The 288358-nt window shown below is 31.6% G+C and overlaps 10 protein-coding genes, 1 long non-coding RNA gene and 1 pseudogene across 17 annotated transcripts; 8 read left to right on the top strand and 4 right to left on the bottom strand.

The window, feature by feature from the left end:
- Positions 1-14969: 14969 nt before the first annotated feature.
- Positions 14970-38501, top strand: LOC143073283 (uncharacterized). 2 transcript variants are annotated; one of them, XM_076248697.1, is made up of 2 exons: positions 14970-15890; positions 38348-38501. In XM_076248697.1, exon 1 carries the CDS (start codon positions 15108-15110, stop codon positions 15783-15785), a length of 678 nt encoding a protein of 225 aa, XP_076104812.1. In that variant the 5' UTR covers positions 14970-15107; the 3' UTR covers positions 15786-15890; positions 38348-38501. The 2 variants fall into 2 exon arrangements, with proteins under 2 accessions (XP_076104812.1, XP_076104813.1); XM_076248698.1 differs by lacking the exon at positions 14970-15890 and adding an exon at positions 33151-34045.
- Positions 38502-47868: 9367 nt separating this feature from the next.
- Positions 47869-56002, top strand: LOC143073282 (ventral anterior homeobox 2-like). Its single transcript, XM_076248696.1, has 3 exons — positions 47869-48295; positions 52422-52609; positions 55454-56002. Exons 1-3 carry the CDS (start codon positions 48202-48204, stop codon positions 55655-55657), a joined length of 486 nt encoding a protein of 161 aa, XP_076104811.1. The 5' UTR covers positions 47869-48201; the 3' UTR covers positions 55658-56002.
- A 31661-nt stretch (positions 56003-87663) lies between these two features.
- On the bottom strand, positions 87664-96828 carry LOC143073281 (uncharacterized). Its single transcript, XM_076248695.1, has 5 exons — positions 96724-96828; positions 94073-94295; positions 92562-92694; positions 90145-90299; positions 87664-88149 (listed from the first exon to the last, which is right to left on the bottom strand). The coding sequence occupies exons 1-5, from the start codon at positions 96780-96782 to the stop codon at positions 87775-87777; spliced, it is 945 nt and encodes a 314-aa protein (XP_076104810.1). The 5' UTR covers positions 96783-96828; the 3' UTR covers positions 87664-87774.
- On the top strand, positions 96462-107898 carry LOC143073280 (3'-5' exoribonuclease 1-like). 3 transcript variants are annotated; one of them, XM_076248692.1, is made up of 7 exons: positions 96462-96492; positions 96943-96996; positions 99281-99518; positions 101334-101544; positions 105764-105847; positions 106546-106655; positions 106904-107898. In XM_076248692.1, the coding sequence occupies exons 1-7, from the start codon at positions 96477-96479 to the stop codon at positions 107355-107357; spliced, it is 1167 nt and encodes a 388-aa protein (XP_076104807.1). In that variant the 5' UTR covers positions 96462-96476; the 3' UTR covers positions 107358-107898. The 3 variants fall into 3 exon arrangements, with proteins under 3 accessions (XP_076104807.1, XP_076104809.1, XP_076104808.1); XM_076248694.1 differs by lacking the exon at positions 96462-96492 and having other exon boundaries at positions 96973-97069; XM_076248693.1 differs by lacking the exons at positions 96462-96492; positions 96943-96996 and adding an exon at positions 97008-97159.
- A 6340-nt stretch (positions 107899-114238) lies between these two features.
- LOC143073279 (uncharacterized) lies at positions 114239-117791 on the top strand. Its single transcript, XM_076248691.1, has 2 exons — positions 114239-114449; positions 114680-117791. Exon 2 carries the CDS (start codon positions 114794-114796, stop codon positions 117500-117502), a length of 2709 nt encoding a protein of 902 aa, XP_076104806.1. The 5' UTR covers positions 114239-114449; positions 114680-114793; the 3' UTR covers positions 117503-117791.
- Positions 117792-123746: 5955 nt separating this feature from the next.
- LOC143073277 (small ribosomal subunit protein mS39-like) lies at positions 123747-167319 on the top strand. 3 transcript variants are annotated; one of them, XM_076248687.1, is made up of 25 exons: positions 123747-123848; positions 126105-126154; positions 127046-127100; positions 131396-131441; positions 132147-132215; positions 132630-132749; positions 133765-133888; positions 134236-134374; positions 135297-135384; positions 136352-136418; positions 136923-137005; positions 152866-153013; positions 153764-153823; positions 154536-154613; positions 155327-155355; positions 155925-156034; positions 157576-157654; positions 158476-158566; positions 159221-159315; positions 160627-160706; positions 161166-161237; positions 162242-162295; positions 163506-163569; positions 164379-164469; positions 164692-167319. In XM_076248687.1, the coding sequence occupies exons 1-25, from the start codon at positions 123778-123780 to the stop codon at positions 164706-164708; spliced, it is 1980 nt and encodes a 659-aa protein (XP_076104802.1). In that variant the 5' UTR covers positions 123747-123777; the 3' UTR covers positions 164709-167319. The 3 variants fall into 3 exon arrangements, with proteins under 3 accessions (XP_076104802.1, XP_076104801.1, XP_076104803.1); XM_076248686.1 differs by having other exon boundaries at positions 123753-123881; XM_076248688.1 differs by lacking the exon at positions 123747-123848 and adding an exon at positions 124913-124947.
- On the bottom strand, positions 166609-206223 carry LOC143073278 (uncharacterized). The gene is made up of 12 exons (XM_076248689.1): positions 206160-206223; positions 201892-202023; positions 195760-195890; positions 195041-195150; positions 192312-192372; positions 188686-188814; positions 186337-186521; positions 185072-185208; positions 178777-179081; positions 178137-178311; positions 169989-170091; positions 166609-168700 (listed from the first exon to the last, which is right to left on the bottom strand). The coding sequence occupies exons 1-12, from the start codon at positions 206194-206196 to the stop codon at positions 168466-168468; spliced, it is 1740 nt and encodes a 579-aa protein (XP_076104804.1). The 5' UTR covers positions 206197-206223; the 3' UTR covers positions 166609-168465.
- A 4967-nt stretch (positions 206224-211190) lies between these two features.
- Positions 211191-213522, top strand: LOC143070817 (uncharacterized). Its single transcript, XR_012976718.1, has 3 exons — positions 211191-211291; positions 212141-212191; positions 213436-213522. It is a non-coding gene; the product is annotated as an uncharacterized LOC143070817 (long non-coding RNA).
- Positions 213523-219579: 6057 nt separating this feature from the next.
- LOC143073276 (galactose-binding lectin-like) lies at positions 219580-222505 on the bottom strand. Its single transcript, XM_076248685.1, has 2 exons — positions 221756-222505; positions 219580-219937 (listed from the first exon to the last, which is right to left on the bottom strand). The coding sequence occupies exons 1-2, from the start codon at positions 222489-222491 to the stop codon at positions 219792-219794; spliced, it is 882 nt and encodes a 293-aa protein (XP_076104800.1). The 5' UTR covers positions 222492-222505; the 3' UTR covers positions 219580-219791.
- Positions 222506-229446: 6941 nt separating this feature from the next.
- On the top strand, positions 229447-230078 carry LOC143073275 (uncharacterized; annotated as a pseudogene).
- A 3489-nt stretch (positions 230079-233567) lies between these two features.
- On the bottom strand, positions 233568-267550 carry LOC143073274 (helicase POLQ-like). Of its 2 annotated transcripts, none has more exons than XM_076248683.1 (20): positions 267455-267550; positions 260226-260784; positions 247842-247947; positions 245708-246022; positions 245290-245468; positions 244376-244576; positions 243763-243838; positions 243084-243181; positions 242577-242678; positions 242072-242226; positions 241320-241559; positions 240474-240615; positions 239772-239876; positions 239130-239346; positions 238273-238430; positions 236342-236440; positions 235716-235889; positions 235016-235129; positions 234567-234701; positions 233568-233927 (listed from the first exon to the last, which is right to left on the bottom strand). In XM_076248683.1, the coding sequence occupies exons 2-20, from the start codon at positions 260721-260723 to the stop codon at positions 233766-233768; spliced, it is 3276 nt and encodes a 1091-aa protein (XP_076104798.1). In that variant the 5' UTR covers positions 260724-260784; positions 267455-267550; the 3' UTR covers positions 233568-233765. The 2 variants fall into 2 exon arrangements, with proteins under 2 accessions (XP_076104798.1, XP_076104799.1); XM_076248684.1 differs by having other exon boundaries at positions 260238-260784.
- Positions 267551-267722: 172 nt separating this feature from the next.
- On the top strand, positions 267723-285075 carry LOC143073273 (uncharacterized). Its single transcript, XM_076248681.1, has 14 exons — positions 267723-267777; positions 273032-273157; positions 273486-273563; positions 273929-274100; positions 274633-274709; positions 278454-278604; positions 279681-279739; positions 280313-280435; positions 280961-281032; positions 281804-281833; positions 282451-282650; positions 283049-283288; positions 283785-283848; positions 284185-285075. Exons 1-14 carry the CDS (start codon positions 267730-267732, stop codon positions 285031-285033), a joined length of 2289 nt encoding a protein of 762 aa, XP_076104796.1. The 5' UTR covers positions 267723-267729; the 3' UTR covers positions 285034-285075.
- The last annotated feature ends 3283 nt before the right edge of the window (positions 285076-288358 follow it).

The following is a 288358-nucleotide window of genomic DNA, read 5'->3' as shown; positions in this document are numbered from 1 at the left end:
GTCTAATTCGGTAGGTCACATTCATAAAAGGAAGGGGATTGTAGTTACGACGTAAGGAACATATCCGATATCATTTGTGAAACGGTTATTCCATAACGGTCAACCAACTCGTGATGGCGTCCGTAAAATTTACGAAGGGATGATTTCAACTTTCAAAGAGACATGATAATAAGATTACTAAGTCTTACTGAATTTACTGTCACGAACATGCTAATGGATGCAGAGGTGTCTCATTGGCACTCATATCACATTTTCTTATATCTATCTATTTTTCGCAAAATATAAAGCAGGCTATAGAAGATAATGCTTGTGTTTCAGGCATAAAATATTTTATGTTTATAACATTTATATCATTAGCCTAAGCTGTATTTGACAAACTCCTTCGGACTTTCGAGTTTTCAATGTTCTTCAAATTCGTACACTACCAAGAATTTACTCACGTTTTTTTGGTACATTTCTACCCTCGTATATATCAGTACTGTTCGGCAAGACAGAAAACTTGTAATGTTATACTTTTTGTTTATTCAGTTCTGTTTTTGACAGTACTGTTTCAGTACTGATTTTGACAGTACTGTTTCAGTACTGATTTTGACAGTACTGTTTCAGTACTAATTTTGACAGTACTGTTTCAGTACTGATTTTAACAGTACTGTTTCAGGACTGATTTCGTCAGTACTGTTGTAGTACTGATTTTGACAGTACTGTTTCAGTTCTGTTTTTGTCAGTACTGATTTTGACATATATTTGACCTTTTTAACTTTTTTATTCTAACGTCACTGATCAGTAGAAATTTTGAAGTCGAAACACTTGTTTGGCATACAAAATTATAAGTATGATATCTGTTATGAGTTTTTTAATATTAACTGAAAATTAGCAGTCAAATGTATTTTTTTTTACCAAACAAGTATTGAACACTGGCTTTTGATGCGAGTACTCGGCTTTGCAATACGGATTTGCAACCAACGTTTATTCTAGACTTTTATTTACAAATGAACTTATTAATAAGATTTGACCATGATATCAGTATTGCATTATTTGCATTATTCAATCTATTATTTATAGGAAAACTATTTGAACTATACATTTCAGTTGCCACTTTGACGCCATTAAAGGTACAGATCTGTATGTATACTACCTGACCATGCTCACTTTTGTCGTCGTTGCAGTTAACAGCGCCCTGTATGTCGCTACGTGGATCAAGATTTACAAAGATAGCAAGGCATTAGCTGATGTCCTTGGCGAATCAGCTCAATCCATTAAAAGTATACACAACGCAGCGAAAAACATGTCACTTTTTGTTGCCGTCTTCTTTGTTCAGTGGTTTTCCTTGGCTGCATACTCAATCACCGCTTTGCTTGGAAACGTCCCAGAAGTTATCTTATACTTAGCAATTTTCTTCAATAACTTTGGCGGAGTACTAAATGGAATAGTTTTCATAATTATTAAAAGACGGAAGAGAAATAAGGCATTGAGGAAATCAGATTTAAGCGAATCTGTGGCAACAATTTCATCAAAGATTTAACTTAAATTGGAGCCTTTACAACATATCTGTTGTTTATTGTAACATCATAGAAGGCATAGAGTTCTATTCCTTTTTTATATCTTTTTTCATAGAAAATGTATAGTAAACATGTTCATAGATTTAAACAAAACAGCTTTACAAAAAAGTACTATGTTTTTTTTTAAAGTTACTATGACTAAGACCAGTTAATCAATTATAGACATGTATTGATATATATATACGTATATATATGCCTTATATATCATGTACTGTAGTACGATGCTAGATTAAAACTGACGTGGAAAGGTAACACCCGGCCATCTAAAGCTTCATTTTTATGAGGCCCAGGTGGTCTTGTGGTCTAGCGCACCGGTTACAGTGCAGGCAATTTGGTGTCACGATATCTCAGTAGCATGGGTTCGAATCCCGGCGAAGGAAGAACCAACAATTTGCGAAAGCAAAGTTACAGATCTAAATTGTTGGGTGATGTTTAGACGAGTTGTATATACATACTGTCCACAGCCATGTATCACCATCACTGCTGGTGATCCGATGGATAAATCTGTTGTAGTTGTCACTGGCTCAGACGTACTTATGTAATATATCTATCTATCTATCTATATATATTTTATTACATGCATATGATAACTGTATGATTTATATGTATTTTAATTTTTTGTTAATGTATGTTTGTATTCCTTTACATAAAACGAACGTTAACTGCGCAGTTTTGTTAAATTAAAGTTATTTCAGAGTTAGGATGATACACACTAATCATTTTTGAAGAGCCGTGTGAAATTATAATTGATTTATAATTAAAGGAATCTCTGTTTTTGTTTTCAAAGTAGCATATTCAAACCATTTTAACTTTTTAACACTTTATAATTAATCCTCCAGATACACTAACTACCACATAAATAACTGTATTACATGATCATTGTTTCTACAGTTAGAACCTAGAAAAAAATTATGTTTATCAGGTTTTAGGAAGATAAAAGAGTAACCTCATCAGAAATCACACTGATTGAAATAAGACGTATTTAGAAGATATTCATGAATGAATGTATGAATCTTTGTAGCAATTTAACAAGGTAATATTGTAACAAATGCTAGACTTTGTAATCGATAACCTCTTTGTTGAGTTCTGAAGAAATATCTTTAAAAAATGATATCTTTTATTTTATTCGGTTGTTATATCAATCTTAATTAGCTATATAAAACAATGATATCGTTTTATTTTTTTAAGGGAAACGGACCTACGCTCTGCAATATCTCCACCGTAAACCGTGAATATCCATTTCCCGATCTTTACAAATTTTGTTTACTAGTAAATGTTAAAAGAATCAATCAATTGCTATAGGAATTTTGGAGTTAACAGGTTGTTTGAAATATCAAACAGAGTATGTTCGCAATTGCAAAGGTATCATGTTCGAATTCGGTTCGCTATATTGCCTTGTTAAATCTTCTCTGTTCGTTGTTTTATGTGATGCCGATAATCGCGTACTCCAAAGAGAGACGATACCAACACGAAAGTCAAAATCATTACTAGTACTGTAGAACGAATTGACAATCCCATGGCAAAACAAGAATTAGTCCCTTGTACACGGATGACCCATCCGCACTATCATTTTCAATGTTTAGTGGAAGGTGAAAATGGGATAAAAACTCTAATCTGGCATTAAAATTAGAAAGATCATAGCATAGGGAACATGTGTACTAAGTTTCAATTTGATTGGACTTGAACTTCAACCTGAAGCGGGACAGACGAACGAACGAACAAACGAATAGATGAATGCAAAGACCCACGAACGAATGGACGAACAGACGAACGGATGTACAGACCAGAAAATATAATGCCCATAAACGGGCCATAAAAAACGACCAAAAGGCAACCTACAGGTTTGTAGAGACACTAGCTCACGACGTAATTACATATTGCAAAATTGATGGCCATGTTCCTGCTATATACATTCACAACATTAACCTTTTTTTAAGCACTGTTGTATATTGTTTACATACCGTTTTAATATGACAGGTGTCGGCAAAATCGAGGAGCACCTCATCATTGGTTGGTGATATGCGTTTAATTAATGTGTGTTGAATATTTTTGCGTTGATGGCATGTCTTAAGTAGCCTGATGAATTCAGCCACAACTAGCATATACTCGAGTTATTTCAAGCTTAGCGAATGTTTATGACTTAAAGATATCACTCAAGGCATAATTATATAAGATAATACTTAATCAAATTATATCACAGAATATAATACATTATTTTTAAAAGCGAAGTGAGTAATAGAATTGCATATAAAATATTATTTACATTTTTTATAGCGATTAAGATGATAACTAAATGTTGACTGCTGTACCCCTATTTTTGACAATTTTACCTATTGTGTCTGTTTGTTTGGTTCACGTATCGTTGTCAGAATAATGGAATTTGATGCGACTGTCATACAAATAAACTTATCATAAATACCAGGATTCAATTTGTATTTACGCCAGACGCGCGTTTCGTCTACAAAAGATTCATCAATGACGCTCAAATCCAAAAAAGGTATTTGAAAGGTTTAGCTAGCTATAAAACCAGGTTCAATCCACATAAGAAAATGCCTGTACCAAGTGAGGAATATGACTATCAGAGTTGTTATCCATTCGTTTGGTGTGTTTGAGCTTTTCATTTTGCCATTTAATTAAGGATTTTCTCTTTTGAATTTTTTTCAGAGTTCAGTATTTTTGTGATTTTACTTTTTACTTATGATTTCTCAAGAATCTGTATCTTGCATCTCCGCGTAGCAAGGTATTTACAGCATGTATTTAAACTTTTATAGTTAAACTGAATATTTGCAATTTTTGTTAAAATCAATTTTGTAAAAGTAACTCAAAACATTGTTTCAACTTTTCGAATACTATTATGGTTGTAATTACACTTTGAGTCAGTTTTTATTTATCAATTCTAACACACATTCCAGTGCCCTTTTAATACAAAACTTAACGTGACCATAGTAAACGGAAACACGTGACCATAGTAAACGGAAACATCGTTAGTGTTATCTTCAGCATTTCACATTTTTTTACCAGACGTGGAATGTTGAACAACGGAAGTCTTTCTTTAAAGAAATTCAAAATACCAGGTTATTTTTACATGACGTAATGTCAATTAATCAATTATTCTAACATAGTTGCATTTAACATCTAGGTTATTTACAGTTCAATTATTCAATTCTTCATATTTTTTCTTATAAACATTAAGCAGAGTAGAATTACTTGATTTTTTTCTGCTTTTTTGTGTGATGGATTACTGACTAATATCAACCTTAACTGATCAATTTTGATTTCTTATTATATTATTTAGAATTCTTCAATTCTATGAATCTATTGGATATATACATTACAATCGGTAGATTTTTTCTCTGTTTTTTTTTGTATTTTATTTGTGTGTGATGGATTATACCCTGTTTATATGTCATTTCTTTATGAAAATTCGTTGTGTCATTATTTTTTTCATTCTCCCCAAGATGTTTTGTATTGGAAACTAAGCTCTTCCCCATTTCCATTCTAAATCTCATCTTTTGAATATTTACAACACATGTACTTTATCATTGTTTATCGAATTCTAGTTGTTATCAAATACCAGCGCTGTTGTTTCAGCTTCTTGTTTTGTTAAATCCCCACAGGAAAGTTCGTAGTAAATAGGTTAAAAATTAACATCAAATATAACAATAAGGATGACGAAGTTGAAAAGAGGTTTAGTTTTTTTGTTTTTTCTTATTTTATTGATGAAAACATAAGTAGTTCAGTATTTATAATTCAAAATTATGAGTTCACTATCAATATGATCGTCTAAAACAGCTCCTTATACGGAAACTACAGCACCATTTCAACTTAAAACACCATTTTCCTGTGACTTTTGTACTTTTTTCAGTGTTCTGTGTTTTTAACCCATTTTCTAACTTTTTTCCGTCTTTCGTCTGCTTTTTTATTTGTTTGGGTTTCATTTGGCACGTAATATCCTTTCACTCTTTCTCTTTCCTTTGCTAGGTAATTCCCCCTTTCACACAGTTTTTTCCTCTCTCTGTAAGCTCTTTTGATTTCTGCTTTTGTTTTGACCATTTCAGGATGTATATCTGAAATATAAAAGACTTACATATTGAAATCTGACTATTCATACACATTTTAAACTATATAGGTAAAATAATTACAGAAATAAAAAAAAATTAAAAAAAAAGTTTACAGACCACGGACGACGGACGACGACAAATGCAAGCAACGGATTGACTGCTCATCGTCGGCCGAGATGAGAAAACAGACTGCTCACCGGGATAACAGCTATTGCAAGTCAGTTTATTATGATACATACGTCTTCTGATTTGACACGGGAAATTAAAAGAAGGTATTTATTTGTACATTTATTAAAACTTTTGTATATCACAAAATTTAAACTCTGTTAATACATGTGTACAAACTGACAGGATGTTTAATGTCATCTGGTTGCTTTTGGTTTGCACGTCTACCTGACAATATATTGTTACGTAACATTATAACCCAAGAGTCTTAGATTTGATGCATTCTAAAAGATCTTTGGAATTTTTTAGAATCCACATCTGATTCATGCCACTTTAGGTACAGTGATGGAAGATTCAATTCTTTATCTTTCGTTAATATTCCAAAGGAACATTGAACAGACCTCATATTATTATCCAGGATGTTCTCTCTCGTAAGTGTCATTTATCAAGCAGCTTATATAATGGAATTACACACAAAATCAATGTTGTTTTGGGCTTTATCTGAATAGAAAACGCCATCTTTTTCATGGAGGTACGACATGTGTCATGTAAGATTTATATCATTACAAATTGATAGCATGTGTATTCAACTATTCATAGACCTATTCAGGATCTCAATTCTGATCTGTATTAACGACCTCAGAGCCTTAATCCATTTGGGAAGAGTATCTGTGTCTGTTGTCTCTTATTTAACCTTTACCTGGCATAATCCTCGCCTGTATTTCGAAGTGGAGTTTCCAATTGATAGATTTAGGCTCACGATATTTCTGGCCTTTGGATAACACATTTTGCAGACAGTGTTATTGACAATTTTTATGTCACCAGTAACTACTTGCTTAGCCGGATTATAGGTGGATTGGGAATAAGCTCAGATGCAATCAGGATATATATACTTCAAATCGTCATATTGAGCAACGTTTACTAGAATTTGTAATTGCACGTTTTAGTTGCAATTGGCTTGGTATTGGTGTAAGGAATACTTGGGGAAAAAACACAAAATTAATGAACTCCGATGAATATTAAAAACGGAAAATCCCTAATCAAATGGCAAAATCAAAAGCTCAAACGAATAGATAACAACTGTCATATTCCTGACTTGGAACATGCATTTTCCTTTATAGAAAATGGTTGATTGAACCTAATTTTATAGCTAGCTAAAACTCTCACTTGTATAGCAGTCACATATAATTCCATTATATTGACACAATGTGTGAACAAAACAAAAAGACATAATACTACAAGGTAAAACTGTCAAAAATAGGGGTACAACGGTGAACATTGTGTTAGAATCTTAATCACCATAAAAACAAACAAATTTGTAAAAAAGAAGCACAAAAAGGCATAAAGACAAAGTACATAAGCAAAAAATGTAAGACAAGTATACAAGATACAGACTTATCTTTAAAATAGGTAAGTATTTTCGAGTGAAGTGATTGATGATGAAGGATATTGCCTTTTCATCTTTTCCAATGTGAACTGGTTTGTGACTTGTTATATCTGCAAGTATAGCTGTAAGTTTGTATTGGGTTAAATGAAGGTTTGTATGAGCGCTTTTCAAGCATAAGTTGTAAAGAGAATGAGGGTTTGAAATTGATAAAAAGAACTTCCGAGTAAATGTGATGAATAATTGAATACCCAACGACTTGTATAAATGGTAACAGGTCATTAATAGAGACATCATGGAGAGTAGGTGGTGTATAATAACGATGACAACTACTGCGTCAAAGTGTAGATTTAACAAATGTCATCACATCCATCGAGCTACAGGAAGGGCTAGATAGAATACATTTACCATCAATTTTGCTTTTGCAACCATATGGTGTTGCAGTTCCTAATTGTCAAATGCAGTAGTTTTCTTTTGTATACTAAGCGGAGTTGCAAGACGATAATTGGAAGTCATGTGGTATATTTTTTGCGATGATGCAAGCTTGCATAGAAATGATTGAATGCTCAGGCTGGTTACAATGCTGGTAAACAATGCCGATGGAATTGTTGATGATGTCTGATCTATGGCCACACATACGTTTATTTAGCCTTCCTTTCCTTTCACCGACATATACCAATCCACAAGGTTTACAATCTAATCCGTTGACGACAACTGTGGATTTACAATTCAGATTATTGTAGCTTCTGGTAAAATACTACTTTTTCGTTCAATTGCTATTGAGTTGAGCAACTGTATATACATTTTACAGGCTTGCAAATTTTGGTTTTACATTTTGAAAAGAGACAATGTCGTTTAGAGTCCTTAAAATCCAAAATGTCTTGTAGAAGAACTAATATTTACCAAAGGTTCCAGGCTTATAATTTAATACGCCAGACGCGTGTTTCGTCTACACAAGACTCATCAGTGACGCTCAGATCAAAATAGTAATAAAGCCAATCAAGTACAAAGCTAAAGAGCATCGATGACCCAAAATTCCATAAAGATGTGCCAAATACGGCCTGGAACGTAGATTATTGATGTTGTCATTAGTATGCAGATAACGTGATCAGTAAACTAAATTGATATTGCTTTACCTTTTATGTGGACTATTTTATACCGCGCTGAAATGTTTAAGAGGGTGTCCATAGAAAAACCAGGCAGTGGATGGCACATGACATATTTTGTTTTCAACATTTTTTCATCTATTTCATATCACAAATTCATTCTTTCTCAAAGTTAAGTTGTTTTTTTTTTTTGTTAACTGCAACAAATAAAGAGAAAAAAATACATAGAAAGCACTGAAAATTCATTGAAAAGGGGAGATAACTCTTTATTTTGTACAAAAGTTTGTTGCTTTGTTGGTAAACTTTAAAATCATTTTCTGAACCATCCACTGTTGATTCAAAAATATCTTTGACATATATATCCTTTGTATGATATAAACATTGCATTGGAACCAAAAATTCAGTGGAAAAAAAATTATGTTGTGCCACCCATATCATGGGATTTGCCTGATATTTACTTGGACAGCCTCTTAACAATGATTAACAATGAAATATTCTGACTAAACCATGTCACTTAAAATGCATTTGTTCTTCTGAATGTCCATTCTATAATTTATGAAAATAATGGCAGTGTATCATTTCGCACTACGACTATACCTGAAACATAACCAGAGAAACTATCCTATATTTCAAACAAACTAAACATAAGTAAATAACTATTATATGTTATCAAACGTTTTCAGATTAGACACTAATTACTACTTCGACCCTCAGCAAACGTTATGAAGTATTTCAGTTCTTATCTAATTTCATGCTTATCGCGCTTTGACGCGAAAATGATTGAAATCTGAAAATGTAAAGATTGTTATGCATAATAGAATCGATAAAAAGTATCATTTAAACAGATATTCTAGTTAATTAGACTTGTTTCATGAGTAACCAATCAAACGTTTATAGATTTCAAAATGTTTATTAACAAATTTGAATTTTACTTTAAGATTTAGAATTTGTCATTATATACCCTTTATTATAGTAATACGATAAACGCGACACGTGGAGGTAACAAGATAGTTATATAAAAAAAATCTCTTATTCTTTCCGTGGATAATCGGATTTATCAAATCTCGATACTAACTATCTATTCTCGATTGGATAAATCTGATAATCCACTGGCATCAATGTTTATCTATATATATTAAGTCGAAGATGGACAAACGGTTTCACTGCAAAAAGAAAATTATCCGTTCCTTTTTAGCAATATATTCACAAATTATACAGAGAATGTCACAGTGTTAAAATCATTAAACACAATACTATTGGTATCACAGACATAAAACGCTTCTACAAGTAATACAGACTTTATATAGCTTAAATTATTTGATCTGTCGATATAAATATGATATCTGCTTCTAAACGATCTTAATACATTAACCATTATTAAAACCTACAAAAATCAGGTCAACACGATTTTGCGCAAAATTCAACTGTGACTTGCTTTGTGTTAAGAAGTAAACATGATAACATTGAGGTACAAACTTAGTTACCATGGTTGATGTAATGTTCTGTTATTTGATTTTAAGCCTTACAAAAAATAATCTATAAAATTAAAATCACAAAAATACTGAACTTCGAGAAATATTCAAAACGGAAAGTCCCTAATTAAATGACAAAATCAAAAGATCAATCACATCAACCGACTGGATAACAACTGTCATATACCTGACTTGGTACAGACATTTATTTCTTATGTAGAAAATGGTGGATTAATCTGGTTTTAAAGCGCTAAACCTCTCACTTGCATAACAGTCGCAGCAAATTCCACTATATTGACAACGATGTGTGAACAAAAACAACATACAGTAGGTAAAAATGTCACAAATAGGGGTAACGTTTAGATAAATAACACTGTACACCACATTCATGCAACCAGAATAAAAGAAAATAAATACATGTACCTTCAAAATGAGGATATCAATTGACTAAATTGGACAACTTATTTTTTTTAGTTATCATGTTGGACCAAGGGTTCAAGAGATCACAAAGCATTTCTATCTTAATCTGGTTTAGGTTTTATAAATACACATAAATAAATACTAATGGATTCAAATACTGGGCCTTGTTTGTCTTCAAACTTTATAGTTCGTACTGATTAAGATGGTCACAGGGCTCGGTGTGTAATTAACATTTTAGTGTCAATGATCTTCAAATATAACTTGCGTTTTGCCCCTCCCTCCCCAAATATTTATACCGTATACTTTTATATAAGATATGTATTTCATACTGGGCTTGTGTAACTTGTTTTGTCCTCAGCGTACATAGCTGAAACCTGTTTCAAAGACACATCTCGAGTGTTCCGAAATCAGTACTAAGATAACTAATAACTAATGCCAGGTATTTTTGTAAAAAGATTAAAATAAATGACAAGTTTTGGTAGTTTATCTTTAAACAGTCATATCATATGCAGTTCAAAATATTTACCGAATAAACTACCGTGTTCTCACATTTATTGAGTCCTTTTTTGAAGAGACAAAAAATACCTTAGATGTTCCGAACTTAAGAGTTTACAAAATAAATAATTGATAAAAAAAACCATCTGTCAACATCGTGTCACTTTATTATGAAAATCTATTATTCAGTACTTCAAAATAGTCCCACTATTGGTGATTATTCTAATATGACGAATGTGTAAATAATATAAAGCAATGCCTTCTATCTTGGCGGCAAATGCTATAGAAATACGTCATGCATAATTCAAATGCACTTTAAACACTAGTATAATTTTGTTTTCGATGGTAATGATGTTAACTGAAAAAACAAACTTAGAAACGACCAAATTCTTCAATTAAATGGGATATTTGAAAGATCAATAAGGTTATCCATAATAGATCAACACCAAAATTATATAATGTATCTATGAGAATTCTGAAATTCAATTTCAAGAGTTATGTAAACATAGAAAGTTCTTTGTGAATAGAGAATCGAGAACTAAAATTTATAAATTAAAGAAGAACATCCAATACAATTGCCAGAGCAAAAGAGGAGAACACAAACGATACGTTACACAGAATTCTATTGATAGAGAAACACAAACGATACGTTACACTGAATTCTATTGATAGAGAAACACAAACGATACGTTACACTGAATTCTATTGATAGAGAAACACAAACGATACGTTACACTGAATTCTATTGATAGAGAAACACAAACGATACGTTACACAGAATTCTATTGATAGAGAAACACAAACGATACATTAAGGGAACAGTCATTATTTATCAGCTGAGGGGGTCGGTGCATTTTAGGGGGGGTCATTACCAAAGATTTCACACAGCTGGGGGGGGGGGGTTGCCATGAAAATTTTTATGTTACTGGGGGGGTCACACAATGAAAGTTTTTATGTCTGTCAAGTATATAAATTGTTGATGATATTGAAGTAAGCGTGCAATCTCTTAAATAATTTCTGTCATTTTAAAATCTTTGTCAATGTACAGAACCAGCAGGATGACAAATCTCTAAAGAGTAGTATATCTAACCACTCATTTGTTATGGTTCATTATCCATAGGATGTGAAAATTTACAACCCAACTGATCTTAAATTCTTAAGATTAACAACTGTATAAAACATGAAAAGTTTCTGAACATGCAGTGCAACATCAGTGTATTTCAACTTTCTAAAGTGTTAAAATCATTTTAATGATGATTCTTAGGATATATGTAAACAGGCAAAAGGTGTGTACATTCTAAAATCATTTGTAAATAGGCATTATTATTTTTTTTGAATTATTACAAAGTTATAGATTAAGAAAAAGAATATTTAATGTTTCAATTAAGGGCCTTTAATTTCTTTGGGCAGTATGCCATTAACACACACAAACGAATAAACTCAGGAATTTTGTAAAAACATTTCCACATTGAAATGAAACTAAATGTTCTTATAATTATAAACCTGTATATATATATAAATATAATCTCCGAAATAAAGCATGTTCATATTTGAAGCAGGAAGGACCAGAACCATAAGTTGCACTTCCTAGAACTGTATGATTAGAAAATTAAAATCCAAGAAACATTTATTAAACTTTAAGATTTTAATAAAGGCATTAAATGAATTGAGACATTTTCCTTCATTCTGTACACGAAGGTTCAAGTTAAATTATTTATTTAAGGTAGATACATGGTATAACGCCATCTTGGATTGTACAATCACAGTACAAAATCGGTCTAGTTATTTGCCCTAATCAGCAAATTTGGAAACGGATTTGCAATTTAATGGTTAGAGTGTTTATTTATATAAAGAAAACTTGCTAATTTATTGTTTAATTTAAAATATTTTAACAAATATCAACCTTTTTGGTTTTTAAAATCAAATTTTTCAAATGAGCCATTTAAGGGGAGATAACTCTTTTAGCACAAAATTTATACTGGGCTAATAGGGAAATTTTTTATTTTTACTTGTGGCAAGAAAACAAGTTCGGTGACAACATGTTTTCTTTTTATTTTCTTAAAACATATTATAAAACCTATCTTCTCACAATTTATTTCAAAATTCTATCTCATAGAAATTTTTTTATGCACTGTTATGTGTTTTTTCATGAATAAACTAACCAAATTTAGGCAATTTTCAACGACTCATAGCTTGAAAAATAGCACGGTGACCCATACTTTTTATTATATTTTTGAAAAAAACATAGGAAAATCTTCATTTTTTCAAATTATAAGAAAATTCTGTCTCAAAAAACATTTACTTATGATCTACCTTAAATGCTTTTTTTGTCCATTTTTTTCTTGCATGTGTCAGATATTCATGTTTCAGAAAAAAGGGGAAAAAAAGAAAAAATCGATGTGATATTTTATGTCTTCAGGGCTTTCTCAAAGCAGAATAAAACTGAAGAATATTAACTAAAATCAGTTCTATCAGCTTCAAAACAAAGACCATGGAAGGTCATGATGAACATCAAGGCAATGTAATATTTACCTTATAGTTTATGCATGTGTTATGTGCTTTTTCCAATAAAATATTTGAAAATATCAGTTATTAATGACTGCTTACATGCAGACAAACTAAATTATCTTTATCAAGTCTATATAATACTTCCATGGTCAAAGCTACTTGTATGAAATAATAGAACTATAATGTAGAATTTACTATAAAAAATCATTACAAAATCAAAGATAATAACTACAATCAAGGAAAATCTACTTCTGCCCTACTCTGTAACACAATAGTGTCAATGTCCACATACTACTCATAGCTATCTGCACACTGTTCTATGAGTTTCACTATCTCTCTGGTATCTTTCGTCCCTCTTTTTTATAGGGATTTTTTTTGGGGGGGTCATACTTTTGAAACGTCGTTCTAAGGGGGGGTCATTATGTGGTTAATAAAAATTATGGGGGGGTTGCCAATAAAAAAAATTGATGTAAAAATTTAAACCGACCCCCTCAGCTGATAAATAATGACCATTCCCTAAACAGAATTCTATTGATAGAGAAACACAAACGATACGTTACACTGAATTCTATTGATAGAGAAACACAAACGATACGTTACACAGAGTTCTATTGATAGAGAAACACAAACGATACGTTACAGTGAATTATATTGATAGAGAAACACAAACGATACATTAAACAGAATTCTATTGATAGAAAAACACAAACGATACGTTACACGGAATTCTATTGATAGAGAAACACAAACGATACGTTACACAGAGTTCTATTGATAGAGAAACACAAACGATACGTTACAGTGAATTCTATTGATAGAGAAACACAAACGATACATTAAACAGAATTCTATTGATAGAGAAACACAAACGATACGTTACACGGAATTCTATTGATAGAGAAACACAAACGATACGTTACACAGAATTCTATTGATAGAGAAACACAAACGATACGTTACACAGAATTCTATTGATAGAGAAACACAAAGATACGTTACACAGAATTCTATTGATAGAGAAACACAAACGATACGTTACACAGAATTCTATTGATAGAGAAACACAAAGATACGTTACACGGAATTCTATTGATAGAGAAACAAAAACGATACGTTACACAGAATTGTATTGATAGAGAAACACAAACGATACGTTACACAGAATTCTATTGATAGAGAAACACAAAGATACGTTACACAGAATTCTATTGAAAAAGAAACACAAACGATACGTTACACAGAATTATATTGACAGAGAAACACAAACGAACCCACTTATAATCTGCGCTTAACTACTGTGTTCCCGACTGGTAATAGTTAAAAAGATGCGAAACTATTCAGATCGTTGTGTACTTCAATACTTTTGCTGTAATTGAATTATTGTATTTGATGGGGAAATAATTGCTTTAGATGATGATGTAAACATACACAAACAACTACATCCACTCGCTTAATGTAAGAAAGATAAAAACAGAGTATTATAGGAAACATCTATTAACAAATTATACAAGTGATTTCAGTGTATTTTCGTTTTACGTTTATTTATCAACAAAGAAAATTGAATGTTCTATTCTATGAATTTCACAGAATATTCAAAAAGAATGCCTACAATAAGATATTAATTAATGACGATTAGAAGACAACAATAGATATAGCATCATGTAAAAGAACATACATCTTCCACCAACAAGAAACCAATAAATACGTATGTGGTATAATTTTAGATTGTTTCTGACAAGCTTCTATCTATCATCTTAGTTTAGCTTTTTCCATCCTAGAACGTAACTTACAGAAAATAACGATAGAATCGTTGCTAACATAACAGGCTATTGGTTACCACTGACAGTGTAGTCGCATACATATTTCTGGATTGCTATTTTACTTGCTTTTACTTAGAAGACATCCTAAAGATAGACTAAGTACGTTCGAGTAACAAAATGGCCGGAAGAAAGCCAGAAATCCCCGAAGGCTACCTTGGACCCCAGGAAAAATGGAATGAACTTGGACTTAAAACCATGACCCATCCGAATCCAGAGATTATTGCACGGGATAATCATTTGAAAATTGAAATAGCGTCGGAGACGACACATATCAAAATTACATACCAACTTATCCACTGCATCTCTGAAAAGGAATATTCAGAATATGTCTTTGCTCAGATGAAAGAAGGCATTATCCATGTAATGGTTCATATGCCAGAAACCGGCTATTATAAACTTCAGTTGTATGCACTGCCATCATCTGATGAAAGTAAATCTCTTCCGAACGTATACAACTATCTGATTCGTTGTACAACCGCAGCCCAGACGGTTCATCCATTTCCAAAGCACTATGCTCAATGGAAGGACGGATGCTTTCTACATGAACCACTAGTCTTGCACGCCAACAGCAATCTGACGAATATCAACTGGCGCGTCCATGTACCCCATGCCAATGGAGTAGCCGTTGTTGTTGATGAGGAGTGGTTCCATTTCGAAAACCGGGGAGGACCTGTTTGGATTGCAAAATTTAGCTTGGATAAATACCGAGGGTCAAATTCTAAAGTAAAACTTTCAGCCAATTTTCAAGGAGATGAGGAGAGTAAATATGCTACTATGCTCGAGTTCACCATTTAAATGTGATTTGCTGTAAATTTGACATTGACTTGACAATACGTGAATGCTTTAACAATATAGGGGGCTTCTGGATTTCCAATTGCAACTTTTAATTGATATTAAAAAGTAAGTATGTGTACAAATTTACAAATAATATTTGCTGTCGGTGCTTGTTCTAGTACATACCAAGGAAAATGTGAATATATAGCATATAAAACTGCATATACTAAAAAATTGTTTTTGTTTGAGCCTAGCATGCATTTGTAGATGCTTATGTTGCTATTTTTATTTTGTTGTCATTTATCATAAAGATTGTATATATATACTACTAAAAAAATATTGACACCGTATGTTTGTGGCATAACATCGTGGCCACAAGTTAAATTTTTTTTCTGTTTAGTATTACATTTATATTAAGATCCATTTTGTTACATCTTGTGATCAATTTTATTTGGCAATCGCCAATGGCAGTCAGCAGGGTTAAAGAATATCAATTGTTTGACCTGTTAGTCAAATGCGTTTTGTTTAAATATACTTTTTCACTTTTTTTGGTCTTTTGGAAAATGTTGTTTGTGCTGTTTTAAGGCCCTTCTACAACGAAATTTGTTTTACATGCACACGTATAAAAATTGCGGTTTTTATCCAACGCAATCATAGGTTTGAACGTAGTTTTCAATTTAGACTCGTATATATATATATATATATATATATATATATATATAACTCGTCTAAACATCAACCCAACAATGTTAGATCTGTAAATTTGCTTTCGCAAATTTTTGGTTCTTCCCTCGCCGGGATTCGAACCCATGCTACTGTGATATCGTGACACCAAATCGCCTGCACTGCAGCTAGACCACACGACCACCTGGGCTCTCAAAAAAAGAGCTTTCGCTGGCCGTGTGTTACCTTTCCTCGTCAGTTTTAATCTAGCGGCGTACTACAGTACATGATATATAAGGCATGAAGATGTTATTGTTACAGATCAGCTAAATTATCTATAGTAAAGGATCCTACAAATTAATGTAATATACAGTCATAGAATCATTGATGGCGATCCGATGGATACATCTGTTGTAGAGTTGTCACTGACTCAGACGTACTTATAAATATAATTATTTTCTGTGACTGTATATTACATTAATTTGTAGGATCCTTTACTATAGATAATTTAGCTGATCTGTAACAATAACATCTTCATGCCTTATATATCATGTACTGTAGTACGCCGCTAGATTAAAACTGACGAGGAAAGGTAACACACGGCCAGCGAAAGCTCTTTTTTTGAGAGCCCAGGTGGTCGTGTGGTCTAGCGGGACGGCTGCAGTGCAGGCGATTCGGTGTCACGATATCACAGTAGCATGGGTTCGAATCCCGGCGAGGGAAGAACCAAAAATTTGCGAAAGCAAATTTACAGATCTAACATTGTTGGGTTGATGTTTAGACGAGTTGTATATACATTATGTACACAGCCATGTATCACCATCATTGATGGCGATCCAATGGATACATCTGTTGTAGAGTTGTCACTGACTCAGACGTACTTATATATATATATATATATATATATATCTGATCATTTGAAATTGATGTTTGTATATTTAAGACGTTGGAAATAGAAAAATTACTTTGAAACCACTTGTATCCTTCATGATTTTGGCATATAAATTAGCTTATTTCATTTGAATTTCTTTATCTAATTTGAAAATTGAAAATGTAACAAGCAGACGATAACAAGCTAACTGTTACATAAGATGAGTATGGTACGCTAAATTAACATAAACCAGGATATCTAAAATAGGACACCTCAGCTATTGGTTCTGGGATTTATCCGGCAGCTGTCCAAGAGGGAAAAGGAGGTTCTTGGCATATATCTTAATATTTTTTTTATTTACTATACGTAAATATGGTAATTATAAATTCATGTGTCTCTATAATAACTTTTAGCTAAAGTAATATAATACAAAACTGTACAAATTAGGGTTTATGAAAGAGACATCAAATTGAGAGTGAAAATATGACCCTCCCCTCAACATATTTACAGTTTAATCCTGCGGCACTATGAAAATTGCAGTCGTCGTCCTTTCTCATAACCCTTCTTGATTAGTATATTAGTATTTTATAATGCTTTCAGGTTTAAATATCTATCAGCATCAATCGTAAGAAAATGGTATAGATATGGATCAAACCTTCTTGGATCCTTTATTTCAAGTTGATATGGATATGTGAGACATGTGTAATCAGTAAAGAAAGGATATTTTTAGTGAAAGGACATCAACAGTTTACCTGAAAGTGAAATAAAGGGTAGAGGTGTCATTCTGCTCTCTTTGAAAGGCTTTGATCAAATTTGAGCAAATACATGAAAGTGGCTAGATAAACAAGATATTAGTACTTCTATTTATTTTCAATTCAATCTAACATATTTCGTTAAGGGGTTCACATTTCTTACAGTTGAAGCAAAACTGTCAGAAACCGCCCAATTGTAGATCTTTGCATTTATGTATGTTATGGGTCGTTAATTAAAGCAACAGTATATGTTTCCAACGTTTAAATCAACCATATCGTAGAAACCAATCAAAGTAAAAACAAAACAAAAAACTAAGGGACCTCCAAAAGGATAGAGATCAATTGCATCGACAGTGTAATTTTTGCTATGCATGAATCACATGACCAGCAAATTCATGACATAAACGGAGTACTTAAAAAGCAGGCGACTAAGCTGGGCTCTAAAGATATGTTACCGCGAAAACATATTCCTTGCGAGTTGAGACACCGACATATCGTATCGGTCAATTAATTCATTATGGTGTCAAGATTATATCATCGTATTTATTAATATATTCATAATTGATTAACATAGATTCCATTATCTTGATTGGCAGATGACAACAATCAAGCGGTGTTTTTTCAAATAAAATTGCATGTACCAATAAAATGCAACATACATGACTGCATGTGCTCGACAGGGTTTTATACTCAAAATCGTTAATTGAAGTAAAGATAACATGATACAGTATTTAGAATTAGGGTGGGGGTCTGATCCTGATGACAGTTAGCGGTTATAAAAGTTTCGAGCTAGAATTATCGTACTCAGAATAAAAAAATCAACCAATTAAAATCAAGGATTAGGATTAGGTGTTTCGAGCACAAATATTGTACTCCGAGTACTATGTAGAGTATTATGACCGATTATTTATTGACACTTCATCTTCAATATACCGAAGGCGAAAAAAATATTAATTTGTCTTTGCCCTCATGAAACTAACTAAATGTGTGACACTGTGTACACAAAGCAACAGGAATCCTTAGCTTTTGGCTTTAAATGAATATGGCCTAATAGTTTGTTCTTTGTTTCTAACAGAGTCGTGCAAAAACAAACTTTTCAAAGTTTGTACTTTTGTCGACTATGGAATAAATCAATTGTATTTTGCAATCTCCACGACAGTGTTACAACAGTGAATATCTAATACAACCAAAAAAAGCTTGATTTACTAATACTTTTCTGGTTATAGGTTGTACTTTGCACTGGTCCACAATACTCTTCAACTTTGTACTTGTTTGGCTTTATAACTATTTTGATCTGAGCACCACTGGTGAGTCTTATGTAGACGAAACGCGCGTCGGGCGTATTCAATTATAAGCCTGGTACCTTTGATAACTATTTACACTACTGGGTCGATGCCTCTTCTAGTAGACGTTCCGTGCCCGAGGGTATCACCAGCCCAGTAGTCAGCACTTCCGTGTTGACATGAATATCAATAATATGGTCATTTTATAAATTTACTGTTTGCAAAATGATGAATTATTCGAAATGCTAAGGATTTTCTTATCCCAGGCATAGATAACCTTAGCCGTGTTTAGCACAACATTTTGTAATTTTGGATCACCAATGCTATTCAACACAGTACTTGTCTTTTATAGACGAACAAGTGTCTGGCGTAATAAATTATAAGCCTGGTACATACGTCATAATAACCTTCCATCATTACCGAACTGTACAAAGAAATAACACGATGGGTGCCGTATACGGTGCAGGAAATTCTTACCCTTCTGAAGATCCTGATTTCACTCCCGGTTTTTAGTGGAGTTCGTGTTTCTTATTATTATTTATAACTGTTGATGTAAATGTCCTTTGGTTTTGTGAGTCTTTGTTTTCTCTTTGGTTTTGATTGTTATTGTCTTTGATAACTATTGCCTTAGTCATCTTTGGCACAATTCTTCAGATTTTTTGGTTTTTAATGTTCTTTAACTTCGTATTTTGTTTGGCCTTCTAACTGTTTTGATTTGACCGCTACTGATAGGAGTTATAAAGTCGAAACGCGCAACAGGCGTACCAAACGATATGCCGGGAATCTGATATGACTTTTTACAATCACTTGGTCGATGTCAATACTGGTAGACGTTTCGTTCCCGAATGTATCACCAGCCGAGTAGTCATAGCGCCACCGATAAAGCTTATAGAGAGGAAACTCGCGTATGTCATACAATATTATAAGCCTGATATCTTTGATGTTTTTTAAACATGTAAAAGTACTTTTAAAAAATGTTGTGTTACAGGACTGTTAACGCGTTTACAAAATTAAAACAATTATGAAATTTCATGTGTCCACAACACTTTTTGGGGACAACATATCATATCTTTTTTGGGTTTCTCAACCAACTATATCAGCATAACGGAAGTTTAAACAACTGCCAAACAAGTAGGAGATTTCGCTAGCTACAAAATCAGGTTTAGTCTATCATTTTTGTCGGGAAATGCCTGTTCCAAGTCAGGAATATGGCAGTAGTTTTTACTCGTTCTAATAGTTGATAACGTTAGATTTTGTCATCCGTTATGGACTATCCCTTTTGAATTTACCTTGGAGGTTGTTATTCCTGTTATAACCTTAAACATCATTTTTCATAGATCGAGATACTATATGATTGTGGTATTCTAATTTTCTGTTGCTATATAAGGGTCAAATTATGCATAGCTGGGTTTGTTTTCAATGTTCTTAAACTTATACTCTAAAGATAGTATGATTATGATTTGTATATCAATTTCAAAAAATCATTTCATTGTACCCTCTCGTTTAAAACAAATTATGATCATACAAGTAAAAACAGACTGGTAGAAAAAGGAATACTAATTATTGCAAAATCATTCAACACTGCTAGGTGTTTAGTTTAAATTTTTTGTCATTATTTGAGTGATTTTACTATCGTATGAGACTTTTTTTTAAACATCCGTGTTCTTTTTATCACGAATGGTCTACTCTCATCCCGACTCCTATATCAGATTTAAAATTTGTTATCGAGCTTCATACGGAAAAGGTCCATATTCTATGTTGAGTTTATTCATTTGTTGACAAAAAGAACGATGTTTGCATGTTGTTTCTTGTTTTGCTATGACGTCGTCAATTTATTTTCGAACATATAAGTTTGAATGTCCTTTTGGTATAATTCAACTCTCTATTGCAGGAATGTAATGCGGATTAATCTATCTTTACAGTTAATTTTGTCGGTGGTTAGAATATTTCTCATGATAGTGACATCATTTGAAAACAATTCTGCTATACAAACAAGAAGATTGTTGCTTTTGGTATGTGGAACTCCCACTTTCAATGCACTTTCTTCAGACGTGCAATCCTTTTCGATGCCGCGTTCAACGTGAATTCATCAAGACTTAACAATGTTTAACATTTCCTCTACAGAACATGCGTATAGACTGTAGCACAAGTACTAATAATTAATATAGCTGTCGGTCATAATTATATCCTTCGATGCAATAATAATTATGAATCTTATGCTACATTATGATAGTGATTTTGGCAAGAAAATGATTGTACTTCTTTTTGTTAACATGTTAATATTCTACAATGGTTTTTTTCTTTCAAAACAAATTAAGAACCAAATTAAAATTAATGAAACGATATTTATTGCCTATTCTTTTTTTATTTTCAAGATACCTTCATTTTCATTAAAGTTGTATAGATAAAGGCAACAGTAGTATACCGCTGTTCGAACGTCAACCGATTGAGAAAAAATAAATCCTGATTACAAACTAAAATCGAGGGAAACATGAACTATAAGAGGAAAACAACGAATATACATTTGACGTGAAACTGTACTTATGTATCCCGTCATACTTTGAACCACACCATTATTTTATTTATTATTATTACTTTTACTGTTAAATCTGGTTTTTGTTATATTTACTTTACGTGAGTCTGCATTTATGTATGCCGTCATACGACAAAATCATTTTTATGTCTACCTGCGCGAATTTCAAACGCGCAATTTTACACCAGTAATGAAAACCTTCTATCATTTATGGGTAGACTTTACATAGATAAATTCAGCCGTATTTGACGTGAAACTGTACTTATGTGTCCCGTCATACTTTGAACCACACCATTATTTTATTTATTATTTTTACTGTAAGTCTGTTTTTTGTTATATCTACTTTACGTGAGTCTGCATTTATGTATGCCGTCATACGACAAAATTATTTTTATGTCTACCTGTGCGAATTTCAAACGCGCAATTTTACACCAGTAATGAAAACCTTCTTTCATTTATGGGTAGACTTTACATAGATAAATTCAGCCGTATAAGAAAAGCAAAATGAGAATGTTAAATTTGATGTATGCCTTTTTGTGCTACTTTGTTACATTTGTTGTTTATGTAGTGATATTAAGATGATAACACAATATTGACTGTTGTACCCCTATTTTTGACATTTTTACTCTTTGAGTATGTTTGTTTTGTTCATGCATCGTTGACAATGTAATGGAATTTGATGCGACTGTCATACAAGTGAGAGGTTTAGCTAGCTATAAAACCAGGTTCAATCCACCATTTTCTACATTAGAAAATGCCTGTACCAAGTCAGGAATATGACAGTTGTTATCCATTCGTTTGATGTGTTTGGACTTTTGATTTTGCCTTTTGATTTTTGATTTTCCTTTTTGAATTTTCCTCGGAGTTCAGTATTTTTGTGTTTTTACTTTTTGTTACGTAACACCAAAGTAAAAAGAGAAAATGTTTAATTCTAACGTATATACAATTGGATTACAGCTGATAAAAAATTGACAAATGTTCGTTGTAAAAAATATAACCTTCGAAATGAGTGATAAGACTGTTTAAATTTAAAAAAAAAAAAAACAACAAAAAAAACATATCTATAGTCTATTAGCGGAATATTTTCCTAAAAAAAAGTGTAAAAAGGATTAGTTTTTCTTTCTTGTTAAGATATTGTTAAATTGACTTCGACTTTTTAGTTTGATTTTCCATTGACATCGTCTGTCTTATTTGTTTGTAAAAATTAATTGACAATACTGCTTACTAATTTATGGGGGGGGGGGGAATGTGATGAACTACGGTTTCGACTGTTTTTTTTTCACCATCAGTTATTGTTCTTGAGCTAGCATAAACTATCATTGACATAGCAATAGATAATCCTATGTTTCCAAATCTGTCTTATACTAAAAAGCTAGTAGTCCTGCTAAATCCTTCAAATATAGACCAAGTGAAAAAAAAATAGGTTACTTTATAACAGTCTTTAGAGCTCAGGACAGGGGACTCTTGGTTATTTTTGCTTGTAAATATATTATATGTGTGTGTTCAACTCAGTTATGTTTTGTTGTTGTTACTTTTGTTTATGTCACAAGTATAATAATTTTACTTTTATGACAATAATAGAATTTGAATAAGATTTTCAAAGTCATTGATATGGTTATTTCTGTAAACGTACTGTTCGCAAATTATTAAACCATTTAAACAACGAGCTACTGGTTGTTTTTTTTTTTTTTTTTTTTTTGCAATACCAGGCTTAGATTCAAGTTGCATGAACCCCAATTGGCGCAATTTTTCAGATTAATTTTTCAATGCTCTTCAGTTTCGTTATGGATTTGAAATTTAAATTGTATTGATACATGAGCACCACTGATGTGTCGTTTGAAGACGCACGTTTCGCATACTAAATTATATGTCTGGTATCTTCACTTGGTAACTTATATTTGAGTTGACATCAGCGTACACAATTCATGATTACGAGAATTTGTCATTCTTTTTTTTATAACATTTACTTTTATTTAGAATTTGCTTTTATAAGTCCAATTGAAAAATAAAACAAGAGCTTGGCAACTATATTGTAAGGTGTAAACTCCCTCAGGCAAAGTTGACTTTAGATGAATTTGGCTATCAATTTTAGGTATTTTTGTCATATAGATCTTAAACAGTTTCGGTACTTATACATCCTCGGATTTCAAATGTTTTGCTTTAATTGAGCGTTCCTGATGAAGGCAAATCCAGAAAAGTGCTTCGGACGCATTGAAATTATTAAACGTGTTATATTCAATTTTTGTGTATACAGCTTTTATATTATCTTATTAAGATTCGACTTGTTGTTCATCTCATCTAAGTAATGCACGTTATTTATTATTAAGCAGTGAATGACAGCATGAAAGCAACACCAATAAAGTTAACAAAATGTAAAGTTCTTAAGTTATTAAGGAGTCGTGTTACATTTGTCACCTGATAGAAATAAAAAGCGAAATTAGTATGATATGCAATTAAGATATATAAGCGAGACATACTCATGTAAGAAAATGGTATCATAACGTAATTGTGTAGTGGCTTTTGATTCATCGACTTTATGAGATAATTAAACTGATGACTATTTGGATCAAGACAGTAAACCATCCACATAACATTCGGAATTTCTGTCTCGCAACAACATAACTATATTAATTTCAAACTTCTTGACAAGGCACTGACCGTACATGGAAAAGTAAAGTTGAGTATTTGTATATGCCATATCTTATTCAGTTTCTTATGGCGTAAATGCAATTCCATGTGCGTTACTTTGCTGTGTTTTTTTGGTTGATGTATGAGATTTCAACATTGGTAAACTATAATTGCCTTTTAACCATACGATTTCCTAGAGTTTAACCACGGATTTTTATAGTATATACAAATCTATTTTGTTTACACTTCGGAAGCACATGCTTCAACATTAGTATCTAAATTCTGTGGCTGAATCAAACGAGTTCTGTTAAGTTCAGGTTGGATGTATTGTTCTAATGTTTCCTTTTGTCAACGAATGATGTTTTATGTCCTCTACTTGAAATTTAATTCTACCGTTGTGTCTATTATTTTTTCATGGTGTTACAAATAATTTCATAGCTGTACCTGCTTTGTTTTCCATCTGTAGAATCGATATGTATTTCCGGTTGTCGTGCTGCTCTCTCTTATGACAAAGTCATATTATTCTTTGTGTTTTTTTATTTTGAATTTTAAAATGATTTTATCAGTTTGGCAAAAAAAAAAAAAGAAAACCACAAAAATAATACCAAAAATTCGTTTTTTATTATTTATGTTCCTTAACTAAACGTTTAAAAAGTTTAACAAAAAAAAAAAGTCAGCGTGTAAAGATAATAAACAGTATTAAAATCAGTCACAAAAATTATTAATAAAAATTATAACAAAAGCTTAATAGCAACTGTCTTTTAAAACATTTTTAAAAGAACTCATGATTAGTTCAGCGGTACTTCGATAAGTTCGAACAACTATACTGCAATAGAGAACTTGAAATTTAAATTCCCAAATAAAATCTAAACTTGCTATTCTATAAAGAGAATACTTGTTCACCGTACGTTGTATTTTTGTTATGTCTTTTGTGTTTCTCTGTAATAAGCGACTTAGTTTTACTTTATTTACGTATCCGAATATTTTTAAAGTACAACGAGCTAGTTACAGATGATTGAAATATTTGTTGTTCATTAGAGTTGTCTTCCTTTTACCATATCGTGTAGAAAATAGATGCAATATTTGCCACTGGACGTTCATCGACTACCTTCTTTTACCATGAAAAAAAGTATCGATCTTAAAAACATGTATATACAATATGTTTGTTAAGTCGCCTTACATTGTTTTTATCCGTTAATTTGGCTTATATTGCATTCGTCTTACTTAGCACATGTGTTGCGACATTAAATATCATTGATCTGTTCATCTGCTGTACTGTTTATCATGTTTATAATAAGTTATTTAAATTCGATACACTAAGGTGTTTATGCCTCCAGATACTTGTATCAATTGCCTTAGTTATATTTTGCACAATATTTTCGGAAATATTCTGTTCTTAATGCTTTTCTGCTTCGAATTTGGTGAAAACTTACAACTGTTTTGATCCGAGCGCCACTGCATGCAAATCTTACATAGGCGAAAAGCATTTATGGTGTACCAAATAAACTCATTATAGATCTTTTTATTTGGTATTTAAAAAATTCAAAGTTTCGTAAACAGTTGATTTGTAATTACGACCATATCAATGATAATTTTTTGTCAACACTGAGCTTACACGTCTGGTATTTTTGATGAGTTTTTTTCATGCATTGCTTATCACTCTCATTCAGTGGTTGTAAATTGTAAACTGATTGATAACTGTCAACAGAAACAATAAACATTGCAGAAACTCAATATGTTTCCCGCATTATATCGGTTCAACTAACATTAAACATTCCTTATTGAACTATAAAATATCTAATCTCATCTGAAAAAACAACGGGATGCAATATGTATTTTTAAAAATGATGTTTTGATTCCCAACAGAAAGCAACAGCCGTGAATTTACGTGCTATCTATGACAATTCTTCAAATTTGTCAAAGCCATGTGAAGGATATATCGAAAACACAATCATAAGAATAGATTGATTTCACTTTTTAAAAATCTTAAAGACATGAAAACATATGTCAAACCGCCTTAGTACTTTATAAATCTTTGGCAGAAGCTTATTTCATGATTTATAGATAATGTCTGCTGCAAAACTGTGAAATATGTTTGTTTTTTTCATTTTGTAGTAAATGACTGATAGATGAACTTACGGTTTTGCAGTAAACGTTTGCATACACTTAGGAATTAAGTTTTTTATGTATCAATCACTTTGTCTAACTATTTCGGAATGTTATCAAAACATTTGACTAAAGCTTCTTCAAGAGAAAGAAATAAAATCATTTTATAAAATGGATCAACATTTCTTTTGTACTCAACAATACTATTTTAAACTGACAGAAGGAATTACAGGGTCGACAGAGGTTTTCGCAGAATTTTCACATTTTTGTAATGTCGAAGTAGCTGATAATTAAAAAAAAATAGGAATTCTAAGGTATAAGAACGGGTGTGTTACATAATTGTTTTTTCTTTAAACGTGAAACCATTTCCTGTCTTCAAGGATTGCCTGGTATAGAATTATGACCATCCGTTTGACTTTTCGCCTTCTGTCAGTAAAACCCTTGCTTTTGTCTGTTTTGGCGTTTGTAGAAATACAGTCACGAATTTTCCAATGACAAGGTATGATAAGGGACGTGTTTGGCCCCCTTCCGGAATAAGTTAATGTATAGATCATTGATAGCCTTGTATAAAAACTAGTGAAAATAATGATTTTTTTTTTTGGTTCCGGTAAGGAAGGTTGCCTAGCAACGGTTTTGTTAAACAGCAAAATCATCACTTATGCATTGCTTTCTCATTACAAACAAGCAATACTCAAAATAGAATTGTTTGTTTAACAATAACTTGGAGTTGCAAATGAATAGTCAAGTCAACGCTTAGCAACAACCTTGCAACAAAAATATTGCCTAGCAACACGGTCCAAAATTTTGTAATTTCTGCCATATGAGGTCTTAAATTTAGCAACTTTTTTTTTTAAATTAAGACAAAAGCACCAATGTAGACCACCATGATATTCTATCAAATGAAAGATACCTAAACGTAGAGTTAATGGTCGATAATTTCAGGATGGTCTGCGTTGATGCTGATGTCAAATTTCGACTCCAAACATGATTAAATTGTAAATTTTTTACGCTTTTCGTCGTTCATTGCCTTTTCAAGGTCGTAGTTTGCACAGATTTGTGCACATAGCACAATAAAATAAGGTGCTATGTGGACGAGTATATACCGCAGTTCATTCTAACGGCGGGATGAGTTCCAATTTCATAGTTTCAAAATTCTGGAAAAATTGGGACCAAAACAGCCCGTCATATCTGTTAAGTACGTTAAAAAGCACTTTTGGGGTCCATAGGTGATCTGTTGCAGGGTAAAACGTCTGCCCTATCAAAATATCCCCATTGTTCAGTGGCAGTCGAAGTTTTGCCCCTTCATCCCGTTTTACTTACTTTACTGTACCTTTGCTGAACCTACCAACTGCATTTATTGTTAATTTGAATTTGTATGCAAGATTTGACACTGTATGTTAAGCCTTAATCAATCACTAAATTTCTTTTGGAACACACAGAGCTTGTGTAAATAGTAAGCACTAACATAGATTTTATGAATACACTCATCACAGACACCAAGATGATTTGCTTTTATTTGCGCCAGTCGTGTGTTTCGTCTACAAAAGTCTCATGACATCAGTGACGCTCGAATAAAAAGGACCAACTAATGTACGAAGTTGAAGAGCATTTAGTACATAGGATCAAAAATTCTTAAAATTTTTGCCTAAAACAGCTTAATTTAGTTAACTATTTTTCTTTTATCAGTACATGCAAACCTGTATGACATATTCAAAGTACACACATACTTTTTGCGTCCTACCATATAATATTTGATTGATGACGTCATAGTAAGTTATGATGGTAGAATGTAGACATGCTCATAAAACACCTGCAATTACATTCTACATTGTGACGCGGTAATCTAGATCTCCTTCTCTGTAAATAGGAGGATTTAGATCTGTAACTTTTGTTTGTTTGTTATTTCATGTGAAATGCTGATCACAATCTAAGATTTTTTTAAGCATCGTTACCTCCTAAGTTATTTGAGTTAACTTTGCTATTTTAAAACTATATTTAATAGACTTGCAATTTATTCATAAAATGCAAATTGAACATTCTTTAATAATGGATTTTCTTTCGATGATCATAATGTTTTTGTTGTTATATATCGTGATGGAAGCTTAATTTTAAATGCATGTTGAAATTATATCTAACTATCAAAGCATATCTGAATTAAAAACATATATATCTTTCATATATGTTCACATTTATTTATCATTTTTAAAAAATGAAAATTAGGCAGATGTAGATCTGATTTTTTTAAAAATAAGATTCAGGCAAATGTTGAATAAATACATGCGAAGTTTGCAGGGGAAAATCAAACTTTTTTTTATTTTTACACATTTCCAGTGAGGTTAGACTGTTATTTATTATATTGATATATGCATGTATGGTTTCATAAACAATTCATTTACTGGAAGAACAACTGCCTATAATGGCGAAATGATACTGTACCGATCAAATACTTCACATTTGTACACATCAGAAATACATTTAAAGGGATAGTAGCTACGATTTTGACAAAATTATGAACAAGTTTTAAAGCTGCTAAAATCAAAGATATGTACTAAATATAAGCAATAAGGTCGCTAAAATGTTTTCATAAACTACAGAAGTGTTAATAATTGATAATTCATATCGTGTTGTGTGCCTTTTCATCTCATTAATTATGCATCGGGTTTACTTCCCGAACTTTGCCGACATAGCGAGTGAGCTAACCAAGATATATATAGATCAGGGTTGTCAATAAGATTTAAAGTAGGAGGTTAAATAATAAAAGTAGCAGGCAACTCTGGCGGACGGCGTAGCCGTTCGACGCGACGAGCTTGCTCGTTGCCCTTCACGGCGAGGGGTCTGGGGGCCGCTTAAGGCCCCAGAATTTTTTTTAAAAATGGTGCAAAATCCTGCACCCTGGGGGGCTCCTGAACTCTAATTTTGTTCTTCGCAAACACCATTTTTTTAATGATGATAAGGTAAATGAGCAGCAAGATGGTCATATTTTCTATAAAGTTGATCACATATCATCAAGGCTTTCAGCTAACAAGATATTGAAGTTGTTTGCGGATTTTTGAGGAAAATAATGAAGGCATGACTCTGTAAGACATGGTGATCATTCAGGAAAAGATTTAAATTTGATTTTATTAGTTGAAAATATTTTTAATTTAACTGTAGACATGCAATTATTCAAATAGTTCTAACCCATAGAAAACATTTTTCAGTATTAATAATTTCAAATACTTATCACAATAAATCAAATGATGAATTCAATGGACTAATTCAGAAGAGCATTAGTGAGGGGGGATAGGACCTTTATCGGGACTCCGGGATCAGGTGTTTTTAAGTTCGAGATTTCGGGATTGATCCTTTTGGGATTCGGGAATTCTTTTTTTTGGATTTCGGGACGTCGGGATTTACTTTATTTAAATTTGGGACCACGGGATTTCGTGTTTTTAAGCCCGGGATTTCGGGATCAGGACCCCTCCTATCTCCCCTCATTATTTAAGAAGCAAACAAAAGGAAAGAAAGAAATCTAAGATCTGCTTAAATTTTGGTATTAAAATGACTTTTTGTGAGTTATTAATTGAAGTCTTATATTTAAGAAAGGAAAAATGGGGCTCATCATGGTCATGGGTCAAAATATTTTACCCTGTATCATAGGATAAAAAACAGAGATTAAACATCTGACATAAATTCCAGAACCTGGCCAAAGTACATCCTTGAATGCATAATGCAAGAATCACACTTCTTTATTATCATAGGGAGACATCATCCTCATCCTCATTTTTTATTATTAGAATGATTATTATTTGGATCAGGTGAGTCAGTGCATGATTGTGTGTGATTTCTTTTTTAATAGCATTGTGTCATGTTTGTTTGGGGAATGTTAAGCAAGACCTTTCATGTGTGATAATAGTATATCCTCCTTTACACAATATATCTCTTGGTGTCAGGTGGTGGCAATCTCCTAGTATTTATGACTCTATTTGAAGCTACACAATGACATGCAGACGAGCTATCTCTACAATTTTTTTCTTTCATTTCAAAAGAAAGGCCATGGGACAGGTATACATATGATTTATGATCTATGGTAAAAATAAAGAGTCTGCTGTTAAGAGGCTCTATCACTTGAAAACAAGAAAGTGAAAATCACTTAATGAAAATAAATTTATTATGTGATGTCTGCTTTTACGAGACAAGACATTGCTCTTTTTTTCATTTCATGGTAGGACGACGATCATGCACTTTCATGAACATTACCAAGGAGGGTGTCTTAATTATTTGAATGCAAATGTCATAGAACAAACTATTTTTCACTTTGTTATTGATTGAAAAAAATCTGAATTGTTTTTCATTTCTCTGACTATGCTATTGACTGGTTACATAATCTCTTTATTACTATGAATGCATACTTTTCCTGGTTTCAGTACAAAATCTTATAGTACTTTGCAGCGAAATCAACAACCAGCATCTATTTTACCGGAAATTCAATTTTATTAACCAATCAGAAATGCCGTTATATATCTCTCTATATTGTCCTAGATAGTGACCGACGATCTAAAACTAAAAGTACGATTTATATTTTTTTGACATCAGAAAAACAACCGATGGGAATTTGATTATAAACGACCATTTCAATCGGCAATCGGTTCTTAATGAATACGCTGTAGATACGAACACGTGCTTTTTGTTTTCTTGCATATTTGATAATTACGCTTTATTAAACGTACATATTTGACGCCATTTATCAAATTATGTAAATAAAAAGTATAACAAATACCGGCATATTATTCCAACCCAAGATTCTCCAACAATGGCGATATTATACACTTGTTATTTCATTTGTATGACCAAACGATGCCGATAATGTATACACGTGTTTCTATGTTTGTGTGTTAAATCGGGGCCTCCATGAAGGATACACTTGAAGAATAATACTAAAGTTTAGGAAGTTGATTTCTAATATCTTATAAGGTGAGAGATTACTGCCCGTAAATTTGTAAACATATTTTTGACAATTGTGAACACGTTGAGATTTTTTTTCATGTGATCTGGAAAATTTAAGAAATGTAAACATTACGCAAACCGTCGGCTACTTCTGTTTGACTTTGCCAGCGTCGCAGGTGTTTTGAGTGATTTTAATGACCGATCTCATCGACGTTTTTTATTTTTAATTTACAATAACTTGTCTGCACCTCTTTTTTGTTTCTTTTCTCACTGAAACTGTAAATTCGCGTTCCATTTCCGCGATAACATTCCCCTGTTCGACCATTTTCCCTTCGAGGCACAATGTGCGATTGCGCATTGGGAACTGAAGAGTAAAGGTCATATGAATAAGGGTTGGGCTTAACATCGAATTATTATCTATAGATAATAAATAAATGTAGGTGTTAAACGTTAAAAAGCTTCTAAATGCTTAATGAAACGTAACCAGTAATTGTTTTAATCATAATTATTTTACTTTTTGTACAAAATCCGGCATATAGATTAAAAAAGTAATTTTAATGAAAATCGTAGCTACTATCCGTTTAAAATAGTACGAACCGTTTTCAATAATACATTTCCGCTATTTTACCAAATTCGCAGTATACTAAAGATTATAAGGGAATTAATTATATGTAATGTGTCCGCTCTTTTGCCTGTCTATCTATCAATTGTCATAACTGCTATCTCGTTAACCACTGGAGAAACTAATTTTATATGGTTTTGCCTAAAACACTGAAATTATCTTATCAGTCGTAAAATGGGAAAACCGTTACTTAAATATCAACAAAATTGGTGACAAAATTAGTGGTGAAAATAAATATATTGGGTACCACTTTCTACTCTATAATGACATATTAACCATGTGTTTAACAAACCGCTCCAGTAACATTTTGGGGGGTTACGATAATACGATAATACGATAATACAACATAGTCAGTATAACCTATACATGACGTCCATTATCACTGTACTATTATGCATATTTTAGGGGCCAGCTGAAGGACACCTACGGGTGTGGGAATTCTCGCTACATTGAAGACCCATTGGTTGCCTTCGGCTGTTGTTTGCTCTATGGTCGGGTGGTTGTCGCTTTGACATATTTACCATTTCCTTTCTCAATTTTATGTGAAGATCTTCTTATATTCTGTTACTGAAACAAAATGATTCATCCGGTGAAATCTTATTTTACATATTTCCGCTAAAAAATTCAGTACTTAGAATGTAAATAATTAAACAACGGTATTTCTTTTGCAGTTTTATGCAACTAAACTAATTAAAATATTTTCTCTTCGTATTAACTTAATCAAGATGTTCATATCCTCCTACACTAAAATGCAATTAAAACGAAGTAAGAAAACAAACCATCGACAATTATAACTTTTCTTTGAAGAGGGTTGTTCTATCAGCAGAATCCATCTTCTACAATCGTGTTAACATCCTACTATTATTTTGATTTGATGATGGTGATTGTTACTGACATCGTTCTATCTATCATCTAAATTTAGCTTCTCCATTGCTAGGAAAATTCCAGCCGAAATTTACGATAAAATCATAACGAACACAAATAACTATTGGTTACCACTCTCTGACTGTGGCGACATCTATATCGGTCTGCATTGCTGATTTCTCACTCGGCAGAGAAACATAAGGGTGGATAAGGCTTGCAGCTCAATTGCTTGATACAAACATGGATAAAAAGCCGGAACTACCTGAAGGATACCTTGGTCCACAGGAGAAATTTGCCGAGCTTGGACTTGAAACACTGTCACACCCGGAACCAGAAATTACTGCTCGGGATAATCACTTGGAAATTAAAATAAAAGCCAAAACTCACGTCAAATTTACCACCCAACTTATCAATTGTCGTAATGACAAGGACTTGTCTAAGTATGTGTTTGCGCAAACGAGAGAAAGTGTGGTGCATTTTCTTGTCCACATGCCGGAGTCCGATTATTACAAGCTTCAGCTGTACTGTTTACCAGCAGCCGATCCCAGCAAATCCCTTCCGAACGTCTACAACTACTTGATTCATTGTACCAGAGCCCTCCAGCCTGTCTACCCGTTTCCAAAGCAGTACGCCCAATGGAAAGATGGATGCTTTATTGAAGAGCCAAGAGTCCTACACACCAACAGTAAGCTGACAAATATCAACTGGCAGGTCAAAGTTCCGAATGCAAAAGCAGTAGCCGTTATAGCTGAAGGAGAGTGGCACCATTTTGAAGATCGGGGACATGATATGTGGACAGCAAAATTTGACTTAGATAAATACCGTGGAAAAAACTCTAAAGTTACACTTTCAGCAAATTTCCAAGGAGCAGAGGAGAGTAAATATTCCACATTGTTGGAATATCTTCTTTAATGATGACTTGCATGACTCTTTATACATATAGTTAGAAACTGTGACATTATTTTAAAGCTTTTGCAATGTTTGGATGATCTCTGTTCTATTAACCACAACTTCTGTTCTTGGCAACATCAAAGTAAGTACATGTATAATGTTTAAAAAGATTTCGTATTTGTTATAGGTAAAAAAGGGTTCTAGTATTTTTATCTCGATTTTTTTTTTTATAACGAATATATTTATCATACGTGACATTACATATACTTCGAGCTTTCGAATCCGAATTCAATTTCAATCGAAAGAACAGGTACAATACAAATTAATTTACGTGTTTTTAAATTACAGATTTGATTCTTCTCGCTTTGCATATAGATGCATATCCGGGTAACGTGTATTGGATATTAACATCTCAATCCCCCACCGTACTTAGAAAGCAATATCAAATGGTTGTTTTATTAAAGATGACAAGATTGGTCCTGCAAGTGCTTGCAAATCATAAATTTCAATAAGTAATTGAATGCCATTGTTGTAATTCGTTTGATATCATTTGACAAAAGCACATACAGTAAGAAGCGCGGATGGAATTGAAAAAAAGGGACGAGTGGATATCTATGAACAAAATAAGTGAAGCACCATATTTCTATGTGCTTGTCTCAAGTTATGAACTTTTTTTTCTCTCTCAATATTCCAACTCGTTGTTGGAATTCTGCCATAAAGAGCGTCTATAGCCATTGTTATTGCGTTTCAATTGGACTGCTTCCCTAATAGCGGTACAATATGGTTGTCCGACCATCTAAAAGATAAAATTGTAATAAAACATTGCATCTGCGTGATGTGATTATTTAAAATTGACGATTTAAATGAGATGTGAGTATGAGGGAGTTATTAAGCCAAAAATATCATATTTACCAAGGTCAAAGTTCGAGGTCAATATATTTTTAGGGCGTCTATCGCATCCACCATATAAAAGTCAATATACTTTTTGATATTATATTGTCAGCCATCCTCTACTTAAATTGCATGATACATTGTCTCTACTGTTTTAAATGTGAGAAAAGCCTTCATACCGAGGTTTATTATTTATTTGATTTAGCATTGTGCCAGACATTAGAACGTTGCACAAACCGAGCGTTAAACTTCGTCGTGCGAGGTTAGATTGTTAACGTTTTATCATAAAATCTCACCCAAGGATACACAGCAATCAGAAAAGTCAGTAACCCAGGTCATAAGCATACGTAGCCAACAAAATATTTGTATCTTTTGTTTTATGTTTATTGTTTTGTTATTTGCCATTTGCCGTTTCGTATTTCTCGCCTTCTTCGTTCACTTTTTTTTTTATTTAATTGTACTTTTCATTTGTTCTGTAATGTTTACTTTAAAGAATATATACATATACTTGTTTCATATGTTTTTTTAGTTTACCATAATTATGATGCATATTTTTCTGGATTATTTTGGCTTCAATATTCTAAATAATATTTTTTGTTCGCCTGTAACCAATTAATTTTGAACTAATTGGCATCAATGGCATTTATTGATTTATCATTAAATTTTGCTTTTCAGTAGGGGTAAAATATGAAGCCAATTCAATTCAATTTTCGATTATGATTAGAAGCAAAGGGTGGCAGCCTGCAGTGATTTATGCATATCAGATCTATACTGATGTTTCAAAGATGAGAGCAAGGTTTTTCTTCAATCAATGTGTTGATAATAAATTTTTACAGAAATTTCTTCATTACGATTTCAGAAGATTTATTAAAAGTAAATTAACCACTTAATTGCAGAATAGCATCTTTGCAGCTGTTTGAATTAAAATCTGATATAAACACATTCAGGACATTAAGTGCTCATCTTAAAATTACAAAAAAGATTGTTTTTATTTGAGTTCAATTTTTCCTGACGCCTTACAGTTTAATAATGATTAAACTTGAGATTATGCAAAAAGAAATGGCATGAAACTATTGGATTTTTTTTATGTACATGTCTATCTGATAAAAGTAGTGCTTGTGAGGATATTTTAGGCTTCAACTTTTAGATTTTTATGTTTAAATAGGGTTAACCAACGACAATTATATCGTATGATGTTATCTATAATTAACTTTAATTTATTTAGCCCAAACCAATTACCCCTTGGTTTTCCGTCGTAAACACTATCAACATAAACTTTTTAGAAGTCGTTGAAGCAATTGAAGCAAACTGTTTGAATGTTGTTTTTTTTAAACACTAGTAATTTGTTGGGCCCTTTATAGCTGGTGTTCGGTGTGAGCCAAGGCGTCGTGTTGAAGACCGTATCTTTACCTATACTGGTTTACTTTTATAATTGTGACTTAGATGAAGAGTTGTCTCATTGGCACTCATACCACATCTTCCTATATCTATGTACCTAATTCTTTAAATACCAGAGCCAAGTAGTCAGTGGCTGTCGTTGGTTCATGTCTGTTATATATCATGTTTTTCGTAAACTTTGTTTGTTTTTTTTTCTGAATTGAATTGTTTCACATTGTTCATTTCGGGTCCTTTTGTAGCCGACTATACGTTCTATATGTATATGCCTGTCCCAAGTTAAAAAGTCTGTAATTCAGTGGTTGTGATTTGTTTATGTGTTACATATTTTTTTTTTGTTCACTTGTTTTGTACACTAATAAGGTTGTGACTTTCCTCTTTGGAATTCTTTTAAATTTGTGACTGTTAAGCCTTTAATAACTGACTATGCGGTATGGACTGCTCATTGTTGAAGGCCGTACGGTGACCTTTAGCTGTTAATTTTATGTCATTTGGTATCTTGTGGAGAGTTGTCTCATTGGCAATCAAACCACATCTTCTTTTTTATATAATATACACTACATAGTTTTTCCTCATTTTAAAGGCTTCAATTGCTAAAATCCACATTGAACTTTGATTATGGTTGTCCGATTGGCAATCATACAACATCTCCTTATGTTTATGATTATTTTGACTAAGTTCTCCTGTGATTTTTAAAAAAGAGGAGAATTAAAGGTTTAGACAAAGATGGCGGGACATGTATGGTCTATATATATTTATTCACATATATAATTTATTAAATCAAATTCAATGAATAATACTTCAAAAGTTGTCATAAGTAATAGCAGGTTCCTAGTGTCTGTATCTCTCTTGTCAAGCTCTATATAAAATTATTTATCACAACTTTTGGAGTTCGAATATATTTGACCCGGCTTATAAGTATCGTTGACCCGGACTTATCACCGACTCATAGTAACGTTAAAAGTTTAAACACGTTTTTATCAAGTCTTCTTCCGGTTTGCTGGTTAAACAAACAACGAGTATAATACCACGAAAAAAACCCACAATCATCTGATTTCTATCATATTGATAACATATAATATATCAGCTGCTCGACAAAATTTAAGACTTTTTGAGCTCGTTCGCTCTGCTGACACGACAAGACTACATATTGATTGGTGATCACATGATTTTCAAGCTTGTTAAAATAATTTATCTAGTACGTTCAGAGAACGGACGACATGGTGAAACCGATATCATATCGAAATAAAATACTACACATGCATGGATGTTACTGGTATTCTGGAAAACAAAGAATATATTTGATGCTTACAATTAGTAATTTTCTAAGATTTCCGGTATCATAACCTTCATTAACATAATTTAATGCATTTACCATGAACTGCAGACTTTTCGTCTTTGCAATATGAGCAATTCATGGGAAAATCATATTTGAAGTTTTAATTGTTCTATAAGTAATGCAATAGATGTTTGTTACATTTATCCTATAGTTATTGTTGTTTAGAAGCACTTATTATCTCGTTCTTCTTTCATCAAACAATCACTGCACTCCAGCTAATCTTTCTTTAATTAAGTTTAAAGCAAATTCCCGAAATTTCTTTTCTTTGTCACGCTTCCAATTTCTGATTTTCTTCCCTGTTGCATGTTTTGTTTCGCTGCAGAAGATACTATCATAGAAATGTATGCAATCTGACATTTGTTGACTGATGATCATTCTGTTACAAACCCACACAGAGTATAATAACTCTTGGTAAAGTACAGGAACGGAATGTTGGAAAAAATAGCCTTGATGAAAATAAACAACAGTTGACAATAAATCATCACTGTAATTAAATTCAGTACCATCCGTTACATTTTGATTGGCCAGTTAATATTATAGAATTAAAACTAATTAAACTATAAATGGAATAGTATACATCATAACGTGGACCATCCAGCAAAAAAAAAAAATGCATTGAGGGATCAACACAGGGTCTTTAGTGATAAACGAAAGTCTAAACACAAATTGTAGGCATGACAAAACTGTAAACGGGTGTACTGCTTACTGAATTTGAACAGGTTCTTCTTAGAATTGAGTTCACGGTTAAAACTGAATATATTATTCACAAAGTCCTATATTGTTATTCAACATCTAGTTAATGTTTCTTTTCTTTTTCAGATGCTCTTCACGCTGCAGCTTGCATAGGATTTTAACTGTTGGTAACGAAGATTGTGCTCTACTTTACTTTGGACCAATTTCATATGGCATCTGATATGTTATCTCTAGATATCTAGATATAAATAAAGCATACTTCGCAGATAATAATAGCTCGTTTGAGTGTTAGTTATCCTTGGACTGTAGTAAATTAAGGGACAGCTTGACCTTCCTGTGTCTTGGTATATATTGGTACTTTAAACGATATCAACATACGAATCATGTGTATTCCACAGAAGAATAGAGTTACACAAACGAATGGCAAACATAAAACAACAAGCAAAAAAAAATCAAGAATAAAAAATATAGATTGAAAAATTATATAAAATAAGGAGATGTAGTGTGATTGCCAATGAGACATCTTTACGCCAGAAACCAAGTGACGTGAATCTTAGAAACTATATGTTTCCATATGGCCTTCAATAATGAACAAACCCCGTCTGCATAGCCACGTGATAACAACTGTCAAACATATAAACGGGAAAAAACAACGGTATGATGCATACACAAAACAATAAACGAAATGCAAATATGATATACAGCAACAAACAACAACCACTTTTTTTAGATAAGTCGCAGAGGAATTATACTAAGAATATTTACCAAAGAAGATTATGCTGGCCAATGGTCAGTCATGAAAAGAAAAGGCGATATTTAAAAAAAACCGCCATAGACTTTAGAAAAGGGGCTCCGAGAGGAAATGCGCATAAACAAATTAACCAACTCCGAATTCTTGAAGCCTGTTGGAAGAAGTCCATTATGGTTATGCACTATAATTTCTTGTGATTAGATCTAAAGTGAGTGGTCTCTGCTACTTTTTATATCCGCACTTTATATCCTTACTTTTTCCCAAACATACGCATTTCATATTTTCTACATAATTATATGAAAGCCCTTATTATTGTCCTTACGTAAAGCCAGTGTTGAAGTTACCAAGGTTCCTCACGCAATGGGTTAACATTGGTTAATATTCTACTCTTCTACGAGCTCAGTGGGTTACATTTCTGAATGTTATCATCTTGCATTAACCAATACAAATTAATAGAACAAAAAAAGGTGATTTAAAGACCAAGAAAGAAAACAGAGACCGTGATAGTTTAAGATCGTTACACCACGATTAAAACCATTGTCAACCTCGTCTTTGCCTTCGTTAGCCTACAGTTTTAGCTCGGTAACAAACAGCTCTACCGACTCAGCTATGTGTTCAAAATACATTGTTAGGGTGACACTTTGTTGGAGAGAAAGAAAAAAAAACGGAATCATTTAGAAAAAAAAGGAAAAAGTCCCAGATTTAGCAATCACAATTCTTTATGATGCATCAGCAGTGTTCTTGCAAAGTCAGCATATTCAGTGACAGAATTCCAAAAAAACTCACACAAACACTTTGATGTATTATTCACTAGCATTGTCTTGATGGCTATCTATTTGTGTTGCCAAGGAGTATTATATAATTACCTTGGTTTGTCTATAAATGTCTTTGGCTTTTGACAGATTCGAGTGTTAGGATCTGTTTAGTGTTCTATACAAACAATATAACTATGAGGTAATATTAGTTAGAGCTTAGGGTTGGCTTGGGTAAATCAAATAAGAGTTAAAAAGGAAAAGTTTTTATCTTTGGACTTTTCCAGTCCGGCAGTAAAACTTTGCTAAAGTGGGCATTCATTTGGCTGTGCGGGATGTATAGGTAGCAATACACAGTTAGAAGTTTAGTTTCGCATTATGGCCCCTGTGAATTTTTTACATATGAAAGTTTTTGTACAATAAAATTGATTTTTAGATAATTGAAGAATAATATAGCCTTCTTAGTGGGTTTATATGAACATTAAGATTGTTTTTAACATGTTTTATAGGCCATTTATATGATTGACAGTCCGTATTTTCCTATCCGTACCGTTCATAGGTCCATACATTATTGTAGTGTTTATCAACAAAGATTTTGCGCTCGATCTTTTCAATAAAACGAGCAGATAAGCATATGATTTTTTTTGGACCACTTGATAGATATAAACCTATGGATTCAGGAAAGGTATTACTGTAATTGATTGAAATTTTCCTTTAGACCAAATTTTGGAGACTTTTGTGACATGTTCACCCCCCTTTTTTGCTATATTTTGTATCTAAGAAATGCAGATTGTTGCCATGGTTACACCCAAGAGGGATTATATTTCACCCTTATGACCATTAGAAATCAAATCTATGGAAGATTCTCTTTCTATAAGTATATACATGCATAACACACATATAAAGCCTTCTTTGTTAGACAGGAGGGGAAGGAGGGTGTTTAAAAATTATGAGTGTCAATTTTAAGTTTTTTTCCTAACTGTGTATTGCTACCATAAGTAGGTAGCTACGTCCTTAATTCAACGCCTTGTGTATGAAAGTGTCATGATTTCTGTATACGGTAATAAAGCATTGCAACAACACTATGCGGCTTCGTAGATGGTCTAAATCAAGGTGAAAATCTGTCCGTTTCCTGCAGCATACACTATTTTTCCAGTGTCAAATGTCTCTTCTTCATCCCCGTCGACTTATCTTGCAGAAACTACTTTCTATATTAATCATGTTAATTGTTAATTGTTTGTCGACATGAATATTCTTTAATTTATTGCCAGTGAAAGTTTAACAAGAGCAAACATAAATCTATCAAGTTATAAAAAAAGAAGATGTGGTACGATTGCCAATGAGACAACTCTCCACAAGAGACCAAAATGACAGAGAAATTAACAACTATAGGTCACCGTACGGCCTTCAACAATGAACAAAGCCAATACCGCATAGTCAGCTATAGTGTGTCCCCAATGGTCCCAACAGGTATTATTCATTCTTAAAGTATGGCGAGCGAAAGAGAAAATAATCCCTTAAAGTATTCGATCAAAGAATGTACATTAGTTCTAGTTTTTTCTTCTAAAGCATGTAAAACAGTTTCTATATATTGCATCTCAGATATTTGCCCTTCGGTTTATTTTATCTGGCATAGATCAGATAAGCGCACCTGTAAATACAAGTTTTAATGAGTTAAGATTACAAACTTATTTAAATGTATAGGAAGAAAATTTTTAAATGTGCAAGTTATTTTCTAAAAGAAGATTTCTAAGGCAAAATATATTTGTAATTTAAAATGAGATTAACTTTAGAAACATAAACACAAAAATAAGTTGAAGAATTAATCAATTTTAAACACCTAGATCCCTTAACTCTCAAGATACTTGTAATCAGACTCGCTGATTCCTAGATAACGAAAGATAGTATATTAGAGTCATAGAGAGAAATTGGCACTGGTGCAAGCATCACTTTGTATTATTCTCTACAAATAACTTTTCATGCAGAACTGCATTATCAACTCAAGTTTAACAAACATCATTATTTACACATTGAAAAAGTATTCCATTCATTAAATGAATTAACAACAACATACCTATAACATACTGGTGATTCTTATGATCAAAACAGATGAAATTAAAAAAGGAGCATGCAATTTGAAACATATCCAGTGAGAGGTATATGACATTCGGAAATCCTCTTTGAATCTACATACTACTGATTGTGTTCAATACAGATGAAATTCAAAGGAGGACGGGGCATACAACATGAAACATATCCAGCCAAAGGTATATGACATTCGGAAATACTCTATGAATCTGCATACTTCTTATTGTGTTTAAAACAGTATATCCAGTGAAAGATATTTGCTATCATCATTTTTTGTCAAGTTTCAAGTGATCGACTACTGCTTGATGCTTCTTTAGCAGCTGCATATATCAGTCGAAAAAAACAAACATTTAAACTCTCCCACAAAAATTAAAAAAAACAAATGCACATCAACATAAAATGTATTGATGATGATAATATATGTTTGACAGGTGAAGAAAATTAACCTTGAACAGGCAATTATACGATTTCAATTACCGACCGGTTCATTCACATGCAGAATACTTGATGCTTTCCCCACACTAGACATCCGATTTAGCCTTTATTCATTTCGCACATCTATCCACGTAAAGTAAAAAGTAAAAAAAAACTATGATATTCGTATTCTAATGTCATTGAATGGTTGTAGAGATCGATATTATGCATGTAAAATTCGGAAAGAGGTAGAAATGTAAATTGTGACACAAAAATAAAGAAAAGTAACTTTGATAACAGGATGATATAAAACCATAGTGTAAGAAATAGACTTTACACCAAAACTTTAGACAAATTCTAAACGACAAGATAACTGTTTTAATATTAAGATTCAAATGCCACATTATACAGTAAGTTGTTATACTTGTAACCACATTTAAATTAATTTAGCGTAAATAATGGGACGAATTAGACAACAATGATGCTATAACTCGTAACGACAATCGTTTGTTGTTTTTTCGATGTATTTAATTGATAATTATCACGGTAGTCAATAATCCTTGAAAAAGTAATTGTGGGGAAGAAAACAATTTAATTAACTCTCTTTTGGGAAAGAAATAGCGCGACATATGCGTCTTCATCCTCTGTCGTGGTTTTCTTCTGTCGCTCTTTAATATGACAATTAATTGCCATTGAATAACAGTTGACAAGAGGACGAAATTCTTCTCCGCGGGAGTGCAATGTAATGGGAGGAGCAGATAGAATCACAGATGTCAGCTGTCATAATACATTGTCTTCGTTTTAACGACGAATAAATATGTTGTTCTAATATAATTATTTCGAATGTGACAGAAAACAATCAAATCATTTTAAAACTGTTATTAGACAATAAAATAATTAACATACAACATGCATTATCAAACAGCCGTCATGATTAGAATTTAAGAAAACCTTGGCGTTGATGTTGGGCATGCTTATCGTTTCTCAATGTAAATCTATCTATCCTTGATTCCAATCATTGCCAACAGCCTGTATATATGTACTTGTGTCCGTAATAACTTATTTCAAAATATCAGAGATAATGTATTGCTCATTTAAATTATATGCTCTTCTTAAATCATACATTTTATCAACGTCCAAATGAAAACCAACATTGAACTTTTGAACTCTATCAACTGTGTGTCTTTTCTAAGAAGTAGCTCATTAATTCTAGACAGGATCCAGGATTTAAAATAAGTAGGGACCGGGCGCAATAACATTTTCGCCCAGCTTAGCGTTCGCTCTGTACAGAATGCCTAAAATAAAACTATATCAATTCCATGGAAATATGATTTAAATTCTAATTTCTTTAATCTAATTCATCTTTCTGTTGAAACATTCAAACTTGCACAAAAAAAATGCATAATTTTATTTCAGCTGTTAGAATTGATTAAATTCTTCAGAAATAGTTTATTTCCTTTCTTTATAACATATGAAACACATTGTTTATTAAATCTCAAATAGTAATGATTTTGTCGTCAACTCTTCATGTAATTGAATTAAGAAGTTCGTTGAGTAAATGAGTTACATTTAATGAAAGGAGAAAAAACTTTACAATTCAAACAATTTTTTAAGTACATAAAATAGAGTATGACTTTCTTGTTAATAGCATGCAGAATGCATGAATCTTTTAAAAAAAATCATCTGACTCAATTCAAACAAATCCTTTTTATTGCCACATTCCAAAATGGTGATGATATACTAAGTATGAGATTTGAATGAGAATTGCAACATTGAATCAAAATGGGAACTCTTTTCAAATGCGACTCAGTAAATTTTTTTTCAAACAAATATTCAAATTTTAACACCTTCATTTAACACATTTCTTCAATTTGAGAAGACGTGTCGTTTATTCCTTCTCACCTTTCACCTTTTTCTGATTAGCATGGTTATTCAGTTAAATTTGTATCTTAACAGCTCCACCCTCTTACACCCAAACGTTAATCTACTGTAATGAAATTCGTCAACAAGCAATAGTTTGTTAAAATCTGACAATTATACCCCATTTCTTCACTTTTATACGAAAGGGAGTTTTGCTATCATGTAAAGCACATTTTCGTCGACTCTTTTGATTGCCATTACAATACAATGACTTTTGAAATTTTAAAGAACAAAACCAAAATGCGATGGAATGGTGCGTAAACGTCAAGCTGCGAGTATTTCAAATTTTCAGAACGAAAACAGGTATTATGAAAATAAAATTACTATGTACTTGACCGAAACGCTTAGCCAGATTTTCAATATGCAAATTCACAAGATAACAGTTCGGAGTTATACATGTTGTCCTTCTTGGACACTTTTAATGATAATAACATTTGCTACAAAATGTAAAACTGTTTATTAATATAAAACATGTGTCTCAACCCCTTATACAAAGAAGAGGATACAATGAAATAACGTTGTTTCTTTAATCAGATACCACGAGTACAGAGGGATAAAAAATGAAACCATAAGCTTATTAGTATACCAAACTAAGAACAATGTGATTGCCGGTAGTGAAACAAAGATAGAATGATTTTAAAAACAGAGTACAAACAGTTCTTGGTTAAAGTACAAGAACATATAGTACAATAGGTGAAAGTACTAGTACAAGTAGTGCAGATGAGAGTACAAAGAAACAAATAAAGGTGAGATGGTTCACTATACTTGTCTGGTTGAATTATTCTCATCATCTGAGATATATGATAACATTATACGAACAACAGAAGCGTTCTGAATAAAGTTATTTGAATAGGTGTCAGCCACATTGATGTAAGGATTGACAAAGTGTTGTTAAACGTCAAAGGTCTAACAAGGTCATGCTCTGACTGTTTATGACGTCTTTACACTAAATCCATTGGATGTTGGATGTGAACGGATTGATAGTTTAGTCTTAGATGCATGATTTTTTTATTAGTTGTTAGTGGCTTTGAACTAGCTGTCAGATAACTGCGAGTACTCTCAGATCTGTTCATTGTGTCTTTTTGTTGTCGGGATGTACAAGTACCCGGCCACGTCCACTTGTATTTTTGTCAATCTGATGAGTTAAGCCTTTTTCGACTGATTTGTATAGTTCGTTCTTATGGTGTACTGTTATACCACTGTCCCAGGTTAGGGGGAGGGTTGGAATCCCGCTAACATGTTTAAACCCGCCACATTATTTATGTATGTGCCTGTCCCAAGTCAGGAGCCTGTAATTTAGTGGTTGTCATTTGTTTATGTGTTGCATATTTGTTTTTCGTTCATTTTTTTAAATATGAATAAGGCCGTTAGTTTTCTCGTTTGAATTATTTACATTGTCATATCGGGGCCTTTTATAGCTGACTATGCTGTATGGGCTTTGCTCATTGTTGAAGGCCGTACGGTGACCTATATTTGTTAATGTCTGTGTCATTTTGGTCTCTTGTGGACAGTCGTCTCATTGGCAATCATACCACATCTTCTGTTTTATAATATTGTATTGAATATTCAGGAAGAGAACAATTCCAGTTCACTGATTATTTAACATCCTCTATATGTCGGACTATATGACAACCACCTTGTCGTCGGTCCGTCGTCCGTTTGTCCAACAAAAGTTGAACGAGAACATAGCACGCTATCCACATTATGCATCGGATTTAACATCCTTACTTTGACTGGATGAACACGTGGCTGCGTATAAATGAATACCGTATAGCCACTGTTTCGTTTATTTTTTATTAGTTCTAAATAAAAGACATTTTTTTTTCACGACATATCGTAGTCTAATTTTATTGGAGCAGTGAGTTGCCAAAAACTCTCTACCTTTTATAAAATTGATATTTAAAAGCTTAGCAGACATGTTCTTCTGCATGTAATACATACAACTATTTTGATTCGTCTTAGTTGATGTTGATATATTTGATAGTTTTTGTCATGAACAGGTACCACGTTATATTTGCCTTCAGACGTAACATGTACGCACAATTAATAAAAAAACAACACTTCACTGAGAGCATGTAAATTATATACTTCTGATACGGCTATATGTCTCGCATGCCATGAATATCTAAATGACTTGAATTTTACTGTAAGTGTTGACACAGACTTGTGTTCAGTTGTCTGACAGAAAAGGGGGAGACCTGATTTTTGCAAGGGTTCTGGTTACAACAATAAACAAAACATAATTATGGTAGTAGCGACTAATGACAATCACAAAACAAGGTACACGTTTATTTTAAGCAGATAGATAATTTAAATTTGGTGAGTTTCTTTCATTGGCATTCGTGACTCTAAGAAACATTGTCATGTGAGCAATACATGTTCCAAACATCCTTCAGCTTGATATTTATTTATGGCTCGAATGCCAGGTATGATGTATTTATTTCCTTTGCTTGTCTCCACGATTATTTGTTATTTTTTCCCCAAGTAAGGTTCACCATGCCAGACAAGGCAAATAAAGCCTATTGCCTGCAGTTTACATAAATGAAATTAAGAGAAGACGACAAGGGTATATCACAAACAACTATAGTCCAAGAAAAAATATCATCACCAAATGATTAAAAACGTACAAAAAGAAAAGACACTAAGCAGAAAATTAATATCAAAACAAAACGAACCACACAAAAAAAAAATGATTGAATTACATGTTAGGTGCACATAAAGGCAAGAATTTACAGTACCCCTAATAACACCTATCATCTTACTCGTAGTAAAATCAGCTGATAAAACATATCCAATAAAAAAAAGTGTCGAACAAAAGTGTATCGTGTCTAACCCGTACACATGGTATTTCTATGAGCATTCGTTACATCTTAATTCTATTATTAAAAAAACCAAAAAAAAAAAAAACAGTTTCAGGAAATGAGAAAATACAGTTACCGATACAAGCAACAGGAATTGATACAACACATAACACTACAGGTATCAAAATGAAGTAACTAACAAGTCGGACTTCCTATTATTTCTGAAATTACCTTTGTTATTACCAGTTCTCATGATTTTTTCTATATTAACCATACGTTCCAATTTATAACGCAAGTCCTTTCTATATTACAGTCAAATTATAACTACCTGGTCGGCTCCAACATGAGAATAGTACTCGGTTTTGTTCGGTCAGATTTGAGTGAAGCGGTTCGCAAGAGTTTGTTCTGCATACAATTCCAATTGGCTTCAATTCATTTCCTCGTTGGTCGGCATACTGATTGGCAGACTAGGAAAAGCAATACACGCTTTAAGTACCAAAGTGGCAGACATTATTGATTGTCCATATAGTACCAATCATACGGGTAAAATTACATACAAATGTGTTTTTTTTATTACGAAACAAATTTCAGGTCACCATACACACACATATGTACATAGGAAGGCGCTTGCATTTGATCACAATGATACGTTAAAGTGGTAATGGAATTACCTTTTAGGGATTTTTGAATGTATGTGTGTATTTTCGGATAAATTTGACTTTTAGTAGAATTTATATGCGTCGAATTTCGTGATAACATTATTTTTCAACTAAGAATAAACATATTAATACCATTGCAAAAAGTGGGCGTTTTCACTCATTACGCCAGGAAGAAAATTGAAAGTATCTAGTTCGAATGGGTGGGATTAGAGGACTGGCACATTTAACATTACTATAAAGACCTCCTACCAACCTTGTCGAACTGATTCTAATCTTAATTGTCAATTAATTGTAGAGAAAATTGTAAATCTTTATTATCCAATTGATTTTCTGTAAAGTCCTTAGATTTATCCGAAAAGGGAAATTGAAATTGTTAGTGTCGTATAAAATGTTTAATTAGGTATCAGATCACTCCGTCACAAATTATATCCTGCACTACTTGTCATACAATTTCAAGTCATCAGTTTTATATTTTTCAACATTTTTAAGTTTTGTCAATTGGTTTTATTCATAATGAAAATAAACTTGTGTGTAAATATGTACATTTAAGTGCGTATATGTTGAATACACATTTGTTTCAAAACGAACTTTGGCAATGAATGAAGAGGACCATTATTTCCATGGTGATCCGCTTGGAAACAGAAATATGAAAAGCTATCCAGATTACTGTCGAACTATCACAATTAGAGGTACGTAATGGTATAATATATAATCTTAAATTAGCTATATTTAAAAGCTAAGTTCCATGCAATTAATCAGTTACCTTATATCAAGGACGAATATTAGAGATTGTTAGTTATACGTCCTTGCTTATATACATAGTTATTTTGTTTAGTTTTAAACATATTTATTTGTAGTGGATTGGGAAACAAGTTTTGCAACTTATACTGATCCCTTTCCACTTTGCGTGTGCGCGTGCTGCCTTGTAGCGGCATTAACCTGCTCTTTTGTTATTTTGTTATTATTAAAACAAAAGGCAAAAGGCAAAAGGTAATGTATTATTGTGAAACTAATTGTATTTTAGAATTGATTTTAAAGCAAATTAGAAAATTTGAAACAAAAGAAGAGACTAAAGACAACATAGTCACAGATTATCTAATCTGATTCTCTAAAGCATATAAATACAAATACAACACAAAAAAAAATTGTTGAGTATATGCCAAAAGTTAAGTTACAAATATCAAATACATATTAAGGAAAAACTTTTGAAAGGGGGAACACTGAGGGCGGTTTGAAATAATGCGTACCGTTCAAGTGGATTCTACAGATATTGTTTTGGGTAAAGCCATATTGGATATTTTTCCTACAGATATCATCCGAACCTCGAGCATTGTTAGTTCTTAAAGGAAAAGCAAATGGGAATTGAACATGCCTATCCATAAACGAACTCGTACAGGAAGTTGATGTTATTATTATTATATTGATATTTTGGGAGGCGACTTTCCTGAAGTTGATGTCATCATGTCCAATAATTGTTTAACGAAGATTCATAGTATACCGCCATCTTAGATTGTACTATCGCAGTACACAATCAGTCCAGTTATTTGGCTAAATCGGCAAATGTTTAGCCAGATGTGCAATTTTATTTGTTAGACTATTTATATCTATGAAGAAAACTTGCTGATTTATTGCATTATCCAAAATATTTCAACAAATACCAAACATTTGTGTTTTAGAATCTATTTGTTGAACGAAGACATTTAAGGGGAGATAACTCTTTTAGTAAAAAAAATATACTGGACTCATAGGGGATTTTTTTATTTTTACTTGTAGCAAGAAAACAAGTACGGTGATACCATTTTTTCTTTCCATTTTCTTAAAACATATTATAAAATCATCTTCTTATAATTTATTTCAAAATTCTTTGTCATAGATTTCTTTTTATGCACAAAAATGTGTTTTTTCATGAATATTCCAAGCAAATGTTGGCAATTTTTAACGATTCATAGCTTGAAAAAAAGCACAGTGACCCATCCTTTTTTTTTTTTTTTTTTTTTTTGAAAAGAGCATAGTAAAATCTTCATTTTGACAAAGTATTAGAAAATTCTGTCTCGGGGAAACTTATACCGATGATCTACCTTGGGTCAAAATTATTTTAAAATTTAGTTTGAACTTTAAAATTTGTTTAAGAAATGTTCACGCCTAATGGCCTAATGAACAATAATTTGTGTAACTGAGTTTTCAAAATAAAACAAACTCCTAATAAATTATCAAATCCATTTCTTTAATTTGATAAAAAAAAATCATATACTTTTTTTTTAATATCCGTTTCAATTGTTATATTCATACTAATTCATTTTCAATTGCTCATCTGAAAAATAGCTTTTATATTCTGAAGTCTTAGAAAAGTAATGTGTATATGTTAATCTTTTGCCGGTTGTTGGGTTGCTATCGGTAACGTTGATCTATCATTTCCTTTTATTTCTTAGAAGGAATTAATAAAATAAAAAAACAAATTTAGAAAGCTTAACACGTCTTTTTAGTGGTCTGTAATTATTTTCCAATTGTGTTAAATTCGTTACTATTAAAAATTCTCCCCACATGGACGTGGTATTCGAAGAAAGAGTTTACAGAATATCAACAAAATCAAATTCACCGGTTTGAAATATCATTATTTTAAAGAAGGTATGTTACTGTAGTAGGGACATAGGCATAAACAGATCAAAGACCTTTTTCTTTTAAAATAAAAATTCTTTATGAGGATTTATCAAATGTCTTTCTTAATTTTGCATTGTTGTCAAATTATGTTTTATTTATACAATTTCAGCACAAAATAATAATTAATCTTATAATTTAGATTTTAACATTTGGCAAAGTGTTCAGTCAAAGTTCAAAAGGTAACAAAATTTCTACCGGCTGTTAAACATTTGTATTTATTTTTATTTGCTCTCTGACCAAATATTTACAAAAAATACAGAAATCTATTTTCTCGCATACAAAATAAACATTTGGTCAAATTTCATCTGTAAACTCAACGCAATCTTCAAATAAACATTTAAAATTTGACAAGTGTTTCTCAACTAGGTCTCGCTCTATTATGTGGTAAATTGAATTGGATACTTGTGTCCGTATCAAGTGCTTTGTACCCAATAATCCAAGGCTAACCGCAGTTTTGTGCAGTTTCTCTTAATCATTAGTTGAAATGTGCAAACTAATAGTCACTTAAATGGGTAGTTTATTAATTTATGAGCAATTTATTTCAATGCTTTGAGGAATGGGTATTATTTTCTTTAAGAGTTTTGTTGTAAAAAATTGTCTTAGTAATTATAGTTTAAACGATTTGATTCTTTTTTAAGAACCACAAAGATTAGTCAAAAAATGTGTATTGTCTTTGTAAGAATCTTCAATACTTTGCTTAATTTTAGGAAAGTAGAAAGTAATATAAAATTGTTAAAAATAAGGGACATTTTTTTAATTCTTAAAGTATGAGTGAAAGAAAATCATATCCAGGGAAAATTTTCCCTAGCACTTTCCGTATAGCATATACTATTGGAAATCACATTATGATCAATGTCCAGCGGTAAATATTTCATGCATATTCAGAATGAAGACAAGTTTACAATTTCTACAATAAGTAGGTTTTCCCTGGAAAGTCCACCACGATGATTGTCAGGAAACATGGATTGAAACAGGAAAGTGATAGCATGTTTGATAGAGACCGAAGTTTGCCTTGCAATATGACGATATATCTGTACACAGGGTTCCCTATAATGGTTGAAATTTGAATATGATGTATTTTGCATACCCAAAATATACCACCAAAACTCGGACCAAAACTGAAATTAAAAGGAGAAAAATTCAAAATTACAAAAAAATACTTACTTAATTACATACACAAATAATGGAACTATCATGAATTGACACCCACATTGGTGAATTGAAAAGGTTTAAATTTTAATATAATTATTTTTTTAACCTCTACAAATCAATTATCCAAAAATAAACCTCCGAAATTTAAAATCATTTATAGACAATTGCATACAATTTTTCCACTTTAATAAAGATTTGTTTATTTTTTATTCGGGTGTATTAGTAAAATTATCACTTTCCCGATCCAATTTTAATCTCATTGTTAACAGAACTATGCCGTGGCGTACCTGTCGCACTTCAATTCGATTTATTGAAATTAAATTAATTTACCACACAGTAGTTAATTGAATAGTTATAAAATGATATTGTTGGGAATATGAATGTTATCAATATGGCAATCTGATATTCTATAATGAGGGGTTCGGATGTCTTTTTCTACTGTTTCCTATTCATATATCATATCAGTAGTTCATAGTAGAGACAGAAATCTTCCTAATTAAGGAAATAAAACACTTAATAAAAGTAGGGGTTCTGAATTTGATTAGTCATTATTCGTGACACAGTTGGTTTTTGATTTTTTTTAATTGAAGTTTTGTGAAGACAAAAAAAAAGTTCGCTTTAACAAAATTGAAATGTTTGGAAACGAACTTTGGGTACTCGTAAACTTTGGGTACACATTAAATATGTGGATTTACGTTGTTTACATCAGTGTAAATAAATTAACAATTTTAAAAGTTACACGTTTTGTATCTTTACTATAGATAAACTACATAAAATCACATTCCTTTTAAATATCGGAAAAGTAGTCTACAATACCAATCTAGCTGCGAAAAATCATGGGGATGGGGTTTTTGGGGAGGGTGTGGAGGTTGCAAGGAGCAACTAGAGTAAAGGAAGACTATATTTCAAAAACCCTTTTGGAATACATTTAAAACCACTTTTTCATGTTCCCTTTTCATTTGAAACAAAGCTGAATACTCATTTGATTTAATTGTTTCATTGTAGATTCCAATGGTTCTATAAAAGAATTAGTATTCCCGAAGGCTTTAGACTTGGACCGCCCAAAGAGAGCTAGAACAACATTTTCCCCCGAACAACTGTATCATCTTGAAAGAGAGTTCCAGCGAAATCAATATATGGTTGGTAAAGAACGAAGTCAACTAGCAAGAGAACTTGGACTTTCAGAAACACAGGTATACGGAATATATATTTTCATTTAGCCTTTTTTTTAATGGTAATTGTATTTAGGGTTTTCAATCAGTTTTTCGGAAATTGAATATTTACTCTTCTGAATGGAACCACTTTCAATAGAAGAGATTTCGTTACTTCCGTTTTATATGCCCTTCCGTTCATCTGTTACTTATGCCCGCGTCACACTGTCCCGATTTTTATATACGATGGACACCCGAATGCGAAAATTGTAAGTTCGTACGAAGTTGGTCCCGATCTCGTTAAAATACCAAAAAGTGACCGAAGCAAGTACGATGAATAACGAAGTCTATACGATGGTGCCGAAAATATATACGATAGCAAAAGATGGACACACGAAGGTTAACCGAAGACCGGTATTTAAGCTTCATATCTCAGCCGAAGCCTACACGATGGATCACGAAGGCTACACGATGGATTTAGAAGGCTACACGATGGATTACGATGATGGCGGGATGACCATACGATGTCTAAAAGACGTCGTGTACAGCTTACGATGCAAGATCACAGTGGCAGTTGTAATACAAGGCAATATCACCCGTGTGGACACTCTAAAACCAATATGCTTCAAAAGATTTTAACCACGTTTGGTATATTGTTCCTCCTTGTAATGATCTGAAATTTTTTACGTTCAAGGCCAAAGGTAAAGGTCATGCAGATGGACTTGTTTTTTCTCCTTGAAATAGCATAATACACAGGCAATTGGTTGCTCTTTTTAACCTGCTGGTTATATTAGACAATATTAAAGGTATTTCCAGTTACTGAATGTTTTGGTTGATTTCTAAAAAAAAGTTTATGTATCAAATATGCATATTCAATTTACCATTTTCTGCATGTGTCATATACAAATATAGTGGCCATATTTGTCCCCAATATTTTACATACGAGGGGATGCCACACTCGGCATTGCCTTGTTCGAACTGTAAAATGTGTGCACTAGTCTGAATAATCACCCATAATTATGCCCATGTTTACTGATCTATCTTAAAGGTAAGGTAATGGGTTCGTTGATCCCTTTTATTCAAAAAGAGCTCTTTCCAGGAGAATATCATAATAATATAGACAAAAGGAAGGATGTGGGGAAAGCAACAAATGCGGCAAAATATGACATATAGAAAACGAAATGTTTATGGAGTAAACATTCGTGTGACAACAACCCAGACGATACATAAAAAATCAGAATAATGAAGAAAAAGTTGGTTTCCCTATATACGTGTACCTGCAGTGTTGGTGTACAATGCGCGTTTATGATTTCATTATGTTACTTGATATGAAAAATTGACAAAAAATAATATTTTACTTGTAAAAGTAAATCATGAGCCTGTAATAGCTACTCATTTGTTCCATTTGAATTAATAGAAACAACGCTCTGTCGCTTTTCTTGTTCTCATAGAATCATATGATATGAGCTTCATGTTTTGTGAACGTCTTTCTTAATTGTCGTATTAGACTGACCAGTGCATATCGCGCATGGCACTTTAAATGTATTTTAGCGCAAAAATTAACTTTACATTTAGCTGGATTTATTGCCGTCGTAGTTCCATCTTGTCGCCTTCGTACTTTTATTCGATGGCAACACGACGGGATTACGAAGTCTTCACGAAGTCGTGTTGCCATCGTAAGACCTTCGGGTAGCTTCGTGATTCATTCGTGTATACATCGTAATGTCAAAACTGCCCGATGGAAACGATGGAAACACGAATGCAATACGATGTTCAAAGATGCATTCCCGGTGACATTACGATGGTGAGGATGGTGATACGAACTCAATACGAACCCTCAACATCGGACGCACCTTCGGGGATTTTTTAACATGTTAAAAAATTTAGAACCCTTCCCGAAGTTGTCCCCGAAGGCTAGAAAAAGTGGCCGATGGTTAAAGATGGTTAAAGATGGCACTACGAATAGCCCGATCTGAATACGATCAGTCCCGATTTTGAAAATTTCCATAATCGTGTTGCCATCGGCGTAAAATCGGGACAGTGTGACGCGGGCATTATAAAGTTGACGTTTTTGTTTAGGGTAGTTTATTATGCAGTTGTGGCCACGCCAATTTGAAACTGTACAAATCTTCACTATGATTTGAACGTTTTATTATTTTTGCATTGGATTTGGCCAAATGTTTAGTGTTCACTGAATACAGCAATGGGATAGTGCGAGTGGGATATCATCGGGTATTCCATAGAGATTATAATATCTTTTAAAGGTGTTCTATGAATACATATTCTTGCTTAATTTTTTAATATGAGTTTTACTAGTACTTTTTATACGCGAAGGTAGTTTTATTACGTAGTTGTATCAATATTTTCTCGGCTTTGTGATTTCGAATACCTCATAAACAAGGCTCAATTTTAAGATACATGTGCATACATACATGTATGACATATCAACCAAAAATTATAGATACAAATGCTCGGAATATCTGATCGTAATTCTATTAGTCACTACATATCGCATCATTCAGGCAATAAAGTTATGTGTTGTAATGTTATTTGTCATAAATACTTTGCTATCAAGTTATCTTCTTGTCACTTATGTATAAATGTAACATTGCAGTATTTGTTCGGATAATCATTTATTTGTTGGTTATCTTGTTTTTGTACTTTGTTATTTAGCTCAAGGTTGGCAAATGTTGGTGTTTTTTTTTGTAAAATGAATACCATTTGAAATTGTCAACAAATAATATTTATAAAAAAAGATTAAATATTTAAATAATTTTTGTGTTAAAACTTAAAATTATGAAAATAGATAAAATTCAGAACAAAAAAATAGAAGATATTAAGGTTACCAATAAAACTGTTTTTAAATTTATGTTTAATACATTTCAGGTAAAAGTATGGTTCCAAAACAGACGAACGAAATATAAACGGGATGTGTCCCGTGAAGCGGAAGTTAAAGATGCGCGGTCAGAGAGTATGGCAGCATGTAATATAATGAAACTTTTACAACCTCCTTCAAACCAAGTTCAGTTGACACTACCGCCTTATATGTTGCCTTATCCGACATTTGCTCATGGCCATGCAGGCACGTAAAACAACTTAGTTATTGGAGTAGTAATTACTAGTAAAAACGAGTTTGTAAGACGTCGCATATACATTATTGTTACAAACTAGGTATTAGGAAATTGGAATATCAATCCACATTAGTTGCTTATTATACTAAGCTCGTCATATTATAGATTCCATGTACAATAGAAATGAAGGACTTTGGTAGATCTTTATCTATAGGGCAGTAGGATACTATAGGCACTTGTGTTCTTGAGTTACTATGAGTTGATTGTCTGTGAACTGCAGAGGAAATTTATTTAATTTATTGGTTTCTTTTAGTCTGATATAAATGTATATATATATTGTAAATACTAAATTTTTTGCACTGTATGTATAATGTTTCTGTCACTTCATAGAGAGACACTATCGTTCATATCAAGATAGTATTCAAAGCAAACGTTAATATTTTAAGGCATGAAAAGATTAGGTGTATGTTCTAGTCTCAATTCAACATAAAGGGAACAACTGCTTATCAAAATCATAATAAATGCTGTATTAATCAAATAAACACGATTTTTTTTAAAGAAAATTTTCAAAAAAAAAAGGATTTTAATTTTTGTGATTAAAGAGCATAGTTTTTTTACTTCAACTCTTAACTTTGAAAATCCGAGATAGATGGAAATATATTTGATTTTAGGGTTAATTTGTCCCAAACCCTATGTTTATTATGATTATTTATCAAAAATAACATTCTTCCCTAAAACCAATAAAATTATATTAGAAGTAATTTTATGTATTGTTAAAAAGATGCAAACTAAGGCACACTCGTATGGTAAGAACGTCCTGTTATCAAAATTTTGATAAAAAAAACATGTGAAATTTTCTATATCTCAGCAAAATTGTCATTCAGCACTAAAAATCTTCTACTTATTTGCTCTTTCTTAGAGATAAAAGGAGAACGCAAATAATTATTTTGATTTTGTGAATGGATGGAAAATTGCTGTAAATCTTTGTAATATATTGTTCAATCTTTTTCGATATTTTTTAATATCGCTCCGTAAGTTAAAAAAAAGTATGAAACAACATGTTAAAAATCACATGCGTTCTAAGTGCTATTCTGTATTTACTTTCATCAGTAACGCTCAAAGCCTAATTTAAAAGCTAAGGACATAAGAAGCGAAACAGTTTCAGAGCTATATAAGTTTGACCAAAAAGACCTAGCCAAATCTTTCTAAAGTAAACTTTGCATGAGGGAGTTTTACCCTTAGTAAATGAGTTTCTTTATAATTTCTAAATTCATAAACGGACAAATTTATGATTGGTTTGTTATAAATCATGTCATTCCCAAAGTACTGAAAACTGAGCCGATGATACCCTTGGGGACTGATAGTTCACTATGTATAGCGGAGGGGTTGACCCCGTGCTGTTAGAAATATGAATACACAACGTAAGAAATTTCAGGCGTTCGAAGCGCTTTTCTGAAATGACCTTCACCTTGAACACTTAAAGTTGAAGAGCTATATGATCAAAAGGAACGAAACGTTTTTTTCCAGAACTTGACTCCTTTTTTGAAACAAATTTGAGTAAAGTTGGACCTACTCCTTTATTGATATCTTTTGAGAACAATGAAGGAGCCTGCTTCATTATTTGTATTGAGTAGTGTTATACCTGTATAATTTATATCAAAACATTTCTGACTGGAAGACAGTGCAATCCTATGAATCTAAGACGTTATATATTTTGTACATTTGTTATGAAATAATTAGAAGAAGTACAATATGATTATCAAATGACAATTTTGTACATATTATTTTGATAAAATAAAAAAAGTGCAACTTAATATATGGTTACAAATAGATGAACAACTTAAGAAAATTGTGACAAAGTGGGTTCATTGAAATCAATAAATCTGGTTTATCTAATGAAATTTGTTATACAACATAGAAACCAGAATTTATCTGTTTCATTCTCAGTTCTATAGTTATAAAAATAAACTACCAACACAGTATGAAGCAACATATTGGTATGACTTTATTTCCAGGCTATCATCCATATCAAGATAGTATAGAATGCCAACTGGGAAAATCTAATACTTGAGACCAGTTTTTCACTATTCATTTATAAAGATAGATATGTCAGTTGTATCGAAAACAAACTGATTGGGTTTTTTTGACAATTTTATCTTCATTTTTGAAGGAATTTATCAGACTTTTCTCATATAGATCTTAACAGCTACTTTTCTCTTTGTATGACACGTAGGTTTTTGCCATGGGACTGTAAATAAGTTTTCGATTTACGAATTTGCTTATCCCTTTTGGTATCTTTCGCCTCTCTTGAAACGCACGGTCTTTTGTTTTAGAAAGTTCGCGGTGTTCACAAAAGTGACGATAAACCCAAAGATTCGCATAGGAAGAATTCCCTTGCAAGAACACGAGTCTGGCCAAGGGTCTGAAAGTGCCCTTTCTCGTGACAAAATGGCGACAACCATCCGGGTACTCAATTTTCTCGTGGCAATCAACATTTTCAGCCTATAATTCTGGACGACCTATCAAGTTTACTTAATAGGTACAAAAAACAGATCTCAGAAAAATTTAGAACTTTCAGTATTTGGTATCTAGACGTTAATGAAGAAGTATACATACTTACATGTAGATATGACAAACACTTTGTGCATGGACCTTTGTTTTTATTTATCTGCAATGTGTCAAATGACAAATTCATGTCTTAGCCAAATGCGTAGGGTTAAGGAATGAAATGTATTATACTTTAGTTCATATGTACCTTTAATTGCACGAATATTATGGTAGTTATGTTGTTACGGCCAGAAATCGCCTTTAAATTGTAGCCAACAAAAGACACAAATCAATAATAAAATTTAACAATATTTAATATACAAAAGTTTACAAAAGGTATTACACAAATATTACTGTTAACTTAACTGTCAAAATATGAGTCCAATCTGTTATCTTTATCTGTATCCGGAAATCTTTCGGAATCCAATTTGAATATTACGTTCACTACTAATGTCACAATCCAGTATGATGTTGTTTGTAGAATAAAAGTGTCAATCCAAATGCTGTGAATACTAATGTCTATCAATGTCTATGTCCAAGTTTAATTATGAGAGTTTAACTTTAGTGTCTGTATATATAGTGTTGTCATGGAAAATTCTAGAACACTCTATAATGGAACATTGTGGAAAATCCTGGAAAGTTACAACGGAAGTTTCTGGAATAACGTAGAAGTTTAAATTACGCATCTTTTATAAGGATCATTCTAGAAAATTCCAATCATTCTGTGATTGTTCCGGTGATTCCTAAACTGCACAGTTATAAGATTATTTGGTAAACAACTATCAGGCCATACAACACAAATTAGGCCAACATAAATAAACATAATAATTACAATATCATAACACCTCCCCCCTTAAAAGAAGTTTTAGTGTAACAAAAACTTATCATGAATAATATGAACAAAAATACATAATATATACAAAGTGATTTAATAAGCTCTAGATAAAGCATCAGCTATTACATTATCTTTACCCTTAATATGTTTTACAATTACATCATATTCCTGTAACAATAAACTCCACCTAGTCAACCTCTGATTCTTGTTTCTCATTTTATGCATGAAGGTGAGAGGATTATGATCAGTATAAACAAGAATAGGATATACAGTGGGATTTAAATATACATCAAAATGTTGAAGTGCTGACAACATTGCAAAACACTCTTTTTCAATAGTTGAATAATTTTTCTGATGTTTATCTAATTTCTTAGAAAAATATGATATAGGTTTTTCAACATTATCATCTGTCTCTTGATATAAAACAGCTCCTATTCCTACATCGCTTGCATCAACGGCAAGTTTAAATTGTTTTTCAAAGTCTGGAGTAATCAGAACTGGACTATTAATTAAAAGTGATTTGCTATTTTCAAAAGCTTTTTGACAATTTTCACTCCAGATAAATTTAGAATCTTTTCGTAAAAGATGAGTCAATGGTTGAACAACAGTAGCAAAATTTGAACAGAATTTCCTGTAAAATCCTATCATGCCTAAATATCTCATAAGTTGTTTTCTATTTGTAGGAGGTGGAAATTTGGAAATAGCTTCCACTTTAGCCATAATAGGTTTTACTTGACCTTGGCCAACTGTATGCCCTAAATAATCAACAGTGGCCTGACAAAATTCACTTTTACCAAGATTAACAGTCAAATTTGAATGTGACAATCTATCAAAAGTATCATACAAATGTGTTAAATGCTGTTCCCAGCTATCACTACATACAATAAGATCATCAATATAAGCATAACAACAGTCTAAATCTTTTATAACATTATTGATCATTCTTTGAAATGTAGCTGGTGCACTTTTCATGCCAAATGGCATTACAGTATATTGAAATAAGCCATTTATCAAATAGATCTTCTTTTTCCCGAGCAAATTCCACATAGGTTTGCGAATCAAACTTTTTATAAGATCTAAATTTCTGTCTATATGCTTCTGGTACTAGCTCATAAGCTTTCAAAACTTCCTGTTTCACCGTGTCATAATCGGAACTTTTTTCTGATGGAAGTGCGGAGTATATTTCAGCGGCCTTACCCTCAAAAACACTTTGTAGCATTGTAGTCCAATACGGCTTTGGCCAATTCAAATTACGAGCAATTTTCTCAAACTGTGGAAAATATTTATCGACTGTCTTTTCACAAAATCTGGGAACTAAACGTATATTTTTTGCTGCATCAAAATAATCTGATTTCGACTGGACTTTAGAGTTGCTTTCTTCTTTGACCATTTCAATTTTCAGTTTTTCCATCTCTAGCCTTTCTCTCATTTCAAGTTCTTTTAATTTTAATTCATCTTCTTTTATTTTCTCCCTCTCCTTCATTTCCAGTTCTTTTAATTTAAATTCATCTTCTTTTTCTTTTCTCTCTATTTCTAACCTTTCCTTCATTTCCAGTTCTGCTTGTTTTAATTTAAATTCATGTTGTTTTAATTTAAGTTCATCTTCTTTTCTTATCTCCAGTTCTTTTAATTTGAGTTCATGTTCTAATTCAAGCTGTTTTAATTTAAAGGCATCAATATTGTCTACCTTAAGTTCAAGAGCCTCTTCACCTAAGATTTCTGTGTCAACTAATTTGTCTATAACCAAATTTTTTATAATTTGTTTTCTCAAAGATACTTTAAAATCTAATTTCAGATGTTTAGCAAGCAACACTAATTCCTCTTTCTTTAAATTATCAAACCCCTCCAGGTCTGGCGTTTTCAAAAATTTACCGGCATCAAATGCCATTTTGTAGAATTTTGTTGGCTAGTTATAATAAAAATTACTAAACAAATTTTGAATAAGATATTTTCGTTATCCCGACGAGCCCCCAATTTCTGTTACGGCCAGAAATCGCCTTTAAATTGTAGCCAACAAAAGACACAAATCAATAATAAAATTTAACAATATTTAATATACAAAAGTTTACAAAAGGTATTACACAAATATTACTGTTAACTTAACTGTCAAAATATGAGTCCAATCTGTTATCTTTATCTGTATCCGGAAATCTTTCGGAATCCAATTTGAATATTACGTTCACTACTAATGTCACAATCCAGTATGATGTTGTTTGTAGAATAAAAGTGTCAATCCAAATGCTGTGAAGACTAATGTCTATCAATGTCTATGTCCAAGTTTAATTATGAGAGTTTAACTTTAGTGTCTGTATATATAGTGTTGTCATGGAAAATTCTAGAACACTCTATAATGGAACATTGTGGAAAATCCTGGAAAGTTACAACGGAAGTTTCTGGAATAACGTAGAAGTTTAAATTACGCATCTTTTATAAGGATCATTCTAGAAAATTCCAATCATTCTGTGATTGTTCCGGTGATTCCTAAACTGCACAGTTATAAGATTATTTGGTAAACAACTATCAGGCCATACAACACAAATTAGGCCAACATAAATAAACATAATAATTACAATATCATAACAATGTATACACTTGGCATTTCATTAAACAGTAATGCATTGCATGAAATGAAAATCCTTTGAATATAAACAATATTTTAATCTTTCTCTAAAAATATATGAAATATAAAATATGGCAATAACATTACGTCGCTTGGAATATAGTAAGAATAATATTGTAGTGTGAGAGAAAAAATGATACTTTTGATATTGTGAATAGATGCAAAATTGTTTGAAATCCTTTTAATATATATTGTTCAGACTCTTTTAAAAATACAGTTTAATCCACTTTCAGAACTTCACCACATTATTGAAAAAAATTATGGAAATTGACACTACTCCTACAAAGATAACTTGTAAACATAGTGCGTTAAGGAGCGTGTTCTTTTTATTTGTGTCCGTAATGAGTAGTTTATAACATCAAAATATTTCTGTGACTATAAGACATTACATACTCATTTGTAAACGCTCTTTTTTTATGGTTAAAAAACAATTAGAAGAAGCAAAATATGACTATAAAATGACATTTTTTTTTTACATATTATTTAAATAAATATGGATATTAATATTTTTACAAATAGCTTTCCTTTTGATACCATTTTGTACCTCAGTTTTGATATGTAAAGATAGATATGTCAATTGTATAGCAAACACAATGGTTGGGATTTTGATAATCTTATCTTAATTTTCGAGGCATGTATAAGACTTTTCATGTATAGATCATGACAATTTTAATACAAATGGTTACTTTTCCAATGAATGATTTTGATTTTCCCTTTGGTATTTGTCGCCCCTCTTGTATTGTCTCAAATTTAAGCCCTTTTGCATGGCAAAATGTTGGCACCTGCTTTTCTACGACAGTCAACATTTTTAGCCCTTTATTCCGGACGACCTACTGAGTCTACCTATAAGTTATACTGATTGACCTCTGGAGCTGTCATTACAGTCAATATGAAGACAACCTCTTACTTATAGCAGTTACATTGTTAAAGGGTAAAGATTAAAAAAAAAAACAAGGAAGGGAAATGGAGAAATTGTAGACAAAGAACACACAATATTCGTTTAGCTATATTTCACTGTCTGGGCAATAGTTAGGAAATACAAGAAAAATAACATTAGTTATCTGTGACATTCAATTACATGGCAGTTTTTAGTAAACATGTATATTAGTTAGAAAGAAATAAAAGAAAGGGAATTTCAGCAAGTCTATTCAGCAAGTCATAAAATGTATTCATCAAACCGATTTCCTAAATGTGTGGTTGGAGACCTCTCTATCTTCTGTAGATGTGGTGATTTAGTTTTCGATTATTTTAGTGTAAGTTCTAATATATCTCTTATCTCTTTTCGTTTTGCTATGATCTGGACAACGAAAAAAATTAGGCGGGTTAGAAACTGCTTATGACTTCAATACTAGTACAAGAAATTTCACACCTTTAACTGAAGTATGAAATACCAAAAACTTTCAAGAATATTCTAAATGAGCTATGCATGGTTCGACCGTAAAAATATAACGTAGTAATCTATTTCTGTACGCGTGTTCAAGAACACTACATAGTGAAAGAATATCAGAAATGATATTTTGGACAATCGCTTTCTGTTCGTTGTTAGCAAAACATCTGTGTTGAAGGCTGATTTTGGGCCTGTAATGGCTTTCTTTTTACACATTGACTTGGATGGAGAGTTGTCTCATCGATACTCATACCATATTTTATTTCTGTTTACAACCTACAGCCCAAAAAGATATCGTCATCACACTGCCAACGAAATTTATCACATCTTTGGTTACTTCAAAACCATTGCACCAAAGTTATTAAACTATAAACAAGCACTGCAGAACTTTTCTTTAGATTAATACACAAATAAAAAGACTCTGACATGTTACTGTTCCTACTCGCCTTATATTTACAGCGCCTCTGGCCATGTTATTACAGGGGATCGAAACATAATTCAACATGAACATCTCCGCAAGATAAAATCTCATAGTCCTAAGTTAGAGAACTCCAACACATCAATTGGAACTACAAGTCCAAAATAATTATGGATCTCATTGAGGACTACGCCAGAGCATGGACTAAACCAAGTGACATATTGGGTCAAAACAACAAAATAACTGATAGAACGTCGAATTTATAAGTTGAAAATTGTGTGAATCATCGACCAAAGTCCGTTTTCAGAGAAATGTCAATCATCTCAGACCCTTCACGATAAATATAGTGTTGGTCCAAAGCTTTAAATAATATTGTTTTAGTGTGTAAATAGCACTGATATGAGTGTCTTGTAATGCATTAGGAATAAATGATCACTCAGGTAATCCTACATACAAATACTCATCATTTGACAATTATTAGATTTCGGAAAATAAGTCCTTTATGGCTTCAATGAACATTACATTGAACAGCAAATCGGAGGACTTACCTTGTTAGTGTTGGATACCTTAGCTTCAAAAATATCCGTACAAACAACGGTAAGTTGCCAGCTCATCTGAATTTTCTACAAAGGAAATGTCCATTTGATTGTCAATAATTCTGGCCGCAGTGAAAAAGGGTCCTCAGAAATACAATGAAACTATTTAGCCACGTAGCGGTATTATCCACATGTGAATTCTTAAAGACTCTAACGAACTTCTTGGTAATTTTTTAATCTCGATCTTTCTCTGGTATTAAGTCAATCATATCTTTAGATTTTTTTTAACCCTGTTTACCATGTTAAATTGAAAACTCGTCTAAAAGAAATAATCCACAATGCTTTTCTATAATGACAGAATGACAGAATACGTTATAAAAATTGAAAACAACACCTTTAATAATTTAATGCTTCCGAAGCGCTTTTCTGGATGTACCTTCATCAGGAACGCTCAAAGCCAAATATTTGAAAGCCGAGGATGTATAAGTACCGAAACAGTTGAAGAGCTATATGACAAAAATACTTTAAAAAATGCCAAATCCATCTAAGGTTAACTTTTCCTGCGGGAGTTGAAAACCTTAGTTCCCTAAAAAAAAAATTATAAACGGACAAAGTTAGAGAGGTTTGTTATAAATCATATCAGTACCGAATTTCTTACTACTGAGCTGATGGTACCCCCGGGGACTAACACATTGCTTTGGAATATCATATGGCGTATTTTGCTTATTATGAACAAAAAGGTAAAACATGCTAAACAGAGGAACAAGTGATCAGAATCCTGGAGTGCCTTATTAGCAACATATTTGTTGAATTCTGAAGTAGAGTTTTTCAACATATTGTCGACATTCCTATGTGAAGGTGCTGTGCGTCTGTCCTTGCCGACTTCTTCTTATTTTCAAATGAGTTGACACTGTCAAAAGCATTAAAATCAAAGAAGCCCTATCATTTATTATACATTCAGATATATTACTGATGTTCTTTCTATTAACAATCCGAACTTTTCTGATTTGTATCCATTAATTTATCCTCCAGAACTAGAAAATATAGAAACAATAGACACGGCTTCCTCCGCCTCAATTTTAGACTTAATATACCTGTAATTTCACATATGCAATAATTTTAGTATCAGATTACGACAAACGAGACGATTTTAATTTTAGAACTATTTAGTTTCATTACCTTAGTTAGCAACTTGACCTGCATATGGATATGATTTCCTAACTCATTCGGTATTCATGATCTTGTAGCTGCTGCCTAGACTTTATAAAACGTTGCCAGAATCGGAGCAGAAAGTTGATGAACCAGGGTCATGTAAAAGAACGTATCATCCCTTTTCTAAAACAAAATATGAGGATACAAAGTCAAGACCTTGTTGATAAATATTCCTTATCAACTTCACCAAAAATACATAATGGTATTGAAGTATAGACTTTAAGTACTAATGTTATTTATCATCTTAATTAGGAGTTATAGTATTCTTTCATTTGTCCTTGTAAATTTTAAACCTTTTCAGTTTAATTCATTTTGGTAATATCCTTTTAACGTTCCTTGGTACTTATGCAACCCGCAAATGTGTTGTTCTGTGATTGTGATGTGGTGAATTTTTGTATTCCTGTCTTTTTTTGTTTGCTTATGTGCTTTGCCTGTATAACATTTTGTTTTTCTTTGTTGACATATTTGTATGTTTTTATAGGGTTAAAGTTTATAACACAATAATGACAAGGTGAACTGTTGTACCCTTATTTTTAAAAATTGTTACCTATTATGTCAAGTTTATTTCTATTCACACATTGTTTTCAATATAATGCAATTTTATGCGATCGTGATACATGTGGAAGGTTCAGCTATCTTAACAGGTTTATTCCACCATTTTCTATATACGGAAATGGCTGTACCAAGTCAGGAATATGACAGTTGTTTTTGTTTGATGTGTTTGAGCTTTTGATAGTGCCTTTTGATAAGGGACTTGAATTTTTCTAGGAGGTACTTTTGTTATTTGACCTCTTTCTTCTACAAATGCAAGTCTGTTGGTTTTTTTTTGCAGTTGGCTGGTTAAAATAATCCAGCACTGTCATGCTCTGTCAATTAGAAATATACTTAGAATAATAACACAGTTTTGTATCATGGAGAAAACAATTCTTTTGAATATATGGATGAATAGACAATTGTTGGAAATCCCTCTAGCATATTGTTCTGATTGTATTGTTTCATTCAGTTTAATCAGTTTTCTGAACGTGCAGCCTATACTAAGACACCTCTGTGGAAAGTTGGCCCTTCTCATTTGACAATAAAGGCGACAGTAGTATACCGCTGTTCAAATGCCATAAATCGATTGAGAGAAAACAAATCCGAGTGGAACACATCTACTGTCTATTGTCTATTGTCTACTGGTTATAGTCATATAATAGTTATCAAAGGTACCAGGATTATAAATGAGAACATAGTACGTGAAGGAGTGCGTCAGTAAAATATATCTGTGAATGTTAGACAATGCAATCATATGAATATAAGACGTTATATATTTTATAAATAATTAGAAAAAGTAAAATAAGATTAAAAAATGACAATTTATTTAATTTTTTTTTTATAAAAGCGCTATTTATATGTTAAAATTAGATACCAACTTAAGAAAAATGTGACGAAGTGAAATAAAAAAAACCTAGTCAATCTCATGATAAGGTTAAATACCACTAAAAAAAGAATTTATCTATTGCATCCTCTATTCTATAGTTTAAACTAGTTAAGTAATAAAACTAAACTATTTACACCGCATGCAGTCAAATATTGTTTTATGACTTCTGTTCAAGGCTTTCATCCATAACAAGATAGTATAGAACTCCTACTAGCAAATCTAACACTTGGTACCAGTTTTCCACTTATTCATAGATATAAAGATGGATAGTCAGTCAAATGTGTGCATATAATTAACATTGCCATTAAAGCGGGAGGTTTGGCATGCCACAAAACCAGGTTCAACCAACCATTTTTTTTCCATAAAATGTCCTGTACCAAGTCAGGAAAATGGCTATTGTTACATTATAGTTCGTTTCTGTGTGTGTTACATTTTGGTGTTGTGTTTCTGTTGTGTCGTATTTCTCTTATATTTGATACGTTTCCCTCATTTTTAGTTTGTTACCCGGATTTTTTTTCTCTATCGATTTAATAACATAATGTGTCATCCAATATTAGTTCACATATATACTACCTTTACATATACTTTTATGCAAATCCTTTTGCATAGTTTTTATACTTATATATGAATTTGTCTTTTTGTAATCTTACCATTTAGGGTACATGTTTGTAACGTTATTATTTGTTCACAGTGGCAGTCATCAAAGTGGAAAGTACATCAATTAAAATCGAAACTTTTATTTTAAATTTTATATTAAATATGATGTAAACAAAATATGCTAATATCAAAATGTAACAATTTAAAGACGGGTGCCTCAACAGCTATCTTTTCGTTTCATTTTCATTTCTTCGGTTCTAACTCATATAATTGTATGCCATTCCCTTACAAATATATGTTTATGGAGCTTAATATATGAAACAGTGCTATATGCTCTTTTCTATTCGAATAGTGTTTCGGTCACCCCATTTGCAAACTGACTTACTGATGAGTCACATTGTATAATTTAATTATATGATCACATTTTAACTAGTGTAAACGAGACGAAACAATCAGTGCCAAACAGAGGCAAAATATATTTGTTGCTTTAATACTCTTGGTATCATAACAAAAATATTTCTCTGATATCCACAAGTATTTAAGTATTACCATGTAATTTCATTGAATTCAAATTTCTGCGTGAATTAAAAGAATCGATCAGTTTTTATTTTTACTTAAAATCCTGTCTAATTATTATAAACTGAAATAATTAATGCAAATCGTACTAACCATTCCCCATTGCAAAAGATCACATTTAAAACGCTAAATACTTTCATTGTACGGTATTCCAGGAAGTATTTTCAAACTTTTTCACATATTTTCAGAAAAATAATTTATATTGCATTAAATTGATACTAAAAATATTCAAGCAATTTCATTTTTTTTATTGAAATCCTTAACTTTTAGTTCAATCTTGCATGCAAAAATTCAAATATGTAACATATCTGCAGAACTATATCAATGATGGAAATTTTCTCCTGAGAGTAGCATGTTCTTTATTGTTAATCTTTTTGAGACTTCCTGAAATACCTGTAGTACTACTTCAATATAAAATAGTGACTACGTATGCCCACAAGACAACACAAGATATTGTTAGATTTTTGAGTGAAATATTCGCACAGGTCAGTATCAAAATACACACATCAGACAACACAAGTCTGTGTCCACACTCTTTTGTACAAAAAACACCCATGTGTTGACAAACGTTGCAGGTGTATTGAATTTAAAATTAAATTAGATAGTCTACCAAACAAAATTGAATAATGTACATTAATAATAAATGAGAGACATGGTTATATATAAATATTCAGTTCTTTAAAACAGATTTGTTAGTACCTTTGATTATAGGTTATCGTTCTTACTGTGATTGACAACGACTCATATATATATAGGATCTACAATAATAATATATGGAGCGTCTGCATGATCAAGACTACCTGTAATTGGACTTTGTACGTTTCACTTCCCTGTTTCAACCATTCACAGTATTGTGAGAGTCAAACAGAAATCTGAAGAATTTAAAAAAGACTTGCTGATTGAGGTAAGAACGATTAACTAGGGGGGCAAGGGGTTTAACTGTTATGCTGTTATGGGGCAATTTAATTCTTTGTTATCTGTTATTTTGAAAATATATTTGCTGTTAGCTGTTATTGTCTTATTCGTTGTTAGCTGTTATTGGGCTTTTATTTCTTTTGTTATCTGTTATTGTGATAATGTATTTGCTGTTAACTGTTATTGAAAATTGGAATGTTAGCATTTGTTTTTGACAGTCAATGTTCGGTATAAATTGAAGATCATTGGACATTGGGGTCTACCACTACTAACATGTTTGTCCCGTATTCAGAGAAGGATTCCATTAACATATACCCATCTCAGAAGTGAGGTCCAGGACAATTCAAGTATATCTTATGATTATCCTTTGTAATAAATTCCATTTTTTTATGAATGTGTATTTAAAATTATCTTAATTTTTTGAACGAGAATAATGTGCCTTGTTTCACGTACGAACATATTATATTAAAACAATTCTTAATATGACAAAAAGGCAAACAGATGGCCAGGAATATCTGACAAGGATCTCAATTAAGGACTAGGTCCTAACAACCACTTAACCTTTTATATAACATGGTACATAGACTCAGCTCTGTGATTCTTTTCAAAGCAGAACCAAATGCATTGTACAATGAAAGTTCCAACCATGTACTTGGGTCCGAAGCTGCACATAACTTATTACAAACAAAGATTTATTTCGTTTCAAGCCTACTAAACTATGTATTCTACTTACAGTCAAAAACCTCAGCTGATAAAAAAATTGTTCAAATAAGCCCTTTGAAAATAGTGGAATAAATTGCTTTTGGAGTGTCAAAATTCGTTCGAAGTACTTGATAAATTGCATGCTTATAATTGGTGCTTTTGATTTTTCTACCCTATATACCACTTTGCCTCATAGTCTTATTAAGAAAAATTCACACACCTCATTAAATGGTCATTTAGAAAAAGTCAGAATATTCAAACTCTTTTAGGGACCGTTCAATATTTACCAGATGGATGGGCCGGTGCATTCTTAATATTGTTTCATTAAATAAGTTAACGCCCATCCTTTTAAATTCTGAAAAAAAGTCCTTGCCCATCTAAAAATTTCTATAAAAAAAGTCCTTGCCCCTCTAAAACTATAAGACAATCAAAAATGATTGAGGTTCTTTTTCTATTTTAAAGTTTTTTAAATTTTATGTCTTGAAATCAAAGAATAGACTTTGGTGTTAATACAAAATTTAAAATGTGCTAGTTAATTCCATATATATGTATACATTTAGTTCAAATATGAATTATCTGTTCTACTTTTGGAAAAAGAAATTATGGTCCTTTTAAGCAAATATAGGCAGGCATGTTTTTGAATTTGATGCAGCCTTTTTCGCCTATGAATTAATTCCCTAAATTTGACAACTAAACACCAAACTATCAAACAACCTGGCATTCTGTAAGATTAATATATAAATGAGAAAGCTGTACAGTTATATGAAAATCTAAGTTGATTTGAAAAAGTTAAAAAAAAAATTAAAGGTGACCATCCAAATTTGGTCTAAACTTAAAATTGCAGCTTTTTTTTAAGCTATTAACTAAATCCATAAAAATGACAGCAAACAAACAAAGTACTAAACAGCCTGGCATTCAGTAAAGATCAATATAAAAATGATATAGCAGTAGAGTTTTATGAAAATGCAAGTTGATTTGAAAAAGTTATGAACAAATTTAAAGATGACTATCTTGAAATATTAAACCTAAAATGAAAATTTTAGCTTTTTCTTAAACCTTTTTTATTAAATCCATAAGAATGACAGCAACACACCAAACTACCAAACAACTTGGCATTTTATTAGATCAATATATAAATGAAATAGCTGTAAAGTTTTATGGAAATCAATGTTGATTTGAAAAAGTTATAAAATTTTTTAAAGATGACTACCTGGATTTAGCCTAAACTGAAAATTTGAGCTTTTTCTTAAACCTTTTTATTAAATCCATAAGAATGACAACAACACAACAAACTACCAAATAACTTGGCATTCTTTTAGATCAATATATAAATGAAATAGCTGTGTAGTTTTATGAAAATCCATGTTGATTTAAAAAAGTTATAAAAAAAATTAAAGATGACTATCTAGATTCAGCCTTAACTTAAAACTCTAGATTTTTTTTACCTATATATAAAATCAATTAAAATAACAGCAATACATCAAAATACCAAACAAACTGGCTTTCTGTAAGGTCAATGTATAATTGAAATAGCTCTTCAGTTTTATGAAAATCCAAGTTGATTTGAAAGAGTTATAAAAAAAATTAAAGTTGACTATCTGAATTTAGCCTAAAATGAAAATTTGAGCTTTTTTTCTTACCTATTAGTTAAATCCATAAATTTAACAGCAAAACACCTAACTACCAAACAACCTGGTTTCCTATAAGATCCATATATTAATGAGTTAGCTGTAGTGTTTTATGAAAATGCAAGTTGATTTGAAAAAGTTATGAACAAATTTAAAGATGACTATCTTGAAATATTAAACCTAAAATGAAAATTTTAGCTTTTTCTTAAACCTTTTTTATTAAATCCATAAGAATGACAGCAACACACCAAACTACCAAACAACTTGGCATTTTATTAGATCAATATATAAATGAAATAGCTGTAAAGTTTTATGGAAATCAATGTTGATTTGAAAAAGTTATAAAATTTTTTAAAGATGACTACCTGGATTTAGCCTAAACTGAAAATTTGAGCTTTTTCTTAAACCTTTTTATTAAATCCATAAGAATGACAACAACACACCAAACTACCAAATAACTTGGCATTCTTTTAGATCAATATATAAATGAAATAGCTGTGTAGTTTTATGAAAATCCATGTTGATTTAAAAAAGTTATAAAAAAAATTAAAGATGACTATCTAGATTCAGCCTTAACTTAAAACTCTAGATTTTTTTTACCTATATATAAAATCAATAAAAATAACAGCAATACATCAAAATACCAAACAAACTGGCTTTCTGTAAGGTCAATGTATAATTGAAATAGCTCTTCAGTTTTATGAAAATCCAAGTTGATTTGAAAAAGTTACAAAAAAAATTAAAGTTGACTATCTGAATTTATCCCTAACTAAAAATTTGAGCTTTTTTTCTTACCTATTAATTAAATCCACAAATTTAACAACAAAACACCAAACTATCAAACAACTTGGTATTCTATAAGGTCAAAATAATTTATAAGATAGTCCGAACAGAAAATTCTGGCTTTTTTATTCCTTAATTAAATCCTTAAAGTTGACAGAAATGAACCAAGCTACTAGTTTTTGAGACATGTTTTGAGAGCCCGCAAAAGAAATTTCCTACACACCGATAAAATTGATAGAAAATTTTCCTATAAAATATGTTCTGGCCCATCCACTAAATATTTTAAAAAAAAGTTCTCGCCCATCCAAATATTTCCACAAAAAAAGTGCTTGCCCCGCCCCATTTTGCACCGGCCCATCCATCTGATAAATATTGAACGGTCCATTAGGTCATTTTTTTATTAGCAACAAAGGGAGCTTCAGTCAATATATACATGTATAAACAATACACCAACGTTTCATGAAAACTGCTGAAAGCATTTTTGAGTTATTTTTGAAAACTAGAAAATACCACCTTTTTCTAATGAATAAAATCACTTAACTCGATAACATAAAATCTAAAATTAATAAAAATCGAAAGGGAGTTTACAACAATAGATATAAACATTTCAGCAAAGTTTCATGAGAACTGCTGAAAACATTTTTTGTGTTAATGTCTGAAAACTGGAAAATCCCCCCTTTTTAATTAATAAAACCCGTTAACTCGGAAACATAAGATCTAAAATTTATAAAAATTGAAAGTGACCTCATGTTAATAGATATAAACAATTCACCAAAATTCCTTGCTTTGTGAAAGCATTTTTGAGATATTATCAGAAAACTGAAAAAACCCACCAATTTTATTGAATAAAAACCAGGCCATTACCCAGAAACTTAAAATCTGAAATTTAATAAAAAAACAAAAAGGGAGCTCACGTCAATAGATATAAACAATTTCCCAAAGTTAAATGCAAATTGGTTAAAGAGTTTTTGAGTTAATGTCCGACACGTTGACAACAGACGGACATCAGTATACCATAATACGTTCCGTAAACGAGCGTATAAAAAATATTATAATATGTTGAGTAGTAATTCAAACACATTCTAGATACATAAATTAATATTAAAAACAAAGTCATAGAAAATGGAATGCATTACAAAGGATTATATCCGTAATAAGAAATACTGATTTGTCAAAGACCGAATTAATATTTCATTTACTGTTATCTGTTTTTGTCCATTTTAATTCCTTGTTATCTGTTATGAGCCAAATCAATTTGCTGTTTTGCTGTTATTGGGACCCCCCTTGCCCCCCTCATTAACCTGGTATAACGAGACACAGAATATAAACGACTATTCTATATTATTCCATAATTCATGAAACATTATAAATCACAAACCCATTTGTTTTTTTAAATGTTTATGATATTATGTTGTGTAGATAGGCAAATAATTATAACGAATGTCGAACTGTTTCGTGATGTGAATTCAGTAAACCACATAAATATTTAGACCGTACGCGTATGGTCATGACCATATGGGTATAAACTCGATTGTTTGTTAACAGGCCGAACACTGCGAGTATTCGTACCATGTATAGGCATTTTTTGAATAAATGCAAACTTCCAAGAGACAGCTTGTTGCTTGAACCAAAATAGACACATTTGTAAACTTGGATCCTTTGTATTTGCAAAATATTGATTGTCTTAATCTTGGTATATGTGTTGTCTTGCCTTCACTATCTAGAGTAATTTTTAAGCACATATATCATATTGATAGTTTTGTCTGTACGTTTTCCCTGGCGTTGCGATTCGATTTTTTCATGTCTTCTAAATTTCAATTATTTTAACATAACTTGTGTGTTCAATTTAACATATAAGCGCGATGTTTGGCTAGCCACAAAACCAAGTTCAACCCACCATTTTGTAATAAATTTCTCATGTACCAATTAAGTCATGAAAATGACAATTGTTATCTTATAGTTCATTTCTATGTGTGTTGCATTGTCTTTTGTTTTTGTTGCACTTCAATGTTTCTGTTGTTTCGTTGTCTCTTATACCGGATGTGTAGCCCTCGGTTTCATTTCGTTGCCTGGATTTGTTTTCTTTCAATCATGAGTTTCGAACAGCGTTAATCTACTGTTGCCTTTATTCAAACTCATATGCATACAATCTTACAATAACAGTGATTTCTAATTAGGAATTGGGATAGCACGTATAAACTATTATAATCGTATATCGTATAGAGTGGAGTATAAAATGATACCAAATTAAAAAAACATTTCACCTCTTACTTTACAATGCATTTAGTTATTTTTGGAGTCGACAAATCTGTTTCGTAGAAACACATTTTTTTAAATGATCATGCAGCAATGCTTCTACTACAATTTAAACTTGAGTAAAATTTGTAATTTCATTAATCAACTGACAATGAAAACATAATTAATATCTAAGTCAAAATTAAATTTCCTTTTTCGGAAACTTTAATGTTTTTACACCTTTAAGGGTTATGCTTTTCGCGATTACTGTTCAACGTGTATAGTAAAACACAAGGTTCAGTTGTAAATAAATGTAAATCAAATAACTTTGTAGTCAAAGAAGGTGTTAGACAAGGAGGGGTATTGTCTGGTTTTTTATACTTAGTGTTTATTAATGAACTAATTAATCATGAATTGGAAAGATGTAATAGAGTCACTGGTGTTAATAGTATAAAATGTTGCGCACCCTCACTTGCTGACGATATAACATGTTTTGCTACAACACAGCAGCGTTTACAACACATGCTGGATATATGTACGAAATATTCAAATAAATGGAGGTTTCAGATCAACGGAAAAAATCATGTGTTATTCAGTTCTCAAAATCCTCAATTAAAACAGACTATGACTGGAAAATTAACCAAGAATCTGTACCTGTTGAATACAGTCATAATAAGTCATTTTGATAAGAGCGTCAGTAATGAGTCTTATGTAGACAAAACGCGCGGTCTGGCTTACTAAATTATAATCCTTATACTTTTTACTATTTACACCACTGGGTCGATGCCACTGCTGGTGGAAGTTTCGTCCCCGAGGGTATCACCAGCCCAGTAGTCAGCACTTCGGTGTTGACATGAATATCAATTATGTGGACATTTTTATAAATTTCCTGTTTACAAAACTTTGACCTTTTCGAAAAACTAAGGATTTTCTTGTCCCAGGAATAGATTACCTTAGCCGTAGTTGGCACAACTTTTTGGAATTTTGGATCCTCAATGCTCTTCAACTTTGTACTTGTTTGGCTTTATAACTATTTTGATAAGAGCGTCACTGATGAGTCTTATGTAGACAAAACGCACGTCTGGCGTACTAAATTATAATCCTGGTACTTTTGATAACTATATTCATCTACGCATTGAACTAAACGAAAAATTAAGCGCACCTGCACGAATGAAAAGCTTGTAGGAAGGTTAGAAACACTTATTTTGCAATTGCCAACATAAGAGACGATAATACGAATCCTTTAGTTCTCGTCAAACTGTACAAGTCAGTTGTAATTCCTACCTTTTTATATGACTGGGAAGTTTGGTGTGACCTGAAGAACCAAGATATCACATTACTGAATAGACTTTTGTTGTAAAACACGTAGAAAAGTTTAAGACGTCAACAAGATCAGATATGTGTGAAAGCATGGTTGGACAAAGACTTTTTTCGTGCCTGTTAGATGGACGAAACCATATTGGATTTATTCCGGACATATTAAACATGCTATTTAAATACAATTTGTATGAATTTCTTATAACCTATATTAGTGATGGCAACTTTCCTGATAAGCTGCAGTGGAAACGTATATATATTGTTGTAAATGCAGTTGAATCAAAACATGATAATGACTGGCTGATTCGCATTAATTCGGACAACGACTCTAAGAGGTTGAAATGTATTCATAAATCCGTATCTGCAGCTCATGTTTGGAAATTCCCCTCGAACAGCTCTGAAATTCACACTGCATTGTTAATCGCAAAACTTACACTGTATATCTACCGCTCCAAACCATGTTTTCAAATTTTCACTAACGTTTGCGTACATGCATGCTTTGGCTGTACGAGTACGTCAAATATGCACAGCACTTGGCTAATAATAGAACACTTTTATCTCGACCTCTATGTTGAACTAAGTGAATGTGATGATGAATCTTTATTTACAATCTGTCTAGGTAAAAACCCTTCAACTATGCTCAGTGATTCCGACTTAAGGTCATTCAAGCGACTTTGCTACATCCATGTAACAAAATCTGCATCCGAATACAATCGTCAATTGAACAATATAGTATACAGTCAGGATTCTACTTCGTCAAAATTATCTTCCCATTACGCCAGTTAATTTTCACAATGGTAGAAATGGACGCCATTGTAAGGATGACGCGCTGCCAATTTTGCTCTCGAAAACCGATAAATTTATACGCATAGCACCATTACGATCCTTATATGTCAGTTGTATTTTAAAAGACAAATATATCTACTGGCTAATGAGCATCAGTTAATGATCTTGTCTACATTGATTCAATTCAAAACTATTGTCTAATCGGTTGTCAGGTGGAAGTTTTTTAAATTTATAAACATTTAAAAAACATTCTAATTAAATAATTCGTTGAAGGGCAGACTATATTTTTGTAGTGGTTAAGGACTATAAACCTTAGTTATCACACACACATTTTTTTTCTTTTTTCGAAGATATGCATTTTCATCATCTAACTTGAAACGTCGGCCTCATATCTTGACTTACATCTAGAAATTGACAATGAGGGTCGGTTGAAAACAAAACTTTACGACAAAAGAGATGATTTCAGCTTTCCAATTGTGAACTTTCCATTTCTAAGTAGCAACATTCCAGCAGCACCTGCATACGGGGTATATATCTCCCAGTTGATACGATATTCCCGTGCTTGCATTTCCTATCATGATTTTCTTGATAGAGGGTTGCTGCTCACAAGGAAGCTATTAAACCAAGAGTTCCAAATGGTGAAGTTGAAATCATCCCTTCGTAAATTTTACGGACGCCAGCACGAGTTGGTTGACCGTTATGGAATAACCGTTTCACAAATGATATCGGATATGTTCCTTACATCGTAACTACAATCCCCTTCCCTTTCATGAATGTGACCTACCGAATTAGACCATTTACCGGATTTGTTATCACATACGCAACACGACGGGTGCCGCAAGTGGAGCAGGATCTGCTTACCCTTCCGGAGCACCTGAGATCACCCCTAGTTTTTTGGTGGGGTTCGTGTTGTTTATTCTTTAGTTTTCTATGTTGTGTCGTGTGTGTTGTTGTTTGTTTGTCTTTTTCATTTTTAGCCATGGCGTTGTCAGTTTGTTTAAGATTTATGAGTTTGACTGTCCCTTTGGTATCTTTCGTCCCTCTTTTGAAAGACTGTCGTCAAGTACTTTTAATAAAAATATAGCTATTCGAACACACCTACTCTGTTTTTATGATTCATTTGATAGGTATTTCACTTGACCCATATATTTCATCTTTTAGTACTGTGATTGTTTTATGTTATAAAGTCAACCTGTAGCTTTAATATATAAAAACGATAGAATCTGAAGCGAGATGATGTATCAAATATTCTTGCTTTGTACGTTTTCAAGACAAAATATTCAACTCAAACACACCCTAACATAAATAGGTGCACTCGATTTTCTCTTTTCGATACAATTGTTACCCATTTTTTAGAATTTTTTCTTGAGTCATATAATGGAAGGGCAGACACGAAAATTACTGAATTAATAGATTAATATGTTCTCCGTCCGTGGTAATTTTTTCAAAAAAATCGAAGGTTATGCATTTTTTACATCCAATTTGATAGATACCCATGTCGTCGACTTGATATCCAATTGTTCTGCTTAGCTATGTAATAGATAAATATAAAACTTGCAAATGGTGTTTTTAGAATAGAACACTTCGTATTTGAGAGGAAAATTGTCATTTTATTTCTATCTATTAACTTTTAAATTTTTTGTTACTATAGTAAACATTACAGTAAGCATTTATCGCCTTCTCTAACAAAGAGCTTCGATTCTTTTGTTCTATTTTAACTGGGTTTCCGACTGGTATAATGCTAGCACATGTAATATCGACAGCAGGCGCTAAAACTCTTTTGCTCTTTAACTGTTTATGATTATTTTCATTTATATGTAAATATTACGTATTGTTTATTGTTCATAATTATATAATTCATGTAATCTCTGTAAAGAGGAAATAAAGATATGAATGAATGATGGTCGAAATACTCATATAGTCCGGAACAGATACACAACGTTTCTAACTAATGTTCGTTTTGTACAATACTGGTAGATATATAAATATTGTTTTAAACATTTAATATTTGTATGATACAATTTTAATTATATCAAAATATTTTTATGATATTATTCTAATTTTTGAATATTTTAGACAACTATGGCAACTAATAGTGATGTGCTTTGCGGAATTTGTGACTCTCAACATATCACAAAATCTGCCAACCAGTGGTGTCCCGAATGTGATGAGGGTTTGTGTTCTGGATGTCAAACATATCATAGTTTCTCAAAAGCAACTCGCAACCACGAGTTTATCTCTATTGAAAATTATTTAAAATTGCCGTCAGCTATCTTGAAAATAGCCACATATTGCAATGAACATAATTTGAAATATCAAAACTTTTGCCCCCAACACGACAAAATTTGTTGCTCAGTTTGTATTTCCGAGTACCATAATAATTGTTGTGGATTAAAGTCTTTGCAAGAGATCGTAAGAACATCCAAAGAATCAGCTTGGCTTGAAAACATCGAAGAAAATCTGAAGGATATGAGATATAACTACGATAACATAAAGAAAGATAGAGAAAATAATCTGGCTACCGTTGAAAATCGAAGAAAACAATTTCACGAAGAAATAAAACAAATACGTGAAAAAATTAATTCTCATTTAGATTTGCTTGAGCAACAGATTATCGAAGAACTGAATTCAGTCGAGCAAAAAGTACAATCCTCATTTGTAACTTTAATATCGCAAATTACAGAAAAAACAAAGACAATAGAAACTTTGCAAAGTAATATTTCAGCCGTCAAAGAATATGCATCTGACCTCCAAATCTTTCTTGGAAGTAAATCCCTTGAGGCAGAAGTAGAGAGAGAAAAAAATTACTTAGAATCGTTATTCAAAGACGGCAGTCTTGGTAAAAACAAAATTAAATGTGACATAAGTGAAAAGATATCAGGCATACTGACGACCATTACAGCTTTCGGATCGGTGTCCATAGAGATATCTCAACCATCAATAATTTTAAAAACAGACAAAGAGAATCAAGCTCAGATTCTATCTGCCGTACCTCATCATTCTCCTAAGTCGTTAGATGATATTCGAATTTCTCTCAAATCAGAGTTACCTTTTCTCTCGAATAAATCATTTAATGTCTGGAATGGCCTCCGTGGATTTACCGTTTCAAAGAGCGAAACAATACAAGTGTTGGCCGACACTAAAGGTCAACTCGGAATCATAAACACCAACGGCACATTTGATCTGATTAAGACATGTTCGAGTTCGTGTAATGGTGTCGCCTTTATAGATGACAGTACAATTGCTGCATCTACAAACCTTACGATAGAAATTATTAACATCGACTCTAAAATTACCGAGAGAGTAATTCCAATTCAAGGAGAATGTGTAGGAATATGTTATTACAACGGCAAATTGCTTTGTAATGTTATATTGAAGGGGATTCAGGAAATATCAATTTCTAATGGAGATGTAACTGACCTAGTTATACAGAAGAAACTTTCATGGTATCCCTATATAACAGTGCACGAAGATAAAATCTATCAAACATCGTCTGGTGGTGTTGTCAAGTGTTATACAACGAAAGGAGAAATGTTATGGGAATTCAAATTAACTGATCAAACACGTGGCATAGCTGTTGATAAAAGAGGCAACGTTTATGTTGCTTTGTATGACAGAAACTACATTGCATTGATTTCTGCAGATGGACAGAATAGCAGGCAGTTAGAAATTAACAATATAAAGCATGCATGGGGACTTTATTTCAATTCGCTCACGAATTCACTGGTCGTTGCCTGTTTCGACGGAACAATTCTGTTTTATGATATTTTGTGTAATGATTAGTTGACATGAATGTTGAAGTATCATGCATTATGTACAGAAAAAGTGCAAAAGTAACAATTAAAAGTTTATTGAGGATTCAAATCAATAGCAGTATTATTTTTTTATCAATTGCCGTAAGAAAATATACTGGTTACGCTGGCTTAATCCACCAACAAAAATACTGACCACCATGGTATAGCCAAGTGTACTAAAAAACGCATTAAACACCAACATACAATGAAACAATCATTCTAAACTGGGTAACGTAGTGGTCTCATTGATTAATGGATTGTTAGTAAATTATAACTATCACTGTTTAGTCTATTTTTGGTAAAAATCCATTAGACGTGGTTCGAAAATTATACATCCCGTCATTTTGATATGGTAACTTTTTGTATTCTTGTCTTTCATTTTTCCTAATGTGCTTCGTCTATTTGCCTTTTTGATTTTCTTTGTTGACAATTTTGCTTGTTTTTATATAGTGATTAAGATTGTAACACAATTTGACTGCTATACTTCAATTTTGATATTTTTACCTACTATATCTGTTTGTTTTGTTCACATACTGTTAAAGTAAAATAACAAAAATACTGAGTTCCTAGGAAAATTTAAAAAGGAAAGTCCCTAATCAAATGGCTCAAACACATCAAAAGAATTAATAACAACTGTCACTTTCCTGACTTGGTACAGGCATTTTGCGACTGTCAAACATGTCAGTGGTTTAGATAGCTATAAAACCAGGTTTAACACACCATTTACTACATAAGAAAAGACATGTACCAAGTCAGGAATATGGCAGATGTTATCCATTCTTTAGCTGTGTTTGAGCTTTCGATTTTGCCATTCGATTAGGGACTTTCCGTTTTGAAACTTTCTCCGAGTTCAGTGTTTTTTTTTTAATTTTCATTCATCGGTTATAATACATCCCGTCATTGTGTTATTATGCTATTCGTCTTTATTCCTTTTTGTTTTTCTGTGTTAACATAATTGTTTGTTATAATAATGATTTAGATTATGACACAACGCTGACTGCTGTACCCCTATATTTGACATTTTTACCTATCAAGTTAGTATTGTTCACATTTTTTTGCCTATTTAATTGTTGTTGTTTTTTGTGTTTTTTGCGACTGTCATACAAGTGAGATGTTTAGCTAGTAATAAAACCAGGTCTACTGGAAATCTACCATTTTCTACAAGAAAATGCCGGTACCATGTCAGGAATATGACAGCTGTTAACCATTTGTTTGATGTGTTTTGAGCTTTTGATTTTGCTATTGGATTATGGACTTTCAGTTTTGATTGTTCCTCAGAGTTCAGTATTTTTGTTATATTACTTTTAATAAGTCTAAGAAAGAGATGCGAAAGATACTAAAGAGCAATTAAAACTAATAAATCGTAAATAAACTGACAACGCATTGGCTATAAAAGGAAAAAACAATAGTCGAACAATAGTTCACAAACACAATATAGAAACCTAAAGACACGAACCCCACGAAAACTGGGGGTGATCTCATGTATTCCGGAAAGATGAGCAACTCCTGTTCTACGTTAGGCACCCGTCATGTTGATCATACTAGTACAAATCTTAAGGCAAGTTTTATTCGGTAGTTCACATTAGGGGAAAAGCAGTTAAGTATTTAGGTTTTATAATAATAAAAAAAAAACTGAAATGAGAACAACGTATACACCAGATAACAGACAAAGCAAATACATGTATTACACTTGGATGCCTTCGGGTAAGCATCATACTCTCATCAACAAAGGCCGAGAGCCAAAATTAATTTTGATTACTATGAAAACGGCTAGAAAACGCTACTGTAACAACTATTTGGTACCTATCGATAAACGACAAGTATCAGCTGGTTTACATTTTAGTTTCATATGAAATAACCTTAAGGAAGGTGAAAATGATACTTTGTAAAATAAACTTAGGACATAGAGATGTATCGCATGTATGCATTAATTAATGGTATGATGTTGAAATTGAAACGACAATACTTTATCTCTAAAATATAAATTTCAAGTCAAAATCTGATTCCAATCAAGTTTTTTGAAAATGATATCTTCAAGATGGTTGAGGTCTTTACGAACATATTTACTGTTTTGTTGACTTGTATTTCAACAGATAGTCGACACACCAAAGGGAACCAAATATGTGCCGCTTTCTTTATTTGTATGATGCAGACTTTACACAGGAGCAGACCAAGAAAAAACGAAGAGAAGCAATGGTCCATTTCTCCTTCAAATTCAAGCTCTACTGTAAAAGATGATGTTGTTTCACTGAAGAATCAAACGTTTGGTTTGGAGAGTATATTAAGCATATCTATCAACTTAAATAAGCAACACGACGGGTGCCATATGTGGAGTAGGATCTGCTTACCCTTCCGGAGCACCTGAGATCACCCCTGGTTTTTGGTGGGGTTCGTGTTGTTTATTCTTTAGTTTTCTATGTTGTGTCATGTGTACTATTGTTTGTCTCTTTGTCTTTTTCATTTTTAGCCATGGAGTTGTCTGTTTGTTTTCGCTTTATGAGTTTGACTGTCCCTCTGGTATCTTTCGTCCCTCTTTTTTAACAAAGATACAACAAATTCAGTGATGCTTCATATTTTGACATAAATCTAGACATTGACTATGAGATTGGTTAACAACTTTTAGACAATTGGGATGAATTCAACTTTCCTATTGTGACTTATCAATTAGATGCAACTAATTAAATAAAGTGACTGCATAGTTGGTATATTATCCCAGTTTTCATGAAATTCCTTGATTTTAGTTTCGGAGATTTGAAAATTGGAAAAGAACTGTTGTCTTATTTTATTCAGATTTCCTCGATAGAGGGGTGTTGTCTAAAAGGAAACTATTGAACCGAGGGTTGTCAACGGTTATTTTGAAGTCATTCCTTAGAAACTTTTACAGATAACTTCATGATTTGGTTGACCATTGTGGAATATGGAATAACGGTATATGTCAGAGATGACTGTGGATAGGTTGCACTTGTCGTAGTCATTAGCAAATCCTCGTTTCCTTGATGATGAAATGATAAAAACAAAACGAATAATAGGAATCACCAAAAAATACTGGACAGTACAACTGGCCACGTTAACCAACATCACCAGATTTTAGTTTTAATAAGTTGCAAATGGAAAGCAAAGAGTTTACCAAGGGGGGTATTTTTTTACATATCAGGGCTCATTTTTCATATGATCGCTTTATTTCAAAATAAATTTAGAGGATTGTAGTTTCCAATGAAGTACATGCTTGCCACAAATGATAGTTTATAGGGCGTTAGGTACAATCATCTTGCTTTGTCCTGTTTGCACAAAAAAAAAACAATTGAGGCTATATCCTTATATCATATTTGGGTTTTTTTCCCTTTGTCTTCGACCAAACAAACCAGGGTTGAATTTTATATTATATGCATACTTAAAACGTGGGTAAGGACATGGGAGACTGCAAATGATAGAAAAGAATTAAGAATATGATGTACACACGTGGATACACATAAAGCCCAGGAAAAGTGTTTTATTGCTGTCATTTATCTTTCATAACGATCAGATGACAGCATTCCAAATATGTGAGTACAATGTAACGTAAACTGTTGCATTTCGAATGTGGAAATACATGATAGGGCCATTTCACTAGTATGACCCTACATTTCCATGATGGACCAAACAAACAAAAAACCGCCTTGATTTAGTTTTTACTCTGTATGCATTAACCAGAGTTGTAATGATTTTATTTAGATCAATGATGAACAGTACAATAAAACTATGATAAACATAAATCAACAGTTATATAATTGTCTAGAAAATTATGTTGTGTGAAACTTATCACAATAGTGAACACTTTTCTAATTTTTCTTGATGGAATTTATTCTCAATTATAAATTATGTGATAAATATAATATGTGATCTTGTCTCAATGGAAATTTTATATTTTCAGTTTCTAAAAGACAATACAGTCTTTCTTTTTCCTACTTAAAAAAAGAAAAAACTGAAATAAATAAGAAGTTCATCCAGAAAAGAGCTCACTTTGAATAGATGAAACCGTATATTATTCAAAAATATTTTCTATAATTCTTTGTTTTTAAATGCTGATTGAACAGCTTTTGGAATACAGTTGCACAAAACAAATGGAATTAATATCAACTGAATATCCAGGAGACTGTATTTCATGATATGTACATGCATGTAAAATTAGTAATAAGCTATTTAAAACATGATTAATGTCCATGACAATTACAATTGTTTTTTCACACAACACAAAAAGGGTCACCTTCTATAGTGCTTCTGACCACACAGATAGTCAAAAACAAACAATCTTTTATCAATCATAGACATCAATATATGTCTCAAAAATAAGTAATTATAATGTATTCAACATTTAAATTAAATCAAAATCAAAATAAACTTGGTATCCCACAAATAATAATGAATCTACAGTAGGTGGCAACTAGAATAAAAACATCGACAAGGCATCTACCAATGAACAATGAAAACAGTGATGACATATTTATATATATGTACTCATCATAGATACCAGGCTTAAAATAGTGTACCAGATGAACATTTCAACTGCAAGACTCATCAGTGATGCATCTTATTATTAAACCAAACATAAATACAACAAAAAATAATTCAGCTTTAAAGTCTATAAAACAAACTTTCGCTTACACCTAAACATACATAATCTTTGGAGCTTTCATCTTAAAGTATGAAATATACATGTAATAACTTAATCCATTGAACACAAAGAGAAGTAACTACTATATACAAATAAAACATGGCACAATGAGTGTAAATGATAAATAACAAATCATAAAACAAAAAATAAACCAATATCAAATCAAGAAAATCTCTACATAGCAATAAAAAATATAACACAAAATGAAGTGGAATGAAAAAAAAACATAAATTAATAAAATGTATACATCTTTCTTCTAATGTCAACCATATAAAACAATCAACTAATTCAAAACATCAGTCTTAAAATTATACTAGAATATGTAAACATGGTAAATGTTGTGTCAAAAATAGAAGTTCCTTCATAATGTAAGTTCCAAGTGGAAGAAATATTCTGTAATATTATTTTCACTGGAACAAATTTTACAGTTTTTTTCATTACGGAATAAAGGGTATAGAATATGTGTTCCAACAGGAACAGATATTATTACATTGTTTTAACATCACATAGGTTCTCACCTGTAAAAGGTGCCCTTTATTTATTTTGACACTATGGTAATATAGGAATGAAGCTATCAAATATCATCAATGTTCCTCAAAAATAAGAATAATATAAATTTGGACACAAGTCTAAACATTTATCTTTAGCACCTTCTTGTAATGTTCAGTACTTTGCAACTCTCAACTAAATATTTAGCGGAATATTGCAGAGCATTAAATATGTGAGGGGGTAGCCAGCATAAAATCTAAGATCTGTTATAATGAATGTTTGTGGCAGTGGCCTTGGATGTATATTCAAAACATATTCATTACACAACCTCTTATTATAATGAATCACAGTATTTTATTGCAACTAATGTGATAAGAGTAATTTTTTTTTATGACAGACTGATGTACTAATTGCTGGATATCTTCTGAAATTAAGCACTCTGAAACTCTAACTTGCTAAAGCACTTTGAAACTCTAACTTGCTAAAGCACTCTGAAACTCTAACTTGCTAAAGCAATTAACAATCCATAATACAGGAAAATTTTAAATTCTGTGGATATATTAAAGTTTTGATTACCAATTTTTATGAATTGAAAAAAAATCTTATTTTCAGAGATATATAATTTTGAGTTTTGTCAAAGTTTGAAAACATGCTTATAGAAAATGTGTACTGTTCTGTTCTTTGGTAGGGTTGTTTTCTCTTTGGCATATATTTCCTGTTTCCATTTTCAATTTAACTTCTTTAAAATTAAATTTAGTTGTTCGCTTTACCTATGAATTCCACAAAAAGTGGTTTCCAACCAATAATAATGAAATAACAGTTATTCCCATAATCAACATTTTCAAAATTTGTTTTAAAGATTACAAATTGAGTTTTCCAGATATATGAATTAGATATTTGGGACTGTAAATTCATTACTCGAAAGTATCTGAATACATTACAACTATCCCATTCTCCTGGAAACAAATTTGTCTCTTAAATAATTCATGACTCGAAAGTATCTGAATACATTACAACTATCCCAGTCTCCTGGAAACAAATTTGTCTCTTAAATAAATAAATATCCTGCAAAACAAAATGTTGTCAAGTTTTGGTTAGGTTCATAGCTTAATCTAGCTGCTACATGTAATAGATCATTATTTGATTTTATAAGATACAAGCCAATGAAACAAACAATTGTACAATAGAATGGTTTAAAACTTCACAACATTAAAGTTTTACATGTATTCTTAATTTCCATTCATATCCTTAATCCATTTTGAGTATATGAGATTCCCATCTTTTATATTGTAATGTACCTAGTCAAATTAAATTAAAAAAAAATTAACTGTTTCTGCATGACTGATTTTAAATTATTCAATATATAGTTTGCTAATGAAGCATGGATTTCATAAATTTAATCTTTGAGTATCATACCAGAGGGTAGTAATGCCCTTTACTGTCAGGCGTCAAACAGTCATTTTTGGCTACCATTAGTGTCAAATTGATTAAAATTTTACCGTGATTCATCAAAATATCCTTACCGTGATTCGTCAGAGGTTTCAAATAAAAAACGTAACTGGTTTTTTTTTGGGAAAAAAATTAACAAGATTAGTCAAAATCATTCATTTGATTGTTTTATCATCTAAAAGAAAGTGCATGCACCAAAAATTACTGTTACAGTGACTTGACTGTTAGTGTTGCTATTCACCAATTGCAACTCATTCAAAATTTTGACCCAATTGCAATTTGTTTTATTAAATCAAATTGTTCAACTGGTCAAAAATTTGAACAAACTGTTCAGCCAAAATGTGAAAGTGCAAAGTGATAAAATAAATCATACTTACAATCCTATAAGTCTGTAACTCCACTGTATTGATGTAATTCCTAAATCAGTCTATCAATCTGTATAGTTATATTACAGCCATTACCATACTAAAGGTGAACTGTTTTATTTTGAATTGCTATAAAAATGTCAAAACTAAGCTTTTATAGAGTTTTTCTTTCGAAAAGTATTCTATATTTATAAGTATCACACATTATGTGAATAAAAACATTTCATATTCAGTAAAATATGTATGAAATAACAATTTGCTTCCTTGGGGAGATAACCTAAAATACTATTCTTTTGAATAAAGACTTTTTGAAACCAAAAAGCGATTATCTCCCCTTCCTACAAACATATTGCAATTTCAAATATTTTACTGAATATGAAATGTTTTTATTCACATAGTGTGTGATTCTTATAAATATAGAATACTTTTCGAAAGAAAAACTCTATAAAAGCTTAGTTTTGACATTTTTATAGCAATTCAAAATAAAACAGTTCACCTTTAGTATGGTAATGGCTGTAATATAACTATACAGATTGATAGACTGATTTAGGAATTACATCAATACAGTGGAGTTACAGACCTATAGGATTGTAAGTATGATTTATTTTATCACTTTGCACTTTCACATTTTGGCTGAACAGTTTGTTCAAATTTTTGACCAGTTAAACAATTTGATTTAATAAAACAAATTGCAATTGGGTCAAAATTTTGAATGAGTTGCAATTGGTGAATAGCAACACTAACAGTCAAGTCACTGTAATGTCATTTGGCAAGAAATTTTACCGTGATTCAACATGAAGGTCCCCCCATTACCACCCTCATACCATCTATAGCATTGTCAAAGCACCTTCTCACATCTGTTTTAATCACAACCTCATCCAAGAAGCATTCTAACATCTGCATCATCGTCAGGTGTTTCATCTGCAGCAATTCGAGTATAAGCAAGCATTAGTCTATTAGTTTCTTTTTTCTTCCGACACTTTACTCCAACAATAATGGCAGCAACTATTATAAGTACAATTAACAATGCAGCTGCAATCAGTCCGCCATAAAACAACCAATCAGTGTACTTCTTGTTCTTTGGTGTTGGATGTTCAATTTTGTTGTCTGCAATCCATATTGTACCATTAGAGGTCAAGTTTAGGGCTATATTACTGTTAGTATAATTGAATGGTGGAGTCATACACAAATCACCATAACAACAACACAATTCTGCCTTCGTTTCAACACCTCCTACTGGTACACTTACCTTGAAAGAAAGAAAATAAAGATTTAGCAACATTTTTCCTATTTATGAGCATAAGATTTATTTGTGTCCTAAATTTTACTATATTAACAGAACCATCATGACTTATAAAATTTCCCTCCGTGTTTTCAAAGAGGTAATGAAAATTATAAAAATTAAAGGATAAAGATGGATGAAAGAAGTAGATTATAATAGCTTACATATGTAGTTTTAGTTAAGAAAAACTATAAAAAAAAGTCAGTAAAATGAGACACTTACATTAAAACAATGACTCTTCAATGACTACAATATATATACTTAGATTAGTACAATAACTCTTTTGAATACAATACTTACATTTTTACAATGATTCTTTTGACTACTGTACTTACATTATTACAATGGCTCTTTTGACTACAATACTTACATTATTACAATGACTCTTTAAGACTACAAATTGTAGATTACAATACTTACATATGACAAGAACTCTTTAGACTACAATGCATACATTATTACCATGACTATTTAGAAAATAATACTTACATTATTACAATAACAATGACTCTTTTGTCTTCAATACTTACATTATTACAATGACAATGACTCCCTTGACTACAGTACTTAAATTATTACAATGACTCTTTGGACTACAGTACTTACATTTTTACAATGACTTTGACTACAATACTTACATTATTACAATGACTCTTTGGACTACAATACTTACATTTTTACAGTGACTTTCTTGACTACAGTACTCACATTATTACAATGATTCTTTTGACTACAATACTTACATTTTTACAATGACTCTTGACTACAGTACTTACATTATTACAATGACTCTTTAGACTACAATACTTACATTTTTACAATGACTCTTGACTACAGTACTTACATTTTTACAATGACTCTTTAAACTACAATACTTACATTTTTACAATGACTCTTTAAACTACAATACTTACATTTTTACAATGACTCTTTATACTACAATACTTACATTATTACAATGATTCTTTAAACTACAATACTTACATTATTACAATGACTCTTGACTACAGTGCTTACATTATTACAATGACTCTTGACTACAGTACTTACATTATTACAATGACTCTTGACTACAGTACTTACATTATTACAATGACTCTTTAGACTACAATACTTACATTTTTACAATGACTCTTTAGACTACAGTACTTACATTATTACAATGACTCTTTAGACTACAATACTTACATTTTTACAATGACTCTTTAGACTACAGTACTTACATTATTACAATGACTCTTTAGACTACAATACTTACATTTTTACAATGACTCTTGACTACAGTACTTACATTATTACAATGACTCTTTAGACTACAATACTTTCATTTTTACAATGACTCTTTAGACTACAGTACTTACATTATTACAATGACTCTTTAGACAACAATACTTACATTATTACAATGACTCTTTAGACTACAGTACTTACATTATTACAATGACTCTTTAGACTACAATACTTACATTTTTACAATGACTCTTGACTACAGTACTTACATTATTACAATGACTCTTTAGACTACAATACTTACATTTTTACAATGACTCTTTAGACTACAGTACTTACATTATTACAATGACTCTTTAGACTACAATACTTACATTTTTACAATGACTCTTGACTACAGTACTTACATTATTACAATGACTCTTTAGACTACAATACTTTCATTTTTACAATGACTCTTTAGACTACAGTACTTACATTATTACAATGACTCTTTAGACTACAATACTTACATTTTTACAATGACTCTTGACTACAGTACTTACATTATTACAATGACTCTTTAGACTACAATACTTACATTTTTACAATGAAAATGCTCTTGGACGTGTTTGGCTTTATAAATATTTTGATATGAGCATCACTGATGAGTCTTATGTAGACAAACACACGTCTGGCGTACTAAATCATAATCCTGGTACCTTTGATAACTATTTAGACCACAATACTTACATTTTTACAATGACTTTCTTGACTACTTCCACATGATATATTAAATAATCCAAGGTTGTGTCCACAGGAATAGTATTGAATTTTCTCTCCACTTTCCATGTGTCTTGTAAAGCTTGAGCATTGAGAATCAGAATACAAACACTCTTTAATTGAACCTGTAATAAGTGACAAGTACAATTGATCATGATCAGCCTGTTTACAAAGAATGCCCTAGTATCTGCTCTATATATCAAATTTAAAAGTTCAGTGAACAATGAAATCTGGGTTGAAACCACAGTTCGGAAAATATTTTTATAAGTTCACATCGTAATGAAAAAGTGTTCTACTAAAGTTGTAACCACAATATATCGGTAAACTACATTTGACCAAAACTCAAAGCTGAGGGGAAACCCACACATTTTGGGTGAAAATCCTTATTTTGCATATAATTTAAAACCTTCACATCATAATGAACATAATATTTACTATCTGGTTAAACACTTGTTTCAATGGTTATCATACCGCATCTCCTTATTTTATAGGTGTGTACTAAGTTTCAAGTTTATATGACCACAACTTCATCAGTTCATGGTAAATTACGTCATTAAAATCAATGTACCGATTATCAGGTTATCTACATGTTGATATCGTAAAATATCAGCTGCGAGACATAATATGAAGCTTTTTGTCGAGTGAGCGTAGCGAACGAGATCAAAAAGCCTTCATATAATGTTAATAACTTTGACCCGGACATATCAGCGACGTCATAATGTTTGAACCGACGTTAATAACTTTGACCCGAACTTATCAAGTCATCTTTTGTGTGCTGGTGAAACAAAGAAAACACTGCTGAAACACGCAAATATAACCCTATAAATCGATTATCAGATTATCTGCATATTGATATCGTAAAATATCAGCTGCGAGACATAATATGAAGCTTTTTGTCGAGTGAGCGCAGCGAACGAGATCAAAAAGCCTTCATATAATGTCTCGCAGCTGATATTTTACATTATCATATACTTAGACTAAATAACATATGATTTTTACTGTATGATAATAGCATTAAATTTACGTAAATTCCATATTTTTCGAATTGGTGCTTAGCGGGCTGATATGAAAAGTTTATCACATGCTTCGATTGTTATCACATGCCTTTCCGTAACGTTATCGCATGGCATTCCAGAGATACTCGGCAAATTCCGGAAAATACACATCAATGCTACGTTTTCAGTAAAAAAAAAACATTACAAAATAGTGTACAAAACAATTATTTCGATACTGAAAAGTATATTGTGTAAAATAATAATAAAAAATAAAAAACAAAAACAAACAAATTATTAAATAAATGCATTTTTTATAAGTTTCAAACATTATTATTTATTATTTAAAAGCTATTTTGAAAAGGTTGACTTTTCCTAACAGTCTTCATAATGTATATTGTTGAATTTTTTTTGGTCGATTCGTCCATATTAAAAAGAAAATTCTCTGTTGGTAGAAAGATTTCATATCGAATGTACTAAATTTGGGGTCCGACGTCCGTGAACTTTTCACTCTTTGAACTTCTATTTGGGAACCACGTAAAAGGATCAATATATGAATCTGTTATTTGTCTCCATGGTTGAAGCATATGATAAAAAGATCATAACATGTAATTTTTCATATCGTATGTATTATCAGCCCTCGGTCAATATCAGCCCTCGAGCCATGCAGCTCTTGGGCTGATATTGAACCTAGGGCTGATAATACATGCGATATGAAAAATGCCATGTAATAATCTGATAATATCAATATGCAGATAATCTGATAATCGATTTATCGGGTTATATTTGCGTGTTTCGGAAGTGTTTTCTTTGTTTCACCAGCACACAAAAGATGACTTGATAAGTTCGGGTCAAAGTTATTAACGTCGGTTCAAACATTATGACGTCGCTGATATGTCCCGGTCAAAGTTATTAAGGCCGGGTCAACGTATTTGACGTCACAAAGACATGATACGGAATAATATTAAGAGCTGAACAGAGTGATATAGACAGTGGGACGACCGATAATATGCAATATCTCTTAGTCTTCTGATTCAACATGTTCAATATTTTTAAGATAACTTAATTATTTAGAAAGATTTTTTATTTGTGGTAAAATCATAATACAGCAGTCACATTTTTACCATCAATAAAACCATATCATACTTATATTTGAATTTAATTTCACCACAGATTAATACCCAACATATAATATCATTTTGTAAGGTTTTGGATTTAATTTATCCCTAATTGATTCCCTTCACCAATTTTCACTGGCACCAGTAAATGTTAAACTCATATGGAACAGAAAATCATTTTTTGCTAACTGATATGGGGAGGCCTTGTTTTTCTTTTTTCTACATACATTTTTGTATTAACATATGACACAAGACTGAGAGTTAATCTAACTAGTACCTTCTGATATATTATCATGTTTATAAACATTATAACACTTCTTTTTTATATTATCAGTGTTGACTGGTTTGTTGCAGTTGTTTGTGTTACAGCAATACTGATGTGTCGTACCATTTCTAGTGAAGTTTGAGATCTGAAGAAAAAAAAAAATCAAATTTTATATATTTGGAGTTTGATAAATATCAATTTTGTTACTACATATTTGGAGTTTGATATATATCAAATTTGTTACAACAAGAAGAAATGTGAAATAAAACTAAATAGAAATGAATAGTGAAGCCCCCATTTTAAGTATTAGTTAAATTAGTCTGAAAACAAGTTAAACTGTAATGCATGTTCACAGAAAGTCAGATAACAAATTTCAGGAAGATCTTATTTGAAGTTCACTAAAAATGAGACATGGCCTTTATGAAATTATGTTTAAAACATATTTTCTAATTAGTATCCTATCACAAGAAACTGCTTAATTAATGAATTTGTTATAGTGTCACACAGTTATACATGTAGCTTGATCGCTTAACAAATTTCAGAAAGCTATTGATTGTAATTCCCTAGCAAAATTCATCAAAGCTACAAGCATATTATCGATTCATTTTGGCTTCTAATAGGTGCTCTAGCACTTGTCTTTCAGTGCTTAAAACAAGTTCCTTAACTTCTATCAAAGATTAACTTTTGTGATAAAATATATGAAAATAGTGGATTAACCATTTTTCAAGTGTGGATGTTTTATAAAGAGTCATCTCTCAAACAGAGATGAAAAGACATAGAATTTAACCTTCATAGCTCAATGTTCAACCCCCAACAATGAGCAAAACCAATTATCCCCATTGTAAGCTATAAAATGCATAAAAATGACAACTGAATAACAATTCCAACAACATGAACAAGAAAAAATAGCAGTCTGATTTATTTACAAAATAATAAATGAAAACATAAATGATATACATCAACAGACTCTTAACTTGGACAGGCACATATAGACTGTGGTGGGATTAAACATGTTAAACATTTTATAAAAATATAACCTACTGTTTAAAGAAAGCATTGATAATAAGAAGAGAAATTAAGGTCTTTTATAATTAAACTATTACTATAGTCCTTCTGTCAATCATTCAGGAAATATTCAAAATAGTTAAGGCATGACTGAGTGTAGTAAGATACAATCTTTGATCAAGTTTATTTTTTAAATTAACTTTGTAAACAGTAATGGGATGGACATTAAGATTAATTCCTTTAATGTACAATATAAAAGTGCTATCATGGGTCACTTTAACGGTAGTTTGGAACTGTAAAAAATTAATGCAAATTTGTGGCAATATGGGGATACATTGATGGACAAGGTGACCTTTATAAATGATCATATAATATGCAATAATCAATAACCTGATTTGAAAAGAAAAGAGAATGTATGAAATCATTTTATATTCCTAAAATCTGACTTCTATCATTTGAAGTATGTGTATATTATACATTGTAAATTAACTTACAAGTTTTCATTTTAATAAATTTACCTCAACATACTGATTTTCAAGTGACTTGTTACAAACACTTAAAAAGTCACATGACATATTGTAGACTAAATCATGTTTACTGTGTTCCTTGTTGTATGTTAGACTCTTTTCTGGTATGGTCATTGTATAGTAACAATTAGTTATATTTTCACCACAGGACTCATTCTTCAAGTTAGTCAAATCATTTCCAGTAAAACATGACGTCACGAATTCTGTTGACTTTCTGAAAAATTAATTAATCTTTATGAGTAAAAACAAACACATACTCTCTTTAGTGCTACACACCCTCACCACATTGCTAAAGAGAAACAAGTCTCCCCAAAACCCCAAATCGCATATTTTTTCCAATTTCATATTTTTCTGCAAGTCAAATTCATTCAAGGTTTTGATGATAGTAAATCATTTCAATTTGAAAGGTATGTGACAACTATGTAGTGTGTAATTATTGGATTTTAAAAAAAAAATCTTTACTAAACTGATTACTTCCCTTTTCTTTTTTTTTTCATAAACTCATTATTTTTAAATGGTTCCAGCTTTTGATAACAATGTTAACCATTCATTCAAATTTAAAAGGCAGACTTAAAATTAAGAATGCATTATACAAACAACATGAACAATTATGTACTGATGTCAGTGTATGTGATACATACATGTACATATATAAAGGTTACTGTATTAATAAAAGTTTCTAAAATAAGAAAGAATCCTTATTTGATTTACTGATTCTAAAAGGAAAAGAATGTTAACATTGAAAGTGAAACAAGGGTAAATCATTTGATTGACTGATTCAATAAACAAAAACTCATTGCTTTAACTTCACATTCGGAAGGTCACCTCAAAAGTTAATTAGATGGTGTCTATAATACAAAACTACACACGAAATGCTGATACATAATTTTGAGTTCATGCATTTTTTAAGACTTTTTTCATTTGGATATATACATTTTATCAATTTTAGTATGTTCTAAGTTTAGTATGAGAATTTAAATGAAATCAGTGAACATGAATTTGACAGCTAGTGCCCTATAAGAACTAACATCTATAATACTAAAATTACGAGGTCCAATTTGTCAGACGTCATCGGGTAAAAACGACAAATCAAAGAATTCAACTCTATATATAACTAATATAGGACAATGGTGTAGATTAAAAATTACACCACTCCAGACCCTTTTGTTTTCCACATAATTAATATTGCCAATAATTAACAAGTTCCGGGTCTAATCCGATACCAATACCAATAGTATATTCACCTGTTAGCTATTACCTTATCTGTACGTTCCGCATTTGACAGGCGCACCAACAAACGGTGTATTTAGGATTTTGCTATATACACGGGTCATAATCAAAGGGCTGACACTACTAAATTCAATCATTGTCAAATTGTTCCCTATTGTAGCTTTATTCAGCAATCAGCAAGACTTTCTAAGATAACTGATATAGGACAAAGCTGTTGATTAAAAAATACCCCATTCCTGGATAGCCTGGACCTTTTGTTTTCCAAATAATTAATATTTCCAATAATTGATAAGTTCCAGGTCGACGGGTTCAAACAGAAAGATTTGAAAGCAAAGAAAACTGTGTATCTTATAATCGACATGACTTTATCAGATGACAATACCAATTACTAAAATAAGGCTTAGGCATAGTTATATACTTTAATTCAGTCACAGACCCGCGATATCACGGGTGTGTACTTGTAACTTATAAATAATAACAATTGTTTTATGTTGTGACATTTTATATGATATATACATGTATATTCTATGATATTATATTCTCTACATCATGTTCATGTGAATTATGTGAATTGAAATTTTAATTTTATCTTCATTATATGTTTATTGTTTATGTGTTAAGAATCAGAATGTATTGTGTATTGTTGTCATTAAGTCCCATCAGGGGCCCTTAATTGGAAAATAAAGAACTTTGAACTTTGAACTTATAATTGTGTCTGTCAAAGTTTGACCAATCCGCAATTACATGTATCTATCAAATCCAAAAGAACATGCAATTGTCTTTTTGTTACTTTTGGTAGAGATTCCTAGAGAAATTTCCTTGATAGTGAGGCTAAAGAACCTTTTTTTTTAGGATGTTAGGATAATCCAATTGGGTCTTTGTTTTAGTTTTTCTTCTTTAGTTACGGAATACCATCAACTTTTTGAGGATTACTTAAGGATTAGTTATTTTAAAGTATGTCAGTGTATGTTGGAATAAAAGATTGAGCCTTTATTTTCATTGAAATTCGGAATGCCACCTATTAGGACACAGTAGTTAATTATTAAGGATCTATGAAAGGATGCTATATTTTCATGAATTCCAGTTGACATGTCCTCACTGACGCCCTTGGTGAACCTGAATACGAATACACAGCATTGTCACGTCATCATCAAAACATTTGCAAATGGAAATCTTGAAAGGTAAGGAGATTTTTAGCATTAATAGCTACATGACAGTGTGTGGTGTACTAATGTCAATTTGAATTATAACCATACCATGTCAAGATAAAGCAAAACAAACCAAAAAGCTAAATTATAGTAAATAAAGCTAAAGCAAAAATGTATGAAGCCAATTATTAGGCCAGTAAAATTGTAATTCTTATTCGAACTTTTGATATATATATGTAAAAAAACATGTAGTGCATAGCATACCCTACAGCAAGTGTTTCTACAACCAACAGAAACGCTGTCAATGTGAAATACATAAGCATGTTGATTCAATTTCTACCAAGTGTTTTTATCACATCCTGTTGAAAGTGAAAGTAGAAAATGGTATAAGCGATATAAAAGAGGGATTTTTTATGTAAAGTTATCAGCATATTTCTTTGTTATTTATATTTCATGGTATTTTTATTCTTTTATTTTATATAGCTATACCATTGATCTTTTTTATTTCGAAGACATGGCTTCAGTTGGTCCCTAAAGGTGAGCATGAAGTGTTTTTCAACGAGCTAAGCGGTTAGACAAGCAGCAGACAGAAGAACACACAGAAAAAGAAGTAGAAAATACATTATAACTCTGTCTTGTGCATATTGAAGACCGACAAAAAATTATGTGCTCACGTTGTATCAAACAGCTTTTAACAATGGTAATCAACTCGTTGAAAACAAATTCAACGAATGGATGGTGCATGGTTATCAATATCATGCATTCATGAATACAATTAAAATAAATTGCCATAATTTGAAACGACTCAATATCAACTCTTACAAAAAGTGATAAACATTTTCCTTTTACCCAATTAACAAGATGCAAATTGTAATACCAATTGCCATTTTCCAAAACAATTATACCCCCCCCCCCCTTTTTCCTCAAGCATGCATTATTGTAACTCAGGACAGGATACCTTATTTTTAGAGAAAATAAGTCATTGGAAATAACAGGAATTCCTGAAATCAGAATTAGTAAAGCAAGCAAATTTAAAATTCTGTGTTTTTGTTGTTATCCCAAAATTTAAACAAACAGCCAGGTTTTCATTTCATTATATCTAGTTAGTCCTCCACTCAGGCCCTCTTGTGTGTCCGTTAGATGGTCCGCAAATAGTCAAAAAATAGCATAAGGACCTAAGAGCTACGGTTCCGCAGCTAATCTTTGAACATCCTTGGATTTTACATTCAAAACTATTTAAACTTTGTATCAAACAGGAAACCAAGCAACAGTTTTAGATATCTTCATCAGTCAGGGGTACTATTTGTACAAGTGTATTTTATTTACTTGAAGAAGTAAAAAAAAATATACACATATAAGTAAATAAATAATGTTTGAATAATCTCCCCTTAATTTTCTAAAAAATTTACTTGTATAAGTAAATTTTTCTTACAATCCCACAAAAATCCTCAAGTTTTGAGATGTAAAATCATGCCTTTAATGATTTTTCCCAGGTTTGCTCAAATTTTTTCATTAAAGTTCAATGTTTCATCTCATTCATTCGTCAAAGAAACTGATTGAGCAAAGATCTTGTATATTTGTGCAAGGCAATCAAAAATTGCTCCTTTGGGGCTTGTAAATGAGCAGTGTTATGAAGATAACAGACAAATGCGATTTTCATTGTCCATGAAATTACACTTAAATGATTAGTAAAGACATCTGTAAAGGGTACACAATTTAAAATTCTATTAGAGCAAAGAAATCTTAAGAATTCAAGAAAAGAAGAAAGGATGATTTTTTTACTTATACAAGTAAAAAAATCTGAATGCCTAAGGGACATAACTAAGCCAATTTTTTTTTTTACCTATACAAGTAAATAAAATTCACTTGTATAAGTATCCTACAAATTTACTTGTATGTGTATATTTTTTTTTACTTCTTCAAGTAAATAAAATACACTTGTACAAGTAGTACCCCTGACTGTTCATCATGTTCATAAGATGACTTACACCATGAGGATGTTGCATATTATACACTTCTGATTTGTATAATTTATATTTATTACCAGCTGACTAGTGTCTGGTATGTCAGAAGCATGTTTTGTTTCCAAAACCAACACAGTTGTTAGAAAGAGAGATATCTTTTACAAAAATAATAAAAATAATCTCTTAATTGTTTTATTATTTATATCTTCATTTATACATGTAGGCCTACAATCATTTACCTGAATGTCAAATTACAACTTACATGATGTCCTGGACAGCCATTATGTTTTTTACAAAATTATTACAATGTTAATTTTAAATTAAATAGCCCAATCATTCTTGAGCAGTTTAAAACAACCTAAGTCCTAAGCTATTAGTATTAGAATCAAATTGAGAATAGTTTTTAACTGATTTGGGGTAGAATACATTTTTGTAGAATGAGACTAATGCATGATATACTACAAACACATTTAAACTTGAATTCAAATTGTCAATACAAATGATGTGTCTCAATCAATTTTCTCAATGTATATATTTCATAGATAAGCATTAAAACACCACGCAAACCAACACATTACCAGAATTTCACTCTTTCCAAGATGTTGACCTCTTCTCCCTCTAAAAAATCCTAGGTTAGACCCTTAAATCTATAATTATTCTTAATTTTGTGTTAACTTATCAAACAAATTTTAAATGAATTCGAAATGATAGGCTTCATCATTCAAGGCTGAAGAGAAGAAAAAAGTGAACAGAATCTGATATGTCTTTATCATGTTTACGAGGTACATGTTTTTTTACTGACATATATTAGATGCTGTTAATGATTCCTCAATGTATGAATATACCTTTTATTTTAGAAAAAATAATTTATGTAAGAATGTCATCAGGATCTAAAGTGTCAGTAGATGAGGGTGTTGATCCAGAGGGATCAAGCTCCTCGTTGACATCAGTCAAAGTTCATCGGTTAAAAGGGATCAAAGACGGCCAGTACAGTAACCCTGTATTCAAAAAATTATCTGTCATCAATGGAGAAATCAACAGAATGCCTAGAGAAGAACTTATTGCAAAATTAGGAGAATTAAAGCTGGATTCAAGGTAAAATATTTGGAAATTTGGAAAATCTATATTATTGGTAGAGTTTATGAAACTCTTTGCATTGAGATAATAATGTTAATTGATATATGGTCTTCATACATTTGGATAATTGAAAAGAAGAGACATTGAGTATTTTTCATGCTTTCTGATCTTTTGATTTGGTTGTCTCATTGACACATAACATCCCCCATTTTCATTCTCAATTTTAATCAGTTACATAATATTTAAGAATAGTAGTCAAAGATAAGTTGTATACTACTTGACTACAATATGCATTGCTCTTATAGACATGATAGAGAGTTTGATTGTATTGATTTAAAACAAAAATACTTGCTATACATTGAATTACTATTTCATTGACAATGAAAATCTCATTGGTTTGTTATTTTGAAAAAAAATCTGTCTATTTAAACATCAGAGGGACTAGAGAAATTAAGCCCTGTTCTAAAGAGTTTTAAATTTTAGCTTATAAATGTACAATCTACTAAATAGTAATGTCATTTTTAAATTGATTTTAAAATTCAAGATTGATAGATTTTTGCTGATTTATAGTTTTGTTTATAACTTTTAAAAAGTTTGTGAATGAAATCATCTATAATACTAAAATTACGAGGTCCAATTTGTCAGCCGTCATCACGTAACAACGACGAATCAAAGAATTCAACTTTATATACAACTAATATAGTACAAAGGTGTAGATTAAAAATTACACCACTCCAGGCCCTTTTGTTTTCCACGTAATTAATATCGCCAATAATTAGGAAGTTCCGGGTCGAGTCCGATACCGATACCAATAGTATAATCACCTGTTACCTATTACCTTATCTGTATGTTCAGCATCTGACAGGCGCCCCACCAAACGGTGTATTCAGGATTAATATGCTATATAAACGGGTCATAATCACAGGGTTGACACTACTAAATTGTCAAATTGTTACCTATTGTAGTATTTTAATCTGTAAGACTTTCTAAGATAACAATACGAATACTAAAAATCTGGACTAAAAATAAGTTTCAATTTGTTAGCGGGCATGACGTAAAACAGCGAATCAAAGAATTCAACTTTATTTATAACTAATATAGGACAATGCTGTTGATTAAAAAATACTCCATTTCAGGACCTTTTGTTTTCCAAATATTTAATATTACCAATAATTGATAAGTTCCAGTTCGACGGGTTCAAACAGAAAGATTTGAAAGCAGAGAAAATTGTGTATCTTATAATCGGCATGACTTTATCAGATGACAGTACTAATACTAAGATAAGGCTTGCGCATAGTTACATAGGCGGATCCAGGGGGGCCTGGCCCCCCCCCCCCTTTTGTGGAAAAAATTTGGTTGATTATATAGGGAATCATTTAAGCATGACTGGAGCGGGCCCCCCCTTAGGAAAAGTTCTGGATCCGCCACTGAGTTATATACTTTAATTCAGTCACGGACCCGCGATATCACGGGTGTGTTCTAGTCATAATTAACAATTATGGTAAAACTACGAAATACATTCCTAGTGTTTCAAATTAAGTGTTTTAAATGTCAACCCCCACTTGCTCTACAACAATACTTTTACATGCCACAACTCTATGGGTGACAAACAGATATATCATTTAGGAAGCAAACATGGGTGATACTTTAATTTGTGATGAACAACACAATAATATACTTACCCTTCTGCCCAAAGAACAGCATTGTTATGAAACTTATTTTTCTCTGAAATGTAAGCTTCCTGGAAATGGTTTTGAAATATAATGCAAACTTTAATTTCCAGTTATTGAGGTTGAAGCAACTAACTTTGTAATTTATTTTTATTGTTTTCAGAGGTGTAACTGATGTTTTAAAGAAAAGATTGAAGACTTATTATCGAGAGAAGAAGCTGACAAAAGCCCATGTTCCAACACCTAAAAAGAGTTTACCAGAGTTTTTAATGGTCATAGATTTTGAAGCAACCTGTGAAGAGAATAATGATAACTATGACCATGAAATTATAGAATTTCCTGTTATTCTAGTCTGTTTAGAAAGCAAACAAGTGGTGAGTCTTAAAGGGAAACTTCGCAAAAAAATCAAAAATTGATATTATGTTCATTCTGTATAAAAATGCTCAAATTCATAGATATTAAAGTTTTATTCCCCTAGATAAGCGATCACCATCGATTTTAAATTTAGAGTATCAATTCTCTGCGTTCGGCCATTTTGTCTTCTTTCCCGATTAAAAACAACGATATGTCTATAAACCACAAAGGAACAAAACGACAGTAACCGATGTAGTCGTAATTGCGTGTCGATATCTTGTCACTCGTACGGTTGTTTTATCCGACTAACTAACTTGATGCGGAAAATATTCTTATTTATTTTTAATTACCATGGTCTGTTGTTTTTAAACTGTTAATATTGGAATTAGGTAAAAAGTCAAAGTTGAAATCATAAATAAGTGTTCCGTGAAAATTGTTTTCGAAAATCTAATTTGTTCATAATTCTTTAAAGTAATAAACTTTTTTCAAATAAATTCTGATCTTCCCTCATCTGATCACCAGCATGGCTAAAGGTGTTACTTCCAAAGGTATTGTGAGGGGTGTGAGGTGACACGTCCAGGTATTCAAGCGATTTCCTGTCGGGCTTGCAAGTTCATGCATCGTTTCACTTCTGCAGGTATTGATCAGTGTACACGGCCGATAACTTATAACTTTCCATTTTGAACTATCAGATGTATAATATACAAGTATGTCTTACTTGTCATTACTAAACTCATACGCTTGTTTATAAATAACATTTCTGGTGTAAAGAATATTATTCATAAAAATATAAATAATACCCCAAAAAATAAGATTTGATGAAATTAAAATCTATTTAAATATTTTTTCCAAGGGTGAATTTGGGAAAATGTAATATATACTCGTTGTCAATAGTGAAGGACAGAGTGGAACATACCAGAAATATTGATTTAAAAATGAACGCACTTGTCGACATTTCGTTTATACGACTGGGTAGAAAGTTACGGAACTATAGCGCAATTTAAAATATATACATGTATACATTGAACATAAGAAAAAAATATACTGGGGTAAAAGTTTTGTAAATAGACTAGTCCACGTATGCCAACAGTATGTAATCATCGAATGTCGATAGACTATTGTATACCAAAAGAAGAAGAAGAAGAAGAGAACCAATTTGATTTAAATACAGGTCGATGTATAACTTACTTTGGTTCATCGAAGTTGTGGACATAGTAAAATCACAGATTTATATTTCAATAAGATTGTTCTCGAACAAAGGAAGGAATTCATCATCACAATTGTTATATATATGCCACTGGACGGACACTAATTATAAAAATAAATTGCTTGTCCGCTAAATAGGGGTATTCTTGTCAGATAAAAGACTTTTAGTTAATATATTAAAAAAATAGGGAAATATGACATTAAATTGGTTCTGTCTTTTTTTTTAAACATCGTTAAAAAGATGTGTGTCTAAGATGAACGCCACAAGAACCCTGTAATACTAGTATGAGAGTATAGCATGTAAACATTCCTTCTCAATAACATGGTTGTATTGGAAATCTTTTCATACAGATTGACAACTCATGGTCCGATATGCATGTAATATTTGCCACATGACGCCCATAGTTCTTTCTACCATCATCATCTTATTCTTTAATATTGCTGTTAACATCGATGGTTCACACCCAAACAAAATGGGAGTGATGTACCTTCAGAGCTTCTCCGTGTTATAACTTGTGAATCTTAATATATAGACGAAATTTCGGTATTGAAATGAATCTACATCTCACAAACAGGATTTTGAGTAATCCCCTAACGAACCAATATAAACGTATGGCAAGATATAACCATGATTGAAGGAATTTAGTTTTTGTCAGACGCAAGAACTCATCGCTATCATAAACGTATACGTATATATATATGCATGCAGTTTCAAATACCAAGAACAAGCGGTCGATGTCGATAGTCTGTTTTCTAACTGTTCAGAGTTGAACATGTCACTTGTTCATTCTTGGAAGCCTTCATATTCCCCGTCCAACGATTGGAACTCTTTCTGGTTGTGTTGACTATATATGCTTGTATGGTTATTCTGTCGTTCATCTGTACAAGTGGTTGCATTTCCCCTCCTTTCCCAACAAACAAACTAACGAAACGCTACTAGTCTGCTTTCTCTGGAGCTCATCCTCAATGGCGCTTATACGTCAGGAAACTTACATGTATACTAATAATGATTGTTTCAAGAACAACGATGTAGGGACGAACTATTATAATTTCATCAATATCAGTTATGCATGACTAAAATATAAGTTTTATTACAACAACTGTATTTGGTCTCGAATGTATGTTAACTAATTAATGTGTTTTTATAGACTAGCTCAAACCCTCATCCAAATAATACAATCTATATGTAATAATTGTTTCCTACCACACCGAGATTTAATGCCAAGCGATAGACATATTTTAGGTACTAATTAAGTAATTAAATGAACAATATTATTGATAACAATAATTAATCATTAATGTGCAAAGATTAAAAAACAACAGTAGTTTTTCTTTATTTGTACGTATTATATTCCGCTTCGGTAGAGTTATCTTCAAATAGTTTCAGATATTAATTAATACATGGGTTTCAAAAGTCTAAATGTAAGTATTCTCGTACATTTTTTTGCCTAATGAAGACAATCAAAATGCTTTGGTAAAGCTATTTCTAATTTCTAAGTTCCCCTTTTTTATGAGACATAAATCAAGGACAAGAGGTGTATATCATTTCATTCTGACACATGAATGAAGTTTCCCGTCTTTAACCGAAAATTGTTTATTTCTTAGTAAATTAATTTATTTGAATTCAAATAAATAATAGCACCAAATGTAATTAAATAATTCCACGGCGATCTATTTTCATTTGTCACCAACTTGAATATGTATTTTAAATGTGTGTTTTAAATGCTCCCTTGTTTTATAATCCACTGATCCGAATAGACAGTCACACCTAGCAAGGTGTGCCCTAGAGGCGTGGTTAACATGATACCGAAGTGCAAATAACAATTTACCTTTCAACAAGCCATCTACGAGTTTTGCCACAGAACCGTGAATACACACATCGTATAAACCTAGTCATAGCAGAGACAGTAAAAGGTCAATAAGAGTACACCAACATATTGTCTTTACAGATTATTGTACTTTAATTTGTTCACCTTATCAGTCCGAAAATGCATTAATTAAAAATAAATTTATAACTTTTTGTGTTGTCTAAAAAAATTTGAATATATACGTTTAACATAGAAAATTTATCTCATGAATATGTACAATTGCACGTCTGTGCGTTTTATCTTCTTATTATCGGCTGGTTATTAGATAAAGCAGAAGTTATCGACGCGCTTACGATTACGTTAAAATATGATTAAAAACCAAGACTTTTAATGATTGTATTTTAAATCCCGGCATGCAAAAACCAGGAGAAAACGTCACGACCTACAGGAAGTTGTTAATATTTTTTCATTGATTATTGAATTTCTCCTTTATTACTGCAATTATAGCGATAAAACTTTGTGAATATATATATTATGTCATAATGAACATATTTAAACCATAAGTAAAAAATCGCGAATTTTCCCAAAAGATTAAAAAGATAGTCATAAGAAAAGCTTTTGATTTCAATAGATTTCATTTCCACCTTTATTCCTCCAACTTCAATGCTTGTGAAATAAAACTTCATGCCCACCTGTTATGTCCCACTCATATACATGTAGCTCTTCAACGGTTTCGGTACTTATACACCTTCGGATTTCAAATGTTTGGCTTTGAGCGTTCCTGATATAGTTAGAAATTAATGCCTTAACATGTACTTCAATTTATGCAACAAAAAAAATGTTTCTGAAAAGCAAAATAAAAAATTACATAAGAACTCAAAATTAAATCCACATAATTGGAAGGTTATTGTGGATTCATTTCTCTTCGTGGATATCAATTTTAGTGGATTCAGGAAAAATTGCATTTTCGTGGATATTTGATTTAGAGGTTTTGCCAACCTCTGCATACAACATGTACAAGACTTCTACAAAATTAGTCATTCATTGAATATTTGAATTCGTGGTTCACCTGTTCCAACAAAACCCTCAAAAATTGATACCCAACGAATAATAATGAATCTACAGTACTAGCAAAATGTAAATATTTTGCTTTGTCCTTGTGTTAAATTTATTGTATGAAAAAGAGTATTACATAATGATACAATTTTTTCCCAATATATATTAGGTTGATGAGTTCCATTCATACTGCAAACCAAGGATAAATCCACAGTTATCAGAATTCTGTGTTCAGCTCACTGGTATAACACAGGTAACTACTATTTTCTCACTATTTTAGAAATACATTTTTGTTTGTTTGGATGTGAAGTAATTTAGATTAATAGATTTATATCTATATGTTTTGCAGTTTGGAGGGTGTAAATGCTTTTTAATGCATTACCACAAGTTAAAAGACAAATAAGTTGGATTTTTGCTGATTGGACATTGACTAATCAGGATTTATTCTCCTTAAATATACATACAATTTAGATATATATGTGCAAATTTTTGTATACCATATCTTTCGCATAAAACCCGTTGGCAATAAACAGTAAGTCACTGTCAATATAAAATATGGACATTTTGGTATAATTTTCACAAGATTTCAAAGCTGTTTCTATTTGAATCAATGTTATTTTCATGAATTTGTATTGAAAGAGAGGGATGGGATTATCATTAGTTATATTCAATATAAAAAAGAAGATGTGGTATGATTGCCAATAAGACAACTTTTCACAAGCGACCAAATGACACAGAAATTAACAACTATAGGTCTCTGAATGGCCTTCAACATGAGCAAATCCCATACCACATAGTCAGCTTTTAAAGGTTCTGAAACGACAAATATAAAACAATTCAAACGAGAAAACTAACAGTCTAATTTATGTACAAAAAAATGAATGAAAAACAAATATTTAACACATAAACAAACAATGTTCAACCACTGAAGTCTATACTTTTTTTCTTCAGGATAAAGTTGACAGCGCTGAGGAATTTCCAAAAGTTTTGAGACGGATGGAGGATTGGATGAAATCACATGAACTGGGAGCTAAAAATAAATTTGCAGTTCTCACTGATGGGTAAATAACTGTGGATAAAGATATCATAAATTACATTTAGTTATCACATTTATTTATTAGTCTGTAAGATTAAATTGGAGAAATTTAGTTTTTTTACTTCAGATTTTTTGTGGTCACTTTAAATGGTATCCACTATCTTTTTTATTAGATTTACAATGGACAGCCTTTAAAAGCTTTTTAAGACTCTTTGAAACACTCTTTTTAAACTTGTTGTATTTATTTCTATAATGAATTACTACTTGTTTCAGGCCATGGGACATGAGTAGATTTATGTACCATCAGTGTCGCCAAAACAAGATAACGTATCCACGATGGGGAGGAAAATGGATAAATCTACGTAAAGCCTATTCTAACTTTTACCAGTGTAGGAGGACAAAACTAAATGATATGCTTGAAAATTTAGGAATGACATTTGAAGGTCATTTACATTCAGGACTTGATGACTCTAGAAATATTGCAAGAATTGCCATTAGACTTGCTGAAGATGGCTGTGAACTGAAAGTCAATGAATACCTTCACTATGATAGAAATGAAAATGCATTCAAGTCTAAGCATATTACTCCTGATTCTCCAAAGGGAAGTACAAGTGAGGAAGAATTGAACCAATCAATGGACGGTTTACATCTGACCAATGATGGAGCAGCTAATGAAACAGAAGAAGTTGATGATTTATTGGAATATTATAGGATTCAAAGATCTTAACTTAATTATAAAAACATTTTATAGATGTAAATTTATGATGTTCCCAGGACATAGTTAAATTTTTATGATATTTACCAGTTATGGCTTCTCAAAAACACATGAAAGTCGGATCCTACCATATATTACAATTCACTAAATTTTGCCAATATGTTTCTCGAGCCATATCTAAATTTATATATTATCAAAACTAAATGTTTATGTTTGTCCCAAAACAGAGAAAAATACAAGAAGAATCACCTGTTGGCTGTGATATTTGATATATGATTTCTGTGATTACATTATATTGAAAAATTGCAGTAAATATATAAAAAATGGACTTCAGTGATAGCACATCTACATAATGATACTGTTTAGCTATTGTATAAGTATTGACGAAGGCAGGTTCCTTGAAAAAGCATTATGATAATGGGATACAGTTGTACTCAAGAAGAAGGTTTGAAATGTGTTTGAATATCTACTCTTCAAAAGTTTAGAAATGATAAAAAAAAATACATGAATAATGTACATTATATTTGATTATTTCATAAAACTATAAATTTTGTTCAGACTAATCAAACTTTTGGCTCTGAATTATCTGGACATATTTATTTTACAATAAGTTGATATGACATACATGTGGTTAGAAACTTTAGTTCTTTATAAAAAAAAATCTACTTTCGTTCTACAACTTAAGTTTACCTCAACCAAATGTTATGAAACTAATACACATTGTTTATTATCATAAAATGCAGATCAAGTTTGAATTTTTGAATTGCCCCTTTTACTTTTCTAGAGTTATGCCCCTTTACAAAGGGAAAATTGGTGCATTTTTCGTTTCTGCTCTCTAACTTAAGTTTGCTTCTGTCAACCAAATGTTATGAATCTTATACACAATCCTTAATACCACAGATCAATTTTTTGTTTAAGTGTTGTCACTTTTACCGTTCCAGGGGTATGTTTGTTTACAAATGGAAAAATTGCTGAATTTTACGTTTCAGTTCTACAACTTAAGTTTACCTCAACCAAATGTTATGAAACTAATTCATAATGCTTATTATCATAGAATACAGATCAAGTTTGAATTTTGGAATTGTCACTTTTACTTTTCTAGAGTTTTATGCCTCTTTACAAATGGAAAAATTACTGCATTTTTCTTTTCTGTTCTCTAACTTAAGTTTGCCTCTGATAACCAAATGTTATGAAACTTATACACAATACTTATTACTACAAAATCCAGATCCAGTAAAAATTTTAGTAGCATCACTTTTACAGTTCTTCAGTTATGTTCCTTTATAACTATATATGCAAGCAGGGGCATCATCTGTGACTTTTGGACACATTCCCCATTTATTAATTTCTGGTTAGTCTTACAAGATTTATGTGACTTATTTTACATTCATGTAAATTTTTCACCCGTCGTACCATAATTTGAGTTTGCTAGGATTGATTTACCAGAAACTTTACATATTTGTTGGATTGATGAAAATATCACACAAACCCTTCAATTAAAACAAATGTGATATTTCATTTCTGAGTTATGACAATTTGACAATCAGATGGCTAAAAAAGTAAAATAACAAAAATACAGATCTCCAGGGAAAATTCAAATTGGAAAGTCCCTCATCAAACGAAAAAATCAAAAGCTCAAACACATCAAATAAATGGATAACAACTGTCATATTCCTGACTTGGTACAGCCATTTCCTTATGTAGAAAATGGTGGATATAACCTGGTTGTATAAACCTCTGTTTTGTATAACCTGGTTGTATAGATCTCGGACTTGTATAACTCCCATAAAATTCCAATAAGTTGACAACAATGTGTAAACAAAACAAACAGTCATTATAGGTAAAAATGTCAAAATAGGGGTACAGCCGTCATTGTGTTAAAATCTTAATCACTATAAAAACAAAACAACAATGAAAAACATAATCAATGGCATATATATACAACACACAGAAGCAAAAATGAAAGACAAGAATACAAAAATTGTGTCAGCACAACAGCGCATTGGAGGAATGCACACAAGTACAGAGCCAAGCTCAAGTATATGATCATTAAACCTTTTGACCACAGTATTCCTTATACACTGAAGAGACATTTTAGTCGAAATGCGCATCTGGTGCAGGAAAAATTGGTACCGTTAATGTTATAAAACACTGGTTGACTTTCTAATGATTTTTTAACAATTCTTTCCATTACACCTACTATATGGAAAATTATCAACAGAAATAGCCATTATTATCAGCTAGACAAGATCTACAAATAAGTTGACAAGGCCAAAATCGTCAATCCACTTTTTGTAGGAGCATTGCCCAATTGCCATAAAATGATGCTTCAGTTTTGTTTGCCATTTGTCCTGTAGTTTTGTCTGTTACCTTTCAAAAGCAAAGATGTTCAAACAAGACGATCTACAAATAGATCATCATAGCAAAACCTATCAGTTGACTCCTTGTATAAGTTTTTGTCCTAAAATGACAGAGTGTTTTGTGTTTTAAGCAAAAAATATAGAATGACAAAAAGAGTTATTTGCGTTCTTGGCAAAAACTAGAGAAGACAAAAAGGTAAATTGTAGGAAGTAAAAATTTTCAAGACATGATCAACTCCTATGTCAACAAATGGAATAATTGAAGAAGAAAAAAATAACATCTGTGTCAAATTCGTCTTAGCCTCCCTATCTTTGAGATTTAAATGATTTTATAAACAATGTATTCAGAGAAAACAAATGTGTAAATGCTTTTTTTATATCACCATTTCAACATGAAAGTGCTGACCACTGGACTGTGGATACGATCGTGAACGGAACGACCACCAGCAGATGATTCGACCAAGTAAAAAACTTTTCAAAGATACAGACCCTGTTGAGAAATTATAGATAAATTTTTAAAACAAGTAGTAAATCTTTTATTAATTTACTTATAAAACAGAACATATTATCAAAAGTAACAGTGTGGATTAGATAAACAGTGAAGGCAACTAAACGCTGTGGTAATTAATGAAATCAATTTAAAAAAAAATCATTGAAAGACAAAGAAACGATCACAGGCCATGGGCAACAACCCCTTTTTTAAGTTAGTGTTTTTGATTATTCTGGTGTCATGACATTTTAGTTTGAAGAAAGTATAGTTATTTTGGAATTTTTATGATATTACCAAGCAGGTTGGCTTTATAAAGTCATTTAAGTACGATATCTGTAAGAGGGACCCAAAAATACTAGTCCCCAGTAATTCAAAACAAATGCTTACACTCAGGCCCGTAGCCAGGAATTTCCAAAGGGGGGTTCGTTGGACTAACAAACTCTACTTTAACAGTCACAATTCGAACAGAACATCGACTTTAACAGTGCTTATTTGTTTTCAAGGGGGGGTTCGTCCGAACCCCCCCTGGCTACGAGTATGACACTTATCAACAGCAACATAAACTCCTGCTTGCCATCAGGTTCAGATAAATGCAGTTTCTCTTTTTGTCTTTCTATAGTTTTTGCTGATAATACAAAACACTCTGTAATTTTAGGACAAAAACTCGTACAGAGAGTCTACTGATAGGTTTTGTTATGATGATCTATTTGTAGAATCGTCTTGTTTGAACATTTTTGCTATTAAAAAAAGTATACAGACAAAACTACAGGACAAATGGCAAACAAAACTGAAGCATAATTTTATTGCAATAGGGTAGAACAATAAAAAGTGGACTGACGATTTTGATCTTGTCAACTGATTTGTAGATGATAATGTTGGTAATTTCTGTTTATTATTGTAACATAGAACCAAGCAGTTTCAAACACAATTGCAAATATTTCAATCACATGATAAACAGCTACAACAAATTCTGGCAGCAACACAGATCAGTAATTATGCCTGGGGGTATTATATCTGATAATTCAATGAGGAGCGGCTACCAGGTTAGTGGCGGACACCTAATGTGTAATGGAAATTCCGAATACACTGATTATGCAGTTTAGCAAAAACAGTCAACATAACATCCGACAACTGAAAGCGGATTTAAGGTACTCCAGACAGAGTTCTATGTTTATTTAGGATTGCTTCGCATCAAACAACAACAAGATGAGTTTCAGACACAATTGAATAGACAGAGATTTTGGAAACTTTGTTGTCGGAATTCTGATCAGACTTTGAATGTGAAAATGAGCTAAACATTATATACAAGAGTTATGAAGCCAAAAATCACAGCGGTGAGGGAAGCAGAGTTACATTCATGGCACGCTATCGTGCTAAATTTAATAGACCATGGTGCGTCAGTTGCGAATATAGTTATTAATACAACATATTTATTGCTATTGGTACAGGGCAGAATCAGCAGCAGAGATGTTACAACGGCGGATACAACAATGGCAGTGGATAGAGTTCAATCAAGACATACCATCCGAGAGGAAAATACAACAATCACAATGGATTGAGTACAGACAGAACATAAGGGAGGAAAATAAAGTGTTTAAATTGCTGTAATTTGTGTAAGCGTTGCTGTAAGTTGTGTAAGCGTAAGATGCCAAGCTGTTCATAAAAAATGCATTAAAAGCCGAAAAAATAATATTATTTTTGTAGAGTTTGTCCTTCTAGTAGAAGCCAAGAAAGGTATATGAATAATTAGGGAAATAATTGTTATACTGATTTTCAGAAACACGGGTTTTAGGGATCACGATTGTTTGTCCATGGGCGTCGGCCTCGTGATAGGTACATAGGCAGATGAAATGCATAGTTGATTTTGGCGACATCTATGCATAAAGAACTCTTGTAGATGTGCAAGGCAGGAACACGTACAGCCTTGTAGACAAGCGCGCAAATTTATATGTTGAAGCTTCAGATAATTGCTCCTTAAAGACCATAAGCTTTATAAATCTTAGTATTATTACAACTGGTGTCGGATGCACACGTTTTTTAGTATAAGGCATAATGTTTTTGCCATTTGCATTTAAAGGCACTGTAGTTCACCAGTATGTTCATGTTATTGAAGGTCTTTATTTAATAGTAATAGATTTTATGTTATCTCATAAATTTAAGATAGATTGCACCAGATGTATGCTTTAAAGACATTGAACAACAAAAATGCAATTTAAAAACTAAAACTGGACGTGCTAGGTCATAATAAACTGAAACTATATCCCCACAACATGAGTCGGACTGAACATTAGCATCAGAATATCAGAATATTAAAACTAAATTCAGAGGACATTATTCATTAAGAACCTAATCAAGAAATTCAGGTTTCAAATCTGATGAGTGCGAAATGTTTGGTTTCAAATTAACATAGATTACGATACAGATCACAGCACAAAAAATATCGCATTGATTTTGAGCAAAGAACAAAACATGAACCTTTTAAACATGTCTTAATGCTATGAAAGATGATTTTGCAACAAGCCTTTTAAAGTAAGGTCATTCAAATAGTTATCAAAGGTACCATGCCAGGATTATAATTTAATACGCCTGACAAGCGTTTCGTCTACATAAGACTCATCAGTGACGCTCTGATCAAAATAGTTGTAAAGCCAAACAAGTACAAAGTTGAAGATCATTGGGGACCCAAAATTCCAAAAAGTTGTGCCAAATACGGCTAAGGTAATCTATTCCTGGGATAAGAAAATCCCTAGTTTTAAAAAAAAATCAAAGTTTTGTAACAGGAAATTTATTAAAATGAAAATTCAAAACTATACAAACACAATGTAAGACATACCAAGACTCTTTTGTGATTATTGTTTGTTAAATGAACAGACGGTTCAGGACTATGTTTTTGCCTTTGCTTCGGCTTAAAAGTGTCTTTGGCAAATTAGAGTAAAATCGAGAAAGTATATTCTCATCACTTGCTCTTTATAATGGCGTCAATCCGATTGTAATGAAAGAGGAATCAATGCATATATGCATTCATATCTGTAATTACAAATGGTGTTTTTGAATAGCTATGTTTGCCTTTCGGTCTCGGAAACTCTCCTGTCACTTTTTAAATGAAACCATTTAATGAACTTTTCATTGCAAAACTTGTTATCTCTATAAGCACGTGGATGGCAACGCTTTTTAAGTTAGTGTTTTTGGTTATTCGGCAGTTGCCATGAATTGTTGAATAAAATATAGAAATTTTAGATATTTCTGAAAGACAATTGCAAGTATGACACTTGTATACCTTGGTAGGAAAAAGTAAAATAACAAAAAAACCGAACTCCGAGAACAGAAAGTCCCTCAGCAAATGGCAAAATCGTAAGCTCAAACACATAAAACGAAGGTATAAAAACTGTCATATTCCTGACCCGTGGTGTCTCGAATATTGATTTTGTTCAACAGTAAATTAATTTAAAAAAAAACACCCAACTCATGATAATATTTCAAGTCAGCACAAAATTTAACTAAAAAGTAAAATTAATAAAAATACTGAACTCCGAGGAAAATTCAAAACGGAAAGTCTCTAATCAAATGGCAAATCAAAAGCGCAAACACATCAAACGCATGGATACCAACTGTCATATTCCTGACCCGAGGTGTTTCGAGTAATGACCTTTTTCAACAGGACTGGTGAAACTATCGGAGACAAAGCGTCCTCCGGCAATTGCATTGACCCACGGTGGTCAGTGTCTACGGAAATCCTATAAAATGTCTTTGTACTGTAACTATTGTATAACGATTACAAATACAATTGTATACATGATGGTACAAATTAAATCAAAGCAAACAATAAAACAGAGAGACCGTTAGCTGAATATTTATGATACGTTTTATTATAAACCGAATAAGATTAGTCAGTAATAGCCTTTTATTTTTGAAAAAAAAATATTATATGTAAATTTGAGGAGTCATGCTTACAATATGATACATTAATAGATTTAAATATATTTAGAATATAAGTTCATATTCACGCTTTAATAAACATAAGTATTTATATCGGACATAGACGGTAGAAATTATAGTAAAGGATTTATTGAATGGATATTTCTTTAATGAAACAAAAAAAAAAAAGGATAAAAGGGTCGGATTACCAAACTTGATCATGCTGATGTTGGACAGTATAGAAAATATAATCAACACCCAACACCAGCAACCAACTCCTCATACAATAAATGTGTATATACAACGACACAGAGCGACAAACAACAACAACGTCTACGTGTAAGTATTAAGGAAATTAATCATTTAAATTACAAATGCACTTCAAGTTTAGCGACATCATGTTCGCCAAATGTGTGTATAGAAATTTAATACTAGAAGAAATTTATCAACCGAGCTTTTATTTTTTTAGAATGAAATTCAACTTTAATGAACATAGCACTATTCATTTTCATCTGTTTTAGAATATTAAGTACTTGTACCATGAATACAATATTCTTCTTTTTTTGTAGAAGAATCAAAATGACACGTTTAAATATGGAAAAGACGCTATACCTACATAGTGATGTTCACAGATTGCAAAATAGTATTTATATTGTTATAACCTGAAGAATCTGCAGATTATAATGGACGAATCAACCGCAGTAAAAGGTGCAGAAGACGCTATTTTAACAAATGACTTAGAGAAACTAAAGAATATAATTTCCGGGTTAGGCAGTATAAAAGATTTTACACAAGAGAATGCGACGAACTTGATTAGCAAACAACTTTACAATGCTGTTCAAAAGGCCAATATAGAAATGGTAAAATTTCTTGTAGAGAAAGGTGCAAATATCAATTACGTAGATTGCTTCAAGCAGTCTGTTTTGGGCGCAGCAATTTCCAAAAATGTTCCTGACATTGAGAATATTGTAGAGTTCTTATTAGAAAACGGAGCTGATATTAATCACGAAAACATTAATGGTCAATCTGATTTTATGTATTTAATGGATAGCGATAAACTAACATATAGCTATTTGTTGGACGTTATTGATAGTGTCAGCAACGTACATGAGAAAAATTTCCGAACTGGCGGTAGTTTTCTACATATTACCGGCGAGCGTGTTCATGATAAAAACAGAGTTGATATGCTTAAAAAATTATTGAAAATGGGGTTGGACGTTCATTTTTTAGACAACAATGACGATTCGCCGCTCCATGTTATGTGTGGTATTGCATGTTATAGTTCGATAATGTTTCTTTTAGCGAATGGTGCGGACATTCAAGCGAGAAACAGATTAGGTGAGACAGTCTTGCATTATCTCGCGTGTAGTAACGAATTTGATGGCTACTCCGATTCTCTGAAACTATTGATAGACAGTGGTGTTGATATGAATGAGTTAGACTATGCAGGGAGAACATCTGTTCACCATTCTTTGCTGTCGAAGGATACAACACCCAAGGCTGTCAAGGAATTAATAAAATACGGTGTAAAAATTAATGTGCAGGATTGTTTAGGACAAAATGAAATTTCATTTGCAGTTCAAAAAGTTGACCTATTAGAATATACAGAAGTTTCTGATTTTGAACGTCGCTGTGAAGTTATCAAAATGTTATCACAGGAAAATGTTGATATAAACAATGCTGATATTTATGGTATTACACCACTCCATCTGTCTACAACCTTTGGACCAGGTGACCTGGATATACTAGTCACATTGCTTGACATAGGAGTAGATGTTACGAGAAAAACAAAAACGGGAGCTACAGCTCTTCACTGGGCATGTAAAGTGTACAACATGGCCCATGTTTTGATTTTTACGTACCGACAAAATGGCTTCAATGTAGATGTTACAGACAAATATGGCTCAACAGCACTTCATTGGGCTGTTTGGTATAGAAATGTGCAAGCATGTCAGAGTTTACTACAGTGTGGTGCCGATGTAAATATTCAAGACATGGCGGGAAAAACGGCAATTGACCTGGCAACAACTTTACACCTTGATGATTTTCACAGTTTGATGACCACATATAAAACCATGGATTCGCTTGAACTTCAAGAACCTGTTTTAAAATGTAATGGAAGAGATCCCATATTTTGTTGCCCACTTTTAAAATACATAAGAAAAGAAAATGACATAGCCAATGTCGAAGAATATATCGAGCACGTCAACCGTCACAAGATTTCTCTGTGTAAATCTATTAATATTGTGTTAGGATCTTCTAATATGGGCATGTTCTATGAAATTGAGGAAAATATCACTGTTCCAGAGAAAATTGATAATTTGATGCAATTGCTTTCCGCCAGAGTGACTGATAAAAATAAGTTATTTCGTTGTGAACTTCGATTGGCTGGTAGTTCATTAGAAGGAACAAAAGTAAGACTTCGAGATGAATTCGATTACCTTTGGTGTTTGAAAGAATTCGGAGTGGCATTCGTTCCTGTTGAGTCTACTGCATATCCTGAAAGTTTTGTTAAACTTCGATTAAAGGATGATCGAAATTGCCTTCGATTTTCTCATTACATTAACCATGAAAACTTTCTAGACTGCAAGTTACTTACTCGGCATCTATATAGTTTATTAAACGAAGAGATTAAGAAAATTCTTAAAGACCAAATTGATTTCGTATGTCTGAAATTTTTGAATGAAATCTCTCATGGTACTTCTAGTTTGGTGTTATGTTATTTCGGATGTCAAGCAAAGTCATTCCCAATATCAATAGATGTCGTTCCTACTGTTTGGTTTGATGGATGGACTCCTGTAGAATTTCCTGTGGGACATTCACACTTGCTACATGATAATTCAAATGATCTAATGTTTTCAGTTGTCTTTAAGACACCAGACATGTTTCATGTTAAAGATTATACCACGTTTTATCGAATATCGTATGCGTACATTGAACAAAATATATTAAAATCAATACCATTCCATATTAAGAAGGGATATATTATCCTGAAATCGCTCTGTGAAACAGGATATTTTCCAAAGACCATCGATCACGATAAAAACAGAACATTAGAAAAATATATTACAACTTATCATCTTAAAACATGTTTCTTGCATGAATTGGAAAATGCTAAACGAGGGAAAGATTCAGATTTCGAGGTTTGTCCGGAAAACGCCAAAGAAAGTTACAATATTTCAATTCAATGGGCCAAAAAAATTCTTGACCACATGGGGAAATGTTTTCGTAAAGGATCTTTACCTTCATTTTTCAATCCGAGTAAGAGTTTAGTGAGTTACGAAGGAATGGGTCACGATGGCATGATAGAACAAGACTTATTCCTGCAACAGATATCGTTGTTCGAACAACTGATTAATACTGCTGCTGAGTCTGAACTGTTATGCAGTTGAACTTGCTTTGAAATATCTTCATATAAAGAATTGGTTGATTTGCTAGATGTCAAATGATTCAATTGGATTTAAGGTTTCCAATTTTTTAACTGATAACGATAGCAATGTTATGGTGTAACTGTGTTAGTTATATTTTAATTTACGAACTTTACCAAAAGAGAGAAATTCCGGAGATTTGTTACTGACGTAACTCAAAAGATGCAGCATCGGTAGTATCACATTGTAACAATTGTTCACAGATCATTGTCATATAATATCATTAAAAAAAATATTACATAACGATTTTCTTCAATTTATTCGTAAATAAAATGATAAGTTATGATTACCAATGAGTAGATACTGCTAAGTGGGTAAGAATTCGAGATGAATTCGATTACCTTTGGTGTTTGGAAGAATTCGGAAAGGCATTCGTTCCTGTTGAGTCTACTGCATATCCTGGAAGTTTTGTTAAACTTCAATTAAAGGATGATCGTATGAATGTTAGATAAGGCTACGTGCTTGTCAAACAAAACACAGGCGCGGATCCAGAGGTGTGGGGGGGGGGGGGGGGGTTCCGGGGGTTGGAACCCCCCCTTTTTTTTGGACGATCAATGCATTTGAATGGGGGCATGTAGTTGGAACCCCCCCCCCCTTTGTCCTTGGGTTAGGAACCCCCCTTTTTAAAATGGCTGGATCCGCCCCTGAAACACATTTGTCCTAATCATTAAATGTTTATCTAACGTTTAGATCTGTGGCCAATCTTATCATCTAGCTTCGGTGTCGTCTTCATGGTAAAATTAATAGCAAAACAAGTGCTAACAGGGATAAGGGTGTAACACATGATGCAGTTAAGAGTCCGAGGAGCAAGCATTGCTCTTGTACAAAATTATATCATTCAATGTTCTGAAACTATTCATTTGGGCTTATTTTCTTTAATACTTTGTTGTACTTGTTCCATCTCTGAATTATATAAGATGTTGGGTCTAGTAAATGTACTCGCGGCAGACCCGTCATTTTTGGCCATAGATCTAAAGCAGTGTAGCTATCAAGGGACACTAAGTCTCTCGTCAAGATATTTTTAAGTGTTCTATTTATCAAAAGTACTCACTTTAGCAAATTGTCCCGGTCGTTAATTATCTTTCATTACCTACCCCAAGTTATTTTTTTTCAATCAGATTTCAATATAACCATGACACATATCAGGAATGTACAACAAAACAGACTAATTTGGTGCGTCTGTCATTGTGTCGCCCGTGTGTTTATTTTACTCCAAAAATAATATTTGTATTGAGCATTCATATTTGAAAAAATTAAGATGGGGAAACAACTCTAAGTGATGTTTTCACTGAAAGTAATTTTATCAATTATCTAGTCTTCACGCGTGTGTTTCGTTTCGTAAATGTATAAAATTTGGAGTGGAACATTTATTTTGGTGAAAAATTTACATGGAAAACAACTGTCAGTGATAAATGTTTTCACTGAAAGCAATCGATTATCCTAATTTTTAAGCGAGGTATTTCATTTTTGTCTTAGGCTAAGGTTGCAATTTCCGACCGTAATAATGTTTGCCATTGGCAATGCCTGTTTTATGTCAAGTTTTAACTTAGAAAGTTAGTATTGTCGGTCTTTGAGTAAGTTGTCGATGAGTGTAGTTGCACAAACTTGAAAATCTCGCTTATTCAGAACACTAATAAATCGATCAAATGCGTCCAATTATTCTCTAACTAACTTTTGTAATAAAAAAAGGGGGATGGGTTGCCTACCGGTACAACATTATGTTCAAATTCTTTTTAAAGAGAAACAAGTCAAGTGATTTAATTATCAAGCACATTTACTCAAAGTGTTACCGAGGTGCGTCGGTATGTAGAGCCACCAAGACCTTCGCATTGATAACCTTCCCGGAAATACTGTATATATGTTCCAGACCATATGAGTATTTGGACCATATAGGTATAATTTTTTTTTCAAATATGCATTAGAAACGTTTCAGTTATACAATAAACTTTATCTTAAAAAAGACAATGATGTTTTCATAGACATGTAATTTTATAATTCTAAGGCTACATCAACATTAAATATTATCTAATTGTATTCTCTTGCATGTATACTTGAATGACATTTACCTCTACACGATACCATAGCGTTTCTGCACTTGTACGTCTTGGTTGTGTACGAACCTTTTCAGTTACACATTTTGCTTGCGAGTGAAAAGCTAGCCTTCTTTGCAGCTGTGTGCAGTGATACCGAGGTCTACGGTTTTTTAAGAAGCTCTAATTCTCCAATATCGTTACATGGCTGCAGTACACCATATTCACAGGACAATTTTAATAAACTATGATCCTTGCCGGGGTTGTCACCTACTTTATTCAATAAACGTGGTAAATTATCAGACGCCTTGTCTACCATCGGTATTCATACGTAAAGAAACAAATCTTCCTTTTACAATATGTGCATTTCATTTTTACATATTTTTGTTGTACTTACAAATAGTAATTAAAATTAACTGTGTGAAATTGCACACTATTATTTAGTTAATCTTTTTTATTATCAAAATATAATAAAATTTCCTTTTTAATGACGTGACAAGTAGAAGAGCCCTACATTATGAAGAGTTTAAAAGTATTCAAAGTAACCGTGTTAATTATCCCGACCATACGCGTACGGGCGGACCATATACGCGTATGGTCCAAATACTCATATGGTCCGGAACATTGTTGCATAGCGGCAATAAGTGAAATTAGGCATTAAGCTTAAATCAAAGGAAATAAGTTGACACCTAGGCAGTAAGTTTATTGCCTAAATAATGTTAGTCGTTACTCTTAAATCCTGAAAATCATGTCCAGGCACTAACCTTAATAGCTTAAATGAAAATGGGAGTAAATAAAAAGGATTAAAATTTAAAGTACATTTTGTACACAAGAAAGAACTTTAGGAAGAGCTGAATTCAAATTGACCACTTTTAATTCGTTGTTCCCCGGCCATCCATGCAGTAAGCATGTGATGAATATTTCCGTTTGACTACACAATACTATATCCTGTGATTCGAGATGTATTGGCTTCCCGTGGACGATAACGAGTTCTGGCCACAGTAGCATAGATTCATATTTAACATCAGCTATAATTTTATGACCTTTATCACTTTACTGTAAATGTGGCACATCACATATTTTGAAAACAAAACCAAACCAGAAGCCATCTTTGAAGCACCTTTTCTCTAGCAATATGATTGACACACCATAATAAAATATAGGGTACGTCCATCCATGTCCTCTTCTGTAAATTCTTTCGATAAAACGGGTTTTACTACTACTCCCTTCCCTATGCACATTTTGCCTTGTAACAATTTTTCACAAACTGGAAGAAATAGTACAATAGAATCATTGAAAATGTTTGCAAAGCCATTATTATATTGTTTAAATTTGAGGTCTAAAATAACAATAGACTGCTTTGATATATTTCTTATTTGTTTTTCCCACAAAAATATACAGGTCCTCTAAAAAAACCAACTTTGAAACCCTTATCGTTCTATAATACTTAAATTACCAGTCTTTCTCAAGTGGTAAAAAAAAATCATAACATTTTCAATTTTGATAATCTATAGCTGCCTTATTTTCTGATTTTAAAAGTTTGATATTCGCCATATGACAATTGTATTTAATTGAAACTTTAGCACATGTAACGACGGAAATTAGCGTCTTTCAAACTTTCGACGTTTGGACAAATTGGCTACTGTTTTGTAATGTGTGGAAGTATTTTATTCCTTTAAGACCCAAACATGTAGTTAATAAGAAAAGAATCTTGGCATTTTTTACTCTTCGTGTATCTAACTTTTGTTTTGAATAATTATAAAAAAATACGCGTTAAATGCTTTGAAAAATGAAATATCAACTTGGACAAAATGGCTACCGTTTGAAAAACGACTGTGTAGAGAAAATTTTATTGAATCAGCAATATTTGAACTCACGAACAATGAGGCAAATATTTGTACTTTTGTTAGATATTATTATTGTCTTACTCTTTTTATTTATTTTCTGCTACTTACAAAATTCACTTTCAGTCGTTGAGATGACGAAAAACGTCGTTGGACATTTTTCTTATTCCCGCTTAATATGAAGCCACCGAAGTCAAATAAAATTTGGCAAAAATAACGGCTTTAACGCCACAAAGAACCGACACCTGTCGTTGGTCCTGCCAAGTATCAAGAAGATCAGAGAATAAGAAATAGGATCACTATACATAAGATTTAAAACAGTTTTTCATAAATGTAACGTTGGACATCCGGTTTTTTTCACATAGCTTTGCTAATCTAATCATCAAATATACTAGATATTACTTAGTATATGATCAAGAGCTGTAAAAACATAATTTGAAACATATATTGAATTTGTTTTAATATTGGTTCGTGTTTTCTAACATTTTTATTTTGTTTTGCGGATGAAATTTCGAAGATTCTGTTTTAAATCCTAGAGGTTGTAGGAACATCGTGTCCAAAGTTTGAAAGTAGAAAAAGAGCAATCAATATTTCAATTCACCCTTATTACACGAAGGCATGTAGTTAGCGCTTGTTTATAGGTAGGACTGTGTGTCAGTTCTCACGTAATTCCACACTAATTTGTTCGAACAAGTAGTCGGTTTATAAGACCTTGACTGACTCTGCATCCCTTCCACGGTCGGTATCTTCAAGCACTTCAATAGGATCTATAAATTATATAAGTTTCTCAAAGAAGGTAACCAAAGAAGGTGACCAAAGATTTTGCAACGATACAAATATTAAACTTTACAATATGAATAAATATCTTTAACCAATGAATTCAAATAGCAAAAGCTATGCAATTAACAAATATATACTTATTAAGCATCATGTAAATTAATCAACAATGAAATACTTTAAATATGAAATTTGGAGTTTTTCCAAGGGAGCTAATAATTAATAATGTTAACACTGTCTGCCACACAGCATTTCGGGGCCTCTCCCTCTGGTATCTTTCGTCCCTCTTTTATAGCTGACTATGCGGGGGCTTTTCTAATTATTGGGGGCATTATGATAACATATAGTTGTTAATTTCTATGTCATTTAGTCTCTTGGCAATCATAATACATATTCTTTTATATACATAGCGATGTCGTTATTACGACATGTTATGTCGAAATAACGACATGTTATGTCGAAATAACGACATGTTATGTCGAAATTACGACATAGCGATGTCGTAATAACGACATGTTATGTCGAAATTACGACATAGCGATGTCGTAATAACGACATGTTATGTCGAAATTACGACATGCTATGTCGTAATTACGACATATTTTTTTTTTTTTGAATGGCCCTTATCGGCTTCCGTAGTTACATGACAATGTATTAATTTAAAATCTTTAAAGGCTACGTTAAAATTAAATATTGAAGCCAAAATTAATTTTCATCGCTTATTACATTCTTGCATGTAGGCTTATGGTGACATTTATTTCAACACGGTAACATAACTTTTTTCGCATTTGCACGTCATGGTTGTGCACGATCCTTTTCAGTTACTCCTTTTGTTTGCAAGTGAAAAGATAGCCTTTTGGGTTATTCCGATGTGACTACGGTGTTAATGAAGGTCTAGATTTCAAATATCGTATATATAATATGACTACAGTACACCATATTCACAAAACAACTTAAATAAAATATGCTCCTTGTCAGTAACTTCTTGTGTAACAGTTCATTTAGAATTTTTTTTGGAAGTTATCTTTTCAAGCTGACATATTGCTGTTCACTCGTAAAAAAATCTGTAGTGGACATCGGTATGAAATGTGTTTATTACAGTCTTGACTAGGTAGTAAAATTAACTATGTGGAACTTCTTATTTTTATTTAGTTAATCTCTTTATTATAATATGATAATAAAATGACCTATATGAAAGCGTATCTTTAAGGAACGGTCATACCTATATGAGGAGTTTAGAAGTATTCAAAGTAATCTGTAACAGAGTGTTAATTACCCCGACCATACGCGTACGGTACGACTGAGATGGCTTTTATTCCGTTTAAATATACGATTTTTATGTGATATCATTAAATTTGACGTAAGTGAAATCCGGCTGTGAATAAATTATGAAATTTCTTTAAAAGTTTAATCAGGATTTGAATTTCTTTGCAAAAATTTGACGAGACAATTTTTGGTCATTTGAATTTTCAGTTAACTGATGCATTGAATACGGAAATTATACATTCCACTTCCAGAATAGTTTCACATTTTTTTATTCATTTATTTAAACGCAAATCTAACTTCGTTTGTCAATAAAAGGTTTGAAATGGCAGCCTGCATAGGAAAAATTTCCTTTGCACATTTAATTAAAATTCAAAGCATTAACATATGCAACAGGTATATAGTACCATTTAATTCCCAATTTAAAAGGTTTGAAACTGTTTGAGTACAACGCAAGATTGCTAAGAGTGTATTTTCATGACAATGTCAGATGAACTCACAGGCGCTTGTTAAATGTTTCAGTCTTCAGATTATGACAGATAGATGTTATAATTTTGCATCTCTGTAAAAAATAAACAGTCTGCTTATTTTCTCCATTTATGAGCCACTTAACTGACTTTTACTTTTTCGTGATTTTCGTAGGGTGGACTAGTCGGTAGCTTAATTTTGATCCCTAGCAGCAGTCCCTATCAAATCAGCGTTCGCGAAAATAGTCGGTCCTGTCGGTCAAAAAGAGGCTCGGACCAGTTTTTTTAAGCTACTGCTGGTCCCAGTGTCAGATGAAAAACGGCTGCTGCAGTGCCTTTTTTATGGGTAATTACAAAATGTAGTAGTACCACAACTATTTCCAGTACGTGTTTACATCGGTCACCAGATAGGCAGATGTACCTGCAGCTAATTTCCAGTACTGGTTTCCTATTATAAACAAACTGAAACCAAAGTGGCGATCTACATGTGACCTGCTAAATTTGTTCATGTAGCCATACCAGGCAAACAATCAGCGATTGAACCCTTACATGGATATAACAAATACTAAGAAAGTGATTCAGATGATGAAATGGATAGCGAAAATGACTTTAAATAAGAACAATCAGAAGACCAGTACTGGTCCTTTATTGTTAATTTGTCTGTGGCTGTGAAAAATAAAACTAATAATAATGAAGTTATTTTCGATAGAATATGATATTATTTTTATTTCAGGATAAAATTGACAGATTTTTTAAGGACTGGCTAAAATTTTGTAGAACTTACAAATAATCTTGCTTTGCCAGACCCACAACTGATGGGTCAAAAAACGTGTTCACAAACTCTGTCAAATGGTCTGCAAATAGTCCAAAATAAAATATGGACCTAAGAGCTACTGTTAGGCCGCTAGGCCACATGTAGCTGGCAGTTTTGGTTTGTTTATAATAAAGTCTAAAAACCAGTACCTGAAGATAGACGCATCATCCAATGGAAGATGTACATGTAAAAAAATGTACTACAATGTAAATAAGTAAGCATGTAATGACTTTAGTTAAAGAGGGTGACTCAATAAGAATTAACCATGTTCGCTAATCTTCCTTGAGGCCCTTGAAATTAGCCATGGGTTCAAAATGGGTCAAAGACCATCATATGTTGATTCACTAAACAATTTAAATGATAGAGCAGCAATATGCAAACTACGCATAAGTGCACATCCTTTAATGATTGAAAGGGGAAGACATCTTCATATTCCTAGAGAGGAAAGATACTGTCCTGTCTGTAAAAATGGGGAAATTGAGGATCAACAACATTTCTTATTAAAATGTAATAGATATACCTCAAAGCGACAAATATTAGAAAATAAAATAAATGTTATATTTCAAATACAGCGTAACATTACCGCTGATGAAAAAAATACTCTATTGGTCAATAACAGCTCAGCATTATTACTTAGACTGTCTTCCTCTTTCATATCAGAGTGTCTAAATATAAGAAATAGTGAACTTATATGATACATCATTTTGTAACTTTTCATAATTTAGCATGATATGTTATCATGGAACCTTTCATTCTACCATGTCAATTATTATAGGTGTATGTAATGCCATAGGTCTTAACCATTTATTGTTAATGAGTTTGTGCCAATAAAAATATTTGTATTTGTATTGAAGATCTGATGACCAAATTAAAAAAACATGCCACCATTTTTGCATTGTTGATATGGTCCGCAAATAGTAAAAAAATAACATAAGGACCTAAGAGCTTCTTGCAAATGTACAAAGGCATGATAGGGTTACATGTTTATAGCAAATTATCAATCTTTACATGCTTTGAACTTCAAGCATACTAAAATTCTGTACTACACCTTCCTTTAATTTTAGTCTCTATGAGAATTCAATTTGATTGCTATCCAACTATTTATACAGCTAAAATTCCCAAGTTGTGTCTCAATGATCCTGGGATGAGTTTTAGTTGATTGTAACAAAATCAATGTAAGTTTAATAATAAAAATGTAACTATGTTTTAATTAAACAAATACAATTTCAACATCATTTTCCCCATGGCATTCATTTAAATTTAACCAAATCAATTCAGTTTATCCACTTTTGGCTGTTGGTTGGCATCTGGTATATATATTGTGTGTTATGCCTAAGCACACAGTGGTAACCTATAATATTTATATTTCAGATCACCATTGTTACACTGTCAGAGATGTGTTCAGACTGCAGGGGTTACAGGTAATATGCATTTTTGTAGATTGGTGATTTATTACTACATGTACATGATGATCAGCAAATATTCACATTGTGACAAAACCCCTCACTAATGTTTCATCTTATTTATCAAACTTGTTTATGTCTATATAAAGATAAAGGTACATGTCAATGATTTTCCAATGTCTCCCTTGAATTCGGTATGTTTTTTAAAAAAAAAAACTCATGGATTTTGAAAATGAACAATTATACAATGGCTAATAGCCTGAAATTCACCATATAGCTATATTTTATTTACAATGATCAACATGTTGATAAGTCATGTATTTCCCAAGTTTTAAAAGTATTAATAAGGAATTTATATAACAAGACTACTTTTTGTTGAAATCCGAATTTATTATAGAAAATTTAACCTTATGCAAACTTTCTCTTTATAGCTTTAAATCAAACTTTAATTGTTATGAAGAAGAAAGCAGTATAATTTACATGTATGTGAAGCAGTTGTACTTTAATTATTACATTTTTTTTTACATTAAATTATGTAAATTGTGAATACATTAACTACATTTCAGTCTTTGTGTTTTTTACCAGTAAACTTTTGAAGTAATTGTAAATTAGAATCTTAGCTGCCCTTCAAATTTTTAAACAAATTTAACAGTGCAAGAAGGAAGGTTATGATTGAAGTGTTTGGATTTTTCTTCTCAGGTTATAAGTACATCAAACTGTGATTAAAGTATGCTGTGTCCCCTTTGACGGAATTTAGCACCTACGTTTGCTGATTGGGAATAGTTATAAAGTAATTGTATCTATATAGGATCAGAAATTGTTCAGTACAATATAACTTTTCCCAATCAGCAAACTTATATGCACGATTAATGAAATGACAAAGTAAGAAAACTGTTTTTATCATTACAGATGTGCATCAAGTTAAAAACAGAAAACCTATAGTGTTTCCAAAGAAAAAGAAAAGGTATGTGCATTACAGAACTCGATCTTAATTTTACGCCGACCATGCAAGGACAGTCATGGTCGTTAAAAAAATCTTAAGTAGAGTTTACACCAAACATGTGTTTAAAGTAATCATTGCCCATTGTAAACTTTATAAAAGTTGTCTTCTCCTTAGAAACTACTGGAAAAGTGTTATAAAACTTTCTCTGAATGTTCTTTTGGTAATCTAGTTTTTGGGATACGATTGCTGTCAAGCAATCTGTAGACTTTTACCATTGACCCTATGATACACTCCCTCACGTCATTCGTTTTATTCTAAACATTCAGCAACATCTCAGATTCTTATGATTGTCTTGCTTTAAAAGGTAAAAACAAGCAAAACAATTGAACATAAACAACTTTCCTGTAATGTTTTACTCATAATCTTCATGTGTGATATTTTCCTTGACTTATATGCGTGTTTTTAACAATACGGAAAATCAGAATTAAACAGTATTTATATTTAGTGTTTTTATAAATTTAGAAACACGTCAGAGGGAATTCCCAAATTTTGATAACTTGCGAGAGTTCTCTGAAAGCCGATCGATAATTCTATTTCTGTCACAAGAACTGAAGTGGAGTATTTCTATATTTTACCGTTATGAAACTGATATGTGATACTGTACTCTCATAAAGAAATGGAGAACCATTCATCATATCATTTAATAAACGTTCTTGTTCCAAATCGCAAGTCGCGGTTTGTTTATGTATTAATGCCCATGCGTGGTCTCACTAATTAGAGACAAAAAGAATTGTAGAGACAAAAAGCGTCAAGAAGCGACAAGAAGAATAATATTAGCAACAAGAAACTATTTAGCGACAAGAAAACATTTTTTTATTTATATTTATACTTATTCGAAATAAATATTAAAAAGATATGCAAAAGAAAACAATTTCAACGACAGGAAAATTAATTTTGATAGGGAGAAAAATTAAACTTGTAAATCTAATTCAGTTGCTACATTTATTTACATGATATTTTATATAAGGTATCACAGGAAGTATTACCTTAACCCTGTCGTTTTATGGTATTACTTTTACTTTGTGTTTTAGAACAATAATATATTTTGATTTTTATTTGTTTTTAAAACTATTTTTGTACAATATATAATTAACTTGCGAAATGCATTATTTGTGCATAATTGTCCAGAAAATACATACACAAATTGTGAAATACAAATTAAGAACTGAAATCAAACAAGAGGAAAACATAACTAAAACGTGAATATTTTTCATCATTTTATTTAGTGTATTGTCTCATTTAACGATATTTATCATGTTTATGCATATAGATTGAAGATTAAAGGAAACTGATGACAATCTTGAGTTTTCAACAGTCAGGTGTTCAATAATTGTATATTCTGGTGCATGTAATAGATGAAGGTGTTAATGAATGTTATTGTAGCAATTAAACAAAGGACACGCACCTAGTTAATCTCATTTGATGCTCTGAATTGTGTATTACCTTAGAGTGAAGCCACAGCTAATGTTGGAAAAATTAATTGTACAGTTAGGAAGGAAATGATATTTCATGTTTTTTTTTTATTAAATCCTTCAAAAGGAAGGTGACAAATCTTTGTTTTTATTTTCATTTTATAGCGTTTACATTTCCTTTGCTCTTACACATGTTTAATTTCTTCATATAAAAAGTACACAATCTCTTCCTCGAAATTTTTTTTATTTCTTCATCTTTCAATATAATCCTAAAAAAATATTTTGATGTATGTGATATAAACAAAATGTATTCTTGTCGCTAAATAGCTTCTTGTTGCTTTTTGTCACTAATTTTTTTTCTTCTTGTCGCTTCTTGACGATTTTTGTCGCTAATTAGTGAGACCCCACATGCGTGTAGTTTTCCTGATTTCAAGGGGTATCAGATTGAGTGATTCCCCGCTTCATTGATTAATTTGAAACTCATGGGATTCTTTCTATGTCTGTCTGCATATGGAGGGCTATTGTTGTTGCACAATTTTAAATCATATGCATAATTTAAATTAAAATAAATGTTTCATCGTAAAAATTTCCTATAACACCCCTTCAGCAGAAATGGAATCTTCCATATTATCGTTTCGAGTTGTCTCCCTTTTCGAAGTATTGGTCAAGAAGAATTAACTCGTTAATGCTGATAAACGTCGTATTATATTAAGAACGATCTCAATGTAAACAGAGGAGTGTGTACGGAAAGGAGTCATGCCATCTGACCCAAAGGAACTTCAATAACTAAAGAGTAAGAAATGGGGTTCCTCCTAAACTGGTCCGCCGTTCTATATATAGAAGGTCAGTGTAACGATAAGTGAACACAACAGGGGTCCAGTTTAGGGTTCCTCCTAGAATTACGGTGATAAGATACGGAAGCAAGTTAACTCGTACCGCGGCATTGGAACCAAAAAAGTTAACTTGTACTACTGGGAAGTCGTACCATTCAGAAAAATATATTAGAAAATATGTTTTATGGGTTTCTATTTGTAAACTTAATAGAAATAAAGTTGAATTACTTGAATTTTACACAGGAGTTAAATGAAAACTTAGACAAAAATAAAGAATGTGTTAAAGCATTAATGTTTTAACTGATCTTTCAAACTAGAACATAGGCGGATCCAGCCCCCCCCCCCCTTTTTTCGTGGAAAAAAATTGGTTGATTATAAAGGGAATCATTGAAGCATGACTGGAGCGAGCCCCCTCTTAGGTCAGTCAGCGGGCTCCCCCTTAGGAAAAGTTCTGGATCCGCCACTGTAGAACTTAATCCAGAGGAAAGTTAAAACATTGCTTTAACTGTACTTTATTAAAATTGAACATGTTGAATATATATATATATCCAATTTAAGTTAATTAAAGCTGTAATCCATGATCACAAATTGAATGCTATGTTTACAATTGTTGAAAGCCATGTGCTTTTTTTGCGGGGAAAATGCGGACCCCCTTAACAGGAATCAGTTACATTTCATTGTTATTTATAGACAGTAAAAATAATTTTGGCAATCATTTTGACTAACTGCTAAGATTTAATTATTCATGAAAAATTTTCTTCGGGTGAAACTGTTAATACTTTAATTATCTACATCTGCCACAGTATTTTCTATCCAATATACAAGGAACATTAGCTACAAATTGGTCATTGTACTTTCAAATTATATACATTTTACAGATCTAGACTTAAGAGGTATTGGGTGAAAGTAACGTATATTATGTATATTCATCTTTAAACACCATTTGAATGCATTTAAATAAGTTGGTACGAGTTAGCAATGGTACGAGTTTGCATTGGTACAAGTTTTTTTTAGTGGTACGAGTTTACAATGGTACAGGATAACTATAATTCGATAAAACACAATAAGTACATGGCTCATACACTTGTAACGGGGATTGGCTATTCTTTAAGTTGACGGACTATTCAGATTGTTACATTTTGCATGTGCAGTTGAATTAGTTTAGAGATTAATACTATCCAGCTGTACCAGGGTTACTGGCCAAAAATGCTTGAGACTCCCACATGTTCATATTATTTTGCGGCAGTATTCTTGGATCTATTTTTTCCTCTTTGATCTTTTCAATTTTGGCCAAATCTCATGCATTTGTTTAATGAAAATTTGGCAGAACTGCTATACATGTGTCAATGAAAACTATGGCAATCGTATCCCTCAGAGCATTCTGCTCTTTGATTAAATTGTATATTTGGGGACTTGATTCATTCAGATTTTCTTTAGTTCTAAGTATGTGAGTTCAGATAATTTCAGTGTTTGACATTGTAAGAATTGAAAGATAGACTTAAACTTCAAATAGCAAAAAATGATCAGCAACACAAGATCTACAATCACGTTGACAATGTATTCATTATGAATGAAGTTGTCAATAAACACCTTCATCATGTTCATGACCTTTCATAGTTATTTTTTTTATCAAACTGTATTATATTTTTTTTTACCTAAAATGATACCTTATTGTCCAGTATTCAAAAGCTTTTAATTCCAATGAAGACATTTGTATTAAAAATCAACACAAAAAAGTCATTTACTGCATCTCTAATGAATATTTTCTCAATTGAAATAATGAAATGCATTACAGAAGCAATGGGATTTGCATCTTATTTTGGTCTAATGTGGATCAGTCAGTTGGATTTTCAATTTTTTGGTTGATGATATTATGTTCATGTAACATATTTATATACAAATGTTGGCTGTATACCGATTTTTCAACTTCTTGTTATATCATTGTTCATCTTTCAATTTGAACAAATACCAACTGCAAGTGCAGTGAAAAAATTGCAACTTATTATTTCAGGGATGAATTAACAGTATTGAAATGTTTAGCAGCAACAGTCCAGAGGGTGAGAATTATTATTATTTACGATCTTAATTTAAATAGGCACACAAAAAGGAAATTTTGTGGTATACAATTGATTGGTCATCTGCTTGTCTTTATTTACATATAATGTAAAATAATTTAAGAAAGCTTTGCCTAAAATCTCATTAAGATTTTGACATGATCAAAATCTCTTTCAAATATTACCATCTTTCATATTTGTCAATTTTAATTTACAGAACAATCTTTAACAAAGTTCTGTAGAACAGCTATTCAAATTTTTTGTTTGTATATGAATGCTTCTACTAGTGAAAGTAAGCTTCAAATCAATTTTAAAATATTTCTTTTTTGTCAATAAGGTTTGATAAATCCAAACCTAATCAAATATTTACATGCATATTGGGTATATGAATGCAATAGGATTGATAAAGAGTACTAAAACATCAAGTACACACTTATATTTGGTACTAAGCTTCATATTGGTAAGTTATATTATTTGAAAAATTATTGGTTGCCACTTTCATGTAAATTCTTCCAAATGTGACACTTAAGCACATTAACAAATTTCGTTGCATTTTTCTCTGCTAATAATTCTTGATATTTGATATCAAGCTTCAAATTGAAAAAATAGAAAGTAAGAAATAATCTCAGATCCCAGAAATGTTTGATTGATTTGAATGAAAAATCCTATTAAGAAATTTCACAGCAGAATTTCTTTCATATATTTCAGGATTCTACAGCTCCAGACTATATGTTTGTAGATGATCCTCATCTTTACCCTGTTATAGCTAATGAAAAAGTAAGTAAAACAAAACCAGAAATAATTTCTTCTTAGTTAAAGCATGATAAGACACTTGTGTGTTTGTTAATTACCAGTACATTATTAATAATACCCCATGTAATCCACCAAGGAATTTTAATTTATGAAAAAGAACTGTTTTAGTTAACCTCACTCATAGGTCATTAAACAATTTGTTTATAAAAAATATTAAAACATTCTTCTCAAAACTACTGAGTTATGTCTGTTGAGACACATTTGAACCTAAAATTATAACCTGAAAAAGAGAAAAATATTTTTTGATTACATTGCCTTATTCAAGAACCTTATTCAATGACATTAGTTTTAATTAAAATTTCAACTCTTGTATTTGAGGAAGAAAGTATATTGAAGCAGATCCTATTTATATAAATTTTTTGCTATACTTAATTCCAGAAAATATATACATTAGCCAAGAGTAGTGGGAGGAAAGCAGCTAGATACTTTGTTGATAGATTACCAGGCATATTTTCTACTAATATGTTCAATGAAGAAGCATCAGTTCCAGGCATTCCTGTATGTTAAATAAACAGACATAGATGTCATCACATTTTGTCCACAATTTAATGTTTATAAAAAAAATAACAATTGATACAACATAGGAACCAGATCTTTAATTCCAACTTAAAAAAAAATAGATAAATTTTTTAGCCATTTGATTAGGGAATTTCCGTTTAGTATTTTCTTCAGAGTTCAGTATTTTGTGATTTTACTTTTTGTTCAAAGTTTTATAATTAAGGTAGCACTATACAAAGATTTTATACCTCCAATTCCCTATTTTTAAAATGCTGTAACTTTCTTTATGATGCTTGAAAATTTATTAAAGTGGTATTTATGGATAGCTTACAGACAATGACAGATTACTCTTTCACATTAATGCAATGTTAGTATTATACAACAATTATGTAATCAATTATAATGTTAGCTGTGTCTACAAAATTTAAAAGAAATTTCCACTTTCAATTGAAATTAGCTTCTTTATGGATACCCCGAGAGGGTTGATTTTATAATATGTTGTTCCTAGAGCCATTATCTCTCAGATTTCGGATAGAATGTTTAGATCAAATTTTACACCTAATCAAGCATTATTTTACTTTTATGTGGTTAGGATGTTTACACTAATTACAAATTTATGAGAGAATGGAATACAATAGCGATAATTTGAGACAGCTCCTGCTGTGTTGATTAAGATTTCGTTAAAATTTCATGTATAGTTATAAGAGATGAAAGAGCTAAATTCATTCAAGTAAACTGACCAAGATTTTGCCATTAATTGCATAATTTTTGATTAAATAATGATTGCATACCAAAAATATTGCATTCATTTAAAAGATTAATCTTTTATCTATCTATATATACTTCTTTTATTAATTTGTATGCAGTTTTAAGAAAGTAACAGCATTTTAAAGGTTGGAGATTGTAAGTTAAAAAATCTTTGTATTGTGCTACCTTAAGTTGACATGAGTTGCTTCCCATTTGGTGGCTGTTCAAATTCTATTAACTTGAATTAAACATTTTTGTTTTGTTTAAGGATTTGATGCCAAAGAAGATAAAATATGACCATTTTGAGCCTAGTGAAACTGCTTTGATTGAGAGGATAGAAATGAGAAGTGTTAAGGATGCTATTGATATGTATAATGAGATTCAAGAGAAAGGTATAGGAGGGTTAGGGTTAAACCAACTGGCATACTTCATCATTGTAATATGTGTAGTATAGTCTCTCATGAACACAACTCATCTTAAATGTAAGTTGCTGAACAGTTGTAAAACACAACCTGTCAGAAGATATACGTTAATAAATAAATTTGCAGTCCAACTTGTAGTCCAACTTGCAGTTCAGCTTGCAATTAACCAGAAAATAGAATTTGTAGGGCAGGAATATCCTGTTGTGAGTTCACTCGCAGTTCAATTTTTCATCTTTTCTTATTCCTTTACATTTGATGAATGGTATTCTAAACAGAAGTTTTTATGATTCTATAGATGAATTAATCTTTTTTTTCAGACCTTGAGCTATCTGAAGAAACAAAGATTTCCCTGCTGAATCTTCTGGCCTATTATAACTCCAATGATCCTCCAGAAGAAAAGACTCCAGAAGATCTGAGATATCTATTTGAAAAAAGATCATTCAATAAAACTTGGAAGTAAGATTAAATCAAGATTATTAAAGTATGTTTTATGTTTGTGATAAATATACATGTAGAGAAATATAGAATTGAAAAGTATTAAGTAAAATTGATGGAAATTATTTACACTGACAAAAATGGTAAATCTAGCTAGATATGATTTATCCTATACTAAACTATATTTATGGAAGAAATGCTAATGAAACAAACTGTTTTCAATGTTTTTCAGTTTGAACAATACAAAATGTATGAATGAATGTCAACTATAAAATTGAGAATGGAAATGGGGAATGTGCCAAAGAGACAACAACCCGACCATAGAAAAAAACAACAGCAGAAGGTCACCAACAGGTCTTCAATGTAGCGAGAAATTCCCGCACCCAGAGGCATCCTTCAACTGGCCCCTAAACAAATATATACTCGTTCAGTGATAATGAACGCCATACTAATTTCTAAATTGTACACAAGAAACTAAAATTAAAATAATACAAGGCTAACAAAGGCCAGAGGCTCCTGACTTGGGACAGGCGCAAAAATGCGGCGGGGTTAAACATGTTTGTGAGATCTCAACCCTCCCCCTATACCTCTAGCCAATGTAGAAAAGTAAACGCATAACAATACGCACATTAAAAATCAGTTCAAGAGAAGTCCGAGTCGGATGTCAGAAGATGTACAAATTTGACTGGACAAAATTTCATGTATGAAAGTGCATCATTTAATAAATAACAGTGTTCTATTAATCATAAATTGCATACATAGTGGATTGCACGGAGATCTAAGTGTGATTGGGAGTTGGTTGTTTTTTGTAAGCTTAACTCATGAATGTCTAATTATTTTGTGTGAAATAGTCTGTTTTGTATCAAGCTATTAAAATTTTTTTTTTTTTAATTTCCAACATATTTAATTTATTCGTTGCTTTAAACTAATAAAACTTTTTCAGAGATAATGGACCTGCAGTTAAAGTATTTAATGATTTACAAGAGAAGACTTCAGAAGCTTACTGTGCAATGATCAGAGGCATGACTAAGGTAAGTGTACCCTTCTATGTATGGGGTCTCATTATGAGTGTCTGTTCCTGGATCCAGCTTATTGTTTTGTCAGTATCACCTATCTCACTTATGATGGTATTCATAACGTGTCCTCCTGATTTCATTTCTTTTTTTTCGCACAAAATAATTAGACATTCATGAGTTAGGCTTACAAAAAACAACCAACTCCTAATCACACTTAGATCTCCATGCAACCCACTATGTATGCAATTTATGATTAATAGAACACTGTTATTTATTAAATGATGCACTTTGATACATGAAGTTTTGTCCAGTCAGATTTGTACAATTGATCATTCATTTGAGATCCTTGTTTATATTTGCCTTGGTATCATTATTCAAATCACTTGAATTTTCTATTTGTCCATTTCCTTTTTATCAGGAGAAAAAGTATCTGTATTTATAATTATGAAAGTTAAGGACAGTATTGAAACTCAAGTCAATCAAGTAAGAGTTTACTTTCTTTTTTTTAAATTTATTTAAAAAGGGCTTTAGGAATTTTATACCGTACTTTCTTTTTTTTAAATTTATTTAAAAAGGGCTTTAGGAATTTTATACCGTACTTTCTTTTTTTAAAATTTATTTAAAAAGGGCTTTAGGAATTTTATACCGAATATTTGCTTTTTTGATTTTGTAACAGAAGAGCACAATTTAGTGTCTGTCCGGCTGTCTATCCCATTTATGTTTCAGCTCCCTTACTTAAGTCTGCCTTGTGCAAATTTATAAAACTCGTACACAATGCTAATAATAAGTACAAAAGCTTGTACAGAGAGTTTAAATTTGGGCATTAAATCACTTACCGATATGCCCCTTTTTAACTTGAAAAATTGCAAAGCTTGAGTGGGGGCATTAGTATCATGAGTAACATGCTTCCTTTATTTTTATCTTGTTTGTGTTTCTGATTTACATATGACTTTTCCAATAGAACATATGTTATATTTTACAGTATTTGGAAGTAGAGCAAGCATTTCAACTTTTTGAAGAAATGAGGGAAAAAGGATTACAAGCTGAGGGTAAACTTTTAACTTGTTATCCATATATGAGGATGTTTCTCAACTTCAAACTCATCGAAGGGCAACAGCCCTGATATGTGGCGAGGCATAGAAACATCTTCCAGTATGAAAGACCATGGATAATCTGTTTATGGCTATCTTTCCTATGACTGAGTGGATTTCTGACTTAAGACATGCACATCAGCATGTTTCTGGGTTTTAGATCTCAACCATCCCCCATTTAATTTAAATCAGATGATTTAAAAAAATGCACTTAAAAGAACATACAAGAAAAATAAATTTTTAAGAAAGTTGCAAAACTTGTAATTGGTAAAATAGAGTCTATTGAATAGATAACAAAAACACAAATACAAACAAAACAGTAATAAACCAATATTAACATTATTAAGAATGGATGTATTTGCTCAAAGCAAGCTAGTACATGTATTACTCAATTTGGTGTTGTGAAATCAGGCCAACCTTCACTCTTATAGCCAAGACCGAACTTCAGATTTTGTTTTGCAGTTGATGTCAGAACATACAATGGCCTTATAGATGTTATGAGACAGTTACCTGCAGATCAAGAAGAACAATGGTCAATGATTGTGGTGATTACATTAATTAGATTGTCATCACTTCTCTACCTTTACTTTAACTATTTACATTGACTGTCCCCAATTAATCATGGTAGACAATATTTTGGATGTACTGTGAAAGTATTTTAATTCATGGGTATCAATTTTCGTGGTTTGAGCAACATTTACAATGTTCGTGGGTTTTTGAGATACGATTGCTTTCAAGCAATCTGTAGACTTTTACCGTTGACTCAGGGCTGTATTCCCTCATGTCAACCGTTTTATTCTAAACATTCAGCAACATCTCAGATTCTTATGATTGTCTTGCTTTAAAAGGTAAAAACAAGCAAAAGGATTGAACATAAACAACTTTCCTGTAATGTTCTTCTCATAATCTTCATGTTTGATATTTCCCTTGACCTATATGGGCGTTTTTCAATAAAAGCGTTCCTTTCAGACCTAAAAAAAATGGAAAATCAACTAGTCTAAAATTTATTTTCAAGAGTTATTTTGAATACCTCTATTATAGACCTGTTTGTAAACAAAAAGTGCAATCTTAAATACTCTTTAAAATGATATTATTTTCATAATTTGTGTACTGTTTCGTATGGGACTTTTGTCCCCTACGAAACTGCTTCTAAACACACATATTTTTGCAATTTTAAATGTTTCCTATAGACATTCCAGTTTGTTTACGTTATATACTAGAAAAATCTCATTTTTTTCTGAATTGGAGAACCATTTTTTTATTGATAAAGATTAGACAGTACTTCACATATGAAGGTACAACTCATGTTACGTAGTGGACATTTTGATGCGTTTCGTAGTTGACAAAACCGTTTCGTAGTGGACAAAAAGTTTCGTAGTTGACATCAACCCTATTCTATGTTAATAAAAACATAATAAAAATTACATGAAACTAACCTTTGTTATTTGCTTTGCACGAATATAATTGAAAAAAGAGTAAAAAAAGACTGCATGGTAGTGGTAGTGTCCACTACGAAACGTTTTTCTCCCAAACTTGTTTCGTAGGGGACCGTTTCCTAGGGGACGTATTCACATGTTTTATTTTTTTCTCACAACCCCAATATTGCAATAGTAACAAGACTGACTGTATTCATCAAAGCGTTATTAAGCTGTACACTGATATTTTTTTCATAATTTTAAAACCAGTTACTGAAGGAGATTTGACCCGTTTCGTAGTGGACATTTACAAAAATACGGTATCACTCTGGTCCATTTGATGTGCTCAATTTTTCTTACCAACAGTTTAATTGCCGTTATAAAAGCATCACTTCTTTTAGTAAGACCCTAATGTTTATATCTCTTGCAAACAAAAAATTACATTGATTTTATAAAACTGTTTATAAGCAAGTTTTAATGACTTCGTTTCGTAGTGGACATTGTGTTCGGGACACACCTTCTAAAATAAAAAATCCTATTTTAAAAGCTGTTTATTAAAATATGTTGGCTCTAAACATACTTTTGAATTATTAAAGAACTTATATTAAGTAAAATTAATATTTATTTCTTCATTTTTTTACGATATTTGAGAGTATGAATGTTGAACAGGCGGTCTAGGGACATGCCATTTTGGTTGTTTTGGACCCTTCAGGAATCAATATCTTATCAATCTCTCTAAAAAATAAACTGTTTCTTTGCTTAAAAATGTTATATCTAATTCAATGTACTGACTGCACAAAAAATTACTTGCAAAGATCAAACACATTTTTTTTAAAGTGGCTGGGACAAGAAAGTACGTTTTTATTGAAAAACGCCCATATGCGTGTTTTTAACAACACGGAAAATCAGGATAATTTATATTTAGTGTTTTTATAAATTTAGAAACACGTCAGAGGGAATTCCCCAGTTTTGATAAATGCGAGAGTTCTCTGAATTCCGATAATTCTATTTCTGTCATATAAGAACTGAAGTGGAGTTTTTCCATATTTTACCGTTATGAAACTGATATTTGATACTGTACTCTCATAAAGAAATGGAGAACCATTCATCATGTCATTTAATAAATGTTCTTGTTCCAAATCGCAAGTCGCAGGTTTGTTTATGTATTAATGCGCATGCGTATAGTTTTCTTGATTTCAAGGGGTATTAGATTGAGTGGTTGCTCTGGATTCCCCGCTTCATTGATTAATTTGAAACTCATGGGATTCTTTCTATGTCTGTCTGCTATTGAGGGTTGTTGTTGTTGCATATTTTTTAAAAAAAATTTTATTATTTATAACTTCCAATTTACAACATAATATACACAAATATAATAGCAATTTATAATATATAAATCTATAGATATTATCTAATCAGTACATCTTTCTATTAGGAAGCAATTTTTTTTTTTTTTAAAATATACAAATGTAAGATAAAGAGTAAAGCAGTTTGAATACCGGAGAGAGAGAGAGAGAGATAGAAAGAGAGTGAGAGAGAATAGTATGGTGAGTTTTCAATATAATTCATCTAGAAATTGAATTCTATTTTAGTATAGTAAATACAGCATTTTCATTTATAATATGTATAATATTAAATGTAAAGTATATACATTTTTGTACTTAACTAAGTAATATATCAAAAGCATTCCATTCTCTGAGAAACTGATGTTCACATTTGTTTTTCATAGCAATATTTTTGTCCATTGCATACACATATTTCATCTTTTCTTTTACTGAGTTTATTGTCAGTTTTTTTTAAAACATCTGGAATTATAAATATATTGCTTTATGGTAAGAAAAAGAGTATTTTCTGCATTGCCTTTTGATATTTTTGCAGTGTTACCAAACAAAAAAAACTTCTTTTGTAAAAAGTACACTAATTCCATTGGTTAGAAACCAATTTTCAATCTGTTCTAATAATAATTGTGTATGTTCACATTCCCAAAATAAATGTTCTAATGTTTCAATTTCTCTATTACAAAATGTACAATTTGGATTATCATAAATCTTAATTTTATGTAGAAATTTGTTTGTAGCTAAGATTCGATGATTGAATCTATACTGTAGCCACTGTAACTTAGTATTATTTGTGACAACAAATGGCAGTTTATAAATTTTTTTCCAATGATTTTGATCAAAGCCAAAAAATTCAGTCCATCTTAACTGACTATTGGGAACACTTCCATTTTTATTTAAAACAATATACATATCTTTAGATCCTTTTGAACTTTTAACAAGTCTTTTAATAGTAGATGGAATTAAAGGTAGTTCTAATTTGTGATTTTTCCCACAAATGATTTTGATGCTTGATGTATAGCAGATATAATACTATTATATCTCATGAAATTCACATTTATCTTATACATTTCTTCTATCTTTTGATGAGAGAAAAAGGTCCCATCTTCATTTACAATATCATTTATAAATCTTATACCATTTTCAAACCAATCTTTATAAAAAATAGGTTTATTTGCTACCTTTATATTATTGTTAAGCCAGATTGGACTAGCAAGAAAGCATTCCCAACTGTCATATTCATCTTTTTCTCTAAGAAGTTGCCATGCTTTCAGAACATCTTGCCAAAATTTATTTTTGATATGTTGTTGTAATTTTTGGATATAAACACTTCCACAACCATAAATTTTTTCAAGTTCTACATGAACATTTGACAAAAAAACATTCTGCCATTTGTTGTCTGTTTTAAATAATCTCCTTATCCATGTACACGTCAGTGCTAAAATAAATGCACTAAGATTTATCATTTTGAGTCCACCATCTTCAATATCATTTTGTAAAACATCTCTCTTAATTCTATCAATTGGTGAACTCCATATAAAATTGTACATAAGTTGAATAACATTTTTTAAAATATCATCACTTGGATTTGGTAAGGATATAAACAAATGATTTAAAATAGGCAATATCAATGTCTTTACTACAGTAATTCTACCAATAACAGTAAGATTTCGTTTTGACCATTGTCTAATTACACATTTAATTTGTACAATTTTTTCATCATAATTAATTTTTACAATTCTATCAAGATTAACATCAAAGCTTATACCTAATATCTTAAAACATGTTTCTCCCCATGTAAGGTTTCTATTTTGGCATAATACCTCATTACTATACTTTTTATTTCCTATCCAAATAACTTGTGTTTTAGAAAAATTAATATTTAAACCAGATATATTTCCAAACCAATCTAATTCATTTAATGCTTCATTCAAAGATTCTTCTTTACCATCTAAAATAAGAGATGTGTCATCAGCAAATTGTGAAAGTTTGTGCTCAACTTGCGTAATTGTAATACCATTTATTTTATCATTATTTCGTATTTTTAGTGCTAATATCTCAGCACAGAGAATAAAAATATAAGGCGACAAGGGATCACCTTGTCTACAGCCTCGTTCTATAGAAAAAATTCTGATAGATGTCCTCCCTGGTTTACAGCTGATTTGATATTGTTATAAAAAACTTTAACCCAATTAATTATTGATTCTCCAAAATTGAACAACTTCAAGACACCGATTAAAAATTCCCAAGAAATTTAATCAAATGCCTTTTCGAAATCTATAAGCAGCAAAAGTCCTGGAATATCTTTTTCCTCAGTAAATTGCATAATATCATAAATTAAACGAAGATTTTCTCCAATATATCTCCCACTTATAAATCCAGTTTGATCGTAATCTATCAGTTTATCTAAAACTGTTTTAAAGCGTTTTGCTATAACTCCAGAGCCAATTTTATATACTGTATTTAATAAAGATATAGGTCGCCAATTTTTTAAGAAATGTCTAGGCTTATTTCCTTTCGGCAGGTATGTAATGATTCCTTGTTTTTGCGTAACAGATAGTTCACCAATCTCAGTACTGTAGTTCAAGGAGTTTACAACAAAAATTCTCAAATCTTTCCAAAAAAATTTAAAGAACTCTGTGGAGAAACCATCAGATCCTGGTGTTTTATTATTTTTCATATTTTTCAATATTAAACCAGCTTCTTCAATTGTTATTTCACCTTCAAGATTTTTTTTCTCATCGTCAGTTAGTTTTTTAAATTTTATATCTTTCAATCCTTCTTTAAGTTTATTGAATTTATCTCCCTTTGACTTGTCTTTATTCTCGTATAAATTTTCATAAAAAGATTTTACTTCATTTAAAATATCTTTTTGTTTTGAAATTACATCTCCATTTTCTTTTTCTACTTTTGGTATTATCTTATTTGTAAAATTTTTTGATTCTAGCCCACAAAAATAGCTAGTAGGTTTTTCACCCTCTTCTAACCATTGTATTCTTGATCGAATTATCTTCCCTTTAATTTTTTGTTTTCTTATATTTTCTAATTCACCTTTTTTATTTTCCAAAATCTGTATTGAACCTTCATCTACCTTTTCTTCCAAAATTAGAATTTCATTTCTAAGATCTTTCTCTTGTTTTTCTTTTACCTTTTTCTTATAACTTGAATAAGATATAGTTTTACCTCTAATTTCCATCAACATTGTCTCAAGAAATAAGTGACTGTTAATATTAAAATGGAGATCTTCATTATTCATGTCTTCAATTCTATCTATATCATAAACAGGTGTTACATATTGTTTTTTAACTTCTACTATTTTTTCTTTAACAATCTTTATATATTCTGGATCATACAATAATGAATTATTAAATTTCCACAATCCTCTACCTCGATCAAAAGGATTAAATTCTATATTTAATACAACCATAGAATGATCAGAGCCATAGCTAGGCTCAATATTACAATTTTTCAAACAGCATAGTAAATGTTCAGATAAAAGAAAAAAATCTAGCCTTGCTTGTTTAAAGGGGGGTTCTTTTTCTCCATGTGAAACGCTTCAAATCTGGGTAAAGTTCACGGAAAGGGTCAATGAGACACCTTTCCTGAATGATTTCTAAAACTTTCTCCTGAGCATTTGGGTTATTTACATGTAAATAGTTAAAATAGTCTATATCAGGGTTAAGAACAAGATTAAAATCACCACATATCATATAGCTATCATTACCAAAATCATCTATAATTGACATAATTTGATCATAAAAAATTGGAGTATCTATATTTGGTCCATAAATAGTTACAAATGTAAAATGTAAAGTATCAACAACTAAGTCTAATACTAAATAATTGCCACCAAAATCTTTTTTTTCTTTTAGGACCTTAAACTCAAAGTTGTTATTAAACATAACTGCTACACCTCTTGAATTTGAGCTATAAGATGAAAAATAACTATCATATCCCCACATAGCTCTTATATTATTTTCATTTTCACATAAGAAATGAGTATCTTGTAAACAGTAAATATTGTAATTCTTTGTTCTTAAATAGTTAAAAACATCTCTTCTTTTAACACTATCTCCTAAACCTTGACAATTAACAGTTAATACCTTCAGGGCACACATGATATGAAGTCAGTAAATACACTAGCACATAACATGACCTTAAAAAAATATAACAGTAATATCTGATTCTCTTATGGTTGGGGCCTGTTATCTAACTCCCACGTGAATAGATATTTTTCGTATCACACCGTACGGAGTGTGATATGAAAAAGTGATATCAAAATTACGTTAATTTGATGATCCCTAGACGATTTTGGTAAATTTTACTTTAAAAAATTATAAATATCTGTCATAAGTAAACAAGTACGCGTTGCAAAGAAAAACGGCCGTAGCAACACAACTCGCAACAAATAGGCCACGCACATACAACTTTTTGCCATAAGAGAAATAGGTTTAACAACTTGTGAGAATTAAATATCGCTTGATATCAGCTCTCGTAATTTAATTTCAATAATAATAAACTCGCCATAGGCTCGTTTATTATTATTGAAATTAAATAACTCGAGTTCATATCAATCGATATCTAATTCTCACTCGTTATGAAACCTATAATTATTCTCCATGTGTGTAAAAATACTAAAGAAAAACATTTCACCAACATAAAGATGCATAAAAATGATAAACAGGATAACTCACCATAAACTAAACCAAAACAAAATGTAATGGAATGATATTGCAGAAATGCAATAATTAATAAAAAGAATAAAGGACTGGAAAGAAAAAGAAAGAGATAAAAACAAAAATTAAGCATCAAAATGGCAGACATTTTTGATTGAATTAATCTAAAAAAAAATTATAGTTTTTTGCAGTACAATTGTTCTTTCAATTTTATATATCCTGTATATGATTTATCAGTTATGACATAGTCAACTATTTTACAAAGTGGAGACAACTTTTATAGTATTAAGATTTGTTCCATGAAAATAAGAATAGCACTTTTAACATGTTTCAAAAATAAATCAAAGTTCATCATGACATAATGTACATGTAACAATGAGAGTCAAGTACTAAGTTAACTACTTATTTCCTTTGTCTCAATCTAAGAAAAATGTCATCAAATATATTGAACTTCAGCTGTAGACCATCAGATATCCTTCCATATACACCACAGTTGAAGTACCATACATCACTGAACCATTCTGTCTCATTTAGTCTTTTCATCAGTTCAAGGTTTCTTTTGGAAATGTCATTATAAAATCTTACATGGTCTTGTAAATTCTTCTTTTCTCGCATCACTCTTCGTTTGACATCACTACTGAATAATCTCACAATAAGAGGCTTTGGTCCTAATTTGTCAGATGGAATTCTATGGATGGCGACAACATCTCTTTCCTCAAGTTCAACATTCATGTCCCTTTTCACTTTACTAATAAAGTCCGCACGCAGATCTTGTCGCTCTCGCCATGGAAAGTTTATAACTTTTATGTTGTTTTTGCGAGAATATTGTTCATTGTAGTTGCTGTTGGTAATAGCTTCTCTTGTCATTCGTTCATTTTGGTGTAGTTCTTTCTTTGTTGCAGATAGGCTTTTCATAGCTTCCTCTGCTTTCTCCCTCAAGTTCTCATTTTCTATTGACAATACATCTATTTTCTCTTGCATTTCCTCTATTACTTCTGATACTTTTTTTATCAATTTTTGTCTCTATGGATGAAGTAAATTCTTTAAATAAATTCTTCACTATAGAAGTTACAATGATTTCCAGATCACTTGACTTAACAAGGTCTTTTGTTGCATTTTCAAGGTCTATCTTTTTTAATCCACCCTCCAGGTTTGTTTAATTTTATATGAATTTGGTTAAATATACTTACCATGAAATTACATTTATATTATATAGAATATGTTTGCTTTCACAACATGTTCTCATCGCAATTAACTAGGTGATTAAAAATTACATCCATGAGATGTACTCACCTACGTCATAGTTCACCTGTGTAACATACACTAGCTTTAGTTTTAATTTTTGCGTTCAAGAGAACGCATGTTTCTCGTCGGCAAGGATTTTTAACAGTTTACTGTTGAAAATCCTTATGTTTTATAAAATACATTATTTGTTTTCGGAATATTGGTATACGATTAATTTAATGTGAATCAGAATACAGCGCTTCTGCCAAGTTTCTGATATGCACGTTTTCGTCATTTTTACAGCTTACGAGTCTGGAAATACGACGACACAGAAAATGACCTTTGTTTAGCCGCCATTTTCAAACATTAAATCGGGTCCGAAGAAAGGCAGATTTTAGCTGTCAAAATCGGACATGTTACGTGAGTGCTACGTTTTTAAAAAGATATATATTTAAACGGATGTTTATTTCTTTTTTCACGCTCAGCTGACCGGATTTTTCACTGCATTAGAGCAATGCTACGAAACGGGTCGAGTGTAAAGTTTGGATAAAGTCGATTGTTTACAATTTGCAGTCTGTACACGAGACTGTGTAAACACATCACTATATTAAAATCAGAATAGGTATTTTGACCAGATCTGATTGTTTTTCATGTGGAAAACGTCCGTATGGGAGCGTATACCACTATTGTCACTAGAACCTCAATTGGTTCGATTGTTTACAATTTGCAGTCTGTTACGTGTACACCTGGTACACGAGACTGTGTAAACACATAACTATTAAATCAGAATAGGTATTTTGACCAGATCTGATTATTTTAATGTGGATAACGTCCGTATGGGAGCGTATACCACTATTGTGACTAGAATCTCAATTGGTTCAATAAATTTCAATCAGAAAAGGGAATCTGCCCTTTTCAGATTGTTTTATTTGGAAAACGTTCCATACAGGGAGCGTAGACCAACAGTGATACTGTTTTAACAGTTGATAAATACATCACAATCAGAATAGGGATTTTGCCCACAACTGATGATGTTTATTTGGTTAACCTTCCATTCAGGGAACATAAACCATATTTATTGAAAATAAAACGTGCTCAATGGATCACTATAGACTTAAAATATAATAGGGATTTTGCCCAAGTCTATTTGATTAATGTTGACATGTTTCATACAGGAAACATAGGAACTAGAACAACATGCATGATTTAGAATCTATAAGTTGCATTCATTCTAATAAAATACAGATTTGATATCTTACATAAAATTAAATCATAACTATTTATTGATTGCACATTGATATTTATGGAGCATAGAATTGCACGTGGATGATTGTTGCAAATAAAATAAATTAGAATCAGACTAGTGAATTTAAGTCCAGGTCTATCTGACTTTTCTAGACATCTTTCCACCCAGGGAACATCATGTCTACTTTTATTATATTTTAAAACAACACAAGCATAGCTAATATTTGGTTGCACATTGTTTTTTTTTTTTGTGATGAACCAACAGTTTAGTCAATTAACATATTTGTTCATATTGATAATATATTGAACAAGTGTCTGGAAATAGTCAAGACAGATATTAAAGACACTAAAATGATACATTGTTATCTAGTACAATACAAATGTGATTGTAGTTTAAGCATACCAATACATACTTCTTTTAAATATGTCCAGTTTAAATCAGGACAGTAATTCTTAGAAGCCTGAAATATTTTTCCAGAACAGCAATTTGCTGTAAATATTTAATTATTTTTTTACTGATAAATAATTCTCCAATGCTCTAACAGACATGGAGACAGTAAGAATGGAGCACTGTTCTAAATACAGTTGATACATTAGCTTGTGACAATTTTTTTTACTAATATTAAATTTCATGGTCAGTTTACTTATGACAAGAAGAACATGAATATTATAAGTATGAACTGCTATAACCAATTGTTTGTTTTGTCGGCAGTAAGGAAACAAAGGCTTTTATATGTTTTTATGTAAACATTAGATTGTCTATTGAATAAAGAGTTTAGGGGATGCCATGATGCATTTCACAAAGACTCATTCAAGGTAATGGCTTATATATTGATTACATAATTCAGAGTGTACATTGCCAATGCATTTATTAAATATAATATGTACTAATTCTGTTTTGTTTTGAGTACACAAAAAAGAGGTGATAACGTAAGACTTAAGAGACTATCTTACCCTCACTATATGGGAATCACTGTCAAATTATACATATATCTTCCAATCATGAAAGCAAAAGGAGTTTGGATACTCTTTTAAAGATAGAAAATTATGCCTTAATTTACATCTTAAGTTTTCTAAGCAATGCCAACAGATGGGCAAGTTTCTGCTATAAGGATTCATTCATTGGGTCTGTTTTATTCTTAATGTGAGATTGGTAGAACCCAACAGTTTATGCAATGGCTACACATTGTTTTTTCCTAGAGTTAAATATTGATTCAGAATTCTGAAGTATAGAGGACTCAAATATGCTGATTTATAGAAACAAGATTATCATTAATTTAGATCTTGTAAAAAAAAAAAAAAAAAAAAAAAAAAAAAAAAAAATTAGTAAAATATTGGTAAATAAATAAATAAGATTTAAAGCATTGTGGATGCAGGATTTATTTAAAATGCTAGACATGGTCTAGGAAATTGAAGTAGTTCTCAAGATTTGAAACTATCTATTATACAGCTCTTTATATAAACCTTTTATTTAGTCAGTCTTTACGAGATGCAGAAAAAAAGAAGAGGTTTTTTTTGGAGTAACACATGATGTACCAATAAAAACATATAATATATATACATTTCAATTGGTTCTCAAATTTTAGCACCAGTGTAGAAGCAGTTAATCTAACAGCAAAATGTAGGAAAAGCAATTTATTTAAAAGACTGATTAATAGTTAGCAAATAGCTTTCAATAGTCTAAGAATAGTACATGGAAGTAAAATATAGTATGATAATTCCATGATTATATCAAATCAAATGCGAGACATTTTCTTAATATTATACCTAAATATTAAAATGTCACTGTTTATTTTTATTTTTGCTCATTATAAGCATAAAGTTACAAAAATCTAGTCTGGTCAAAGTCAAGTTGTGTATTATCTATATGCAGGAAGGTTTTCCGAATGCATGTGATTTTAACCTCGGAATTGATGGTAATTATTCACTTTTCAATTTCCATATTACCAGCCAGAATAGTATAAATATATAGCATAGAGTTAGTATCTTATGCAAGAATATGCTACACAAAATTGAAATGTGTTTATTTTAAACAATTACTTTGAATTTTGATTCAATATTGTTTTGAAAGATGTGATTATTTAAATCACATTAATTTTGTTTTTGCCAAATCTGGGGACAAATGCAAAATTCTTCTGAGTGACTAAGTTAACAAATGACTGGGTTGAAGTCACAAAATACTACCAAAAGCTGTTTGGTTGATATATATTGAATCATATCAGAATGTATAGGATTCAGATGAGGTGAACCAAGACAGAAATAAAATGAGCATTTTTGATAGTGAAACCATTTCTGAAATAACTAAGAACACTTAAGGATACTGCAAGTTAGTACAAGTGTTTTCCATATTGCCAAACAAGTGTTTTTCTTTAAATACAACTATAGAACTATATTTGACAAGTTGCATTTTAGTATTTCTGATAGCGAAATAATTTCTGAATTTAATATAAACAATTGTCAAGAGCAACATACAAGAGTTGTTCATTATGTCAAATTTTTGTTTCTTTAAATTTGGAACTGTACATGGCAAGATATTCTAGAAAGTTAACCGTTGTGAAATGTTAGTTAGAAATATCAAAACATTTTATTTTAGACAGATTTTTCATAGCTGGAGAAAATCATCTGTTAGCATTCTTTTTGGACTTAAGAGGACAACAATCATGGCTTTAATTCAGCTCAACATCCAAATGTTCTGTGGAAGCAGTATATCAATGGAAACATGTATACTGAAACTTTTCCACTGATTTGTCCATTTCTGTATTTTTACACTTGAGTAGTCCAATACAAAACAAAAATATTGTTCATGGTTGAAATGGTAGACATTGTATTCAAAGGTTCTACCACTCATAGAAATTTTATCAGATTTTTTTTAAAATTTAGTCAGTTTAGAGAATTGTCATTATACAATAGTACAAGACTTCTCTTGATGAAAATATTTTATTCTAAATCTATAAAATTTTAAAAGTAGTATATCTAGCAGAGAAGCAAATTCTCAGGGACTATAACTTTAAAAAAGTTTAAAGATTAATCCAGATTTAGCATAATCATGAAACAACTTTGGTTTGAGTCTTTAATAAACTTTGATTGTATTAAGGACACCTATTTACAAAGTATATTTTAATTGATTATAATTCTTTAATTAAGTAGAAAAGAATTTATTTCGAAAGATGTGATATTGATCAGGTTATCAAAAGACGACAGCAATCATATATTATCTGTTATTATATTAATATAGAGAAAACAATGGAAAGTTAAAGAAAGGTAATAATGTTTCCAAATAAAGTTAAGTTTCAAAGTGGAAAGTAATGAAATTAAGGTTGGATTATAAGTTCTTGTCGATTTGTACAAGCAACAAGAACAACCTATTCAGAAATAAATGCTTATTTACTGTTGCATAAATATTACAACACATTTAGCTCATAATGAAGGAGCTTTAATATAATTATTTCTATACTGACCTGCAGATTATTTATTCATCAGATATAGAAAGATGGGGTATATATATACATGTGAGTGCCATTGAGACAACTCTACATCAAGTCTATTAATTTTGCATACTTGTATTTATACAATCTGCAAAGTTTGCCATTGATACATATAGTTATGCAGCATAGCTTCATTGTATAATAAATTCAGTAATTTCGGTTTTTACTAATATCCGTATTTACAAAATTTAATGGAGTTATTTTTAAAAAAATTTCACATAATTTTTTTTTTATATGTTGAAATTGTATGTGTGTGAGAGAATTTATCCTCCACCAAATGAAATACTGCTTGTTAATCAGTAAATATTCTATATAATATAAATGTAATTTCATGGTAAGTATATTTAACCAAATTCATATAAAATGGTAATTTTTGAAATCTCAAGAAGAGATTTTATATGAATTTATAGGGTTAAATATACTTACCACAATCCACCACCACCCCTGGAATAAATTCAGTTTTTTGTTCACTTAATTGAAATTATTCAATTAAACGACAAATTAAAACTAAAGCTAGTGTATGTTACACAGGTGAACTATGACGTAGGTGAGTACATCTCATGGATGTAATTTTTAATCACCTAGTTAATTGCGATGAGAACATGTTGTGAAAGCAAACATATTCTATATAATATAAATGTAATTTCATGGTAAGTATATTTAACCCTATAAATTCATATAAAATCTCTTCTTGAGATTTCAAAAATTACCATTTCTTCTATGTCCCTTTGTATACTAATTATACCAGTCAGATTAACACTTGTATTTGATTCATTTGACACTTCAGAGTGAATCCTTTTTGGTTGTTTATTAGGTTTTTCAGTTTTTTCTTTGTCAACTTTATCTAATTTTGCAGCTAGTAAAGTCTGAACAGTGTTTCCACATTTTCCACTTTTATTCACAGATTTGTTACTTGTAAGGCTGTTGCCTCCAGGCATGTTGTATTAAATCCTTTGTGATCAAGTAAATATAATCAATAATAGGTGAACACTTAAATCCAAAAAATGGTTTTCTGTAAATATCACAAAAGTTCCACCAAATTTTTTTCATAAGTTGGCATCCAATGATTCAGCAAATTGTTATCTATCAGTCTATCCACTTTTCATCATGCAACAATTCATATAAAACACAAAAAACTGCAAAAAACTGGGAGCTGACTTTTTACAGTGTTTTCAGCTTGGCGGCCATCTTGTTTTCTCTTGTTGCATAATTTTAAATCATATGCATCATTTAAGTTAAAATAAATGTAGTGTTTAGCTATAACACCCCTTCAGCCGAAATGGAGTCATCCATATTATCGTTTCGAGTTGTCTCCCTTCCGGAAGTATTTTCCGTCAAAATCGAAAGTCAAAATACAATACGACTCGTCAAGAAAAATTAACTCGTTAGATGTCGATAAATGTCGTATTATATTAAGAACGATCTCAATTTTAACAGAGGAGTGTGTACGGAAAGGAGTCATGCCCACGGACCCAAAGGAAATTAATATCTAAAGAGTTAGAAATGGGGTTCCTCCTAGAATTAACGGTGATAAGATACGAAGTGAAAATACCTTCTCTCACTCTCAGTGACTGCTGTGGAAAGTAAACTTGGAATTGATAGTACAAAAATAAAACACAATAAGTACATTGCTCATACACTTGTATCCGGGATTGGCTATTTTTAAAGTTGAGTGACTATTCAGATTATTACATTTTGCATGTTCGTGTAGTTGAATTAGTTTTGAAAATAATACTATCCAGCTGTACCAGGGCTGCCAAAAATGCGCGAGACTCACACATGTTCATGCTTTTTTGCGGTACTATCCTTGGATCTATTTTTTTCCCTCTTTGATCTTTTCAATTTTAGTCAAATCTCACGCATTTGCTTAATGAAAAGTTGGCAGAACTGCTATACATGTGTCAATGAAAACTATGGCAATCGTATCCCTCAGAGCATTCTGCTCTTTGATTAAATTCGTGGATTTTAAGTTTTCTTAAAAAAAAATGAAAATTTGAAGCCATTAGAAACGAAAGTTACAGTTGTCTGGATTGAAGGAAAATGCAAAAGAAACATTGATCTGTATGTAGTGATCACACTTATTAACTGAGATAAAGTGATCAACAGATTAAAGACCATCAAAGGTGTTAATTATGCCATAAACATGTCACCTAAAGAAAACAGTTACATAAACAAATGCTATAAACATATATTGAATTGTAAAATAATTATTATCAAAAGCAAGCCCAGAATGAAATTATTGAAATACGTACGAGAATTATGATTACATGAAATGAACACTTTATCATGGAATATCAATACCGGGAATCTGACATTCGTTGATCAAAAATATTTTTTTTATGAGAATTAAAAGATTAAAAGTTGGACAGTTTACGTTTTTAAAAAAATATTTAATGGTACAATCCTGCCTGCAGTTGTGGTTTATAGTGCATTTGCTTTGTGCCTACTACATTTATTGTGGTATTCTCAGTTCGGCGATATTCAATGACATATATATACATGCGTAGATATGTCTCTGGTTCAGTATATATACTTTCTAGATCATATCAGTAGTCGAACTTACATCGGAATCTTTCTATGTCTTGATTTTGACAAGGTTGTTTTATTTCGTTGGACACTTAAATTTGTGGATAAAGTCATCCACGAAAACCACGAAAATTGGTACCCCACGAATAAAAGTACTTTCACAGTATACCAAATGGCTGATTCTGTCTTCTGTAAACTTGTATTATAATTTGTATTGGAAATTTTACTGTGATACAGCTAGGCAGCTTATTTTTAGGGCACAAAGATGCATTTCACAAAATTAAACACATGATCATACATCATTTTTTACTTTTCACTACTGTAAATTCAAAAATTATTGTGTGCATTTATTAATGCAATTTTTATAGAATGAACAAGAATGTAAGATGAATTTTCGTGATTTCAGATAAATTGTCAAACAGGTATATGTACTACATAAAAGAATGTGAGTTATAATTGCGATTCCTCAATTTACTATATCTATTCAATGACTTTTATAGGATCTCCTGCACTGTATGAAGGAGAGTGGTGTCCAACCAAATGTACAAACATTTCAGTCATGTCTTCATTTCCTGAAAGGAGTGATGACTAGATTTAGAGAACAGAAGGTGTATTGTGTACTCAATGAAATGAAAGCTATAAACATAGGTGAGTATAAAAACATATAGAGAATGCCTATAATTCTGAGTCAAGTTTTGCTTCTTATATTATCACTCCCTTTATTATATGTAAAGAGAAAGGTATGATTTTGGGGCTAAAGCACGATAAAATAATTCCAACTTGAAGAAGTAAGTATTATACAATTACTGTCTTTTGGTGAGGTAAATATGCGGTTTTATTGACTTTTGAAAAAATGATATTCACTGAGGCTGACGGCCGAAGTGAATATCAGTTTTTCAAAAGTCAATTAAACCCCATATTTACCGAAACAAAAGACAGTAATTGTTTTATTCCATATTCCGAGAGAAGAACATGTATTTAATGAATAACATATACCAAAACAAATTTTACATGAAACATTTAACCACAACGTTGCATGTAAAAGCGTGTGACGTTTAGCACGGTGAATAACACTTTCTCAGGTGAATATGCTTTTTTATTCAAAATCCAATTCATATAGAGAAACCTACTAATATGATACCAATATGGAATAATGATACATATTCTTCAAAATGCATTGCTTCTTTTCTTCAATTTCTATTGATTGCCCATGATAAATGCAGTTATCACTATTTTGTACCGGCTTAATCGAGAAAATCGATCTCGTTGAGATGGTCAACTATAATCTATAATTATCTCTTTTCCTTTGTGTTATTGAGAGAAACCTTTTCCTATAAAAAAAACAAAGCTAAGTTGAGTCTTTATTTTAAGTGTTATGATTTAAACTTTTTTTTACAGAACCTACATTAGGAATATATGCTAATCTCATTCAGCTGATATATAATGACCATTCTAGAAGTAAGTACTTGTAGTCAATTTTATTGAATATAGAATAAATGTACATTAATTAACTTTCAATTATGTGATAAACTTATCTTGTATATTTTGTGATTGGAAATAAAAAGAAATAAAACCATCAAATTATAATTTGACATTTGTCAACCTTGATCAGTGACTTCAGTAACATATAGCTAATAACCAAATTCATGAAGTAACATGTAATAGAGAAATGATGTATATAGCGGTCATGATCAGGAATAAGGTCACCTTGACATATAATTTTTTATGCATGAGGAACTCAGATTAAAGTCCTGATCCAATCTAATAGGTATTATAATAGGTTACTTTGCTAGAGCATAAGTTATTGTTTGCATTAGCTCCATTCTTTCTTTATAGCCCACTCAAGAAGTGAGGTCTACATTGTCTTAACCTTGTCTGTCCTGTTGTTTACCTGTTTGTCAGACAAATATTTCAGTTACAATTTTCTCAGGCTTATAACTATAGTAACTTTATATTTGGTCATCAGCTTGACAGTGATGAGTTGTAATATGTGAGCAAACTTTTGGAACTATGAAACACCTATTTCCTGTTTTTATATTCAATTGATTTTTCAATATGTCACTTGAACTTGAAATTTTTCTTCAGATTTTACATATTTAGAATAATGCTTAGCATGACAACTCATGCATTCTTCTATATAGTTTGTAATTCTCATGTGTTATTATTCCAGACCCAGAGCATCCTTTTTTACCACAGTTGATGGATTATATCAAAGGAAAGAGCTTCGACATATCATCAAAAGATGATGGTAAGTAAATACACAGTAGACAATACTTAAGACCTTATCCCTATTTTCATTTGGAATCTGTGCAACTGACTGGAGAATTTGTGACACTTTTAAAACTATTGACGTCGTGCAACAATCACTTTTCCTGCAGCCCTCAGATTTTTTCGCCTGTAGCATAAAATATTAAGAAAACTCATATAAAGTCCAGGAATGGCTGACATATATTGACAAGGTGTATTAAACCCATGGTTAGTGAATAAATAAGACTGTCGGGTTTCATCCATGCAACTATAAGAAGGAATTTTGTAGTTTGCAGGATATGCTAATACATGTATATAGTATAAAGAAACACATGTTAAGAAAATGTATATGTATTCAGGAAATAAAACACTGACAACATTTGATTTCAGAAGCTCAAATTTCAGGCAAAATGTCTGGTCTCTTACCATTTACACTCATGTAGACCAGAAAGTAATGTATTTCTTCATGTTTATTTTTAAAAGAAGGATAAAGTGCCACAGATGTGTTTTTTTGTCAAGCTGAATTTAGATTTTATTCAAAAATTATCTGCATCACACACACACCTATTTGTTTTTCTTCCTGATCTTTAATAGTTCTGGTTATCCTATTGAACCTAAGAAATTTTGTATATAGTTCTGCTTTAAAGTTTTCTGCAATTGTCATTTTACTTCACATGTGGTGTGCCAATTTAATTTTATACATTTTTATTTCAGTACACTTCTTTGTAGCTGCAATGAAAGTTGTAAGTATCCATTTTATAATATTTGATGCGAAGTTAAAATGAACGCATTTTTTAGTCATTTCAAATAATTAATCATATACAAGCTCAACAATTTAGTTTTACCTGTTAACCCCTCCACTCTGTTCATCTGTACAGTAGTCTTTCTGTCTGAAAATCCATAAATCGTTTGTCCCGAAATTGGTTTCCGTTCTCTTCCTTAAGTTGTCCTCAGCCAAATGTTATGAACCTACACTCAATGCTTATGACATGTACTACGAAACTCATATAAATAAAATTAAGGTAGCATTACATTTACAGTTCTTTAGTTATTTACATTTAAAATGTTATATGCAAGCGGGGGCATCATATGTGTGCCCCCATGGACATTGCCCATTTCTTTTTTAAAATCATGACCATTGTTAAATGTGGCAGACCATGAACATAAGCAATATTGCTTCATCTCATTGTTATTCTGATCTACACGCAGTTTGTGAAAAACATGCTAAGCTTGTTAAACTTGAGAACATTTGATTTATTTGTGAGATCTTTTTATATAGAAATAATGGTGAATCTTATTATTCTAATTTCAGTGTGATATTTACCTTCATGATAAAGAATTAGCTTACAAGGTGGATGCATTACTGCATAACCAAGATAATTACAAGTTCATGATAGATTTCTTTGCTGAATCTACATACTGGTAAGGTTCTAGTTAACTTATGTGTTGAAAAAGTAGTGAATAGGAAAGTTCTGAATTTGCCCTCTCAGAAAGATTTTGTTAGGAAAAAATACCAGTTGTTTGGTTCACACAATTTATGTTATTGAAGAAGATTTACCATAAATCTTGGAAGGATAATAAAGATAAACACTAGTCCAGATGTATTTTACATATATAGATAGCTTTCCATAGATTTGGATTTGATTACAGGTATTTCTCTTTGCGCAACATTTATAAATCAACCAAACACAATTTTTTTTACTGACAGTTAGACTTGAAGTTGTTCTATAACTTACTTACTTACTTACTGCCCTTGTACGCCATTGGCGTGTAGGGCAGTAACGAAGATTTTCCAAAATTCTTCTTTACTGTTTCTGTAACATAGCTTTTTTTTACAAGTTAGGGTTGTTAGCCCTAAGCTAAACCTCTTACGTGAAGGGTCAGGTTTTTCTGTCAGGATGTTCCTTCCCTTAGACGATTGCTGTTACTGAGCTTACGAGCTCCATCTACCCGGATTTTCTGTCTGGATTTACTTCCATAGCCTTTGACTTTTACTAGGTCATCCACAAGGCAGTGAAGCTATTTACCCATAGCTGGGGGCTAGGTTTGCAGGCATCAGGGCGTGTCCACACACCGGTGGGCCTGCATGCTGTGCATCTAGTGGCCTAGTCTCCTCAGAGACCCTGTGGTTCTGTCTGGGATCGTGTGATACCCAGTTTACCTCTGCCACCTCGAGAAGGATCCCATATCTGGGCCACATTGGTCTTACTGCATGAGAGGCTATAACTGGCAGGGAAGACTTACACACTTGGCTTCCTTTTCACAGCAAGCTGCTATCCAGTGGTGAGGCTGAAAGCGAAAGTGACAAGCACAAACAACAACAACACACTGTACGCATCATACAATTTCCAGTAGACGAAGTTGTTCTATGATCAGTTTTAATTTATTTAAGCTGTGTATAATTCATCAATACAATCTCGTAAGAATATTTCATCAGACTTGCTTGCACCATATGTTTTTATTTAGCTAGTAAAATAAGAAAATGAACCAGTTTGGCCAAGGGAAATAACTTCATCTCAAATGACTTCAAATTAAAACCTGTCAACAGGCTCTGTATATAGATATAAGATGATGTGGTATGAGTGCCAATGAGACAACTCTCTCATCCTAGTCACAATTTGTAAAAGTAAACCATTATAGGTCAAGGTACGGCTTTCAACATGGAGCCTTGGCTCACAGCATGTATGTGTATGTGTCTATTTACTGTGTGATCATCATTTATGTTTTAATGAATTTACTTTTCATTTTTTCAAACAAATGTTGTCATATATCAGCTATTGTTCACCATAAAAGAACTTCACTGATTCTGTGCTTTCAGCAATCATGCTTTATTAAGTTTGATAAGATATCAGAGTAATGTGTAAATTGATGAGTTTTAATTGTATACCAGTGCTATTTTGCTGCTGTATTCCTCCCTCATTTTGATGTCTGTTTATTTAAGCATATGTTTTTTATATTTTCAGTAACATATTTTTAACGTTGATTTGCCAATTTGAACATATTGATAAGATAATGGAGTTATATCACAGATTGACACCAAATGTAAGTTATACTTTAGAGATAAAGTGAGAATATAATATATTTAGAAGTGACAGTAGCCGACTTATCTAAGTAGTTCATTTGATGTATTACTAGCCTGTCAACAAGGAGAGTGTATGTAGTTCTGCAAATGGCAGGTGTGTTTGATACCATTATGATTAATTTGACTAGGAAAGTTTTCATGCCAAGGTCATATTTCTCTCTGCACAATCAGGCTTCCTCATCCAAGAAAACTGTCCACCGCAATAAAGCAAATAGGGCTGGAGTAAGAAGTGGTCAAACACCAACAATTGATAAAAAAAATCATACATTTAGGGTTTCAGTAAATGCGACTAATTTAAATCATTCAGGAAGGAACATAAAATGGAAAGATATTTTAACAGAACAGAATGATTTTATGCAAGCATTGCATTTTTCTTAATGAAATCATTTGCACCAAACAGTAACACAAATTTGATAAAAAATACAGTTATTGATAAAAATAAATAATCCCAAATATAATAAAGTCACAATTCAGGAATTAAGGCAGGTAATTGTTAATGCGATATTTAATTGCAGGCAAATATGCGAGATCTTTATTAATGTGATTGTGAAAATTTTATACAGGAAAATCAAAGTTTATGTTCTGAATGCAGGTTGTTCATACTCACACCATTTATGCCATAATTTTAACAGCGCAATATTTTCGGAAATTACAGTATTCCATTTCTGTTTGAGATCAATAAGGAGGCACTCAGTAACCAACATGGTACATTTTGTTATAATTTTCTTTAGTATATTTAAACAAATGCCTAGATTTTTTGACTTTTTTCTGTCTGTTTCAGGTATGGTCACCAACTTTCTCTGTGTATTACGATATTCTAGGAGCCATTGATCTATATGATGCCTATCACTATTTACCAGCTCTTTGGTCAGGTAAATTTATATTTATTTCTAATGACCAGCCGTTTGTACATGTTTGAGATTAAATTTAAAAGACAGGTTTGCATGCAAAAGATAAGATGTGTATTTCTTGAGTTGTATTTAAGAATTGAGTGCTTCTTTTTGTAAATTCATTGGGGTGTAAAAGCGTTGACCGAAGTACATTTTGTATGAAGTGTGGAAGTGCTTCATTCTTAAAATGTGTGCATGGTAAATTCTTTTACAACCCTATGAAGTTACAAAAAGAAGCATTCAATTAAGAATTGAATGCTTCTTTTTGTAACTTCATTGGGGTGTAAAAGCATTGACCGAAGTCCATTTTGTATGAATCAAGGTAGTTTTTGATGAAGTTGAAGTCCAATCAACTTGAAACTTAGTAAACATGTTCCCTATGATTTAATCTTTCTTATTTTAATGCCAAATTAGAGATTTTATCCCATTTTCACGGTCTACTGAACATAGAAAATGATAGTGCGGATGGGGCATCCGTGTACTTGGGACACATTCTTGTTTAATATCAACAGATTGGCATTTTTTTTTATCTGGTTTGGATATCAAAACTTCCAAAGAAAATGTCGAAATGTATTGCTGATATTTATATTTAATTAATTACGACATGTTTCCATAAAATCATCTTTTTTATTACAGATTTTATAGTATTCAGGATAATAACAGGACCAAAACATGCACAACTCATGATTCCATTTTTCCAGTTAGTATCAAAGAAGAAACACCCAGAAGAGGCAAGTCTTGATTTTTTTCTTTGTTACAACCACGCATAGCATATATTTTACTGGTCCAAAATCACATACTTTAAATTCAGAAACTATTACCAGATTTTTATAAACATGAATAATGCAAGTGAATAAAGACTACAATAATAAGAAGTCGCGTTCTTATATCTGATACTTATATTTGTGTGCAGATTTTTCCTTAAATCACAATACATTTAAGTCCTTTCTTTAAAAATTTCATAATAAATGCACCCAGGAATTTCTAAATTAACAGTACCTGCTAACTAATGGAAGTTAATAGAAGCTTATATACCATTAGTATGGGAGACAACTCTTAATTTTTATAATGATGGAAACAATTCTAATTATTATAGTATGGGAGACAACTCTAATTTTGATAATGATGGAAACAATTGTAGGGGTAAATTCAGTAAAAAATCTCCCATTGACTTTAATGCTAATCTATGCATTGAATTAAATTTATAGCTGATTTACCTTTAGAAACTAGAAACTTTCATATATCATTCATGAAAGTACAAATGTAGCCCCATCTTTTGCAACAATAAAAACATAGGGTCATGCGGCATTTTTGGGCATTCACGTGGCCTTGTTTACAAACAATGTAGATTTGCACTGAATTCCTATACTGACCCCCATTACTTTTCAACCCAGTAGTAAAAAAAATTAATACATTCAGCATTTATTTCTTATTTTTTTTCAACTCTAGTTTTGATCCATCTACCAAAAAATATTTATTACAAACATTATCTACCAATCAAATAAGCACATGACTTCAGTTTTACATAGAAAGCTCTCCCCCAAATGGGCGGTCCCTGATGACGTATATTTATTTACTGAATTTACCCCTCTAATTATTATAGTATGGGAGACAACTCTAATTTTGATAAAGATGGAAACAATTCTAATTATTATAGTATGGGAGATAACTCTAATTGTATAATAATTATTATTGCAGACAACTTAAATATATAAACCAAAAAGAAATGCTTAAATTTTAAAATGAAAATCATGTTAGATTGTGATCTGCTTAAACATTTATTTTTAACAGCTATGGATACAAACATTCATGCATTGTTTTACCAATATTCTGAAAATAATCAATGATTAGAACCAAGTATTGATACAAGGATTTGTATACAAATTTAACCATTTTAAAATAATTCCAGTGTTTCCTCTGGATAATTAAATAAGAATTATGACCAGATTATTCTCTACTCTATGCATTTTCACTTTTCAGAGTTTGAAAGTAGGAGTTATATTTCATTGATAATTCATTTTTTGTGATATTTTATTTTTCAGCTTGAACAAAAGTTTGTTGACACAATCCTATGGGTAATTAACAGATGGGAAGAAAATATTCAGCTAAATGGAACTTTTGTGTATGTATTAGCATAATCACACAATGTACTGTAAAATCAGAAATTAATGTGATGTTTTATTATCGCAAAAAATGTAACAGGGCAATAATCGCAATAATTTAAACTGGCATTTTGAAATTTTTTATATAAATTAAAAAAGGATTTTCTCCATATCGCAAAAATTAAAATCATTTATCTGAAATGACAAAATAGCATAATAAATGCACGCAATAATTTCTGAATTTTTAGTTGTTCTAGAACCTTGTGTCCTTCAGTGTTATTTTAAAATGTATCAGATCCTTCAGTATTTATCTATACAGCTTGTTGTTTTTTATAATACCTTGACAAACAACATTCAATCTTAAGCTGGCTTCAAGCTTTATAGAGAGAGGGGCCGTTCCTGTTTTTCTGACACATTTAGTTTTAGTTTTTCTACTGCAATAACAAAGTAATAGAGTTATTATGTTCCTTTGTTTACAGATTGACATCAGGAGTGTTAGTAGGTGAACTTATCAAAGTTAGTCTCATTGCCAATCAAGTAGAACTAGCTTGGTAAGTAAATCTTTAGTTTTAAGGCAAATAGAATATACCACTATTATTAAAGATAAGTAACTAAATTAGATTAAATCCTAGTCTAAAGCATGCAAGCAGAAGGAAATTATTTATGTTAAAATTTTACACTTAAAAGTGCTTATTTGACATTATTGTAGTTCATATAATGTATATGTGTCTGCTATTTATAACATTTGGAGAAGTTACATTTTATTTAAGAATTTTTAACTTAATTAAATTGTAATGAATAAAATTAGATATGGGTTTTATATGTCAATGACTGCAACTCTACAAAATGAAACAAAACGACATCTAAGAGTACATACAGCCTAACCCAATAGACAAATATTTATAAATTCAATATATTAAACTGTAAACTGTAGTGACTTTGAATAAATTTAATAGAGACTGTAATAGATCTGCCATCAAAATGTCTTGTATTTTACAGCTGCTTTACTAACAAATAGGCACATAATAGTTTGTTTATTAGTAACTATTAGAAACCAAACTGTTTAATCAATAAACGTTTTGTTTCATAAATTGGTTAATAATATTTAAAGTTGTTTATTCATTAGTTATTGGACACAGACAAGATTGATTTCATGCTTTACCAAAGAGAAACTTAAATTTGTTGTTTTATGCACACACTCAGATAAGCTGCTAGCTTTGCAAAGTCAATCCACTTGACTGCCACAACTATTTTTTTTCACCTAGCTGTGAAACAGATCTTTAGGTAAACTCAGTGTGTGACACTGAAATCCATAATGTAAATATAAAGTCAGAAATACCATGTAGCATATGTCTGCCGAAACACACAATATAAAATAGTCAATGTGACTGAAGATGTTTGAATGTATAGAAGTTGCATTGATCACAATCACAAAGAAATCCATTTAAAAAATGTACATGTTTATTTTCAAGGAATAGATTTTATATTTTTGTGAAAGAATCCTTTAAAAAGACAAAAAGAATCTTTAAAATAGCTTGCTATATTATTATTTTAGGAAAATTTTAATGATGTATACAAAGCACAAAAGAAGGTTTACAGAACAGATTAGGTATGTTGCAAGATATTTTTGATGGTTTATTGAGTTTCCTATTAAAAGGATAACAAAATTACATGTACTTTTATAATTTATAAAAATATTATAGAACCCAAATTATTAACTTTGAAAATTGAAAGGAGAAGGTCTGGTAACGGCTTATTTTGGCCTAAAATTTGAAGTACACCTGATTTCTGACATTTGTGTCTTCATCAGTAGATCCAAGCAGTTTATGTTAAAGATTTGAGCTGATTTGGTAATTAAAAACGCCTAAATTCAAGTTCAGATATGAAAAATCTATCAAATATACCACAAAATGTCACTTTTCAGATGGTTTATGTCAAAAAAGGAAGTGGCTTCATTGGTGTCCAGTCTTAACCTTTATGTATGATATGTATCACCATCAAATACAACATATATTTCAATATTAAGACTGAACACAGGTGCCGCCACTTCCATTTTAGACAAAAAAACATCTAAAAATAAGCACACATGGTAAATTTGTGAAGATTTTATTAATTTTGCATGAATTAATGATGTTAGTACCTGATGCATGTGCAATGTATTGTAAAAAACAGCCCATATTTATGAAACTAAAGTAATCAACTTTACAATAATTGGCTATAAGTTTACAGTTTTTTTGGGTTTTTTTTAAATGCTAGACTTTGGGGCCAAAAAGGGGTCTTTCCCATTCTACTTCTGTGAGAAAAATTGTAATTTTGGGGGAGGGGACTTCCCATTTCTAACTTGAACACACAGAACTGCTAAGAAGTCCTGGAGTTCTGTGAAAGACCTAAACTTTCTTGGATATAACTTCTCTGATTGATATAAGCTGCATTAGTGACTACAACTAGTTACAGGCTGTCAGGTTTATGTTCAGTTAATAATCAGGAAAATCTTAAATGTCTTTAAAGTTTTAAGCTTTTCCCTCAAAATGACCAATTTTAGAGAAAGATACCTCCTAAACAGCTGAACACATCCTGCCCTGTGATCACATATACAGTTGTTTGTAGTAGCTTTATTGTCATCAGTAAGCATTGGTACCAAGGTACTGCTTATTTTCATATATTTGCAAAAACAAAAAAAATACTTTTAGGTATTTTTAAAAAACTATTCAGCATGTAAGATTTGGTTGTTGGAAAACAGAATGGCCATTTAATATCATAGAACAAAATAAACAAGATCAGCAGATTTAAAGATTATTTGATTCTTTTTTAATTTTTAGTGAGGAGTCAGTGACAATGTTATTGGATGAAGTTATTAAAGAAAAAGATGTGGATAAAACATCAGTAAGTAGCATGGTATTAGAAATCAAACTGTCTTCTGAGATGTAAAATGTTATAATATCTAACTGGAGTACTTGATAGAATTCTTGTTTTGAAGAAACAAAATTTTACTTAAAATTAGATATATCACGTCTGAGTACATACTCTATACTTTTTTCTACTAAACCTGATAATCTATATGTTACTAAATATACAATGAATTCATAAAAAAAATAAAATACATGAAAAATTCTTTAACAACATCCAATCAATATGTATGCCTTTTCAGTTAACTAATGGTTTTGGATCTCTTCCTGTAGAATAAATTATGGAGTTGCATTAAGAGTAAAACATTGATTGATTAACACCATCCCAAATATAGAATAAATAACCAATGACATAATTGTTGTGACGCAACTGAATTTTTTCACAAGCCTTAAGATTCTGACATTTGGAGTCCCACTGTTGACCGTTTTGTGAACTTCTTTTACAGAATGTATTCTGCTTTTCATTTGACCTATTTTTTTTATATATGACTTTTAATTATTGCTACTGTAAACCAACCTTTTTTTGGCGGATACTATATTTGGTGTTAAGTCCTTTCTTGCCAATTTTGCGGCAATTTAATTTCGAGATTTTAAAATTTACTTGGTGTAGTTCAATAAAGAAAGATCTAAGTTTAAAAAGTTGGCAACAAATTATTTTTGCGCAATTTTTCTTCTTGGGAAAGTTGCGAAAATAAATCGCTTGCGAAAGTCGCGAAAATAAATCGCTCACGAAAATAGTTGGTTTACAGTATGTAGATGTTCAATCAATATACTTTGTGTTTTCAGACCTGTTTGAAGTTGATGTCAACTGAGTCTTTTCCTAGCCTTGCCAAATACAAGAAACAGCTGAGAGAATTGGATATGACAGACCTTGAAAGTATGTTTACATAGTTTAATGAAGATAGGATCTTTGCAAGGAAATGTTTTTCTCTTATACATGTACCTTCATATATTTGAAATGGTATTGTCTGGTACGGGTTCGATTTAGAAATTTATACAATTTATTAAAAGTAAATCATTTATGTGACATAAACGTTCGAAACATTTAAGTGTCAGAAAAGTTCATGTTAATTAACATGTTGTTTTTTTTATTTTTCAGAAGTGGTAACCAGTTGATAAAAGGTCAAATAGAAAAACAATTAACTTTGTTTCTAGAACTGTGATGATTTTTGAAGGTCATTTTAATAACAGTAATGTCAAATACATGTACATGTATAAGTTTTCTGTGATTGACAGTAGACAATAATAAAGTTTTACAGTGATATTTTGTCTTCTGCATCATTGATATTCTTCTTACGTCAATCTTAATGCAACAGTATTCACACACTTTTGGTTTTTGTTCAGATGAAAGAAAAAAATATCTTAAGTTTTGTTAAATTTTTGTTGCATGGCTTTGAACCAACATAAAATATAGGTGTAAACTCAGAAATTTTTAGGGTGCTGTTATTGTGGCAACAGGATAGGCTTTGCAAAAATTGCATGTTGAAGTTTGATGACCATTATTTTCTCTGCACCATTGCATAAATAAATTTATCCCACATTATTTCTCATTTTTTAGATATCGCAATAATAAATGCAAATCAAAAATTTACAGAATTAAAAAATTTAGACCTTAATGAAGTGATGTACTTTAAAATAGCTACAATGATTTAAAAAAAAATATTTTGCATCAGTTATTTGTATTGACTATGTTCATCAATTGTAAGATATCTTAATTCCAATGTGGAGACGATGGAATGCCACAATTTATGCATCTTAAAGATCCTTTAAATTAAAATTTAGGAATTTTTAAACATTCTATAAAAAATTGATTTCCCATTCACATGCCTATGTTCAAATATTCATCTATAAAGAGGACAGTTTTGTAACGAACAAGGAGCATGTATGAGTTTATTTGGCCAGCTTTATTGCTATAAAATTAATAAATAATACAGTATTTAGATGGTAACAGTTATATCTCTTAGTAAGAAATAAATTGGTATAGCAGGATGGAATAATAGTCTGAAACATATGAATACAGAAAATACAGGTTAGCCTCATGCTATTGATTAGGGACATCAAAGATCCAGAGTGTAGATTACTTATCTGCGACCCATGCTTTTAGATATGTTGCAGTCCATACTGATGGTAAAATGGTGTTCAGTTTCCACATTGATGATTTTCATTATTACCATTTGACCATATTGGTCTGTGGTGTATTGAAAATTGTATTTTCTGTGCAATAACTTATGAACCTTTCCACCAATGGTTTTCAAATTACTGATATGTTGTTACTGATTACAAAATGGAGGTCAAGTTTGATATTGACTTTTTCACTATAACCCTTCAGGATTTTTATTGTTTTTGATATATTGGGAGATGACACTCTTTTCATTTCATTGCAAAAATTTGTGACCATTTCATCGATGCTTATACAATTTAAATATGTTGTTACTGATGACAAATTGGAGTTATTATGACTTCTCATCCATGGAAAAACTACTAATTTTTTGTATTTCGTTCTTATGTTGTACTGTTACAGCACTGTCCCAGGTTAAGGGGCGGGTTTGGATCCTGATCACATGTTTAACCCCAGCCACATTATTTATGTATGTGCCTGTCCTTAGTCAGGAGCCTGTAATTCAGTGGTTGTCTTTTGTTGCTGTGTATCATATTTGTTTTTGGTTCAATTTTTAGTCCATTAATTAGGAAGTTAGTTTTCTCGTTTGAATTGTTTTACATTTGTGTTTTTTGGGGCTTTTATAGCTTTGCTCATTGTTGAAGGCTGTATAATGATCTACAGCTGATAATTTCTGTGTCATTTGGTATTTTGTTAAGAGTTGTCTCATTGGCAATCATACCACATCTTCTTTTTATATTAAACTGCTAGAAAGAAAAAAGATATCAAAGAAATATTTTACAAGTGTGAAAATCACAGCAAGAATATAAATGTTTAAAGGATAATATGTCAAGAAAATCACCTCAGTTTAATTCAATGATGCAGCTGTATAAACAGTTCAAACAAACAAAAACAACATTAAACATAACACAATTTATTAACATACATGAATAATAACAGTATCACAACCAAAGGGAGGGGTTCATAAATATTCATATAAACATATAAGACTGTGCTACATGAGCTGTGAAAATTGTATAAAAATATTGATACATTATATTGTTTTTATTACATGGTATTGAAAATCTTCCATAGGATTGATTGCTCTTTGACTAAAGGGGCATTAGCTGTAAAATTCATGTTTACCAATTTGATGCAAATTCTCATATTTGATTTATAACATACAAAACGTATATCAAAATAATTAAAAGTCTAAAATAAACAATTTACAATACATGGGCTCTATATTATGTATCAGCATTTGGTGTGTATTTTAGTCTATTAGGATTTTCTAGGTCTGTTTGATTTCATAAAATTAGATTGAATTGCTCTATCAAATGTTTAATTCTTGTTTCATTTTCAATGTTGACATTCTTTTCGTTTTAATAACTGAACATGCCTTATTCATGCATAACCCATCTCTATCTAAGGGTTAAATTGAAAATCACACGAATACGGATTCAATGAAGTCGAATAATTCACCTGCAAGTAAATAATTAATTTGCGATATTTCTTAGCTTATTTTGACAAAATTGACCAAAATGGCTGCTAAAAAAAGTGAATTATCATTCCACTATTTCACTTTCATGAATGATTGAACAAAAAAATCTTGTTTAAATTTCTTTTTTACATCACATAGGTAATGCCCCTTTCAGGTCAAGAAACAAGTATATCACTTATAGTCTTCAAAATATAAAAAAAGATTTCATTTATTATAGGCACAAAAAAAATATAGTTTATGCAAATTGCAAGGCACATATCAATCAATTCTATTCAAATTTAAAAATTCAAATGCTTTTTTTTTATTGACTAGCAAAATTTCAGGGATCACAATAACCCTTTCAGGAGTAGAAGCCATTCACCCTTGAATATATTGGCACCTGTTTGATTTTTCTGCTTCAACCTTAAGTTCTAAGCACTATAATAGATGCCTTTCAAACTGGTAAAGTAAAATTAAACACCTTAGATTATATTATTAGATTTTTAAGGTGTTGACATTGTTGACTTAGTGATTCTTGCAGATTGTTCAAAAAGAAAAATCTTTAACTTCACCAATTGTTTGCATCTTACTCTTTCTCTAGTACCACTTTTCTCCTGCAACCTCTTCTTTTGAAGGGGGGGGGGGGGGGGGCAGGACCCTTTTCGGGACGTCGGGATCAGGTGTTTTTAAGCTCGGGATTTCGGGGTTGAACCTTCCGGGATTTCGGGATCAGGACCCCTCCAACCCCCTCTCTTTTATATACTGAAGCATTTTACAGCATCCAGAAAACTGACTTTTTTCAGAAAAGTTACAAGTATTTTTGATTATAAGCCATATTTTACAAGAGATTTTTAATTCATTACCTGCAGTTTGATGACTGAAACAGAATGAAGATTCAATTTGTAATTAAATGATTTCTTTTGTTTGAATACTAATAATTTAATGTAATGAGTATTTGAAATTGTGACCATTTCATTTCTTTACACAACCTTGATATTTATTTGAATTTTAAGTTTTAGTGTAACAACTTTCTGATACTGATTGTGTTAAGAATGAGACAACTTTCAATGCAACCATTCTATTTGTTATATGTATATTTGTACAATTTAAAAAAAAGATTATCAGCTTGAAAAAAAATGTCATTAATTTCATTGGTATTTTTCATTTCTAAAATATATGGTTGGAAAAGAATGAATGAATGGGAAAGTTTATTAATAGATTTTTGTACCAAGAAAGTTAGGCACAACACAATATTTGAACACAGTTTTTTTTAACACAAGATTATCCAATTTGAATCAATGTAACAAACTATGTATTGTCTTGTCCAAAGTCTTCTTTTCCATGGTCGTCATTTGTCCATATTGATTAGCTAAGGGGGATAATTGAGATTTCCCAGCACCACTTTGTAAAACTTTTGACTTTGGTGAAGGTGCTATGTCATTTGGTTGGGACCAAACTGTTGCCTCCAGTCTTTTCTTGTTCTTTTTATGGAGAAAGTCTGTTGGACTTGAGCTTTGATTCCTACCAGATCTAAAACATAAACTAAAAGTGTTTTCTTCATATTTCACAGACAGGCCCTAGAATAGACACTACTTATAAACGAAAAGTGTTTAATTTAAGATATTTTTGTCAACAAATTCAATGATGAATAAATAGAGATCATTATGTCTGTCGATCAATTCTATCTGGTCCTTTTCAAAACAGTTATTAATACTTCTTTCTTTAAATACTCCTGGCTTTTTATGTAATGTAAAATATGGATTGTTGCTCTTTGTTCTATTTGGCAATGTGATTTATTGCCATCCCTTGATGTCCTTGACCTATTCGTTTTCAAAATCTCGCAAGCTTTTCTGGCCTTTCAATAAACTGGACTGGAATAACCGTGCATGAAAGACCATTTTATGAACTTTTCTCATTCTGTTCCAATTAGATAAAAACTAATATGGCTGTCATAAGCAATAACTGATGTTGATTAATTCCGCATTTCCTTTCTATGTAAAATTGATGCTATATCATCTGAAGGGAAAGAATGATAATATGGATTCAAAGTAGGGGGATATTGGTTTACATCAGTCCGTAACACATAGCTACTGCATTTTGGGTTCTCAGAAACTAGAAGTTTAATATAGTATCGATTCTTTGGTATCAAACTTCATCTGATTATGACAAATAGTGTGACATATATGCAGTTTTCTCTCTAAAAATGCATGTACAATATTGGAAGCGATTTGTCCTAAGGTAATTTATACACTAATTAGCGAAAAATACGACCAGCAGAAACCATTTTTGGATTCTCAAGTTGGTCCATTTTCGGATTTCTTCTATTCTGAAACTGAAAGAGCAAATCTGTTCAAATTTTCATAGTCCCATACGAAGTTATTTGGATACCCTCTATAAAGAAAAGTCACTTCGTGCTACTGACATGCATAAAAGGCTTCAATGCTTACTTACGATCCAAAAAGATAATAATAGAAAAGCAAAAGATAAGGGTTATCTATCCATAAGCACTTATCTCAGAAAAAAAATAACCCTATATTCATTAATGCTATAATAAGGTATATAGGGAAAGAAAATCTTAGACAAGTGCCTGTTTATCTATCCATAACACAAAATCAATACATGTACATAAACAAATTCACACAAAAAAGTAAACAAAAGTGATTTTATTCCTGGTCTTCATCTCATTCCCTTTTGAAAAATAACCAGTAATAGCTGAACTTTATTCATAAAAGTATATCATATTTACTTTTAACCTGATAATGGTTAGCAGGTAATAAATACCAGTCTCCTGATAAAGTAGAATGGTTTGTTTACTTACCCTAATGCTGCCTTTAGATGTGGCGGAGGGGTCGGAGTTCTTGCTTCTCCTTCTTTTTCAGACCTTAACGCTGCAACCTTATCGTGTAGAGCAACTGGTTTACCTAAAAAGACAAAAAAAAAAAGTGTTGGGGTTTAGTATTACGTCTATTATCACTTAACTAGTATGCATTTTTGTTTAGGGGCCAGTTGAAGCAAGTCTCCCAGTGCGGGAAAATCCCGCTGTATTGAAGACCCATTGGTGGCCTTCGACTATTTTCTGCTCTTTGGTCGGGCTTTTGTCTCTGACACAAAATTTATTCGTTCTCCATTTTGATATTTTCGCATACGTTTACAGCTTCCGATTTAGCTCAATATATACTTATGCATTTCCATCAGATTTTATGTTTTTTTACTCATAGCAAGGCATACGAGAAAAGCCACAAGGTTGTTGTTTTATTAGTTTCAATAACACGAATTTGAAATAAACTTTATGGATCATTGTAAAGCAATTATATGTGCCATTGTTAAGCACTTAAGTATTTACATCAACCTATGTGATGGCAGTATACAATAAAAGAATGCAACTGCACTCTAATAAACTTAATCTAATGTCTTATATTGTGCGGCAAACAACAACATCTTTTACAATTTATGTCATCATAAATACAATTCACTATAGATATCGTGCAAGTTACGTGAGTGACGTCGTGTTTCTTTCTCTCAAGGACAATCATCAACATATTTTATGTTATGATTGTTTTTACCAAACGTAATGATTACTAATAATTTTGATTAACCTCCAAGAAATTTGCTCATCTCCAAATTATAACTACATAAAAGAGTATATACAGATGAAAAAAAAATTAAATTGAACAATGATGCTGAAAATTACAAATTATAATTAGCATTTTCAAGGGACTGAATTGTTTTGCTTTATACTAGGATTCCTGTAGACAATTTAAGAAATAGTTGTGAAGTTCACGTATTCGACTCCCTAACAAAAAAATCGGCAGAAGTGATTTTTTCATCGGTTTTGGAGGGTCGTCATCAATATTATAAAATGTAATTGTAAAATGTTCGAGTTTTGGAAATTTTCTACGAGGTCTAAAACCATGAATTGCTTTATAGTCATCCCCTGTATTTCTCTTAACTTAATATTGTGATTGATTGTTTGAATATTTTCGAGAGATCAAACATTCATATGTGACAAAAGATTTTCATTGTTGTAATGTCAGAAATGGAGCGAGCTATTTAGCAGAGTTGAAGTTAAAATGATATATAAGTAATCAAATCCTGGACCAAACATGATCCTAGACGAGCCGCGACATTAGAAAAGCAACACTTCCATCGTATCAAGGAACCAAAGCCAATAGTTGTTTACCTCCACAAAAACATTGGTTATTTTTTTTTCAAACCAACACAACTCAAGCCTGCTGTTATTTTTGTTTGTTATTTTAAGAAAAAAAAAATATAACATTATATGACCTTCTTTTAACATTATTGGTATTTTTTGTTATTAATATTATTATCCGGACGCTCTATTGCAAATTGTTTTCAACATGATTGCATACGTGCAGAGGATGTCTAAACATTGAAGATTTGATAATAAAAAAGACGATAATTTTTGTGTCTACTGTTTATTTGTAAGTGTTAATCATGTATATGCGTTTGTGCAAGTGATAAAATGTCATGGCCATGAAGTGTTATCAATGTTCTTCGACTTGACATTTCTCATCAAGAAATAATTATTCAGATACCTTTTAAGCTACTTTAGAAATAGTATCAACCGTTTTCCAGGTTTACCCAGCCAAAATAATAAAAGCTAGAATAAGTTTTTAATAAATATTAGATGTCGCATATGAATAAAAACACAGCTTTAAATATCGAAAGAACAAGTGTATAAACAATAGTTGTCATTCTGTTATTTCATTTAGTTCAACTTCAAATTCATTAAAATAATAATACCCTTAATTCGATTGAGATTTGAGGGTTTCTAGGAGATGACAATTTACCGCAAAATGCATTATGCAGATCAAAATTCAATTTGTAGACATTTCAACGAGACTGAAAATTCAGTTAGGAGTTTTGATTCTTTTAAGCGAAAATGCAGTATAGCTCAGTGAACCTTTTCCTTTGCATTCCAGACGTAGGAAACAAATAATATGTAGGCATTTTCCTCATATCCGTCGTGAATTATTCGTTTATCTAATCGTGTAAATGGCGAAACTCCTATACCGATAATTAATTCTGCATGACACTAAATTTATTCGCCAAGTTTATTACTTTGTATCAACTGTGATCGTCAACTTGAAATCATTTCAAGGCGAAACAAAACATACATTAATGGCACAAGAGTTATAATAGATGTATTGAAAATAAAACTTTATTTAAACTTTTCACTATTATGTAATAAGACTCAACAGAATACAACACAATTCAATAAATTAAACACACTTTCTATTGAAATGATTATACCGACATAGCAAGTCATGTTTCGATTAGGAATTTTAATAAATGTTAATTGAAATTAAATTTTTAAAAAATCCAATCTATATCTTTTGTTGTAGAATAAAAGAAAGGTTTAGTTCACTGTTAAATATAAACATTTATAATAATTAATAAAAAAAAAAGGTAAAGCAATTTCTTAATCAAATTCTTTATTTGATTTTTATGCATAAACAGTACAACTCTTTCAAGACCAGAATACATGAATGCATACGTGTGGAACGAAAAGTAAGAGACCAACACTCTAAGATATTCCCGACTGAAAACATAAGCAGTAATTCCAGAGCTACGCACCAAGCCTCTAGAAGGACGAATACACACTAAAAATCACCTTGTTATCAAGAGAACTACAAAATACGTTTCAGGGCAAAAAAAAAAAAACAGTGTCAAAGTATGGTAACAAAAATTTTCGAAACTGGTTGATTAGTTATTTGCTTAACGTTTATAAATATTTCATTCATATTCAGGTACCCATACAGGACCATGATAATAGTATACTACTACCCAACCCTAAATGCACACACCTGATTATAAAGACATTATAATTTGTTTTATCCCTTGTCACATGAACTCATGCTTGCTAGTGAAAACCATCACGAAAATGTGAAAATGCTGCAACCTGCATATACTATCCGTGTAGTTGCCACTGGACATTAAGTAAACAACAATCCATTAACATAATACCCAGGTTATAAACCAGGGTAATCTTTCTTTTATTCGCCTATTTTGCATTTCTTTGTACTATATTACCGGATCATGTTTTACGTCCAATTAATAGCTTAAAGAATAGAAAGAACGATTGAATGTTAAAAGGTTTGTCATCAGATAATTATTTCTGTATTCACAATTCTAGTTTGAGCATGGACACAGGTTCTTGAAAGGAGATGGCGTTATAACAGCATTAAACCAAAGATGTTCAGAGAATCTTGTTCCTCGTCATGCACCAATGAAATGCATTTTGTGTGAGACCATTATGGCTTTGTTGTAGTGTTTATATTGACATGAATGTTTGGCAAAGGAATATTTACTTGAACTCAAAAACCTTTTAATAATCTCGTCTAATCGTAAATCAAAAATAAATATTTCTTTTGTTATAACATAAAATGAAAATATTAATATAATAGATATCACTCGATTTGACAATGTTATCAAATAATTTTTAACATTATACCGTTTAATCTTGTCTGATAAGATTTAAGACCATTTATAGAGTAATTCATTTTGACTGGATTTCATTAAATAAACTGAGATAAATAGAAATAAATAGTAATCCGTGTTGTACTGTTTCTACTTCCTTCATCAGAATAAGTACGGAACATAAATCGCGTTTTTCAACTTTACTCTTCGAGTTCATGCTCGACAATAGACGAATGCTTGTTGCTCGGTGCAATTTTTGTTCGCTCTTCTCTTTTTTTAATGGGACGCGTTTTCTATAATTTGTATTTTATTACAGATCATATAAATTGGTGTCCTATCTATCGTAATGTTCTTTGTGTATTTTTTCTTTCTTTCTGATTTTTATCGGATTCACTCAAGGTAAAATTAACCAAGAATCTGCATCCATACGACACCATGCCCTGATCTCACTTTATCTACATCTTTAGTTCAGTGAACCATAAAATCGTGACCAAAACCCTTATTTTGACAAATTATCTACATACGAACGGACCTACGAATGAACGACAGACAAAATAACGTTACTCCCCATAATATTAACGGAGAATCACAATAAGTAAAATTTAATATGAAGGATGCCTAAAAATGTGTCGAAGAAGAACAGATAACATTATGACCAAACATGCAAATGAAGAACAGCAATTACAGAACGAAGAGCAACAATAAAAGCGTCGTATGTGATTTTGTGATTGACGTGTGTTATGTATTTCTTTTTCATTATATAAAACTACTATTAACACTATATTTTCATCATGGTTCTGAACAGAATACACAGAAAACTAAACCTTGATTAAAATCGGGAATAAACTTCAAAGTGTTCTAACTAATTCCAATTTCCACCTCATGCTGTTGACGGTACTGTAAATCATTGCGAGGTTTTGATTAATGTTTTAACAATGCTGGGTATAGCAATAATAAGTCGCATTATGGTATATGATACATGCATGTCTGTAAGCACCTTTTCCCCGAAATCGCTATAATTATTCTCCCATTTTCGTGTATTCTTCAAAAATCACAATATACAATGCACACAATAATTTCTGAATTAATGGTACTTATAGAACAAAAGAACTAATAACAAAGAAAAAACATAGTTTTTTTTTTCTGTTTCTTAGTTTAAAAAAAAATCGAAACATCAGATAGACTAAGCTGTTATGATTTTTTATTACAACATTTCTACTGCCTTATACAGGTACAGTATATATGCAATCATATTTGGTATGCTTACATACATGTATCTTCGATATCAGGTATAATAAATCAATTATATTCATCAGTTGTTTTCTAATTCAATAAAAACAACGATACAGTGCTAGTCTAATCCCACTTAAAGACTGCATGAATTCTCTTGTAATCTTTTAAACAAATTTAAATATGTTAATTTGTGTTTAGATATCAAATCCTTACCTGACTTATCAAGGTGGATATTAGCTCCGCTCTCTGCCATGTTTATTATTACATATAACAGATAATCAATAGAGAAAGAAGTTCCATGTCATTAGACCAAAGTAATATCTTGTACGTAGGTAAATTATCACAATTGATTTTTTTTTTCTCTGCTTGATAATGTTAACTCTAATATTCATCAGTTTTTATTCCTCTACATTTCATCACGATACCTGAGTGTGATATACACAATGTCACCAACTGATTTTAAACAACTACAATGTATTTCTAAATCACATGCTATAATAATGGATTAAAACATTACACTGCGATCCAGGGGTGTTTAAACTGGTTAATACATTGTGGTTAATAATATTTATCAGTTTACAGGTACTTAAAGGATAATTAGTCTACGAAAATGTATAGGCAAGCAAAGTCGATAAATTGAGTAACATGACTAAGTATCAAAAGTTTCGTGTGTTCAAATTGACCAAGATGTCAACAGATTTAACTTTTGAACTTTTAAACTGAAAGCTAACTTAAATCAATTTGTAATTTTGTTAAATCTGAAAAACCAGTTTTCAATAATTGGAACAAGTAGCGACTTTATCTGACCTCACGATGACATCTACTTGTATATTCCTAAGAACTATTGTTGTTTGGTTGCTGTCAAAAGTTATCCAGTTCCTTTATATTTAAGTAATAATTGTTGCTTAAATATATATGCCAAGTTTTTTAAAGTTTATATTCAATCAGATAATTTACTTAAAAAACGATATTCATTGAAGATGAAACAACATAAAAAAATAAACATTATCATTTACTATTTCCTTGCATTACAGAAAAAGTTTGAGTGCGGTACTTATATTGACCAGTTCCTATCTGAATCATATACAGCTCTAGCAGATTTTAAATGTATTCCAATATTCAATGCATTAACTGAACTTTTAATGTTTTATATATTAACAGACGTTTCGAACCAAGTAAATGATTTCAAATAAACGTTTAGTGTTTTACGTTCGACAAATTAAAAGATAAAACAAACAACAAAGACGCATCGTTATCTGCTAAAATTATCTTTAGTTATTACTAGCTGTAATAAATAAAATAAAACATAGATTTAATTTATTACTTTACAGTTGTCATTAATCTAATATGACTCAAATACTCATTCAAGGACAGAAAATATAAATAAAAACAAATTTCTATTCACTCGAAAAGTTTTACATAAATATTTATAATAAAGGTATTGAAAATATGAGGCTTATAAATTAACTGGTCATAAACATATAGTCCTTTATTATTTAGTTTTGTATCGTAATGATGCACTTATGAATATCAACATTAAAAAACCGTCAGATTTAAATGAAAATAACACTTTATCATTTAGAAGTCCGAAACGCTCATCCTGATTTTTCTCTCTTACATTTCCACCCAAATATCTTAAATTAGTTCTTATCTATATGTTTATCAGATTTATATAATTAACATAAATGATAAATGTATATACAAGACATTTAACTAAACTGATAATGTATCTAATTCAAACTCATTCATAAAATATCTTAATACGTCAACAAAGAATATATTACATCTACAATTAATGTAACACCTCTAGAGTCATGCCGAGATTTTTCTTATGTATCAAAGTCAAGAATGTTAGAAGTAAACTCAATACATACCTGACCTAACTATACTTTACAGCTAGCTATAAACCAGGTTTAATCCACCACTTTCTACATAAGGAAATGCATGTACCCAGCCAGGAATATAACAGTTGTTTATCATTCGTTTGATGTGTTTGAGCGTCTGATTTTGCCATTTGATAAGAAACTTTCCGATTTGAATTTCCATCATCGGTATTTTTGTTATTTTACTTTTTTCATCATAACCTGATTCCAAATTATATGAATTCCTTTGCAGAGTTTGAAACTTCATAAGAATTTAAGTGAAATCAGTTGATCGTTAACGTATCTGATACCGACGAGAACACAAATTTGAAAGCTAACTGGAAGAAACTAAAAGAATGAAAAAAAATGATGACAGCAAAACACAGTATTCAAGGACATGAAACAACAATGCATGGCAGTACAGATACCAAAATACGCAAGTAGTTCGTTACATTATGAGCTTCAAATTTAGACTTCTGTAGATGCCATCGGACAACATTCCTAAATAAGAACAAATGGTGTAAAGAGAGCTTTCATCTATCTTAATACAAGACTTAATAAAGCAGAAAATTACTACCAGCTAAACGAAAGGGAATTGATTGCTTCTCTATGTACTGGTTGCATCAACTCAAATGACTACTTAAACAGCTAGCGGTTAGCATTCCTCAGTGACATCAACCCTGCTACATATATATTTTGACCACTGCTAAGCTGAATGTAACCAGACACCACTGGTTATTTGCTCTTTATCTTTGAGATTAAATTATGACTTATCATGGACTGGGAGAAGGCTCACTCTGTGAATCTTGAAAATAAGCTACATCATAGACTACGTTACAGACTGCAAAAAGCCACACAGAAAAACTTTGGATTTAATCCTCTACTCAAACCTTTCGACTACTAGTGTTTGAAGTTGAAACATCGTATATATAGTTATCAAAGGTACCACTTATAATTTAATAAGATATATCGACGAGGAAAACAAGAGACCTGTTAATCCGAACCATAACACATGCATCAACAGTTCTGAAACAACTCTGAAACGATGCAGATAAACGAGGAAAGGACAGAATATTTTTGTTGATAAGATACATATACTACTGCCGTGAGATGCATATATGCATCGATATTTATATTGAGGAATGTGGTAAATGCACTCGAAGGAAAACTCTAATCTGCTACTAGTGTGCATGGATGTTTTAACTTTCGAATTATCCTAGAGAGGATACCTATTATGGCATCATTTATCTTTCAAACAATATAATAATCTCTTTTCAATTTCAAATATTCAAAAATCATTGTTAAGTTACCTAGTTATACTGCTTAATTTAACACTCACAGGGTTAAATGAGATAGCATATATTACATGATTCTTTAATCATAACTACGCTAAACATACCTTCGTTATCAATCTAGCTTTATTTTCTTACCTACGGCATGTTTTGGGACTCTGAGTGGTGCGAGCTCATCTTCTCTTTTACTTTCTGGTGGTTGCACTGGAAGTCTTGGTGACATTGGAAGGAGGGGCGATCCTACTGGAGGAAGAGGAACCGACGGTGAGACTGAGGGAATGAAGTACCCAGGTGATTTAAAATCTGTTTGTGCCTGCAATTGAAATGTAAATTTTAACAAGGATATAAGTATATCTTCTATACATAGCTTATGTTAAATAAACTAGAAATTTTTGTTTTAAATGATTTGAAAAAAAGACCGCAAGAATTTAAGGAACATTAATGTAAGACAGAGGATTGCATATGTATTAGAAACGGACAAGCATATACTTGTTATTCTTATATGTTTTTCAGAAGACAGCGGCGTCTGTTTGGAATATTACATCATGACGTTGTATAGGTAAAAATTATTGTTTTTATGCTAAAAGTAGATTTCAATATTGATTCAGCAAGGATAGATTTATATTTGTCATTGAACATATTTGATTCAATGATATGATAAAGCTCATTGTTTTAATGCAGTGCAACTTTATTTAGAAAAAAAAGAAATGCAGCATTTTGTTTCTTTGAACATGATAGCATTTCTATAATGGGCACTGTTTCACACCACAAAGCTTACCTTATGAGGCTTTTTAGACTTTTTACGTTTCCCTGAATTTTCCTTTCCGTCAATATCATCATGGTCGTATAAAACAATTTTTGGCACTAACGTCATCGAGGTCACTGATTCTCTTTTCTCCACTGTTTTCATTTCTAATAGTTTATCGTCATGTTTAACATCATTTGATCTTTTTTTAAATAGTCCTTTTAGTTTTTCAAATGGATTTAAAGAATGGGGTTGGTCTTTACTTTTCTTTCGTTTTTCCTTCTTATGCGTAGGAGAACTTTTAATTCCAAGTCTTTCCTCAAGGAGTTTCTGACATGCTACAAAAATATACTTAAATAAAGTGTTTTCCTCTGCTGTTTAGTCAAGCGACCTGATTATATGGAATAAAAATTACGAGTACATACTTTCATAGTATCCCCATCTGTATTGTTAAAAGGATTTATTTTCAAAATTGGTTTATTTTACTTTCTTAGGTATGAATAATTCATTTTGTTTTTATAGATTCGATGGTGACCATCCAAGTATAATCATTTTGTTATTATAATCTACAATTTTAGCAAAATTAAATTTTCGATCCCATAGGTTTTCCTGATTTCCTGTTCAACATATTTACAACTTTCTTTCCTGTTGAACCATTCGAAATATTCGAAGGAATTACTTTTCACAGAAACTAATTCATTCATCAACGAGTTAGTATATAATTAACATTAGTGATTTTTTTTTAAAACAAACTGAAACGCTGGTCATTTTTGCATTCTCCAGTTATTGTCATTATCTTTCAGATTACACAGAGATCGATCAATTTTATTTTGCACACAAAAGTCATACTATTTATGAAAATTGCATTCATATATTACTAATCGCAAAATAAAAATTAAAAACCAATTCTTCAGAGAACAGTTGAAGGTCTTTCCACCTCGATAATAAGAATGAAATTTAAAAAACGATGTTAGAAAATGTCACTCCTTGTTGATGTAATTTGGTTCTTCGAATTGATATAAAAAAATAAGATTAATAAGTATATGCAGAAGACTTAATTGTTTTAGTATGAACAGAAAATAATTTTTAGCAAAGGTCAAAATCTAGAACGTCAAATTGACCTTTGACCTTGTACCTCAATTTCAAGGTCATAGGTCAGTGATCTCAAATCAAAAGACCCCAGGTCAATCATTTTTATGGTTGTGGAGAAATACTGATTTAAATACATAAGGGGAGAAAACTCCTATAAGGGTTAACCAAAACACTTCGACTGAAATAGGTTGAAGTTGCGCCTTTTTGTAAACAGTAATTTGGCAAACAAACCATATCATTAACTGTAACAGTTTCGTTTGAATAACGATAACAAGCAAAATTCAAAATTTATAACATGACCTTGACCTTCGACCTTGATCTCAATTTGAAGGTCATAGGTCAGTGAACTCAAAACGGAAGACCGGAGGTCAATCACTTGTATGGTTGTGGAGAAATACTGATTTGAAATACATAAGGGGAGAAAACTCCTATAAGGGTTAACAAAAACACTTTGACTGAAATAGGTTGAAGTTGCGCCTTATTGTAAACAGTTATTTGGCAAACACATCATATCATTTACTGTCACAGTTTCTGTGGAATAACGATAACAAGCAAAATTCAAAATTTAGAACATGACCTTGACCTTTGACCTTGACCTCAATTTCCTTTAAATGGACCAAGGATTTCATATCAAAAGACTGTAGGCCTCTACGACTTATAACGTATGAATTTATCCAACAAATCGCCTATCTTAAATTTTCAAAGGGAAATAACTCCCATAAGATGTCTTCTGATCACTTCAAGTCAAATACACCAAATCATTCTCAAGAGTAGACGAACAATTTGGTGAAAACAGTTTGCTAAAATCTTTTACGGTTTTGGAGATATAGCGATAACAAGAAAAAGGGATGCGGGGAGATAACTCCTATAAGAATAAGTGTTCGGTCACACAGGGTGAGTTTTGAAACCTCCATTACTGTACAACATCATTGGCCAAAAAATCCATTCGATATGCTGTAAGACAAAAAAGCATCTCAGACGGCAGAAGGAAAAAAAAAAAAAAAAAAAAAAATGATCAGAAGAAAAACAAAAGGTCTTTCCACGAAAAGTGGAAAGACCTAAATAACTATGAACATTTGATGATTCACATGATTAAATGTATATTGCTGATATTTTTCTAACTAATTGCTTCCTTTACTGAAAAACCAAACAAATCATCTAGTATGAAATTCAAAACAGTGTAGCTGTGGCCATTGATTGACACATTAAAATCATTCATTGACTGGGACAATTTAGGTGAACGTTTGTATGTAACGACCAATGCTCACTATGTACTTTTTAAAGAAACTTAAACTATGGGGTCACCAAAGGTTCTCAAAACCTAAATAAAGTAATTCGAAAAATTAATCAGAAATAACACGATATTTTGATTTATATCAATTATATAAATCAAAACACAAAGGTTATTCCTGATTAATTTTTCGAATTATTTTATAATTAAAGGCGTTAAGAAACCTTTGGTGACCCCACAGTTTAAATGTCTATCGTAGGTACGTCATGAACAGTGGTTGTTACAGACAAACGTTCACGTAAATTGTCCCAGTCAATGGATGATTTTGATGGGTCAATCAATGGCCACAGCTACACTGTTTTGAATTTCATACTATTATTATTTTGTCTACACTCCGTAGTGTACTTGTGATCATTTCCTGACAGGTTTAATTAACTGCATTAATAAAAGCTATAATCTGATTTCTACCAGGTATTAAATACACGTCATATATATCGTCTAGAATAGGCGATACTATGCAGATAAGGAAAACATTATATCAGTCTAAAGATATGCACAACGGTACTGATATAAGATGTTATAATACGAAAATGTTGTTATTAAATTATATATATGTATATATAGAACTCGTCTAGACATCAACCCAACAATGTTAGATCTGTAAATTTGCTTTCGCAAATTTTTTGTTCTTCCCTTGCCGGGATTCGAACCCATGCTACTGAGATATCGTGACACCAAATTGCTTGCACTGTAGCCAAAAGACCAAAAAAGTGAAAAAAGTATCTTTAAACAAAACGCATTTGACTAACAGGTCGAACAACTGATGTTCTTTAACCCTGCTGGTTATCTTAATGGATCTTAATATAAATTTAATACTAAACAGAAAACAATAAACTTGTGGCCAAGATGTTATGCCACAAACCTAAGGTGTCAATATTTTGTTTCTGTACACCAGATCCGGATTTCGACAATAAATGTCTCTTCAGTGATGTTAAGGATCGAAACGGTATTTGGAAGGCCATATAATTTACCCCCAATTTAAGATAGACTCTTGAATTTTAAGAGTCAATATAGGATGAACGGATCATATAAACCGGAGGGAAAATATGAAACAAGCCCGAACGAAAAAATATAAACAAGTATAAATTGAAAACTACGTTCAAACCTATGATTGCGTTGGATAAAAATCGCAATTTTTATACTTTAGATGCAAAAATATTTCGTTGTAGAAGGGTCTAAATACAGCCCAAACAACATTTTCCAAAAGACCAAAAAAGGGGAAAAGTATATTTAAACAAAACGCATTTGACTAACCGGTCGAACAACTGATGTTCTTTAACCCTGCTGACTGCCACTGGCGATTGCCAAATAAAATTGACCACAAAATGTAACAAAATGGATCTTAATATAAATTTAATACTAAACAGAAAACAATAAACTTGTGGCCAAGATGTTATGCCACAAACATAAGGTGTCAATATTTTTTTTGTACACCAGATCCGGATTTCGACAATAAATGTCTCTTCAGTGATGTTAGGGATCGAAACGGTATTTGGAAGGCCATATAATTTACCCTCAATTTAAGATAGACTCTTGAATTTTAAGAGTCAATATATTTTAAGGGTCGTATATATTATATATTTATATAAATTGATAATACATATTTTGTCATTTAAATTACTTAAAAAACTTTATTTGTTTTGTATAGAAGAAGCGTGTTGCCAATTTTCTACAATTGTATATGCAGTTTCCGGTTTCAGGATAGGAAACCCCAAAAATCTTTCATATAGGATATTGTAAAAGTAGAGTAACTTTAATTCTTGTTTAAGAATATGTGTAAAGTTTGTAGAATGGTGTCAAGCCGTTTTCTAGGATACAAAACAATAACGCAATGAGACCAACAACGGCAAAGACCATGGTTTGGTATGGAAAACACCCCAAAATCACTCGCATGATAAAAACAAAGAAATCAAAGTAGCTTGATCATTACTTTATATCATGCACACAAATCAGGGCAAATATAACCAAAACACTGGACTCCAAGGCAAATTCCAAAATGGGAAGTGCGTAAAAATTGACAGAATCAAACACTATCAACCAACAGAACAAGTGAAAAACAACTTCATGGTTTGAGACATTATATTTCCGAATAAAAAGGGTAAAATCTGATATTATAACTATCATAACCTCCTATTTAAATGACAATTGTTTATAGTTCCGTTGTATTGACATTTGTAATTTAAGTTATAAGCAACAAAATTATGCATAATAGGCTAATGTGACGATAATTTGGAGCGAGCTGCCAAAGTTAAAAAAAAAAAAAAATACTGAACTACGAGGAAACTTCTAAACGAAAAGTCACTTAAGCAAATGGCAAAATCGAAAGCGCAAATACATCAAACGAAGGTGTAACAACTGTCGTATACCTGAATTGTACAGGCAGTTTCTTATGTAGAAAATATTGGATCAAACCTGGTTTTATAGCTACACAAACCTCTCATTTGTCGCATACAATTCCAATATATTGACAACAATGTGGGAACAAAACAAACAGACATAATAAGTAAAAATGTCAAAAAATGGGGTACAACAGTCAATATATAATCTTAATCACTATAAAAACAAACAAATATGTTAACAAAGAAAACAACAAAAGAGCATATAGACAAAGCACGTCAGTATAAACGAAAGATAAGTTTTAAAAAATACTTTAGCTCAATAACACAACGACGTGATGTATAAGTACCGAACCACGTCAGATGGATATTTCAAAAAATGAACTAAACAGTAAAAGTAATAACTTACAAAGACAAAGATTTTTTTCTCACTAAAACCGTGTAAACAATCAGACATAGAACACAACTAACTAAGCAATTCAAACACACATGTAATAATTTAATATTATAAAGATGCTATTAAAAAAGTGTGTAACTAGTAATTACTCTTCATAAATGCCAAGACCAAACTTTTATGGAATTCTGTTAAAATGTTTAGAATTAACAAAGTATAAAGGAAGACATCAATAAGACGACAAAAGTTATTCTTATACAGTAGTACTTAGCAACAACATGTTCAATATGTGTTGTTTCATATTAGCTGTCAACGAATGAATGAAATTCAACTCTCAATTGTTTTTTTTTATTAGGGAAACAATGCTTTTCGTGCCTCGACAAAACATTTGTCGATACATGTATTATGTTTTATACTAGGCAATTTTACTATGATCGAGAACATCAAGTCAAAGTTAACCTTTGTTTTCACTCTTAAATTGTATGAGTTCAAATTTTCGTATTTGAATGCACATATGGTAAATATGAAATGTCACGTGGCTTGATACAACGCGTTTAAATTCTTCCATGAACAAGACATCAAGAGTAAAGCTGAGTTTTTTAATTAGATAATAAAGTTAGAATGATGATTATCAAATACTCTGTAACTTAAGTAACGTATTGAAAGGGCATCTTGTTGTCAAATAGCAGTTCTATATAAGTTTAAAATTCCTTTAAATCTCACCTTTATGGCCAGTTTGTCTTGTATAATCCTTTAAATCTCACCTTTATGGCCAGTTTGTCTTGTATAATCCTTTAAATCTCACCTTTATGTCCAGTTTGTCTTGTATAATCCTTTAAATCTCACCTTTATGTCCAGTTTGTCTTGTATAATCCTTTAAATCTCACCTTTATGTCCAGTTTGTCTTGTATAATCCTTTAAATCTCACCTTTATGTCCAGTTTGTCTTGTATAATCCTTTAAATCTCACCTTTATGTCCAGTTTGTCTTGTATAATCCTTTAAATCTCACCTTTATGTCCAGTTTGTCTTGTATAATCCTTTAAATCTCACCTTTATGGCCAGTTTGTCTTGTATAATCCTTTAAATCTCACCTTTATGGCCAGTTTGTCTTGTATAATCCTTTAAATCTCACCTTTATGGCCAGTTTGTCTTGTATAATCCTTTAAATCTCACCTTTATGTCCAGTTTGTCTTGTATAATCCTTTAAATCTCACCTTTATGGCCAGTTTGTCTTGTATAATCAATTGGCGTGTTTCCGTCAATGTCAATTGAGTTTGGTTTTACCCCTAACCTCAGTAGTAACGAAACACAGTCCTGATGGCCCATAGCAGCAGCCCAATGTAGAGGCGTTCTGTGAATTTCATTTAAAATCATTATTCTTTGGATTAAACACTTTGACTACATCCTTATATTTCAATTAGTCAAGGAGCAAATATCTTAATCATATATAAGGTTACCTACAACAGCGATCTCCTGTTTACGATATTGCTATTTCGGTAAATTTGGGATGTCTCTATACATATAAAATTGAGAATGGAGATATGTTTGCTTGATAAAACGTTTTTGGATTAACAAAAAATACTATAAAGTAATCGATGATACAACAAGGACGGACTGTAATCCCTATTATTGTAAATGTATGTCTTTATGACTATAAGGTATGATATTTTAACAATACAGATATGTCTATATTTTTCAGATGGATGATATGATAGATTTTGCAATGACGTTCTGGATATCAACGAACTTAATAGTTTTGTTATTCACAAATGTATACAGCAGGGATAAAGATTTTATAAACTGGTCAATACTTTTACAAAATTTGTCAAACTTTAAGAAATTCACTGCAGTTGCATTGTTTTCCTTCGTTGTGTTTTTGTAATATAGGTTTTTGGCATTGCACGCTATCGAGTCCTCCTATATTTTGTATATCGTTGCTGCGATTAATTTTCTGCGAAGTACAACACTGGAAATTAGAGGCATTGACAGAAAAATTTCATTTCGACAAGTTATATGATTTCAGTTTGCTCTCAGTTTTAGTACGTGTCTTTTAGATTGAACGTTGACTTTTCAGTGCTTTCACTGTGCTTAACTTTGGTTGTTTGTTAGTTGATGCACTGATTGGGATTGGAAGAGACAGGATTGAGATCTTAATATACACACACTATTTAATTTGTCTTTACAATAAATCTTTTTTCCTAAAAAAAAATCGACGGGAACTCGGATTGATTCCATTTATCTAAACAAAAAACTCACACCAACAAATTAAGAAATGTCTCTTTAAATTTAAAACCATGATGACTTTAAATTCAATAATCTTATAGTTTTGAAAATAGTTTTTACTTTTAATAACTTTCCGGATTCCTTTGTGAAATTTAAAAAGAAAATTGATTTTCGTTTCTGTAATTTTTGAAAAGAAAATAACATTGTAAAATTCTTTAGGTATTATTGATTTTATTACATGGGAATGAAATCTAACCTATCATCTGGATCTTCGGGTTCGATGCTAATATTTTCAACATCTGACAGCAGTTTTATGACTTCAACGTTCCCAGCAGCTGCTGCATAATGTAATGCGCACTTTCCTGAAAAGTCCTTATAATTAACAAGTGTAGCACCGGTAATGTCTTGTAGAATAATCCGACAACATTCACTACTGCCATTCTGGTGAATAGAAAAATAAAAGATATTTTTTTTTCAAAATTTCAAAGGAAACAAAGAACATTCCTTTAGTACGTTGTTCTCACTATTAAATCTTACCTGGGTCGAGCGCGGTACAGTTAACACAACTTAATCACTCTGCTTCAAAATTATTAAAAGATATTCCCGCTTTAGGATTTTCCTCTCTGCACAAAAGACACGTATGCGCTATAATTAAATTCGAATATGACTACCATTTTTTTCATTATTTACATCAAAATTGTATTACTTTGAAGTGTGAAACTATTTCTTCATTTCTGAGCAGTTCAAAGTAAACAAGCATCATCCATCCGCCATTCATTTTCACTGCAGTGTTGGCGAGTACATTGATACTTCGTGCAAAAAGTTACAGCTACTCATGGGATCACTCAATGTAGATAGTTATACCGTGTTCACAATGTGAAATCTGCTCATAGTGTGAAAATGGCATAAAAGAGGGACGAAAGATACCAAAGGGACAGTCAAACTCATAAATCCAAAACAACTGACAACGCCATGGCTAAAAACGGAAAAGACAAACAAACAACAGCACACACGACACAACAAAGAATATACAACACGAACCCCACCAAAAAACTAGGGGTGATCTCAGGTGCTCTGGAAGGGTAAGTAGATCCTGCTCCACATGTGGCATCCTTCGTGTTGCTTATGTGATAACAAATCCGGTAAACAGTCTAATTCGGTAGGTCACATTCATGAAAGGGAAGGGGATTGTAGTTACGACGTAAGGAACATGTCCGATATCATTTGTGAAACGGTTATTCCATAACGGTCAACCAACTCGTGATGGCGTCCGTAAAATTTACGAAGGAATGATTTCAACTTCACCATTTGGAACTCTTGGTTTAATAGCTTCCTTGTGAGCAGCAACCCTCTATCAAGAAAATCATGATAGGACATCCAAGCACGGGAATATCGTATCAATTGGGAGATATATAGCCCGTATGCAGGTGCTGCTGGAATGTTGCTACTTAGAAATGGAAAGTTCACAATTGGAAAGCTAAAATCATCTCTTTTGTCGTAAAGTTTTGTTTTCAACCGACCCTCAGTGTCAATTTCTAGATGTAAGTCAAGATATGAGGCCGACTTAACTGTATCTGTAGTATCCTTTATCTCTAGCTCGATTGGATAGATGCGTTTCACATAGTCACCTAATTTGGAATTATTTGAAAGAACATCATCTATATATATCTATAACATACAACTGTTTAAGGTGTTTTGCCTATGATCTGGCTTCTGTTATTTCAATGACGCAAGACAACACCATTTGTCACTTAATCTCACGTTAACTTCCTTTATGACCAAATTCAGAAAGCGAAACATTTAACCCTTGTTCGCCCAACCTAAGTTCACCCTAACGATGGGTAACTCTAACCCGAGTTCACCTTTGATTTAGTCGTTTCCTCTACCTACATCTTACCCAGCGAACACATTTTTGTAAAACATGAATTGAGACGGTATAATCTTAACGGGGTATAAATAGTTACCAAAGGTATCAGGCTTACAATTTGATACCCCAGACCGGCGTTTCGTCTACATAATAATCACCAGTGACTCCCAGATCAAAATAGTTAGAAAGCCAAACAAGTATGGAGTTGAAGAGCATTGAGGATTCAAAATTCCAAAAAATATAAGACTTTCAAACGAATTAAAATTTCAAGTTCAACTTCTTTGGGTTTTTTTTCTTCGTGGTAATCCACCAAAATTCATGTAATAATTCATCAGTTTTGATAGTTTTTTTTCTCTGATGATTGATAACTTTTGATTTGGTCAGTTTTTATAGACTTCCCTGTTTGAATTTGCCTTTGAGTTCGGTATTACTTATTTAAATTTGTTTTCCACTATGTACGGTTTTAGTAGGTAAGGAATGGGAAATTAATTGACTTCAGAAAGTAATTTTTACCCAAGACATAGTTAACATGATTTTCTTGATCATTGAACATGAAATCGAATGTGCCTGTACCAAGCAAGTCTACAGCGCTCTATTGGTATTCGTTATTATTGAAATGTGTCTGTGTTTTATTAGTTTCACAAGTCTACAACTGGTAAAATTGATTGTGTGTCTTAAATTATTTGAAACACCTGTTATCTTATTGTTCTATAGAAAACACTATTTTCTTCTATTTACCTGTGCAGCCCAATGAAGCGGTGTTTTGCCGTCCACATCCTGAACCGAAATATCAGCACCATGATCAAGAAGTAACTGAACGTGTTGTGGTCTATTATGAAAGCACGACCACTGAACTGCAGTCATTCTCTGCCATGGAAAAAAAGTGATAGCTGAAAATCTTACATCAATCCAAAGAAGAATTTAAAGCAATATAGAAATTTGTTACTTCGAAAAAGCATAAATCACAAACACATACCCGTTTTAAGAAATAGAATGATATAACACTGTTTACACTTCATACGTGAACAGGAGCGTGTATTCAATGATATACTATTAAACACAATTTCATGAAATGATTTCATGGAACATAAACAAAAATGTTCAAGTACCTCTTAGAATGAAATTCAAAACAGTGTGGCTGTGGCCATTGATTGACACATTAAATTCATCCATTGACTGGGACAATTTACGTGAACGTTTGTCTGTAACGACCACTGTTCACGACGTACCTACGATAGACATTTAAACTGTGGGGTCACCAAAGGTTTCTTAACGCCTTTAATTATAAAATAATTCGAAAAATTAATCAGGAATAACCGTTATTTTTTGATTTATATAATTGATATAAATCAAAACATCGTGTTATTTCTGATTAATTTTTCGAATTACTTTATTAAGGTGTTGAGAACCTTTGGTGACCCCATAGTTTAAGTGTCTTTAAAAAGTACATAGTGAGCAGTGGTCGTTACATACAAACGTTCACCTAAATTGTCCCAGTCAATGGATGAATTTAATGTGTCAATCAATGGCCACAGCCACACTGTTTTGAATTTCATTCTATTATTGAGCATGATAAGCTTTTCTGTGTAAGACATATAATTATAAGCTATCCTAGTTTTTGTTTAAAATGTCATTATATAATAAAGAAAATGGTTTTCAGGCATCAGTTTAAAGTTTTTTTCAATAATTCGTTTACTTATTCAGGCGGTGATAACCTTCGGGACTAACACTTCACCAGGAGTGTTCAGATTTAAAAAAAAAAAAAAACACCAGTAATAAAGATATGATAAAACCTACGTGACTACCACATCATCTTCAGTATTATTAAAGTAATTGAAATATGGAATACGGGAAGACATCGACCAGCACTGATGTTAATACTGTAAAAATTAACCTATACTATACCAACGTACAGTGAAAACGTGTAGTCATAAACAAACCCAAATACATGTACCTGAGCGTTAATAATAGTTTCTCTAGATAAAACAATTTACTCAATAAAACACATGACATATCATGTGCATATCTTTGTTTTCAAAATAAACACAGAAAGACGACTATGAATTAGACCAAGTCTATTTGTGACATTAGTTATCAAAGGTATGATGCTTATAATGTAATACGCCAGACGCGCGTTTTGACTAAATTGCACTCATCAGTGACGCTCAGATCAAAATAGTTAAAAAGCCAAACAAGTACAAAGTTGAAGAGCATTGAGAACCCAAAATTCCAAATGGTTGTACCAAATACGGCTATTGTAATGTATGCCTTGGATAAGAAAATCTTTAGTTTTTCATACTTTTGTAAACAGGAAATTTATTAAAATGAACATATAATTGATATTCATGTGAACACCGAAGTGCTGACTAAAAAACTGTTGATACCCTCATAGACGAAACGTCAACCAGCAGAAGAGACGAATTTCATGCTATTACCTTAGTTTGATTTCTCTTTATTGGTATATTTAAAATTATCTTTCCGAACTTCAATAACCTATGACTACGTAACCTTGTATTTTTAAACAATTAAAACCGAGTATCAATTATATAGTCATTATTATAATTTTCCTTTTACAAAACGTTGAATTTTTCGAAAAACTAAGAATTTTCTTATCCCAGGAATAGATTACCTTCGACGTATTTGGCACAACTTTTAGAAACTTTGGGTCCCCAATGCTCTCCAACTTTGTACTTGTTTTGCTTTATAACTATTTTGATCTGAGCGTCACTGGTGAGTCTTATGTAGTCGAAACGCGCGTCTGGCGTATCAAATTTAAATCCTGGTACCTTTGATAACTATTGATCATAGTCGATGAAAATCCAAACGTAAAGCATGATATATATTGTCATCAACGATACCAGGCTTATAATTTAGTTCGAAAGATTTTCTTTTGGTTCTTTTGGTCTGTACCAGACTTTTCAGTGACACTTAAAAAGAAGTCAAATATATAGTCACGGCATTACCTTTATATTAAATGAGATAATTATAGTATGTCAAATATGAAATGTTTAGAATTTGGTCTTACTTTACGTTTGAACTCAATTCCATGATATAAATGGCATTTCAATGCAAGGAACATTTTAACAACTTTTTAAACAAATTAGTTCTATAAATCCTTAAAATCACCCAACAAGTTGTATGCGCTTTGTAAGTAAATGGACTTGCATGTTAAAAAATATATATAGGCAAAATCATCATGTTATTTTGCATATTTATTCTAAAAGTGTATAATTTTTATTTAATCGGTTCATCGGTTAAAAAATGTAAACCCATACCTTTAAATTCATTTAACACATTGGTCGTTTAAAATAATTGTGCCTGAAATTTACACTAGGAAAGATTCATGTGTGTGCATCTTATCAAACTATAATCATTTAAGGATTCGACATAACTAAAGTTTTAGACAAATTTTGACAAGTTTGAGTGTTAATAAATAAATGTTAAGTAGGATATGCTTAACTAATCCAAAATGCTACTAAATAAAGCTAGGTATAAATAGGGATAAAGACATTCTTTCTATGCACAAAACCATTAAGAAACTTGTAGTATTGTGTTTAAATTGTCGCCTACATTAAACAAAGTATGGCGCTAAAGAACAGTTCTTTTTCATAGAAACATGTAATATTGCTGGAAGTGTTTATGTACATCATTCAGACTCTTCAATAATCAAATTCACCACTTAAAAAAAATGGAAAAAATACCAAAGGGGGAATCAAAATATCGTCTTATGATATATACTTCACAGTCGGAAATAAAGCGACAAAAAGTCAAACATCAATTAAACAAAAACTTCACTGAAAACTAAATAGGGAGCACTATAAATATCTAGAGGTGAAATTTGGTGCTCCGAAAGGTTAAACTATTCTTGCACTTCTAGAATTTCTTACTCAAAGATACATAATCGGTTCCTTTTTATTTTTGGTTCCGAGAGCATAACTAATTTAAAGGAATAGGACACAACTCTTTATTGATATATATTTCAACTAATTACTTTCACACTGAGAATGATCAAATGTTTATACGTATTTCGTTTTTTATTGTTCGATGCATAAGGGACGACATCAAAAGTTCAATGTAGGATAAAAAACTTAATTCACATAGTTTTTTCACTGACCCCCACACCCCCCCTCTTAACTTAATTTGGGAAAAATTGATTTACCAATAGGAATATATGTAAAAATCGATTTTAGATATACAAAACTTGCAGAATTTTAACCCCCCCCCACCCCCAAACTATTTGATTTAAGTTTTTTATCCTACATCGATCTTTTGATGTCGTCCCTAAGCATTTCTTCATTTAGCGTTAGTACAAACACCCAATTAGGTATCAATTTCACCTGTTAATTAAATAATGTGTAACTGACCTCATTGTCTGAGTAATTCACAGCGTCATGTGACAAATTTTTCAAAAGAGCAGCAACAATTCTGCAATGAGAGATCAAAGACAAATAAAATATAAAAATTATAACAATCAGTATGTAGCTTGAATCTATGTTTATGATGTAACTTCCTGTATGCATTAATAATAAAATACCTTGTTGTATGGTGTCATCAAGTTCATTTTTGAATGACGTTCAGAAACTATCAAAGTCAATAGAAGCTTTCAAGCTCTGTTGTTACACAGGTTGGTTGTATACTCTTCTTTCATTTAAAAATAATTAAAGTACATGTACGATTCATTATAGTACATTATTTCTATTGGCTAACAGCGATCTCGCGTCATTCTGAAATTAACCTTCATTTCAAAATGAAATATAACATTCATGGTTACGAGCTTCCACAATAAAATGCACAGGTAAATAAATGAAAAATTTGATAGAAAATTCAAATCGTGTTTTCATAATCCTAGCAAAATAACAGAACTGTAAATAACTGTCATACGAGTTGGAGGTTAAGTTAGCTATAAAACCAGGCTAAACCCATCATTTCCTGTGGCAAAAAAAGTATAAATAACAAATATACCGAGCTCCTTAGACAATTCAAAACGAAAAGTCCTTTATTAAATTAAAAAAAATATAAAAAAAACCCAAACACATCAAAGAAATGGAAAAAAGCGCATACTAAATCATGATTTACACACATCGTTGTCAATATAATGCAATTTTATACGACTGTCATACAAGTGAAAGGTTTAGCTAGCTATTAATCCACCATTTTCTACATAAGAAAAATGTCTGTATCAAGTCAGTAATTGTCCAATCGTTTTATGTGTTTGAGCTTTCGATTTTGCCATTTGATTAGAGTCTTTCCGTTTTGACCTTTCAGTTTTTTTGTAATTTGACTTTTCACCTATGCTCTGGCTTCTGTCATATTAAATGACGTAAGAACACGACAATTGTCACTCTAACAACAACTGCAAATCTCTTCCTTTATGATCAAATTCAGAAAGCGAAGCAATTAGATCTAGTTCACCCAACTTAAATCCACAAAAACGATGGGATCTATCATTTTATCATATTTTATTAGATGCCAGATGTTATACTTTATTAAATCACTTTGAATATTTGATCGTTTTAATTTATAGTCTATTATTTCTTTACTTGTCAAAGTATGTTGAGTTGTTATGTTTAAGAAACCTAGATGTCGTTCAAGGAAACAAATGAAAGACAACTAATCATAATGGCGCCGACATATTGACCATTTGACCTACGCAGTTGCTTTTTGTTTTTGAAAAACACAAATGTCCTTGGTACACTGTTGGTGACAACACATTTAAACTTTTGGGTTAATTTGGATTCGCATTTCTGTCTTTTTCATTCATACAGAAGATCAGGAAACCAATTATTTCTTACACAGCATGATTCTCTTATTGAAGGTGTTAATCATTTCCACGGCAAATATGTTCCTTGTTATACTTTATGAAATTTCTTAGATCATTCATTCATTTCATTGGACACGCGGAATTTGTTAACTTTCACTTACCTTTCATACGCCCGCCAACCTATAGCAACATGGGATTATAGCTGCAGCAGGTGTTAATACCTAACATTAACACCCGACCCTGAACAAATAACACCCGATGTGACCAAAGTTTACCGATTATTATTTCTACATCACTTCTGTCCTAGTAACCTGTCTTAATTTCAAATTATGACTTCATAATATATGTCCAAAAAGTTCACTAATAAAAAGATTACACGAAGCTGTAAAATTCAGATTAGAAATAATTGCCTTGTACGGTTATGTCCTTACATGAAAAATATATTTTGTATTTTTTAGATAAAGTAAAGGATATTGGGTATCAATCCATGACATAAAATCAGTACATACACAACTTAGTAAAACTGCATGTAAAGGTGGACCAAAAAAAGGCGGAAAATACCGACTAGATATTGAAAAAATAAATAAATCAAAAACAGTAAATAAAAAAGTTAGACTGAGATACACGAACCCTACTAAAGTCCTAGATGATCATATGTAATAATTTACTTTTTCACAATAAAATCGCAAGTGATCCAATCTTATTTAGACATATGCAAAGCTTACTTTTCCTCTTATTTTTTATCATGTGGTTTCTGAGCTGTATAAAAGGCTTATTTTCTTCACCTGTTAATGTTCCGTCAAACTGAGTATAGGTACCAAAGAACAGAAGAAAAAAATCCATATATAGTTTTACTCCATATTTAAGGCAAATACATTCCTTCCTTGTATTTCTATTCATATACATACCTTGTTACTTCTATTGATATTGATATCTTGCATCTATGATAATACCTCTGTATTGTATCGTTATTTATATTCGCAGTTTGTGTCTTTATTATTATATTCGCGAATTGCATCATTATGTGTATTCCGTTATTGTACCTGCATGTAGTAGTGTTCCTATCTTTATTTTTTTCCCTGTCTTGTATATATTTATTAGCATCCCTACCTAGTATTGTTTAAACTATATGTAACAAAAATATCGACCTCCGACGAAAAATTCAAAACGGAAAGTCCCTAATCAAATGGCAAAATCTAAGGCTCAAATACTTTAAACGAATGGATAAAAACTCATATATTCCTGACTTAGTACACGCATTTCTATTTATAAAATAATGAATTAAACCTTTTTTCAACCTGGTTACAATCAAGTATGCATGCATTCTCCTACCTTGTATCCTTATTATACGTAGAGGCATGCAAAGGTAATCGTCCTGATTTGTCTGAAACATTCTGTTTAGCACCCTTACGAAGTAGGTAAACTACTCCCTCGTACCATCCCTTTAAATAAACATATAACACACTGTTATAATTTGTTGCCTATACGATTAAATTCATAATCACGTAAATAAAATTTGGAAACAACTAAGTCACGACAATGTTTTACATTAGCACGAGTAGTTATTAGACAAAATTCATGTCTATCATTATCTGGAGCCAACCTGTTTATATTTTCATAAATATATAATGTCCTTCCGTTAATTCATAATTTTTATTCTATTTTGGCACGATATGTCATTAAAACATCATATATTCAATAGCTGAGATTACAGTACATGCTCATTCTCAATCGGAAGCGGCTTAGCGAAAAGAACGACCAAGCATCTGCTGCTAGCGACTTACATTCTCCTGCTGGAGAATTAGAGATACTTATAATTCTTTGTCCAACTATTATGAAAGTTGAAAAAAACACCACGAAATTCTTTGATCGTGCAGACATATAAATACATCTGTAACACTGATTTGATTCCAAACGATACAGAATCGCATTTTTAAAAAGTCCATGAACTTTTATAATCTTTCCTTTTGCTTACTTGTGTTAAAAAGGAAAGTATGACATTTACTAAGTCCTTGTAATGTATTGCAATATCTTAAATTTTTAAAAAATACCTGATAAGCAGCCACAGCCAAACCAGTTCTCCCTTTACTGTCTTGTGCATTGATGTTAGCTCCCATTTTAACCAGTCGTTTCACTGCCGGGAGTTGCTGCATCATTATAGCATGAGCTAAAGGTTTGTAACCTGTATTACAGAAAAATATCGTTACATTTTATTTCATCAGTCCCACAGAACTATGTTGACATATTCAAACTGTTGGTGCCTTTACAGATATTTTCCATGCAAGGCCATTAGAATTCAATTAAAAAACGAAAATTTGTAGAAATGTTATGTTTCATAAATCAAAGTTCTGAAGAACTGAACATCGGATGACCGCAAGTTCTAGTGGATGGTCACATGCACTTGTTTCAGAAAAAAATCGTATCTCTCTACCTCAAAATTAGGTTAAGGTACAAGGATTTATTTCTTTTCTGAGACAAGTTCCTGTGTTTCACAAAATTATGATACACATTTTTTGGGGAATTTTGGGTCCTAAATGCTCTTCAACTTTGTACTTGTTTGGCTTCATAACTATTTTGATCTGATCGTCACTGGTGAGTCTTATGTAGACGAAAACGCGCGTCTGACGTATTTAATTATATTGGTACCTTTGATAGCAATTGACCCAATGCCTTGTAAGTTGTTTATTTTAGACTTTTTGATAATTTGGATATACTTTTTAGTGTTTTATGAATCTGAGTGAAATCGGTGAACATGAATTTGACAGCCAATGCCTTTTCAAGTGTATACACAGTAATGCTTATTACGTTCACAACATGCATTTACTGCATATTCGGGCCAATAATATCCAAAAAATATATTTTAACATGTATTGCATTGATCACTAGACCGACACGCTGAAATGGATTTTATATGCTAGCTCATATGGACTATCATAGCAACACTCGTTATCCTAAATAAACATATTATATTCTGCGGTTCTAACTCACGACTCGAGGGTTTAGTATAGAACTAGATCGCATTATCAACTAGACGACAATGTAAAGAAACAAATGTTAGTTTCTTTTCCTTAATTTGTTAAATCCAGTTTTTTTTTATACTAGTAATCATTTTTGTAAACATTTATTCTCTTTGACACTCAATTATTCTTGTTCCCCCCTTTTTAAAGTAATATTATTCTCTTTTATGTAAAACCCAATTCAAGACCTCACATATATTGTTTACAGAGTGCTGTTGGTAAATTGACCGTATTATCTAATCTAAGTTACCTACTGAAACGTGATTTACATATATACATTTAATTTAGCATTTTATGCTTTCATAAATACGCATGTTCCTATTTTTGTTGTCGCTAGTTATTTGTGTAACTTCTAATTAGGAGTTTTTGTATAGAAAGCTGTCATTTCCGGCTGATGAGTTCCGGATAACTAGCTCTTTAGGCGGCGACAAATCGGTTTTGATGATTTTTTTTGATGATTTCATATCTTCATTATCTTCTTAATCTCGAGATATATTTTGCCTTTATCCCTATAACCCAATCTCATCTGCACTGCCACTGGAGGTACACAAAATTGAATAATGGCAAAAAAAAAGTAAAGAAAGAGAAAATTAGGTCACTAAATAAAGAAGAGGGAAAAATTCATGTAAAGAAAAAAAAGAACAATTTTTTTAAATGAATATGGTCTTGAAAATGAAGACCCCTTGACAAAACCCTCTTAAATTGACATTCAATAATTACTAGCTCTCTATTTTATATTCCAATTGAACTTTCCTTCAGATATATGCCTTTGTGATATCCATTAGTAATTAAGACTATGCATATTCCAAACTTTTAACTCTAATGACCACCCTATGCGTCGATGAAATTCATGATTGAATAGTTTTAATTATCCTTCGAATCATTAAACTTGATTAACAACTTCCATTAACTTATTATTATTTGTTAGAAGCTCGCTGACAATTTGTCGTACTTTTCAAAACTTGGCCACAGATGTATAAGGGGTTATTGTTGTCGCCTGGCGTTTTATTCTCTCACCTGTCTAGTTTCAGCTCAAACATCTTTTATAATTTGCATTATGAAAAATTATGATACAGACTTTTATTAAAATTTTCAATAAAAGTTTAAAACTAAGGTTCCATTTCCTCAATTATTGTTGGCATACAGCGGTTCTGTACATTCTGGTTTCTTTGCTTTTGTTGTTTCCAAGTTTTTTAAATCATTTTACTCTGTGTTTGGTGATAAATCATGAACAGCGCTTCAAGCTAAGAACATACGAACATTACCAGAGTATTTGCGATGTTTTATTTGCATAACTGAAGCCTCGCAACTACGTCGTGTCATTCTTCAACGTTTTAAAGTCTTTTAACAATCAATAATTCTTATATCATTTGCATATCTATAAATACTTGAATTGGATTGGTCAATTAGAATTTTTCTCTTGGTTTACACTTCGATAAACCATGTTTCCGAAACTACTTTCGTAATCTATTTATGCGCGATAGTACATATTCTTGCAGGAATACTGGGATTTTCAAAAGATTACAAAACAATTGCATAACAGTTGTTTCTATTCTAATGCATACATAAAAAAAAGAAATAAAATAAATGCACCAAAGTGTAATGTATGAAAATAAAATTTAATAAAATTCCGCGAAATTTCATGAAGGATTTGGCGAATTTACGTCATGGCAAAATACGACGTCATACGAATGAATATTTTCAAGGGAAAGATTATTTCGTTACGTGTACGCTTCAAATTCGTAAAACATTTAATTAAAATGAAGTTTTTCAGTTGGAAAGCAAGTCCTTCGATACGTCCGTTGTCGTCAAGCTTTATCAGCAACAATAGCAGGGGGAATTAATTAGGTGGCGCTACAGTCGTCCATAACGTCAAAAAGTCCGCCAAATCAATCGGCTAAAAGATTGACGTTTAAAGTATTTTTTGCAACTTGTCATGCTTTTATCACAATCAAATTTTAAAATTTGTAGGTTTTGTGACCAATATAATTTCTTTACGACATACAAACATTACAAAAAATAGCTTGTTATTGCTATTCCTTTATCCTGTCCGTTCTAAAAAAAATAGCCATCTTTTTTATTCGCCAAAAAAATCGATTTTTCCCAATTTGACGTTTGCGTATCCAAATACAGAAAAGAACGGTGATAATCTTAAATGAAACCGGGAAACCTATTTCAAATTTGTACACTGTTTTGAAGCCATCATTTTTTACTTTTATACATCAATTTTAGTGACCACCAGCCATGTCAATTTTTATCTGGTTTTAGCTACGTTTCTACTTCAAAACAGTAAAGTTTAGCTTCTTTTCATTGTACCTGTTTCAAAGTGCTCTAAAATACTGATTTTATTAAAGACATGAATGAAATTTTGATTAAAAGTTGTGGATTTTCACAATGCCATTCGATACTTGTATTTTTAAGTAACTAAAACCCCTTTTGATCCCCTACACAAATTGACGGTGACATTGTTTTCTTTTTTCAACATACGTCATGTAACGTTTATAACAAAATATGTGTCAGGGTCATGTGCATAGTAAAAATCACATTGGAAAAGTGAAACAACAAACAAAGATCTTCTTTATTGCGTTTAAAGCTAAACGTCTTGGAAAATTCTGACAGATCTGACAAATTATTGATAGCCTACTGCATGGATGGACAAAAGCACAAATATAGCAATAGAAAATGCATTGCAAAGAAAATTCTGTAGGAAAAAAACATATGAAAAAAGAAAATGAAGGTCAGTTAATAAAATCTTGCTTATATTATTATCTCTTTACTTAGTAAGCTATATTCAGGGCCATTCTGATAATAAGAGCAAAAACTAGCTTATCAAGCCAAGTCAGCCAAACAAGAAGTTTATTCATAGAGATGTGTTCTTACAAAATTGAATTTATTCAAATGGCAAATTCTTGTCAAATTTAAGCATCTTTGATCATTATTGAAGTTAAATGCACAAAATTTGTCCTACCAGTTTCATTTCATTGCCTATTACTAGTATTCAGGTAAAGTATATATACACAATACTTTGTTTATAAATATGTAATTATTTACAGAAGCTGATACAGCAACCTGTTCAAGAGAAGAAGCCCCATTTTTTTCCAAAAAGTTTACTTTCATAATCTATAAAATACCCTGAGAAATAAGACAAAGGGCTACTGTGCAAGCTAATCTAATAGTTTAATTTTACAATAATAATGATTCTGAAATTCAAAATTGTGTCACTTTCACTTATAATTTAAAGCATGTTTTTTTTTTTTACAGAATTTCTGTCAATATTTTTGATATAAAACTTATAAATCCCTTTTTTGAATTTTACTGTTCAACTAAGAAACATAGGCTTGAGTTTGAAGAAATTTGTTGTGACTCTTGGTCACACTTTATAGAATATAAAATATATATGATCAGTACTATTTATTTAATAATTATATCAATTTTCAGAAAGATTATTTAAATTGTATAAACTATGTTTTATTGCATTGAATATAATCAGAAGTGTTTAAAAAAATTCTGCTAGGAATGATTCCACATATAAAAATTACATGTAGTATATTTCATCCACCAGATCTAATTTCTTTCAATATAGCTAGGTTTTTAATTTTACATGTAGGTGTCATTATCCACATTTCTGAATTGTTTTTTTTTTAACTGCAGTAATATTTTGTCTTTTTTAAAATATTTACATTTAGTCCTTCTCTGAAAAATAGGGGGAAGTATCTCTTCTTTATATTATCATAACATAGTTATAAATCGAGTTTCGTTTATTTTATTTTTAATTTTTGTAATGTAAACTCCTTGTTTAATTTTTATGCATTTTGCTTGTTTTTTTTTTTTTTTTATGGCATGGTGATATTAAGGGGAGATAACCACTTGCATAAATCGGCATAAAAACCACCGCTTCGGTTTGAAATCAATTTGACGTTTGCGTATCCAACATTCTATTGCCAAAATATTCATATCGAGTGTTTGTCTTAATGAGATGCTTTATTAAATTCAAATTCAGCCCATCATTTTTAGTTTCCTCGTAAATATTTAGATTTTTCGTTCAGGAGACTTGACAATTTTCACCCAAACTCCAAGTTTGCAGATAAAATAAAGAATAAAGGACTTTGATTTGATGTGTGAGCTTTGACGAGAATAAACTATGGATACTCAAGATTAGTTAGGTCAATAAGTTTTTATTACGACAATAGTATTCAGTGAGTTAAAATGAGGTTTGTCTGATCCGTTTTTTTACTGAATTTTCACGGTCACGTGACTCTATTGTTGCTGATAAACTTGGGGTCAAACCGTGACCTGCTTTCCAACTGTTTGAGGTAGGTGCTATTTCATTTTAGATTCTGTTGCATTTATTAGACATTTATTGTTTTTAGAAAGTCAAGATGGCGGCGCACTCATTAGTTACAAAATGCCATTGTGCTTTTGATGGTAAATATTATAGAAGCCATCAAACAAATAACGTTAAATTAATAATCGTGTATGTTTGGCTGAAGAATTATAAGGATTAAACACATTTTTTCTAGAGGTTATTGATGTGCAAACCGGGTCTCTTACTCACAAACTTGACATAAAAAAAAGACTTTTATTTAGTTTGTGAGTTAATCGCCCCGGTTTACACATCAATAACCTCTAGAAAAATGTGTTTAATCCTATAATAAATAACAACTTTGACTGATTTTTACCACAAAAAAGAAGTTAGTGACGTTTGACGTCTTTTGATTACAAAATAATCCCAAATTTGACTGATTTTACCACATAAAAGAAGTTTGACATCCAATGATGATTTTTTTGCAGTTTTTACGTCTGTTCTATACAAAAGTTTACTTATTCAAGGATTTCCATTCACTATATGGCAATTATTAGCGTACGAAATAATGTTGTCAGCTAAACATGTACTTTGTATTCAATCTTGAACAAAAGATTGTGACATATCCCATTTACCGTTCCTTGACTATTAACACTCTTGTATAGTCGTGTTATAGAAAATGCAGATTATTGTTTTTGTATGATGGTAGTGTCAACAATTCTTTGGCCATTGATAATCTACTTGAATTAATTTATAGTGTACCTGTGGTAGAACTCAAGGCCTTCAATCATCAAATAATTCTGTGGTTTTTTTTTTATTTTCATTTGAAACATTACCATTGTTAGAACATATTTGTAACATACCATCACCGTCATCTTGTTCAAGTACCCCTGGGTCACTCTTGACAACATGAACCAGTAATTCTATATTTCCCTGCGCAGCAGCCTTATGTGCAAGACATCTTTCTGCATCAATATCACATTCAGACGACCCATCTGAAAGAAAATGTTTAGACGTTAAATTTAATTAAGAAATAAGTCTTTCATGTCATACTCTATGCCCATTTCAACATGGGTAGGTATTATATTTTACGCTGAGCATTAGCTAGTATAGTGGGTTAGCATTTTAAAACGCAGTGAATAATACCACTCAGACAGTAAAAGGAAAAAGAAATGATAGCGGGCTTCCAAAGGAAAAAGAGAGGATAGTGGTTTTTCGAAAGAAAAACAGACATATTTTTTAGTTCAATGATGACAATGGTTTTGGAGATTGGATGTTAAGACAGCATACTTAGATTCGACATCTTCAGAAATGAAACAAATCAAAATTTTATTCTGACTTTTAGATTGCAAGATACATCTGAAATTATTCACACAATTTGTATCTGAAAAACAACCAAACCTTTACCCTCTGTAGATTGTTTGCTTCGGTTTTGGGGTATACTTCCCTTTTTATGCACAAATTTTGCCGAAATTAATCAGAATTTTTTCGCCTTTCATTTGCATTTATGATTTGATTAGGATTTTCATATCACAGGCATAGATAACCTTAGCCGTATTTGGCATAACCTTTTTTGGAATTTTGGGTCATCAATGCTTTGTACTTGTTTGGCTTCCTAACTATATGATCTTCGATCTGAGCGTCACTAATGAGTCTTATGTAGACGAAACGTGTGTGTGGCGTATCAAATTATAAGCCTGGTACCTTTGATAATTAATTAAATGAGAAGATCATTCATATTATGTTGTCCGAATCTCAAAGTACACACAGAAAGATGGGATAATTTGAAAATTAATTAAGATTGAAAACACGTTTTACAATGACCATCTTCATAAAAATAAAAAGAAGGGAAATCAGTTTATTTACTTCATTTAAAATTAGTATGAACAACGCATAAAACAAAAGGCTATAACATGTGTATCTCTCATATGTGGGTATTTTTTTTGGTGCTTAGAATAAATGAAATATGCGATATATAATCAAGATTGTCTTCGAAAGCAAGTTGTAAGACTGAATAGCATTTTTATATTGTAGAATTTGAAAACAAATCTGTCTAGCATTTCAATTTCGACTCGTTAATATTCCATTCAATAGGGTTTCGTCATCCTTCTCCGTGTAGAACATCTGACTTAAACAAATGCAGAGTGAAATGGCAATACAGTTCTTTCGGAAACTTAGTATTACAAATACATCATTATCATTAACAAAAAAGATAAAATGCATAAGGATCTATGTACAAAATTATATAGTTACTTTTCACCCCGAAACAATTCTAATTTACCTGCCATTATTAACTACATCCGTTAGTTTAAATAAATAAACGTGTAGCTAGGTTCAGTAATTATAAACGATATAAATTAGACGAGGGTCGGTCAGCTGATCTTTCTTGTATTTATATTTGAATCATTTAACAATTGTTCATTATTCTATAAGTCGTAAAGATGTCCCGATATTGTGTTACTCCACTCAATACACACAAGTATGTTCATATCTATTCAATTAGTCAGGATTTGTATTTACATCTAGGACATGTTAGACTTCAAGGCGTACAAGAGCCTCCTTTATCGTGAAATTGAACTTTTTTTTTAAATTAGATTTTTTTAATTTGAAAACGGAACAAGGACAATGATATCATGACAAGAAATGAAATAACCCTTACCATTGTTTCTAGTTTTTGTGAAGTTTAAAAATCCGTAAATAGCGCATGACAATATATTTAAATATCAGAATTACAATAATCATTAAGAGACTTATGATTTTGTGAATGGAGGGAGAGAGGGAAAGAGATTAAAAATCTCTGCCTCATTGTCGGATTTGTCTGCTTACAATATATATGCCTAAATTAATTGTACTTGCACTTATGGAGTTTGGGTTTTGTTTCAAAATAACATTTACCATACCCGCCCGCCAGTCCGTTCGTCCAACAAATACTTCAATCGCACTTTTTCTCACACAATGCTGATGTCCTCACTGAATAATGCAAAGCCTAATTACTTTGATGATCGTATCTTTTCAACAGAGCTTTACATAAAAAGTTTACTAAATACAGTTCGGCCTGTCTCATATCGTTTCTTACGTCTAGACTTTTATAAAAGGGTCGGCTTAGAAGTAGAATTTTTACGACAAATAAGACGATTTTTTTTTCATACTGAACCTGCCATTTCTTTGTAGCAACATTCAAGTAGCATATATTTCAAGCTTAGAATAATAAGCAATGGCATAATTTCCTTATCATGGTTTTCTTCATTGAGAGTTGGTACTTATATAGAGAAGTGTTTAAACCAAGGCTTCATAAAGGTATAATAAGAGTCATACATATTATAAAGAATAAAGGAATCAATAATGATTTGGTGATACGGTTGTATGATTATACTTCTTGTAGTTCGAATCTCGTCCTCATTCCCTCATCTTCATATAATGTAACTTATTGCCGGATAAATTCAACATGAACGACTTAACAGAAGTCACTTGCTAATAAAGATGTAGAACTCTTCGGGTGCTCATCTGATTTTAAGAAGGTCTCGTGATGCTCAATTTTAAGTGTTTTTTTTAGTGTATTACGTTCTTTTATTTTTAAATTTAACAGCGTTTTTGTCTGTCAGTTTTCACTTTTATTTTTACAAAGTTCTGCTTTGATATCCTTTCACGTTTTAATACTAGGTGAAATATAGAAACTAGGGCAATAGATTTTTCTTTTGCAATAAGTTTATTATTTTCTATAATCTAAATGGACTAACATCAAAGTATAATATATTAACATCATGAAAATAGAACTAAGGGAAAACATTAACTTATAGATGTCACGAACATTTCCAAGAACATATGCCATGCCAAAGACGTGGATATGTTCAAACGTATTCCAATGAGAATAATCAATAAACTAACTTCAACTAAGAGATTAAAGTAAAGTGCAGCAGGAAAATATTAGAAAAAAATATATTGAAATTAGCTATTGATTCAAGAAAGACAAAGCTAGTAAAGAAGAACATTAAGGAAGAATGTCATTTAAAACACGAGATGTAGTTTGATTGTCCATGAGAGATTTGGCCACAGACCAAAGGACAAAGATGAGAGAATTAGCCACAGACCAAAGGACAAAGATGAGAGAATTAGCCACAGACCAAAGGACAAAGATGTAAACAATTACAAGTCTTTAAATATGGTCATCTTCCTGAACATACATGTAATATTTGCCACTGGATGTAGAGCAAACAATAAGCAAGAATGAAAAACACACACATTTATGCATTACTAAGTTAATAAAATACCCAAAAGAGTAAAATAATATATAAGACTATATGTCTTTTGTTGTTTTGTCGTTGTTTTGCTTGTTTGGCCTATAGCTGCTTACATCTACGTTACTAGTTTTTCTTTTCTGGTACTGATTGCTGTATAATACTAGATACCATCAGAGGCGGATTTAGGGGGGGGGCAGGGGGCCCTTGCCCGCCCCCCCCTTTTTGGGAAAAAAATTGGTTGCTGATATAGGGAATCACTGAAGCTTGACTGGAGCGCACCCCCTCTTAGGCAGTCAGTGGGCCTCCACTTATGAAATGATTTCTAGATCCGCCACTGACCATACCACATCTTTTTTTAATATAACGGGTTATGGATGACGGTCCGTATGTTCTATCTTTTATTATTATCATGTAATACAGAATATTACAACTTCTTACATGAAACGAGGACTGATGATTTCTATAGTAATTAGTATATAAATCCTTACGAAGACAATGCAGTATTTTACTATTAGGATGTCAATTACTCGATTAAATGTTTTTGATCTCATTTCTAGTCTATTATCAAACTATAACTGCAGTTTTTCCATTACAAAAGGTTTACGAAGACAAATTTTATATAGTCTTACCAGCAAGCTACGTATTAACAACACACATGCGTGTACTGATTTATATTCCAACACACTGATTTCCATATTTAATCAATTCAAAATCACTTTTCACTTGCCATTCACGTAAACAAACAGTTCAAAGGATTGAATTTTCATGGCAGAATCAAGATAGAAATGAGTGACAGTTATTATAGCACTATAAAATAAAGATTACCAAGGGCAGCAAATAGCAATAATATCAACAAATAAAAGAGATTAGCAAATAAATAATCTTAATCTTACCCGTATCATGTTCTACGGAATCCGACGGGAAGTCCATGAGTTTTCATGACATCGTGGTACTGTGACAGGTAAAATTAATCAATATCAGATATAAACAGATTCCAGGTAATTATAACCGTAAACATTATACCTCCATATCGACGATTATTCATAGATTTTTATCAGGTTTTTGTTTATAGTACGATGCTAATGTATGAATGTTTTGTCAGAAAGACACACATAATATCCATAAAAAGTTTTCCTCCACCAAATTCCACAACACAAATGGAAAAAAATCATTCACAAATGCATCATCCCTTCGTAAATTTTACGGACGCCATCACGAGTTGGTTGACCGTTATGGAATATAATATTCACAAATGATATCGGATATGTTCCTAACGTCGTAACAACAATCCCCTTCCCTTTCATGAATGTGACCTACCGAATTAGACTATTTACCGGAATTGTTATCACATAAGCAACACGACGGGTGCCATATGTGGAGCAGGATCTGCTTACCCTTCCGGAGCACCAGAGATCACCCCTAGTTTTTGGTGGGGTTCTTGTTGTTTATTCTTTAGTTTTCTATGTTGTGTCATGTGTACTATTGTTTGTCTGTTTGTCTTTTTCATTTTTAGCCATGGCGTTGTCAGTTTATTTTAGATTTATGAGTTATATGTCCCTTTGGTATCTTTCGTCCCTCTTTTAGTAAATAATGTCATGTTCTAAAAAACATGTGATTTGTTTTGTCTTGTTTTTTTTTTTTTTTTTTTTGTATTCCAGATTGAATATTTGATTTAATGATATCCAAAAAGTACCAACTGTGATTACCATTACACAACTGATGAAAATAGCCAAAGGGTACAGGAATTTTTGGTATAATAAAATACCACCGAAAAAAAAAAATGCCAAACGATACAGGAATGTCCTAGCTGTATAAGACAAGAAAACCAATATCTTCATATTAACCGATTAAAAAAAAAAAATCATAAATCTGAGACAGAACAGTAATGATTGATTATGCAGAACAGTAATATAACTATTATCATAAACTAAAAACTCACTTAGTCAATATGAACTTACAGTACAGGAGTAAATATTGTCATAACTGATAATGAATGTTGAATATTTTTCTCTTTTCTATTTCAACAAAGTAAAATTCTAAATAAAAACCTTTCATATAGATTTTAAATATCCATGGAAGAATAAAAGAAAGGAATGAGCATATTTGAATATAATCTCACGTAATCAATAATTTTTACAAATTTCCATTAATGGTTATTTTGTTCATTTAATTTATGATTTTATTACAACCTATTAATTGTTTGGGTACCTTTAAATGACTGCATGTAATATGTATATGTCTTTTATTGAAAAATATTAGTATTTATAATTTTTCTTTCTCAAGGAAAATACTTTTGAATTTAAATAATCAGCTTACTGATCAGATATCATATATAAGGAGACGCTTGCAATGATGAAATTTACACAAACAATACAAGTTGAATTGCTAAATTATAAAAATGATTATTTTTTAAACCGAAAAGTCATCCTTGCACTGTTATTAAAATTTTCTTTTATACATGGACATTATATTTTAAATCAGGACTACGATGCATAATATATTCTCTCAGAAAATTATTTAATCATGCATCCTTGAATCTTCAACTTGATCTATAAATCTCCCTCATGTTCAAACATAAAGGTTTTATGTTGGAACAATGCAAGTGATTTGGATGGATCGTGTAACCTTTATTGAAAATATACAAAGTTTTGTCAAATTAAATTACATTAAAAAAGTTATCTTCTAATTAATGTGCATATTTCTTTAAAAAAAAGTCAAAAACATCTTATCATAATACAGGTTTATAATATTGAACTCGCGTTTCGTCTGCATATGAGTCATTATGAAATCAAATTGGGCGAAAATCATCAGTATTTCAAAGATTCAAATTTCCGTTAACAGTTAGTTTATAAATATGACCATAAAAAGGATATTTCATGTCAACCCAGAGGTGTTTACTACTGAGCTGGTGATGCCATCGGGGATGAAAAAATATCAATGATGCCAGGCTTATTATTTGTAAAACAGACGCGCGTTTTGTTTAAAGAAGACTCACCATTGAAGATAGAATAGAAATATTAATAGGCCAAACAAATCAAGAACAAAGTTAAAGAGCATTGAGGAACTACAGCTCAGATACCGGTAACTTATCTTTGGATAGAACATTATTGGTATTTCGAATAACGCTCTGTACGCCAGACATGCATCTCTTCCTCAAAAGATTCGCTAGACACGCTCGAAAAAAAAGGTTGAAAGGCAATATAAAGTATGCAGTTGACCAAGAAGAGCAATGAAGGCTCAAACTTCCGCAATGTTTTTGACCCATGCAGCTCAGGCAATATGTTTCTTGTGGGTACAAAAGCCTTAGCTTTCCGAAGAATTACAGCTTTATGATCTAATAATAAAAATGTCCATATGTCAACACAATAGCAATGGGAAGGAAAACTCCATTAACAGAGGAATCAACCCAGTGATAGATAAAACTGTATCAAAGATAACAGGCGTATAATTTTGTTCGCCATAATTTTAAAAATTCGATCATCTCCCTCCATTATATCGCGAGAATGTTTCAGTCAGATCTTCATACAGTTTACTACTTCTACTACAAGTTCAATCCATCAGTCTAGAATAATATATATGATAGCGCATTTAACATCTTATGATGAATCAAGAATTGTAATGTGGAGTCTCAATGAATATAAATCATTAAAATATGAGGAATGGTTGTCAAAGACGACAGAACAAGGATAAAAGCGCCTAAACATTACAATACAGCCTTCAATCACCACTGAAAACCATGATGAATAGTACGCTACGAAAGCCAGGGATAAATAAATATTCCCCTTTTTTTGGGATTCACAAGGTTTTATAGACATCAACAAAATTACATATAGAAAAAAAAAGATCAGTCAAAAGTGCTTGAAAAGAAATTTCTGATGGTGTTTATGCCTATAACTTATCAGACAGCATGTGCTTTATGACACGGTCTTTCAATTGTTGATTAAGACCTCTCATATAATTTTTTGACGAAAATGCTTGTTTCTTTCAATCCACAACAAATGGCGTACTAAATTATAATCCTGGTACCTTTGATAACTATTGGTACCCACGAAAATAAATCAATCCATAGGAAATATATTTCAAACTTCCTAAAACACTTTGAATTGGCAATGGTTTTTAAATACAATCAATGTTAGGTGGAATGAAACCTTTCGTATAAACGTTTGAAAGTCTACCACCAAATGCAAATGACAGCTCTTACAACGCTGTTTTGCATAACTATTTTTCAAACAGGAATAAGAAACGATGAATTTACAAAGTGCACTGTCTTTTAAACGTAATCTCTGTATTGATTATACATGTACATGTCTAAACATTTCTGAATTATGTTTAAATTCAGTTCATCAAAAAAAGGCATGATAGCACTTTCAATGTAATTTTCACAAATTTGTTTTAACAAGGTACATAAATTTAACAGTTGCTTTAACTTGACAAATACATGTATGTAACACTCAGAAGCGTGTCCATCCCCCAAACGTGTCCGATACACCCAAAGGTGTCCATATAAAGTCACCGAACTCCAAAACAAATCTAGTTGTAAAAGTGCACGAAAGCTCGTAATTTTATAAACGTATCCATTTTGAAAATCGACAAGAATGCTATACATGCTATATGTGGTTAGGAATCATACTTATTTCTTATAACTGATTTAAAATGCAGTTACTAATTTTTTCGATAATTTTCGTAAAATGCATTATTATGTTAACATGACAATAGGCAATACTCATTCAATTGGTTGAATGTTGGTGTTTTACGCAACTTTCAATCCTCTTGGCTATATTGCAGCAGCTAACGTTTATTGATGGAGAAAGCCGGAGTAAACAGAGATAACCAACGACCCGCAGGAGGAAAACCGTCATTCCTATTCAATTATGATATGAGTAGAACGCACCTGCAACACGTAATGTTCGAAATCACTATGTCAATATTAACAGGATATAATTCGCCGTAGATAAACAGCTTATACCACTCTCAGCCACTGAAACATTTAATAAATCATACTATATTTTATCACCAAGGTTCTGACGCAAAGAAAAAAAAAACAGATTATCAACAAATTTTAGCTTTTCTATCACTGAATTTCTTTATCAAATATAAATAAGACAAGAAAATATTCATTCCTCTTTGTTTTACAAATAAAGAACAGAACAGTTTGACTCTTGAAATTCGCAAGACAGGCTCTGCTGTACCAAAATATGACAGTCATAACATCACTCTTTCAATTTCTATATATATCGATTCAATATATTTACAGAAATGACATTGTTGGGCTGATGTTTAGACGAGTTATAATAAAATTCTAAAAGCAAGGTGAATTCATAGTTTTGAGGCAACTTAGTCACACAGAAAAAATACTGTTCTTCCAAATGACACTTCACAAACAAATTGTGTATCGATACATTTTTCATTTGTTCTTTTCTCTATCTGATAGTTGTTGGGGTAATCAATACTAATCCTAATAGTGAATCATAGGTGTATTATTCTTACTGTTTGAAATGTTATTTTTTGGGTCAAATTTTCGACAGAGTCGGTAGCAAAGTTTAATCGCTATTGGAATTATCGATCTAGTCTTTCTATACACATGTTGTTAATTTATATGTTGGTTTTCTTCTTATAACGTTTGCCTATTATGACTGACAAAAGTTCAAAGCTAGTTTTGCTACAAACAAGTCTCTACTCTAGTATTTTTGTCATTTTATTTAGTTTATATGCTACAATTTACAACTACATGTAGGCTTACTCTGCACATATTCAGGAATATTCCAGGAATCACATTAATTGGTTTGGTTCCAAAAACTGTTGCATGCTCAAACTCATTAACTGCATCAAGTTTCATTTAGAAATCAAGTTTCCTCTAGCCTTGATCTTTTATACTCAAGTATATAACAGTTTACTTAGATATTGAATCAAGTATTACTTCCATGGGAATACATCACAAATCCAACAATAATGTATATCATCTCTGTTCTAACATTGGTTTTTTTATGTGGAAGGATGATAATGGGATCCTGTGATGTTAAACTTGGTAAATAAACTATGGCATTTGTTTAGATAACATGCAATTTTACAACTAATCTTATATTTGATATCAAGATCTGGCCGGTTAAAATTATCCAATTGTTTGATACTTATGCTTAATTTGTATTCTTTTATGTTAAATCGTAAACAAAAGGTATATCTAATTAGTTTTCGAACATAACAAATTGTTTAACATGTGTACGCTTAATGAACAGCTTATTGCAATTTCAATTTTGATCATGTAAATAAACTCATCATAAATACCAGGACTAAATTTTGTATATAAGCCAGACGCGCGATTCGTCTACAAAAGACTCATCAGTGACGCTCGAATCCAAAAAAGTTAAAGAAGCCAAATAAAGTACGAAGTTGAAGCGCATTGAGGACCAAAATTCCTAAAAGTTTTACCAAATACCACTTAGGTAATCTATGCCTGAGGTAGAAAAGCCTTAGTATTTCAAAAAATTAAAAATTTTGTAAACATTTATAAATATAACCTTATCATTTAAATTGACGAGTATCTTTATTTGTAATATTAAAATGTCAAAAGGTTACTGCATAGTCAATCTAAATATTTTCATTTCTTTAAAATAATTATTAGATTAGTATTAATTCAACAAGCCATTGATTAAGTTTTTTAATTATTTCATTTTTATTTAATTTTCAGTTCATCATTATGAATTTAGATATTCATTGAAATTCGTGATACACGAAAGACATTAGATAATTTTGAAAGTGACTTATAGACCCAATGGTTCGGCGGTATTCTATTGTTTATGTAATATATTTGTATTTTGTACTATAATTGCAGATGTCACTAATAGAAATTTACTTACTTACTTACATATTATTTCAGAGAGTTCCCTTCTCAAGGATCTAGTTGAAATGTTTTTAAAGAAAGATTCAGGTAAGTTTTTAGTAACAGTATTTAAAATAGTTCAATAAACAGTAGCAATGTACATCATATTAGAATATGAGGTGAATTGCAAAAGAAAAAAGGTTATCACCGGAGTCAACACGACCTGAATTTAAGCACGTTAAGGCTACCGTACATCATTTTGCTTACAGAAAAACTCTTATAAGGTAAACAAAATTTAGAATAATACTTTCTATTACACATGGAACTGACATGTTTAAGATATATCAGATGAATGGTAATTGTTTCAATCATGAAAATCGAAGTCGACATGTATTTTGTGATCCATCCATGGCAAAATAAATTATATCTTATTTATCCTCCGGAAAGTAAACTTTGACGGACGTCAAAATAAATTACGTGCGGACTGATGGGCATTTGCTTCATTATATATCTTCAACCCTCTTCGATATGTTCATAAAAAAATCTAGTATTATTTAATATGACTGACAAAAACTGATATTCTATTTTAACCTTCAATAATGAATTAAAACAAAATTGAGTTCATCGAGTCCTTCTTCGCATAAAAAGTACTGTATACTTTATTTTATCAAATTTTATACACCCTTGTTCAATTTTTGAATATGCAGCTTTTTAAGAGTGTTAAGAAGTAATAACATTGGATAAGTCTGGTCATTATATGCATATTTACCTATTATAGAATTCATAATATTAAACAACATTATGAACATATTACACCTGTTTCGTCTTTTAATTAGTATCTGCCATTTTGATTAAATGACCAGAATATGATAATTCGTTAACATAAATCTAGAATTGTAAGTTTGGTATAATTTCAATCAGTCGTATTCTACTGATTGATCCTTGCAAATGACTTTTAGAATAACCCGAAAACATTCCTCACGAAAAAATCAAAGGTTAAAACAATGTAAAAAGATATCAATTAAAGGCAACAGTAGCTATAGTATACCGCTGTTCGAAAGTCAGTAATCGATTGAGAGAAAAGAAATACAGGTAACAAACTAGAACCGAGGGGAACACATCAACTATAAGAGGAAAACAACGAAACAACAGAAACACCCGAAGTGCAACTGAAACCTGATGATAAAGTGAAAGTCCGTCGTCACAACAATATCAACTATAACTATTAGACAAAATCAAGGAAGCCTTCAAAGATTTTAGTATTTACTTTTTGCTATTTTTATTTTATGATGTCTTTCAAGAATTAATTAACAGACTCAATATCTAACAATCATATGTATTATTTTGTGCAGCTAAAACATGTGAACTGTTAAACAAGAAGAAGATTCCTGCTTTTTCAGCTGTTTTAACGAAGCAAATATCCCTCTCTACGAATAAAGTGGTCAAATTTAACAAAGTTTTTACAAACATACAAAATGGTTACAACCCAACTACTGGTATTTTCACTGCACCTATTGCTGGAGTATATCAATTTTCATCAGTGGTAATGAGTCAAAATGGAAAGACCTTGATTGCGAGTCTTTGGCACAATACAATTAAAATTGCCAGTATGTACACAACGTCTTCTACTTTCCAAACAGGGAGCCTAAGTATGGTATTGGATTTAAAGAAAAGGGATCAGATAGCTGTTAAGTCTTATATCAATAGCCAATATTCAAGTAACATATTTTATAGTGACTCCAATAATTACAGCACATTTTCAGGCTATCTGATTGCTAAATAATTAATTGCTAAATAAATAGATTTAAAATTCAGTTGATTTATTTTTATTATAATCAGAGACAGGCCTCGTTGTATGTTATTACAAAAAAAAAAAAAAAAAAAAAAAAACTATTTGGTTTTGGGAAACTGTCTATATGGCCATATACGAAAATTGTTACAATTACATAAATGATTGCCCATGTGAATATATGGTGAAACTGTTTTGTTCGAAAAAGTGCTCATAAATATATTTACATTATTTTATGCTCTCTGGTATATTAGGAACTCTTTTGTTAATTTTAATCTCCAACAGTAATACGATTTACATTCAAAGCTTTGCCCGCAGGAATAACAACATACTTATCACGAAGAGATGATAGACATTTGCCTCTTTGTCTCTGAAAACGGACTTTGGTCGATCATTCATACAGTTTTTCAACTTATGAATGCAACGTTTTATCAGAGACCTGATTGTTTTGACCCATTCTGACAAAGTGTCCAGTTCAACTTCTTCTCGTTTAGCCCATGCTCTGGCGAAGTCCACAATGGAATCCATGATTATTTTTTAAGTTATGGTTCCAAACTGATGTGTTGCGGTTGTCTAACTTTATGCATGCCTTGTGAAAGAATAAGTTATAAATGAACACTCATGTAATCCCACATGCAAAGACAAATCATTTGACAAGGATGAGATTTTGGCAAATCATTAGTCCTTCATGTCTTCAATGAACATTACATTAAACAACAAATCGGAGGACTAACCTTGCTTCTATTGAATACATAAGCTTCACAAAATTTCGTACACACAAGGGTACATTGTCTGCTCATCTGCATGTTTCACTAAAGAATTATCCATTAGATTGACTAGAATTATGTCCAAACTGAAAGAGGGTCTTTAGAAATACTGTGAAACTGTTTACTCGCGTAGTGGTATGAACCATATGTGGATTCCTAAGAATTCTAAATAACCTCTGGATGATTTTCAATCTCGGTCTTCTTCTGAAATTAGATCTATCAAAATTTTTGATTTTTCAACCCTGTATACCACCATTCCCCATGTGAAATTATCGCCTGAAAGAAAAAATCAACAATGCCTTTCAACTTAAAAATGGTAGCATATGCTATAAATTTATTACTTTGGTATATCATAAGCATATTTTGTTAGTAGTGAACAAAAGGTAAAGCATGCTACACAGAGAAACAACTGATCAGTATGCTGCAGTTTTTTTTATCGATAACATATTTGTTGAATTTGAAGGTAGACTTTTTCGGCATTTATATGGGTACAAACTGTGCGTCTCTCCTTGTCGATATGTTTTTATTTTTATATTATTCGGAGTTCCTTCAGACACATGTCAAAAACAAGAATATCAAAGAAGCCAGATTATTTAATTTCACTTTAAGATATATTGATGATGTTCTTTCCATTAACAATCCGAAATTTCTGATTGGGTTCCATTAATATATCCCACAGAGCTAGAGATTAAAGAAACAATAGACACTGGTTCCTACGCCTTATTTTTAGACTTATACCTCGAATATGACATACGTTTCTCTCAGTTTTAGTTTGTTACCCCGATTTTGTTTTTTGTCCATAGATTTATGAGTTTTGAACAGCGGTATACTACTGTTGCCTTTATTTATACGCAGTCATCTTAGGACCAGAACCAATGACAAGCGAGACGGTTTTAATTTTGAAATTTCCCCCACCTTAGTAGCAATATACCAACTTTACCTGCATATGGGATATATGCAATGGGATGTCAACAATGTAAACAATATATAAATTTCCAAACTTATTCGATATTTTAGATCTTGCAGAACCTACACAGACTTCATAAAACGTCACAAGTGTCTGGACAAAACGTTGATGAACCAGGGGATATGCGAAAGAATGTCTCGTCCTTTTTCTACAAAAAGTTCATCGGAAGGTTCCAAGACCTTGTTGATTAATATTCCGTATCAACTTCACAAATAATACTTGATGGTCTTGATGTATATATTCTGAGTACTGACGTTGCTTATGCTCTTAATAACGTGCTATGTTGTTCTATTATCTGTCTATTGTTCTGTTATTTATATTACTTTTACTGTTTAGTCTGTTTTCTGTGATATCCATTTGACGTGGCCCGATATTTATACATCTCTTCAATGCACAATTTAATGTTTCTTTGGTACATATGACGTGGCTCTGTTCTTTTATCGATCCCGCAGATATGTAATTATTCTATCAAAATTTTGAAAATACTTTGAACTACAAAATTATTTTACTCGCGTAGTGATATTAAAAAAATTCGTAAGAACTTCAAGATGATTTTAAATCCCGGTCTTTTTCTGAAATTAGTTCTAACAAAATTTTTGATTATTCAACCCTGTATACCACCATTCCCAATGTGAAATTATATTTTTGAAAATACTTTGAACTAGAAAATTATTTCATATTTCTTCCTGTGTGACGTTTACATTTTAACATCAAACACCGGACGCTACACTAGAGTTGATGTTGGTGTGAATGTAGTCGCAGGACTTCTCATTTTTCAATCCAATATGAGTTGATTGAATATATATATATAGGTAAGCTAAGAAATGAATGCGGTTGATATATTTGATAGATGCTTTTTGTGCTTTCTGTTAAATATTTTTTCGAATTTGTTCTAATTGAGATTGTGACAGAGTGATGACTTCTGTACACCTATTTTAAAAATTTTACCTTTTGTGTCTGTTTTGTTCTCGCAATGTAAATACAATGTAATTTGATGCGACTGTCATACAAGTGAGAGGTTGAAGTATGTCCAGTACACGATGTTTTGTCGATATTGTCAACATCGCAGTGTCAACTTTATAGTGTCGTTATCCTATCTTTATTTCCTGTATCTTTGTGTTAACATTGTTCACATCGTATATTCGTAATGTTAACAATGTCGTTTCAACATCGTGGTTATGTTGTATATCGACTCTATAACTTTCTGTTTACATCGGTGACATCGTATACATCGTGATGTTGACAATATCGTTTTTACAATGTCAACATTGTATTGATGTTGTGAACCAAGTCTTTACTTTTGTGTTTACATCGTTCACATCGTATACATCGTGATGTTGACAATATCGTTTTTACATTGTCAACATTGTATAAATGTTGTGAACCAAATCTTAATCTTTGTGTTAACATCATTCACATCGTGTACATCGTGATGTTAACAATATCGTGTCAACATCGTGTTTATTTTGAATATAGAGTCCACACCTTCCTGTTTACATCGTTCACATCGTATACATCGTGATGTTGACAATATCGTTTTTACATCGTCAACATCGTATAGATGTTTTGAAAGTCTTTACCTATGTGTTTACATCGTTCACATCATATTCATCGCAATGTTGACAATATCGTTCCAACATCGTGTTTATGTTGTATATCGACTCTATAACTTTCTGTTTACATCGTTAACATCGTTTACATCGTGATGTTGACAATATCGTTTTTACATCATTTACATCGTCAACATCGTATAAATAATGTGTACCAAGTCTATAACTTTGTATTTACATCGTTCACATCGTATACATTGTGATGTTGACAATATAAAAAAAAGGTTTTCGATTCATTTATATAATAATTATTCAATGAAGTTTGTCGATTACATGTATATAGTTTGCTTTTTTTATGTTTTTAAAAAAAATGTGATGTTATAGCTCTAAAATAGTGTCAACATAGTTTATATGGCGATGCAAACAATGTAAACACAAAATCTTTTTAACATGGTATACATCACGATGTTAACGATGTCAACGATGAAAACAATATATAAGAGTTAAGACAATGTAAACGATGTTGACACAACGTCGTGTTAACATTGTACACATCGCGAGGTTAACGATGTTAACGATGTAAACAATATATAAGAGTTAAGACAATGTAAACGATGTTGACAAAACATCGTGTTAACATTGTATACATCGCGATGTTAACGATGTCAACAATGTAAACAATATATAAGGGTTCAAACAATGTATACAATGTTGACACAACATCATGTCAACATTTTATACATCGCAATGTTAACGATGTCAACGATGTAAACAATATATAAGGGTTGAACCAATGTATACGATTTTGACACAACACCGTGTTAACATTGTATACATCGCGATGTTAGCGGTGTCAACGATGTAAACAATATATAAGGGTTGAAACAATGTATACGATGTTGACACAACATCGTGTTAACATTGTATACATCGCGATGTCAACAATGTAAACACAATATATGTTCTAGATTGTATACATCGCGATGTTAACGATGCCAACGATGTCAACAATATAAAAATGTTCAAACAATGTAAACAATATTGACACAATATCGTGTTAACATTGTAGATATTGCGATGTCTACACTATTGATTAATCATCGTGCACTGGACATGAATGATAAAACAAGGTTCAATCCACCATACCTGTACCAAATCAGGAATATGGCAGTTGTTATCCATTCGTTTGATATGTTTTATCATTTGATTTTGACATTTGATCAGGGATTTTCCGTTTTTAATTTTTCTCGGAGCTTAGTATTTTTGTGATTTTACTCTTTTTTATGTTTATAGGAGACAACGCATTCTATAACTTTCCTTACTTACAAAATAAAACGCCACTTCGACTTTGCATATTGTTATCATTCATCGCTTTTCGACGGGAATAGTCGTAGATAAGAATCGTCAAACTCGAATCTTTTCAAAATAACAATAGACTGTTAAAGATTATGAATGATTACATCGAAACAAAAGAAATATATACGAACAAAGTTTGTGTACAGTAATTTCTTTTTGTGCAGAGCACAAACTCACAAGATGCAAGGTGCACCATCAGTGCATGGAATCAACGCGGGAGTGTTGGAGTTGAAGAAAAAACAGTGTAGTATGGCATGATTTGATGAGCTCACCAACATTGATTTCGAATATTTTCTTTATTTTTTTCAATAATCAATTTACTAATGTCTCTAAATCTGATAAACCGTTTAGGAAAGTCATTTGTTTTATCTGATTTTAATGGTATATTACTGCTATGTACATTGCCCAATAATGTGACTCGTGACAGAGGCAAATGAGGATTGAATTTTTAAGGTTAGAAAAGCAATAAAACCAAAACTTTATTAATTTCATGCATCTGAATCGTTTTTCTGGATTTGCCTTCATCATGAACGTATATTCCGAAAATTTAAAAGCCACAGATGTATAGGAACCGAATAGTTGTAAAGCTGTATCACCAACACAACTAAATAAAGGCAACAGTAGTAAACCGCTGTTCAAAAATCGGTGAAACAAACTAAAACTGAGGGAAACGCATTAAATATTAGAGGAGAACAACGACACAACATTAAAATGTAACACACACAGCAACGGACTAAGCATTAGACAAAATCCGATTAGAATAACCAATATAACATCAAAACCAAAAACATGAATTTGGGATAGAAAAGTACCGTGACACGTCTTATAGTATAAATGTGAATTCACACTCAAATATAGGAGAAAACAAACGACACAACGGAAACACAACGTAAAAATGTTACACATACAGAAACGAACTATGATATAACAATGGCCATTTTCCTGACTTGGTACAGGACATTTTTAAAGAAAACAATGTTGGGTTGAACCTGGTTTTGTGGCATGCCAAACCTCGCACTTTGATGGCATTGTTAAATATAACATTAAAATGACAACATGATAATACAAATAAATAGGAGAATGTATTAAGCAAAGAAACACATGAATAATAGATAACAAAAGGCATCAGGTTTAAAATTCAATATGTCAGCAACGCGCCTAAAACTAAAAATAGTCTTAAAATTGAATCCTTGAGAAATCTATAGTTATTTGAGAAAAAAAAATGATTTAAAATACATAGAAATATAAAACATAAACTTAAAAAATAAAATTCATCCTTCTAAAATCCTGCTCCAGCTATTGCGCCAGGAACATCACTTGGACTGCGACTGTCGGCTAAAATGTTGCTATTAAATTCGGCTCTCTGTCCATGCTGCTCACATGCAAATACAAATTGCCACGTGACTACAGTTTTCCCAGGTAAAACTGAAAAAAAGACGTTAATGTCACTTACAACAAAACTGTTATATTTGTACTCAAGGAACAAATAGCCTACGTCCTTGCTGTATGTACAGCTTTTACTAAGTGATTATGTTAAAGTCAATTCATTCCTTGTCAGGGTTATAACTATATTAGCGAAATGAAAAAAGTTTAGATTGATTGTTATTGTCATAGTGTTATTAAACACTGATTCAGACGTGTTTAGAATATAATTATTTTTGGAACGGTATCCTACATTAATTTGTAAGATCCTCTACGATAGATAATTTAGCTGATCTGTTCGTGCCTTATATATCATGTACCGTGTTTCGATGCTAGATGAAAACTGACGAGGAAAGGTAACATCCGGTCACCGAAAGCTTGATTTTATCAAGCCGAAAAAAACCAGTTCGGATCGACCTTCCTTCATGACGTTCGGTTCTGAAATTTACTTGCCGTCATCATTTCCGCGACTGCATGTTTGGCCCGCAAAATCAAATTTATTTCGTAGCAAATACAGTTGATATTGACCTTACACTGAAACACTTTGTGTTACACATTCCATTGACGCTCTCAGAAATTTACAGATTTTTACACGCCTTCTGGGGAACAGCGTCAATTCAACATGAAAAGGGTAGGGAATTACTTCAGGTTTCGGTTAAAAATGGGTATAGGTGTGTGGCCTACTATGCGGTATGGGCATTGCTCATTGTTAAAGGCCGTACGGTGACCTATAGATGTTAATTTCGGTGTCATTTTGGTATCTTGTGGAGAGATGTCTCATTGACAATCATACCAAATCTTCTTTTTTTTTATATTCACAGCATGATTGATTTCCCGATTGGCAATACACTCATCAATAAAACAGGGATTAAAAGATTATACGGTAGACGCACATTTCGTCTACAAACAACCCATTAGTAAGCTCGAATCAAAAAAGTAAAAAAGGCCGAATTTAGTACAAAGTTGAAGAGAACTTCGGACTCAGTTTACGAAAGTTTTTGCAAAAACAGCTACAGTATAGTATTTGGAGTAGAAAATCCTAAATATCTTTCAAAAGTCAAATTTTTCATCACTATTATTAATTAATAATGGTGACAATATCAAATATAATCCATGTCAACACAAGAGTGCTGTGAAATAAGTTTGTGATAACATATTTGTTACATTTGGAGGACGTGGTTTACGACAAACAACGGGCATTCCAATGCAAACCAACTGTGAACCTCGTCTATCTTTACTTTCCACAATATAGATGACATCCTATCACTAAAATTTTATATAGTGTCAGAGAGTTGCTTTTAACAAGAAGCTATTTCACCAAAAGTGTTGAAATTAAAATCATCCATATCATCACCAGTTGGTTGACCGTTTGGAAATATTTGTTTCACAGATAACAACTGATTTGTTACAATTGTCGTAACAAAATTCCATCCCCTTCTCCCTGTATGTGACGTAGCGAATTAGACTATTAGCTAACACCTGGTTTTTGAAGGGGTTCATAGTGCTCAATCTTTAGTTTTTAATGTTGCGTTTTTCTGTCTTTTGGTCTTTTTTGTATTTTTCAATTAAATGGCGTTGTCAGTTTATTGACGATTACGAAGTTTGTTTGTCCCTTTGGTATTTTTTGCCTTTATTTTGCCGTTATAAATGGAGGAAATGATTTGTATTTAACCGTATTACTGTTGTCCTTTAACACCACACTGATAGTGGAAAATATACTCAAAGTTCTATAATTCAACGAATATAATTTTCAATATTAAAGATTCGCATCGTGGTTCGTGAATTTGTGTTTTATACAATTTTTTGAAAAGTTAAATCAACCTTTTATTTCTCGGGTAACTGTTGTTTCCTCTGCCCATGTTGCTGAAGACGATCTTTGGAACATAGTTGATAAAGATGTTGACATTGACGACGAAACACTTGCAGATCCAAACAAAACATTTACACCAGCTGTTGCTCCTACTGTCATTTCCCATTTAAACGAGAAAGATGAGGTTGTACTTTCAGTTCTGGACTTTCCAACTTTGTATTGGATAGTCTGCTTGTGCTCTGCTGCCGGGTCGATTATCATATTGACAATTTTCCACTTTCCAGTTAAGGTTGGTTTACCGTACACTAGGACTTCTTCGCTGGTATTGTATGGAGATACACATTCAAACTTTATCGCATAATGTTGATCTTGATGGAGACATACCACAGTTTGATTTCCTGGGTTATGACTGCCGCCTTTTGGGTGAGCGAATTTTCCTCCTTTGTGAATTATGACGTCATTTGCACTATCGATGCAAAAGAGGGCGCCTCCATGACGATCCTGATGAAGAACAAGTTCGGTGTTATTTCCTGGGTACATACTGCCGCCATAAGGGTGCATTATTTTGCCACTGGTTACGTGTCGTATATAACCCCATTGCCCATCTACAAGGTCAAATGTAAAGTGCATTCTTTCTTGTGTTCCGGCATATAGAACTATCTGTGTGTTGTTGGCCGGATTTGTATGTCCCATGTAGGGATGGAAAAATTTTCCACTAGACTTGTGTTTAATAACAAATCTTGCCATGACCAATACCTTATAACCTGAAATGTATATGATTATGAAACAATTAAAACATCTCCTTAAAACACTTGATCATTACAAATAAAGACACCATGACAAGTAAAGTTAACCTATAAAGGAAGTTAATTACATTATTACTATTAAAAGTACGTAGCAGAGACAGCAACCAAACAATAAAAACGAACTATACCAATGGGATAGTTTACCAATGGATCGTCTTGTAAAGATCTAAGAATACAAAAAAAAAAAAATAAACATTAACAGCTGAGCTTGATCTCAGTTCAGAAAAAAACATGTTGAAAAAAGTCATTACGTTCCAGGTGTGAGGATTCGTACATAAGTTTCAGAGTTCAGTCATATAACTCCATGAAAAGAACGATATATAAAAATCATTCTGAGTATGGATAGTTGTTTAACGTCCAGTGGTAATTGTATATCAATAAAAGAGCATTTTAATGTAGCAATATCAGAAAATGAATCTTGATTTTTACAAGTGCGACATGCTGTAACTTTGTGCTTTACCTCTAAACATACAGAAGCAATACATGTTTTAACAATATTAATAAAAGTGCATGATATTGCATAGGAATCATTTATATACATTTATGTTTACTAGAGAAAGATATTCGATATATCACAATAACTTTTCCTAAACTGCAACATTATCATGAAAAGTGTTGACATATTAAATTTTTTTTTTACATTTTACAAAAAAAAGGCAAATATATGTTTTTTTCTATTTGTGACTGGATTACACGAATGCTAAACAGGCTAAAATGAATAATGATATGTAAAAAGTGGGTATATATTGTTTGTGACTAACCTACAATGGTCAATAACATTTTATCTATTATACACAGTCACTCAACATATTGAAAAAAAAAATGGAAAACAACACGTTTTATAATTTATTGCTTCCGAAGCGCTTTTCTGGATTTACCTTCACCAGGAACGTTCAAAGCCAACCATTTGAGTTGCGCACCTAGTTGTATTAAATTGTTGGAATATACCGCTCATGTTTTCACTAGGGAACTTATATCTTACTATGCGGTATGGGCTTTGCTCATTGTTGACGGTGACCTATATTTGTTAATTTCTGTATCATTTTGTATCTTGTGGAGTTTTGTCTCATTGGCAATCATACTCCATCTTCTTATTTTTGTAAATATTCTCTCGCAGCACAAAACAGAAAAAGGTAGCTATTCGTCAGCGACTTTGTAAGATTATCAAGCAGAATCTACAAAGACTGCACATTTGTTTTGTAATTTGTGTGAAGTCGTCAATTTTAATATACATTAAAGAGTCATAAATATCAATATTTCAGATAAATAGAAGAGTCTGTTTTTTTTAAAGTTATAATTAGTTAGATCGTGACGTTCCATTTTAACTCAAACGATGTGACCAGACTGAGAGAGTCATGTTTATACTCAGGAGTTGATTTGTTAGCAATGTTATGTTACAGGTACAATGTTATTCATAATTGTTAAACAGTATTGAATTAAAATATATAATTATTATCCAACGATATATTTTAAAACAAATATAAGTAAACTAGTAACATCATTTTCCCTCAGTTACATGCACTAGTTTTCCAATTTTGAAAGCGACTAATTGATCTTAATAACTGTTAAAATACTGAACAATAAATAGATTTCCACTCTTGTCCACTGTGGTGAATTCAGTACTGTGTAGAAAATCGCTTGCAGTTAATTAAGATTTTTTTTATTATTTTTTTTATTTTCCTGTACACATCAACAAAATACTAAAAAGATGCTGAACAGTACTGAATCGACTGCAAGCGAATTTTCCTGAATTGATCGCATCAGATAAGCTTGAAAATTTAATACTGATTATGACTTAATAACTTATGTTCAGTTTCAGATGATGTTAAGATCAAAATTACCGTTTACGATCAAAATTTGATTTCTTGTGATGATTGAAGGTATTTAATTAGGCTTCAAATCCTAATTGTAACAATTACGATGCATAAAAATGTATTAGCTATAAAATTATAAAATATTTTTTCTGAAGTACGAAAGTGTTTAAGTCTTATTCGGTTTGAATTTAAAAGGTCTGAAACACTATTGTTATAAAATATCCTTAGTCATATGTTAACAAATATTTGTTTAATAATTCAGAAATATACTAGATGAGTAGATGTTACTTTATGTTGATGTCCAATAAAACAGGATATTGACCATTAAAATGTCTCCTGATTTTAAAAGTTTGTCATAGATAATGTCAACTAAGATATCGTTTGTGAGAAATAAATTACATTTGCTCTTGAAATAAAGGACGTGCTTAGTATACCTACTCTATAATAATTACCGGTATTAACGAAAATAGTTTTAAAGTTCAATCATACCAAAATTATTTCCTGTTTGTTTTGAATGTGATTCATATTCATAGGCAAAAGGGAATGTGTGGTTAGAAAAAATATCAGGATTAAGATTTTGTACACCAGAAGTACCGGGCAGCTGCCCTTTCATGTACGAACACTTAATACACCTTCCTTTCGTCTCAGATTTGAACAAAACATATTTATATAGGATTAGTTATGAAAAATGTATTTACAAAAAATACCGAGCTCCAAAGTGAACTCATCAAAAGTCTATGAATCTGACAAAATCTAACGTTTTACTATGTCAACTAACGTAACGAATGGAAATCAACTCTCATTTTCCTGGATTGATGAACGCATTTTCCGAAGTATTAGGTTAAACCTGGTTCGAAAGCTAGCTTAATCTCATACTTGAATGAAACGTGTATATAGTTCAGTTATATTGAGAGCATTAGGTGAGCAGCCTAAACAGATATACATAGTTTTAAATGTGACAATAATTTGAATCCAGTAGCTTCAGATTAAAGTGCTTAGAAACATAGATCACAGACATACAAAACAATTAACTACTTAATTAAAACAAAAATACAAATAATTTTGTCAAAGACGGCAACAAAAAGAGTGATAGTAGTTGTTATCACATACATTATAAATGGTATCCTTTAGTGTCATTAAAGAATATAATATGTATAAATAATATAATAATAAAAATTGGTATGGTTGTCAATGAGCAAAACCCATGACATACCACATAGTCAACTATAAAAGCCCCGAAATAACAAATGTAAAATAATTCAAACGAGAAACTTACCTGGTTTATGTATAAAACAATGAACGAACAAAATATTATGATATATAGCTACAAACGACAACCACTGATTTACAGGAACATACAGAATATTGAAAAGCTGAAATAGTTTATTCGCGCCAAACCTTCCCCCTAACCTGGGACATTGGTGTCACAGTAAAACATAAGAACACACTATGAAAACTAGTTAAAAGGGTTTAACTCGTCAGTTTGTTTACCGTAGAATGAACGGGAAGTAAGCAAAATATGTGTCTGTTTTAAACACTTTAGTTTGAAGATATTTCCTTCAATCGAAATTTTCTTATGGCACCCTCAACGGAGTTGGGGTGACATATTGTTATTCTACGTTTCTTTTTGTTTTTTTTATTTTTATTATTATTTTTCTTCCACACTTTTTTGTCCAGTCTGGAACTCTAATTTGAATGGACCCAAGAAGATGGAACTATACCATAATGTTAACCACCATATGAAAATTTGCTTTTTGGGGTTGGCACTTTCAAGATGGCTGCCGTTACCATGGAAACGGAACAAATGTGAAAAAATCCAGTTTTTCGTTTTGGTGAACTGTTTGGATATGCTTTAACTCAGAATCATTATATTTTAATACAATGTAGGTGCCCACTATATACAGGTGTTGGATGATTTTGGTACTCATTGGAACTACTATGTTGCCATGGAAACAACACCAAAATTTTCAAAAATATCAAAATTCTCCAAACTTAATGAAACTTCACAGTAACAATGAGCAACATTGGCAGATGAAGCTTTTGGAGTTGAAATTTCCAAAATGGCTTTTGTTACCATGGAAACAATGCAAAAAATTTCAAAAAAATGAAAATGCTGCAAACTGGATGAAACTTTACGGAAATGGGCACTCGCATAAGCAGAGTTGACTTTTGAAGTTGGAATTTTCAAAATGGCCGCTGCAACCATGGAAACAGCAAAAATTTCAAAAATATCAAACTGTTCCAAACTTAACGAAACTTTACAAAAATGATAATTTTCATGTGTAGATGCTTTCTTTGACTTTACAATTTTCTAAATGGCTGCCACTCGCCTGGCAATGGGGGAAGGGTGCCATCCGCGTTTGCTTGCAATGGCAAATCTAGTTGTATTTACTATCTGTTTATTCAACTTCAACAAGACACAAACATTGCTAATAAATCATAGAGATAACAATTTTTATTATACATAAAGAAAAAAATAACAGAATTCAAAACTCGTGATGGTGTCCAATACGTTCTCGTTATTGTACTAAACCCTTGTAATTTTTACTTTAGAATAGTGAATTTTTGTATTTTGCTTTTACCAATTAAGCAATCAGCAAGAATGAGCCCATATTTAATTTGAGTTAATTTCAAGCATTACATATAACACCGTATGTACCAAATGTCATAAGAAAATTTCAAAGATACTAGATGAGTGTTTCGTCTACATAAGTTTACTAAATAAAATTGGTACAAACATTTGTTTAAGGACGAATTATATTCGCGTCACTAATGAACTGCACACTAGGCAATTTCTATCAATTATTGACACCGTCATGGTTTGTTTAGCGGTTTGTAACACAAATGACCAAGGATATGTTCCATTTGTTGTATCTAAAATTAGTATTCTCTTTTCTATGTTTATGTCTATCACCAAATGAAACTTGTCATCGGATGTGTCATGAGATGACACTGAGGGATAGATGAAGAATCTTTGCCATGTCAAAACACATCGATTCGACCATTTATGTTGAAATTTGCTCAGCGTTATGTGGACATTTGTCTGTTCGACTTTATTCATTTCACCTTGTGTTATATGCCCATTTAAGAATCTTCAGTCAGTCTAAATATCTTCTTGGTATTTATTCCTGTAGCAGAAAATGTACATTTAATTCTTTCTTATAAATAAACATGTTAATCAAGCTGTGAGTTTTCTCGTGTGAATTGATTTCTATTTTGTGATGATTTGGGTAAAGTTGATAGTACGTATATTTAGAAATTTCGTGATTATTTAACAGAAAAAATAACAACATGTATCATGAAGATAATGATACGTGTTGTTGAATTTATTAACTAAATAGAATTTAGACGGGTCTTTACATAAATTGTGATTCAAAACAATAAAGGATAGAGTATGCTATTAAAAGAGCGCAATTGATGCCCATATGAATATCTAAAACCTGTCGATAAATTGTATTGCCGAAATGCACATCAATGTAGTCAAGATTTACATTTACAGCTTTAATTATCTCAGCATACCACCAGTAAGTAAATCTAACATATTGACCTTTCTTATTAGAGCAGAAAGCATTATCAATATGAGCTGCAGCAAATAAATGCAATTATATTTTCGTTTAAATGGGATGACTTTTTTTCTACAAGATTGTGTGGAAGTATAGTAAAAAGAGAAGAAAAATAAGAACTGTCAATCGTATCAAAAGGACCATCAAAGCATGTAATTCATTTGAAATATCAAAATAAAATTTGTTCACTCCAGAAATAGTTAATTATACTATTTTCCTGTGTTTTATTGCAAAAGTGTATAAGGTAAGAAACTAATGTAGTTAAAAGTACTAAAATATTAGATAACACTTACTAGAGCCGAGATTAAACGATCGTTTACGTGTTGTTTTGTAAAGTTAAAGTAACTAATATAGACCTTCAAATGTTTAAAAGAGACCCTAAGCTGAAAAGTGGCAATACTATGAGTGTTTACTATATGACTCTCTGTGAAGCGCATGTAGCTGAATGTAGTGTTTAAGTCATACCATCACCACATAGTTGACTGTTGCTTTTTTACAATTTTAAATAGATATCTTCTTCAATTTTGTACCTCAAGAGAGAATATGTATCTTAGTGAGAACATGTTCGGAATATCCTCACACAATTTAATAATACCATATGTACAACTCCAATATGTTCAGTGTCTGTGTATAATATCATTGATCTTAGTGAACACTGTAGGTTGATTACACATACAGTAAGCCTGTTTTTTTACATTTCGTGTAATCAAGTCACAAATAGGAGACAGGTCATCTTTTTTCTTTGATAATATTGCAGTTAAGGAAAAGTTATGTTGATATATTAAATATCTTCCCCTTGTTAAAATATACATAAATACAGGATTTATTTACAAAGCCATGCACTTTACATATGTTAAAAACATGTATTTTCTATTTAGGTCTCGAGGTAGCATGATTGCCACGAGTGTGAGAAGCCGAGAGTTCAATCCACGACCAGGTAAAACCAAAAACTTAAAAACTTGTCTTTGCTCTACTCCGCTTAGCACATATTATTTATAAGTAGGAGTAAAGACTGGTCGAACCGGCATCTGAATGATGTGTCCTGGTATGGTGATATGTCTTTATGTTGACTGTTCGGTTAGGTATTTTTGTTATTTTCCTCTTTTTTTTTAATCTTAAGTGAAAAATAAGGACAGCGTGTCGCAGTAGTAAACATAAAGATTCATATTCTGAGCATACCACATGAACATGCTTATTTTAAAAATAAATGAGTTATATGAATGAACTCTGAAAATCGTGTACATTTCAAAAAATCTCATTACTCTATCAGTAAGCAACTTTTTTGAAATAATTTGTTATTATTCTTTGATTGCTGTTTTTGTTACGTATATTTAACATTGTGTTGAAGTATTTAATTCCTCTACAGGTATCTAGGTTTCTTCAGTCGTATTGCTCAAGTGTCTTAAAATATATAATAAAGTAAAGTGTTTTATATATACTTTGATTTATAAGGTTTTGATCATGGCAAGAAATGTTATTATTAAAACACAAGTCTAGTGATAAATAAAATGTAAATCCGGTCAACAATACCTAGACAGTTCTATAAGTCGGAACACCCGAAAAGATGCATTTTTTATTTGACCTTGTGGATAATTAATGGAGTTACATACGACACGAAATCAGTGGAAAGACAATACACCCTTATGGTGACAGTATGCAGCCAGGAAATAACCCTGATATGGTCCTTAATTATGATCGTCATGGAGGCGATTCGATAGTGCAAAACAACGTCATAATTCACAAAGAAGGGGAAAATCGCTTATCTAAAAGGCGAAAGTCATAATTAAGGAAATAAAATTGTGGTAGGTATGTCTCCACCAAAGATCAAGATTATTCGATGAAGTTTGAATGTGTATCTGCATACAATACCAGCGAAGAAGTACTAGTGTACGATAAACCAACCTTAACAGGAAAGTGGAAAATTGTCAATATGGTAATTTACCCAGCAGCACTAGCAGACTATCCAATACAAAGTTGGAAAGGCATGAACTGAAATTGGAATTGACAGAAGGAGCAAAAGTTGATGGTTTTTTGTTTGGATCTGCAAGTGTTTCGTCGTCAATGTCAACATCTTTATCAACTATGTTTCAAAAATCATCTTCAGAAACATGGTCGGACGAAACAACAGTTTCACGAGAAATAAAAGGTTGATTTAACTTTAATTGAGTTCTGTAATTAGTTAATACTTCAGTTTCTTTATGTATATCTCTTTCATATTCATTTGATAAAATTTACTGTTTGCAATAGCATGAATTGTTCTATATAATAAGAATGTTATCCCGGGTATAAAAACAATGCCGTATTTGGCGAAACCTTTTCAACTTTTTATCTCCAGTGCTGTACAACTTTGTACTTTTTTCACTTTCGATCTTTTATATCTGGGCGTCACTTGTAAGTCCTGTGTGGACAAGGCGCGTTTTTGGCGTATTGAATTTTAAACCTGATGCTTTTTGTTATCTATTAATCATGTTTTTCTTTGTCTAATATGTTCTATTTATTTGTATTGTAGTCCTGTAATATTATGTTGTCATTTCAATGTTATATTTAACTTTGCCATTAAAGTGCGAGGTTTGGCATGCCACAAAACCAGGTTCAACCCACCACTTTTATTCCCCTTTAAAAGTGTCCTGTACCAAGTCAGGAAGATGGCCATTGTTATATTATTGTTCGTTTCTGTGTGTGTTGCATTTTAACGTTGAGTCGTTTGTGTTTTCTCTTATTTTTGAGATATTGAGATCAGACGTGGCACGGTACTTGTCTATCCCAAATTTATGTATTTGGTTTTCTTGTTATATTTGTTATTCTCGTGGTGTTTTGTCTGATGCTTGCTTGGTCCGTTTCGGTGTTATGTCGTTGTTCTCCTCTTATATTTAATGCGTTTCCCTCGGTTTTAGTTTGTTACCCCGATTTTGTTTTTTGTCCCTGGATTTATGAGTTTTGAACAGCGGTATACTACTGTTGCCTTTATTTACCTGTATCAAAAAATTGTATAAAACACAAATTCACGAACCACGATGCTAATCTTTAATAATGAAAATTATATTCGTTGAATTATAGAACTTTGAGTATATTTTACCACTATCAGTGTGGTGTTAAAGGATAACAGTAATACGGTTAAATACAAATCAAATCCTCCATTTATAACGGCAAAATATAGGCAAAAAATCCCAAAGGGACAAAACATTGTATAGAAAATAAATTAACGAACCACGTTGTTATTTCAAATGTTGACAATTATTTTCATTGAATTATAGAACTGTTAGTAAATTTCACTATCAGTGTGGAGTTAAGGGAAGCAGTATTACTGTTAATTACAACAATCAAATCCTAAATTGATAACGGCAAGAGAGATGCGACAGATACCAAAGGGCCATTCAAAGTCCAAAATAAAATGGCAAAGCCATTGCAAATTACGTAAAGAAAACAAAAGACAGACAATAGTACACAAAACACACCAATGAAAACTAGAGACTGAGAAACATGCACTCCACCAAAGACAGGGGGTGATCTCACGTGCTCTTGTATGATAAGCAGAAGGCAACCATCATGTGGATCATGTAAGTTCACACCAGGTGATAAGTCTAATTCTGTATGCAATATACGGAGAAAAGGGTAAAAGATGGAATTGTGATAATTGGAACATATTCCTCGTCATCTGTGAAGCAGATACTTTATAACGGTCGACTTGTGATTGAAAGAATGATTTCAACTTCACAACTTGGAACTATTGGTTTCATAGCTTCCCTGTCAGAGCAACACTATATCCAGGGAATCATGATAGCAAATGTAAGCCCTGGAATATTGAATCAACTTCTATAAAAATTGTACTCCATATGCAGGTGTTGCTGAAATGTTGCTACAGAGAAATGTTAAGTTCACAATAGGGAAGCTGAAATCTTTTTCTTTGTTGTAAAGTTTGTTGTCAACAGACCCTCATTGTCAATTTCTAGATGCAAGTCAAAATATGAGGCAGTCTTAACAGTATCTGTAGTATCCTTTATTTCAATCGCGATGGGATACTAGTAGATGCTTTCAACACAGGCACCAAACATTGCATGTTTTAGTGAGAAGACTTCATTATCTATAAAGCGGAAAGTGAAGTAAAGGATGTACTTAAGTGAGGTTTTGGATTTTTTTTTGTGTCAGATGTTCGGACTTCTTGGTGTTTTTCCATACGATTGAAGGTGAAATATTTTAGACCATAACACTTACTTATCTTTTAATATAAGACTTGATAGCTTATAAAAGGTCATTTGACAAAGTTTAAGGGATTCTTGATTTTCTCTCGCCTGATTTGAGACCCAAATAATACCAATGAAGACATAAGGTAAAAGTCAGAGTCAGTCTTTTCCTGCCATATTTTATAAAATCAAATATCTTGAAAAGGAGCTCAATGACCTATCAATATTTTTTATCTTATTTTGATCCTTAACCTATGCTCTTCCATCTTAAGTATCAATTTTAAATTCTTGATTTTATTTTACCTAAGATCACCCAAGTACATCCCTGAGGAATAATTATAGCTTCTCATGCTTCCTAAAAAGTTTCTGTATGAAGTCAGCTTCATATAAAAATGGTACAAGTCAGCAAGAGGAGGAACAGTTGGTTCCCATGGAAATGCCAATAGTTAAAATACACATCCTCCAAACGTTACAAATATGTCATCACAAACTCATTAATTTGCACTTTTGTTGACATAAATTATTTATGATCTTTGAATTTTTTCGAAATACTAAGGATTTTCTGCTCCAGAAATACATTACCTTGGCTGTATTTGGCAAAAACTTCTGGAATTTAGAGTGCTCAATGCTCATCAACTTCGTACTTTATTTGGTCCTTTTATAAACTTTTCTGATTCGAGCGTCACTGATAAGTTGAAACCCGAGTCTGGCGTACACAATTTTAGTCTTAGGTATCTATGATGATTTATTTATATCTAAACTTAAATGTAGAAGTTGACAATGAGAAATGGTTGGTTTTACCACAAAATAGAGGATTTAAGCTTTTTTAATGTGTATATTGCTGTGTGTTTGTTTTTTCTACATTGGTTAGAGGTATAGTGGGAGGGTTGAGATCTCACAAAACATGTTTAACCTCACTGCATGTATTTGCCTGTCCAAAGTCAAGAGCCTCTGGCCTATGCTAGTCTTGTAACTTTTTTTAAATTTTAGCTCATTTATATGTTTAGGAGTTTAGTGTCACATCCATTTTCTTTGAACTAGTACACATTTTTGTTTAAGGGCCAGTTGAAGCCTGCCTACAGGTGTTGGATTTTCTCAGCAATCAAGATAGGAGTCAAATGTACCTGCCATGTACAGGGTCCAAACTCACAACCTCAGTGTTGATAGGCTAGTTATAAAGTAGATCAGTAGATGAACTACTAAGACCCCTCATCCACTAAGTCCCCATCTGTAAGAGATAATTTGTGTACAGAATGATAATTTTTTAAAACGATTTTCCTCCATCATTTAACAGATATGATCCATTTCATTTTTATAGTTACCTTTAAATAACATGAAGATAGATATTTGTTCATTGCTGGATTGAAAAATGAACGAACTTACAGAATGAATGAAATTATGAGTCAGCATCTTTAACTGAGCCAATGCAGTTACCCAGTAATAACACTATATCCTCTGGTTGAAGTCATCATAATTTATCTGAAGTAAAATGCCACCAACATGAAATATTTTACATATATGTATGCTAAATTTTTAAATATAATATCAATATTTTTCAGCTGATGATTGCACACTATAGTTCATCTGAACACATTAAAAACACATGTGAAAAAGGCACAATTTTTAGCTTCAACACTTTTATGTCAATTATACAACATCATGTAACTGATTCCTGTGAGAAGTTTGCACCATCAGGGGTAGGAGGTAGAATGTCAGATTCCTGGGAACTAATAGTTGTCACGGAAACACTTCCTTCAGGTACATTTATAAGTTCTTCAACTTCTTCTCTCAATGCTTCTGCTTTTTCATTTAAAAGAACCTGAAACATATAAAAACAAAATATGATTCTGGTTAAAATAAAAATATGATTTCATACATCCTATGAGGATGTGGAAGACATAATTTACTGATACATGTACAATGGACGTAACATTTCAAAGTACAAATTAACACTCTGTAAACCAAGAAGAGTGTTACTTCTGGTTTGGGAATCAAACTTTTTGTTCATGTCTAGTTCAATGCAGTAGTAAGAAGTGATTCAAGAATATTTCATATAACATTTCACATGAGATATAAGTACATAAGATGACATCTTAGTTATTTGTCGACAAATAAAGCAGGAAAGTTAGAAATGTGAGGTTGATTTCATACTACTAGAAAGCAATGTGTAATGAATTATAATGGTTTCATTATATTTTACATGGGACCATGAAATAGCCAGATAAAAAATGAATTTATGTGTATAAAACATAAGGTGAATGTGATTCTAAGGAGAATTTGAGATCTTTGCACTTTTTTTTGAAAGTGACAGGCATTATTTTCTACAAAAACCATTTCTCTTTAGAATGTACATTTAAATCAAATAGTATCAGATTAAAACATGTTGTATAAGCAGAAATTTAATGTATTGAAACTTGTAGCTCAACTGTAAATTGAGTTTTGCTACAGCACTATTTACCTTTGCAGAAGTGACAATTTGTATAGCAGCCGTTTTAGATATCTGTTTAATATTTTTAACAATGTCCACTGGATCAGCATGTGCCACATGAGTTAATGTTTTATATCCACTGGAGTGAAGCTGTTTGGCTCTTCCCTACAAAAGTTTCTTTAATCTTTGATCTCATATTGAATCATTCGAAACAATGTTCTTAAAAAATTAGTTCACAACATATAAATTAATATAACATGTTTATATTTTATACATCTTACATAGCCATATGGTGCTTAGCCACATCATCCTATGAAACAAAAATGTTTTAATCAATCTAACTATTTTTTCATGAGAGTTCTATCCCATAGAAAACTTTTACAAATTGCAAAGCAATCTTATGCATTCAATCCATTAAAACTTTTTCAAAATCAAATATCTATTTCTCTTTTGAAAAAAAAATATAGGTGAGAACTTACCAGTTTGACACCAGGGATTTCCATCAAGGGAATTAATTCTGTTGTGACACAATATGACAGTCTTTTAACAAAATTTCCTAGCAAATCCTGGTATGCCCAAAACTCTTCCAATTCCTATGGAATATATGTTTATGTTTAAATACAAACTACTTTTCTACATATAAATCAAAAAGGTGAATTTATAATTTTCAGTTTAACATAAATTAATTATTGATTCAAATGCATTGCTCTTTGAAATGTATTGTGTTAAACAGTAAAAATGATGATGTAAATAAATTTATATCTCATTGTGTTAAAGAGTAAAAATGCTGATGTAAATAAATTTGCATCACCTTTGGTCTCAGTAATCACATAATTATAATTGCATAATTTATTATTAGTTTTCTCATGTTTTCCTTTTACCCAAAGCACTGATTAAAATTGAAAACCAATATTTGGTTAAAAATATTGATTTAAAGCACATTTTATAATTCATGTTGACAGGTGGAGGATTGTTTTAATTTTACAATGATAGGACACATCTACTGTAGTAAGCTTAATGGTGGTGGCATATAAGTTCATGAAATAGCACTAGAAATTATGCTTCTAATTACTCAAAAGATATTTTTCCATTCTTTTCACTTAAAAAAATGAAAAAACTTGACCAAACTTATCCCATCACATGATCAGAAGTTCAGTCTATCACATGTATGACTGTTACCTGACAGAAATGAAAAACACAGGATGCAAAACCTGCTGCACTAGACAATAGATTCTGTATAAATCCTCTTGGCTGCTGAAACTTGTCGGCTACTTCCCATAAACTTTTCTGTTTCCACAACTCATACAACATCAGGGTGAGGTAGAAGCGATTTAATATAAAATCATTTACTTTCTGAAACATTAACATAAACATTTGATAAAACATCTTAGTTTGTAATATTACCTCATGAACAGTGGTTATCAACAATATAAAGTAACTTCATAAATATAGCCGTAAATTTATTTGAATTTCTGTTAGCGTTGACACCATTTTTTGATAAAGCAATTCCATAAGTAAAGTAGAATTCTTGTTAGGTTTGAAGTGATTGTTTTGAATTTCATTCAAGACCTCAATTTGTTTTAAATTTAAAGAACTATCTCATTTAAGCTTCAACCTGTATATTTTAACAATACTTTGCAAATCAAGAAAATAATGTCTGAGCTCTATTTTCTTAATAAGACGTAAGCTAACGCCGTTGCCTCAGGATAACTATCCCTATGTTGAGCTTTCTGCTACAAAAGTTGCAGGCTCAACAAAAAACCTACAAAGTGTTTTCCTCAAGCCTCATAGATTTCCTATCTTACCTGTCTAGAACATTGTCCAGAAGCTCTCATGGCTATGTAACTCTCAGGCACACCTATTAAGGATGCTGCTTTCATTTCGATGCTATCTAACGCTGACAGCTAAAAACAAGAAATCATATAGAAAGAAACCTGTACAAACATAACAGTTAACCTAAAGATTGTTCAAGATATATAATTTTATACAAACAAAATTGCAAAAAATATAATAAACTTGAATTGAGAAACAAAATATTGATTTTTACATGTCAATGCCAAGTTATACTTCATTCCTTTTTCAAATGTTTTTTTTTTTACTTTTCTTTATTTTCAAAAAAAAATCAAACATCCATGTCACATTCTTCTGAACAGAGATATAAAAATGTTTCAGTGGATAATATCTTTTGTATGGGATTGGAGTATATAACATAGATACTGGTAGCTTAATTTAGAACAAAAAATATGGTTCAGTTCAATTAATGTTTCTCTAAAATGAAAATTTGAAAATTCAAAATAGTTGTATAATTTTTTAAAATCTACCAAAGCCTTACAAACAAACTTCTCACAAATACGGTAAATTACAAAATGCTACATCCCATCTCCAACTTTGTGGAGTGATGGGATGGCAAGTATGTATAAATGATTTTAAGTTTCAATTCTTCTTGAACACAGTTTAGGGTAAAGAGTTTATTCTAAAGGATAGTGTCTATTTTGTTTAAAATCAACACAAACAACTAGTATTGCTTATGGACATGAAAACAAAATACATGATTACTGTATGGTGATGCTTAAACAAACAGTACAACTCACTACTGCTTGATCTGATTTCACCAAAATTTACAATAAAAAATTTCAAATAATAATTGTACTTGTTGTTCAGTGGTTGCCGTTTGTAGATGTGGTTCATAAGTGCATCTCATTTTTTTTATGTAGATTAAATCATTGGTTTTCCTGTTTTAATTGTTTTTCATAAATCATTTTAATAGTGTCCTTTATAGCTTGCTGTTCGGTATGAGCCAAGACTCTGTGTTGAAGGACGTACTTTGATCAATAATTGTTTACTTTTTACACATTGTGTCTTGGATGGAGAGTTGTTTCATTTAATTTGCACTCATACCACATCATCTTATTTCTATATACCATGGAATAAGAATCATTTGTTGGTGGAAAAACAACAGGTTATTTTGTACCTCAGGAATAGATTGGCTGTATTTGGCAAAACTTTTAACAATTTTTGGTCTTCAAATTCATACTTTATTTGGCCTTTTTACCACTTTTGATTTGAGAATCACTGATAAGTCTTTTGTAGATGAAACGTGTGTCTGGCATCTTTAAAATTTCTATCCTGGTATCTCTGATGAGTTTACTAGTTGTAGCTTAAATTGTGAAATCTTACTTATTTAACTGGAGAAACTACAAGCAAAGCTCACAAAAAGAGTACCATCATCTCCCTTTAGAAGATACAATGTTTTGCTTAAGGAATCCCCAACAATTATTTGGACATTAACACTTAATAAGATTCAAACTCCTATAAGTTCTGATAAGGGGATTTGGAGTGTAGAGAATATAAAATGTGCATCATATTGTGCACATGATTTTCTGAAAGAAACAAAGAAAACTATTCTGATTAATGAATAATAGATGGCACACATAAATATTACAAGGTCAAAATTGCAAGTTTCAATACATTTTATTAAGTGGTTATGGAAAATTTGTGGATACAAAATAGTGTACTCTCCAAATAATGTACCAGCTTAGTCCATGCTTTGGTAAGAGAAACTCCCCAAAAATTAGGATAAAAAAAATGTAAAATGACACCCCAATCCTTGATAACTTTTTTTGTAAAAGTTGCAAATTGTTTTGCTGATATAAGAAACCAAATAAAGTTGGCCCATGAAAAGTTCAAACTATGAAGCAAATGCACCACTAATTTCTGTATAATTTGTAGTATTTACCTGCTGGAAATAAATAATCCATGATGGTTTGACCATATCTACCATATCATAAGGAGTGACTAGAAACAAGAGGTGTATATAAGTAGCCAGTACCAGGGATTCTTCACCCTTCTTCAAATCACTATAAAGTTGGGAGGCATTATCAATATCTACAGATCCTGAAATAAACAAATATATTTACATAAAGATTACTTAATGAATAATTTGTTATTTTCAGGAACATATAAGTGTTTTATAACTATTTAATATCATTTGAGGTGACTTACACATCTATTGGGCCAGGTGTATTCATATTTAACATATATTATATATCTATAATCTGTATATATTTACACATGTTACAATAATAATATTTAACTTACTTACATATATTTACACACTATTTTGAAAGTATTGAAAAAGTTTAGGCATTGTCGGTTTATTTTCGATTTATGAGTTTGACTGTTCCTCTGGTATCTTTTGCCCCTCTTTTAAGTCTATTTATAAACAAAGCATATATTCAATGCTACTAATTTTACGTTTTCAGATTAAACAACACATTTTTTTTATAAAAGTTATAGAAAAATAAATTGTTGAAGGATAAAGTTACTTCTGCAGCACGCTGGATTTACATTTGATGCCTCTACTCTGCTCGAAACAGGAGTAAAAGCTTGCATTACACCTGTTTCTCAGTTTGGTACAAATACAGCTGATATCTTTTAACATGTTTAAAGACACGAAACGATTACTGTCCATATAAACTTTTTTAAAGGTGATGAATGAAAATAGATGGCAATATTAATAGACTTCATAGCATTTTTACAATTATATTTTGCTTTTTCCTTGAAAAGACAGAGAGAAATAATCTTATAATTTACCTTTGAAAGTAGCTCTTCCTAGAGGTGTTACTTCCAAATGAAAATCATCACAATCTTCATCTGCTTGAGACAGTGACCTTTTCTGGAGAACTAAACCAAGTTCAATTAACTTCTGAAGTGAATCTTTGGTTACCATAGTAACATCACATGTAGTTCCTTGAGTGGACAACAAAGTTTTTCTCATAAATTCATACACATCAGAAGTGGTCTTAGTAACCTGAAAGAATAAATGTAGAAACATGTTAAACCAGATGATTATGTCTTCATTTTATTCAGGCTAAATCAGTAAAGAATAATTTTAATAATAATTCTGAGTTCACATTAGATTGGATTTTATTTCTATTCTTTTTCATTTAAAATATGAATTATTGTATAGTAGGAAATGTTAGTTGTCCGACATATCCAAACAGCTACCACAAATTACATCTGTCATGTTGCTTATCAACTTTTAATAGTTCTGACTAAAGTGTGGCAAAAATATTTGTTCAATTCAGCACGTTGAAATACCATTTAGTATTTGAAAAGAGGAAGATGGTTTCCCACATGATGCAGAAAGAGCTCACACTATCAAGCTGATGAGCAAGTATGAAGTCATTCTCTTCATAAACCTAATCATATTGCCTACAATTATGACCAACGCACCTGTAACCCTATGACAGAGAGTATGAGACTACGGATTCCCTTTCCTCCATCATACATTAGACTACTGTAACACATCTCATTTGGTCCAGATATTAATTCTTGTACCTTAATAATAAAAATGTAACTTAATTTAAGAATTGAATGCTTCTTTTTTAAAATATATTGGGGTGTTAAAGCATTGACTAAAGTACATTTTGTATATAGTGCAGAAGCCCTTCATTCTTAAAATGCATGATTTCCATCAAGTTTTTCTTTTATTTACCTGTGCACTTTATCGTGGAAGCATGCATCATTATGCATGTTACATTTCATTTTGAAATGAAGGTTGCTTTCAGAATGACGCGAGATTGCTGTTTGGCAATCAAAATAATGTATTATTATGTAATGTAATCATGTATATAAAAATGAATTATTCATCCTCATTTTCAGTAACAAACTAGTTTTTCCAATTAAATTGAATAAGCTGCATACAGATAATAAACATTGGTTAAAATGATGTGCACAAAACTAAGGGTTCTTGTGACAACCAACCATGTGCCTTCTACAATCGAATGCAAAAATCCATTAAAATAGATCTATATACTAAAACTCTGATTTCTTTAACAGAGATTTATCTACTATAGTCAAAAATTATTTATCTAAAACATAAAACATTCTTTTCAGTTGGTTTAATTAAGTTTTTGTTTTGAAGGTCATTTTTACCTTATCCCTGTCTGTAGATTTAGTAATAAGGATGCTCTCCCCTGAAGAATCAATACCAGCTCTCCCTGCTCTTCCTGTCATTTGTTTGTACTGAGTCCTGCTCAGAAATGTAGTTCCTACATAGGGACTTCGTAAAATTACTCTGGAACAAAGAAATAGATACTACTTGATTTCATTTAATCTAGCTATTGAATCTATGTGTAAGTTTGGTTTTCTTTCATTTTTTTAGAAGCATTTTAACAACTATCTTTCAAATGGAAAAATAATAGTTAAGTCTTTCAAGTTTACTAATTGAGATGATGTTGATTCAATCAACTTGATTGATCTATAATTTACATACAGACTTCCATAAAGGACAGAGTTTGGAGAGAACAGGCTCTTACCAAAACAATGCGGACAAACAACAGCTTGTGTAATGGGTCTGTTGGTGGTCTGCTGTAAGGCAATATTTTAAAGTGTAGCTTTTTCTCATCTCATTGGCGCATTAAATTTTCACATCTTTTGAAAGACAGTCAAATATTAGCCTCTTATATCACTTTTATCAAACTATTGCATGTTATCTCTGTGAAGGCTACCTAAACCTGTATACCAAGTTATTGCCAGTATATTTGTACAAGTCTATCAACATTACCTCTAAGCAAGAAGATGAACACAAGCTGCCAGCGTACTTGTACATGCAAGTCAACGTTACCTTTTGCTTCACTTGTACAGGCCAGTTAACATTACCTCTTAGCAGGTAGATTAACACCAGCAGCCAGTGTACTTGTACAGGCCAGTTAACATTACCTCTTAGCAGGTAGATTAACACCAGCAGCTAGTGTACTTGTACAGGCCAGTTAACATTACCTCTTAGCAGGTAGATTAACACCAGCAGCCAGTGTACTTGTACAGGCCAGTAAACACAGTGTACCCTCTGAGTAAGCATCTTCTATCAGTCGCCTCTCGTCCATCGTCAGTCCACTATGATGATAGGCTATTCCAAAGTGTACTGTGTATTGCAGTACAGGACAAATTCTCTGTTCTCCATCACTGTATAATTCTTTTAATAACGCTTTCTTTTCAGCCTTCTTAATATCACATAACTCTCTAAAACAAATATCCCAGGGAATTAATGTATTAGAATCATTGAAACCACAAAATATGATGATAGTATGTGTTCCTTAATTTATTCAAGTATAATAAGGAGATTATAAAATCTAATTGATTATTTCAAAAGACAAATGATTGCACACATGAAGTCCTCAAAAGACAAGTAGATTATAATTTAGCTTGGTCATACGAAAAAATAAAGCAACATGAAATTCAAATAACCTCATCTGAACTTCACATGTTTTACAGAAAAATCCTATTGAAAAAATACATTTTACTTTATGTTCTTTGCCTACTTTCATTACCTTTATATCTTAATGGTATCATAACCATAAATCTAAATTTTAAAATTAAACCTGCAAAGTTTGCTTAATGCAACCTTTATAGCAGGTTTGACTGTAGTATCAGATCTATAACTTTAAACGCTTTTTTCTTCATATGTTTTGATAAAACTATGGTCACATATTTAGTTATCTATATACGAAAGTACTACAAAAACAATATTTTACCTGTTTTTACTAACAAACAATTTACATAACATCATGGCCACATTTTCACAGTTTTTCTTTGTAGGACAGAACACCAGACATGAATTATTTGGTATAACCTCTAATACTAATCCCATTAAATGGTCTGGGTCTGTTTTAGTTTGATCAGAAGAATACTGTAATTATATTAAAAACAAACTTTTATACACCTAAAATATTTTCAGTCTATACATGGAGAAAAACAAGACTTTCTGAAGTCAGTGCACGTGCAACTTAGAACTTAACCAGGTAATCTTCTTCATCTGTTCTTTGTAATTTACAGCTGCCCTGTTTATCATTTCAAACTAGCCTTGTGATTTTAAGTATTTTTTAATATGTCAAAAAGCTGTATGGGAGATGTGATATCAGGCTCATAAAAAAGGAAAATAAACAACAGAAAGATACGAATATTCAACAATAGATATTAAAATTTGCTTTCTTTTGGTTTTACTTGGATTACTAACGATATCATTAATGAGTAACTTACTGGAAATGTCACAACCCTGCTGTGAGATACCAATTCTTCTGCCGTCTTACATGTCACCTCATAAATGTTGTCCTGCAACTTTATGTACTCTGTCAATTTCACCTACAAAATCAATGTACAACTATAAGCATTCAGCTACAAAAAAAAAAAAAAAAAGCAAACAATGTGAAAGCAACTTATTTAATTTTGATAGAAACAGCTATTAAGCTGATATAACTTTCAACAAGGATACATGAATGCATGAAATGAGCAAACAATTTTCGTACCTTCAGACAAATGTATAATATTAAAAAAGTATATTTTATAAAAAAAAACTCACTTTATACTACATGTGTTTTTGTTACAACAGTTTTTTTCATGTTTGAAATAAACTTTTTCACTTTGAGCATATATTTCCTATATCTATAAATTTGTCTGCATCTCCATTTTTCCTTCTGTTAAGTAAATAAATATAAGATAATTTATCTAATATAAACCTATGTAATGCATTGTTATCTAAAATCTTACAGGTCTAAAGTCATTATGGTAGACATCAGCCTTAAGAAAGTTCTGTAGATCTTCAATATTGTTCAAAGTAGCACTCATTCCTATAATCTGTGTATTACCTATGGAATAAAAAAAAAAACTATTGGAAAACATTCAAAACATTCACAACAAAACTTTTGAAATCTGACTGTTTCACTTGTGCAGTATTTTTTTAAACCAAAAATTCCATTTACAATACATTAGAACAGATGTTCATCACATAATTAATACACTTGTATTTTTCCATTCTCTATTTTTTTTGGTGATGTAACTCATTTCAAACACATAGTTTCCATAATTAATCCTTTCACAAGATAGGCTCCTTAGAATGATTTAAATAATAGAAAGAAAACTTGGTAGTTAGCAGTTTTCTTTAAAGTTTTCTTGTTTTCAAGTTGAACTTCTGGGAAATATATTGTGAAAAAACTGATATATTCAAAAAGATATGTAAAACTTGGATCTTTACCTTATTTAACTACATCAAGTAAATTTGAATGTCACAAAACTGAATCACTGCAAATTGGACCAGAAAGACCTAAATGTGAAATTAAGTATCCACAAATTTAGTTGGTTTACATTAATTATAGACGGTCATTTTACACATAATATAATTGAATAAGCCAAATGCACCAATTAGTTAATAGCAGTACAAATAACTTACTCTGCTTGTGAATAATTTTCAGCAATGTTGATTCTAAAGTGGCACCACGACTCCCACCTTCTCCTATCATGTGGAGCTGAAAAATTACAATGTGTTATAAAATATCAAAAGGTTTCATATACATTATACAATCTGGCAATGACAGGACTTTTACAAATAAGATGTACTAGATCCATATGCATTGATTACAGATTATACCCAACATTTAAAGTAAAATCAAATGAAAATGAGTCAAATAGAAAGCTGCAAACAGATAAAATAACATCTTTAAAATGAAAAGCTATAACCTGTAATTGCTGAGAAAAATGTGATTGAAGTTTTAATGAGTTACAGAAACAATAGACAGACATTAGAAGACTTGTATACCACTTCTCTGGATCAAGGGTAAAATTAACCAGTATACCCCTGATCAAAAGAGCAGATAATATAAAACTTTCCAATGTGACCATTTTATAACTATATATCAGTGATCTATTTGTTCTTAAACCAAAATAAATCCTTATAAAAATAAGAAGATGTGGTATGATAGCCAATGAGACAATTATAAACCAGAGTTTATTTATTTTAAATACTGATTTAACTCGACACATTTCATCAGTACAAGAACACTAACTTCATCCACAACAACTAATCCTAGAGTATCTAATCTGTTGTTCTCTATCAAGCTGTTAATTAGTGAGTGAGCTTTCTCTATCGTAGCTATATATAACGATCGTTTGTTCCGTCTTTTCATTGGAGGAAATCTGCCTTTACTGCCTGCATATTCCTCTACTAAGAAATCTAATTCTAATGCAAATGTTGATATACTTCTAACCTAAGACAAACAAAAACAAAACAGTTATCATGGTTATTATTATCAAACTATCAAAACAATGTTTGATCTCTCCAAATAAAGACTTTAATGTAGAAGGAAAGTTACAAAAATTTCTGAGAAAATATGTCATAGCTGCTTAATTATGAGGGGTGCTAATTTTAACATTAGCAGATGAACCAAAATCAACTAAAACACATTCTAGGATTTTTATGAAAATGTTGGATACTGTAGAATATAAAGAACATTCCAGGATTTTTTTCTATTGTTAGGTGACTGGTCAGTAGCTAGGTCTTCATGGTACTTATAAATTTGACCAACAACATTGCAAACGACACATCCCACATATGTTAAATGATATTGTAAATTCTTGAACCTTTTCTTTCTTTCTTACTTTACATATATCAAATTCAAGCATTAGTAGATCTGATACTGATAAGTTGCAAAGTACAATTCAGCTGTTTTCAACTAAAATGTACTTTGAAAAAAAAACTTCTTGTATCAGACATCTCTACTTATAGAATGCTATTAAGACTTAGTTGAGCTGATTTAATGTCTGAAGAGTCATTCCTGTAGTCCTGAAATAAATGGTCAAATATTATCTACTTTAAGAAACATATCGAGTAGAGCACTTTATTACACTAATCTTTCTTCCTTTAATCGTGAAACAAAGTGTCAGCACATTTTTATGCTAATCTTTAAGTAATTGTACATACCTTTTCCTGTACTATAGAAACAAATGGAAGTATAATAATAGCATCTTTTTGTTGACACAGTATCTGTTTGAGTATCAGAATCTCAGCTACTAATGTTTTCCCACCACTTGTAGGTAAGGAATAGATAAGATTTCTCCCTTCTCTTACACCGGGTAGATTCAAACATTCATCTTGCCAATCTGCATAAAGAAAGGAAGCTTATTAAATAAACATGAACAATACATATTATAGAGTGAGGTAGTATATTATATGATGCAACATTAACTGTATAATATTCAAACATAATTTATATACCTGGGATGAAAAAAAGTAAAAATAAATGACTTAGTTGTTTATAAAACATTTTTTTTGTATACACATTTACTATGATCATAATGAAATGAAAATGAACTAACACTGTATTCATTTGTAAACCAACCATAAAGCTTTGAGATTCCTCTTTGTGCTTGTAGAAGCTGTTGAACTTTAGATGGAAGACCATAAAATGGACCAATATCTGAAGTACTTCCTTTAGTTTTCAGTCTTTCCATTTCTTCCTGGACTTTCTGTAGTTGTTCCTCTTGTTGTTGTTGTATGACTGATCCTGGTCCCTGAGGTGTTTTTACACCTGCATTATTATGTAGTCTTTGTTTGATTCTGTCTCTAAGAGTGTTTACAGGTGTAACAGGAACCATTTTCTCTGTTTTAACATGCTCTTTGTTCTTGTCTAGTTTTAATTTCACTTCAGATTTTTCTAAAATATAAAAATAACAAGAATGTGTCCATAGTACACGGATGCCCCACTCGCACTATTACTTTACATGTTCACTGGACCGTGAAATTGGGGTCAATACTTTAATTTGGCATTAAAATTAGAAAGATCATATCATAGTTAACATGTGTTAACATGGCATGTCAGTTAACTGCTAGTAGTCTGTTGTTATTTATGTATTATTGTCATTTTGTTTATTTTCTTTGGTTACATCTTCTGACATCAGACTCGGATTTCTCTTGAACTGAATTTTAATGTGCGTATTGTTATGCGTTTACTTTACTACATTGGTTAGAGGTATAGGGGGAGGGTTGAGATCTCACAAACATGTTTAACCCCGCCGCATTTTTGCGCCTGTCCCAAGTCAGGAGCCTCTGGCCTTTGTTAGTCTTGTATTATTTTAATTTTAGTTTCTTGTGTACAATTTGGAAATTAGTATGGCGTTCATTATCACTGGACTAGTATATATTTGTTTAGGGGCCAGCTGAAGGACGCCTCCGGGTGCGGGAATTTCTCGCTACATTGAAGACCTGTTGGTGACCCTCTGCTGTTGTTGTTTTTTATTTGGTCGGGTTGTTGTCTCTTTGACACATTCCCCATTTCCATTCTCAATTTTAAGTTTCAAGTTGATTGGACTTCAACTTCATCAAAAACTACCTTGACCAAAAACTTTAACCTGAGCTTCACACTATCTTCTTCTTTGTTCAGTGGACCATGAAATTGGGGTCAATACTTTAATTTGACATTAAAATTAGAAAGATCATATCATAGGGAACATGTGTACTAAGTTTCAAATTGATTGGACTTCAACTTCATCAAAAACTACCTGAAGCGGACGAACGGATGCAAAGACCCGAAAACATAATGCCCCACTACTATCGTAGGTGGGGCACAAAAATATATACATGCAAGTCAAAGAATTCTTTTAATTATATCATCAATATTGTTTTTATTACTGGTTTTTGAATATCTAGAAATTTTTTACTCAACGAAAAATTATATATACCAATGCACAATGCAACCAGTTGTTGGCATGACACGGGTTATGTTCTTCTCATATATGTTATGAAGGTATGATACTAAATCCCTTACGGGAAGGATTGTGTCTGATATTCATATGATGAAGACATAATCTTTCAATCAGTTTAATTGAAATTTGGAGCTGGCATGTCAGTTAACTGCTAGTAGTCTATTGTTATTTATGTATTATTGTCATTTTGTTTATTTGGTTACATCTTCTGACATCAGACTCAGACTTCTCTTGAACTGAATTTTAATGTGCGTATTGTTATGCGTTTACTTTTCTTCATTGGCTAGAGGTATAGGGGGAGGGTTAAGATCTCATAAACATGTCCCAAGTCAGGAGCCTCTGGCCTTTGTTAGTCTTGTATTATTTTTAATGTTAGTTTCTTGCGTACAATTTGGAGTTAGAATGGCGTTCATTATCACTGAACTAGTATATATATGTTTGTTTAGGGGCCAGCTGAAGGACGCCTCCAGGTGCGGGAATTTTTCGTTGCATTGAAGACCTGTTGGTTACCTTCTGCTGTTGTGTGTTCTTGGTTTGTTGTCCCTTTGACACATTCCCCATTTCCATCCTCAATTTTACTTTAAACAATGAAAAAATGAAAGCTTTTACACCTTGATGTATTTCATAATAGTAGCTTTTGACTGACATCTGAATGCTTGATAAAAGTTACATAAGAGCACACACTATGTATAAAAGTATGCTGTGTATTCTGAATTAGTATAGAAGTCTACTTCATTTGATTATTCTTCCTTTTAAATAAAATGCATATACCATTATGACCTTCACACCAGTTTATGTCCATGTCTGCCAACAGGAAGTCACTGCTGTCAAGGATACTATCTTCTGCTTCATCGTCAAGCACTTTATGTTCTTGTTCCTGGTGAAAAAGAATATGAAAAAAATATTATTCTCATTTATTCATTTCTAAACTACTAATACATGGAATATTAATATCAAAACTGACATATAAATATTTTCAATGACTATAGGTTCATCAAATGTATGTAAGTAAAAATGTGAAATTCAAAAACTTCTGCTAACAAAAGTTTTCTTTTTATCTGTAGTGACCATGATGGAGGACAAACTAAAATCATAGAAAAAATTAAACCTTTATTATAAATCTAACGTGTCTAACTGTAGACAAGTCAATATTATAAAAAAAACCATCTTATCTGGACAAACAGCTGCAGTTTCATAGTACATATATAGTACATGTAGTTCAATTTATACAATTTTCAATGGTGATGCAAGAAAAACACCATTAGTTTAACTTACTAAGCTTTTTAGTTTTCTTCATTTTATAATGTGTTGTTGTTGTTTTTTTCTATGGGAAGGGGGTACTTTTGTGGGAATAGAGTTTGTATTTTAAATTCAGAAACATATATTGCAACATCATCAAAAGAATTAAAGAATCTTCGGTAGAATTTATTTATAATCACAACAAAATGTTTATGTCTGCATACATTATTTAAAAAGTGATAATAGTAATATTGTTATCTTTATTAAAATATCACTAATACATACATCATGTATAATATATTTTGACCTCATTCATCCCTACTTTATCTGAAACTTGTTTTAAGGTTCACAAACAAAACTAGAGGCTCCAAAGAGCCTGTGTCGCTCACCTTGGTCTATGTGAATATTAAACAAAGGAAGAAGATGGATTCATGACAAAATTGTGTTTTGGTGATGATAATGTGTTTTTACATCTTACTTTACTGAACATTCTTGCTGCTTACAATTATCTCTATCTATAAAGAACTTGGCCCAGTAGTTTCAGTAAAAAATGTTTGTAAAAATTTACAAATTTTATGAAAATTGTTAAAAATTGACTATAAAGGACAATAACTCCTTAGGGGTCAATTGACCATTTCAGTCATGTTGACTTATTTGTAAATCTTACTTTGCTGTACATTATTGCTGTTTAAAGTTTATCTCTATCTATAATAATATTCAAGATAATAACCCAAAACAGTAAAATTTCCTTAAAATTACCAATTTAGGGGCAGCAACCCAACAACGGGTTGTCCGATTCATCCGAAATTTGAGGGCAGATAGATTTTGACCTGATAAACAATTCAACCCAATGTGAGATTTGCTCTAAATGCTTTGGTTTTTGAGTTATAAGCCAAAAACTGCATTTTACCCCTATGTTTTATTTTTAGCTATGGCAGCCATCTTGGTTGGATGGCCAGGTCACCGGACACATTTTTTAAACTAGATACCCCAAAGATGATTGTGGTCAAGTTTGGATTAATTTGGCCCAGTAGTTTCAGAGAAGAAGATTTTTGTAAAAGATTACTAAGATTTACGAAAAATGGTTAAAAATTGACTATAAAGGGCAATAACTCCTAAAGGGGTCAACTGACCATTTCGGTCAAGTTCACTTATTTGTAAATCTTACTTTGCTGAACATTATTGCTGTTTACAGTTTATCTCTATCTATAATAATATTCAAGATAATAACCAAAAACAGTAAAATTTCCTTAAAATTACCAATTTAGGGGCAGCACCCCAACAACGGGTTGTCGGATTCATCTGAAAATTTGAGGGCAGATAGATCTTGACCTGATAAACAATTTAACCCATGTCAGATTTGCTCTAAATGCTTTGGTTTTTGAGTTATAAGCCAAAAACTGCATTTTACCCCTATGTTCTATTTTTAACCATGGTGGCCATCTTGGTTGGTTGGCCGGGTCACGCCACACATTTTTTAAACAAGTTACCCCTATGATGATTGTGGCCAAGTTTAGTTTAATTTGGCCCAGTAGTTTCAGAGAAGAAGATTTTTGTAAAAGATTACTAAGATTTACGAAAAAATGGTTAAAAAATTGACTATAAAGGGCAATAACTCCTTCAGGGGTCAACTGACCATTTTGGTCATGCTGACTTATTTGTAAATCTTACTTTGCTGAACATTATTGCTGTTTACAGTTTATCTCTATCTATAATAATATTCAAGATAATAACCAAAAACAGCAAAAATTTCCTTAAAATTACCAATTCAGGGGCAGCAACCCAACAACAGGTTGTCCGATTCATCTGAAAATTTGAGGGCAGATAGATCTTGACCTGATAAACAATTTTACCCCTGTCAGATTTGCTCTAAATGCTTTGGTTTTTGAGTTATAAGCCAAAAACTGCATTTTACCCCTATGTTCTATTTTTAGCCATGGCGGCCATCTTGGTTGGTTGGCCGGGTCACGCCACACATTTTTTAAACTAGATACCCCAATGATGATTGTAACCAAGTTTGGTTTAATTTGGCCCAGTAGTTTCAGAGGAGAAGATTTTTGTAACAGTTAACGACGACGGACGACAGACGACGGACGACGACGACGGACGCCGGACGCCAAGTGATGGGAAAAGCTCACTTGGCCCTTCGGGCCAGGTGAGCTAAAAAACTGAGGAGTTTAAATAAGCTCAAAATGTTAATGTTGTATTTTCTTTTGTTGCCTGGAGTTAATGGTTTCCTGCTAGATACTCCCCAAGGGAATGGAGGATCCACTACCAATCAGTATCTTACATTATCAAAGTTCTATGAGGAGATGAAATTCCAACAAGAAGAGGTCCACCAGGATACAACAAAACTCCGCCATGATACAGATAATTCACTTGCCTTGCTTACTACTCAACTGCAACAGAAATTTGATCTTCTAGATGAGAAATTGGTCGAGATTGAAGGACTAAACCAAACTATTCCTGATTTTCATAATTTAGAACAAAAGTATATACAGTTAGAACAAAAGTATTTGAAAGTGGAACAGAATTATAACACCTTAAAGCTTGAAACTAAATTGTTGCAGAATAAGAAAAATCAGATGGAAAACTAACTCTTCTTGTTACGAAACAAAACCAATCATCAAGGGCAAGAGTTAGCAATGTTGAAAAATAAATCCCTCTCAGTTGACCAGAACATTGAGCTTAAAAGACTTTGAAGAGTATTAAACCACTTCAAGAACTCAAAACTTTACAGAAAGAAGTAAGATCAATTTCGGCTAAAACAAGTTCATTAAAGATGAAGGAACAGGCACGTTCTTGCATTATACAGTCAGGTACAGGAACTAACAGCGAATAGTAATAGGTCAACCACAAATTTATCTACACAGATCATGCAGATGAAGACTTTGCAGATGAATTCTAACACTTCAATCATTGATTTAGGTACACAGATGAAGACTTTGCAGATGAATTCTAACACTTCAATCATTGATTTAGGTACACAGATGAAGACTTTACAGACAAATCATAATACATCCATCACAGATTTAGTCACCCAGTTGAAAATTGTCCAGAAGAATCAAAGCACAGCTCTTGCCAATTTTGAGTTAAAAATACATGAGGCAACCATAACTGGAAACCAAACATTTACCCATTTACAGCAACAGATAGACAAAAGCATGGACCTAGGTATGGCTTTCTTGCAGTTTAAAATTCAATGTTTTCATCAGTAAATATGTTCTTATCAAAGCCCTGCGATTTTAAAGTCACTATGAACTTTTTCAGATCTTTATTTAATCCTGTTCACAGACTATTCTATCCTGAAGTTGACAAAATGTCTAATAAAACAGTATCTGAACTTATTTACTCTCTTTGGCCTATGCTAGGCTAAAAAATATGTTGAAGCAATATGTATTATAAGATAAAATCTATAAAAAATCAAACTTAAAAACTCATGTACATGATTAAACTTTTTTTTAGGAGGGGGAGGGGGAGGGGATTCAAGTTTAAAAAACCAGGATAAATTTCAGTTTTCGAGATTTTTTTTTAGTGGCCTTGACTGCACAACAAGTATCTTCTACAGGCAAAGCTGGAATAATTAACTTTAACAATGTCAAGTTTAGTATTGGTATCAATAACTTGTTAGCCTATACAAGTACAGGAAAGTTTACTTGTGAGAATGATGGATTATATCTAATTTCTGCCTCAATCATGTCCAATGCCAATGGAGCATATTACAGAATTTACCTCAATGGTAATGTTATATCATACACAATGATTGGATCTAACAACCAAGGTACTTCTATGCAACATACTGGTACTGTTGTTCTAGCACTTCAGATACATGCTAATGATAGTGTGTGGGTATACAATGGGGGTGACGATTATATATATGCAGGAGACTGGTCCACATTAACAATTGTAAAAATCAAATAAATTAAACCATTAAATGACTGCACAGTCTTGGTACTATTACATAATAAAATTTACCAAATTAGAATTAGAATGGGCATGATGATTATTATTAATTACAATTGTATCTAATACCTTGTTTTGTAACTACATATAACTTTTGAAGTAACATTTGTTTATAAGCAACCCTGACTACAACAATAATTGGGAATATATAAAATAAAACAATGTTTTACTTTTTAATTTATTAGTTTATAACATTCAAATGTGCATTCTAGATGTATAACATTGATCCAATGTAAACATAATATTTACATGTCAGATTAAAAAAGAGATTGATATAAATCATATTTTTGATATGTATTTTTATAATTAGAATAATTTCATATTCAATAATGCATATAAATTCTATGTTTTATTATTCATTAATCTATTTTTAAAGTAACAACCACAAAACTAGAGGCTCTCATGAGCCTGTGTCGCTCACCTGTATCTACTGTGGTTTTGTAAAATATGTGAGTGTGAAGGTTAAAATCATAACAAATTGTTGATACCTAAATAATGATTGCCATCAAGTTTTGTTTAATTTGGCGCAGTAGTTAAAAAGTAGATTTTTTTTTTTAAAGTCTACAAAAATTACCTATAAACACATAAATTGCAGAAAATGACAGGACAATAAGACATTCATCAGATTTCAATAGATGAAATTGGTCATGTTGACTTATTTGTAGATCTTTGTTTGATATTTTTGCTATTTACAGTTTATATCTTAATTTTCTATGTATAATTATATTCAAGATAATAACCAAAACTTCAAAATTTCCTTTAAATTGCCAAAAAAAGGGTTGTCTGATTCATCTGTAAATGTTTGAATTTGTATTTTTATTAGTCTGCCTTTTTTGTGTACAAATAAAACATAGCATTAGCAATGTCAGATTGCTTTAAATGCTTTAGTTTCAGAGATATTAGCCAAAAACTGCATTTGCGTACACTACATACCCCAGGGTTCTATTTTTAGCCAAGTCAGACATGTTGGTTGGCAGGCAGGGTCATTGGATATATTTTTTTTAACTAAATAACCCTTGTGATTAAGTTTGATTAAATTTGTCTAAGTGGTTTCAGAGCAGAAGATTTTTTTAAAGATTACTAAATATAATATTTAAGAAGAATTTTTCAAAACTGACTATCATGGCTATAAAGAGCAATAGCTCCTAAGGGAGCTACCATTTGATTTTTATGGGGGGGCTAGGATGAAATTTGAAAAAAATAGGCAGGACAGGAGTTTTGAGTAAAAAAAAAAGGCAGGATGAGACACTTTGCAAAAAAAAAAAAAGGATGACAATTTAGGTAAAAAAAGTCAGGATAAACTAATAAAAAAAAGGCAGGACCGAATAGAGTGAAAAATAAAAAGGCAGGACAGAGATTACAACTAAAAAAAAATGCAGGACAAAATTTTTCATCCTAGCCCCCCCCCATAAAAATCAAATGGTAGCTCCCTAAAGGGGCCCATTGAGATTTTTGTTCAAATTGACTTATTTAAATTTACAGTTTACCTCTATCATTGTCTATCAAAAATAATATTTAAGATAACAACCAAAAACAGCAAAATTTCCTGAAAATAACAAGTTAAGGGTCATCCACCCCACAACTGGTTGTCTGATTCGTCTAAAAATTTCAGGGCAGATAGATCTTGACCTGATGAATAATTTTATCTTGTCAGATTTGCTCTAAATGATTTAGTTGAAAAGATATAAGCCAAAAACTGCATTTTACCCTTGTATTCTATTTTTAGCCATGTCGGCCATGTTGGCTTTCAGACAGGGTCATCGTACCCATTTTTTAAAACTAAATAGCCTAATGATGATTGTAGCCAAGTTTAGTTAAATTTGACCAACATGACCAAGTGGTTTCAGAGTAGAAAAGTTTTGTAAAGTATACAGATGACGTCAACGATGGCCACCAAGTGATGAGAAAAGCTCACTTGTCCCACTAGGACAGGTGAGCTAAAAAAAAAATCAAAGCGCTGTAAGCACTGTAGGCAGTTAACCAAAAACCAAGGCAAACATAACAAGAGGCTGTCACAACGACAGCAAACCGGATTTATTAACATTTATTTGTCTCCTGGCAATATAACAAGAACCATAACTGATGAACGGTGAAAGTGAAAATCGTCAATATCAAATTTGACCTGCATTTTATCATCAGTATCAACATATTAAAATTTGAAAGAGCTTAGGTTGAATGATTCATGAGTAAATGCAACAACATGAATGGAAACGCCATTTTTTTATCTTTCAAGAACCATAACTCATGGACGGTAAAAGTCAAAATCGACATTATTGAACTTGACCTCCATTTTGTCATCAGTAACAACATATTAAAATTTGAAAAGCTTTGGTTGAACAGTTCATTAGTATATGCAACAACATGACTGGAAACGCCATTTTTCAATCTTTCAAGAACCATAACTCCTGAACGGTAAAAGTCAAAATCGTCATTCTTGAACTTGACCTCCATTTTGTCATCAGTAACAGCATATTAAAATTTGAGAAGCTTTAATTGAACAGTTCATGTGTAAATGCACGGACACGACTGGAAACGCCATTTTTCAATCTTTCAAGTAACATAACTCCTGAACGGTAAAAGTCAAAATCGTCATTCTTGATCTTGACCTCCATTTTTTTATCAGTAACAACATATTAAAATTTGGGAAGCTTTGGTTAAACAGTTCATGCGTAAATGCACGGACACGACTGGAAACGCCATTTTTCAATCTTTCAAGAACCATAACTCCTGAACGGTAAAAGTCAAAATCGTCATTCTTGATCTTGACCTCCATTTTTTCATCAGTAACAACATATTAAAATTTGGGAAGCTTTGGTTAAACAGTTCATGCGTAAATGCACGGACACGACTGGAAACGCCATTTTTCAATCTTTCAAGAACCATAACTCCTTAACAGTAAAAGTCAAAATCGTTATTCTTGAACTTGACCTTCATTTTGTTGTCAGTAACAACATATTAGCTTTGGATGCACGGTTCATGAGAAAATGCATCTCAATCTTTTACAAGTTCTCAAAACACACACAAGAGGGTGTGGGGTGACCCTAGGGACTACCCCTATTTTTCATTTGATTTTTTATATTGTCCCATACATGAATATATAGGGTTTATGGAAGGGGATCTCGACCGTTATCAAGTTTTCAAACAGGAGGGGGTGGGGGACCCCAGTGACTTCCCCTATATTTCATTTGATTTGTTATATTGTCCAATACATAAATATTTATTGTTGAGGGGTGGGGATCTCATCTGTTTCTAAGTTATCAAACAGGAGTGGGTAGGGTGACCCTAAGGACTCTCCCTATATTTCATTTGATTAGTTCTCATACATGAATATATATGGTTTAATTTAAAGGTGGGGATCTCAACTGTTTCCAATTTCTCAATCAGGTGACTGCAGGGACTCCCCTATATTTCATTTAATTTAGAGTTGGGGATCCCAACTGTTTCAAAATTCTTAAACATGAGGAGTAGGGTGACCACAGGGACTTCCCCTATATTTCATACATTTGATTTGTTATATAGTCTTATACATGAGTATATATCATTTATATGGTTAAGGGGTGATGATCTCGAATTTTTCCAAGTTCTCAAACCGGAGGGTGTACAGTGACCATAGGGACCCCCTTATAATTCATTTGATTTGTAATATTGTCCCATACATAAAAATATATTGTTTAAGATTGTGGATCTCGACCGTTATAAATTCTCAAACAGAAAGGGGTAGTCAGAGTGGCCCAACGAACTCCACCTATATTTCATATGATTTGTTATATTGTCCCATACATAAATATATATGTTTTAGGGGTGGGGATCTTGACCATTACCATGTTTTTGTCATTTTGGTCTCTTGTGGATAGTTGTCTCATTGGTAATCATACCACATCTTTTTTTTCATATATAAGAAACTTCCAGCTATTTTAACTGACCTATCAAAATTGAGAAGAAAAAAATATCCCTTGAAATTGCAGTAATATGTTTAACTTGAAAAGCATTTAACATTCATTACCAACATTTATCACTGATAAAAAAAATTATACTGTTACCAGGAACATATATATTGTTAGAATTGTATTGGATTTTGACATTAAAATTGGTGTACAAAATATTTTCTGCTTTTTCTTTCTTTTACATATATCTTTTGGTTTTAAATTCTAGTGTTTATATTTATTTACCAGGCATAGATGTATTTTGTCACCTGTCTGGATTTTTTTAGTTGATAGCCAAAACCCGGGATTACCCTTATCCGCTTCCGGAATCGGATCCGATATTGTAATCTCGCGGCAGCCATTTTGTTTTCAATGTTGTTTTTGACAGATAGTGAGATACGATTTTACTCGGATTTACACATTATTTACCGGCGATTTTCTTTATAAAGCTAGCGGTTGAACAAATTGAACATCGCTGACATGAATGGTAATGATGAAAATAAGTTTGAGATCGTTTATTAGGAAACTTCGGTAAAAATGTTTGCAAAGTTATTTTTTTTATTTTCTTTCAAGGTCCGTCTGGCGGGTTACACTAAAGACCTGAAAGTGGACCTGAAAAGACCTGAAAAGACCTGAAAAGACCTGAAAATGTACGACTAAAATTATTTAAATAGCAATAACTTTTTTATTATTGGATGGAATTTCTTCAAGTTGGAATTTTATTAATTGTTAATATCCATATTTCATTAAAATTTAAATGTTTTAAATTAAAAACAAATTTTTAATGCCAAAAGTTGGACCCGAAGGGAGAAATGAAAAGACCTGAAGGGACCTGAAAATCTATTGTCGGACTCATTCTAACTTCAATAACTTTTTTAATATTCAATGATTATCTTTCAACTTTTGGTTTTGTGGAACCAAAAGTTCAGAATAATGATAAAATAAAAAAAAATGATATGAAAAATATTGTTGGAGTGTGAAAACTCGGACCTGAACGGAAAATTAAATAACATAAATTTGCTTGAAAAGAATGCGGTCAGTTTTATTCAAGATCTTGAACTGTTTTCAATCAATCTCCTTGAAATATGAATTTTGTTAAAGGAAAGGTATAATATATCTTTGAAATGATAAAGAATTTTATCGAAAATATAATGGTCGAGTTACAAAATTCGGACCTTGTCGGGGAAATAAAAGACATGAATTGATCATAGGGGTAGATGTATTTAAACTCGAATATAACATTGTTTTTTCTATTTGTTTTTATTTTAGACAAAAGTCTATTGAAGAGAACTTTTATATTTATACAGGAACATATTTGAATACAAAATACCTTGTTGATAATGAATCCTGTACCTAAAGATTAAAAAAGAAGATTGCCCGTTGAAATTATTCAAACTAATTCAACCTGCTTAAACTGCTTTAATATATATTAAAGCAGGTCTTAAACTGTTTTATTTATAAAATGAAAAAATAGTATTGCTTCCCCATAAACCATATGTACTAACTTTAAAGACGCGTGTTCGTCGATTGGAATGTTTTAATTACATGAACGTGTGCCGGTTGTAATTCACACCTTGTATTGATATTTAATAGGTGATAATTGGATCATTAGTCTAAAAAAACATTTCACTTTAATTGAATTATCACTATATCTTATCACACAATTTAATTCTTTATTAACCAAATGTTTTACAACATATAGGTACATGTATAATCAATATATACTAAACATAGATTACAAAAATATACGATCATGACAAAACAGACAGAAGTATTTTAACAATTATACACAAAAAAATAAATACATATAAATATAATTCCAAATAGCAAATATTTGTAACAAATGAATTACAGATCATCTTACTGAAAACAGTCATTTCTGAGTTTCAGAGCTCTAAATATATATTTTTCTAAGTTCTGGCGTAGCTAGTAACCACGTAGAAATTCCGACTGCAAAAGTGGGAGGTCGCAGACCTCGTACCACCGCTAATTTGAACCACTGCGTCCAAATTGAAAAGATACGAAAATTTCGTCTTCTAATTCAAAATTGCCGCCAACAGCGTGATCAGTTGAACTTATATTAATAGACTACTGACGTATATATACGTAGTTGACTACGTATTGACGACAAACAATATTCCTACGACTTTTGTAATTTGGGAAATCTTAACTACTTGTCTTAATAGATTTTCGGCGATTAAATATTTCATACATTTGTTCTTTGACATCTTAGCCAAAAGCTCAGGGGATAATAAACTACATAAGGATTCATAATGTGCTCTACTTCCTATGTGCAACTTCAAAACTTTTGGGAAAATCGACGATCATTTAAGGTTTTTCTGGTCATATTTTTTGTAATCCAGAATGAAAAGTATGAAAAAACTGTGCAATAAGTTATAAATAATATAGTAGCCAGCTAGATGATAACAATTGCACGTATTTCAGCATTTATTGGGTAGCACACAAATCCAGGGCGCTCGCATAAGGCAGCTTAACTGCCTAAAAACAACACACATCCTTAAAGACATTAATAGGTTGTACAGTAAATCACAAGTTTATTTTTCATATAATTTATTGTCTTTTCCTCAATTGTTAGAAATGTGATTAACAAAATAATTAGATTATACAAAATAAAGAGTGATACGTTAAAACTTGCAACTAACTTTCTTCATTTTTGTAATTGTGTCAAGGAAAATAACTTTATTGCCTAGATGTATTATTAATCTTATTATTTGATTGAAGTTAATGTTTAAAGTTATGTATTTGTTTTGTTAAGATTTGTCTATTTTCTTAATGTAAACGTAAATATTGTATATTTTTACTGAAACTTTACAAAAATGATAATTTGTATACATGTGTAGATGCACTCTTTGACCTTGGAATTTCCAAAAAGGCTGCCGTTACCCTGGCAATGAGGGAAGGGTTCCATCAATTATTGCTAACAATTACAAATCTAGTTTAAACTGCAATTGTACTGCTCCTCTGGGCGTCTTGGTTGACAAATAAAAATTGTTGTTGTTGTGTATGTTCAAATTCAATATACATGATGTATATAATCATTATTCATTAATTGAAAAGACATTTTTTTATCATATGTGCAAAGTATGATTGAAGTATACTACTGTCAAAAGGGCATATAAATTGTACAGGTCAACCGAATGACATAACGAAAGAGCCATGAGACCGCCAAGGTCACTTTGAACCTAAAATGAAATTCATAAATTATATCATGTATAACCTTGATAACATATATCTATAATACTAAAATACGAGGTCCAATTTGTCAGCCGTCATCGGGTAATAACCACAAATCCAAGAATTCATCTTTATACATAGCTAATATAGGACAATGGTGTTGATTAAAAATTACACCACTCCAGACCCTTTTGTTTTTCCCATAATTAATATTGCCAATAATAAACAAGTTCCGGGTCGAATCCGATACCGATACCAATAGTATATTCACCATTTACCTATTACCTTATCTGTACGTTCCGCATCTGACAGGCGCACCACCAAACGGTGTATTTAGGATTTTTCTATATACACGGGTCATAATCACAGGGTTGACACTACTAAATGCAATTGTCAAATTGTTCCCTATTGTAGTATTTTAATCAGTAAATTAAGACTTTCTAAGATAACAATACGAATACTAAAAATATGGACTTAAAATAAGGCGTATAGGTACAGTTTCATCAATTTGTTAGCGGGCATGACGTAAAACAGCGAATCAAAGAATTCAACTTTATTTAAAATGCTGTTGATTAAAAAACACTCAATTCCAGGATCTTTTGTTTTCCAAATAAATAATATTACCAAAAACTGATAAGTTCCAGGTCGACGGGTTCAAACAGAAAGATTTGAAAGCAGAGAAAACTGTGTATCTTATAATTGGCATGACTATCAGATGACAATACCAATACTAGAATAAGACTAAGTTACATGTATATACTTTAATTCAGTCACGGACCCGCGATATCACGGGTGTTTTCTAGTACAATGTAAAATTGTATCAAATAATACAAACCATTACAGTTACCTGCTTTAAATCTTTAGGCTCTGTTGTTGTATCTGAATTTCTTATCACTTTTCCCATTGCTGACTTTGGTTCAGGACTACTGTTAATACATGTATCGACTTTTATATGATGATGACTCTGGTCAATGATATCACTATCGCAACCTCTTTTTACAGCGTTAGCATCACCACAAGGATCAGTATGATCTTGTGGATTTAGAACTGATGAACTTTTTAATCTTGTGTTGTTTTTGACATGTTTAACATTATCATACTCATGACTCTTTCTTTCATTATTAAAAGAATTTGCAAACCATGAAGAATTGTCATTTGGTGATGTAGCATCATCAAATTGACAGTTACTTATTTTAAAATCACTTTTTACATTTTGTTCACTTTTGAAATATTTACTCTGTCGATTTATTTCATCTTTCAAGTCACTACTACTTTTGCGTCTGGTTTTACCAACTCTTCGACATGGTCCCTTTTCCACATCAGCTGATGACATCAAGGTACATACACATACAATATTGATGTATTTGGCAAGTTTTAAATATGTCTGAGGTTCCCTGTTGAAAATAAATATTAGAATTAAGCTTTGTTTCTGACATACAGAAAAACAAATCTCACCCTTTATTTTGTCATCAAATTAACACAAAGACACAGCAAAAAATAAATAGAGTAATTGTCTAAATATTTGCTCCTAACCAGCATAAACTGTAGGATATTCTTTATAATGAATAACATGAATAATAGATGTATTACATTTAGGGGTCATCCATAACTGTCAACCATTTTCCAAAGTGTACAAATCATACTCTTTTTCAGACACCCCACCCTCCCTCAAAAAGTGTACATCAACAATTTTCAGATTTCAAGAGAGGAATCAATCATTCTTAATAAAAAGAAGATCCTGTTTATTATATTTTAGTTTAATATAGAAATTTGCATTGAAAATAAACTAAAACATATCTGACTGTTTTATTTGATGACATCTATCTGTGATGCTTGTGTTTTGTCAGAATGAAGAGTACAAAGATTAGTTTTTCCCCTATCACACAGTGGGAATGGTAACTCCAATGAAAAAGGGCACCTAGATCATGCAAAATTAAAGCTTATGCAGAATAGAGAAATTGATTTTAAATTAAAAACAAAAATAAGAATAGAAACTAGAGTGTCGCTCACCAGATATTTTTATTTACAATTGACAAATGATTGATGCATGAAATAATGCAACCGTTATACTTTTGCTTTAGTTTCAGAGATATAAGTGTACATCAACCATTTTCAGATTTCAGGAGAGGAATCAATCATTCTCAATAAAAAGAAGATCCTGTTTATTATCATGATTATATATATTTTAGTTTAATAGATAAGTGTTTCCCCTATCACACAGTGGGAATGGTAACTCCAATGAATCAAAGCCTTAAAGGCTGTAAAAGCAATTGCTGTCATGTTAATGTTTGGGGACTTTTATTTTTCATCCACATATATATAATAATTAAACCTGCCATGAGTGTTGTCTAGTGAGAAGTAAGAAGGTTTTAACTTTATATAAATAAAAGACTTTAGCAGAAAGTCATTTTTAATATGTTTTATATTTCACAAGGAGACAACACGTTTACCAGGCTAAAGTTGGGGTCAAATATACATGTGCTGAAACATATAACTCAAAAAGAAATCATCATGGATTATCCCCTGGTAGTGTTTGTAACTGGGCAATAACTTCCTTTATTGATTTAATTTTAACAATTTTCATTATTAATTTATATTTAACCATTAACACAAATGATTAAGTTAAAACATTTCAACTTTCCAGACGCAAATGTTAAAAAACGGGAAAGAAATAAAATATCTTACAAGACATAAACATGTAAAGAATAAATATATATTTCAGCTTAATAAAAATATTTTCATAATGGTACTTTGTCATCATTTTTAAAACTAAGTTCAAAACATTATTGCTCAGTTGATATACATGTATGTCCTTCTGATGCAGTACGAGCACAGGCACTTGTTTCTATCCAAAATAGTTTTATATGGATAGCCGACCTTCCTATGGATAGAAACAAGTGCATGTGGGTACGAGATAACTATAATTCTCATGCAATCCCGAAAAGGGGGGGGGGGGGGTCATCACAGACAAACATGACATTAAATCGTTATCACTGATGTATTGTTTAGGGCCAGTTGAAGGACACCTCCGGGTGCGGGAATTTTTCGCTGCATTGAAGACCTGTTGGTGACCTTCTGCTGTTGTATGTTTTTCTATGGTCGGGTTGTTGTCTCTTTGACACATTCCCCATTTCCATTCTCAATTTTATTATACGAACAAGAACAAACAGCTCTACGTTGCTTTGACATTTATCAATTTTCAGGAAACATTGCGAAAAATGATCTTCAATATTTCGAAAACATGTGAAATAAAATTGCGAACACGGTGGACCGTCGAGTGTCAACAAACGTAGTAGACTTGTTCACTGAAAAGATAATGGTTTCATCTGACATTTGTTATGCATTCCCAGTTTTGATCATGATATTTAAAAAGACGTACTTTTTTTCAAACTATGTAACTAGAAAATTCCAAATTGTAATATCTCTTCATCTGGACCGACTTAGCATCTACTACGTTTGGACGGGTCCATTTCATTAGTAAGGTGATCGATAAATATTACGGAGTTTGACAGAAAAGGAAAACGAACTTATTGAGAGGTTTAGCTAGCTATAAAACCAGGTTCAATCCACCATTTTCTACATTAGAAAATGCCTGTACCAAGTCAGGAATATGACAGTTGTTATCCATTCGTTTGATGTGCTTGGACTTTTGATTTTGCCTTTTGATTTTTGATTTTCCTTTTTGAATTTTCCTCGGAGTTCAGTATTTTTGTGTTTTTACTTTTTATTGTTATTTGTTTTCAACAAGGGTTTCGTTCCGCTGAATTATTTGCGCAAACAAAGTTTGTCTATTTTTAGATTACAGGTAATCATTTGACACTACGCATTAACCTGTGTAGTGATTTTGATTTTACGATAAATGTATGAATGAACGATAATTTTATGAATGAACAAGAGCACCTGACCTCTTAAAGAAACACAAATTAAACATATAAAACCGTATTTAATAGGAGATAATTCAGTTAAATTTTCAATACTAAATCAACAACTGAAATGAATCCATATTTTGTTGAAACATCGTACGAACGGCGGAAAACGGAATCGGAGTTATAAAAATGTACTTTTTTTTACTCGGACTTCTATGTTATTTGATAGTCAAACGGTTGACCCTTTAAATACAAAAATACATCTACAAGAACATATTCTGAAACTTCTTAAATCCACTAACGTTTTTTTTTTAAAGTTTCAAGCTATGTATTGCATTAGAAAACATACATAGGTGTTAAAGAATGACAGACCAGGAGCCTGTTTAACAAAATACTATGGCTTGATATGGGCGGAGTCTCTGATCTGGGTCACAAAGATGGCCATACGCGATAGCATAAAAGCAATTGCTTTAAAAAGGGCACCTGGATCATGCAAAAGATTAACAAAAGGGCACATGAATTATTCTAAGAATCAAAGAAAGGGAAATGCATGGTTAAATTGCATTGGTAAAGTATGGACTGACAGTTGTTGATGGAATCAGAGCTCAAGACAGCGATCAATAAAAGTGTAATGTTTTAAAACATTTAAGGGGGTTCGCGGGTCTAAATAATTTATATAGGATTTCTCTATATTTTTCTATAAATGAACTTTATCTTATAGTTAATAGAAAAATAGAATAAAAAAGTGGGGTCACCGTTCATTTGCGCTTACAATCTGCCTTTGAAAGAAGCATACATTTTTGTAAAGGTGTTTTTTTTCTGTTGAAGTAATAGGAGAAATAAAGGTAATATCTAAATAAAAAAAAAGAAATTTATTACAGAAATCGCCAAAATTTTACAATAATTTAGTTTAAGTACAGCTTATATGGAAATTATATTAAAAAAGATAGGTCACCGATGAGTTGAAAAAGATATTTCAATTTTAGAGCCAAAAAATGGCATTTTTCCACCAAAGGGAGATAATTTGGAACTTTTTCAATGATGTATACATTTTGAAAGTCATTTGGGGCCAACACGAAGTGATTGTTTTGAATGATTTTTGTACCATATGATAAAGTAACAACTACAAAAGGAAATAAATAAAATTTGTAATGAAAAACAAATGTTTGATTTTTTTCTGAAATTTTTATACCCTCGAGACTCCTTAAAGTTTCTAAATTTCCCGCCTGTATTTCTATTTAAAAGGTCCCTGTAAATTTGCCATTCATGGCACTATTATCGTTTATGTATATATACTGTAGCATGTACATATATTGAATATTTTTTAAGTTAAGGTTAAACTTCATATGGAGGTGCTTCTAATTAAAGGAGGCTTATACTAAGAAAAATAAGTTTACCTCCGGTTTACTGGCATACTATTTTGGAATGTATTACAAGGAAATTAATCGAAGGACCAGTTTAAAATCTTTTCACAAAATGGCGTCTTGTCAAAATCTAAACATTCAAAGAATTTAATGTTTCCATCGATTTTGTTTAATAAACAGAGTGAAACGATAACGATCTATAATAAAGCAGGTGAAATTGACAATCGGGGGTACTGAGAAATGCTTTCAAACTTTTTGTTTAAATAATTTTACTAGTTCACATTTTTAAAAGACTTAGTTTTTATATGATTTGATCTTTTAATCGATCAATCCGGATTGAGGAAAATTATGATATCCAAATAAATATCATCAAGTGAAAATAATAAAGAAGAAATAAGAAGAGAAACACACCCCGGCCAATTCTCGATTTTATACATCGATCTTCCCTACGGAAACGAAATAAATTTTGGAAATAAAAATAAAAGCATACGGTAAAAATGTTGATTTTTTAACCCCCTCCCCCAAGTGTACATTTTGTACACTTTGGAAAATGGTTGACAATTATGGATGACCCCTTAATTATCATGATTATGTAGAAATGGCTAAGTCCATATATAAAACAATGTTTGCATGGAAAAGCAAATGAAAAATCAATTTTATTAAAAAAGTAGGAGCCAGAAAAATCACTAGTTTTGAAAACTTAGAGCCAACTTTAGAGCCAGCTAGACTTGATTTCTTCTATGGTTTAATAAAATTTAAAATATGTTCAATCTATAAGAATTTAGCCTGCACTTTAATTACATCATTAAACATGTTACACCAAGTAAGTTATTGCATAGGGTTTATATACATACAAAAACAGTACTTTTATTTTCTTATGTGTTATATGTAGATAAAGAAGAATATGATTATCTTATGCAGAATAGAGAAATTGATTTTAAATTAAAAACAAAAAAAGAATAGAAACTAGAGTGTCGCTCACAAAATATTTTTATTTACAATTGATGCATGAAATAATGCAACCGTTATACTTTTGCTTTAGTTTCAGAGATATAAGTCAAAAACTGCATTTTCCACCTATTTTGAACACTTCTATTATTCATATTATTAGCAATGTCTGCCATGTTGGTTGGCAGACAGGGTCATCAGACATATTTTTCAAACTAGTTACCCTAATGCCTATTATGTGACCAAGTATGGTTAAATTTGTCTCAGTTGTTTCAGGAGAAGACTTTTGTAAAAGATTACAAACATTTACGAAATTTGTTAAAGTTGACTTTAAAGGGCAACAGTTTATCTCTATCTATATCTATATTAAAGAAATAAACTAAAACCTGCAAAATTTCCTTAAAATTACTTATTCAAGGGCAGCAACTCAATAACATCTTGCATTGTCTGATTCATCTGAAAATTTCAATACAGATAGATCTTAACCTAATGAACATTTTTAAGCAGTTTCAAAGTTGCTTTACATGTAGTTTCAGAGATATAAGCCAAAATCTACATTTTACTCCTATGTTCTATTTTTAGCCATGGTGACCATCTTGGTTAGTTGGCCAGGTCATTGGACACATTTTGTAAACTAAATGCCCCAATGATTATTGTGCTTCAGTTTGGTTAAATGTGGCCCAGTAGTTTCAGAAGAGAAGTTTTTTGTAAAAGTTCACAATGACTGATGCCATCATTTGAAAATGAAGATCAACATTATTAAGAAATGAAAATTTTGCCACTAGGAATATCGCCAGCAGCTGTATTTTGTCGCCAGATGAATTATTAAAAAAGAAATCCCAAACTATGATATTGGCACCACACAAGGCAGTCCCTGAAACCTTAGGCCAGTATCCACTCACATGACTCACTGAAAATTAGAGATATTTATTCTGTACAATCTGTTTAAATTTTCAAAATTATGTCAGATGTCAAAGACACAAATGCGACACGATGGACACTGATATGCTACAGTATTAAAATAAATGAAGAAAGGATGACTAACAAAAGAGGACATTCACCTAGGATTTGTATATATAAAAAAGAAGATGTGGTATGATTGCCAATGAGACAACTGTCCACAAGTCAAGAGACCAAAATGACAGACATTAACATGATTAACACCTATACAATAGTATACATCACCGAACAGCCTTCAACAATGAGCAAAGCCCATACCTCATAGTCAGCTGTAAAAGGCCTCATTATGACAATGGAAAAAAAATTCAAACGAGAAAACAAACGGCATTATTTAAATAAAAAAATAATTTTAGTGAAAATAAATTAAAAAAATAGTAGTTTATATATGATATACAATAAACATTTATACATATATATCGTCTAAACATCAACCCAATAATGATAGATCTGTAAATTTGCTTTCACAAATTTTTTGTTCTTCCCTTGCCGGGATTGGAACCCATGATACTGAGATATCGTAACACTAAATAGCATGCACTGTAGCCGTCCCGCTAGACCACACGACCACCTGGGCTTCATAAAAAATGAAGCTTTCGGTGGCCGGTTGTTATCTTTCCACATCAGTTTTAATCTAGCGTCGTACTACAGTACATGATATATAATTTATAAGGCATGGAGATGTTATTTTTACAGATCAGCTTAAATTATCTATAGCAAAGGATCCTACAAATTAATGTAAGATACAGTCACAGAATATATAACAATATATATGTATCACTGAAATTCAAGCAACTGAGACTGAAATTTAAGTGAATCCTTAAATCAACATCAAGGAATGTCAGTAAGTCTCCTTAATTTCTTACTAAAATTATTCATATAAAGTGTATAGAGTAAAAAGCTGCTAAAACTTAGATCTTCATGTTAACCTATTCAAAATGACTTCTTCTGTGTATGCAGACGCGTAATTTCAGTCTTACACCATTGTACACAATTTAAATTTAGTGCCATTTTCCAAAATAAAAATCAACCGCTTACGCTCTACCAAAATATTTGTATTTCTCTAAATTGTCAATTATTTTAAAAATTATTTGAATTTTTTATGCATCAAAATTTAATAAAGGATTTGTCTAAAAACATTTATAATGCTATTTCAACAATATTAGATCAGTGTTTACATTATTTGATGATATAAGCGATAAGTATGGCGGAAAAGTTTGATTTGTTGCTGATGAATGGTCCATCATTTTCTGTAATTACCATTAATGTTAATCAGATGTGAATTTGATACTTTGAATGAAATGCATCATCATATCATTCACTTTATTTTTTACGGTCTTTGATTATTTTCTGTATAAAACTACAAAAAGATGCACCTTTTTTTTTTACATAGTCATAGATAGACATTTTTATCATGGATTTGTTACGAATACGTCGGGTTTTGCACATGTAATAACCTCAAAATTGCCCGGGGCAAAAAAGAGTTTATTGGTTATTGTGCCCTTGTTCCAAATGATGTGATGTCATTGTACCTTAATGACACTTTTGTGATAAAATGTTTAAGATTTTACCTGTTATCATGGTCATATTTCATTAAATTGTCTGGTCCTATAATATAAGTATACGGTAAAAGAAACGTTGAATGTAAATTATATGAACCTGTAGCGTCTCCGGTTCAACATTGATAGAAAAAAAATATATATCCGATAAAAAACGTTGAATGTAAATGATATGAACCTGCAGCGTCTTATATTATAGGACTAATTATAACATGTCTTTACCATATACAAATGTACACCTTATCGCTATTTGTCCGCCATTACTGGATATCACTAAGGTTCCAGTAAAATATTGACGTCATAAAACAAAATATCGGACGCCACAATGGAAAAGTGATTGTGTATGACATCAAAAGTTCAAGCGGCTGGGTCAGCCTGGATTAGCGATAAGGTGTATTGGCCCTGGTATCATCCCTCAACCCATATCGGCCCTCTGCTAAAGCTTGAGGCCGATATGGGAGTCCAGGGATGATACCAGGGCCAATATGGAAAAGGGCATGTTATAATCTACATGTATCATCTGCCGTTTTCGTACATCATATGTTTTCCTATCATCCATATTTCATCGGTTTCAAATTAAAATTATCAGGGTTCTTATATAAAATGGTTGTTCAATCTCCATTTCTTCAATATTCTATTGACAATTCTTTTTATACATCCTTAATACATTAAGATGAAAACTGTCTTAGTTTTTTACATTTAAGGCCTAAAAAAAATAATGTTGTGTTTCCGATCACCCCCTTGAAATTTTGAAGGGACGGTAGGTAGGGATTTTTTTTTTGTTTTTTTTTTTTTATAATTATATATTAATATATAAAACTCAATTTCCAGTTACCAGACAAAAGTTTGGGATTTAATAGAAAGAGATTGATTACCCACTTTAAAAATCTCCCTGAGATAACTTTTAGTTTACCCCTTTTAAAATCCCCCTGAAATAACTTTTAGTTTACCCCCTTTTAAAATACCCCTGAAAAAAAAACTAAGTCCAAACCTAAAAAAATTTTTTAAACCCAATTCCCCTATTTCAGGACCAAAAGTTTGGGATTGTCAGAGAAAGAAATTGAGAAGATGTGGGGCAGATTCATTTATAGGAACGTTGAACCAAACATCATCCCAAACCTACAGATAGACAAATATATTATACATATACACTGTACCTGGCAGGACACTTTCTTTTGGCAAAGCATCTGTGGCTTTTCATCAGAATTTCTAAAGCGTTGATTGGCTGACCAGTTTCAGATGGATTAATATCAGGTTCATTTTGAAGAAGGGTCTGGCATGAAAATTTGATAAATTTAATTCCAAAAGATTGCATTGTTCCAACAGTTGTGTTATTGTCATCAATCTCGGTCCAGTCATTTTTGCCGGTGGCCGAGCACAAAATTTGTGTTGTGTATTTTTTTTCATCGATGTTAGACATTGGATGAATTTCATTGATAATGTCAAAAAAGGTGTTACTTTCTGTAAATTTAGAAATATTTTTTTCTCCGCGAAATGGTCACACTTTCCGCGTTGAACATTGAATAGGACGCGTTGTGTTGCCATGTTCAAACACTGACAAACGAAAATAACTACTGCGCATGCTCCCGCATATATAATTAGCCAAGAAGATTCCACTTTCCAGTACATTCTAAAAATAAGCCTCAAGTTTAAAACTTTTGGGGCGATAAAAAGATCGAGGGACTTAGAATTTTTTATTTTCTTTCAGAAAAAACGGTTGGTAGGTATACAAATTATTTTTTTTCCCACATCAGCTTTAAAAACTTTTGAGTCGGGGGTCTGAAGGACGGTCGGTCGGGTGACCGGAAACACAACATTTTTTTTTTTTAGGCCTAATCACAATTTTGAAAACTGCATTTTAAATTAAAAAAAGAAATGTCTTGTAAAAACTTAGTGCCAATCTGAAAAAAACATCACAATGTTAAAATTTCAGCACATGAGAACATCAAACTTAAATTAGACTTTTGACCCCAATTTCACGGTCCACTGAACATAGAAAATGAAAGTGGGAGTTTCAGGTTAAAGTTTTTGGTCAAGGTAGTTTTTGATGAAGCTGAAGTCCAATCAACTTGAAACTTAGTACACTTGTTGCTTATGAGATGATCTTTCTAATTTTTAAGCCAAATTAGACTTTTGACTCCAATTTCACGGTCCACTGAACATAGAAAATGAAAGTGGGAGTTTCAGGTTAAAGTTTTTGGTCAAGGTAGTTTTTGATGAAGCTGAAGTCCAATCAACTTGAAACTTAGTACACTTGTTGCTTATGAGATGATCTTTCTAATTTTTAAGCCAAATTAGACTTTTGACCCCAATTGCACGGTCCACTGAACATAGAAAATGAAAGTGGGAGTTTCAGGTTAAAGTTTTTGGTCAAGGTAGTTTTTGATGAAGCTGAAGTCCAATCAACTTGAAACTTAGTACACTTGTTGCTTATGATATGATCTTTCTAATTTTAATGCCAAATTAGATAATTACCCAATTTCACGGTCCATGGCACATGGAAAAGGATAGTGCGAGTGGGGCATCCGTGTACTTTTGGCACATTCTTGTTTATGATTCAATCAATTACCAGAACTACGACTTTAGAAAATACTCCGTGTATTGATCCAAATTTTCCTTCATCCGAAACATATGACGCCGTTTTTTGACATACAAAAAATAATCGGAAACAGTAAAAAATCGTAGTGAGCAGTAAAAATTGTTATTAGTACGAAAACTCATCACATGACAGTAATATAAAATTGAAATTTTTTTTTTTTAATCATTAACAATATTGTTAAACCAGGCATGGGCCAGAAAGTAATCATCAACCAGTTGATGTTTTTCTGTATATAAAGAAGAGAAGGGGGAAAACTTACGGTTCATGAACTTCATTATGAAATGGACAAATACATACAGTGTATCATGGCTGTATTTTCACCTCAAAAACTACTCTGTGCAGTTTGAAAAGTTTTAAGGCCTGGCAGCCACTGGATAAAAAGTTAAATTTAATTTGCATATCAGAAAATAAAATCTTTTTTTATGCCCCAGTAGAGGGGCATTATGTTTTCTGGTCTGTGCGTCCGTTCGTCCGTTCGTTCGTCCGTTCGTCCGTTCGTCCGTCTGTCCCGCTTCAGGTTAAAGTTTTTGGTCGAGGTAGTTTTTGATGAAGTTGAAGTCCAATCGACTTCAAACTTGGTACACATGTTCCCTATGATATGATCTTTCTAATTTTAATGCCAAATTAGAGATTTTACCCCAATTTCACGGTCCACTGAACATAGAAAATGAAAGTGCATGTTTCAGGTTAAAGTTTTTGGTCAAGGTAGTTTTTGATGAAGTTGAAGTCCAATCAACTTGAAACTTAGTACACATGTTCCTTATGATATGATCTTTCTAATTTTAAAGCCAAATTAAACTTTTGACCCCAATTTCACGGTCCACTGAACATAGAAAATGAAAGTGCATGTTTCAGGTTAAAGTTTTTGGTCAAGGTAGTTTTTGATGAAGTTGAAGTCCAATCAACTTGAAACTTAGTACACATGTTCCTTATGATATGATCTTTCTAATTTTAAAGCCAAATTAAAGTTTTGACCCCAATTTCACGGTCCACTGAACATAGAAAATGAAAGTGCATGTTTCAGGTTAAAGTTTTTCAGGTTAAAGTTTTTGGTCAAGGTAGTTTTTGATGAAGTTGAAGTCCAATCAACTTGAAACTTAGTACACATGTTCCTTATGATATGATCTTTCTAATTTTAAAGCCAAATTAAACTTTTGACCCCAATTTCACGGTCCACTGAACATAGAAAATGAAAGTGCATGTTTCAGGTTAAAGTTTTTGGTCAAGGTAGTTTTTGATGAAGTTGAAGTCCAATCAACTTGAAACTTAGTACACATGTTCCCTATGATATTATCTTTCTAATTTTAATGCCTAATTATATTTTTTATCCAATTTCATGGTCCATTGAACATGGAAAATGATAGTGTGAGTGGGGCATCCGTGTACTTTGGACACATTCTTGTTTATATATATATTAAAGTTAAATTTAATTTGCAAAAAGCAGCATATCAGAAAATAAAATCTTTTTTTATATATATTAAAGTTAAATTTAATTTGCATTATCAGAAAAATAAAATCATTTTTGGATTATGGTCATTTTTCTTTCGTTCTCACAAAACTCTGGTTTATCAACTCGCCACAGTTATAAAACATGGTATTGCTGCGATATAGCCTTGTTGTGCTAATGCGGCATAAAGCAACCAAAAATCAATCAATAACACATGGTAAAATCCCATTGACTGTATTCCTGCCATCTCGTCCAACTTATGAAAATGGGTAAAATCCTGTTGAATTAAGGCCTGCAAGAGACATATATGTGATATACAATATGTATGTCTCTGATCCTGCCAACTAGCCTTAATTATTTAAAGAATAAAAATCCAACTAATAAAGGTCTGACATCTTGCTTCACTTATGAAAAATAATAATGTCCTGATGAATAATTTAAGTCCATAGTGACAAACTCACCCTGCTCAGTATTAAAAAGAGTGAAATCTCAGTGAATAAAGGCCTGTAGTGCTACCTCTCCTCAGTAATGGAAATACAAATTATGCCATCCTGCTTTTTTACTACCTACTCGCTCCATTTACGTGAAAAGGAATTAAACCTATAGAATAAATTCTGCAAACTCTCCACACTTACTGATCATGCTAATGAAAAATAGAATCAAATCTTACTGCATGAAGGACCACAAACAAAGGAGTAAATTTGCTTTGATCCAGATCAAGTAATATGGAAAGAATAAATATCCACTTTATGATATACACCAATTGTAGTCATGTTAGTAAAATAATAAAAATAAAAATGTGTAGCCTCTTTTTGAGTGAATCACATTGACAATAAATTTCATGATTGATAAATGTCATGCATGAAAGGCTACTACATTTAGTTTATTTTATCTGTTTTAGGGCAGGAGATTTTATAGTTCTCTCTTGAAATCACACAGTGAAATTGTTCCAAAGAAAATGTTTTTATCAGATAACACTCTTGGACTGAGAGATATTATTATGGAAGTGATTTCTTTGTTAAAAGAGGTATGTTAAGGAATACTATAGTTTTAATCAAATATTGTGAAACAAACAAATGTAAGACCAATCTTATGGGAGTTAAAACAAAAAAGTGTTAGATGTTTGTTTCATTTTGCTGAAATGCTATTTGATCCTGTTATATATATATATATATCCTAAATTATAATAAAAAGTGTTTATGTCAGAAGCATCTTCTCAAGGTACATGAGGTAATGAAGGGTGTATAAATTCCATACATGTACTACATTAATTTGAAAATGATATGCTTTAAACAGTATACATATTGTATGGATATTAGGTATTTCTTTTTAAATGATTTTAATTTATATTTCAGGACAAAAAAGTTGTGGTCAATGATGAAAACTGCAATAAATCAACGTGGGAGTCCTACATAAATATGGTGAAGAAAAAGGTATTAATTGTACATTGAACTTAGTCAGTAATAGTTTTACACTTTAAAATTACATGATTTACATGTGTGCAACATTTTAAAGAATAACCTACATCTGACAGGTTTGGTTGAAGCAAAAACTTAGGTATAATGTGCACAGGTGCACAACACTTGATTCTGAAATAACATTTATCAGGTATTCTTAACATTAATAATGGAAAGCTAAACAGGTAAGAAAATACTTAGCTCTTCTGTGAAAGTTTCTTCCAATTAAAATAAAACATTTTAAAAAGTTTAAGTGTTTAAGATTTAATTATGTATTGTATTTTGTCATATAATATTGTTTATGAAGTTTTAAAAGTAAAAATATTATTTGTTTTTACTAGACTCCATCAAAATCAATAGCTGTTTTATCAGTACAACCCAAACATGGATTGAAACAACTGTACTGGTCCCGCCAGTATTACATGATGGATAATGATGGATGGGAACCATTACTGGACAGAAACTTGACCAAATGGTTTGATAGTTCCACAGGGGAACTGTCTTATCATGTAGGTAAGATGAAGATATACTAAGTATCTAGAAATAAAACAACCTTGGTGGTATTCTTGACAAGAGCTCTGGTGCCAAACTTCAAAAGGAGAGGGGGAGCATAGGTTCAATCCCAGTATAGGTCAAACCGAAGACATCAAAACTGGTATTTTTTTTTACTTCTCTGCTAAGCACACAATCAAGAGTAAGAGTAGACTGGGTCTCTAGGAGATAATATTACCTATGAGAAAATTACGTCCCTGTGCATGTTTATATTTTTGTCTCCATCTTTTAAAAATACTTACGACATTTCAATCATATTACATACATTTGTACTACATTATTTTAGAATTTAAACATCTCAATAAAATACAAGAAAATTGAAGCTATAAAACAAATAATTAAAACATAAAAAATGTATATAATAAAAATACAGCTGAATGATTATATTTGATGGATTTATGATACTTTTTGATTTTGAAGTTCAGGGACCAAAAATGTACCGGGTAGCCTTGTTTCTCCTTGTTCTCCTTTGAAATGTCATTTTTGTTTACAGTTGATGACCCAACATCAGTCGAAGATCTCAAAGTTATTGTTGAGGAACATCCTGTCATTCTACAAACACATATTCAGGTAATGTATAGGACTTGTCAAGTGTGAAAATGAAAGTATAAATTATACAGCTGTAGGCAGATACACATGTTTCTGGTTCATATTGTACAATAGAATATATAATGGGCTATTTTACAAAGTAAAAAGGTATTATTGGATTATCATCTATTGCCATTTAATATCAGCACAGGATTTTACAATACATGTTTAAAATGCTATTTGTTTTCCACTCATATTTTCAATACAGATAAAAAAAAATTAAAAAAGCATATGATAAAGGATACATGTAATATTTGTTAGGGCCCCGCCTTTAGGCGGGTCGCCCTATAGTGATCAGTCTGTCCGTCCGTAACACTTTAACTTTGTGTCCGCTCCATATCTAGAGAACCATTATGATTTCATACTTTATACTTTACATGTTTATTAACCACCACCAGAGGGCGTGTCATGATGTATGTACAACTTCCTAGGTCAAATTTAAAGGTCAAGGTAAAAAAAACTTTGGTTTCAGTTGATCATGACAACCCTGTGTCCTGTGGTGAAGATCGTGTCCGCTCTATATCTTGAGAACCGTTATGATTTCAAAGTTTATACTTGACATCCATTTTAACCAACACCAGAGGGTGTGTCATGATGTATGTACAACTTCCTAGGTCAAAGGTAAAGGTCAAAAACTTTGGTTTCAGTTGACAACCCTGTGTCCTGTGGTGAAGATCGTGTCCGCTCCATATCTAGATAACCGTTATGGTTTTATACTTAATACTTAACATGTTTATTAACCAACACCAGAGGGTGTGTCATGATGTATGTACAACTTCCTAGGTCAAAGGTCAAGGTCAAAAACTTTGGTTTCAGTTGACAACCCCGTGTCCTGTGGTGAAGATCGTGTCCGCTCCATATCTAGATAACCGTTATGATTTCAAAGTTTATACTTGACATCCAATTTAACCACCACCAGAGGGCGTGTCATGATGTATGTACAACTTCCTAGGTCAAAGGCTGCATGTGTTCATGGACCATATTCACTTTAAACAGGTGATCAATACAGCAACCCATCAATTAGGAGACCTGCTTGACCATTTGTGGATCAATTCTGGTGTCACTGTTTCTCAACAGATGCTTGCAAGATCTCCTTACAGTGATCATTTCCAAATTTTTGCTGATTTACAATTGTAAACTATTTTGTATAAATTTTATTATAAAATTTTCCTGATAGAAATAATTTGCTTCTTTGTGTTATATTTTTCTTAAATTAAAATCATATATTTTTCAAAAAGTTGCAGCCCCTCATCAAATTTTTTTAACATTTAATTAGCATTCTTTTTTGGAGGGTCATAATATATTGAAGGCATAATTCTAAAAATATGTGACAAATAGCTAATGAGCATCACCTAGATTATTATTACTGTTTACAAGATCTCCTTACAGTGATCATTTCCAAGTTTTTGCTGATCTTCAATTGTAAACTAATTAAGCAATATTGTGTATAAGTTTTTTTACAAATTTTATTCCACAATTTTCCTGATAGAAATAATTTGCTTCTTTGTGTTATATTTTTCTTAAAGTAAAATCCATATTTTTCAAAAAGTTGAAGCCCCTCAGCAATTTTTCATTTTTTAACATTTAATTGGCATTCTTTTTTGGTGGGTCATAATATATTGAAGGCATAATTCTAAAAATATGTGACAAATATCAACTGGGCAGCACCTTTAAACATATTGTTCAAACATCAATCCATATATCCAGAAGTCACCTTAGAGTAGTCAACAATGAGTTCACATCATGCAGTCATATCACTATTATACTATGAAAGTAAGTTGAGAATATTTATCAGTTTTAACTTAAAATCTTAGAATAAAATCACACATGAGACTATGTAATAACTTCAAATAATGCTTCATATCAAGACTATCCATACAACTTATTTACCCCACATTATTGACAGCGGGGCCCACAGAGATGGCTCCCATCTCAATGGTATCTAGTTAACTTGGTTAATAGCATTATGTATTGAATTCAGAACTAATTGATAACAAGGGGAAATACCCAAACACTTAAAATATTGAATCAATGAAATACCAAATTTAAAAAATTTAAAAAATACATCAAATGTTGACACCATATATGTAACACTATTTGAATATTTGAAACTAGACTTTTTATTAGTTAAAATACTAAAAATATAACTTGAAACTCTGGATTATTAAATGAATCCCTTTGAGATTTTTGCATCCAGTATTATCTTATATTTTAAAGTCATAAGAAACGAGTGACCGGTGAAAAATAATGTTCTTCCAATTCTTGAACCAATGCATACAAATATTATAAACTTAGTCTTCTGTGCACGAATTTTCATTTTTTTCGTGTAAATTTCGTATAATCGTCAATTTCTTTTTCAATCGGTCAGTATTGTTGTGAAAATATGGCAGGTAATTAAAGATCGGGTTTTGTAGCCGAAGTTTAACGATTGTCACCTGTTTGTCAACAATCAACAAAAAATCAACAAAAAAGCATGGAAATTGAGCACATGTTTAACATGTAAATTCAGATAATAGTTTATTTCAAGGACATCCATGCGTATTGCGATCACCGGATTTTTACGAGATGGGTCAGACTGAGGTCACTTTGCATACGGAAAATATGTCGGGGGAATTGCTTCCTGGAAGGAAGCAATTAAAATAAAGTAAACTTCTTCTAAATATGAATAAATTCAAGAATTTTCTTCAGAAAAAAGTATATGTACATAAGTTTTATAATGAAAACTATCCATTGAGTTATAAAAAAACATAAGCATAATTTTTTTTTTAATTTGAGGTTTCTTATGACTTTAATATTTATTTGGAGTTCTGAAAATTTCATTTTTCTCCATTAAATAAATTTCGAAAGTATTATTATGTATTTATGGGCATTATGTGTTTTGGTCCGTCCGTTTGTCTATCCGTACGTCTGTTCGTCCGTTCGTCCCCCTTCAGGTTAAAGTTTTTGGTCGAGTTAGTTTTTGATGAAGTTGAAGTCCAATCAACTTGAAACTTAGTAAACATATATATTCCCTATGATAAAATCTTTCTCATTTTAATGCCAAATTAGAAATTTTGTCCCATTTTCACGGTCCACTGAACATAGAAAATGATAGTGCGGATGGGGCATCCATATACTTGGGAAACATTCTTGTTTTTTTATGCCCCAAGATAGTGGAGGTTGCATTTAGTATTACCCTTGTCTCTCTGTATGTCCCGAAATTCATTTCTGCTTGTTTTGTTTATCTCATCAAAATGTTATGAAACTAATACATGTACACAATACTGATAACGACAAAACACAGATCAAGTTTGAAATTGAGTGGTGTCATTTTTACCGTTTGTACATTTGCATTGGAAATTTTCGTTTCTGTTCTAACTTAAGTTTGTCTTAACCAAATTTAAACTTCTACACAATATGTATTACCATTAAACGCAGATCTAGTACAAATTTGGGTAGTGTCACTTTATTAACCTTTGAGTTATGTCTCTTTATGATGTTATATGCAAGTGGGGCATTTTCTGTGTCTCATGGACACACATCCTATTTATTTTATTTGTTTCTTATATGCCAAAGATCAAATTTAGCCATATTCTTGATTTAAGAAATAAAAAAGAGAAATGTGTTTGTCTTAGAAATATATGGGAAACTAGACAGATAAAAGGTAGAGCAAATCTAAAATTCAGTTTCAGGTTTTTAACAATGAGAAAAATTGAAACTTATTAGTTAACTTTTATTGTTTTATAGCCAGATATTCCAGGACTGTTTTTCCAATGGGAGGCTGTTTTCTGTGAGGAGTCAATTAAAGCAGGAATTGTGAAGACTTGTCAGTTATGGTTCCAGAAATGTCAGCAGGGAAGGATATTTATATTGTTAGATCTGACCAGACATCCTAGCTGTAGGTTTATTAACCATAAAACTTTTAACTGTCGTCTGATATTTGAGTGAATCAATTTATTTACTGGAAATTATCTTTACTCTATATAATGGAAACTGATTAATTGTAAATTATTTTTACTTTTTATAAGAGAAACTTATCTGTTATAATTATTTTAGCTCACCTGGCCAGAAGAGCCAAGTGAGCTTTTCTCATCATTTGGTGTCCATCATCCTCCGTCCTTCGTCGTCTTCGTCTGTGGTCGTAAACTTTTACCAAAATCTTCTTCTCTGAACCTACTGGGCCAAATTCAAACAAAGTTGGCCACAATCATCATTAGGGTATCTAGTTTAAAAAATGTTTCCAATGACCCCGCCTGCTAACTTACATGGCTAAAAATAGAACATATGGGTAAAATGCAGTTTTTGGCATATATCTGAAACTAAAGCATTTAGAGCAAATCTGACATTGGGTAAATGGTCATCGGGTTATCAATAAGATCTATCTGCCCTGAAATTTTTAGACCAAACAGACAACCCATTGTTGGATGGCTGCCCCTGAATTGGTAATTTTAAGGAAATTTTGCAGTTTTGGGTTATTATCTTGAATGTTATTATAGATAGGGATAAACTGTACACAGCAATAATGTTCAGCAACATGACCATAATTGTCAGAACTTTGATCCCTTAAGGAGTTATTGTCCTTTATAGTAAATTTTTGTAATCTTTTACAAAAATCTTCTCTTTTGAAACTACTTGGCCAAATTTAACCAAACATGGACAAAATCATTGGGGTATCTAGTTTAAAAAATGTGTCAGATGACCCAGTCTGCCAACCAACATGGCCGACATGGCTAAAATAGGGGTAAAGTACAGTTTTTGTTACTAGTGGGATGACCTACTTTTAATTTAACTACTATTTTACCAAATTATTCAAAACATGAAAGGCATCCAGACCTCTTAGCATGTTCACAATTGTCTCTGAAAGTACTACCAATAGTCACTTTTCAGTTAATTTATATCTATCCAGATTAATGTTTTGCAAGGTATATCAGAGATTGCTTTGTTTTATTCATGATTTCAATTATAATTTTTAAGATATGGATTCTAGTTTTCAAGACGAGGTAAAGAATTGTATGAAAGGACTTGTCAAAAAGGTAATTGCAACACTGTTTACAGGTTTTTTCATCTGAAATAAAGAGAACAAACAAAGAGATAGGCTTGAAGGTGGTAAAAAAATATATTTCTGAGGTATCAAGTTGACTTATTTTAATTACATCATTCAGATATAATCTTGTTATTTTCTGATCTTGACATAATCTTTCATTCCAGTTCTGTTAATTATCAAGTATTTGCAAAGAATTTTTCCTCATCATATCAACACATACTTTTGTAATACAGTACCTTCCAAAGAATTATCCAAATGCAAAGGAAATAACGCATGCTGTTATAAGAGGAAGATGTGGTATGATTGCCAATGAGACAACTCTTTACCAGTCAGAAATTACGAACTGTAGGTCACCATGAGGCCTTCAACAATGACCAAGAAGCCCAGAAAGCTTATGTCATTTTTAATTTCAATTATATTTATGTCTTACATTTAGGTTATGTAATACTATGACTTTTTGGTAACATTAATGCATTGCTTATAATGAATTTGAATACTGTACCAGTTGGACACAAAGGTTATTGATATAAATAATGTCATTAAAAGACTGCTTTTCTTGTAGCTAGAAAATGTTCCTGTGTATGTATACAGTGTTGATAAAGAAGCAGTAAAATATACACTGCCGCCTAATCCTGGGTTACTGGCAACAATTCAAGGGTCACATGGTATTGATTTGTTTAATAAGGTAAAGATACTGTAATTAAGTTAACCATTCTGTTTTACATGAATAATGATAACAATATGGTCAAGTCAGGCCAAGAGGATATTTCTTGTTTTATAATTGTGTTCCTAAAAAAACCTAGAATATAGGGTTATTGCATGAATATTGTGGAATATGTCCGGAGTAGAATTATATATTGCACCAGCTTGCAATATATGTTCTACGAGGGACAATATTCCCCAATATTCATGCAATAACCCTTTTATTGTATAGCAATAAAATATTTAAATGTAAAAATTGGTTTAAACTAAGATTTTGTTGTTGATGACGTCACAAATTTTAAAGATTTATTGCACTAGTGCAATATTGGAGTTTATTGCACACTAACTTTTGATTACTTTCTGTTGGAAATATTATATTGCTATGCAATAATCCTACTTATTCTGATTATTCATGATTCATTGAAAAAAGAATTGTAATCATATATGTAACTGGCCACTTTATATAAATATTTTTAAATAATGTGTATTCCTTTTTTGTTTTTCTTAGAACACTTTCATGCTGTTTCAAGATCAGACATTTTCCAAAATGGCAGAGATGGCAGGTGTAAAACATGTAAATGTGAGTATTAAATATAAAATAAGTTTTATCAACACAAGTTTTTAGTAAAAAATGAAGAAGAATTCCCACACATCACCCCCAGTTTCATGGATTTGAAAAAGTATTTCAACTATTGAAAAAGTAATATAATTTTGCTTGTGCAATAGTTTCAGAATCAATAACAGAAAACAATATTAATCATAAAACTAAATATATATACATGTATATTCATTAGTAGAAAACAATGTATTTGGGGTAAATAAATGGATTAAGACTAATTATTAAATTATTTGTTTTTCTTCAAATAAGTTCATGATTTGACATTGAATAATAAATGCAGATCAATACATTTTCACATTTAATGTTGATTTAATGATTATAGCAAAAGTGAAATCAAATAATGAACAACAAAAAAATTAAAGACCAAAAACAAAAACCCACTTCAGTACTGATGTAAAAGATGAGTAATGGGGGGCAAACTGACATAAAGAGGTCTCTAAACATATAAGCTTCAGTGGAGCCTTTGTTAGTTGAAGCCATATTAATTATATGTATCAGCAAGGACAAGAAAGATGACATGAAATTTCATATTACCCACTTTTTAATGAAGTAATAGATACAAACAATGCAGTGATATACAAAACACAAAGAATACTTCTGACACTGAAAGCATGCCCAAATAGTGCTTAACCTGGTGAAATGACATCTTTCCATCCATAACTGCAATATTACTTCTATATTTTAGAGTTGTTAATACAATCTGTGTTTATGCTTATGATTTGATTTTTTTAGGCTTCAAAAGTGTTACAGAAGCCAGCATTAGTAAGTTTGATATGGGTTTTTTTAAATCTTTAAGTCAATTAAGTTCTTTCACTTCAGATATCTCTCAATAAGAGATGTCCACTTATTAAGATTAACAAGATTGCTGCAAAAGCTTGATTTGAAAGATTGCCTATTCCTGTTATTTTTGTAGAAAGTATTATATTTCATTTTAAATATTAAAAGAAATAATTTAGAATTATTAAATGGTTTATTCATGAGATATTTTCCTTTAACTTTTATTTATAATATTTCAGAACTATTTAAGATTAAGAATAGTAATAAAAACATTACCGATATTTCTTTGAGCTATTAGTTATTTTGTATTACATTCATACATCTTGTCACCTTCACCCAGTTTCTCTTTTAACTAATATACAATTTTGAATGAATAAAACAAACATACACATTTCATATATTAGTAAATTTATCATTTTTACTGTCATTTCTTTGAGCTATTATATATAATTAGTTATTTTGTATTACATTTAATAGCTATCTTGTCACCTTCACCCAGTTTCTCTTTTTAACTAATATACAATTTTGAATGAATAAAACAAACATACACATTTCATATATTAATAAATTTATCATTTCTACTGATATCAAATATTTTGCAGATTTTGAATAAACTGATTTTCACATCACCACGTCAGCCAAATTTTCTTCAAGACATGGAGTTCAGAGTTGAAGAGGACCAATCACCTTGTTTACCTTTATATAATCTCAAAGATAGTTTCCATGGAAATTGTTTATCAGGGGAAGTAAGCCAGGGAATTAAAGCATCCCTCTATGGATCAAATATTCATTCCATTGAAAAGTAAGCTATTTTTTGGCACATTTTTAAATTGCTTTATATGAAACATTTCTTAAACTTTTTCTCAATCTTTTCCAATGTTTGTTGGAAATCAAATTCTTTTAAATTTCTTCTTTTTATTATATCTTTAATCTTACTTTAGTGCATGTAAATTAATCAATTCTCACCTTTACCATTTAGGTATATTACAAGAACTTTTTAGATCTAATACATTAAGTATGCTATTAATGTCGTTACAATAATATTAGTGTAAATAATTTAAGTATTGAAAAGTTATAATACTAAGTATTAAAAACAGGCAGTGTACCTTTAAAGTCTTGCTTAAACACTAAGTGTCTTGATTTTATAGTATGCTTTATTTAGATTATATCTTATTTGGTGAATATTTTCATTTATCTCAGATTTCAGAAAAATTTTGAGGCCTACCTGATGAAAAAAGAAGACCCCTCTACACAGTTAAATCCTGATGACAGTACACATGTATCTAGTGATGATGAGGTCATAATTCAGAACAAAACTTTCACAAGAGAGCTACCTAAGTGGATGTTGGGTACCAGTAAATCTGCTTCATCTTCATCCCTGTCAAGTCATCGTTCTGACAGTGTCAACAGTACTGCTTCAGCAGACCAGAAGAAAGTCAAGTAAGAGAAAAATGTCTTGGCACAATGTTTTACAATAAATAAATATAAGAAGATGTGGTATGAGTGTCAATGAGACAACTCTCCATCCAAGTCACATTTTTTAAAGTAAATCATCATAGGTCAAAATATGGCCTTGCTAATGTTGCTTTAAAAGTTATGGACATAAAGCAAGTTGAATTGAAGTGGTATTGACAGTTTTACAGTTTGCATCAAGTTTGAAGTTGGAAATTCTTCCTTGATAGTTATGCCCTTACTAAAAGATAAAAATTGTATGCATATTATAATTTGTAATCAAATTTATAAAATGAGACATAACAACATTAGTTTATTACCAGTAATTTAAATAATCTTGATATTAGTTTCTTTGTAGTTATAAGAACTAACATGCAAATATAAATACTGTATAATTTCTTGCCCTTCATGCAAAATGTGATAATGTCATCTAGAAAGTGAATATTTTTTTCAAAGCAGTAATTATTTATTATTATTTTCACAGATCTACAGTTTATGTGATGTCAGAGAAGGAACTTGTAGAGGTAGCTACAGAAATCCTTAAACAGGTATATTTATTTGTACTATTGTTGACCAATCAGTGTTATGTTTTTAACTCTAAAGAATCATGAAATAAGGATGATATGCTTTTAAGTTGTCTATTCAAGCACTTGTTTTGGGGTAATTCATATTACAATTAAGTAAGTGTCCACACCCCAGTTTAATTTGAATTAATAAAAGGCATTTCTTATCCAAATTGAAAAATGGCAATTTCAATTCAATTCAAATACCAAAAAAATAGTGTCTGAACAAGATTAGCTTATTCAATTTCGAATTCAATTAGAATCTAATATACATGTGAACTAGGCATATAATGTGACTAGACTGTTATCTAAAAATTTCAGGCTGGTAGAGAAGATATTCTTCAAAAAATTCATGAACAAGAATTGTCAATAAATTCCAATTCAAAAAAGGAACGCAATGAGGAAACAAGCATTATAATACCTAAAACAGAATCTGACTCAACAGCCATGGTTGAAGTAGCTGAAGAAAATGGAGTGGATCCGTCATGTATAAGTGCATCCAGTAAAAAGAAAAGAACATTTTCTAAAAAGAAAACCAATTCTACTGGTAATAAAACCAAGGACATTTTAGATTTAGATTTCATGGACTCAGAAGATATAAAAGATGAAATAAATGTGGAAAATTCAGGTGGTGCATGTGGGAAGAGAGACAATATTGTTCCTCAACGCTTAGAAATTACGAAAATAAATCAGTGTCAACAGTCAAAAACAAATTTCTCTAACGATTTATTTGACACTGTTCCCATGTGTGAAGAGGAAAATGACGTTCAGATGAAATCAAAGAAAAATATTAGTGATGAAACTTGCATTTTAAGTGAAGAAAAAAATACTGACTCAATTAAAACTTCAAATAGTTACCTGTTTACTAAACTAACAAAAAGGTTACATAACCAAGCTGAAAGTAAATGTAATAGTGACGGTATAAATGAATCTAACTCAAGTAGAGATGAAACCTCTTTAAATATTGACCCTACAGAATTGTTTCAAAACTTACCAGAAGATGACTCAGAAAGACAGAGTGTAACATTTAAACCAAGGAAGAAACTAAAGACTGTAGAAACACATCATGATCACCAGCTAAATGATAATCATAACAATAATAATGTTACGTCTGCCAGCGCTAAACCAAAGAAACCTGATTTGTCTTTCTTAGATGATATATTTGGATGAAATACTTTCATCAAGTATTTGTTAATAAATAATAAGATACAATCATGATTTTTTTTATTACTTGTTATTGGCTTACATTTATTTTTAACCATACTTAGATGCAGGGACTGAATTTTCATCTGTCCCTTGACACCATTTGCGAGTATATGGTCTTGAGAAAACGATGATAGTCCGTTGAAAGGGGACGATAAATGGCTGATTTGTGTTAAGACTAAGAGAGCGAGCTATATCTCTTGTACCTAAAAGACACCTTTGTAGATTTCAAAAAGAGCAGGCTAATGCCGCTACATCGGCTACAATGCAGCACTCACACCTGCAAATTGGAAAGAGATTAATATTAGTTGCAAAACTTGTTTCCCAATCCACTATAAATAAATATGTTTAAACTATTTATCTAGCTTAATGGCAACAATCCATGATGCAATATGTATATTTTGTAAAAGAATTTTAATTTTCCATGTTTTAATAATTTTTTAAGTAAAATTTAGATTTTTAAAGTATGTGCCATCTAAGAAATAACTGTATATTTGGTGAGATATACATAGCTATCGTTTAATGTCTTTAAAATTACTCTGCTGTTTCCTGGCTGCACACATTGCTTTCTTACAGGATATATAAGGATGCAATACTCATAAATGCTGCAATTTTCTTCTTTTTCTTCAAAAGGGACTATATCATACCTAATTTTGTTGTCCAAACATAAAAAATCTTGCATACTTTATTTATATTTCTTGACCTAATACATTTTCCAAGAAAGTGTGGAGTTGCGATTCAATGCCCGAAAATTGGCCTTAATGCCCTTACTCCTTTCTTCAATGTTTGTTAGCTACTGATACTATATAAGATACATTTGTTTCTATCAACGGCTACATAGAGTCACTGTTCTCTCCCCAGGTAATGAATATTAGTTGTCTATTGACCAAAAGTAATTGAACTCTATCAAAGCAAGCCAGCTTTTTTCTTAAAAACTGTTATGTCCCCTTTAAAATGCAGAAGAACATTAAATTAAACCTAATGTTAATTTATGTTGACAAAAGCTGAACAGCATGGGTACCAGTAATTCATATATATAATAATATAATAGTACCTAAATATAGTTTCAAATTGAGAATATCCTTTTTAGCTCACCTGGCCCAAAGGGCCAAGTGAGCTTTTCTCATCACTTGGCGTCCTGCGTCCGTTGTCGTTCATCGTCGTCATCCGTCGTCGTTAACTTTTACAAAAATCTTCTCCTCTGAAACTACTGGGCCAAATTTAACCAAACTTGGCCACAATCATCATTGGGGTATCTAGTTTAAAAATTGTGTCTGGTGACCCGCTAAACCAACCAAGATGGCCGCCATGGCTAAAATTAGAACATAGGGGTCAAATGTATAATTTGGCTTAAAACTCTGAAATCAAAGCATTTAGAGCAATCTGTCATGGGGTAAAATTGTTAATTAAGTCGAGATCTATCTGCCCTGAAATTTTCAGATGAATCGGACAATGGGTTGTTGGGTTGCTGCCTCTGAATTGGTAATTTTAAGGAAATTTTGTCTGTTTTCGGTTATTATCTTGAAAATTATTATAGATAGAGATAAACTGTAAACAGCAATGATGTTGAGATCTACAAATATGTCAACATGATCAAAATGGTCAGTTGACCCCTTAATAGTCATTTTTTACCAATTTTTCGTAAATTTTTGTGATTTTTACAAAAATCTTCCTCTCTGAAACTACTGGACCGAATTTAACCAATCTTAGCTACAATCATTATTATGGTATCTAGTTTTAAAATTGTGTGCGGTGACCTCGCCAAACAACCAAGATGGCCGCCATAGCTAAAAATAGAACATAGGGGTAAAATGTAGATTTTGGCATATAACTCTGAAACCAAAGCATTTTAAGCAAATCTTACGGGGTTAACTTGTTTATCTACTAAAATATATATTTTCTCCCCTGAAATTTTCAGATATATTGGACATCTGGTTGTTGGTTTGCTGCCCCCCAATTGGTAATTTTTAAAGAAATTTATCCTTTTTTAGCCCACCTGGCCCACAGGGCCAAGTGAGCTTTTTACATCACTTTGCGTCCGGCCTCCGTCGTCCGTCGTTGTTAACTTTTACAAAAATCTTCTCCTCTGAAACTACTGGGCCAAATTAAACCAAACTTGGCCACAATCATTATTGGGGTATCTAGTTTAAAAAATGTGTCCGGTGACCCGGCCAACCAACCAAGATGGCCCCCATGGCTAAAAATAGAACATAGGGGTAAAATGCAGTTTTTGGCTTATAACTCCAAAACCAAAGCATTTAGAGCATATCTGACAGGGGTAAAATTGTTAATCAGGTAAAGATCTATCTGCCCTGAAATTTTCAGATGAATCGGACAACCCGTTGTTGGATTGCTGCCCCTAAATTGGTAATTTTAAGGAAATTTTACTGTTTTTGGTTATTATCTTGAATATTATTATAGATAGAGATAAACTGTAAACAGCAATAATGTTCAGCGAAGTAAGATTTACAAATAAGTCAACATGATCGAAATGGTCAGTTGATCCTTTTAGGAGTTATTGCCCTTTATAGTCAATTTTTAACCATTTTTCGTAAATCTTAGTAATCTTTTACAAAAATCTTCTCCTCTGAAACTACTTGGCCAAATTAATCCAAACTTGGCCACAATCATTATTGGGGTATCTAGTTTAAATAATGTGTCCGATGACCTGGCCAACCAACCAAGATGGCCACCATGGCTAAAAATGCAACATAGGGGTAAAATGCAGTTTTTGGCTTATAACTCCAAAACCAAAGCATTTAGAGCAAATCTGACTGGTTAAAATTGTTAATCAGGTAAAGATCTATCTGCTCTAAAAATTTTCAGATGAATCGGACAACCCGTTGTTGGGTTGCTGCCCCTGAATTAGTAATTTTAAGGAAATTTTGCAGTTTTTGCTTATTATCTTGAATATTATTATAGATAGAGATAAACTGTAAACAGCGATAATGTTCAGCAAAGTAGGATTTACAAATAAGTCAACAAGACCAAAATGGTCAGTTGACCCCTTAAGGAGTAATTGCCCTTTATAGTCATTTTTTACCACTTTTTCGTAATATTTTGTAATCTTTACAAAAATCTTCTCCTCTGAAACTACTGGGCCAAATTAAACCAAAATTGGCCACAATCATCATTGGGGTATCTAGTTTAAATAATGTGTGGGGTGACCTGGCCAACCAACCAAGATGGCCACCATGGCTAAAAATGCAACATAGGGGTAAAATGCAGTTTTTGGCTTATAACTCCAAAACCAAAGCATTTAGAGCAAATCTGACTGGGTAAAATTGTTAAT

Source organism: Mytilus galloprovincialis, chromosome 4, assembly GCF_965363235.1.
Source record: "Mytilus galloprovincialis chromosome 4, xbMytGall1.hap1.1, whole genome shotgun sequence".
NCBI classification, from domain to species: Eukaryota; Metazoa; Mollusca; class Bivalvia; order Mytilida; family Mytilidae; genus Mytilus; species Mytilus galloprovincialis.
This window is presented reverse-complemented; position numbering and strand designations above follow the sequence as displayed.

Excerpts from the sequence above, each read along its gene's own strand:
- LOC143073283 (XM_076248697.1), top strand. The coding sequence starts at position 15,108 with ATGGCCGGAAGAAAGCCAGAAATCCCCGAAGGCTACCTTGGACCCCAG.
- LOC143073282 (XM_076248696.1), top strand. The coding sequence starts at position 48,202 with ATGAATGAAGAGGACCATTATTTCCATGGTGATCCGCTTGGAAACAGA. Across the intron at positions 48,296-52,421 it reads TCGAACTATCACAATTAGAG|ATTCCAATGGTTCTATAAAA; the intron begins GTACGTAATGGT and ends GTTTCATTGTAG. Across the intron at positions 52,610-55,453 it reads TTGGACTTTCAGAAACACAG|GTAAAAGTATGGTTCCAAAA; the intron begins GTATACGGAATA and ends AATACATTTCAG.
- LOC143073280 (XM_076248692.1), top strand. Across the intron at positions 96,997-99,280 it reads GCTTCAGTTGGTCCCTAAAG|AAAAAATAATTTATGTAAGA; the intron begins GTGAGCATGAAG and ends CTTTTATTTTAG. Across the intron at positions 106,656-106,903 it reads TTTGCAGTTCTCACTGATGG|GCCATGGGACATGAGTAGAT; the intron begins GTAAATAACTGT and ends TACTTGTTTCAG.
- LOC143073281 (XM_076248695.1), bottom strand. The coding sequence starts at position 96,782 with ATGCTTATGTATTTCACATTGACAGCGTTTCTGTTGGTTGTAGAAACA. Across the intron at positions 94,296-96,723 it reads GTAGAAACACTTGCTGTAGG|AAAGTCAACAGAATTCGTGA; the intron begins GTATGCTATGCA and ends TTAATTTTTCAG. Across the intron at positions 88,150-90,144 it reads AAGAAAGTCATTGTAAAAAT|GTAAGTGTACCAGTAGGAGG; the intron begins GTAAGTATTGTG and ends CTTTCTTTCAAG.
- LOC143073279 (XM_076248691.1), top strand. The coding sequence starts at position 114,794 with ATGGACGAATCAACCGCAGTAAAAGGTGCAGAAGACGCTATTTTAACA.
- LOC143073277 (XM_076248686.1), top strand. The coding sequence starts at position 123,778 with ATGGCAGCCTGCATAGGAAAAATTTCCTTTGCACATTTAATTAAAATT. Across the intron at positions 123,882-126,104 it reads TTTAATTCCCAATTTAAAAG|ATCACCATTGTTACACTGTC; the intron begins GTTTGAAACTGT and ends TTTATATTTCAG. Across the intron at positions 153,014-153,763 it reads AATGAAAGCTATAAACATAG|AACCTACATTAGGAATATAT; the intron begins GTGAGTATAAAA and ends TTTTTTTTACAG.
- LOC143073278 (XM_076248689.1), bottom strand. The coding sequence starts at position 206,196 with ATGGACTTCCCGTCGGATTCCGTAGAACATGATACGG. Across the intron at positions 186,522-188,685 it reads CGCTTCATTGGGCTGCACAG|AATGGCAGTAGTGAATGTTG; the intron begins GTAAATAGAAGA and ends TCTATTCACCAG. Across the intron at positions 178,312-178,776 it reads AGTCTAAAAAGCCTCATAAG|GCACAAACAGATTTTAAATC; the intron begins GTAAGCTTTGTG and ends TTTCAATTGCAG.
- LOC143073276 (XM_076248685.1), bottom strand. The coding sequence starts at position 222,491 with ATGGCAAGATTTGTTATTAAACACAAGTCTAGTGGAAAATTTTTCCAT. Across the intron at positions 219,938-221,755 it reads AGTTACCCGAGAAATAAAAG|TTTTACCTGGGAAAACTGTA; the intron begins GTTGATTTAACT and ends TCTTTTTTTCAG.
- LOC143073274 (XM_076248683.1), bottom strand. The coding sequence starts at position 260,723 with ATGTCATCAGCTGATGTGGAAAAGGGACCATGTCGAAGAGTTGGTAAA. Across the intron at positions 247,948-260,225 it reads TAAAGCAGGTAACTGTAATG|GAACAAGAACATAAAGTGCT; the intron begins GTTTGTATTATT and ends CTTTTTCACCAG. Across the intron at positions 246,023-247,841 it reads CTGGTGTGAAGGTCATAATG|AAAAATCTGAAGTGAAATTA; the intron begins GTATATGCATTT and ends TTTATATTTTAG.
- LOC143073273 (XM_076248681.1), top strand. The coding sequence starts at position 267,730 with ATGGCGGAAAAGTTTGATTTGTTGCTGATGAATGGTCCATCATTTTCT. Across the intron at positions 273,158-273,485 it reads TGATTTCTTTGTTAAAAGAG|GACAAAAAAGTTGTGGTCAA; the intron begins GTATGTTAAGGA and ends TTTATATTTCAG. Across the intron at positions 283,849-284,184 it reads CTACAGAAATCCTTAAACAG|GCTGGTAGAGAAGATATTCT; the intron begins GTATATTTATTT and ends TAAAAATTTCAG.